The 243,793-nt window shown below is 49.7% G+C and overlaps 5 protein-coding genes across 9 annotated transcripts in view; 2 read left to right on the top strand and 3 right to left on the bottom strand.

Moving 5' to 3' along the window:
* The window catches only part of PERM1 (PPARGC1 and ESRR induced regulator, muscle 1), a 6,918-nt gene extending 4,551 nt beyond the window's left edge, over positions 1–2,367 (top strand). The window contains exons 3-4 of the mRNA XM_049803181.1: positions 1–97; positions 1,900–2,367. The exon at positions 1–97 is cut by the window's left edge and continues 20 nt beyond it. Of these exons, the coding sequence (XP_049659138.1) occupies positions 1–97; positions 1,900–1,979 (177 nt within the window). The 3' untranslated portion in view covers positions 1,980–2,367. The remainder of the gene's footprint in view (positions 98–1,899) is intronic.
* Positions 2,368–11,414: 9,047 nt separating this feature from the next.
* Positions 11,415–35,208, bottom strand: LOC126040511 (pleckstrin homology domain-containing family N member 1-like). The gene is made up of 16 exons (XM_049805008.1): positions 35,129–35,208; positions 33,340–33,439; positions 27,565–27,711; positions 27,106–27,186; positions 25,667–25,754; positions 22,192–22,316; positions 20,533–20,682; positions 20,050–20,130; positions 15,815–15,884; positions 15,199–15,353; positions 14,607–14,801; positions 13,971–14,231; positions 13,229–13,381; positions 12,296–12,508; positions 12,010–12,058; positions 11,415–11,608 (listed from the first exon to the last, which is right to left on the bottom strand). The coding sequence occupies exons 1-16, from the start codon at positions 35,206–35,208 to the stop codon at positions 11,415–11,417; spliced, it is 2,142 nt and encodes a 713-aa protein (XP_049660965.1).
* Positions 35,209–39,001: 3,793 nt separating this feature from the next.
* Positions 39,002–61,754, bottom strand: KLHL17 (kelch like family member 17). 4 transcript variants are annotated; one of them, XM_049817411.1, is made up of 13 exons: positions 59,289–60,432; positions 58,860–59,049; positions 51,223–51,475; positions 50,686–50,807; positions 50,012–50,233; positions 48,852–48,968; positions 47,519–47,732; positions 46,515–46,659; positions 46,181–46,348; positions 45,748–45,836; positions 44,554–44,627; positions 43,324–43,505; positions 39,002–42,660 (listed from the first exon to the last, which is right to left on the bottom strand). In XM_049817411.1, the coding sequence occupies exons 3-13, from the start codon at positions 51,431–51,433 to the stop codon at positions 42,432–42,434; spliced, it is 1,773 nt and encodes a 590-aa protein (XP_049673368.1). In that variant the 5' UTR covers positions 51,434–51,475; positions 58,860–59,049; positions 59,289–60,432; the 3' UTR covers positions 39,002–42,431. The 4 variants fall into 4 exon arrangements, with proteins under 4 accessions (XP_049673368.1, XP_049673282.1, XP_049673460.1 ...); XM_049817325.1 differs by lacking the exons at positions 58,860–59,049; positions 59,289–60,432 and adding an exon at positions 61,480–61,754; XM_049817503.1 differs by having other exon boundaries at positions 58,860–60,432.
* Positions 61,755–61,974: 220 nt separating this feature from the next.
* Positions 61,975–116,196, top strand: NOC2L (NOC2 like nucleolar associated transcriptional repressor). 2 transcript variants are annotated; one of them, XR_007508137.1, is made up of 20 exons: positions 61,975–62,076; positions 62,282–62,452; positions 63,329–63,500; positions 64,060–64,170; positions 64,844–64,964; positions 66,235–66,325; positions 68,023–68,101; positions 70,089–70,199; positions 71,972–72,085; positions 72,762–72,950; positions 75,271–75,410; positions 79,656–79,767; positions 87,068–87,181; positions 87,353–87,454; positions 92,309–92,452; positions 98,389–98,502; positions 103,338–103,473; positions 111,708–111,848; positions 114,359–115,107; positions 115,335–116,196. XR_007508137.1 is itself a non-coding variant. In XM_049817163.1 (19 exons), exons 1-19 carry the CDS (start codon positions 62,057–62,059, stop codon positions 114,502–114,504), a joined length of 2,328 nt encoding a protein of 775 aa, XP_049673120.1. In that variant the 5' UTR covers positions 61,975–62,056; the 3' UTR covers positions 114,505–116,196. The 2 variants fall into 2 exon arrangements, 1 of the variants encoding a protein (XP_049673120.1); XM_049817163.1 differs by having other exon boundaries at positions 114,359–116,196.
* A 782-nt stretch (positions 116,197–116,978) lies between these two features.
* On the bottom strand, positions 116,979–242,708 carry SAMD11 (sterile alpha motif domain containing 11). Its single transcript, XM_049817048.1, is given in 15 exon segments — positions 116,979–118,590; positions 121,145–121,255; positions 125,884–126,008; positions 133,353–134,056; positions 134,333–134,411; positions 134,787–134,902; positions 144,010–144,154; positions 149,895–150,059; positions 156,751–156,843; positions 173,734–173,858; positions 194,935–194,985; positions 205,605–205,783; positions 240,046–240,137; positions 241,843–242,116; positions 242,118–242,708. Coding segments are annotated over 15 exon segments (3,030 nt in total). The 5' UTR covers positions 242,640–242,708; the 3' UTR covers positions 116,979–118,341.
* Between the last annotated feature and the right edge of the window lie 1,085 nt (positions 242,709–243,793).

Consider the following 243,793-nt stretch of genomic DNA (forward strand, 5'->3'; position numbering starts at 1 on the left):
GCGCTGACCCACAAAGACATGTGCCTCGTCTTCTGTGCCTTTGCGTCCTGGGCAGTGAAGACCTCCGACCTGCAGGCTCCAGATGCCTGGAAGACCAGTACGTACGGTGCCCAGCCTAGCGGGAGAGGGGTGGGAAGGATCTCGTGGAAGACACGGCAGGGAGAAAGGCAGGGATGCTAAGACACCTCACACTGCCTGTGGGAAAATGCAATCATTTTCCTGCTTTTCCAAAGTGTCCTGCTACTTTCGAATACCTTCTTTCTCCTATAGAAGTGGCAGTCCTTATTCCTGCTCACTTATGTTGTCCTTTCCCCTCACAAAGTGACTGCTGACTTGAACTGAGCCGTAGGACAAGTCTGTATTCCTAGCTTTGGCCCCACTCCATCCAGCCTCTGACAGGGACCAGTACCGATGTGTCAGGGGAAGAGAGGCTTCTTTAGGATCCCTGCTGGCTAGAAGCCGAATCGGGACCTTGAGCATGCAGGTTTATACTCCCTCATCTCAGCTGGAACAAAAGCACGTATTTTTCTAATGTGCTGTAAAGGTATAATCTTTTTTCTAAATACAGCTTAGCCGAAGTATTATCCTGGTGCACCGAGTCCTGCAAGTAAATGGAGCTCTGGCAGTTCCTCTCCTCTCCAACCACAGCATTTTGAATAACCGGTGGGGGAGAGAGGAAACTTGGGCAACACGAATTAGCTGAGCCGTGGCCCAAAGGGCTGCAGGTCGCTGGATGAGCAGGGTGCGGGACAGCGAGTGCAGCAGCCGAACGCGGGGTCCAGCCCGTGGGCACCGGCGAGAACCTCGCCACGGGGTGAGATGCCGAGGCCAGGGCTTCCCGCTGCTTGTCCAGGAGAGGAATGTTCCCCGCTAAGGTCACGTAGGAAGCTGACACCCCGGCCTGAGAATAGCTCATTAGCTAAAGTTGCTCGGTGCAATCATCACAAGGAGCTTTTGGCCTGCTCCTCCTTGCCTTCTTAGTATTAGACGGTAGATGTGGCCTCAGAGAGGGTGTGAAAAGCGGGATATGGGCCTCGTGCCCTCGGGATTGCACAACCCAGCGTGGAGTAAGCACCCTGGGGAGGAGGGGAGGTGAGCAAGAGACAGTGTGACATCCTGGACAGGCAGTTCTCTTCTGGCATTTTAGGTTCTAACAAGTTGGATTTCCCTGTTTATGTCCCAGGCTCTAACACATAAATCAAAATCAAGCCAGAATTTAAACTGGGAAGTCCAAAGGCATGGCTTGGGTTCCCGGTTTTGCTTGGGAACAGATCGGGGAATCTGACCTCTCTCATAAGCCAAGCTAAAAACATAAGCTGAAAGTACAGAGAAGAGCTTGATTCTGTGTACAAACCTCCATTAATTATTTTTTCTGTGTCTGCATTTTCTGATTCTGGGTTTTGGGTATTTTCTGCTTTTGGCTGGGATCAGAGTATCCACAGATAACCCACAAAATGGTATTTTTCTTGGCATCTTCCTGGTCCAAACAGAAGTAGAAAAGGAAGCCCTGAAGCCCTGGTGAGATTTCCTCCTGTGGCCTTCTCATCTGAGATCAGACCCATTAGATCTCCACGTGAACCTGTATGTCTAACCACCACCCTTCTCTACCACACGCACGAAGTCTGTGTTGCGTTTCCCTTAAAAACAGATGTTTCTTGTGAAACGGTGGTGTGAGCCGTGTGCCCAAACTGTAGGACTAGATGTGGTCGGCCAGGCAGAGTGTGGTGGGGATGAAGAGCAAAGGCAGGAGGGGTCTGAGAAAGGGAGGGGAGCGACCTCCCAAGGTCCCATGGACCCCAGTGAGCCAAGTAGCTTGTGATCTTCAAGTTTGGAAAAAGACCTTCGGGTTTGGAAGGAGCACCCAGACTCACCGTGGAAATGTGTTGGGCTCTTTTCCAGTGTTCCTGGCAAGTTTTGGCACGCTTTCTGCCATCCGCTACTTCCGAAGGCAGGTCAGAGAAGGACAGTCTCGGACCTAGGCTCAGCACACACCAGAGGTGCTTCCCGAGGACAGGCGAGGACGGTGGAGGCAGAGGCTGGGGACTTTGTTCTTGGGCAGTGTGAGAAGCCTGGATCCCAGCACCAAGACTGCTCTGGACCCATCCCTAAACGGGACAAGATGTCACAGGAAGCAGGATCTTTCCGGTGACAGTCATTTTCAATACGGTAGGCAGTTTGTACCTGTACTGGACAGAAGAGGAGCCCGGTGCGGGCTGGCTCTGGTCTTTCTTTGCACACTTCTTGCATACTTGTGCTATCTCCTAGGAGTAGTCACAGTGTCTGTTCCAGGCTGCTGCTTGTCCGTCCTCCCTGCTGCGATCACCCGGTGGCAAAGGAAGGCGCTGAGGTAGTGGAGGGAGGAGAGAGCAAAAGAAACCAGGAAAGTGCTTCGTTCCTATGAAAGGGTTGGGGGATCTGTGAAGGAAGAGAGGAGACAACTTTGGGGAAGAGCTAAAGAGGGATGGAGGGGCCGCTCACTTGGCAAGGCTCAGGTCTCCCATGACCGGTTTGGCTCACTGCGGGAGGACTCATCCTCTTGGATTTCACTCCAAGAAGTCACGGCTCGGTCTAACGGTTCAGGAGCCTGAGATAAGGTTTCTGTTGCATGTGGCCACCTCAGCCCTGCTAAGCCAGAGCTGCGGATGTGATGTCTGTCCCCGTGGGTGAGGAGAACCCACTGCAAGGACACATCTCACTCCCGTGGGCAGAGGACGGGCCGGTGTCACGCAGCCAGAGCCAGAAGGGGCAGCGGGGAAGCTGCCCTGCAGGAGGCTGCGCGGGATGGAAGGGGCTGCAGGGACAGCAGGGAAAGGGGATGAGCTCAGGGAAGCCTCAGGAAAGAGCCCCGACAAGGACAGGAGCATGTTGGAGAGGAGGAAAAAGTACGTGTACCATGTTTGGCTCTGACGATCACCAGATGAAGGGTGTAGATGTATGACTTGGTGCCTCCACTGCCTCCCGTCCTAGAGACAGGGAGTTGACTGGGAGGAGATGTCGAGTGAGGAGGTGCCGTGGCCGAGTGTGTAAACTTGTGGGGCTGGAGAGGGCTGGAGAGGACCCAGAATGCAAGGTGGGATGAAAAATGGAAAGGAAGTGGTTCAGGTTCTTCCCTGTCTCTAGTGCCTTCCTGATCACTCAAGGGCATTATTCATGAGGGGTTTTCTTCACTCCCAAGTCTGATAACAGCACGAATGTGAGATTTGTTAAGCACTTAGGGACCAGATCCACAAAGGTACTGGGGGAATTCTGCCCAGAATACCTGTGCGGATCTGCCTATGAGCTTTTACAGAAACAGTCTGTGGCAATGTTTGTCTCACGCAATGAGAGAGAAGAGGTTTAGCTCTTTCCTTGTAATGCAGAGTGCCATGCAATTTTAATGTGTGTGGGGCTGTACTTAAGACCACGTATTATTGCTGATGAGAGCACACTGTACAATTGTACAGTGAGATATGTAGCGGTACGTAGCAAGAGAGAGAGATGTACAGGCTCTATATGGACTATAGTAGCTGTATACCCAGTACGAGGAGGTTTGTGGAGGAGGAGAACAGATAAAATATGCTGGAAGCTTCTAATAAAGATCTATCTCGTGTAATACTTCTGTGTACGTTCCTGTGTCCACATTGTTTGTGTGTGAAACTATTGAATGAGTACTGAGTTTTAAAGGATGAGAAATCAATCCATTACGTGTCTGTTGCTAGAAAAAATGTAGGAGTTGATGTGCTGGTTGAGGAGCCCCGGAGGACAGTGTATGCAGGGACGTGGGCTCTTGCCAGCCCTCCAGCCTGCTCCTCCCGGGGCCCCCTGAACAGACCAGTGAGCGCAAGTCAATGCCCAGCAGCAGCTCCCGGGTTCGGTCCATCGATCCTCGTGGCCTCTGCCCTCCCCAGAGCCCTCGATGCGACCAAGCTCTCCAGTCTGAGCCGCATCCAGGACCGCCCAGCACCGCAGCCTCAGGCTGGGAAAGATTTGCCCAGCAGACCTCGCTCCCTCCGCTGAGCAGGCACAGGGGAGGCTGAAGCGTTCGCATATGCTCAGTTTTACTGTTTATCCGGCCATAATCCATTAAGAGCTCCCCACGTTCTCGGTGGCAGGTGGAAATACAGCAAGCCTTAGCATGGCGGGTGGGTAATGGGGGACCAGCTGGAGGAATCAGGCAATTTTTTCATTACGTGGGGCTTTCCTGGGAGACTGTCACGCTGAGCTAAGCAAAGCAGAAGAAGGTCAGAGGAGGGCAGCAGACAGGTTTGCTGAAAGGAGGGGGTCTCTGGGACTGCCAGCTCCTGTCTCAGGGGGCTCTTGCTCTTTCTGCCTAATTCCTCATGCAGAGTGAAGCCCCCAGGGTAAGGGACATGGCTAAATCCTGAACGGTCACCGCTAACTTCTTGCTTGGCTTGAATTTTTCAGATTTTGTGTTTTCTAGCCTTCTCACACAAATCTGGAGGAAATAATGTTTTCCCTTCACTTTGCAGGTGCAGGAACAGTTAATTTCCCTCCCAGCCATGTACAGCACTCCCAGGTGCAGTGCTGGCAGTTAATAAATGATTGTGCTGAAAGTCACTGAATTTAATATTGGGCAAAATGGTTGGGAAAGCTGTTCTGGTTTGTCTCAATGTCTAAGGGATTGCAAAGTTGGCCTGAAGATCTCACTGGAACTGGCAGAGTTTCTGGCCAGAAACCATAATGTTGAAGGCACTTTTGATGACATTAGCCCCTCCAGGGAGGTTCGGATGGGGCAAGACTCTGTGCTGGGATGTGGGGAGTCTGCACGTACCCACGTCAGCCGGATCTTTCCTAAGCGATGCCCTTGCTTTGGGGACTTCATCTTCCCTGGGGAAGCAGTTTTGTTCTCAGCTGCTCCCCACAAGCCAAAACTGCAGATGTTTGCTGCAACGGGGGTGCTGCGAGCTCAGCTCACTGCCTGGGCATCTTGAGAGGAATGAGGAAGCTGAGTCAGTTGAGGCTGGGCTGGAGAACTCTACCGTGAATGTACAGCTGCTAAATCACTGCTGGGAAGAGACTTGTGTGTCCTCTCTTGCTGCCATTGCTTGACTCTGTGCATGGGTTTTGCAGGAAGCCAACTTGTTCTGCTGCTTGTGGATGGTCAGGCTACAGTCAGAGACTACTGTCAGTTTTCCTGAACGGCACAGGGCAAGCATGGCATGGACGGGAGGCTGCAGGAAAGCTGCTGGGCAGACAACTAGTTTAGGAGTGGTTTGGGTGCAAGTAGTAATACCAGGTACGATCCAGAAAGGAATCAGACCTAGGTGTTGGAAGAAGTGGGAATGGTGGGTAATGCTCTGCACTCCCAGTGTCCCAGTCCACACGTGAGCTCAAACACTGCCCTCGGGGTGGGACAGGTAGCGTCCTGGCTTTCCCTGACCCGCTCGAGCTGGGAAAGGCACGGTGGCACCGAACGCCTCTTTTCCCACTCCGAGGGACACGGGGTATATCTCACTCTCCTAAAGCCTCTATCCTAGCGTTCGGAAAGTCGTGCTAAGTTTCCTCCCAGGAGAGTTCAGTACTCGTGGTATGCTGTAGGTGACACGAGGTGCCTGTCACCTTTACCAGTGAGTGCCTATCTGTGATAATCGGTGTCTGATCCTTTAGAGCTCGGCCTTGGAGACATAAATGTGATTCAGCACCTCCTCCTGCTAAAAGTTACCACAGGTGCCAGATGATCCATCAGGCTGTAGGTGCATTTCACGCTCCTTTTGATCTCTCCTGGAAGGAGCGGACGAGGTCCGTATTTCAGAAGACAGGTGTTTTCAGCCCCCTGGAGAAGCAAAAGGAAATATTGAAAGATCTTATTGGTATCAGGAGATCAGCTCTGGGATTGTCTACTGTGCTCAGTCAAGCAGCAGCGTCTCTAGTGTCCTTCAAGGAAACCAGCCTGGACTTGCCTGCAATTTTAACGCTTGGTTTATTCTCCAACCTTTTAAGCTCTCTCCTCTCCCTCCATGGCGAGGTCATCTTGCCCGTATCTCACCCCGAAGGGAAGAGCCAAGAGCTCACCGTCTTTTGCAATAGCAGCGGCCACCACAATAGAAACGACCTTTTTCGGTGCATCCTTGCTGCCGTGAGACTGTTTTCCCTTCACCAAAGAGAGCGTCAGCGCCGGAGGTGGGACCCGTGCCATCCCACCCCGCTTCGCCTTGTACATAGCTCCCACATCTGACACCTCGTCTTGCCAAGCAGATGAAAAAGTCAGGCAGGTGCACCCTGAAGAACTGCCTCCATATTTCAGCTGGCCTTGATACGTTATGTGCCACCCGGCTGCCGGAGTCCAGCCTGGAAGAAGGCTGCGTCTCTCTCCCCTCTTCTGCAGCAGTCACTTTTGCCAGAGCAGCTCCTTCGCTCTTGGTTTTGCTTCATCTCTCTCTCTCTCTCTCTCTAATAAAACCAGAGCAAAGCTTCCCGTGGACATTTCTGCCAGCCCATTTCTGAGTCGTGACTGTCTTCTCCCCGCAATTTGGAGGTTTCTGAGGGCTCGTGGTGCTGTGCCAGAGGCAGGAGTGCCAGCACAGGGAGGCAGCGGGCAGAGCAGAGGGAGCAGTGACCTCCCTCTTATCTAGGACTGAACAGAAATGCCAGTTGCTTTGGTCGGTAGGTCCGTCAGCCCTGAGAGCATGTCATATTTTGGTGGATTCCTCCACCCACAGGGCAGTGAGGGAGTTGCTCATCGCAGACTAGAGCAAATCCTGCACATCCTCAGCTCCTCAGGGGACTAAGGGCTCTCTCTCTGCAAGGAAGGTGCTGGGTTTTGGGAGCAGGTTTGCCCAGCGGGTCCTTCGCCAACCTCAGCCGCGGTTTCAGACAGCCGCTCACAGGCAGCCGACGGGAAGAGACACGTTCATACGAAATGCTCACCAAGGAATACCCAAACCTCAAGTGTCGTCGTAAATGCAATAAAAAGATCGGCAAGTCCACGCTCAGCAAGGGAGCGGGATCTGCTGCAGCTACACCTTGTCTTCAGTTACGGGGGCTTTTTCTCCAAACTCCTGGAGCCAAAGGAGCAGGTCACAGGCTCCACTTTCTTTTTTTAAGAACACCTCTCTGCTGTTCATTCTCTGAGCAAATGGAGTTTGAAATTGTGGCTTGGAAATCAGAAAGCAGAGAGAAATAGAGCAGCCCGTGGTGTTTCCAGCACCGCTCTGGTTTTCCAGCTATGGTTTCCCAAGTGGGGGGACCTCATTCAGGACTCTTAGCACTGGGAGGGACTGGGGGAGGGTGGAGAGATCATTTGTCAGAGAGTGAATTGTTGGCAGCTAGTGTCATCTCATGCCTTTCATCTGCCTCTGTGAATAAAGATGCAGCTATCCTGTGACCGAGCTGAGCAGCGGGATGTGCACAGGCTTGCTGGCAGCTCCAGAGCACCGGGCTTGCAGTTTGTGGGTGACCTGGTTCAGACCTTGGTTTCTGCCGCAGCCGGGCTGTGAAGGATGAACACATTTTTCAGGAAATGGGAGGTATTTTGTGTGTTTGCAGGTACTACCGTTTCCGTTTTAATGCAACCTGCGCTGAGGTGGCTAGTGCCGCTTTAATTAAGCCCTCTATTTTAAAATCCCGAATCTGCTGAGAAATGGGTTGGAGGAAAAGCAAGAGAGTGGGGGTTTTCACGGTCACAGGGCAGGTGTCCATGAACAGAGCTCACAAACACAGCCCTGTTCCCTGCTACGGAGCCACCCATTTCAGCATCTGGATAGGAAACCATCAGGGAAAAACCCAGGGCCCCCAAAACCGATGGCTCAACAGGGAAACCAGGAGCTTGGGTGTGGGTCTTGACCGATCTGATGCTTATGGGGGCTGGTTTGGAAATTTTTTAGGGCTTGTACACACACACAAATTGCTCTGCATTAATTATACCAGCTTGGCAAAGCTGTACAACCTTCTAAAGTAGGGACAGATAGAGGGAGAGCAGGAAGAAGTGCTTCTGCTACGGGAGCCAAATCCAGCTGGGAAAGGGTGTAAGTAAAACTCCTTTAGCTGCTTGCACGGCAGGGGCTGTGTAACCATTTCAGCGGCGATTCGTTACCACAGTCCTTAATTCCTACAGGGTAGCAGTGAAGAAATAGCAGGGACCTGGCCGTAGTGGTCAACTGGACAGCAGCATTCTGGGATGGGACACTCAGGTCCTGTTTACACCCACAACCCTCCTCTCTGTTGGTGCAAGCCCCTGAGGGTGCCCATTTGCTAAGGGCACGCTCGCATTTCATCCCGAAACGCTATGTTCTGCGCCGGGCAGTAGCTGGCAGTAGCTACACTCTGCCCCAGAAGTACTGCAGGAACCAGGCAATAACTCAGGCACAGACACAAGAAAACGGAGATGGAGTTCAGGACCCGAAATAAGAGCCGAACAGACCACGGCAGCTGCGTACAAAGGCGTGCTGGAAGCGTGAGAAATGAGCAGCCTGCATGTTGAAAGGGCAGCATTTGAGAGAGCGACAAATTTAGCCCAGATGTAGCCGGGGAGGAAAGCTGCCACTCTGGGAGCAGGGCAAAAATTGCTTTAGAAGCTGCGTCACATCTCTGCAGCGTTTTGAAACCAGGGTCTCGCGTCTTGCTACTGGTGGCCCGGTGCACGCGTGTGTCACTGTCACCGATCGACGTGATGGTGACATCGGAGCTTGGGAGAGATGCTCGCCGGGGGACGGACACGCCGGGCTTCCGCGGCCAACACATCTACCTCTTGCCTGGTTATTCCGTTTCTTGAGCACCTCTGGCTGCAGCACAAACACTTGCCATCTTTCCAAGCGCCAGCACCTTCCAGCAGCCGCTGCTGTGGGTTGCTGTCTTGCGTGGAGCAGCGTGCTTGAGAGGGCAAGCCCTCTGCCTGCCCTGCTGCTCCCAGCCCTAAGAGATTATAAACCACGGGCCGTATCCAGTTCCTCGCTGGTCTTCTCTGCAGAATAACCCTGCAGAAGCAGCCGGGACACCTGGTTTTCTGCCCAGAGCAGATGCAGAGACAGAAGTGGCCTCCAGGCATCTGGATGCAGTCCTCAGGATGGTCTTTCCTTGCCAAGCAAGCCCCGGCTGTGGCCAGCTCCCCTTCCCAACTGGCTTTCTTAAAAAGCGGCTGCCACGAAGTGAGGTCAGACTGACAAAATGGCAAAAATGGACCCAAACCCCCCCACTATCTGGCAGCCCGTGGAGGGCTCAGCTCCATACCTGGGAGTATGCCAGTGCGTCCCACCCAGTTCACCCAGGTTTCCCCCAGGCTAGGGAGCAGACAGCACAGTCCATCCCAAGCCACAGCACGGCACGGGCATTCCCGGCTGCAGAAGTGCGTGGAGCCATTTGGAGCCACCGACTGGCTTTTCCAGAGCGCCTTTCCAAGACACAGGGCCGAAGCAAAGTCTGATTAGCTTTGGCATTAAACCTCTAGCCAGGTCTCGTTGCCTGACAAGCGCTGGGGAGACTTTGCTCTAGGATTAGGTGTTTACAAGCGCCTGACCTGAACGAGAGAGAGTCAGCACTCTGGAAATTCTCCCGGACCCAGGGTCCCTGAGTAAGTCCTCAAGGGAGGAAGGGCTTTGGAAAGGACAGCAGCGACGGCCAAAAAACCACCTCCATTAAACCAGATAATGGCAAAGAAAGAGAGAAGAAAAGAAGGTATTCCAGAAGAATGTGTATTGCAATTGTCCGGTCTCACAGAAATCCACCAGGGAACTTTTACAGCAATAGGGAGGGGCTTTTCGCTTTTGATACATTGCAGATATCACTGCTGAAACCCAATTAAAAAGATCATGGTGACCATCTTCAAAGTCAACGTGTTCATAGGAGCTCACGAGCGTGGCTGCCTCCCAGCATACTATGTGCTTCTCATGTTCCCTAGTGCAATTTTGTTCTGAATAAATAGATCCTTTTGGGGTTAAGTTATTAGATACAAATCTTCCCAAAATGAGAGTAAACCTGAAACAAAACAATAACAGCTAGAAGACCCAAACCAACACACACACGAATGTGCAGAGAGCTGCCCATTCTACAGTACTGAACGTCATCCACAGCTAGAAAATTAAATAGATCTTCAACTCAACCACATTTACACATTAAATACATATAATCCACTCAAACCTTGCATGTAAACTTTGTTGGATACCTTCTGAAAAAAAAAAAAGTAAGTACAACATAATACATAGATATTCAAGTACAAAGAGCTCCTGGATTGTTTTGTTTGCACCAGTAAAAGAACGAAAATAGAGATTTTGTTAATATGTTTGGTTTGCAGCGTCTTTAGGGAACAAAAGCTAAGAATTTGGAGCTTCAGGTAAAAAGATTTGGATTTGCTGCTGACCTTCTATGTGCTACAGGATCTGGCCTAAGAGGCTGGAAAACGATACCACTGAGACTCTGTCCTCTTGTTTGTGTCCTGGTCTTACTGCTGCTCTGGAGGGGGGAAGAGAGAGATTGCAGCCCACACTGGCATTGCTCTGATCACTGGGAAGTTATGGCTGTACTGCAGTTTGGATTACAGTGAATTTTCTTCCTTCCCTCCCTACCTAGATAGTCACAGACAGCGTTTAGTGTGAGCCCAGTAATGCGCAGAGGGATGGGAGGAAAGGACGCAGTCCCATAAGAGGAATCTAGGGCATCCTTTCCAGGGAAGACCTTGGTAAACACAAGCCACTTGGCATATTTGCTGGCAGCACGTTTCTCGATTCCAACTGCCAAGGTGTCAGGATCACAATATTGCAGGTCACCACCATGGTTTGGAGCCAGCACTGGCAGGGAAGAATTTTTTGCATGAAGTGGAAAGAACATCCCATTCTGCCCAGACCCGGATTTTTTTCTCCAACTCTGTCAGATAGCTCTGATCTTGCTGGAAGACAATCCTATGAGCACAGCTATTGCTACCAGCCTTACATACCACGATGGGGCATGTCTCGTGCATCTTGGCAGACTTCAGAGCTCAATGGGGGAATGTTCAGCTTAACAGCTATTCTCAGGGATCAGTGGATCCTCAAAGTGACCAGCCTAAGGGCTCTGGTAAAAAGGGAAATGATCAAACCAATCCAGCCACCGACCAGCCCTTTTCTTTGGCCTTTGCGTGACTGCTCCGTCTGAACACCCCGTCCCTTTTATCTGAGGGAGCCTGACCAGCTTTTTGTTCTTCCTTTTATTTTCCGGAGGGCAATGCCGTCGCCTAGCCAGGGCTCCCCGAGCCGGGGCAGCCACAGAGCGCCCTCCTTAGCACAGCACGGACGCTGCTCCTCCGGGTCCGCAGAGGCTGTCGCTTTTGTGCTTTGCCCCCATCCTCAGATTTAGGGGAAAAGTTTGAACTCTGGACCTGCCAGGACATGGGAACCAGCCTTTCGCAGAGCGGAGCAGGACCCTTCCCCTTGCTTTGTACGCCCCAGGCTCCTCAGCCTGGAGGGAAGCCCAGCGAGAGAAGAGCGCCTGGCTGTGGAGACCTTCCCTCAAGCCTGGTAAAACTGCTGGCCGGGTGCTGGGGAGACGTGCGGGGTGTCCAGCTCCTTTTCCTCGGCTTCCCACAGGTTGTCATAGCTGAAGTCGCTCTGGAAGCTCTGGAGCTCGGCATAGTCGTGGTAGGCTGCGGAGTCGCGGTGCGGGCAGCTGGCCTCTGGCAGGTCGTAAGTGCCGACATTCCCATCTGCAGAAAAACGGACCGAAACGCTCAGAGAGCTCATGAGCAACCCAGTCTGCCTTCTCCTTTGCCGGCAGAGAGTACAGGCGAGGGTCAGCGTAATCGTAGCCCACACGCAACCAGATCTGGGCAAAGCAGTGGAAGCGTGCCGTAGAACAAACCACGAGCCCCCGAGTGTGACGGGTGGCCAGAGCCGGTGGGCAAGTGAGTGGAAGCCAAGACAAATGCTTCCACCAGAAAGACGCAGGTAAGGAGCAGGGTGACAGACTCGGTCCCACCACAGGGACGCAGGAGGAAGGAAAGACACACGTGAGTCCTCACGCTCCCTCTCAGCCCTGCTTTGAATGATGCTTATAGGGACAGACACCGGCGAGGAGGGGTGGGCTGCAGCCTCCCAAGAGTCTCACCTGATGGCTGCAACAAAGAGCCCAGATGTTTCTCTCGCAGAGAAGAGATCTGAAAAAAGAAGAGACACACTGATGAGGATGACTTAGCACTGCAGTCCTGGGATACCACACACCTTCTCTCGGTTCCCCCATCCCTGCTCCCCAAGATGCACCCCATCACAGAGCAAAGGGCTCAGAGACTCCGCTCCTCCAGCCCGGAGAAAGGCAAGCCGGGACCCCTGCACCCTCATGTATTCCCTTGCAGCCTGCGCAGTGCGGAGCACTAGGACTGCGGTTACAAACTCACCTCTTCAAGGTAAGAAGCATCAGCAGGAGGCCGCAGCTGGAGACGGCATGAGGTGCCTGGGGTGCTGTAACTCAGAGCCGCAGGCACCTCTCTGCATTGACTCTTGGGCACGGGCTGGCAGTTCCTCTTCTGCGGGGAGAGATGCTGGGGTACCGGGATGGCTGAGCATCCGTTCGCCTGTGCTGAACCCGTCTGTCCGTGACACTGCAGGAACTTAACCAAAACAAACTCTAGATTTGATACCTGTGATGGAAAGCTGGGGAGCTACTCCTCCACCTGTAAGCCAGCCCTGCTATGAACAGACTTAGGCGAAACAAGGTTTTTCTGCCTGCCCTGCAAAGTCTACTACGTTCCAATCCTGAAGGCCTTAGATGGGAAAGGAAGAATGGCTGCGAGTCCCTCGCAATGACCCCCAGGGGTAGTGGAAGTTGGCCAGATGTGAAGGTAGTAGGATGAAACAGAACCCTCCGAGGGAAGGGAGGACTTCAGCAGTACGGGGGATGCCAGCCACAGTCTTTTCCCGAGAGATGCGCAAAACCAGAAATGTAGCCTTTAATAGGCACTCAGTTATCGCAGCTGGAATTTTTGGGGGTCGATAAAGTGGTCTCTGTGCCTGACTCATCTCTAGTTTCTGTAGACTGGATCATATCTCAGTCTCCGCCTTTGTTTTGCAGTTTCTGGCTCTTCCTGGGATTATTGTGACGCTGGCATCCAGTGATAAGCCAGGGGAAACCTGTTGCCCTCTGACTCTGTCCTGACTTGAAAAAACAGAGAACTATGCTGTGCCCTGTCCCACCCCAAAATGGAGGCCTCACGTTTCCACATCCCGCTCAGGCAGACAGCAGGAAAAGAAACGGCCCGAGGCACGATTTCTGGAGCCAAAAGCCTGCGCGCTGAGTCAGGGCCGTAACCAGCAGCGAAGGCGCAGGGTACCTCTTCCAGGATGCTGGAGCCTGCCACGCTGCGGGCACTGGGAGAGCTGGGCGTATAGGGGTCAGCGTACAGGGGGGAGCGGGGCACGGCCGGCTTCTCCAGGGAGCTGGAAGCTGTCGAGGGTTGACTTCCCACCAAGCTCCATCTGTTCAGCTAGAAGGCAGAATCGAAACGGGAACATGGCGTGCCGTTCCCTGCTCGCGACTCATCCCAGGAGGGATGGGAGCGGGGAATCTCCCTGCAATTCAAGTCCCAAACGCTGCTCAGCCCTGCGGGATGGCGGGGCTGACTCCTGCCTGTGCTAACAAGGGGATTTCCCTGGGACTAAGGCAGATGCGCACTCATCGAAGGGAGGGAAATACGGCATCACGCGCTAAACCATCGATGGACACATGCTGGAAAGCCCTCAGAAGAAGAAGCTGTGTCCTATGAAGTAATAACACTCCTACTTGCAGAGCACTGGTGCTCGTGTTGCCTCAGGAATTAGTGCCCAGCATCTCAGGGCTCCAAGGGAGCATCTCAGGGCTCCAAGGGACGTTGCTCCATCTGCCGTGTTTAACCTCACCTCCCATGGGCCATTTTCAAATGGAAACAGCTTTCAACGTGCGCCCTACAGCACCTGCCAGGACAGCTATCCCCGCACGTAGCACCGTAAGGAAAAGGCGAACCGTGCACCGGTTCCTCCGCTGCTCGACCCTTCCCAGGCAGGAGGGCAGCCCAAGCGCATCCCAGCCCTCCTTACGTTGCTCAGGTCCAGGTGCGGCAGGGGAGCCGCCGGGCGACGCCGCGAGCCGTGCGGGGAGTACGGCTCGTTGTACACCGGGGACAGGAGCTCGCCGTTGGGGTTTTCGGGAATGAGGCTGCAGACGGTCCTCTCCGTGTCCTGGCTGGGAGGCTGCTGGCCACAGGGCCCACATTTGCCCTTGGACTTTCTGGCGCTGCCCCCCCTCCGCAGGTCCTGCGCGGGCAGCCCGGTGCTTGGCCAGTTGGTCTGTGCCAGGGACTGAAACAAGAAGAGACAGACCCCGGAGCTGGTTCTCCTCGGGCCAGCCCCAGATAGGCAGACCCACCCCGGGCTTTTACTTTGGGATTTCCTGACCTTTGAACAGTGCCATTTTGCCCTTTTGCAATCCGTCCCAACAATCCTGGGGCAGAGCGGAGTATTGGGCTGTAACTCTTCGGCAGACTTTTTTTTCCCCTTATCAGCAATGACAAAGCTGAGCCGGGGCAAATACAGGCTCCAGGCGTGGATTTGCTATGCCGCATAGCAAACACCGACCACCCGAGCTCAGCCCATCCAGGCACCCGGATAGCTCGCTCCGCTCAAAGGCAACGTCTGTCCCCACACGCATCCCAGGCTTTTGGGGGGTTCACTTACATGGAGAGGCTGGGAATAGCCAGGGGAGAGGGGGTCTTCGAGCACCCTGCTCTCAGGCATCAGCAGGAAGGATTGTCCGTCGGGGAGAGAGCCGCTGGTCTGGGAGAGGTGCGTTAAGGTGGCCACTCTCCCTCCCGACGCCCAGGAGTTTGTACGGCCGTCAGAAGTGAGCGACCCTCTCCCACTGCCGGCAAACTAGATGGGGAGAAGAACAGTGCGTGGGAACAGCCCTCCGCGTGGCCGCAGGCGCATCCCACCCTGACCCCATCCTGGCCGCGGTGCTGGCAGGGTTGGTCTCCCCATCCTCGCCAGTCCCTGCTAACGTCCTTGTGCCGATGCCTCACCGCACAACACTGTCACAATCTGTGACCGGGGGCCTGCTTTTGAAGGAATTTAATGCAATAAATGCCTACGTAATGTAATATAGGGCTTCGAAATAATTTGCAGGGATCAGCAACTTCACGACAGCCTTCCAGCAGGGCACCTGAAGGCTGCTGCGTCACAGGAGTACTCACACGTGGCCAGAGATAGGACAGACGGGATTCCTGGGAGACATCTATTGATGACCATGCAAATCCACAACATCTGTTACCTGGCCGGGGTGTGGCAGCTTTGATCCCGAGAAACTCTCTGATCCGGAGAGGGAGGAGTCGGCATTTCGAAACTGGGCTGTTTTGAGACAGTAGAGCCACTCCTGGTAATCATCATAGCTGCGGCAGATCACCCGGATCGAATTGATTAGTCGACCTGTAAAAACATCGCTCGCTGCTGTTACTGTGTTTGAGCGACAGTCTGTGTCGCTTCCTTCAGAAACCCATGGGAATCCCCTTTCTCCATCCCTCCCCACGTTCTCCCGGGATCTGGAGACCCCGACACCGGCGCAGGGACAACGGGAATGCTCTGCCTTCGGTGCTGACCATTTGCACCTGGCTGAACGTAGAACAGGGGCAATCACAGCCCAGATCTAAACGAGGGGGAACGCTGCGACAAGCGCTGCTGCTGGCTCCCAGCCTCTCCCTGCTAGCAAAGCCCTGCAGCCAGGGCACGGACGGTCCGAAATTTCCAAGCAGTTCAGTTCACAGAGCTTGGGTGCCGACGGGAGCGAGCACAGCCAGGAAGACGACCACAGCAGCTTAGCAAAACCAGCCCAACCCCAGAAACCTCCGCGCCTGCTTGCCAGCGCACCCCTCGGCACATCGGACACGCACCTTCTATTAAAAAGGAGGTTTTCTCATTCTCTTCAAAAAGCACTTGGATGGCGTTGAGTGGCAGCTCACCCTGTTGGAGAAAGAAGGCGGCTGAGGACCGTGCCGCTGAGCGCAGACACGTGGAGCGGTGAGGACAACGTGGCTGCCCCTGCCCGCTTGAGGGTTGGAGCATCTGCAGGCACCCGGCCGGCGAAACTCCGCTTCCACAGGGGCTTTCCCGTCAAGGAGGCCAAGAGGCTTTAGGAGCCTAGCGCAAAGTTTTGCCACCTTAGCTGGGAGCGCAAGGAGGGGAGCCCGCAGCGCAGGGCCGCTGGTGAGGATGGGGCAAGGCTGGCAGGAGCTTGGCTGCTCTTCATGCAGCGTGGGGAGAAAGCACAGCTTGACCCCATTGGCAATCCCATGAGGGTCTCCTGTGGGGAGGAGGAGGAGGAAGGGGAAGCTCAGAGCCTAAATTGCCTAAGCTGGGTCTGCAGGAGACGAGAGGCACCCAAGCTGCTGCTAATCTGGGCGAGGACTTGGGTACCTCTCTACTCTTATAGGTGTGCTGGAGAACTCTGTCTCCAGCAGATTGACTCAGCGTTGTCCTTCCCTGCTCACAGCTCGCTCTCCCACCACCAGCCTTATTGCAGGAACAAAGCCTCTGAAGCCAGCGTGACTGCACGAGCTGTTTCTGTAAGCTTTGTGCTTACAAAGTCCTTCCGGAGATCTGAGCTTGGAAAAACACTCCTTCCCTTCTAAGTTCTGTTTTCGACAGTTTCCCATAGTTTAATGGCTGACTTCTCCAGAAAACTTTGCAAACATGGTTCTGAACGAGGTTTTAGTTGCTGGACTGGGACTTCCAGCCTTGCAAACAGGAATCCCCACAATCCATACCCTGCAAAGCCTTACAAAGACAGGGTTGAGCCCTGTAAATGCCAGCTGGTGAAACGTGAGCTCTCGTGCTGTAGGGCCCAGTTGTGAATGCCACTCCTGTGATCGGAGCGAGGTTTGCCCCTGGCAGGCACTGCACGTATGTTCCTATTAGCAGGGAGCTGAGGCAGAGAACCTAAAGCAGCCTGTCCCTGCAAAAACTCGACTTAGAAGCTACCACGTGCTATTGCCCCTAAGCGCAACAGTACCTTTGCATGCACATCCACCCCTGTCCTCCTTGCTGTCCCCCCGTGTCCCTTGGCCATTCCAACATTTGCCACGGGCATTGGTCTGTGCCAGCCCCAGCTCTCATGTGAGCTCTGTGGGACTGGCAGAACAGGACTGCCTGTCCCAGACCTCTTCTGCTCTTCTGTTCTGCTGCCAGATGTCCTTTAAGTGTCATCACTGACACTTTCATTCTCTGGGATAGGCAACCTGGCAGAAGGGCCAAGGGTTTGTCAACACTAAATTAGGACGTAGGTCTCCTCTTTCTTTGGGGCTCCCTGAGGTGAATTTTCCTTACAGAAACGGAACAAGAACAGTCCTGGGAGAGCAGCTGAAGCAGATTTTACACTGGAGCTGTCTCACAGATGAGCTCATTGCTTTATTTCTCCTCTCTCTCATTCTCTGAGCAGGGGGAAACCAAGTGACACATAGTTCCTTTGTTCCTTAAGCCCCTGTTCACCTCAGCTGGATGTCACCCTAACCCTGTCTGTAGGCACGGAGCATTAGGCGGGGGAAGCTGGTGGCAATGGCCCCGGGAGCAGCTCCTGGCCAGGATGGCAAACACAGGGTCTGGGAAGAGCTCAGGAGATTAAATTCCCACCTCACGCCACTCTCCCCCATGCCCGGCAGAGGAGGAAACACAGAAAGCAGGAGCAAAGCCCTGTCATTTAGCCAAAGGTCCTCTCAAAAGGTGCAATCGGTCAGGATTCATTTGCCTAAGGTTACGGGCTGCAAAATAAGGTGTTTAGCAGAAACTCCTCATCACGTCCCCACTGCAAAGCTGTCCCAGCTGCATAGGCTCTGGGGAATGTGGCCGACGTGACAGCTTTGCCACAAGGGAAACATGGAGCTCAACAGGGCGTCCGTGCTTTGTGCTGGCCAGCTGCCTCTCTGCAATAGCCTGTGGGCACACGCAGGCTTCTGTGGTATTTCTCCTGCACCAAAAGCGATGGATGGGCTGAGCAGCATGGGAAAAGCTGACTTTGGGAGGGAAAGCTCACGCGACGCTCCATGACTTGTTTTCCCCTATTGCCGTAAGAAACGAACTTGGACGCTTCAACTGGCGCGGGTGCTGCAAGGCTGTGCGTGGAAGGGGCCGGTGACGCTGAGGACAATGGCGTAGGGCTTCCCCCAGAAGATTCGGCAACAGCCTCCTGTCCACGGGAGGGGGCTGAAACACCCGGGGGCTTGAGTCCCACCTAGGGAAGCGCAGCAGCATCCCACAAATAACACGCACGCTGGCTGCAGAAAGCCCCTCCAGCCTTCCCCAGGCACGGCGTGAACCTGCCCCCCGCCTCCAGCAGCTCCCCCCTTGCTATTTCTACCTCGCCCAGGGCTTTTTCCCACCAGCGGTGAGCCAGAGGCTGCTGCTTTGGGTGAGCCCCATCCCGGCAGGCTCGGCCCCTGCCTTCCCCTTCCCTGTCCCACACACAAATTTGGCAGCGGCAGCTCCTGTGGTTTGCATGAAACTGAAGAACAAAAGGGCCGGGCTATTCCTTCACACACAAATTGTAGAGCTCGGTGTCTGCTCGCAGGGAAGGGAAGTTAATTTGCAGAAGCCCTCGGAGAAGGCTCCTGTGCCCTGACATGCCTGTGGAAAATCAGGTTCCCAACGCAGTGTCACAGGCTGGTGAATCACCTCCTGCCCGCGCTCCGCTGCGCAGAGCCCTGCCATTACCCCAGCGAGTGAGACGCCCAGGGACCAAGGCTCATGCACCGTGGGAAGGGAAGATTGCACGGACAGGGCAGACAAATCTGGTTTAAGGTTTCAAAAGAGATGAGTTAATCTGAGAGCCCAGCCCAAGGTCCCCTTACATGGTGCCCCATTCCCAGAAGCTGCAAACAACACGTTCCCAAAAACAAGCTCTGTCTGAGGTGTGTCACACAAGCCACCAGCTGCTGGAAAACACCCTCCCCTCTTGCACTGGGGATGGAGGAGAGCTCTGACCGGCATATGTCCCTCCTCACACCCCTTCCCTTTGCAGGCACAGCCATCTCCTCCGGCTGGGGAGATGCTCTATGCTTCTTCCCAGGGGTAGCCCTTGAATTAAAAGCAGCCCGCGTGGCTCGGGGCCTGATGTGGACACGGTGAAATCGTGTGAAGAAGGACTCCACTGAGCTCACACTGAATTTCACAAGCCCTCAATCTCTGCAGGGTTTCCTTGCCACCGGCTCCTCTCTCAGCGACGGAGAAGGATGCTGCTCCTCTGAAGGAGCAGCTCAGCTCTGCTCGGTGGTGCTGCACGTGCAGGTTCACAGACAGTTCAGCGCTCTTTTTGGCACATTAGTTCTAGCACGGGGAAAAGAGGGCCAGAAAGCACGGGGCTGTCTAATAGCCATGGCGATGATGTCTAAGATGGATGTTGGCAATCAAGTTTAAGGGCCATCCAGCCCTCAGGCAACGCGAATGCCCGTCTGTGCTGAGGCTCCCAGCATTGCTCCTACAAGCAAAGACACACCAGTGGACTAGAGAAGCTCGTCTCGCATCCCCCGGGACACTCAAGCCTCCACATCCCTGTCGGCCCTTTCGCTGGCATGCCCAGACATCGCTCAGGGCCCTTGTTCCACAGAGGGAAAGAGCAGCAAACGCCGTGCGCCGGCAGCAGCCTCTCCTCTCTGCCCGCCAGCCAACTAACTGCTTTTGCCCTTCCCCACCAGCATCCGATGCGCTGCCGGGATGCTACCTGCTTCCAAGTGGTCCCACAGAGAGGGGCCTGGGAAGAAAAGCCCCCGCAGGGCCACTCTCTGGGGCTGTTCCAGCTCCCGTCTCAAGCAAGCGAGCCAGGCTCTCTGCCAGCCTACCCACACAGAAACATGCCAGCCTCCCTCCTCCCAGAGACTGAGATTCCTTGGCAGCCAGCTCCTCTCCCCCCGGGGCTTTTGTAGGAGGGCAAGGTGTTTCTCATGGGAAGATAGTTTGCAACATCCCTCTGCCGGCTCACCTGCCAGCTGGCAAGGGAGCAGCGTGGAGGGATAAGCCCTTGCCAACACGAGGAGCACAAGGGAACCCAGGTGGAAGGGAGGAACAAGCCAAAGAAGTGCCGAAATAGCCGCTGTGGATGGGTAAAAGAGAGCGGGAAGGTGCTCCAAAATGAACTTACCTTAAAACAGAGGCTGTTGCGCTCTTCAGATACTATCACCAGCGTGGACGGGTAAAGCACTAACAGCCGGTCATGCTGCTCCTTGGAAAGTAAAATGGAAGAGGGTTCCCTGTGAGCAGCCAGGCAGGGCTCAGATCTGGAGAGCCCTTTACTTTGTCTCTCTGACAGCAGCCTGAGGCAAGGGCTCTGGAAACAGCCGAGCTGCTTCCCTGCCACGGGGCTCCATGGGAGATTCCTGCCAGCTCCAGCTGCCAGCCCTGTCCTGCAACTGGTTACACACGTGCTGTCCCCAGGCACCAACTGCTGGGCCACGGGAGGAGTAAAAAAAACCTTATCCCCTTTACCGGGATGTGGGTAAAATGCCCTTTCAGGGACCCATTGGATTAAGGCAGCAGGTAGGCAGGAGTCTGCGCCTAGTCACTGCATCCGCTGCCTTTTCTGAGCCGTGCTGGCAGGAGGTCGCTCCCCAGAGATGTGTCCTACCTGGAAAGGCAGATGCTGAAGCTTCACTTTGGAAACACAGAGGACATCGCCTAGGGATTCCCGCTGGGTCCCTCGCCACTCCTGGACGGGCATGTTCTGCACGGACCACCGCAGCTCCTCCTTCCCTATGGAGCTCTGCTTCCAGTCATTCTAGGGACAGGAGTAGAAATGAGAAGCAGGGTAGACATGTCCTCCCCTAAGAGTTTAGCTAGCACATGGCCCATCTAAGGACACTTTTCAAGTGTGGCAGAAGCAGGAAAGAGTAAATAAATCTGTGCAGGAGCCAGTTTTCCAGCTGGGACTGAATAATCATACTTGCGACCTAGCATCATCTGTACATTGCCTTTCAAAGGGGAATACCTTTGTTTTACAAGTGGGGACATGGAGACAGGGAGGGAAGCAAAACAGCCCGCAGAGACTGGAAGAGAAGGCAGGTCTCTTGAATTTGGTCCTGTTTTCTAGGCTCCAGTCCCAGTCTCCGCCTCCAAATGTTTTGTAAACTCTAGATAATTGCACAAACAGGCAACTGTGTGAGAATTTCTCTGAACCAGACCCAAACCTCTGACCCTTCAGAGGCTGTGGTGGTGGCACCTCTGGGTCACAGGTCTCCCTTTCAGCACACACGCCCTGCCAGGCTCTCTTGCAAAGCCTTTTCTTTTTGCACCCTTCCCTCGCAGGAGACTGCACAAAAGGCAAGCTCCAAAATCAGAAGCTGTGTGCGCTACACACGCGGCAGAAACGCAGCAAGCTGTCGTCAGGTCTCAGCAGTACAGCACCTTTGGGGTTGCCGTTCAGACTGAAATCCCACACTCGCTCCGGCGCTGGTTGCACAGACCCAAGACCCTAAGGCCATCTGAACACAAATACACGGTTCCTCCGTAGGCAGAGGAGTTCCCAAGCAAGAACATGTCTGTCCAGCGTGAGTAATTAGCACGTCTATCCAGGGTTATTTTAGGGGTGGTGGAATAACTAAAGGAATCGAGAGCTTTGAGGTGTATTGCCCAGGGTCAGCTGTAAGGCACTGGCAAACAGGCAGGTCACACAGAAGCCCTTGCCACGCTGCTGCCCTGGCCCAGGCCAGCGCTCTGGCAAGGCTGGTACATGCTGCTGGCAGAGAGGGGTCAATTCCCAGGCATCAGAAAGGCTGAACGACAGACCACGCACAGCGCCGGCAGCTGCTGGAAGTGGTACGAGTGGCACCGAAAGCCCTGCGCGCCGTGCCAGGGGGGCACCTCCTTGACTGATTTAGCGAAGCGCTCAAGCAGCCGGCCTGGAAAAAGGGGATTAGGCCAGGAGTTAACCCCACATCTCCTTCCAATGTTTTGAAAGAGCAGCAAGCACAGCGAGGAGCATTTGGAAGTGGACCCGGAGCCCCTCCACCCTTCCATCCCCAGCCCTCTGCTCAAGCTCTCCAGCCCGGAGGAGGTGCCCAGAGCCCCCCACGGGGCACTCAGGATTCTGGAAGAGGAAGATGTTCGGTGAGCGCCTAGAAGCGTGGTGAAAATGGCCAAGAGAGGCTGGCTGCAGAGATTATCCCTCCTACCGAACGCAGCAGGAGCAGTGCAGCATCCACCCAACCGGCCCAGCTTCCCCAGTCATTCGGCTCTGAGCCCACGGCATGGGAAACGGCCGCGCACCTCAGCGTCCCAAGACACCAACCTGAGAGAGGAAGGGCAAGCCAAGGCTTCCTCCGTTCAGCTGGATCTGTTTCTCCAGGTGATAAAGCCACTGCTTCAGCTCTGACTCAGTAGGGCAGAACACGATAAGGGGATTCAGCAGAGGACCTAGGTATGCGAGACACAAGATGAGCTGAGCAGATAAGGGCACCAATTGCAGCACCAATAAGTAATCGGCTGGCCAGAGCTGTTATGCTCAGCACATCACACCATGGGTCGGTCGCCTGCGAGTGCATTGCTCTGCTGTCATCATGCTCCAGTGTTCCTGCCACCGCCTTGAGCACGTTGCCTCACATCAGCTCACATCTAGCTCTGACCGCCAGCCACTTTTCAGGCCAAAACCAGGCCAAGAACAAAAATCAAAGGCAGTACAAAAGTCAGGCTTGAAGTCAATAGACGGATTTCAGCTTTAAAAGTCACCAATAGTTCGTGAAAAGCATCTCTGCCGGCGGAGGCTATCGCAAGGTGCTGCTGCAGACCGCCTAACTCAAGGCAAAAGTTTCATGCTATTTCTTAGTTTCACTTTAGCATTCTATACGTAGAACTGGTAGCTTTCTGACACTGTTTATTTATTGCTTCGCCAAATATAATCTGTGCCAGACAAGCTGAAACTGCTCTCAGACATACTCTTGAAGGGAGGAACAGCCCTATATCTTGTTGATTTTAATGTTTCCAGCTATCATTCGCTTAGTAGCGTGAGCAAAAAAGTCTCACACACCCTCTTGCTACTCACTGCAGACAACCTAGTGACGTTAATAATAATTTCTGGCAGGCTGCAGAAGGCATGTTATGATTAATAATTTACCAGTGATCTCATATTAAGCCATACTTGGTGCATGCTCAGTAAGATCTGGCTTTGCGGGACTTGGAAGTATTCAGATAAGCAAGTGCACTGGATAAGCATGATACTTTGCCCTTCTGTGGAGTCTTTTATCCCATAATTCCTGCATTATTTAAGAACAACAGTCAATTAAGACTTTGAAACACCTCTGCCTGCCAGGAAATGCACCAATACAGATAAAGCAGAGGTGGGGAAACTGAGGCAGAGACTCCCTGAGTGACTTCCCATAAGTCACTCCGTTCCGATCCATTACGGTAATTACGTGTCAAACATTACTGGCCATCTAAGTGTCTATGTACCACTGTAGCTCTGGAGTTCTCTCGTCTCCTCTTGCCTTGGTTCCCCTGTCTTTGCAATGGAGGTAAAGTGACTCCCTACTTTATAGAGCTGCTGGGAGGGTATAAAGGTGCTAGCGTTACCTAGATATTCTGGCAGCTCTGAATACTCCTCTGGACACCCAGGCCCTTTTACAAACAGCAGGAATTTTGCTGGTAGGGCACGACCCTTAACATGGCACTGCTTGTCCTGCCACCTCCTCTAAGACCAGCCTTTCGGATGTATCCTGAGGGTTGTTCGCGTTGCCACAACTAACCAGGGCCCCGAAGGAAGAGAAAATGAGAAAAGAGACTCCTGCCTAAGCCTGAAGCCTGAGACATGCCCGAAGCTCGTGCAAGGAGCTGCTGGGGAGGCTGTGAAGCAGAGCCTGAAAGGCTGCTGCTAATTCAGTTGCTGCCATTTCCCTCAGCCCCAAGGGCACGTTTGCGGCAGGGCCATGCCACAGCCACGCTGAGCAACCTGTGCCGGCCTTTGTGCTGTTTTCTTCCTCCCTGTCCTTCCTCTTTCCTTGCGAACGCTTCCAGAGCAACATTGGAAGCAAGAAAGCCCCTTCCTGGAGCAGCAGCAGTTTTTTTCCCCACCCAAATCTCTGTCTGGAGACACTAAAAAGCTGCCACGTTTGCAGGTGAGGCAGGGCTAGCTCAAGGTGCTCAACAACTCCATCAGCATCAGAGGCTGTGCAAGAGATGGACCGCAAAGCCAAGGCGACGGAACAGCCGCCGTCGCTTGTCCGTGCCAGTGCACCAAGGGACGGCTTTACACGCTGCCGGGCTTCCTTCTCGTGCTTCACCTCCGCATTTCCAATGATCACGCCAGCATCTTCTGACGTACTGAACTACCCTAGAAAGTAGAGTTCATGGGGAACTACTGGGGCCGCAGGATTTCACAAGAGAATGGATGCGTGTCTTTTTGTGTTTCAGAGTCACGAGACGAAAGACTTCCACCCTGACCCTGTGTGGGGCCTCGGACAAGGTTCTTATCCCCTCCGAGCCTGGATTTCTCCCCCTCTAGCAGAAAAATAAAACTGCTCCACTGATCCCTCGGCAATCCTAAATATCGCTACTTCCCTGGTTTCTTCGTGTCACTGCTTCCCGGTATATACAGCACGCTCTGTCAGAAAGGCTTTGGTCTGTTCTTTCCCTAACCAGGACACAAACCCAACAAAGCTTGAGGCAATTTTCCACCCAGCGACGCTCCTACATGTTTTCATACAAGCAGAACAAGTCCACCCACCCCAGTGCAGGCACCCTTGACAGGTTGTGCCTGGGAGAAGGTTTCTTTCATTTTACAGACTCCCAAAAAGGGTTGGAGAGCCCTGCCTAGTACAGTGTAACAAGACCACAACTCAGCAGTCCTTAAAATTAATGGGTCATTTGTACCAGCTCCTTCTTACAATTTATGTAATTTTTTTGTTTGAGTGACCATTGTATAACTTTCTCTCTAACAGAGGACACCAGAGTACGTAGACAGCGGGCCTAGGACTCAAATAAGCTTTCCTGGCTCTGTATCCTTACTGGGTTATTTACTTACTTCTGTGTACTTCAGTGCTTTAACTGCTACTCCTGGGGGCTTGCGACTGCTGTAATTCAGCAATGACTAAGCCCAAAGAAGCCTCCAGCCAAGCTGCAGACCGGTTGTTACCCCAGGAAAAATTTTATAAAGCAAGATCACTCAGAGAAAAGTCTAAAAAGCTTGTGGAGGCAGGAGTGCTGGTGAGGGACGAGTTGGTAAAGTGACATTGGGTCCTGATAGCACCAGCCTGGCATTACTGGGGGAGGCAACTCACCTCTCGGCACTGTTGCCCATCCTGTCTACTTGAGCAGTGCCGTACATCAGCACGCACAGCGCTTGCACGCGTGCCTGCTCCGAGTCGCTCCCTGGCTTCGGGGTTTATATGGGAACAAGAGGTGGGAGAAGGTCTTTTATCCCATCCCTTCGTTCAAATGTGGTGCACAAAGGGCACATGACTGGGCAGAAGTGGGAATTGTCACCGTGTGTCCTGAGTATTAACCAGCTGGAGCACAGGACCATCCTTCCTCTGCGCTCCCTACCCAGTCCCTTCCCTGCCTGCAGCCCTGGGCATCACCGTCCAGGTGTTTAGGAGCAGAGAAGCCTCGGAGGGAAAGATACAAATGCTGGGAGGAAAAGCTTCAGTTCTCTGCAACCTCTTTCCACAATGCAGTTCTTGTCTGGGACTGGGTCAGAGCGGGACAAGGAGCAGAGGCAGTCGTGATTCATACACCCTCTGTTCTCTGCTCAAAGCAAACCAAGAGGCACCAACCTGCAATGCGGAAAGCGTGCTCCTCCTGCCCAGTGCTCTTCCCGTTCTCAATTTCACACACATTCAGCTCTTTTAAAGGCAGCAGTCCCTGCATAAGAAGAACACACCATTATTTTGGGGGGCAGCCCGCAGGCAGGCTCTGCAATTAATGACCCTTTGCTGTGGGAGACTGGAAGAAGACTTGTGGCTCACAGTGTTAGACTTGAAAATGTTGCTCTGGGGCGAAACATTTGGGACTTCGATCCAGCACGCTTCCCAGAGGAAGCAGGTTCAGCAGTTCCCTGGGCACCGTGGGGCCACTACTACAGCAATCCTCTGCCAAGCTTGCAAGAACTTTCTTTGTATTCCAAGTCTTCCAGCTTTAAGAGAAACCTCAGCAAAACAACGCTGATTTAACACAAGAAAGCCAGAAGATGGAAATGACCATAAAGCAAAATTGAGCTGTCCAGTTTCTATACTCCAGTTCTTCAGAGTCCCACCATAACGAAGCACAAGAACAGGTGACAAGTTTGTGCTCCCTGTCTTGGGCTTTCTGAACAAGGACTTGAAAAGGTGTTAATTGCTGTAATGTCTAGGGACCAGTACTGGCACATTAATTCCTTTTTAATTCCTCTAAAATTAATAAACTAAGGAGCTGTTTATAAAGTAAATGGGAGATTTTGTACTATTGTTTGTATTCTGACGTGTCTTTTCAGCTGAAGGCTGGCTTGCTGGATGACTCGGGAGATTGTATTGGCATATTGCATTAACCTCAAGTCACCTAGAAGACAATAAATCTTTTCTAAAAGGAACGAATTTTACAAACTTTTACAAAGCAGCCATGCTCAGTTTTAGTTCCTCTCTTGTGCAGAGGGAGACCATATTCAGGGCTTCCCGTTTGTTCGCTTGTGGTTTTTCGGCCGCATGTGCAAAAACAGGCCATTGTCTGTAATTCACCAGCATCGTCAGGTTAAAAAGTTTGATGGTTTGCTGGGATAGCTCCCCAAGGCTTCCCTCAGTTTTTTCTTTGCACCCTCTCCCACGTGCCTCTTCCTCTGCCCTGCAGATGAAGAACTCCCCCTTGGTTCAGAAGCCAGGGCTGAAGCCAGTGGGATTTTGAGCAATAGGGCTGAGGCCGGTGGGATTTTGAGCAATAGGAGCTCTGACCCTTGCCGAGGCACAGCTCTCTGTGCTTGGCACTCCACGCAAAGATAAGTCCAGGTAGCCGAAACACCTCCCATCCCTAGTCCCGCCTGCCAGCCCTGCACAAGCCCCTATCCCACCTCGGTGGGGTCCTTTATCTCTACCCACAGGCAAGGCCAAGGACCCAGGTGAAACTGAGGCAGCCCCAGCAGCAGAGCCCCCTCCCTTGTCACATCCCATCTTGCCCAGTGCCCCCAGTTTGGCCATACTGCCCAACTCCCCAGTGCTTTCCCCAGCGTGTCCGGCTGATGCCCTACCTGGTAGGTGAGTCCGTTGGAGCCCATAGACTGGAAGTACAGGTAAGACTGGAACAGCTCCAAGAAGCAGTCATTCACCTCCTGCAGAAAAGACACATTTGGGGGTTTATCTCAGTTCGCCTTCCTCCTCCCAGCTTCACTCTGCATCTCAGACTGATCTGTGCACAGAGAAGCCAGCGGTCGCTTATCCAAGGGCCACCACCGCATCTCTGCTGGTGGATCTGCTGCCAGCCCAGCAGCTGAGCGTGGAAGCAGAGCCCAGGTCCCCACTGGGGTGGGAGCCGGTGGGTGCCAGCCGGTACCCATGCCCCATATAGCAGCAGAAGTCCCCGGGCCACGCAGTAGCCCAAGGAAGTCTCCGTGTGTCACATTTCTCAGAATTACTCTTTACTTCCCAGTCCTACAGGGTGTCTCCGCACCTGAGAAGAGAAACACCCACAATCAGGTGCCACAGCTTACCTGGCAGTGCTGGAACTTAAACTTGACCTTGGAGTAATAGATCATTTTGCCCAGATTCCTGACAACCGTTTTCCTTCGTCCCTTCTTAAACAGGCTGGGGAACCTCTGGTCCAAGTTTTCTTTCTGGTTTTCCTGGTTCTGAATATTCTGTACCAAGGATTCAGGAAAAACACATCAGAGGCGGTGGAAGGTGGGGGCCTGATGTCTGGAAGAGATGTTCACAGAACATTTTCCCAGAACGGCTTCCTCAGAAAGGGCAGGTGTCTGGGCCGGGCTGTTTGTTGGTGGGTCTCCATCCCCGCGTGGAGCTGGGGTTCAGTTACTGCCGGGAGGCTGTCCTCCCTGGACAGGAGGAGATGCTGACCTAAAGGGAGGCTTTGTGGGTTGGGAAAGAGGGGCTGCAGAAGCACATCCTACATTTAGGGTCTCCCAACTCCACGGACCACCTCCTGCCATCCTAATCAAATTCCCTGGAACAAGGACCGATCGAGACTAAGCAAACACAGCTTGCCTTCCACTGGGGTTAGTGGAAAGGTTTTCTTTGCTCTAGTACCACCTGGATTCCTCAGCTCTCCCATCTGCTCAGATCCCTCGGTTTCTCTAGGTGCAGTCTGTTGTTTCAGGTGCCCAGACAATTTTGAGGCAGAGTCCCACAGCCATAAAAGCACTGCGAGGCACTGAGTCGTGAAGACGCTCGTCGTCAGTGCAAAAAGCTGAGGGAAGCCAGCAAGCACTGCGGGAGAGCAAGGGCTGATGTGAGAGGGAGATAGCGCTCAGGGCTACGGGCTTCCCAGATTTCCTGCATTTGGGTTAGATGGAAATTCTTCCTTCTGTGCAGTGGCACAAACCCACATCCCTGTGGCACCCCACTGCTCGCAGCACGGGGCTGCTGCTGCACTGTCTGGGTACTGCATAAATCCCAAGGGGGAAAAGCTCTCCCTGCAGTTTCTCTGGGAAGAACATTTTTATTTCTGGGGGTTGGTCGAGTCCCCTGGGTAGGAGGGAAGGGCTGTATCTCAGCGAGGCCACAGACATCACCGATTCCCCCCCCAGGTCTACACCCCCACTTGCATATCGGAGCCTTAAATGTCAGCTTTGTTAGACACGTCACGGACTCCGGGTATTCATTCCCAAGCAAAAGAGAAAGGTAGGTGGGAGACGCAAGGTTTGCCCCGCTGCTCAGTCGCCAGGCTGGGAGCCCACCTGGCTGGGAGCCCACTCTGAGCACTGGTGGCCACATTGGCTGGGGACACTTCCCACGACCACGCAGGGGCTGGGAAGGCAGGGTATAGCGGTGGCACGTGGCTCCCAGGGGCTCATAACGCTTCAGTCCAAACAGCATTTCCAGGAACGAGCAGGGGATTGAGCGACAGCCCGTCAACCCGCAGTCAGGGCTTTCCAGCAGCCAGACCCAACCTGTCTGGCCCGCGTGTGCCCGCTGCCCGCGCGTCGTCGTGCCAAGGAGACAGCTGCGTAAGCCCCGTGATAAATGACGAGCCAGCAGAGCTAACCAGATCTGTTTTGCTGGGGCCTCCGTGACTCACGCCTCCGGCATGAGATTAACCCTTCTCCTAACCCTGCCAGGGGACGTCGGGCCAAGAGGGGAGCTGGTGAACCAGTAACGGGAACCTAATGCCGTCGGGACCCTTTCACCTGCAAAGCCTGGGGTTCCTTCCAGGGCCTCACTGGATTTAGGTAACTCTTTTTAGGGACATTTTCTCTGCTCAAAGTCTCCCTCCTGCTTTTCCAGCCGGCTCCACGCAGTACCCGTGAGCACGTACCCAGGTCCTCCCCTGGAGGTGGGAACCTGCTGCCTGCCAATTAATGGTCTCACTGAGAGGCAATTAAGCGTAGGAAAAGATTACATTTGTGCTACAAGCCGCTGTCAGAACAAAGAGCAACTGATCACCTGACAGCTGTGACAGCAATAACAAAACACCGCTGGGATAAGGGCAGCAACCAGCAGCAGGGAGGGGGGAGAGGATAAAGTAATGAAATTACGGACAGAGCGATAAGCAGCAACGCCAGCTTACCAGCTGCCCGGGGGATGCTGCTGCCTGGAACGTGGCAGCCAAATTCCCCAGTAATAAGTAAGGCCCCCAAGAAGCAAAAGTAACGTGGGAGCTGTGAATCCAGCAGCAGCTTTGGCAAAGAGCTCAGCCAACCTGCCAGCTTCCACAGGGATCCTCCCGGGATCAGGAGGGAAAGAGAGCGCTTCTGCTGCCGCTGTTCACGTGGCAAGAAACAAATTAAACGGAATCCCTCCCTCTCCCAAACAAGCACCTAGCAGCCCCAGATTGCAAGGCTTTGCAGCAAGACTGAGAAGAAGGCTAGATTTAGTGGCTAAGCGTGGCGGCATCTCCAAGACCGTGGTCAAAAAGGGATCATGTCACTGAAATGACAGCAGGCGCCGTCCGCCCGTGCCACAGCAGTCTTTCAAGTCCCGGCAGTCTTGTTACTCGTGGTCAGGTATTGTGGTTTTGCAGGAAGAATTGGGACTGTTCAGGTCTTTTTTTTTTTTTAACCAGGCAGGTCTCTCCTGGTTTTGTTCCTAGCAATTTTATGTCCTTCACTGGCGTGCCACTGTTAAACCCCAAACGAATACAACGTATGCCTCACAGCTTTCCACATCTCAGGAGAGCAGCAGCAGGGAGCTGGACACCCCTAAACCCAACAGCTACCCCAAGTCCTGGGTAAAAGCAAAGCACAGCCTGTTTGTGCTGCACCAGGGGCAGCAGTGACACCCACCTCCTACCTGCTGCTTTTCATTCCAATACTATCCAAGACGGTTACAAAAACAATCCCCGTTTTTCCTGCCGTGGAGCTGAAGCCCATGGGAAGGCCCATGGGTCAGGATCAGACCCCCGTTCCCAGGCAGCGTGCACGGCCGAGCGGGCTCGCAGGTGGCATGGGCAGAATAAGCGGCCACAGCTGCCACCTCCAATTCGGTGGTTTTCTCCGCGAGGTCGCTTACGCTGGGTGGCACAGAGGTGGCATCGGAAACCATCCTGCCCTGGCCACAGAGGGAGCCTGGGGGACTGGGCATGAGCTCATCTGTTTTGTCCATCCGCAATTTCTGTGGTTTCTTTGTCCCCCACTTGGAGAAGTAGGCTAACTAGCGCTGGCTCAGGCTTTCTCACTCAGAACAAAAACCCTTTGTAAGGTTGACGGTGCTTCCCATAAACTCCTCATCATCTGCTTAGGTACAACGGCAATTTCCCAGGATGCGGAGGACTAGACTAAACGCAAGCTCTGGAAAAAACAGCTCCTGCTGAATCTCAGATGTCTCTGAGCTCAGACCCACGAGTGCATCCCTGCCCGCTCTGAGACGGTCTCGTTTCCAAACATTCAGAATACAGATTGCGGACGATAGCCACCAGCATCTGGTCATCCCCCAAAAAGCGGTACTGGGAACCCCACAATGTCCCGTGAGAGTCGGGGACCAGAGCTGTCACAGCCTCCTCCACGAGCATCACTTATCTCCCTGGCCCACGCACCCCCTCAAAACCGTGGGGATGCCTCAGGGTGCAGCCAAAATGAAAGGAAACTAGCATATATGATTCCTCTGAAATCCTCCCCAGCCAGCTATTTACTCCCCTGGCTGGGTTGTACTGGTGACAAGCCTTCTCCTCCCCCAGCCCCATCCTGAGCAGCACCGTTCCCGTTAGCTCAGCTATCCCGCTGGGTTTGAGGCAGTGCAGATCACTGGAAACCTGGTTTCTCTCAGGATTTGGTGAAGCAGCGGGTCTCTGGCAGTGCAAGTGCCCTGACATGTCTTCTCGCTCTCTGCCTCTGTCTCGGATGCCTCATCCTACAGGTAGAGCAAGTTAATAATTAACCTGCCTCAGCCCCTGCAGACCCCAGTGACTCCCAGCTGAATCACTAACCCTGGCAGCAGGAAAAGCTCAGCCTCGCAAGGCTGGTGCCCTGGGGCTCCGAAAGCTGCTGTTTAATGATAAAAGAAACAAATGAGAAGCACCACTCTTCTGGCACATCCTCCCCCCTCACTTTTGTTGAGGCTTCGCAGAAGCCGTAACTGGGAAGTACGGGAAACGGGCCAGAAGGCTGGTGGGAGCCAAAGGCTCCGGTTTTGTGTGCCAGCCGCCCATGGCAGGGTCCAGCGGGGCGATGGTTTTTGGGGATGTCACTTGCCCCAGTCCCAAACTGCCTGCCATGGCCAGAGGTTTGGCAACCCCATCTCCTCTGAGATTGCATGGGAAGAGTCCCATGCGGATGGCTCCTCTCCAATCTGACCGCACAGCGGCTGGTCACCTCCCGCTTTTGGAGGTGTTTCTCCTAAAAAGACGGGAGTGGGAAAGGGACTAAGCCAAGGCTTTCTCCAGGCCACACAAGAAGCTTGTGGCTGAGCAGGGCGTTTGAATCCCATCTGCCCCAGGCGAGGGTAACATCTAAACAACTGCTCCACCCTCCTTCCTTCCCTGAAGACATCCCACTCTCTTGTGCTCCCAAATGAATAATCTCCCGGTGACCTTTGTTCTGTCGGCTTGCAGGATTCATCTTCCAGGATCCGCTAACGTGACAGCTCTCCCTGCTTCCCCAGGGGAATCATTCAGGATCCATCCAGGACCTGGTCCCTGGTTGCTGCCCAACCCTTCTGGATGCCAGCTGAGTCCCATAGGGAACCATGCCCGTGCCACATTCCCATTACTCTCGCTCACAAATAACAGGCAGGTCCGTGAAACATTCCCAGTTCTGCTGTGCTTCCCACCTGTACAGTTCAGGGCGCATTCCCCAGGAGAGAGGACGGCACTCACCCATGGCCACCTCGCGAGCCAGGAGTAGGATCCCCGTCCTGCACCCTTCTCAGGCTCACGTGAGGAAAAGCAAAGATCCTTTGGGTTGGAAAGGGCCAACCTGGGAGCAGCTGAATGGAAAGGGACTGCAGGGTGCCTGCTTGTGGGGAGCAGACATTCGAATCTCTGCAGCAACCCAAAGTACACGAGCAGGGCTGCTCAGAACTGGGTCCTGCAATACACCAAGCCCTTGACAAGCAGCTCATCACCAGTGAAATACCCCTAGCCAGCAGCTTGAAACTGAAGAGATAATGTCCTGCTGCTGCCCTTCTCTGAAATAACCTCTGTCTAGCTGTGAGCCTCTGCCTCAGTTTCCCCTTCCCCCCCACATCCCCATAGCCTATTTGCCACGCAGCGGTGGAGATGTATGCACAGTACAGCCCAACAGGCCCTGAAGCTCGGTCCACGTCCCTGGCCCACCCAACGGGACCGAGCAAACATACTGGGATTCATCGATTCACCTCTGCTTTCCCTGAGCAGTGCTGGGAAATGGGCCATATGGCCACAAGGCTGGTACATGCCTGGGACAGACATGCCCTCCCTGATTACCTTCCCAAGGCTTATTGCTAATACACTGCCTGCTCCGTCTCATTCCAGCGTGGGAATGAATCATCTTACCTTTGAATGCTCGCTCTAATTTTCCCTTCCTCCACAGGCTACCCAGAAACAAAAGAACCACCAGCAAAGGGTGTGTGTGGGGGGTGAGATATTCCCACCACGCTGCCTGCTTTGCTCTCAGCACGACCCTCCCGCCCCGTCGCACGTTTTGGCTGATGGCAGGTGCCCTCAACACCTGCATGGGGACCCTGGAGCAGACGTGACCTCCATCTCCTTGAGATAGACCTGCTGCTACCCCCAAATCCAGCCCCATCATCCCTCTTATGCACAGCGCTGTCCTTGGGGTGGGTGGGAAGAATCTCCGGGAGCAGTGGGGAGGGGGGTTGGATGTGTTTGTACTTGCCTTTCCTGGAATATACTGCAGGATTTTGTCTGTGGTCGTATCTCTCTCCTGCCCGCCTTCTATACCAAAAAAGCTGGGCAGTTTTTTCTTGCCATTTTGTCTACAGAGGGGAGAAAAAAACCAAAACACACATGCAAACACAGTTCTAGGCTGATGCATAGTGAATTCTGCCCAGAAATAAGGAAGCCAGAAAGCTAAGTAAGCAATTTGTCACGGGCTTTCTAATCATCCCAGCCCAGCAAATGACTGATAAACCGCCCGGGAGAATTGTAATGGGGTTTGTGCCACACTTGTTGGCGTTTCTTTGCTTTTTTACATGTCTTTGCATAACCAAACAACCAGCTAGGCTCAGCTGTGTCTCCAAATCAGCAGAGGGACCAGATGTTCCACTGCAAAATACAAAGACCAAATCCAGTCCTGACAACTACTCCAAAGCCCCTGGAGTGGAGATGCGTATGTACACATACACCAACATATATTCACGAACAAGTTTTATTTCTATCTTTGTGGTTTTCCTCCCTCTTTCCTTCCACTCCCAGCAAGGCCCCCGGCTTCTCCTTGCATGCACACCATTAACGAGCAGTTACCAATGCCGTTTAAGAAGCACTTTGCTGGGACTCCCCGGCAGTCGCTCTCTCTTTCAACCAGATTGCAGCGTTTAGTTCAGCAGAAACCGGGCTTATCTCCACGGAAAGCCGTGAGCGTGGGAAGCCGGGAGTCAGTGGGGACAGGAGGTGCTCTGGGGCTTGGCTGCTCCGCTGCCATGTCAGCTCTCCAGGCTGCAAATTCCCCAACTGATCCCCTCTCTTTTACCCCACAGTAGCTCCACAGACTGCTACGGGTTTTCTCCCAATTTATAGCAGCACAGGAGACCGAGGGGATGGTTTCAGTGTCTCCTCTTGATTAGAAACCCCTCAGCCTCACGGAGTTTAAGGGGTTTGTCTCAAAGCCCAGAACGTACGCTGAACCCGACGTAGATGGGGCCGGCAGGTTCGTCAGGAATCATCCCAGTTTCCGACAGAGCTGCTTTCCAGCCCGGAGCGCTCAGGACTCTGCTTCACGGGCGCTTAGGTACCAGCAGCACCACTTTGACTGGGCTGATGGGAGCACGGCAGTGGGAAGGGCAGTGTGCAGGGAATTTTGCCCCGCACTCCATGGTAGAATTTATTTTGGGACAGCCGTCCATCGTCGTGGTACCTGAACGCTGCCCTGGCCAGCCCAGCAGCAAAGTTCCCAGAGGATTTCACAGACATTCGCTGTTGTGTTTTCCTTCAGGATTACAAGCGCAGGTCAAATTGTACGGGCAGAATGTCAGGATTTGGGGCTTTCTCTCTAAAGTAAGAGGAGCGTGAATGTTGTTTTTTCACCCCACAGCACCGCAGCTCTGGGTGCCGTGAACAAAAAAAAATCGCAAGTGAAAACAAGGAGTGTCAGGCGTTCTGCACCTTGCCCTGCCTGTCTCAGAGAGGGGAGTTTTTAATTTGCAAAGTGAAATGAAATAAATGGCGTTTCTCCTGGGGGCAGTGCCGTCGGGATATTCCGCCGGCAGAGCCCTAGAATTCCTTCCCAGGCACTCATGGCGAGCCGACTGCGTTTGGCACTGCCCGGCACCCTGCGAAACCACGCAAAAGCCCGATTCTGCCGAGCACGTAAATAACTCCCGGCTTTCCCGAGCGGGACTCAGCCGCTAGCCCAATTCTGCGTGGTGCATCGCACGGGAGAAAAAAAACCCACAGGGAAGCCAGCACCGCTTGGAAAAGTAGTCCAGAGTAAAAGCCAGCGTACTTACTCTTTCTTCAGCGAAGGCTTCCTTCGGAAAGAACCTCCGAGCCTCCCAGGTGCCTGAGGAACGCAAGTTATGTTCCCCATACCGGCAAGTACTGGAAGGAAGCAAGCGGGGAGGTTTGTGTCTCCGTGCGTGCGTGTATGTGTGTGTCGGGCAGACGCTCCCCTTCCGCTGGGACTCGGGTGGGTGTGGGCTGTGGGAGGCTTTCGCCTGGGGTTCCCTGCTCCTGCCCTTCTCCTCCGCCCACGTTTTGGGAAAGGGGGGGGGGGGGGGGGGCTGGCAGTGCCGGTGCTGGGAGGAGCGAGACAGGTAAGAGGCAAAAAGCAACCCCCATCCTGCAGGGGGGGGGACAGGCAGGGGTCTGCCTGGGGGGGCACGGTGGCATCCCCCATGGCAAGGGTCCCCTGCGAGCCATGGGGGGGGTCCCTGCCCACCCACCCCCCCACCCCCCCCCCCGAGACCCCCTCTCTCTCTGCCTCTTCAGGTGAGAAGCGTTTCAAGCTTGGGGGATTTCTCGAAGAACCTAAGCGGTGCCCTCAAAGTGGGTGAATCCAGTCTGGGACCTAGTTTTCCCCAAATTGAACAGAATTCAAAACCCCCCAGCTTAGATGGAGCGAGCGACCACGGCACGCTAACGTTTCTTACCGGCAAACAGGGCGAAGCTAAAGCCCTTAATAAATGTGTCTGGAGCGTTTTTTTCCGAAAGGAAATCGATCACTGTTCGCTTCAGCCGGAAGAAAAAAGGGCGCAGAGACATAATATCGGTGATTATAGTTTAAGCGGTCTCCGAGGTGTTCAAAAGGCTGCACTCCGAACAGTTGTATTAGTTAAAAAGAACCAGCCTGGATTAGAGGTGAAGTGAAACAAAGAGTATAAAAATATAACAAATAAACAGGGGAAGGTTAGTGTATTTTGAAATCTAGGAATTACAGAAAATTGATAAAGGAAGCAAAGAGCAAAAGGAAATGTGTATGACTAGCAAAACTAAAGGGATATTTATAGAAGAAATGCTTTAAAGGGAGACAAACCAAAGATTCACGACCACGGCAGGAGTCCCTTACTATGTGGAAATAGAATTAATAATAGCGAGTAGTTAATACAAAAGGTACACGCAGAATAAATATTTCTGTTCTATGGATTGAAAAGAAACCAGGCAGTATAGTCACAGGAAATGACAAATCCCTTTTCATTCCGCGGTACTGCAGGTGGCTCTTAAAAAGCAAACACAAAACTTAGATGCTCTGCATCGCCAGGTCCAGAGAATTCAAATCCAAGAGTTTTACAGGACCCGAACAACAAAGGTCTTGGGTCGCTGCTATTCATTTGCAGTAAGTCTTGCAGGACCATGGAATCTGCAAAGACATTGCATAAGTTAATGGGGATACCAATATTTCAATGGGTAAAGAAGACCATCCCGGTAATTATGGGTTTGTCAGTTGACACCGATTCCTAGGAAAATGATGTGACAGCTGTTAAGGAGTTTGATTAACTTTAAGAATTAACGGCGGAGGATATAATTAATACAAATCGATGTGGGGTTATAGAAATTGGATCTCGTCAAACTAATTTAATTGCTATCACATTTGAAAAAAAAAGAAACCAAACAGATTTGGTTAATATAAATACTAGTGCTGATCTAAGAAATTACTATGGAGCACAGGATGTGACACATCTACGCGACTTTCTAGTAACTCTGAAACACTGCAAAGACTGCAAGATCCACAAATCTATTACAGACTGGCCAGCCAGGGAGAGTCAATAGCAACTGGGAACCGGGACGGCTCTCTGGGAAGAGCGTGTCTGCCGGCTGCTCCAGGGAGCAGGTTTTGCCTCCAGACTGTTTCGAGTGACAGTCCAGCAGCTCCATCTTGCTACGGTAGCAGAGAGGCTACGGGGAATGCAGCGAGGCTGGAAGCGTCTGCATGGGGAACAGGCCTGCGACAACCAGCTGGCAAAGAAATAACGAGAAGAGACACAGAGAAAGTGAAGCTGGACAAGTTCAACCTAGGAACAAGGCATACATTTTTAACAGGAAAGGTTATTTCTTACCGGAACAACTCCCAGAGGACTGTGATGGCTTCTTCAACAGGGGATTTTTTTAAAACCAGGAGAGGATGCTTTCCTAGAAAACCTGTTTGAATCAAACTGGGATTTGCTATGTGAGGTCTTAGGGACATACTGGATGTGTTAGACTCTATTTGCATCTGCCTTGTCTTGGAACCGAAGTCTCCCTGCAGTAACAGAATCAACATATCCCCAAAGAGGTAATTGTACAGGCAGGCAACACTTGCCCAGAGAGAGCTGCTGATAATGGACACGCCATGAAATTTCTCCAAGGCCTCCACATCTTTGGCCTTTAAAAACAGCCACTTTATCCCCCTCCCCTTTCCGTCATATAATCCATTAACCCTTCACGGCCGAGCAAAGCAACAGGACACCCCTCCAGAGGGCCCCTATCAGAAACACCATAATTGCTATGGCAGCGTGCTTCTGCAAGCTCTGTTCTCTCTGCACAGCTGTGAAACAACTATCCAACAGCAAAGCCACGTCCCAGCACCTCCTGGCAGGGACCAAAAATTACAGCGAACAGCAACAACTGTTTTATTCAGGAAAAGCATGATTCCTCCTAAGATCCATGGCTAACACGGTCAGCACTGTGACCAGAAATGTGCCGTTCCTCCAACGTGTTTGTTCTAAATAAAAACTTAACAGCTCAAAATAGTGGAACAACTGCCTCTCTCCTGCTGTTATTGCAGGTCCTGCAAACGTGCATCACCTGGCTCACTGGGACACCAGTGACACCACCGTGGCTGGCAGGGCTGAGTGTGACCGGTGGCCGAGGACAGCTCCGTCTCTTTGCGCGCTCGCAGGGCAAACCGCTCTCCTGGACTCCCATTGCTCTGCTTCCAGGAGGGCCTGAACTGGGTGGGGAAGCAGGCTCCAGACTTGGGAAAGACTATTACAGCACGGTAGTTATTTCTAGAAGCCCGAAACAGAAGCAAGAGCCTAGAGAGCAGCAAGAAAGAGGACGCGGCAAGGCTATACCCAAATCTGGGATGCCTGCCGTACAGCATCGCGGCTTAACCGCAGGGCTCGTAGTACACGCGTGTGGGAAAGTTCCCTTTCGGGCCCCGTGGGATATTGCCACGCAGCTTCTCCTTGCTCTTTTCACCCCCTGCACTCCCACCACCGTGAAATGGGCTTAGTATTTCCCCCACAGGCAGCAGCTAGCGAAGGCAGCTCTGATCTGCTCCACAGCCTCCCCGCTGCCCAGTGGGGCCAACCAGCGACGCCTGCCCCCAGGCAAGATGCATGTGGCAGCTGGAGGTAAAGGAGGAGGTTTCTCATCTGGTTTTCATTTCCACGGCAAGGGAAAGCTGTCAACAGCACTGGAGATTGGGAGTCCTAGGGAGACCGAACTAGAATTTAACGGCGGGGAGAGGTGTAAATCAGTCTGCCTCTAAAGCCCCTATGCCTTGGGCTGGGCTTTTCCCAGCGGTCTCCAATGCCATCAGCATCTTTGCGCTGCTCTTTCTTCTGGGGTAGGGTGAAGGCGCGTAGAGCGGCGGACAGCCCCAGCACAGCACCCTCTCCGGGAATACGAAGCACCATGTCCGCAGGACGGCAACCTCCCCGGCCAGGCACCCAGCCGAGCGCGGGGCCGGGACCTGGGCTAAGAGCCGCTCCTTTTAGCTCACCTGTAGCACGGCAGTTCCTTCAAAGCTGGTTTTGGTTCCTCTGGCCTCCTCTACTAACGTCCACAACGGCAGAGCCAGTCCAAAGCGGCCCACAGAGGCAGGGCCAAGGAAGCGAAAAGGAAGGATGCAAGAGGCAGGATCCAGTATTCAAGAAAACGTCTTTATTGTACATGTTGGCTTCTATTGCTTGTATCCCCTCCCCAATCCCGTGTAGTGCAAAAAATTCAGAGAAACAGAGTTCCACATAAATAAGTCAGATAACTTACAGAGAAATCAAAGTGACGACGGTTTGACATGGAGTAAGACCGGGTCTGCCTACCAGTAAGGCCAAGCGAACCTCTCCCCCCATATCGGGGCGAGGGCTCCAGCCTAGCCTTGCTGTCTCACTGCAGACTGACGCCGGGGTCCCTGGGCGAAACACATCAACACGCACAGCCTGGAGCCACCCGCTCGGGGATGCTCCTCCGCTGGGAAAAGCTCACATGGGGAAAAAAAAATCACACGAATAACATTTTGGGTGAGACACCACTAACTAAAACTGGCAGAGAAGCCACACACAGTTGACAGTTCTCCTCCCCTCAGGTAGGGTACTACGCACAGACGGACAGACACAGACGCGCATCCCCTCCGAGGCCTCCTCCTCAGCAAGGGATGTGCAGCACCAGAAGCAATTCCACCCTGGGATCTTCTCCCAGGGCAGATGCTGACACCTCGTGTCCACACAGTGTGGGTCGGGGTGCTCCGGACCCCCGCAAGCTGCTGGGGAACTATTTTGCCCTTTCCTTCCTTCTTTCTCTTTTACAGGAAAGCAGTGAGCACCTGCATAGTTAGTACATCAGAGACACAAAAAAGCCTCCCTCCTCCCCAGGTTTCTGCAGAACAGGCTCGGTGGTGATATTGCTCAGGACCCAACCGGTGGGTGACAGGAGTCACCCTGCCCGTTTCGCTGATCCTCAAGAGGCAGGACAGCACCGCACACCATTTGTAATGTAAATTGCTAGAGATTGCAACTGGGGGCCAAGGGCACACGGCACAAAAATTCTCCTCAGCCTGCTACGCTGCTTGCTCCCCCTCCGGTTTTGCCTGCCTGCAGCCCCCCCCTTCAGACTACAGCAGCCACAGCTGGACCAGATGCTGAGAGCCACTGCCACGACGACTCGTTCCGTGTTTGAAATAGCCCCGTTTCTCCTTTCAGCAGTTCCTCCCTGGCCCTCCTTGTTGTACAGTACTCCCTTCAGCTCCGCTCTCCTTTTCGCCATTCCTCACACAGAGGTCTCGGCAGGACCTCGGCACGTTGGGCCAAGCAACGCCCAGCACCGGCACCTTTCACTTCTGATGTGGCCATGGGGTTTTTAGGCTGATCTTCCCTCAAAGAGGGCCCTAGAGCCAGGGGGACCGTGAATGAGCTGGTCGGTACGAGTTCAGCAGACGACTAAAATCCTGATGTCGCTTATAGGAATGGGATGGAAAGGATTGAGACCTTGCTCACGCATAGGCACACGCACACGCACGCAACAGAGCAGACTTCACCGATTTCGTCGTTACTTCCAACAAAGCAGCTTCAGGTGACCTACTTAGGGCAGCCCTTCTGCCACGTTGACCAAGAGGCAACCTGCAGGAGCAGAGCCTGGACATTTGCAGAGACCTCTGCAATACAGAGGAACGGGAGAGCTGTGACAGGCTGGGGCAGAGGCTTGGCAAGTGCGAGGGGAACGAAAAGCGGATTTAGAGTCTGTTCTAAAAGCCAAAAAGGCCGCCTCAGCCTGAGAAGCCCAGACTGTCCCTAGGGAGAGGCTGGGGGGAGAAGCAGCCCAGATTTTCAGAAGCTGCTGGTAATTTCAGGTGTCCAACGTTAGGCACTGTAAGTGGGCTTGTAAAACGTGCAGGCACCTGTCTGGGAGAAATCAGATTGCCGTAAAAATTGTCTTAAGTTGGGGAGTCCCTGCCTCATCTCAAAGTCTCCTTTCACCCCAAAGAAAAGAGAAAAGAAGAAATCCCTAGCCACGTTGAAATTTAGGCCAATGAATACCACCACAAGTGAAATCCGAACTCTGTAAACGAGAAATGAGAAGGAACAGGGGAAAAAAAGGATAAGGAATTAGTTCAAAACAAACAGTTAGACCATATTTCCAATGCTACATTTGAACACTATTGAGGTACCAGTGGTTGAGTCATTCCTCTACAACGTGGAGAACACCTGATAATGTGTCTCTGTTCAAGGCTCACACACACACCCTACAGCACACCCATTGAGAACACCACCCAAGAGGTTCCATGGCACAGGTGGGTCTAGGACAGGCCTGTGACTTACAGTACTAATTTATTCAACCTTCAGTTAATTAAAGCGGTTGCTTAATTGCCAGGGAGTTGCTAATTGCAAATGGTCCCTTCCACGCTGTTTTCGCTGTACGTACGGTATCTCACACATGCACACACACCCACACATCTATAGAGAACATCTTCCAGGACACAGTCATCATCTCATCAACAAATGAGAAAAGTAATTGCATCCCTTCTGCTGCCTTAAAAGCAGGTGGGATGGGGAATACCAGGATAGTGTAAAAAATAAAGGGATATGAAGTCATTAAAAATTAAAATATTAGCATTCAAATAAAAAAAGGCAAAGAAATTAACACCCAAGAAGTAACACCAGGCAATCCTCCTCATTTAGAAGGCTGGACTGTTCTTGTTTAAGAACCGATACCTTTCCATAAACCCAGAATCTGCTTTGCAGAGAGGGGAACAGCAAACAGGCCCATCCGTTCCCAGCCAAACTGTGAACCAGGACCACGTGCAGAGAGCAGGCAGTCACTTGAACCTGGGACAGCGATGGCACGGATGCAAACAAGGTCATTCAACCCATCTGCCTGGCTGGGGACTCCCCAGAGCAATGGTCAGCTGGGATTTTAGTGAATGAGGTGGGGCCAGCTGAGTATGGAAACACTGGAGGGTTCAGGATGCTGCATCCAGTTGTGTCTCCAAACCTCACCTCCTCCAGGCCCCGTCCCTTAGCTGGGCTTCTTTTGTTCGTGTATTTTAAGGCATCAATTAGACACCATTGAGAACCATACAGTGGCCTCAGAGTCTTTAACAGTGCACAATAGGCTTGGTAAAGAGTTTGGCTACAGTGACATTCAGAGGAGCGGTTGCACATTCAGCCGTGTCCTTTGAGAGGAGTGCTGTCCACCTCTGCCACCCCACAGGACTCCTGAAAGCCTCCAAGGCTGGCTGTGCTCTTACGTGTGGCACCGGCTGGATCACGCGAATCCAAGAAGCAGCAATGGTTTAGAGTTCCCCCTCCCCAAAGGAAAATATACGCCCTTTGGGTGAGCGGTGAGATGAGTCTGAACGGAGCAAGAGAGCACCTAGAAGGAGGGTGCTCGCCCGGGAAGCACATTTCTAACTGCTGTGGTCGTGCCGATCCGATGTGTGCACCCAGAGCGGGGATAGCTCCGGGGGTTCGTGGGAGCGCTGGGGCTGGAGGCAGCAGCCGGTACCTTCGCTCGTCCTCCTACAGCGACCGGCTGCCCCGTGGGGTGGGCCACGCTGGCCTAGCGCTCCGCCAGGCACCCCTGTCCCCTTGAGGTAAGGTAGGTCCTGATTCTTTGTCAAAGGCTCGTCGAAGACACCGACAGCGTGGGCGAGGAGGGGGGTGGGAAGTTGAGGAGTTCCAGCACGGCCACCCCCACGCTGCTCCGGCGCGTGAACATGCACGAAGCCGCGACCCACTTGTTGGTACGGGGGTTGTACTTCTCGATGGAGTTGAGGCTGGAGCTCCCGTCGTTGCCACCCACCGCGTACAGCCACCCATCCATGGCTACCAGGTCGTGGGTGCTCCTGGAACGACCATGCAGAGACCCCACGTGAGGCTCGAACGCGGCGTATGTGGGGCGTAGGGGAGCTCAGCACCTCAGACGAACCGGCCAGAGCTCTGCCGTCCCACAAAAGGCAGTGTCCAGCCTCACAAACGCCCAGTGAAAACGAACTACTGGGGCTCAAACAGTCAGTGGCGGAGCGCAGTATAGAGCCTCACGTCTTCCCTTCGCTCCGATACCCTCCTACCACTGAAGAAGTGCCACCTCTAAATAACAGTCCCTAGGAGACTGAAATCCTTGGACTTCCAAGCCTTAAATCCTCCCACAGCCCAGCAACATCTCCTACGTGGCCTCAGCCAACTATATCACCTGGTTCTTTACGGCCACACAGACTGCCGAGAATAAATCCCTCTGCAGAAAGCGCCTGCCGCAGAACGTCCCTGCTCTCCCCTCCTGGCACGCACACGCACCAGTCCCTCGCAGCGCAGCGGGGAGCGTGGGCTGCCTTTTGTGTACAGAGCCAGCCAACTGCAGCGTTAAGCCAAGCCCTGGGGCACGGTCTGCATTTTACGGTTTGGGGTGCCAAGCGAGGCGAGGCTCTCGGTGAGGTGGGATCCCCATTTCTGACCGCAGCAGCTGAGGCTCCCCCGCAGCTCGGGAGCGTGGCAGGGGCAGAGCTCCTTACCTGCGGATGTTCATGGGTGCCACGCTCTCCCAGGTGTTGGTTTTGGGGTTGTAGCGCTCGACAGAGTTAAGGCAGCTGGTCCCATCGTTGCCGCCAGCCACATAGAGCATCCCCTCCAGCACGGCCACTCCTGCGCTGCTCCGACGGCTTAGCATATTGGCAATGGGCGTCCAGGTGTTGATCTGGGAAGAGGCAAAATTTGCTCGTGAGACAAACGTACAAGGCATTTTCCACGTACCCCTGCCAAACCGGTCCTGTGATATTAGTCCCGTTCTAACCACGCAGCTCCTGACAGATCGGTCCTCCCCGAAAAAGACTTCTGGGGGCACCCCGCTTCTTTCCTTTCAAGTCTCCCGCAGGAAGAGCGGCGGGAGCCAGGAGAGACCTCTGCCGCCTGGCTCAGGAAAGCACAGCCGCAGCTGGCAGGAGTCCTGCCATCCCGGGGGGCCTGAGCACAGAGATGTCTGTGCCAGGCCACCAGCCACGTCACAGCTGAATCCCAGCCCAGGCATAGGGGGTTGAGCTGTATCTATTTCGAATCTCTACGAGTCACGACCGTGGCTTTACAGCTCGTGAAAAACCTCCAGGACCTTCTCTTTGATCTTTCTGCAGCGATCTAGCCCGCTCTAACAGAGCTGTGAGACCCCAGGCCCAACACACGTCGCCAGCCTGCCACAATCCCCGCTAACCGCTCTGGTTATGCATGCAGCAAGGACCTCAGCTGGAAACAGCTCAGGGCATGTACAAGAACCGTTCTTCCTAGAGAACTTGAGCTGGCCTACAGGCGGTGGGGATAGAGAGCGTTCTGGCGGTTGAAAACCGCAAAGAGATATCTCGGAGCCTGCACGGATGAGCTTTCGCTCATTTTGCTCTGGATTGCACCCGGGATACTCTGCCCCTGCAGAAGAGCTGGGGAGGGGGCCGGTCCCCGCTCCATCTCATAATCACGCATGGTAGTTTAAGTCTCAAGGGAGGCAGGGAGGTCTGTGCTGCACAGGCTCATGTGGGCACACCTTCTGCTCCACTGCTGCTGCAATACTTTGCTAGGAAGCGGTCCCATCTCAAGCCACGGCAGCGGTTTGCTAAGACACCACACGTACCTGATGTCTCACTGTCTGCCAAGTTCTCTAGCAACTTGTGGAGCCCTCAGCTTTCTGCAGGGCCCTTTCAGGCACCCATAAAGAGGGGAGAAGGGAAAGGGTTATCAGGCGTGCTCTCTCTTGTATTTACCTGGGGCTCATACTTTTCTACTGTGGCTAAGTGGGATGAGCTGTCATATCCCCCAACGGCATAGAGGTTGCCTTCTGCAAAGACAGTCACACATGCACAGGAGTTAGCTAAAGAGCATGGCCCCAGTCCCAGCACAGCCTCCCACAACTCTTGCACAGGGTGCCCACGTAGGTATCAGCTGAGCCACAGTGCCTCCTGCTCCCCGGGCAGCCAAGCTCCTCTCAGCCGGGCTCCCCCAGCTTCCCCTCCCCTTGCAGCACGGAGCATCGTGAAATATTCATCAGGCAATTCCTCTGCCACGCTGCAAGCTTCCCAAAGAGCTCCTTCGCCTGCTGCTTCTTGACCTCCTCGTTACGGGAGCTGCAAGTGCTCCCCGCCAGACCAACGGGTTATTTTTAGCAGCAGAGGCTGGAGCGGGGGAATGCCAATAAAGGCTGTGGCAGAGAGAGTATGAGCTGGTGATGGAGCTGGGGGGGGAAGCTCTGAGTCAGCGCTGAGAGCTGAAACCAGAGAACAGGGCAGGGGAGAAGCACCCTAGGGACACCGGGACACGGCACAGCAGTTCCTGGGACCGTGGGGAGCAGGGTGCTACCCCGGCATCCCCAGGGAGGTCCGGCACCTGCTAAGGGTGGGGAGTGGTACTTGCATTGCCCCCATAGCTGCGCTAAACAACCAAGTGGCCAGTTCTCCCACTGCATCCTCCTTGAGGACAGAACTCATTCAGTGGAGTCGGGAGACACCACAGCATTGCACCTAAGGTTGTGACGCCCCCGGTAGAGACAGTTTTGACCCTGCGCTACTGCTTGGATCGTCAGTAAAAGGACTGCCCTGGTCTAATAATGAAGGAGTAATAAGGTTGTCTCTTCCTTTCTAGGGAGAGGTGATCATCCACAGCTAGTCCTCTTGCTCCAAAGTAGAAGGGGCACAAAGGAGCTGAGGAACAAAGTTGTGGGTCCTTTCAGGAGTTGCCTCCAGAATGTGATGAAACCCAATTACTAGCGAGACTGAGGAGGAGAGGAGAGGCAGGGAGCATGTCAGGACACGGCAGAGGAATGGCTGGGCTACCCGGACTCACAGCTAGGGCATCTAGGAAGAAGGGGCAGGAACTAGAACAGAAGAACATCGAAAGGAAGCACCAGAAATGCAAGAGACAGTCCGCACAGAAGTCAGTCAGGTCCTCATGCCATCACCCACCTAGCGTTGCCACCCGGACGTAGCGTCTCCTGGTGCTCATGGCAGCGATGGATGTCCAGGTGCCTGTCAGAGGGTCGTACCGCTCTGCGCTGCAGCAGGCAGGGACACAGGAACATAAGGTGTGACACTGGCAAAGCCCAGGTCAAAGCTCTTTGACACAGGCCCTCAGGGGCAGCTCCCAAGGAAGCTTGGGAATAGACAGGGAAAACGGAGGGAAGAACTGACAAAGGCTGTGTTCTGTTGTGGCAGAGGGCTACAAAACGATTTTTCCCCTGAAGAAACTTTGCCTGGGCCAAAGACATAGCATGGGAGACATGGCTGGATTGCAAGACATCTACTCTGGGGCCCGTCCTTGTGGGCTCCCCAGGCACCCAGCCCCGAGGACAGTGCATGCAAGAGCAGCGGAGGAGCCCGTAGCAAGGCAATCCCCTACCTGTTCAGGCACGAGGCCCCATCGTACCCCCCAGCGGCATAGAGAAGCCCATGAAGTGCTGCTACACCCAGGCAGCTCCTCCTGGTGCCCATGGACACCTCGGGTTGCCAGGAATTGGTGACAGGGTCGTAGGACTCCACTGTGGCCAAATCAGAGGTCCCATCGTAGCTGTGAGGGAGAAAAAAGGAAAACGCGTTAAGAGCTGGGAAGCCTGGACCGCGGGTGAGGCTGTGGGCTGGTCCTACACCTCTGGAGCCGACCCAGAACCCAGATCGGCGCCGGCTCTGTTCGGAGGGTGCAGAAAGCATCCCCGCGGCTCCCGTGCCCTCCTTACCCGCCCACGGCGTACAGCTTGTTCCCAATGGCAGCGACTCCCACTCTGGCCCTGCGAGTCGACATGGAGGCCACCATGTGCCACCGGTCCGTCCGCGTGTCGTAGGCCTCGCAGTCCCCGTGGATGGCGAACAGGCTCCCCCCACCTGCGCGCGGGATGGCAAACAGAGCAAACAACAGTCCAAAGGCCCCGGGAAGGGGTTTGCACGTACGTTGTGAGCGCGTGGCGGGAGCCTGCGGGAGACTGAAAGAGTTAATGTCTCAAACACTGTGGTGGGGCAAGTTCTGCTTGGAGGGGGATGGCGTACTGGAGGGTGCGCAGCTCCATGTTCTGATACAAAGATTAAACAATGGCCGTGTCTGCAGGGAAGGAGAAGTTACTCCACAAACGACCCCCAAGCCCAAAGGCTCACAAACTGCTCATTAACCTGACGAGTTCGGGTGCCTGCCCGAAGGAGGGAAAGGATGATAAAAGGACACAAACTGAAGCCCCGGGTGCTCAAGCCCACCAGGACTGGACCCCTCGGCTGACTGAACCAACGCTGGACCCAGGACCAGTGAAATCCTTCTCTCTTCCTTTTTCTCTGTCTGTCTTCTTCTCTCTTTCCTTCTCCACAATCCCTACACCTCATCCGTTTCAAGGCATAAACCATTGACCCAGTCTGGACTATGAGTGGATCCAGCTGCCCCTAAACCCTTCTCTGAGGAGGAGTCTGGAAAGCGAGGGGGGGTCTGCTCTGAACCTCATGACTCAGCGGGAGGAATCTCCTTATTCCCTGAATTGATGTATGTGGTTACACGGTTTACAGAAGTAGTCTTATGCCGATTCCTGTTTTGAGAAACCCTGCCACCTACTACCACGCCTCCCCAGTTCAGTTTGCTTCTGTCATGAATAAAATCTTGAACTGATCATTTGGTGTCTTTTCACCTTCATTTAGCCCGAGGGAATTTCGAATTAAACACGACTCCCTGGTCTGTCCAGTCTGGGTCGTGACAGAGCCTTACCCACAGCAAAGAGCACGGTGCTGGCCCCCTCGCAGCGCCGCGGCCTCGTCCTGCTGTTGCTGAGGACCCCTCTCTGCTCCGGCATGAGGTGGTACTTGAGGGCTTCGATCAGCAGGTCCTTGCACTCCGAATGATGCCGCACCAGCAGCTCCGTGTCCACGTTGCTCATGAGGAAGTCCCGGCTCAGCAGGGGCAGCCGCACGCACTTCATAAGCTGCGGGGAGAGGAGTCGCACCCCATCGGCACGGTGGGAAGGGTTCGTCCCAGTGTCGCCCCCACGTCTCCCCTACAAGCCCCGGGGACCCTGGCAAGGCTGACTCCACCTGGAGAAGTCATCCTGCTCACTTGGCAGAATAGGCAGCCAGTGATGAAGGGCATCAAAGCACACGCAGCAATTCAGCCTTAACGTCTCTGCAGAGCCAGGAGCCCTCAGCCTGGCCGTGATATGTCCCACAGCCACCCCAGATGCCCACCCTGCCCTCTGCCAGTACCCGCATCCTCTTCCAGCACTCGTGGTACAAGTTACAGTCCTCACTGAGCCCAGGCACCGCTCCCCTCCATCCAGCGTGCCCCACGTTGCCTGCATTGCCCACAGGAGGGATGTTTGAGCGCGCACAGTCAGCAAAGGTGGAGACAGAACTCTAGGGTCAAGCCCTGGGGTAGGCAGAAACCCAGGGGAAACCCTCAGACAGAGTCTACCTCATCCTGCCCCATCTCAGTCCCAGCCTTGGGGAGGACACCTAGGGATGCTTCCTCCTACTGCCTGCCTGGAAGCATGAGAGTGGCGAGGTGATGAGAAGCCAGGGCTGCTGAAGGCACCGACAGTGCAAGGCTGCGTCCCTGAGAGGGTGCCCACGCCGTGCCAAGCACTGGCAGCCCCACGGGAAAGGCCTTAAGCATGTCTTCTCCAGTTGCACCTTTGGCGGGCAGGAGGCTCGCAGACCCATGCTCCAAGGTGCAGATGCAGAGAGACAAAAGCATGAGCTAAAAGGAGTCCCTGCTCGCATCTGCCTGAGCTTTTTGTTTGAGGATGCACGTGAAAGCTCAGCTGACCTCTCCTGCTGCCCACATTCCCCCCAGAGCTCTGCGGGCCGGAGCTGCCAGGGGTCAGACAGGGCATCCCCCTGAGATTTGTCACTAGTATGGACGTCACGCTGGGAGTCTGAACCTTCTCAGCAACACCCTCATCTCTGCCTGGACTGGAAGTGGTATGACAGAGATCTGCTGTCCCTGCCCTCCGGCCACCGTGCAGCTTCCTTCAGCCGTGTATCTACCCAGACCAGGCACTCGGAGCTGGTGGGTAGATCCAGGCCACCTTCCCCAGCAGACTCACCCTGGGAACATGCTGTCTTCTGCTGTCCACGTCATGTTTGACCCAGCTGAGCACAGCCCGGTACACCTCCTCCTCTGATGGCACATTGAGGCTGTCACTAGAAATGAGGTCCAGCACCTGCAGAGCGGGATGGAAAAGGCAAGTGTTTGTTGGTGTGGTTTGGGAGGAAAGGATGCATTCACACTCTCGGGTAACTGGCCCAGCAGAACAGCACTGCCAGAGGCAGAGCCCCTGCCTCCTATAGATGCTGGCAGTTGAGGAGTGTACAGCTAGTGTCTCTCACTGGACGCAGAAGGATCCAAAGAGCAACCGGGTCCCCCAAACCACGCAGCTGTGCCTCTCCTCTCCTTGCAGCACCGGTGTGGAGACAACTGTGCCTTCCATCACCCCCCTTGGCTCATTTCCCCCCATTCTGTGTCTGAAACTGCTGCAATGCCTGACACTTCCAATCAGCACCAGTGAGATCAGGCAGAAGACTGCTTGCACCCATCCCTTCAATATTGCACGGGATAGAGCCAGGGGTCCTGGCTGTTCCCAACACACTCGTTTCACCTGCCAAAGACTATGGAGCTGGAGCAGGTGGAGATACGTACCCTCCCGTTGCTGCCATGCACCCCACTGCCCCGAGAACCGACAAAGGGAGGTGTCTGTATCCTGGTGAGGGACCACACAGGTTCAGGTGATGCAGAGCAAGGACTGGGAATGCCTCCTGGCCAGGGCACAGGACAGCACCCTGCAGGCAGTGACGAGCCACGGGCCATACCGCCACCACATGAAAAGCAGCAGGAAACATTAGCTGAGCTCTGAATTAAACATCACAGCTATCTGACCAGGGCAGCCAGAACTTATTCCTTGGCCTGTGCCCCCAGAGAGAGGGCAGTGTGCTCAGCGCTCATGTGGCAAGCACCAGCGACAGCAATTATCCTCGGTGCTACCCTCCCATCCCTATTTCACATGGGATTAAGCTCACTGGCAGCACTCTTCCCACGTATTGTCTCTCCATTGAACGGAGAAGACCAAAGCACAGAATCTGGGTATGTTCCCCTGCCAAATCCTGTCCCCTCAGTGCAGGCTCCTTGGGCTTTTGACCCGCAGACCGTGCTTTCCAGCACAAAAAGCCTTGCCACACACATACCTTCACACTCCTATCAGGACCTCACCTGTTTAAGAGGCAGCAACATGAACTCCTCTGTCTTGGACACCTCCACGAAGTGTTGGAGGACATACTTGTGCGCGGACTTGAGGAGGTCGCTGCAGGAGTGTGTGTCAGCAAAACCCCGGATCCCCAGGCAGTTGGATGGGTCGAGCTGGCTGAGTAGGAACTTGCAGCAAGCGTCCCGCACACCATTGAGCTGAAGCAGGCTGGCAGCAGGAAGAAGTGTCTGGCAGTGGAAAAGAATGGGGGAAAAGAGAGTTTCCAGGGCAAGGAAACCATTTTCACCCTCGTCTCACTGCAAGTCAATAACAGAACAGGCTTACTGAACACCTTCAGGCACACAAGCGCATAAGGGACAAAACATTCTTTGTTTCCAACAGGACTAAGTTAAAGAACAGCCGAGAAGGACACCTGTAACTCCCCCCAGGGCCAGAAAATGGCAGGAGAATGGCAGATGCTCAGGACTAGCCCTGGCCATTGCGTAGTGCTTTGAGGAGCCGTTCCCAGCCCCAGCAGTCGCAAGACTGGGCGCAGGGGAGCAAACGAACTCCCTGACCACTGCTAGATGCAGGTGCCAGCACAGAACAACAGCTGAAAGTGTTGAGCAGAAGGAGAGAAGAGTGCCCAGGAGGCCAGAACGGCTTTGTGGAGAAGAGAGGTTTGGGGGGAAGCTCCTACCTGCACGTTCCCCTCGCCCACCACAATCTCAGCCGTGTAAGCGTATTGCACCAGCTGCTCCAGGGCCTGGGGGTCAATGTCGTGCAGCGTCACGTGCGTCTGGCGGCTCTCGCTCATCTCATCTGGGGCAACACAGATACTAGACGTGAACAAAGTCCCACGGCAGGATTGTTTCCCCACAGGAAGACTTGGCCATGCATGGAACGAGCCACATCCACCTCCACAGCCCAGGAAAGGTCTCCTGGCCACCTCTTAGCAAGGAGGAGCAGCAGTATATTCTAGGGATACGGGGTCCATGTCTGCAGGATGGGCGTCAAGATACCTGTGCAGGGGGTTACGGGCAAAGGGCTTCATGGAAGGGAGTCAAAAGAGGAATATTACTGCACTTGCTCACAGAGATGATATACAGGCACTGTATTTCCATAGGGTAGGGCAGTGAGAACAGGGAGCAGGACAGGAAGGGAAGGGGTTTGCAGAGAGGAGAGGGACCGAAGAGCTGGGAAACCCTGGCCACGGGGAAGAGAGGACACTACTTGCTTGTGAACATGGCGTGGAAGTACGGGCTGCACGACGCCAGCACCACCTTGTGGGCCTTGATCTCCTTGGTGCCCACATGGAGCACAATGTCGCAGAGCAGCCCACGCTGCCGCATGCGGTTCATGCACACGAAGGCGTCGTGATAGTGCCGCTTCGAGTTGTGGGAGATGCTGTGGCCGTCGCGGTTGAGGAGCTGCACACCCCCTTCCATGGCTGCAGGTGGTAGATGGTGGGCTTTCCCTTCTCACCGGCACTGACATGAGGGAAAACCAAAGCATTACCCAAGGCAGGAATAGCTCTAGCCCCAGACAATTCCCATGGGCCCAAAGTATGCCCACCACTACGCAAAGACCCTGTGCAAGAACAGCTCCCGTCTAGCCAGCCCCTGCCAGGGAAACATCATCCTGCTCGTAAACCAGCGCTGGGGGGGAGACAGTCCCTGGAGGAACACAAGTAGTACAAAGTGATGCCGAGACTCTTCTCTGTTCTGTGACACTCACTGCTTCCCAGCTGTGTTCATCTTTGGATCGCTATCCTCCTTACCTGCCTTCAGAAGGGTACTGCTCTACAACATACGCGCTCACACTGGTTTTCCCTGAAGTTGCACCATCTCCAAATCTGCCTAACGAAGTGCATTTCCATGCAATATCAGCAGCAGCATTGATCTTGGAAGTCTCACCAGGGCATGGCAGTCCTGCGTTGATCAAACACAGCTTAAATAGACCACTAGAGACAGCGAATGTGACAACCCTGATTAGCCTAAACAAAAAATAACCAGGGAATCCCACATCCTAAAAGGAGAGAGTGATGTTACGGACCACAGCTCTTCAAGTGGTGGCTGTTTCCTTCCAGCTTCCAGAAGATGCTACGAGATTTGTAATGAACGCACCCACCTTCAAAAGTTAAGCTCAGAGAGCTGCTGTCTCTCCTGTGCCCACACGATTCAGGAGGATAAGGCAGAGGGCAAAGGCAGTTGCAGCACAGAGCTCTACACTCCCAGTACACAATCCTGCAGACCAGGCGTTCAACTCCTGCCATTTTATATTTCAGGTCTCTTTTCGGACAGAGGCTGGCCATTCCCAGTTAGGGAACAGGAAACATGTACTTTAACATCCTGATTTCCACTCCCCTCCAGTGTCCTCTACCCAGGCACGTCCAACCTCACCACAGCCTCAAGGCTGCACCAAACAATCCTGCTCCAGCACCGCAGACTCCTGCTCTGCGCTAGCCTAGCAGGCAGTTTGGGCAAAGCAGAGCCCCTAGATCTCCCTGGAAGCAGCCCCAGCTGAGACGCTGGCTGTCCTTCCAGAGGTAACTTTGAACTTCAGGTAGTTTGGGTTTCACAAGGAGGGACGGGAGACAGCAAAGACCAGAGATGCTGATGAGGCGGCTGGGACCCAATGCAGAACTCGGTCTGCACGCACACATACACGCCACTGAGCATGGAGCGGGACAGTCCTTCCACACAATCTGGGATAGCCCAGGTAGACAGCAGGAGCATAAACTTGATCGGCTCACAGGAAACAAAAAATTGCCTCATCAAGGAATAAGGGCATTTATTTGTGCAAAAATGTTTTCTCTTTCCATGCTGTCCGCATCTAGGCTGCTCACGGTGTTTCAGGAGGCGTTCGACTGTCTCCCTGCCAGCAGCACCCGAAGGAAAGGTGAGGGAGTGAAGAGAGAATGACTGAGCAGCAGGAGCAAGAAGGGGGAGGGAGCAGGAGAAAAAGGCAGCTTGAAGAAAAAAAACAGCCCGTGTGCCGCACTCGTGCGCCTGCCCCCGCATCCCTGCGGCGAGAGAATCCCCTCAGCCTCTGTGCTCCTCACGACACCTACACGTCGCCAGCCGTGCTGAGCCTAAAAATAGAAACCCACCATGCTGTGCCTGCTCAGCCACGAACGCAGCCATCTATTCGTTTTTAAATAGCAATTGTATCACGTACTGGAGTCTGGGGGAGGAAAAAAGATGAATAAACATCTTCCCTGAGCAGGAGAGAAGCCTGTAATGCCCTCTTCTATTTGCATCATCCCGCGTGATATGAGATTCTTCATTTCACTGTCAGCGGGGAAAACTCACAGGCACACAACAAAGGCAATGCCTGTTGTTGCTTTCCAGTAATGAGAGTAGGATGCCATTGTGCCCTTGACAGGAAAGAAAAGCCCCCGAGTTAACCGGCCTTCTCCTCCCACAGCCCTCAGCTGAGCTTTTCAGAAAGCTGCAACATCCCTGGGACACCCTCGATGTGTTAATTGACATGCGTGGACACTGCTGGGTAGGAGGTGCCCACAAGAAGGCGGTTTGTAATTATTAGCATCTCTACCTGGGCTCAAGAGCTCCTTTCCCAGACCTAGTTTAGTGGCCAAGAGCAGACGATGCTTTCTCGCCTTTATTCCTGTCCCTCCTAGCTGCAAGCCTGAGGGTTTTCCTGATCTGCTTGAGCTGGTTTATCTTTTTAATACACTGCTAAGCATACTTCTCCCCATCAGTATTTAAGTCATGCCCCAGCTCTAATTGAGAGCACTCGCCTCGTCCCTCCTGGGCGCTGGTAGCAAGGGATAGGAGCTCCCGGCTCCGCAGCAGTGGGAAAACCCAGGGGGGAACAACGCAGGACAGGACAGAAGAGCAGGGAAAAGATGGGACTGCTTCTCCTTGTGCTCTCGGAGACTTGTGAGGAAAGGTTTGTCGCCCCGGCCAGGCGGCGGGTAGCACACAATTCGGCCCCAGCGGCGAGGGGAGCGACACAGAGGGCACAACAGGCTGAAGGTTGCTGTAGCCGATGCATTGGCATCACAGTAATCAAACGCATTTCCAAAGAGGGTCGGAAGCGCTGGGCTCTCTTCCCAGCCCTGCCACTGAGTCATTGCACAACTCTGGGCTAGTACAAATGTGGAGCGACAAGGGTGACATTATCTTTCCTTGCAATGATTCCCACGGCCAAGAGGTAGGGACCAGCTATTGCTCACCCCCCTCGAGGGCTGGCACGCACCTCGCAGAGCTCTGAAGAGCTCAACTCCATCACCACCGGTGCCTCCCTCGCCCACGCTGCTGTGCAGCACCCCGAGCTACACCATCGCTGTGTCACTCATCCTCTGACGCGACCGAGCGGGACCAGAGGGAGATGCCATCCCAGCCACCGGGCTCCCAAGAGCATCCTCGCACCGAGGGGACAGTCCACAGCCGACGTGACCCGCAGGCAGCCTGAACCAACTCCGCTCGATGGTTTTTCATTCCAGTCACGCTACGGCCTCAGCAATCCCTCCCCTGAAAAGCAGCTCGCCCACCCGCCAGCCACCTTGGGAAAAGGTCACCCTCCTGAAGCGCAGGGAGCGCCGGCAGGGATCTGGCCTAAGGCTTGCAGTGGGTACAGCCCCTTCGGTCCCACCTCCCAGCGTCCCCTCCGCTCTGCAATTACCTGTTCCCATCAGAGATCTTCTGCTTTAACCGATCAGAACATAATCAGTGGGGAAAAAGGGAAAGGACACCCCGCTGCTGCTTGTGCTGCTCCCTCTACCTGAACTCTCAGCCTCACTGGCAGCACTAAATATTCCTTATTTCCTTGTAAAACTTCATTCCCAGGAAATGAAGGTCTATGAGCGCTGCTAAAATATAATTAATGAGGAACAGCGCCTGGACCACAAGAGACAGTAAAGCAGTGTCCAGAGCTCCAGCGGGGAGAAGTAAATACAAGCCCACTTTTGTGGAGCATGCAGCAGCATGAATGCACGTGTTACGCATCAGCTGTAATGGATGCGGTGGCTGACTTGTAATAACTCTTAGGTTATGACAAAAAAAAGAAGGCGTTTGTTTGGCTCCTATGAGACAGAGCGTGGCCATGCATAACAGCTCTGTTAATTAATGCAAATGATCCCTGCCCAAAGGGAGGTCTGTTCTCTTTGCACAAAAAAACATATTTTGCCGAGAGTGAAAAGAAGCGTGCTGAGCAATAAACAGGGAACAGAGTATCCTCCAGGGAAAAGTTCAGAGCCTGCCCTTTCCCCAGGAAGGCCCTGGAGAATGGCTTTTTGTTGACAGCCTGGATGGAGATTTTGTGTCCGCCAGGCTAGCTAGGAGACTGCAAAGACACATCCTGTACATCTGGCCAGACGTTGGGGACGAGTCTTTGCTGTGGATAAGGTGACATCCCCTACTCTACGGCACAACGTGCCCTAATGCCTGACACACAATCACGCTTAAATCCATCACTTCCACGTGTGCCCTATGCCTGTGTTGATATTCCAGTACCTCTTTTCTGGCAAATCAGCTGCAAAGCCCCGCTTTGCACGCAGCACTGCATCTCCCACAGAAGTGCTGCCGTCAGACCTTCAGGACAAGACGTTAAGTCCTGGCTGGCAGTCACCTCCACCCCAGGGTGTCACGGCACGAACAGAGCAGAAGGCAGCACAAACTAGGTCAATACGATGGCACTATGTTGCCAGTTTCCCTTTCAGGGGAGTAGTTCCCCCTCTTCGTTGGTCTTGGGGGTCCATCTCCTGGCCATAAAGTCCTTTTTTTTGCCTACTGTCCTCCTCTGGCTCTGTCCCCAGGCAAGAAGGGGCTGCTAGAAGCGCTACTCAGTTGTGCCCAGCAGCTTCACATCTCCATTCTGAGCAGTGGAGCCAAAGCAGTGCCCTCTACAACAGCACAGCAAGATTTATCTTGAGGCAATGCAACAGCATGGACCCCTGGGGAAGAAGGAGTCACAGGCAGGAATCGTTGCTTCCAAGTGCATCTCCGTCTCCCCTAGACCAGAAATCAGAATTCTTATTTTTAACCCCTCTGAGAGGAGTCGCAGGCCGTTTGCCGGTAAGCAGCCACCTGCAATTCAGCATTCCCCCAAAGAACCAAAATGCACAATACAGCTCTGGGCAGCCTAAGGGGGGCACAGGCAAGCCCCTGCCCGGCTGTAGGGATGTGCACACAAGCACAAGTAGCTCTTTTCCTCCTGGGAGCAGGGCTGGGAAGAAGATGTGCTCCTGTGTTCCTGCAGACTCTTCCTTCCCTTCAACACTCAAGGGACACAAACAGCTGAGCCGGCAGTAACAATAGCTGCTGTTGTGCCGTTGCAAAGTAAGATCACTAATACAGCTCGTACCAGCATCCAGAGATGCAGCCGAGTACAGTGCAGGCCTGCAAATTTTCACCCGCCTTATTGCTTTGTGGAGGGTCTGTTAATTTGGCTGAGCTATCCCTTTTGTTGAATCCTGTCCATGGCTCTGAAGCCCAGGTCTAAAGAGAAGCTTTAAACTACCAGACAACTAGCAGTATTTTTGCATCAGTAATCCTCTCCCAGAAGGCACATCTAAGACACCAGGGCTGTTTTCGCAAGCTACAGCAGATAGACACTACCCGCCCTTATGCCTCAAACTTGGATATTCCAAATTCTTGCTTCTTTCAGAGGGGCCTGGCACTGCCCATTACAAAATATATTGCACTCCTACCTTTCCTGCTGCCTCCCCCACAATGAACACCATCAAAGAGGATTGGAAATCATCCAGTTGTATATGCCCGGGACTCAGACGCAAAGCAGGCACTAAATCGAGGCAATTGGCCCCACCAGGTCTTGTACCATTAGTGTCACTGATACAGGCAGAAAATCCTACCCCCTCAATACAATACTTCAGGGTTCAGTCCCTTCTCAGACGCTGTAACACTTTACCTGCACCCAGAGAATTCAAACAGACACCGACAGCGTGCAGCAGCTCACGTTCTGTCTTTTTAATATAAGGTTAATTGTGCGTTCAGCCCAGAAGAGCCAGCAACCGTGAGGAAGCAGAGGGACCTCATAGTTCAGGACCAGCGAGTGAACTAGATGCTCTGAACTGCAGGTCCAGTCATCGCTGATTTACAGCTGCACCTATACAGAGGTCAGAACTGCAAATGTTGATGGAAACGTGACTTAACGTGGCAAGGGGAGCTGCCATTCCTGGCACCAGCTCTGCCTTCGGAGGTGGCACGAGGGACGGCAGAATTAGGAAGCTGGCAGTTTCAGACAGCCAGATTGAGGACTCGGACACCTTGCGCCCCTCTGCCAGCTCCTGACGGACACGGCGGAGGACGTGAGCAAGCCAAGAACACGCAACTGGGGTGAGCTGCAAGGAGAGGTTAGGAGCACGCGCCTCAGCCCCGAACGCTTCTCTCCACCTCCTCCCCTCTCTCCTCTGCTCCCGCTGCCAGCGGTACCCCGGACCACATCTGCCTTCTATTCCCCAAGCCCCCCCGCTACGGCTGGGAGGACGAGGCGCGCGCTGCTCCTGCCGATGGGTGGAATTAATCTGCTCTGAGCTAGCCTCAAGGCAGCACGGGGCACCGCAGACAGCGCTGAGTCTGCAGGACTGAGAATCCCCAGCTCTCAGTAGGGTTTGGGTTTTTTTAATGAATTAGGCATAACTGACACGCACTGAATCCTCCTGTCTAGACATCTGCAGAGAAGTGACAAGCTGCCAGAGAGGATGTGGAGCCTCGGCAAGGGGGTGGGGAGGACGGGGAAAAAAACTGCACACAGTTGCCAGCTCTACGGCACAGAGACAGTGCTGGCTTCAGGCAAGAAGGGCATTCAGCACATTGACCTAGCCGGTGTCTTTCAGCAACTCAGTGGGTTGTAATCAATCGGCTCTGCTGCACACAGAAGGCTGGAGGTCTTTTCTAATTAAAGCCTCTCTCCCCATTACTCCTGGGGAGTTTTGTTTGGAAACTCAGCTCAAAGTTGCCCTCAGTCACCCCAGCTCACGCTCAGAAGTGCTTTAGCTGAGAGAGGAGGGAGCGAGAGGCAGATCCTCAACGCCTGCACCGGGACATTCCCGCATCTGAAAGAGAAAAAGGGTACCCAGCCTGCTTAGTGCCTACCTGGGTACACAGTCTTCTCCCTCCCTCATGCACACTTCGCATTAGGCAGCAACTCTTCCTGCAGATATCTTCAAATTCAGCTTTTGCCTTCAGTATTTTGCACACAGGGGATCACAGCAGCTCCAAGCAGGGCTCCATGGTTGAGGGATTTAGAGGCATCTGTGCTAACATTTGGGTCACTTTAAGTAATCGGTTGTAAGGGTCAGGACCCAAATAGGTTCGGGACTGCCGAATTCCCAGGTTCGGGAGAAACAAGAACTGGAAACTAATTCATGCCTTGAGATGCTCAGCAAAATATGCAGGTCTCCAGCTGCACTGGGATTAGACAGCAGTCCAGCACAAAGCACACCAAAATCTAAGTGAAAGGAGCCCTTTGTCTCTGCCAAGGACTGGAAATGTGGGTCATGTCCTAATTCCCCCTTCCCAGTGTCCCCCAGCGGACGCAGGAGCGGAGCTACCGTCACATCCAGTGCTATTTTATGGCACAAGCAGTGCCAAACCTCTACACGTAGGCATCAAGCAAGTCTGCTCTCCAGAATGATAGTTAACAGCTTCAGCTGCACTACCCATCACTGTGGTATTCCTGATCTCCCTCTAGCCTCCTCCGTGACAGACATCTCCGTCCCCAACTCATTTTTCAGACAGGTAAACAGACAAGATGAGAGGACTCAGGTCATTGGAGGCAGCCCGCATCAGAGGATCTCAATATTCCCGGCTCCTAGACTTGCCCAGGAGCTCCCTCCCTGCAACATCCTTGGCCAGCAGCTATTCAAAGAGGGATTGTGCCCTTTACCTGTCCGCTGTGCAAGGTGATGGCGTCTCGAGTAGGTGGCAGTGGGCCAGTTCAGAACGGGTCGTTATCGCTCAGCGATGCCCTGACGTCAGGCAAGAGCGACGAATCTGGTGAGATTCAGCGTGAGCTTCTAAAGGGCAAGTTGAGCCCATGACATGATGCAGCGTGGCCTAGCAGCTCCAGCGGTAGACTAGGAAAGAAGGAAAAAGCTCTCGGGTCTGCTGGCTGCAAACGGGCGAGCGGATCTTTTCCAGACGGATAAGCCAGGGAACAATGCTGCTGCCGATGGCCTGCGAAGCACCGCTCGTGAGTGACTCTCCGAACCAGGAGGTCACCAGTGGAGGTCACCAGCTGCACCCTGGCCTCATCCCTTTCGCAGAGACTGCGTGGCCCACGCCACGTTCATGGACAGCTTACAAACCCTCCTACCGGCTTCAGTCGTAGCGTGGGTTGGCAATGTAGACGTCCCGGACCACGTAAGCAGATCTGCATTTCCTCTTCTGAACAAGCTCGGTGCTTCACGCTGTGGAGCAGTGGGAGCCTGTTTTCAGGCCAGAAAACAATTAAGAGAATTCCCTCACATCTTCTTGCAGGCAACAGCACAGGCCACGTACAAGAAAACTGAGCTATGAAGAGCGTGTGACATAATGGCCTTGAGTTTGCTGGTATACTGGGGGCCTGCCAAGGCCAGCGGGTCCCAGACCCCGGGAATTTCAGCTGAAGGAGCTCGAATTCCTGTCCCTGAGAAGTCACATCCTTTAGAGAAGGCAGCGTGGTTTGCAGCCGCTTCTAGCAGGCCAGGTGGAAGGGGTGAAGCCTCTCAAGACTACCAAGTCTCCCAAGACCAGCTTGTCTAAGGGTTTGGAGGCAAGGCTGCAGCACCTGAGAAAATACAGAAGCCAGCACTGAGACTTCACCACACCTCTTTGCGTTTTCGAGCCTGAAACGCAGCAAAGCCAGTCCAGAACCCAGAACTGACTCCAGTCTTCAGAGCCTGCCTGCTTTCATTTTCACGTGCCACTCCATCTACAGAGACCCAAACTGAGGCTGATGGGGGCAAGAGTGGACGGCCACCAGGGTGGGCTGGCAGAGCAAAGAGGTTCTGTTGCCACCCTCCCCAAGCTGACCTGAGCTGACAGAGAGCGTAAGGGACTATCCCAGCTACCCGAGATGCTAAGGAGTGATCCATTTGGATCCCAGACCGTCACGTCAAGACAGCAGGTGACTTACGCCTATTTACGCCTACGACTTAGATGCTATTTGCTGTGATTCATGAATCAGTCAGTTCTCGGGAAGGAAACTCAGATCTTTACACCCAAGATCCCCAAGAGTCTTACTCACTGCCACGCTGGATAAACTATTTCCAGCAGACGCTCATGGGTCAGGAGAGAAACCTGGGGTGCGGAGGGGAGAGATTTCCACAGAGACGTTTGCTTGGCTGTGGTGATCGTAACCAAAAGGCTATTGTACATTGAAGGGTTAGCGAGCCACAAAACGGTGAACTTCTAACAAACCGGCACCTCCTGGTGCAAAACGCTAGCACACAGACATCCCAAATCTGCTGCGGAGGTCCCAGCCCTCCTCCCAGCCTTAAATGCAGCTCATGCCTCCGCAACATCCATACTGAAAAGGGGCAGTAGCTCTCCGAGGCTCGTTTCAGCTGTGCCCTGTCCTAGGGACAAGAAGTTACCTGCATCAGCCTAGCGCACCTGGAGACTGTCAGGATCAAAAGCGCCCGAATATCCACATGTTGCTGAATCACTCCAGAACTAACCTCCCTCCTTGCGGTCTCCAGCAACGGAGAGAGCCCCAAGAGAGCGCTCATCGGACAGCGGCCGCTGAAGTCAAAAGGAGAGCAGGCTTCCTTTACAAAAAGGCCCCCTAAAAGCAAGGCCGCCGTTTCTGCAGTTTTCTAGCTTGGCACAAAAGCCCGGTCAGTCGGTGGTCGGGTACTGACGCACAGACCTGACCGCTGCGTTTCTTCCTCGCCGTAGAGAAGCCGAGGTCCCAGGGCCGGCATTCCTCGGAGAGGGAGGTATTTGCTCTGGCAGCAGAACCAAACCGGCTGCCAACCTAGGACCATCTCCGCGAACAGAGATGCCGTAGCTGGAGGAGAGCCCTCTGCCCTGACGGTCACTGCAGAGGCTGGAAAAAAAGCTGCCTCCCGCTCTTCCCCCCGCAAGTTGCCAGAAACCCCGAGGCGCCGTTTCTCCCCGTGCCCTTCAGCTCCCCCACGGCCAACGATATACCAAATAAAACAGCCCGTGCGCTTCCACCCGGGGTTAAGCCCAACCGCAACCGGCAGAACCTCTCTGCAGCTCTTCCCCGGGCCCAAAGCATCTCGCCGGGCTCGAAAGCTGCGGTTTTTTCCTTTACCGAAGGGATCGCTCCACGACTTGCGGGGAAAGGAGACCACGTTCGAGCCCAGAAACGCTGCCGGCCCCGGTTCCCGAGAGCCGCCGAGGTCCTACGGCCAGCAAGCGGGCAGAGGCAGCCGTTCCGCAGCGGCTCCGGCTCGTTGTTTAACCCCCCCTTCCCACGCAAAAAAAAAAAAAAAAACAACAAACAAACCAACTTGCTCTCCGGGGAGAGCAGGAGCAGCGGCCCCGGCGGTACTCACGGCTCAACGGTGCAGCGAGGGCCCAGCCCGTGGGATGCTGCGGGGTTGTCCCCGCTAACCCCCGCACCGCTACCCGCCGGCCCCACGCTGCGGGGAAGGCGGGGAAGGGGGCGGGCAGGTGCGCGGTGGCTGCTGCTGCTGCTGCTCTTCCTCGGGACCGGGTCCGGGACCGGGGCGGCCCCGTTGCTGCGGTTTCCTCCCTCACCCGGAATAACCCCACGGCGGAGCCGTGCGAGAGCTGCCCACGGAACGGCACGACTCGCCGTTACACGGCTCCTCCCCCCCTCCCCCCCAGCACGCCCTCCTGCCCGCAGTTAAATCCCGCCACGCACGTGTCACCGGGTTGCGGGGGAAGGGGAGCTGGCCCCGCCCCCGCCCCGCCGCTCCCTTACCGGGCGCGGGAGGAGGGGGGGGGGGCGGGGACACGCGTGGCACCGGCCCCGCTGGAGCCCGGGGGAGGGGGCGTGGTCGGTGCTGGGGAGGGGCGGGGCGGAACGGGCCGGCCCCGCCCCCGCCGAGCCGCGAGGCACGCTGGGAGCGGAAGCGGTTCGGCCGCGTTAGGAGTGAGGCGGGCAGCATGGCAGCCGCCGGCAAGAGGTGAGCGGGCGGCGGCGGTGGTAGCGCTTTGCAGGGCCGGGGAAGGTGGGTGGACGGACCGGAGAGGCCGCGGGTGGCGGTGGGGATGGCCCGCGGGGAACCCTCGGCCCAGGTGCGGCTCGTCAGCCCCGCGCTGCCGGCCCTACGGCTGCCGTGAGGGGGGTAGGCCCGACGCTGAGCTTTCCCCCTCCCTCACTCCCTTCAGGAGCCTGGCGGAGCTGAGCCTGGACGAGTTCCTCGCCGCCGGCTCCGAATCGGAGCCTGACGACGGTTCGGAGGAGGAAGAAGAGGTCGCCCGGCCCGCCAAGGGGGCTGCGGGGCAGCGGCGGGAGAGCGGGAAGGCGAGGCAGCCGCTCCAGGCCCCACCGGCTGCGAGGTAAGGGCGGGCCGGTGGTCGTGCTCGGCCCGGCGGTCGCCTCTCGCCCGGTTTGGGCGAGGCTTGGCACATCTAAGCAGCCGTTCAGTGGTTGGTTGGGTTTTTTTTTTACTTTTGCCTGCTTTTATGAGTAACGGTGGGACTTCTCGTGGCATGGAATGAGCTAGTTCTGGGACCAGCTGGGCCAGAGGTGTCTAATAGGGCTGTGTTCAACACCCGAGTGTGGTTACGGGGTATAGGGCAGTCAGGTTTTCTGTTGTACCTATGGCAGTTCACTAACTGAAGCGGGAAAAAGCTTGTGTTATGCTTTTCATCTTTTACAGGGTATATTGGAGTCGAGCAAAGCTTACTTCTTTTTTTTTTTTCCCCTCAGTTTGTGTGTGTTTACTCTTACTGAAAGATGTTGGAGTATCTGCAGGTAGAAAATGGTGAAGTAGTTCTTAGGCACTGCTAATCATTACAAGCTAAAACAATTCTTTATTACCAGATAAGATTTTGCCAAGCTTTCATTATTGGATTTCCCCAGCAGTATAGCTTTCAATAGTCTTTATAAAAGTTTGTGAGAGTAATTCTGAGAAATTAAGAAACAGATTTTTGGTTGCTTGGTTTGGTTTTGCAAGATGTTTTCATGACCTTTGGTCATTATCCCAATACAACCTGCAACTTTGCTATCAAGATTTCTTAATGCTGAATGAAAATAACCTTTTGCAAGTCCTCTAGAGCAGGTGTTAAATGGAACTGTGGCCACAGCCCTGATAAACCCATCACTGTTCAAATTAGTCCCAGCTGTGTGTTTCAGTGCCCAGAAGTTGCTTGCTTAGAGCATCAGCAGAAGTTTGATCAATGAATAAATGCATGTTAATTCTTATCTACTAGGAAGAAGGGAAAGGCATCTGAACATAAAGATCAGCTCTCCCGGCTGAAGGACAAAGATCCTGAATTTTATAAGTTTTTGGAGGAAAATGATCGCACGCTGCTGAACTTTGATGCTTCGGACAGTTCTGACGAGGAGGAGGAGAGGTTGCACGTACCACCTGATACACTGGAGGTACTAGGCCCTATTTTGGAGTGCTGAAATTAATGATTTCAATTGCTTACATGTTAAGTATTTGAGTTTTGGTGCAAGGCCTAAGTATATTTGGGCTTATAGTGGCCCAGATGGCTGGGGGGAGGGGCTTCCCCAAAGATCATCTGCAGGTGTACAGGCTTGTAATCCAGAAGTCAGCTGTGGACTTGAACTGAGCAGGAGGAGTTTGTTAAAAGTTTGTGAAAACAGAGCCTCAGAGTGTATTTTCTCTGTGATTTTGGTTTTGTCTCGACTTTCCCAATAAGAGTTTGTTTTGCCCCAAGTGATATGCTTTCTCCTTGGTGTTCTACATTATTGCACATTGTATTTATGTAGCAAAGCTATATGGCTTAAGTAGCTTTTTGGGGAATTTGGAATACCTCTAATTTCATTACTGCTATACACAAAGTGCTGATAACAGAACAGCATTAATGAAATTCACTGCTGCCTGCCTTCCTCTTCAGTAGCTACTCAGAAAAAGAGGTGGGGCCAGAAAAGAAGTGTGTAAGCCTTTTCTCAGTCTTGGTACTGACTTCTTTAGGAAGCAAGTGATGAGGATGAAGATGATGACCATGAAACAGTCAAACGGAAGAGAGTTTCTTTCATCCCTGTGAGCTTGAAAATGGTTGAAGAGTGGAAAAAAGCTGCAGAGGTGAGCAGGGAGGTGGAATACAAGCCACTTGAGTATTCTCCTTTAAACATTCTTCTACATGTGTCGCTGCCTCTAAAAGACCAACTTTCAATTGTTTTTTTTCTTTCACAAAAATCTACAGAGAAAATGTATATCCTACATACAAGGTCATGCTTCTAGAACTCTTGTTACTTCAGCTTGACTTGTCTTTGCACTTTTTCTTGGGCTGCAAGATTAGAGTACTTGCATCCTGTCTGAGGGAGAAGCTGGAGAAATGCGTGGTTCAGAAGCGGTCAGAATGGCTAACTTTTGAATTTTCATCCTCTTGCTAAGTGTTGTGCTGTTGGCAGCTCCAGGAGTTTTTTTGAGTCATATTTTGAGTAGCAATGAAATGGCTTGCTGCTTCTGACTAAGAGGGGGAGGGAAAGGTCAAATTGGATAGTTACTTGCAGCTGATTGATTGCTTCTCAACCCCCAACCAATTAAAAGGCCTAGAAGCCCATTTTAGAGCAAGTGAAGGCCACTAGTGTTTGTTAACACTGTCCTGATGTTTTTCCTTTGTGTTATAGGATGGAGCTATTTTTGCAATCCAACTTAGAATGAGTTCCAATACTCCTGTCCCAGTAAAGTGCTTTGGAGTTTCAGAATGTTGCTTGCTTTTTCTCCTGAGCAATCCTTTTTCTTCTTTCCCCAGAGGGGACTAACACCAAAACTTTTCCATGAAATCACTCAAGCCTTTAAAGCATGTGTAGCAACCACCAAAGGAGATAATGGTGGGACTGATCCCAGCAAGTTTCAAGTCACTGATGCTGCAGGTGAGTTGGTCACCGTACTACTTCTGTGAGAGAAGGGAAGTCATTTGGTAGGGAAGGTTTAGCTATTGGAAGAGAGTGGGGATAAGTGCCAGCAGGAGTTAACTTGCCCTTTCATAGGCTTCATTTCACTTAAGTAGCTTAACTTCCTAGTGGTGAGTCTGTGCAGTGGTATCTCTTCTGGTGTCCCAATGTGTAAGTGTACCTCTCAGTGTGCATGCCTGGAGCAGCTGGGCTTTTGCAGACTGCTGAGGAAAGTACCAGCCTTCATTCACCAGACTTCTTAAAGCGAAGTTGAAGCTAGGTACTGTTTATATGCTTGTAGTGCACCATTTTATGGACAACTTTTGCTGCAGCTTCTTGCTGTTCCCTCTTAGAAATAATCCTACAAGGCTATTTTAACCAAACAAGGCTGTTTCTTACCAAATAGCTTTTTACAACCTCACAACAGTTCAGAGTTCAGTTGCACTGTCAAGTTTGCATTCCCCTAGTCAGGACCTCTCAAAATACTGCACATCTAGATCTCCTCCTCTACAGGATTATTGTGCCTGTGGAACAAATGAGATGCAACCTTTCTCTCCAGCCTTAGCCCCCTTCTGCATAAGATCCAGGTTTTGCAGACAGTCCTGTTGTAGACTTGCAACAGCATGGCTGAGTGGGAAACATCTTTGTTAGTGTCTCAGAGGATGTGACCTGCAGCCTGCCTACTTTTACCACTAAATTAGCATGTACTTTCTCACTGTGTTTTATCAGCTTGTTATTGTGTGCCATCTGGAACTGGCACTGTGGGGTGGGACTACTTAAACCCATGTGTTCTCCTTAATCCTTTCTTGCCTGGCATAGGGATTTTTATCTCTTTCATTGCTTTTGGTAAAACCTCATTCTTTAATGCAAGACATTACCTAGAATTCACATGTCCATTTCTGTGACTTTTTTTATTAAGAAGTGCCTTTAATTCTCATTATGGTTTGGGAGAGATTGATGGTAGTATAGACTCCTAGTCACAGGTCAGGCTGCTTTTGTGCTTAGCGCTGTTTACTCAGCAAAGAGATGGCCCCTGTGCCAGAAAGCTGTCAGTTGTAATCTTGCTGTTTAGATAAAAAATTCTAGGGTAAGACAAACTGATGTTTTCCGGAAGCTTGTGGAAACACAATAGTTCTGCTGTGGGAATTACTGGCTTCAGTTCCTTGGGGAGCTCTTTTCAAATTATCTGAGAAACGAGGAATATATGGAAAATAATTTACAAATTCTTTACGGACTTTTTTTTAACCAGTGTTCAATGCCCTTGTGTCCTTCTGTGTCCGGGACCTCTTCCGCTGTCTGCAGAAGCTGCTGCTTCTGAAAACCCCGAAGAACAAACTAAAGTAAGTCTGAGGAGATTTGAGAACGGTGGGTGAGAGAAACCTGGTTGGGGTTTTTCAGAACTGCAACCTGGCTGTGAAGCTGGAAAAACATGGCAGTTCTTCCCAAACACTAGCAAAGTTGCCTGATTATATTCAGAGTTATCTTAGCTGGGTTCTTCCTTTCTTCCCCAAAAGTGTGTCCTCTGCAATATTAGTCTCCAGCCATTTGCAGAGGACATGTGGCTTCAACAGAAAGAGATCTGGAATTACATATGCTTGCACTCAGGAGCACTGTTAAGGCATTTTGAGTTGGTTGTCACAGAAAGGGACAAAGCCTTCTGCCTGTACGTAGGCAGAGTATCGCAAGTATACAACTAGTTAATCCAGGGTTTGAGGAGCTGTATTATGCCCTAGAGTCTGGTGGTCTGAGGGCTGGATCATCTGAGTTTGAGCTGTTCACTGTTAGAGCATAGATGGAATGGAAACAAGTATGCAACTGGGCAAAAAACGGTATGATTCATTTTTTTCCAAAATGGCAACTTCGGTCCAGTACCACTGTATCGCATTCACTGATGCAATTTGCTTTGACTAGAGAGGAGGAATGACAATTTTGAAGTCTCATCTGCTGCCTGGGAGCTGGGAATTCTCTGGCTATTGTGCGGGTTGGTGCTCAAAGAATTTCAGAGTCAGTCTGGGCCCATAATTGAACGGCTGTTAGCATGGCTTACCCAGGAACAACCGGAAAAGGTGCTGGAAACTCAGTAAGCACCAGTCTGAACTCTTGCTGGATGAACCAATACCGTAGCTGGGGACTATGAGCCCAGTTTCATAAAACAAGCTGTGAAGTTCCTGGTATGTTTTGCAAGCTGGAGCAGCCTTACTTAGCCTCTGTGCCCGTTTCCTACTAGAAGTTCACAGAAGCTTTTTACCTCAGTCCTCTCTGGAGTTTCAACTCGACGCAGCTTTATTACTTGCTTCATAGTCCGAGTCTTCTGGTTTTGCCATTGTTGGGTAGAGTCAGAATTGAATGCCTTTCAGAAGTGCTTTCAGTTTCAGGGTAATTTTTGTGGCAGTTATTTTTAATTTCCCTGTCACAGATGAAGGGAGGGTTGAGCTAAACTCTAGATTGCTTGTTGGCAGTGGTGCCTAGTCTGAGAAGTAAATTCCATTTCTTTGTATAAATACCAGCCTCTTTCATCCCCAGGCCTGACTTGTACAGACTGTGTCTGAATTTTGGGATGGCCTGGGGGCACTACTTCGAGTGCAGTGTCAAAAGTTTAGAAGAGTCTGAGCAAATGTCTCACAACTAGTTTGATCCCTAAAATAGACTTTCTTGCTACAAGCCAGCCTGCCCTGTTCTCGGGCAGTGGCTGCAGAATGCCTGACTAGAAGATAGCATCAGTGTGAGAGATTCAGGTCTCCAACAGGCTTTCTGGCTGTTACAGCTCCCTGTATCACACTTCCAGAGATCTGGGTACTCTGCTGGGAGGCTTTTTGAATTGAATTTTCTAATGCTGTGCTTCGGGCAGTTTTTACAGAGTAGAATTGTTTCCTTTCACCTGTGATAAAATTGTTACTTCTCTTCTTGCTTTGCAAGCAGTTGTTCTTGCTCACTGGCAATATCAAGGAAGTGAACTCACTGTTCTTTGTGCTGCTGAAATCTAATTTATTTGATGGGTGTTTTTTTAAAGCTAAACCCAACTCTTGCTCATTTCCAGAGTGGTCCTCCCTTCCACCAGCCCACTTTGGAGCAAGTTACGACTGGACGTAAAAGTGTACCTCGGCTGTACCATACAAGTAAGAAATTTCAGCGTGTTTGTGTTACTGGGGTTAGTCTGTGCATCGCTGGGCTTTTGTTCAGCATATTTTGGAATGAGGCAGATGGGCTTTTGCATCTGTAAACAACACTGCTAAAAGAAGAGCCAAGCAGTCAGGAAGATAATTAACAAAGCAGGCAACAATGTAGCTCAGGTGCTTTTCCCTTTGAAAAGACAGTTAACTCCAGTTTGAGGGTGACTTTCTGATCATCCCAATGCTGAGAACTGGGTATTGGTTTCTATCCCTTCTCCTGTAGCGGAGAATAAGTAAGACTTACTGGCTGAGACTGTAGTGGGCAGAAGCAGTCTCACTGAGTCTCGAAACCTTGCGCATCTGAGATTTGTGTGTTTGCCCAGTTCCCTGCCTTGTTTTGGAAGTACTTGGTCTTACTAACAATTTGGAGGTCCATAGGATGGTTGTGTCAAAATAGGTAGCCTGTAAAGAAGGACTTGATTAACATTCTGGCAATCCTTTCTGTCTTAGTTTGTCTGACAAATTAATATTTAGTGGCTTTAAAGTAGTTTGCAGTGCTGTACTCCTGCATTCTGCATCTTTAATTCAATTTTTGGCACTATGATCTTGCCACTTCTTGTAGTAAATACTAAGATGATGTGTTGATAACTTCACATAGGACATCTCCAAGTATGATTATGCTCCATCCCACTAGGATATCCCATTCATCCAAAGTTGCTGATATCTGGTGTTTCAGAGAGAGTTCATGGGTTATTTCTGAAGGAAATGCCTGTCCCCAGTTAATTTATTTTGAGAATGCTTCATCGTGCATCCACAAATCTGGAATATTAAAACCAAAACAACAACACTGAAATACTCATTCTTCAGAAGCTGAGGGAAGGGGATATGAGGAAAGAAAAAGAAAATGCTGATGTCTCTTAGCTGTAAGCTGGCAGAATGACTTGGCAGAAAGAGCATTTTGATCAGTAGAGCTTTTTTTCTCAAGTCGCGGTGCCTCTCACCAGCAGCAGAAGATTGCAGTAGAAAAGGAAAAGCTGGCAATGCAGTCCCATTGAAGTGATCCCTGGTCCTGTGCTTGCTTCTGAGTGCCCCTAGTCCTAGGCTTCACTAGAGTGTTTTTCTGGCATAGTAGTTTCTGAACAATATCTTCTCCTTTCCTTGTGGTGTATGAGGGACTTTGTAAAAGAGACCTGCTCAGTCCAGAATCTTTGCAGTGCAAGGAGGAGAATGAGGAGGAAAGGTACAAGTAGGAAAAAATGCCTCTGCTTCCAGCAGCTGGGATTGCAGGCAAGAGGGGGCACTGCATCAGGCAGAACCTCTCTCAAATTGAAGTGACTCTGAGCTTACCGTTGTCTTCAGGTTAGAAACTGCAGACATGTCTGGGTTTAGTTCCCGGTGAACTGAGCTGAACAACGTGGAAATACAAAGATATTGTTTCTTAATAGTTTTTTCTGACATTTTCCTTGAATTAGTTAACCTCTTGATACCCAATAGTATTCCAGCTTCCCATTAAAGAAATCCTAGTGAAATCCAGTAAGTTATCAGATAGCTCAGATGGTCTGTTTCCAAGCCTCGTGTAGACCGAGGGTGTCTTTATCGTGCTTTGACAATTTGTAGTGAGACAACAGAGGCATTGGTGTCATGCCATCTGTAATAGGTCTTAAACTGTGTATAGACTTATTTTTTGCAATATACACAAATGAGGTTTTATGTGATGAGCTCAGGGGCCATTAGCCATCCAAGTCAGTAACCTGAGCCTACCTTTGCCAGGATGATATACTTCCAGGGGAGTTATTTAACCTGCTGTGTGTCTGCTCCTTTCCTGATACAGCTTTTGGGGGTTGGTTTGAGCTTCTTCCTAGGGAAGGCTGGTCTTCTAGTCCTCTGGTAACACAGAAATGCTTGGAAACAGCAAAATACAGATGCTTAATGGCAAAGGCAGAGGTGATGAGGATGGTGCTAAATGGGATCATGTTTTGTTTTCCCTCCATAGCTCCTGTCTTGTTTAACGGAAGCCTCAGTTGGTGCAGCAGTCCTTCAGCATGTCAGTTCCATAGTGCCTTATTATTTGTCCTTTCCAAAGCAGTGCCGTGCCCTTCTCAAGGTAAGGTGACGTGCTATGATATGTCGTTTGGTATGAGGTACTTTCTTTACCCCTTCAGATGAGCCTCTCATGGTATTTGGGCTGGATCTCGTGACAGTTCAGTCTTTTGTACTCCTCTTCCCTTGCTTTTCTTTTGGTCCTGGAAAGGACTCCTGCTTCTCTTACAGGCCTTCTAGGTGCCATGAAGCACTGTCACGCTGAGGTGAGTGGGCATGTGGCTCCGTGTGTAGCTACTGCTAATCCTGCTGCAAAGTGACACGGAGGTGTTCTGGGGAAGCTGTCTGCTTCCTCATCGCAGATGGAGTAATTGCTGCCTGTGTGCTGAGTCTGTGATAGTATTTCACTCTCGAGCTGGGGGTGGAATATTTTTGCAGAAACTTAGTCACAACTGCTGAGCACTTAGGAACAACAAAGGAGGTGTGGAAGAGGGCAACAGGGTGACATTTAAATGAAAAGCTGCAACACAACACTTAAATGAGGCTGGGAACCCTTTGATGATAAAGACGACTGGTATACAGTGATCAGAGGCTGGTACCTCATATCTGAAGGTGTAGCAGTCTGCTCACTGCTACAGTAGGGATTTTTGAGTAGGCTTTTTCAGCCCTGTAGCTGGAATCTTTCTTATTTCCTGTAGAATTCATCAGTGCAGATAACTAGTTTTTGGAGGCATCAGTCATGATTGCGGTCCTACTGTACCAGATGCTTCCTGACAGGGCCAGCCATGTCCAAGTGAACCTGTACTCTGAATAGGCAAATGCAGGCAGGCCTGGGAAGAAGAGAATCTATTCATTTGCTTCTCAAGAAGTTGAGGGGAGAGACTAATATATGATTGCTTTATGCAATGCAGAGATGTGTAAAACTCAGATTAATGAGCTTACGTGTCAGTGGTGGGCTGTCTATTAGCCCAGACCTCTATACAGACTAACCTACCCCTCTCCAGCTTATGTAGGTATTTTTGTGATGCAGTGGGTGCTGGTCATGTCTGTACCAGAGTGACTATGGACATGTCTCAACAGAAGTGCTGCCTTACACAGGGCCTGTCTCTGGCTCCAAACTCTGCTGCTGCTCTATCGTTTGAATTAATACAGTGAATGTCCAGGGAACCAGAATTAAGTCAGAACTACCATGAGGAGATGTATCTCAGGAATTGCAACCTATTTGGCCTAGTGGGGAAAAAACATTGACAAATTCAGAAATCAAACCAAGGTGTCCCCTCTCCAGAGACAAATGCATCTTTAATAGCATTCTTTGAGAAACTACAGTTTGTTGTTTGTGGCAAGAACTGGAGTGTAACTGCAGTGCACTTGTATTCTGCAGAATTCAGTGTAAGGCAAAAGTTACGTTTTTTGTTGAGCTGGAAGATGTATCAACCAAACGTATAATCCAGTGTGGTGTTGCTGTCTAGGGGATGGTGAGGAAGCTTTGCAAAGCCTAGGGGATTGAGTTGCATGCACGCACGGGTGCCTATGCTCAGAAGCTCAAATGTGTATTTAGGTACATGAATAAAAGTGCATGCTAGTTTGGGACAGTTTCCTTTATTGATCGTGGAAATATCAACTTTGCCTTTTGTGCGGTCTCACAGCTAGAGTATGAGGTCAGAATGGCTGCCAGTGCTGTTATGACTGGTTCTGTGACAATATAGCCTGCAATCTTTGAGTCATCCTCCTCTCTTGCTTTTTTTGGTGTGAAGGAGGGAAGCTCAGGCCTGTCAGTAACCAGAAAGGGGCTCTTTGTCCCTTCACTTATTTGTATCTTTTTATTTTCTGTTCCAGCAAGCAATTAATTTGTGGAGCACAGGTGAGGAAACAGTGAGAGTACTGGCCTTCCTTGTGCTGAACAAGATCTGCCGCTACAAGAAAGAGGTGTACTTAAGTCCCTTGCTCAAGGTAAGGCTGATACTTGCTGTACTCTGCAGGTTTTCTTTCTCACATTGTATGCCAAGACCTTGGAGCATAAGCTGCAGCCTATTAGGTAGCGCAGGTGCTGGAGATGATGCTGGCTACCTCCAGAAAATTAAACAGGGAAGAAATTCCATGTTAGGTCAGAGGGATACCCTGTTTCCTGCTACTGCCCTTCCTGCTGGAGGCACACAGGGTCTTAGCAGGGAAGGCCTCTGGTACTCATCTGTCTACTGGATGAATACTCATCCTCCAAATTCTTGAGAGCTTTCCTCAAGTGCTGACACACTACTGAGCACTGCTGAGCTGCTCTTATCTTTCGGCTAACAGCTGAGGTTACCAAGTATAGTTTGCTTAGGTACCAGTGTTACAGAAAGAGAACTGTGACCAACTTTAAGCATGTATGGCTCAAAGCCATCCTGCAGTTCTCGCGGAGAAGCAATGGTAGGGGCATCTCCAAGCACTGTGCTAAACAGACTCTCTCTCTTCTCCCCTGAAGAAGGAGCAGGCTGGATTATTATTTTTGCATATTCCTTTGAGGTGACTTATCGTGTAAAAGGAATACTTCATCCCTGGTTTGGACGAGCCTGGGTGGGGAATGTTAGTGAAAGAATATTTTTGTTCTGTTCTGTGTGGTTGTATCTTGTCCTCTTTTCCTGCACAGCAAATGTACATCGCATTTGTGAAGAATTCCAGATTCACCTCTCCAAATGTCCTGCCCATGATCAACTTCATGCAGCGCACACTGACAGAGATGTATGCCCTGGACACACATACGTCTTACCAGCATGCCTTCATCTATATCCGTCAGCTTGCCATTCACTTGCGCAGTGCAATGACAATAAAGAAGAAGGTAGGTACCCATCAGTGTGGAAGGAGTGTATCCTCCTATGGGGAATGTGCAAAGAGGGGAAAATTACAGTAGCTGTTTCAGTCTTTTAGTAGCGTCTCTAAAGTGTCAGTACTTGTGTCTGACCCATTTCATAATGTGCTGAGGAATTTTTTGCCAGGGGCTATGAGCTTCAGAGATCACCTTGTAGTTGCCGGTGTTAGTTTAGAATTTCAGCAAGGAAGGATAGAAAAGACAACTGCAGGGTGGGAGTCACTTTTCTCTCTGCAGCTTCCAAGAGATTGCGATGCACTTTCCATCTTCTGCCTTGGGCACCCTTTTTCCACTCTGTGAAGCAGCTGTTTGCAGCCTCTGTGGAAAAACCTCAAGGTAAAGAAGATTAGGAACCACCCTGGTGTGTGCATCTTTACAGTGAAGCCCATACTATTTAAAGGACTTAATTGAACAAATCAGCTCAGACCTTTTGGGAGCAGCCCTGATTGCAGCCACCTCCAGTCTGACCTCAGAAATCTGAGTCAGATTGCTAATCCTGGCTTTACTCATGTTTAGCAAAACAGACCACTATAGATTAATTGTTCAGCTGCTCGTAAACATTGCAAGATTGGTGACCAGTTAAATCTCCTGGCTGTTCAGACATGGGAATGAATGAGCGGAGATAAACGAAGTCTGGGCTGCATATGCCCTAATTGGATTGCATTGGCTTCTTACACCTTCAGTTCTGGCCCAGACAAGAACTAAATCCACTTGATTTCACAGCTGGGGGAGGATTGTAAGAACTTTAAATGACAACAGCACAACCAAAATGTACAAATCCAAGCAGTAAGCCAATTTAAATTGAGCTGTGGGTGGTTGTGGAAGGTGATTACAAGAGCAGATTGCTTATCTGCTCTGTGCAAGAGAAGCTGAGAACAGAGCTTCTTGGTACATCTCGGTGACCTGGTGAGAGCAGGGAGAGGTCTACCATTTCCAGCTGCAGCTGAAGTCCCTGCTGCAAAGTTTGGTCCAGTGGCTGCAATTGAGGGCTTCTGTCCTTGTTCCAGGACTTATGAATCTTACTTCATCCATGCAAAAGAGGAGGTGACCTAGGCCTTGAAAGTCTGTCTGAAACATAAGTTGGAGCTGAGGCACCTTGTTAAGTGCAATCTCCTAAGTTCTTGGTGCAATTCTGGGGAATACATGGGCCTGCAGAACTCTTCGGAAAGGGTGTCCTTAAGGGACTCCTGTACTATTCTGGGCTTTTATTTAGTATAGCACTATGAGCTGCTTAAGCACGTGGCAGGGAGAGTGGAGGCTTGCCCAGACATTCTTGAAAACAATGTCTCTTGGACTGATGCAAGACTTGACCCACACCTACCCATACTACTCAGCCATCCTCAAATGCTGGTTCAGTGTGTCACTGCGCATCAGGCATGCTGCTGGCCTGTTGCATTGTTTTTGCTGGTAACTGTAAAGACTGGCTGAGAAACAGAGCTGAAAGTTTGTTCTCAGCTCTGCTGCATGTCATTTTTACTCTGCAATTGACAAAAATGAAACTGTCCTGGGTAGTGGCTTTTCCAAAAGCAGGGAGGAGTGCTGGGTTGATCATTTGTTCCTTGCTTTGACAGTGAATGTTTGTAGGCACATCTTTAAAATGAGCGCTGATACTACCTTTCAGAGTTAGTGGTGTGGTGATTAGGGGGTTTTGATTAATACAGCTGAGGGAAGGGAAGCCTCAAGTGGGAAGGACAAGCTGCTATGTAACAACCAAATGAGTTTGAGTGCAGAGAGGGGAAATCCAGATGAATTCAAATTAATTTCTTCCTAGCTTGAATCTATAGTGTAGCTTTACGCACCCTTTCCCCACCCCCCCCCTTTCTGGCCTGCAGAGGCCAGAAAGCAATTTACAAGGATATCAGAGAGGGATACTCCTTTCCAGCCTTCCTACCTGTGGGAGACGAGGGGACTGTGGGCAAATGGAACAGTTAAAGGCTTCCTAACACTTGGCCACATCCCACAATCTGCTGTGAGCTGGATCATTAAATCATCCTTCTCAAATGAGCCATACTTGTGAAGAAAAGCCGTCTGTGTGTGGCTCATTATTGCTTTCAAGGCACTAACTAGTACCAAATCATAATGTTGCCAATGCAGCATCTTGAACTTGCTGGTGGTGGGTCAGCCACTAGCATCAAAGTAACAGCTAGAATGTTAGTTATTCCTCTCTAAGCAGTACACAATGTCCTCTTAGAGAATGCTGGATAAAATGAGTCCTGTAGAGAAACCAGAATGAGCTCCTCAGATGCCACATTTTCAGGTTTGTGCTTGTGTTTTTTTCCCTTTTCTGCAGGAGAACTTCCAGTCTGTTTATAACTGGCAGTATATCCACTGCCTGTATTTCTGGTGTCGAGTTCTCAGCACAATCTATCCCAGTGAGGTCATGGAGCCGTTGATCTATCCTTTGACACAGGTCATCATTGGCTGTATAAAGTAAGTAGGATTTTGTTTGTTTCTTTCTTTTAGCTATACTCCATCTTGCTTGATGTGGCTGAGCAGTTACTAAGGGGTGTTATTGTTATGTGATTTGGATTCAACCTTGCATTGTAAGGAATTGTCTGAGAGCTGCTTTTATTGAAGTATTCTAGCTGAAGATGTGAGCACCTATATGTTTAGGTGGTGAGAAAGTTGTGGTGTAGGTTATTTTCTCCTAGGCTAAATTCTCTGTGTAAGAGAAGTTGCAGTCTGAATAGCCTGGACACATTATCCTCCCAGTTGTACAAAGTGGCAAGGAAAAATGTACTGACTTGCCTCAGGATCTAACGGTGCCAAAGTACAGAATCAAGTCCTCATCTCTAGCTCTGTAAATACAGTTAGAAGATGTGTTGTTTTGTGCATATTTGTTAGAATTTGAAGAACTAGGACACATATATTGTTTTAGTATGCCTCTGCTGAGAATCTTTTTCTTTTCCCATCAGTTTATGTGTTTATATATGAAATTTTGTCCTTTGAAATGGCTGTTAATAATGAGCATTGAGGGAATTTCTGAAGCTTTGGTGATCTCTGAAATCCTGTTAGCTCTGTTAACCAGATTCTCAGCTTTAAAACACCACCCGCCTGGTCTTGAAAAACTCCCAAGTGGTGATGAAGATAAGCAGATTTAAAGGATCGTTAAGAATATGCATACATCCCTCTTCCCATCCCCCATGCACATAGGCTGCTTCCCACTGCTGTTGTAGAGCTTTAGTTGTCCTGTGGACTAATCTAGGCAGTTTTCTACCTGTCCAGGCAGATAAATCAGCTATCTGGGGCCAAGGAAAGGTGAATCGGGTGAGTCTCAGCAAGAGCAGCAAATACAATTTGTTAGCATCTGTGACGGACAGGGCTGCTTGGCACGAAGTACAGCTACTGTCTGACAAGGCTTTAAAGATTTGGAAACCCAACAGATGGGTTCTAGGGTAGGGAAAATAGATCCCACCCTGGCTTTCTTACCAAGTCAAGCCAGTGTCTAGGATGTAAGAAGGGGGTACATAAGTTAGCAGATGTGGGATTGATGTGGCTCCACAGGCTTCAGTCTATACCCAGGATCCCTAGTGGCTCCCTCCTGGGTATAGTCAGCATCTTCTCAGTGTTGGTGGCTGTGCTGGCCAAAGTGAGCCCAGCAAGAGTCAGTCTCTATGCCACATCCCCTGGTGTAGATAACATCTGTAGCAACTGAGTGTTACGGAGGAACTCGGGTTGTTTGTGTTTGAGATGAGAGGATAAAATAATGTAGCTTGCAGGTCAAGGGTTTTTTTGCTTCATGTACCATTTAACACATTTCTGGCAGGCTGCTTAGTCCACTGACAGCAGTCAGATACTTTCTTGTGGAGGTGGCACGAATGAGCTGGACCCCTCTCTTTGTTCCTCTGTGCTGCTCGGCTTTGAGAGGTGTGTGTATGTGATCAGGTGTTGGGGCAGGATGCTGTGTAACATCTGGAATACCTTCTCATTTCTGTTTCTGATGCAGCGTAGTGCTCTGGGGGTCCATCTGGAGGGTGGTAGTGCTGGGAGGTGGCTCTGCTTCCCCAGTGCCTTTTGTACCGGGAGGTGGCGCCTGGCTCCAGCGCAAGGGCAGTGAGCAGGGTGTCTGTCTGTCTGTGGGACCTGATCGGTTCTTTGTGCCACTCTGGCCTCTTACGTGAGTGGAATGGGGAGAAACCACCATCCATCACAGGCTTTTTGCTCTAGGCAGGGACCAGGGCAGAATTTGATAAGTGATTAAACAAGATAAATAGAAGAAGAGGATTGCCTGCTAAAATCAAGATTAGCTCCCTCATTTTCTTGCTCCTTCTATTTGCTTACCAGCATATAAAATACATTGAAACTATTTTTAATAATACATATTTCAGAAATGGGCCCCATGTGTGTGTCTGGAAGTTGCCTGTGCTCAAGATGTGGTCCAGGGAAGTTGGAGTACTGAGTGGAGAAGTACTGGAACTTTCTGCCATTTCTGTGGTGCTGGGAAGAGCCTTATTGCTGAGTTTGCTCATGGAATTGCCATGTAACAATAAGTGATGCTGTTCTCACAAACAGCTTAAACGTTGCAGTTAGTTTGACCAATGGGACAGTGTTGCAGGTATTGCAGAGATAGGAGAATGTGAAGGACATGATTTCCCCCTTCCTTTCACTGCCTTGTGCTTTTCTCTGCCTCTGTAATCCATAAGTTCCTCCTTTTGATCAGTGTGCTTGCATTTGTCAGAGTTCACGGTTGGATTTTTTTGTAGCAGAGTTGTTGCAGAAGCTCCTGTTCTGTTATTATTCCTTTTCCCCTCATCCCATAAAGAGTTTTTCTGACCATGTCTGCTTGGATTTCTACCTTACTCCCAGTCTAAGCTATAAAAATGAAGTTCTTCCCTGGCTTATAGTTAAATGAGGATTTTTGGTGCCTGTTAAATTTTGGGTTCTGGCCTCTCAGCGCACATAGGGGAGGAAGCAGGTACAGCCTTCTCCACGGAGAATCAAGCACAGCCTTGATGTCCCTGAGCAAGTTCCCTTGGTGACCTGTCCTGGTGGGGCAGAGGCTGATGTTGAAAGAAGCTTTTGCTGTCCTCTCTAGCCAGAGAAAGATTGTGGTCAGCCAGGAGTATAACAGAAGGAGTTTTAGTGAGTAAAAATAAGCCCTGAGAAGCCTTTAGGCTGTTTTCGACACCACAGCCTGTGCCCTGGCTGCTTGGGAGAAGTACAGCAGGCATTCCAGGAGATAGTGATGGTAAAACATTAGGGAACACTCTCTGCTGAGATGAAATGTGAGTCATTTTGAACCCCCCGGCTGTGGCCTGGAGTGACTAGACTGTTGGACCTTCCTCAGCAGAGCTGGGACCCAGCTGTGTTTTGTATTCCCTGTGCATCCAGCCATCGGGAAGTTGAGCGGATTGTTGCATCGCCACGCACTCTAAAATTAATGGTCTTGGTTTACAGTAAATCTATACGCTTAACAGGTTTATTCCTTGATCAATTAATTCCTGAGAATGGCTTTCGTCATCTCCAGTGGTGCCAGATCATGGGTGCAAAGTAGATTTATTTCTATAATGGATCCAATGATAATTATTTCACTATCTGGAGGGGGAGCGGGGGGAGATGTGGGTGATTTATGGTGCCTGGTCAAGCATGGTTTTTTGCTCTCCTGGATTGCTCAGCAAGCTCTTTGGGGAGGGGAGGGGTTCATTTATCAGACTTGAGCCTGTTGTCTGGGAACTGCATTTTTTGTGGTGTGGGGTTTTGGTTTGGTTTTTTTAATCCTTGTAAATGCTGGAGGCATCCATGTCTTCACGTAGAGGTCATTCAGTGTGAGAGGTTTCTAGAATGGTACAGTAGTGAGGTCTACTGTCTTTTAGGGGTAGCTCTGCATTTTTCTCTCTGCTGCTGGCTTACATGGTGCTGAGGGAGCTCAGTCCCAACCTTACCAAGGGAGTTGGCTCTACTTCTTTCTTAATAGCTGAGTGTGTAATGGTTTGAAGTGTGGGTCAAAGCCTGGCCTCTTCCCCTCCATGCTGATTACTGGCTGTTCAAATGTACATGTTGCCTCTCTGAAGGAGATGGGAATAGCTCAGGTGCTCCTCTGGACTGGAGAGGGCTGAACAGATTTGGTCACTCTCATTCCCACTCTCTCCTTTCTGATGTGCTGGTTGTTGCTAGTCCAGCTCCTTCTGCCTCGGTGACATTCCACACTAAAAGTGTCACTGTTCAGGTGACAGCATGAACTTTGGCTACACGTAGGGTATGTAGCCTGAAATGGGAAACTTCTTCCTCCATGTAGTCCCTCTGGTATGCTGGGGGAGCCCTTTTCTTGATCAAACTTGCTGCTTTAGATGGGCATTTTACTGCTGGTTCCTGTTACTTTTCCTTGCATACCTACCTGTGCTGGGAGCATGAGAGCTGAAAGTGTTGAACATGACTAAACAGCATCAGTGATAAACTTAATCTGCAAAGCTCTTGTCTTGTAGCGCTTTCTCCCAGCAGAAGCTGGAAACCTAGTGCTTTGGTTGCAGGAATTTGTGTGTTATTGTTACAGCTTTAACATGGTGAATTTTATTTTCAGCTGTGGGATAGATTCAGCAGCTCAAACAGTTTGCTGTGCAACACTAAAGCTGCCTGCCTTTTGTTGAGTAGGAAAGGCTCTCAAGTGTCACTGAAGGCTGCAGGTGCAGTTCCTGTATAAACTTGGCCTAATACCCTTTCTTCTTTTTTCCTTCCTAGGCTGGTACCAACAGCTCGTTTCTACCCTCTGCGTATGCACTGCATCCGTGCACTTACACTGTTGTCTGAGAACACCAGGACCTTCATTCCAGTGTTACCATTTATCCTGGAGGTTAGTTGGTTCCTGCTGACCTAGTAAGGGCTGATGCCTACTACCTAACACACTCGCTTACTGTACCTGCCAACGGCTCCCAAGATTGCCCTATTTGCTTACTCCCTAAAATCCCAGGCAAACAGCATCAGACAGAATGTATTGTTTGGTTAGCAAATAGGATTAAACTTTTATTGGCCTATGAGCAGAGAGTATCTGAGATCAGCTGGGTGCAAAAATACATTCCTAGGCGGTTTAACTAGTGCAAGTGGAGTAGGCAAAGAGTTTGCCAAAGAAGAGATTCAGAGGCTCAACTGGTTGCAGTAACTCCTCGAGCTGTTGTTACTTGATCCTGCTGATGTGTTCATATCTTAGCAAAAGGAAAAGTTAGGATCTCCTAACTGCAGGCAAAGGGAAGTGGAATGAAAAAGCCCTTCAAGAATTAGAATTTATTTAGGGGGAAAAAAACCTCTGCAAATGCGACCTGGCAAAATGCAGTATGTTAGGTGAAATACTGGTGCTAAGAGACCATCCAGCTTTCCCACTTACCAGATGCCTGACATCTCTCCACATAGGTCTTTCTAGCTTTGCTGCTGTGAGAAGGTAGTACAGAAGTGGTGCAGCCAAATTTCACTGAAGAAGTGTGAGCGAGGCCGGGTGAGGAATGCAGAAGCCCCAGTAGGTCGACATGAGGCTGGACACCGAAGAGGGGGAGGGAAGAGCAATTTCTATAATAAATGACCTGAGTCAGCCAGGCTCATTCCTAATCAAGTTCTGTTGAAGCAAAGGCTTTTGTGGTTTTGTGTTGTTGTAAACGTCCTTTGCAAACCACATCCTCTGAGCCTGTGGAAGGCAGCGATGTTTATAAATCTCCTCCTGCTCTCCCGCCGCCTCCACTGCTCCCTGGCCTGTGTGGCTTTGCCATTCGCCTGCTTCCTTCCTCTTGTTCATGCATATTTGAAATTCTGCCAACCAGATTTAGTGTTAGAGGCATCTCCGCTCTGGGGTGGTGGAGCTTGGGGTGAGGATGGTTTCTCTGCTTTTTACTTCTTAGTGCTCTGAGAGATAAAGCATTTTTCCCCTCAGGGCTTTACCCCCTGTTTGCATTCTGGCTCCAACACCTTGGCTCTAATCTGTGTGTCAGGCCCCAGCCAGACGTTACCACGCTGCATGCTGAGCTTCCTCCTGGCTTCCACAAGCCCCCAACCACATCCGATCCTGCTGTGTGTGTTTGTGAGGCACTACTCAGCTCAGTAGTAGGCGCTTGTCCAGGTGTTGGTGACAAGGGAGAGATGGGGGCAGGGTAAATGTGTGCATGTGTGTTGCTTGCATACTCTTTCACATTAACAATTATTTTCCTTTAACTTCTATAACCCAAGGTGACTGGCATGATGTTAAACTCCCAAATCTCCCTGCAGCTGTCAGCCTTTCCCTTCTTCCTGCCTATCCTCCTGCAAGGGATCCCTCAAATATCTTGTGGAGCTCGCAGGAGCATTCAGGGCTATTTCCTTTGTACTTCCAGCTCTTCCCAACTCCCCCCTCCTCTCTGTTACAGAGGTATCTGAATGCTCTTAAAACCCTTAGTGTGTCTCCATAAGCTGTCTTCAGGCAGGAGATGTATTCCAGCTATGTGGATGAGATGGTAGGAAGCTTTAGCACACAGAGGAGAAGTGACCTGCCCAAAGTCCCAAGGTGGCTGTGGTGATGCTGGGAAGAGAATCTGCATTCTGATGCCCAGCCTAGTGCTTTAACTGTGAGCCTGTTTCTACCAGCTCACAAGTTCAGCAGTGACTTAGTCAATAGATATTGGTCCCATGCCACACCAAGTCATGAATCAAAATCCATTTTAAGCCCATTATCCAAACCATCGTGAGATTTGAGGGATCTGATCAGTGAGTTTGGTACTAAGCAGGAGTCGACTTGAGGGTCATGACTGGGATTGGGGGAGTGGAATGAAGCCTTCCCAGCATAAGGTATGCTCCATTTGATAGGAATGAGGAAAGGCTGCTTTCTCTGTCACTGTTGCAGCTGAATCCAAATGCAGCGAAAGAATGGCTGTGGAGCTTGTGACGCTATATTTTGTGCATTTTTTTGGAGAGGGCTTTGGGCAGCCTCAGAATGTAGATTCTATGAAGCTTCTTGTGTGAGAAGTGACTGTGTAACTCTGTGTTTCTCTTCCCCCTTTCCATCAAGGAAACCCAACGCTTGCTACCTCTTGTCTCAGCCCTGTCGCTGCTGTGGTTTCAAGAGAAGGCAGATTGAATGTTTGTGCAATTCCCATAGGCACAGGAATTCCCCAAGCCCCTGCCAATAGAAATGAGAGCTGGCTGCTTGATGCATCTTGACAAGGGCTGATGCTCCCCAGCGTGGGCATCCAGCGCTGTCTCCTCTCTGACTCTGCTTTCCAGGATGGAGCAAAAGAAGCAGCTTGCTAAAATTACGTCGTAGATGGGAGGAGGTAGCTTGGAAGAGAGTGTAAAGCAGGCAGGCTTTTATTTTTGTATTGTTACTCCCCTCGAAGGGCCTGTGAGATCTCAGGCTTTTCTTTTTTTTTTTATCACTTCAATTATTGTCTGACAGCCACTAGTTTCTGCAGCAGGAAAATTGGTGGCTCATCTGCTGCAAGGCAGGTGTGGATAAACAAGGTAGAAATCTCCCCACAGGCAGACTTTGCATGCCAATTTAAAATTGGCTTCTCCTGTGGAGGGATGGGAGAGGACGTTAACCCTGACGTGCTTAGGAAGGCATGAGTTTTTCACTTTGACGCTTAAATGGCTTTGAGTCTTGTTTTGGATGTGCAGCTTGCTTTGGAGAAAGTCTCCGGGGGCTTGGAGTGCAACATATATGGGAGCAAGCAGCGGATTGTGTCAGAAGAAATCAGCTGATACGAAGATTGTAGTTAGAGAATTGATAATGCTGGACATGGTCATACATTTAAGCACAGATCTGAAATTAGTTTTCTAAAAGACATGGGCTCTTTGCCTCTTTTACACAGAGAGGAAAAGCTGGAACTTTAGACACACTAAGATAAACCACTGCACCACCTGAAGATTCATCCTTCCTTTTCCTCATTCTCCTCCTTCCACTGCTATATTGCAGCTCTTAAATTCTGGATCACAGCCCTGCAGGTACCAGGGGTTGTTTGAGTGAAATCATGCCTGACCAATCTAATAGACTTCTATGATGAGATGATTGGCTGAGTGGATGAGGGGAGAGCAGTGAGTGGATGTTGTTTATCTTTTCTTTATCAAGGTTTTGGATACCATTTCCCATAACTTCCTCACAGACAAGCTGATGAACTGCAGACTAGATAAGCAGACTGTGGGGTGTATTGACAACTGGCTGAACTTCCAGGCTCATGCTGTGATCAGTGGCATGAAATCTAGCTAGAGGATAGCCACCAGTGATGTGCCCTGGGGATCAATACTGGGGCTGATAGTGGTTATCATATTCATTAATGGTTTGAATGGTGGGGCAGAGTGGCACCATCAGCAAGCTTGCAGATGATATGAAGTTGGAAGGAGTTGTTGATACACCAGATAAGTGTCCTGCAATTCAGAGGGATCTTGACAGGTTGGAGAAATGGGCAGGCAGACACCTCATGTAGCTCAACAGAGAGAAATGCAACATCCTGCACCTGGTGAAGAGTAACCCCATAATAACAACATCCCGGGGGCTGACTGTCTGGAAAGCAGCTTTGTGGAAAAGGATGTAGACAACAAGTTGGCCAAGGGCCAGCGATGTGCCCTTGCAGTAAAGGACAGTGGCATGCTGTGTTAGGCGTAGCTTTGCCAGTGGTTTGACTGTGGACTTGCCCCTGTGCTGAGCACTAGTGAGACCACTGCAGGAGTGCTGTGCCTAGTTCGGGACTCTCCGGGGCAAGAGAGACATGGACATACTGGAGTGAGTCTAGTGAAGAGCCACAGAGATGAAGGGATTGGAGTAACTGTCATGCGAGAAGAGGCTGCAAGAGCTGTGACTTAGCCTGAAGAAGAGAAGGCTCGGGGAAGATCTTCTTAATGTACAATACCTGAAAGGAGGGCGCGTAGAAGATGGAGCCAGGCTCTCTGAAGTGATGTCCAGAGATGGGATGCAGTGGGCACAAACAGAAACACAGAAGGGCTTGTCTGAACATCAGGAAATGCTTTTTCTTTTCTTTTTTTTTTTTACTGCGAGGCTCACTGAGCACTGGCACAGATTGCCCAGGAAGGTTGTGGAGTCTCTGTCCTTGGAGATAATAAAAAACAATCTGGACATTGTCCTGGGTAGTTGGCTCTAGGTAGCCAGAGCAGGGCAGGTTGGACAAGATCTCCAGAGCTCTTTTCCAACCTCAACCATTCTGTGAATAAAGAGGTTGAAGCCAGATTTTTCTCAATGGCACTTGGTGACAAGATGAGAGGCAATATGCAGAAAATTAAATACAGGAGACCCCACTTAAGCATTTGGGGGGGAAACCTCAACAATTTTATATGGTGAGTCTAGAACAGGTTACCTAGATAAATAGTGGAGTGTCTGTCCTTGGAGATACTCAAAATCTGACTGGCCGTGGCCCTGAGAAACCTGTTCTAGTTGACCCTGCTAGATGACTTCCAGAGGTCCCTTCCAACCATAACTGTGAAACTGAGTACTTCAAGCCAGCTTCTGCAGAAAGTTGGGCAGCTTGTCTGAACTTGACAATAATCAGACTCTGCTCGAGCAGCTTAACTAGCTGCTCTCAGCCCTTCCCTCAGTGGAGTGGGAGGGTGACCTGAGGGAAAGCTGCAGGCAGGCCCGGCAAAGCACTGTGTCCCTGCGGAGAGCTGGCCTGGGGCTGCCAGCTTTGGGGTGATCAAAGCAGATGCCAGGAGGCTTTTGCTAGAGCCTGAGAGAAAGAAATGGGGGGCAGATGGGGCGATACAGTGGGAGTGCTGTGGCTGCAGAGTTGGTTCTGTGCTTTGCACTCTGGCAGTGCAAACTGTATCTGAGCACCCTTCTGACTAGCCACGTGGAAATTGTCTGTGAGCTTGAGATTGCCAGAAATCTTTCTCCTTCCTGCCTGTGTTGCCCTGTCCTTTCCTTTGTCTGCTAGTGGTTATCACTTAAGCCAAGTTGTTGGCTTTTGACATTTTCTGGCCCTCTAGTCCCTCATTATCGCCTTTCTACCCTGCCACAGGATTCCTAGACATCAGTCATTCTCTCCTTCGGTCTGGCTGTTAGCTGATCTAGTCTGCAGTCTTGAGATGGGAACCACATTTTCCCCCCTTCCCACATGTCCTGACCAGCTCCCTAGCACCTTCTGGGAAAGTTTCGAAACCTTTGCTTGCATTTCCCCACTTGCCTAGCGGCATGTTAGGATCCCACAGAGCCTGACGCCTTGTGCTTTAATGTGTCTGACCTCAGGGATCAATACTACTGTTTTGGCCAAAGAAATAACCGTGCATAACGAGGTTTATAGCATCGATTCCCTAGGCTAGGGCTCTTTGTTTTCACAAGCCACCAAGCTTGTCCCTCCCTTCCAAATAACCTGGATTGACAAATAAAATGTAAAAAATCAATAGTCGTCTCCATGCTTTTCTGGCCTGGGGGCATCCATGTGACCTGAACACCCTCCCTTTCCTCCTCACCTCACCCTCTAGCAATCAGTATGCTGCATCCCCTTGTTGCTGGGCTGCTTGGGGTCTGATGATGAATGTGTTGCTGCTGCATAGAGGGAATAGAAATTATTTCCTGCTCAGGAGTGCAATTTAAAAGTGTTGGGGACAGGGAGAGGAACTGTAGGTTACTTTTGAGGTGCTCAAAAGTATGGTTGGGCAGGATATTCTCTTTATCAGCCTCCCTCAATGGTTGTCATCAGATATGCAAATGACTACCAATTGTTGGCTGAGGTGTTTTTTGGTTTTGTTTTCCAATGAGATCTTATTGCTAATGAACACCTCCCTTGATTGCCACTTATCACCTGATGGGGGTCTCTTGGAATCTGCCCCAGATCAAGTGCTTTTTGCAGTTCTTGCCATCTCTTTCCTGAGGTCTGCCCCTACCAGTCTGGGAGAAGGCATACTGGTATTGCTGTTCATTTTGGAAACCTTTTGCTCCTTCCTGTATCACAGCTTCAGATGAAGAGCAGCGCAGCACACAGGCTTATTGGGATAGTGTACCTGATGTCTGCCCAGGGCAGTAGGGACCAAGGCAGATTCTGGCTCTAGCTGATTTCAGCTGAAGATAGCATTCCTGTGTGCAAAATGTAGCCTTCCGAGGAAGTGAAGAATGGAAGTTCTCATTGATTCATGTTACCCTTCCCCCAAAGAAGTTGGGAAACTCCTCCCAAAAAGGAGAGAGTTGGGAAAAGGCTTTCATAGTTCTTGGTCTTGATTACAATTTATTAAGTTTTAAGGCCATAATGGCTGCTCTTAATTAAAACCAAACTTGAGATGCCACCCTGGAGAGCGAGTCACACACACATATGTGAGCTTCCTCTCTGTTTTCTCCTTTCTACTATGGAAGCTTCATACCTTCTGTTTCAGAAATACTTCTCTCCCCAACCATTATCATTAAACAAGCTCTGGAAAAACACAAAAGCAAAGGTGCAGGTCTGTCTTTTGACATTACATACTAGTCTACTGGGTATCCAGCTGTACAGAGCTTGTGTGTGCTCATCATTTTGATGAGCAGGGTGCATGGTCTCCTCTCAAACTCTGGGAAGGGGCCAGTTTTTCTCCATGTCCCTTGCTATAAAACAAAATGTGTCCATAGGGAATAATATGCACTTATTCAAAGGCTGTTCAGTTCTAATTGGTACAAGGGATGCCAGTGGGAAATGTGTTAGAATAGAAACCTTGCTTGGCAAGGGGTGTTTGTGAAAAGGACTTACTGGTCTCTTTGCTTCCTGGGACAATTATTTCAGTGACAGTAGGAGGGTAATGGATTTGTTGTAAGCAACATCTAGTCTTGCTGTTGAAAAGCTTTTCACCTTAAGGGACAGCTCCAAAATACACTCAAGCTTTATATTATGATCTTTCTGACCACTAGAAGCATGGGTCTGAGGAACAAACCTCTAGTTTCTTGTGCTGTTGCTTGTGTTGGGTTCCTTGTACCCCACACTTCTGTGGCATCTTTCACACTCAGGTCTCTAAGGTTTCAAGTGTGTTTGGTGTTTGCTTCCTAACTGTACCTTGGTAGGGTCTTTAAGAAAGCTGTGGGACAGTGATCAGAACAGGCAAGCAGGAATCAGGATTTCTGGCTTGTCTTCTCAGCTCTGCCACCAACTGCATGATCTCAGTTGAGTCATTTGATATCTGTTGTTTTGTGGTGCAATCATCTTTGTGCTTGTTTTTTTCTGTTGTAGGTTTTTCAACAAGTGGATTTCAACAAGAAGCCAGGACGTATGAGTGCTAAGCCTATAAACTTTGCAGTGATCTTGAAGCTTTCCAATGCTAACCTTCAGGAGAAGGCCTTCCGAGTAAGTGGAACCCCAGCGGCCAACAGTGCACAGTTTCTCTGTAAGCAGCAGGGTTGCCCTAGCGATATGCTTTGTGTTCCTGTCCTGTAAGGCTGGAGATTCATTTCCCAATCTGGGCGCTGTAGGATTTAGTTCCTATCTGATATCTCTATTTCTGCTTCCCCTGCTCAGGATGGACTCATTGAACAGCTTTATGACCTGATGCTTGAGTATTTCCATTGCCAAGCCTACAGCATTGGATTCCCAGAGTTGGTTCTCCCAACCATCATTCAGGTAAGGTGTAAGATGCTTCTTAGTCATGCTATGAACATGCACAGAGCGGGATAAAGTCATTTAAGCTAGCGATGAGCTCAAGATGGTCCTCACAATGTGAGGGGAGAGCTGTTTACCTTTTCTTAATTATAGTTTTTCTTTGCATTTTGGGGAATTCTTGGGGAGGAACAGAGGCATCGCATCTAATTAGGAGGCTGAAGGTAGATGAAAGTGGCTGTGGAGTTAGCCACTGTTTTGGGAGACAAAGTGGAACAGAGGGCTGCATAACTGCTGCAGAGATGTGTTTTTGACTAGTGAATGCAGATGAGTTCTTGGCAATTCAGAGTTATCCGAATTGCTGTATTGTTTCAGAGCAGTACCTGTGCTCTGTGAACCCGTACTTTTCTTTTCCTTATGGCCTCCCTCACATGCTCTCCACAAGATGGCAATCTTCCCTCCTTTCACAGTGTCTCCATCAGCTGGGGCACTTTCTCCCCAGGTCCCTCCATACAAAACAGTACAATTCTTGTCTCCATCCCTCCTCCTTGCTGCACCTAACGGTAGTGCTGCAAAGTAGTCTCCTTTGCGTCTCCCCTGGCATTCCACGGTGCAGAGTGTTCTTCCTAGCCACTTCACGTTTACATACTTCGTTGTCCGCAACAAAACCGCCTACTAGTGCTGTGCGTCTGGGTGTTTTGTGCATAATCCTTCCCTAATACCATGCTTGCTGGGTGGCTTCAGTTTTGAACGAGCAGTGACCTCTCTGCTTTGAACAGTAAGATTGCTCAGTGCAAACATGTTGGAACTTGTTCCCTGCCTTCCTCCCAGTCCTCTCTATTTTTAACTCGTGAGTGGCAGGTGTCCTACGAGTTTGGCAGAGGGCTGCTGTCGTATCCTCCATGGGGACGTGAACCTCCGCTTTGCTTTGGTGTCTGCCACGAGACCCTGTGGCTGCATACCTTGTTGCTACGATGCCTCTGGTTGACATGGGAGCAATGTCTCGGTTGGGACCCACAGGCTGCTTGGGAGGCAAATCTCCTTGTTTCTGCTGTATGTAATAGGCTGGCATCTGTCAGGCGCATGACTCTTGGCTGGGTCCCTGCAGCCTGGCACAGGCCATTGCCTAGCTGGCATTAGGCTGCTTTGGCTAATGTGAGCTGACAGGCAGTCTCTGTGCTAGGAGAGCAGCTCCTGTGCTTGCTCTCGCTTTCCGTGCCTCTCTCTTATCGGCAGCGAACAAAGCCCTTTCCTCTCAGCCAGCAGCTGTTGAGAGCATCGAAGCTGTCGGAGCCGATGTTCTAGCTGGAATGAAAAACGGCTGACGGCCCTCTGGCACCAAGCGCCCTGTGGCTTCCAAACACACCCTGGGACCAGCCTGTATTTCTGCAGAGAATTAATGCTATCGGATTCCTATTTGGCTGCCACTAACCACAGCCTCGTGGCGTCTGCTGGGCTGGGGTGCTGAGGTTAGCTTCCCAAAATCTCAGAGTCTTCGGGAAAGGAGGGGGGGGGGGGCTTTTCTCCTGGAATGGTTCCAGTTAACTGTAAAAATCCATCTGTCCTGATTCTTCCTCCCCGATGAGCTCACGCTTCTCTCAGTGCCGTGTCGTAGGGGCTGTGTTCCAGCTGGCGACGGTTGCGTTCCTCGTCTTCTGGTCAGCGGCTTTGGGAGAAGCTAGGCTGAACTGCCTTCAACCTGAACTTTAAAACCTCCCTGCTTGGAAGGCAGGAAGCACCCCGGCAGATCAAAGGAAAGGAGAGCCAGTAGGGGCAGGAGACAGTTCAAAGGCTTCTGTTCTGCCCAGCTGCTGGGATGACCCTATGGTGGTCACTGCCTCCGCAGGCTGGTGAAGAGCTCAGAGTGCAGAGCCTGCGTGCCTGGATGCTTGGAAGAGACTGCCTCTTCCCTCCTCTAGAGCCCTGACAAGCATCACAGAGCAGAGGTGGGAGGTTAAAGGGAAGAACTGGGCAGACATCGATAAGGGGTAGGTACTGCTGGGTGGAGGCAAGAGATGGCATGATGTAGGCATGACTTGCAGCTAGACAGAAGGGCAGGAGGTGCCGGTTTGCCTTGCCAGCAGCCACTCCTCCTGCTGCTCGCTTTCTGTCCCAAGTTGAATATTCTCTCTGCTTTTTGTAAGTGGAGGATTGGGCTTGGTTTGGGTTCCCTGCAACACACACACACACCCCCAGCTGCTTCAGATCATTTATAGTTCTCTGCGTCGTTTACAGTAAGAGGAGCTGGGGTTTTGCTGTGGTCTCTGCTGGTATAAACCATTGGTGTTTAAGGCTGGCAGTTTGACAGAATCAATCCCACTAATCACAGAGCTGCTTAGCTAGGAACCAATGTGAGATGTTAATGACACACACACACACACGCGTATGTTCTGATTGCTTTTATTCTGGAAAGATACAGTTGTTGTATTTGGCAGAGTGGAAAAAGGCATACACAGAGTCCCTTTCTCTCTCTCCCTCCTCTATCTTCTTTTACCTTCTTGGTTGTGTTCCCTGCCTCTTAACACAGGACTGAGATCTCATTACGTTTCGTTAATATCTGTGGCAGATAGTGGTGGGACTGTGAGGGATTGCAGGGGTAGGAGAGAGGAGGGGGAGAGAAGAAATGAAGCATACGGCCGTGAGAGCGAACACACAACACCAAACTGCACAGATAGAGCCTGAGATTTTGCAGGATTTCTGGTGACACTTCTGCAACGAAAGAAAAATGATAATGTATGTGGCAGCGGATGAAATGGATCTGGGGCTGCAGCTGTGGGGATCAAGTGAGATAAATCGAATGACAAATGCATCTCTCAGTGGAGATAAATATGCAGCACCTATAAAAAAATAAGTATTTTAGAAAGGGGGGGGGGGGTAGGACAGGCTTCACCAGCAGAAGAATAGTTTTGCTGATGGTTTCTTTGTACTTGTTTGATGGGCTGTATGCTTTGTGGAAAGGGGGGAAGGTGTTCATTTTAACTCCAATTTTTCTGAGTTGGATGTATGATGGCAGGTGGGCGTATGCTGGCCATAAAGGGACAAGAGAAGCCCCTGCTGCTAGGTAATGGGGGACATTCTCCATGTGTGTAGCAGACAGCAGATCCTGCAGCATTATACCCATCAGGAGAGCAGTGTCCTGACAGAGAGGGGCTAGGTGTGACTGTCACCTCTTGATTAACATTTAATACCTACCCACTTGGCATGTAAGATCAAGTCAACGTGTGGGCTTGACAGGAGGGAGACATCATCTTCCTTCCCTTAGCTCTGTCTTTTGAGGCAGAACATTTGAAGCCGTAAGTAGAGAAGGCAGTACTGTATTTTCTGACTAGAAGCATTTTATCTCTATCATGATAGCATCTGCAGGTCCCAGCTGAAGTGAAGATTCCATTGTGGTTAACCATTTTCTTTTGCCTCGTTGGATCTCTTTCTCTAAATCAAGTGTCTGTGTTGTGTGTGTGTATATATATATTTATGCCTCTAGCAAAGAGCTTGGCCTGCAGAATTTGGACAGCACTCCGGAGACTTGTCTTGGAGTTGGTGAAAACTGTTAGGAGACAGTGTTGTAAACTGGAATTCAAGCCATGAGTCAATCTGGGCACCCCCATCTCTCTTTCTGTCATCAAAAGTATCCACTGCTGCCTCAGCTTTTAGTCTGGAGGTGTCAGAACAGTGCAGTGGTGTTGGAGGGCGGTTTGTATTAGGAGGGGAAATCTCCTCTGGTGGGGGGAAAAGAGGTTTGCTCAAAAACAAGGCTACGGAGATAAAAAAAGAAAACAATGCAAAAAATGTGCTGTTTTCAATGAAGTCTCATTGTCTGAGAGTAGTGAAATGTGCTTTGGGTGCAGAGAGAGGGCAGGAGCAGATTCTCTGTGAGTAGGATGGTCCTTGCGCTTTGCAGCAGTAGGGTTTGTGGTTTCCTGGCAGACTGGCTCTTGTCCTGAGGGTTACACATAAGGCCTTGGGTCTAAAAGAAAGAATTGCCTAGGCGCATGCTGCACAAGTTGTTCACAGAGATGGTTATTTTGTGAATTTTTCTGTGGTGGCTGTGTGGGTTTGTGCCCTTGAAAAATCAGTGGTGCCAGATGGAGTTGGGTTGGTACAGTCAGACACTAAGCAAACTTCACCCCGTGTGACTCTGCAGATGGCCCTCTGTCCTGACCCACAGCTCTGCTGCTGCAACAGCACCAAGTTTTCCCACCAAGCTATGCCAAAGACCCTTACTCCCAGTCCGCAGCCACTTCCACCCCAATTTTAAGTCTTTTCTCAAACTCTGCCTTTAATCCCAGCCGTCAGTCTCATCCACAGCCTCTTGTATTGGTGTTCCCATTCCTGTATTGGCTGGTGTTCTACAGTCTTAACCCACAGATACCTTTCCCCATTCTAATCCTGGCTTCCCTGTGCTTTTGGCTATCTAGTATCCACTGTTATTCCTGGTCTCCGTGCATCTGGTCCACAGTCCCTCTTAATACTTGGTGGAGCAGGAGACAGGGATATTTTAACTATAATGGCAGCTAGGAGCTGAGGCCCCAGTGAGCATAGAATTCTTTGCTGCTGGTTGCTTGAACTCCACTGACACATTTTTTTTCAGAAAGAAGTAGCGTTAGAGGGTGGAAAGAGCTGTTTTTGAGCAAGGCCCCTGCACTGGGTTGCGTACAAACATCTGGCCTGTCACTGCAACTCTTTGCATCCTCCCAGCCCGGAGTGGCAGGACCCCCAGGGCTGAATATGGATGATACATTGGAGTATGGTATGAATTGAAGGGAAAAGGCACCCCATGCTGTCTGTCACTGGGGGCGGGAAATGTTTTTTTGCTGATGGGATCTGTTTATGGAAACTATTACGTTGCTTTCATTCTTCCTCTCCTTTTCCTCCTCCCAGCTAAAATCTTTCCTGAAGGAATGCAAGATTGCCAACTACTGCAAGCCTATCCGGCAGCTCCTGGAGAAACTGCAGGAAAATTCTGCCTACATCGCCAGCAGGCGTCAGAAAGCCACCTTCGGCGTGGCCAGCAGGGAGTCTGTGGTGAGTCTGCTACTTCGATTTGGGCTTCCTGGAAAGACAGTCAGACTCTGGCTGCTGGGGTTGAGCGGGTGGCAGAGGGAGGAGGGACGACGAGATCATGGAAACGGGAGTGTGTGGGGTGGGGCAGATGTTCACAAACAACTGAACTCGGCAGGGCTCTGATGCTATAGCTGGCAAAACTCTGCAGCCAAGAGCCTCATGGAAAACACAGTCTATAAATTACACCCTTCTATTATTTATAACACACACATATGCACAGAAGCGCCTTGCTTTGCTGGGGCATCTCCTTTTCTGAGAAGTTTCTTTGTTTTCATCATCCTATTCTTGATAGTTCGTGCCAGTTCATGCCTAAAGTGATAAGAGGGATTCTGCTGCCTCTGTAAGTGTGTTGTTTCCTCCTAGTCTGTCGAGACTAGTCTCCAGCAGTGTAGAACCAAGCCATTGGCAGACTGCTATGTGGCAGTTCAGGATCCTGAGGCAAACCTTTCCCCATTTTCCTGGGCCCTTGTGGAGACAGAGCTATAGAATCGGGGCAGTTAGGAGCCGTAAGAACAGTAATCAGGCATCCTGGGCACTGCATTTTCTTCTCAAGAGAGGTGCTATTACATTCTTCTGTCTGCAGCCTAAGCATCCAGCCTGCTGAGAAAATGCTGAGCACAGTCGACACCTAGAAAAGTTGCAGTGACTCTTGATGGCTCATAGCACCTGTGGAGCAGTTGAGTTAAATGTCAGGATTCTACCTTAGTGATGAGATGAAGAGGAGTGACTAAGGTGATGATGGAGACCCCCCCCCTCTTATCTTAGGAAGTGAACTGTAGCACAGCTAGAAAATGGTATATGAGAGGGCGTGTTAGCTAATAGTTGGCCATCTGGCGAACAGGCTGAGATGCTACCTTTTTCCTTGTTTCCCCTGCTCCAGGAGTCTGCTTGCTCTAAGCCAGGTCCTCCTAGGGATGGTGTAGCATATTGTCAGGACAGTCCTTTAGTTGTCCTTGCTTGAAGCTTTTTTTTTTCTTTTGCTTTGCTCCGTCCTTTGGAGACCTGTTGACCTGACGTAAACTCTGAGGTGTTTGAAATCCAGGCCCTATGTAAATGAAGCCAAACGGAAGGAAGCCTTGTTAATTAAGCTTTGTTTGTTGTTAAGCTTTGAGTTGGACATTTTACATTTTATCTTTGCTTTTTATCTAGCACAGCAGCCTTTGCAAGCCTGATAACAGGTGAACTGTATGTGTTCGTGCATGCCCCTCTGTGTGAGAGGAAGTAGTGGGTCTGACTCGTCTTTGCCTGGCAGGAGAGAGGTAAAAATATCTCTGTGAGGCAATTGATGGGTCAGACTGGTCTCTCTGGCCACATGGTATCATTGGAAAGTCTGGAGTGCTTGCATCATTGAAAGCTCCACCTGTTGGCATGGAGCTGAGTACAGAGCAGAAGTTGCAGTGCAGACTAATTTGTCTTCAGAAGCTAAGGGGTAGCGACTGCAGGACTGAAATCCTGACATATCAATGCCAGGACGCAGCAGTGCTATTCTGGGATTAAGGGGTTGATGGACCTGGGTTTGAAGTGACTAAGTAGTCTTTGATTCTGTAAATGCCATTCTGGGTTGGACTGTTTTTGCTAAAGGAATTATACTTCCCGTCTGGAGTGAAGTGGTTAGGGTTTTGTTGTTTTGTACTTTTTGCGGGCAATGCTGTGACCACCCACCCACTCTGCAGAGGTAGAGATTTCGGTCTCTAGGGCTCTCCATGAAACAGATGAGCTGGGGAAGGTCATTGGCTAAATAAAACAGGGTTTCCAACAACTCTGCCACTGTCTGCTTTTCCCAGCAACTCTGGCTGTAGTCCCTTGTGTAAGAACTAAATGATTGTTTTAACATCTTGCTGCCTGTATGTCTCCTAGTTGACATTGGTGCACTTGCTTTCCCAGGGACATCTGGGTGGCTAAGTAGCATGAATCAGGCTGGATTGGCTCTGGAGGGGCAGCAACAGGCAGCCTGCCTCGAGTGAGGGAGGTTGGTTAAGGGAAGCAGGCACCGGTTTGCCAAGCCTGTTTGGAGACGGCTGTTTTGCCATTTAAAGGGTTAGAGCAACAGGGTAAAGTGCTGCTCGGGGAGGATGCCTGGACTGCCTGTGCAAGCCGTAATTTTGCGCTGTGGTGTCGTCCTGTGAGAGAAGGGAGCCTTTCTCTTCCTTCAGTTAATGGGATATCAGTGCTCCTGGGAGCAGAGGAAACAGCCCACTCAGTACTTCTGTGGGGTGGAAGAGCCCGTAGTGGCTTATCTTTTGTGCCCCGGTGGCCCTGTGTTTTCCCCCTACGCCTTTGCAAGCAGATGGTGTAGATTCCCAAGAAGAGCCGAAGCTCCCACAGAGACTGGGCTTCCCAGAAGGGTTTGGAGTGTCCCTCGAAGTCTCGGTTGAGTTTGCCAGGCTGTCTCCGTGATATGTGGGGCATTGGCACTTCTCATGAGCAAACATTGCCAGAAAAGGGAAGGGAAGGAGGGGGGTGAGGGAAGGGGAGGTATTTGCATGTCCCCCTTGCCAGCAAGAGCAATTGAAAGCAAATGCTCTCTGGTTTTCACATGCATGCATTTGTGCCTGGTCCACTGTAGGGAGCAGAGCCCAAATTCTAAGCTAATTCTTCCAGACAACATGCTGAAATGCAGCTTTCATGCGGGGAGTTGCAGAGTAGTGGGTGTGCTTTAGAAAGGTGGATTTTACCTAAGGGTCTATATTATATAATTTTAAAGAAAAAACAACCTGGGGATTGAAACTAGTGCTGCAAGAGGAGCATGATGGTGCAATGTTTAACTTAACATGGAGCGACTGTGAGGGGGATCCCTCCTTGCATCCCAGGAACTGTGGTATGGAGGCATAGGCACACCAGATGTGTTTAGCCTGGCTTCTTCTACATTATTTTATGATTGAGAACTTTTTTTTTTTTGTAAGAAGCAGGTTAATATTTGAGAGTCAGTGCTTTTTTTGAGAGTTCAATGCTAATAGGCTACTATAATAATTAAGGTCTTTGTGAGAGGGGCCAAAAAAGCGGAGCCTGCAGCTGAAGTTGAATCCAAATGCATAGTGTGCAGCTCTGATTTTAGGTTCATCTGCACTAGTATGGGCCCTGGATTGGCAGGGGAAAATGCAAGGAAAGAAAAGGACCTGCAGTGTGTGCTGGGCTGCGTTACAGCTCTGTGGCTCTCAGGCAGACCTTTGCGCCAAGCTGGGGAACCTTCGTTTAAGAACAGTGCAGCCCAGCAGGCTGTCACGCTTAATGAAATGTGAAGTGAGGGAATGAGCTGATGGAAAGCATTGCCTCATTTCCATGGGATTTCCAGATCTTCTGCATTCATCCCCATCTCACATTTCAGATGGGAGGTTTTTCTGGAGGGTGGGTGATGATCTTTGTTACAGTTGTGCAGGTGCTAGCACTGCGGGCTTGATCCATGCTGGGTGTTGCCTGACAGCACAGTGATGCAAAAGCTGTAATAGAAGGAGAATTGCAAATGGTTAAAGGGTGTGATGGCATCCACTCTCTCAAAATTCCTGTTGAGGTGTTCTGACTGGAAAGATGGGAGTATTTTAATGGTCCTTTTAATCTCTGAATTCCAGCACAGTTTAAAACCAAAAGAGCTGTATCGGAACAAATAGACTTTTGCTCTCTGTAAGAAGAGTCTTTCTCAGAAGTTGTCTGTACCAAGCAGCATCAACAAATTGCCTGATTACAGTTGGCAGCCTGATATGAGCCTGATCTATAAATGGGGTGACTTTGTACTCCTCGGGAATTACTCCTCTTGCCATAGTGGTGGGTCGGATCGACGGTAAAGCTGTGCTGTCTGCTGGCTGGCGTCTCTGCTCGCGAGTGCTGCTGGAGTCGGCGGTACATCAGCTGTGCTTTCAGTCAGCCTGCCGGGGAGGAGACCGGAGAGCAGACGCAGGCTCCGGCCATGCAGACCTGGAGCCATGTTACAAACAGTCCCGTGGGGGTTGTGAGTCTGGGACCCGTGATTACCAGAAAGGGCCTGTTTGGCGTGATGCAGTATTGATAGCGCCTGTTACAGGATGCATAAATAGATTCTGCGCCATTAGAGTGCAGGTGACACAAGCTGGTCGCCATTTAATTGCGAAAGTTCAGCTCCTGGTGCCAGCTGCAGAGACCACAGATCATCTCCACATCCCTCCCAGTGATGGGCCAAATCAAGAGCTGGCGTAGACTGATGTATTTCACTTCACAGTATATACTGAGTATTTGCTTATTCGTGGAAGTTGGAAGCTCTGTGCCGCTATCCATTGCGGAGACCTGCTCTTTCTCTTGTTCAAGCACTGCTCTTTAAACAAACTTCTTCCTGTGCCTTGGCTCACAGGCTGCAGCCAACACCATGGCTCCCTAGTTTTGGGGCTCAGCTCCCCAGAAGCAGTTGATCTGAGATCTGCTGAAGAATATTTGGGCTGCTGCTGTGTTTTCTGCTGTGAAGATGGTCTGGCCTTTCGTTCCCACCCTCAAACAGGAGCATTGTGAACACACAGCTGCCCATACAGAGCTCTGGATTTGTTCTCGCCCCTGGATTCGGGATATTCTTTTTGGATCTGTGTTGACCTTTGAGCATATCTATGCTAACCTTTGTTTCCGTTGCTCGTTCCCTTCTTCCTTTGCCTGTTTCACTTCCTACTTGTGTTTCATGACTTCCTGCTCACATTAGATTGACTTTTTACTGTGGGGTAATGCAAAGCCTCTGGGCACTGTGGTAATCCAGTTAACAGGTACAGTTCTGTGTGGGTTTTAAGTTAAAGGGATGTTGGCAGGTTAAGGAGAATGTATTTTAATATGACATAACACCACCCCCCTTTCAGCGCTAACATGCCAAACGATTGAAGTGTAAAAGAATTTTTAACCATCTAATTTGCTTCCCACCATTTACAGTGTTTGCGCCTCCTTATTCTCCCTGCTTGGACAGCGGAAACAGGCTCGGCACTTCTTCGTGCTCTGCTCTCTCAAGGTTGGGATGAGTCCAAACCCTGCAGGGGAATGTTTGTTTCAAAAATAAACACTTGGCTGTAGAACAGGGGGAACAGGCAGTCAGACATCTTTGGTACTTAGGTCTTGTTCTTGTAAATGCTTGTGTGAGGTTTTTCTGAATTAAAAACCTAGAACTGAGCAGATGATCAAATGCCTCTGTTGAAGGAGCAGGGGACAAATTTTGTCCTGGTAGATCCTCTGATCTGTCTCTTTGATTCCTACCTTCAGGTTTCAGTTGAAGTAATTTCTTTTTCATTACAGTAGGCTGCATCATCTGACTTGACTTCTGTGTCAGTGTCTTCTCACTAGAGCTAGAGTAGAAGTGAATGTTCAAGGCCAAGATAGTAACAGTGGATCCCAGAAGGCATTGAGCTGATTTTAGGAGAGTCCATTGTGAATTCTCAGCAATTCTGAGAATCAGGCCTCTTCTAGGAGGGAGAAACAGGAATCTGGGAACCCACATTTCGGGCCACCATGCTGGGAAAACTTGGCGATCTTCCATAAGCTAAAGCATTTTATGCACCACCACATAGATGCTCCTTTATGAGAACTTTATGCTGTCCTTCAGCACCATTGGCATCCTGTGCTTTGGTATTGCATAAGTAAGCTGTTACATTGGCCAACCTGTCCATTTCATCTTTTGGCTTTCTTTGATTTCCCTGTAGTGCCCAGGCATTGTTTTGCCTAAGGAGAGTTGTCAGTCACACCACTTCTGACTCAGTGGTTGCTTAAATGGCTGTGCCTGAATTCACACTTAGTCCTGCTTGCATTCTTAGTCATGGTTGCCAGTTTCCTACCCAGAAGCTGGGAGAGGGTGGTTTGGGAAAGGGTCTTAACCTCTGCTCTTGACTCCCCGAGTTTGCCAAAGTTGTATTGGAAAACTGCTTTGAAAACCCATCTTAAATTTGCACCCCCTCTCTCCACAGGAACAATGGGAGAAGCAGGTCAAAGAGGAAGGGACACCTCTGACTAAGTATTATACTCAGTGGAAGAAGCTAAGAGAGAAGGAGATACAACTGGAAATCAGCGGCAAAGAAAGAGTAAGAATGAAATGCCTAACTTGCTGGACAACATCTGTGCCATGGGAAGGCAAGAGAGCCATGTCCTGCCAATAGGATGGTAGCTGGTCAAAACCAGCTCCACTGGTGTGAGCTGAAATTGGATTGAGCTGTGTGAGTGTGTAGGCTGGGCATTCTTGGACAGAGCATGAGTATGGCTGGACAGCAGCCTAGCTGGTGTCTTCAGTTCCCTATGGATTTGTCTTGCTGGGATCTCTGGGAGCAACATCTGTCCTCTCTGCCTGTAGCCTGTTCATTTGCCCAAGTTAATAGAGGATAGATGAGACAGGGTGAAGTAGCACTAGGGTAAATTCCCCTCTGTCCCTGTTTAGGTTCATGCCATTCAAGACCCATTGGTACAGCTGCCTTTGTAATTCGAGGCTAGGAAGCTGAAGACAGTAGTGATCGAGCAATTGTGTGTACTGGCAAGGGTAGGTTGGGTAACAGATTTGATTGTGTCTGAGCAACTGGGGCAATAGCCTTACTGTAGATGTTACTTCTGGAGCAAGCATGTGATGTAGTTTTGAAGTTGAGACTGTACACACGGTGCCTGTTCTGTGTGTTCATCCCCACATTCATGGGCCTTCTCACATTACTTTGGGCAATTTACATAATTTCTTGCAAATTACGTTGCTTTCTTGATAGAAAAGCAGCGCGGGTTGAGCTCCTGTAGGCCTTTAGTTCTTTTTCCAGCTCTGCGGAATGTGACTGGATTGCCATGCTAAAACCTAACTTTGCAAGAAAGTAAGGAGGATGCCTCTCTTCTTAGCAAAGGGAATATCAGAGATGAGTTCTGTTTTGCATTTTCTTATTTCACCCATGTGGGGGTGGTTGGTTGTGAGGTGGGACTTGCTGTCTGGACAGAAGTGCTCAGATGGCCATTTCCCACATCTCCTGCCCAAGGGAAGGCTCCTTGGCCACTTCTCGTGGCACTGCACTTCAGGATGCAGAAGGTGGGGGTGGGAGCTTGCTTACGTTAGGAGTCTAAAGGAAAGCTGTCTCGATGCTAATGCAATGAAAGTGGCTGAGCTAGGCTCTTGGCCAGGGAGCAGGAAATAGATATAATTGGTGTCTCCAGCGTATGGTGGGGAACAATTAAAATAATCGATGGGACATGAGGATGATTGGCTCTGAGACAAGTCGCAGAGCGTGGTAGACAACCTGGGAGATCCTAGAAATGCTCAGTATTATATACCATCCTGAGATAAGGACAGGAGGGTGAAATTCCCTGGGGCAGCCATGCAGAGGGAACAAAAAGCACACTTGTTTTCGGTGCAAACCCAGCAGGAGAATGTGGCCTTTGCAGAAAGGAAATTGGGGGGTGGAACTAAGAAACAGCAAGAAGTGATGGCTGTGAGCGGGGCTAACCTCTTGCCCAAAACTGGCCCTGCTGGTGTGAGCTGACACTTTCCTGGTACTGAAGCAGCTATCACAAAGGGAGAGGAGATCAGCCCTCGGTGGAGACAAGCCCCAGTCTAATGTTAAAGGGAGGAGGGGAGCTGGAGCTCCTTGGGGTGGCCTCCCCTTGAGGGGGGATTGCTTTTGTATAGCAAGGCTCAAGAGGGTGACTTCTGAAACGAGGGGAAGTCTGAAGGGCAGTGACAGGGACTTGTTTTCTCTTGGAGAAAGTGGGCTGAACAGATAAACTAGAGAGAGAGAGAAGACTTTGGACTTAGCTTTCTGAAAGGCCTGTGGCTGCCTGGCATCTTTGCTTGGTGAATGGGGCTGTTGTCTGTCTCGGTGGGGACTGCTAGCTTAATGATGCAGCATTGTGAGCCCCAGCAGGAGAGTGAACACCATGAGGCCCATTAGGGCTGGGAAAATCCATGTCCCATTAGCAGCAATTGGGGGGAAAAAATAATAACAGAAAAAATCAGCCTGGCTCTCAGCTGCTATGAGCTGCAGCTTGCCTTATATAACAATGCTGACCCCGTCTGCCCATTCCATTTGCTTTTCCCAATGGTTTTTAATGGGATGTAGACTAATCGGCTTCGTGAGACTCAGTAGATTGTAACCCTCTAGCTGGGGATTAAAAGACCGGCCCCCAAATTACCTAATTTACTGCTACTGTGTGATGAACACAGGCTGTATCTGTGAGCTGTGGCTCAGTACAAGTCTCATTCCTTTGCTTTGTGATCACTCTGCAGCTAGTAGGGTTTTCTGGTGCCTTTATTTTGAGGTACCCATCTTGAAGGCACTCCTGTGGAGTCTCAGAAAGTTGGAGGTAGCACAACTCAGCATGATTCAACACCAGGTCCTCTTTAATATGCTCAGGTTGAGTTCAACCACTACTGATGTCACCCAAAACTGTAGGCTGCCTTTGGAAATGGGAACTTTTCCTAGGCAGTATGAAAATAAAGAAGGCCCAGCTAACAGCCTCTGTTCCCTGCTGTACGTGCCCTCCACAGGACACTGGAGAAATTTTTCACAATGTTGAGATAAGTCTCTCTCTTTTGCTTCCTTGAATTAGAGAAGTTCGGAAAATTGGGGAAGACTGTTCCACATCATGTACGTGAGACATTTTACTCATGCACAGCTCCATTTCCACTTTAAACCTACTAAATGATGTGTTCCATGGAAACATCCCATGCTCAGGATGTGTGAGGAGGGAGAATAAGCCCTTGGATGATTTTTGCATTTCATTTACTGCTGCTGAGGAGTAACAGTGACCAGGGTCATGGAGAACAGGACTAGCCAACAGGGAGTTGGGCAGTTGATGCAGCAGTTGTTTGCTGTCAGAACTGGGTTTCTGGTTCTGTTTGTGACACTTTCAACCTCAACTATTTCCTGGTTAGGCAGTGCTGGACTCCTATTTAACTGCTGCTGTTGCTGAAGAGTGATAGCTACCAATGCTGCCAAACAGGGGCTCTGCAGGTAGCATGGCTCTTGGCACAGAGCGAGCCCAAAGGTGCTGCCTGTGACTGGGAGATTTCCAGAGCTGGCTCAGCCATAGGTGCTTCTCCCCAAGACTGGGATGGCAGCATGGCCTGGCTGAGGCAAGGAATGCATAAACTGAAAGGGATCAGATATGGGGACTGTGTCTGTGATCACACCCTAATGCTGGGTTAGAAGCAGAGCTGCTGATACATTTCAGCTTCTGAGACCTTTGTGGTTCATTTCTGGAGCCTCTCATTGAATCAGTATTTCTGGAGCATTTCCCTCTGCCCTCCCACCCTCCATAAAGTTGTATGCCAGAACAAATAAGAGGAGTGAAGCATGAGGCTGTCTTGTCCATCCGAACTGATAGGGGCTAAGGAAAATGTTTTCACCCTAGCAGCTCCCCTGCCCCACGACGGAGCTTGCTGGAGCATAACCACTCTAGGAAACAGGATGGTTACAGTATGTCATTAGGACAGCTGAGGGCAGCCGTTTGGCAGTGGGTCCGGATTGCTGCTCTTGCTGCGTTTTGCTTCCTAAGTCTCTTCTCTGGCATGCAACAACTGCTGTTTGGAAAGCCAGTCGTGTGCTGCTTTCTTCACATGTCTTCCCAGCAAAGAGACAGCCCAGCAGGTCTCTGCAGGGCCGGTGGAAGGAGAGGCATCTCATAGTGGACAAGAGCAGGTGGGAACATGATATAAAATGAGGACTTTGCAAATGGCGGTTGGTGATTTGCTGCCCTCTCCCCTTCTCCGTCCAGCTTCTGACTTTCCATCCTGGTGCTGCAGGTTATTGCTTGTAAGTGCTCAGCTCCCAGAATCAATATTGCCCAGCTGGGGACCATAACCGTGAAAGAGGCTGGGAGAAATTGCTGGAATTGGCTGCAGGAGCAAATGCGCATCTCTCTGTCTCTTGTCGTCTCTCCCCCCCATCTTCGTTCACTCTTTCTTTCTCTCCGCTGAGAGCTGCCGTTCTATATAGTGTGCTTTGCTGCTGTTCCTGCTGGGGGAAGCTCACGGGAGGGTTGAAGTGGATGTGGTCAGAGAGGAGTGTGTTGAGGGGTGGTCTGATGGGTGGGAGAGAGCAAATGAGTTATTACTCGCAGGGCGAATGTTTCCAAGCAAGCTAATGTGTGCTAATGCATGAGTGCTTCCCAGGAGGTGTGCAGCCAGGCACGGGCAGCGGGCAGCTGATGTTCAGAGAGCACTTGGGATTTAATTTGCATTCTGATTATCTTTGCCCTGCTGGCCTGAGCCCTTGCAAGTAAATCCTCCCCCTAATCCCCCTCCGGAGAGGTGTAAAGAGCAGTGAGGTGGTGTCAATTGCAAGTACTTAATGGCATTGATATTGGCTGTCTGCAGCAGCAAGGCTCTTGGCCCATTGATCTCCATAAGGGCTAGCAACTGGGGAAGCCATGGTCTAGACAGACCTTAAGCATCTTCAGCACCTTGCCATTTAACTGTGCTGAAATCTGCAGCCAAAAAGACGGTGCCTTTGCTATAGCTGTCACAGCTTTTGGCGTTGGTGGAAAGCTGCTACTTCAGAGATGACCAGCACAGTCTGGCTTGATCGTGCTTGGCTGCCCAAGCTCATAGGGCCTGCGTGGCTTTCAGTCCAGAGATCTAGGTCAGCCAGCTTGTCATGGATGTCTTGCGCTTTTATCCATGCTAAGGTACCAGCAGTAGATGGCCCATTAGCAAAAGGAGTTTATTAGGTAAAGATCAATAGAGCAGTGGTGCTTTGCATGTATCATTCACCTTTGTAACTGACTCGCAAATCTCCCTGTTACGCCCCGAGTTGGCAGCAGGCAGACCCAACTGTTCTTGGCAGTGTGGCTTAAACATACTGGGCAAAGCCAAGTTCCTGTGTTTAAGCTCAGCATTATATGTTTAAAAGTACAAATTAAGGTTTTTCTTACTGTTGGTTTTGGTTTTTTCCAGCTTGAAGACTTGAACTTCCCAGAAATTAAGCGTAAGAAGCAAGATGAAAGAAAGGAGGAAGATAAAAAGGAATTCAAGGACCTCTTCGAGCTGGACAGTGACTCTGATGAGGAGGCTGTTGGATTTCCTATAAAAGGTATGGGGCTGGGCATACCTTCTCCTTGTCCAGAATTCTGTATGATGTGGGTCAATACGGCCCTGCCTGAAGGGGGATGCGTGCTGGCCATGTTCGGTTCAAAAGATATACTGTTAGGGAGAGAGAGCACAGGATGATGATGCCTTTTTGGAGGCTTTTTAAAGTGACAGACAGAAGGTGGTTGGGAAGCTTTTATCTTTCCTCTCCCTCTCCTACTTTGTCAATCCAGCTCATTTTAAAGCCTTAGTCCTGCATTAGTCTTTTTCTGTACATGATCCCTACTCTCCTCCCCTTAGCACCTTTCTTTTGTCACAGACACTGACCTCAACGTGATAGCCCAGGAACCAGGGGGTGTTTGGCTGAACACAGACTCTGCTTTCAAAGGTTTCAAAGCAGCAGCCATGGTTCATATTGTAATTCCCGAAGAGTGAGTTCTCCTTCTTGTGCTTATAACCTGTGCAGGTTCTGGGCTGAAGTCTCACCTTAGAGAACATAAAAGTGTTAGCTGTCTTCTTGCACTGTGAGTGGAAGTGCAGAAATTCATGTTTTGTTTCTGCACCTATAAAAGAGGCATAAGAATGTTGTTCTACCTGACACCATGCTGGGTCTTTGCTGTAATACATCATTGGAAACAATAGCTGTCATAAGGGCTGGCTACCAGAACAAGGATCTTTGATGGAAGGATGGTTATCCTCTCTTTGCATGCACTTCTGATTGATTTATTTATTTTATAGTCACTGACATTGCAAGTACTCTTGACAAGCCAAGAAGGTCTAGAGCCTCTAGAGAAAATGGAGTGATGTCATTCTCTGGCTGTGACCACGAGAGGGCCACAGTAAATTGTGGAACCTGCCTGAGAAGTTCACCACAGAGTTTGAGGAAAAACTGAGATGTTCTTTTTGTAATTTGGAATGTTTGGGATGTCACAGGTTTTCTAAATGCATCATCGTTCATATAGTAGGGCGACTTGCAGGAATAGTTTTCTTGTTTGGAGATTTAATCTACAGATAAAGTCCGAGTCTGTTGTGCACATTGTAAGATGTGAGGATAAATCTTGAGACTTACTGTAGAACCAGTGAGCATTGTCTCTGTCACAGGCATCTCTGACACGGGAGAAAGAAAAGGTTGGAAAACTCGTGCTTGATAGCTTGAGGCTGAAGTCAGTGGATTTTTTGTAGGTGACCCGGCAAGTAAGCACATGATCCACCAAGGTACTGAAAGATCAGTGTGACATCCAAACGATTTGCTGAGATATATCCTTGAGATCTGGGGTTGTCCTGCCTGCCATAAGAGTCAATGCCTTGGAGGAATCGCAGTGGCTTCTAAAAAGGCAGTGATAACTGCAGCTCAGAAAGTAGGTTGCTGGGAGACAGGGTGTCTTCCTCTGCCTCCCAGGAACTGACTTTATGTACGCTTGGGAGGTTTCTTGGACTGATGGATTTCGGGGTGTACATTGCGAGGCACGTCTGTGATGAACGTTACTGACGATACAATACAAGGTCTATGGCAGCTGTCTGTCTGGCACCTAATGTACGCAGCTTCTACCTTGTTTCTGGTGCTTGCCTGCTCACTGTAGAAATCTGCTGATAGAAAGGTTTGCAATCTACTTGTTAGGCATGGCTTTTACACCCCCTGCCTGCGCACGTGCTTGCGACATCTGTCCGTAAGGGTCTTTGGCAGCTTTAAAGGGCTGACATACATTGTGAAGAGAGTGCAAATAAGGACTAAGGTCCACGTGGTATCAAAGGGCTTCTCCCTGCGCTGTTTGCGTGAGTCCCGCAGCTGCGGTATCTAGTCACTGAGCGTGCATCAGCACTGCAGTGTCAGTAATGGGTCTTGCCTTCCAACATTCCTGGGTCAGCTGCCTCTCCGTAGCCTTTGTTCTTAGTAGGGTGTTTTCTGGAGGGAGGGAGCAGACCCTGAAGGCAGCTTCCATCTCAAGGAGCAACTGTGCTCAGCCCCCACCATGGATCCCGAGGTGCTGGGTGGAGACAGCGGAGCACTGGGTCTGTACTGTAGCGTAGGGTGAAGTCCCCTCCAGGCAATGGTGTGACTCCACAGTGGGAAAGGGACAGGGAACAGGGAGGCTGGGAAAAGCGCCTGTGTCTTGGGAGATGCATACAATAAGCTCTTGTTCTTACTCTGTGTGGGGTGTGAGATGTTCCCAGCCGTGCTCTGCATTCAGTAACTGTCAGGGCTGGCTGCAGATGGAAGTCAGAGAAGGCAGTGCTTCAATTTGCTGCAGTTCCCTGTCTTTGTGGCCATTGTTCTACCCGGTGGCCAGATGCAAGGGAATTTGGGAGGCCCGGCAGCTGCTGTGGCCTGTGTATTTGCTTCTTTACCTGTGAGGTTTGAAGGCATAGCAATCACCTCTCTTCAAACAAGGCAAAAGGAAAGTCTGGGACAATGGAGGAACTTCGGTTCATCTGGAATCAGCCTCAGACTACTTCCAAGAGAGACGTGTCGAGCAGCTGATGGGAGAAATCTAGGTAGGAAGATAAGGCTTCCCTGGATGGACCTTCTGGGAGAGAAAAACAAGAAATATAGCTGGAAAACAAGAAATACAGCTGAGAATGCCCAGAGATGCTGACCTCTTTGAAAAGTGACAAGGGGAGACCTGCCCCAAGACAGGGTGGTGCTATGAAAGTAACTGTGACACTGATGTGTTGTGGGGATCTGGGAAGCTCATCGGAGCAGATCGGCCCTTCTAACACAACACTACTTCCAGACATGGGCAGGAAGAGATGGGGCTGGTGAGCTATGCCCTCCCTGCTCTGGGAATGGAAGCAGGAGCACGGTTTGGGAATGCCAAGGCTAATGTGGGAAAAGAATAGAAGGCTCACTGGAAAGGTTAACCGTACCCGGAGATGTCTATGCTCGCTTCATTAGCAAGGCTTAGCAGTGGTACCCAAAACTCTGTTCAGTGTTCTTACTGGAAAGAGCCAGTGCCAGAGTCCTGGGGATATGTAAGTCTCTGCAAAGAAGGGGGAGGGAGGGAGGGGCTTCTGGAAAGGAAGGAATTCCCTGCCAGAAAAGTTCTAGCTAGGTAGTTGCAGTGGTCTGTCGCTGTAACTCATCCTTTTGGGCAACCCCACACGTTAAATCTGGGAGGATGGTTGCCCTGGTCTGGAAAATTCTCTTCCCCCTGATGATTACTACATAAAAGTCTGGATTTCAGAACCTGCTGCTAGTGCAGCTTCATTGTGGCTTCCTGGTGGGATGGTGGGTATGGAGGCATAGTGAAAATGGCTCCCGTCTCTCACCAGCCACAGTATTTGGCTTGGCAGAACCTTTCCTGTGTTGACAGGACGTTCTTCTGTTTAGTAGTTATTTTGGCCTGTCATGTCCCAGACCAGATTCACGAGAGTGGGAAATTGCCTGCTAAAAGCCAGGAAATAATCAGTTTTCTGTTATTTAGCTGCTGTTCAAAGGCCCCCTCACCTTTTCTTTTGATTTAAATTCAGTATTGTATTGGTGAAATGTTGATTTCAGTCTACGCTGTCCCTAATGTCTGGAAGAGGGTAGGCCTGGAGAGCGGCTATAGTTCTTGGGCTAACCATTGCTAGCCAAAACATCTTGCTGATTAACTAACTCCTACCTCAAAGACCTTTGTATTTTTCAGAGCTGAGCAGGCTTCTGAAGAGGTCTTTCCAATCCCAGGCAGGGAGTGAATGGCACGCTTTTCCCAAACTGAGGGGGTTGGGGTGCTCTCTATTCTCACAGTTTGCCATTACTCGTTTCTGGGGGGGACCAAGGGTAGATGAAGAAAACTGTCACTGCACATGGGAGGAGGGTAGTGTTCAGACCCTGTTGTCCTCCAGCAGCACTGTGCATTACCTTCCCTTCTGTTCTGAGCTTCCCCCTTTTTTTGTCCACCCCACCTCCACCATTTTCAGCTGTGCCGTAGCAGAGAGAGGAGATTCACTGCATCCAGCCCCAGGCACTGCTGGAGGAAATGGCTGCCGGCGGTTTGGTGTTTGCATCTCGCACAGCCCTTGGCCCCAGCCTGCTGCTCCCAGATGGGAACCACCCGCCCCTGCTTTCTTCCCACAGGGGAGCGAGACTGGCAGCAGCATCTGGCAGAGGTACCTCTTCCAGAATCCTCCCAGAACAGCATCCCTCTAGCAGGCAAGGACGGGCCGCTGGGGACTGCCCTGGAGTTGAATAAGAAGCATCCTAGATTTCCCAGAAAGTAGGAGAAACTGCGGCATGGGCTGGGGAGCAGATTCAGATGGGTTAGGTTCCTGTGGGGAGAATCGGTGTGGGCATAACATCATGGGAGTGGATTCTCGCAGGGCAGGTGCTCCTGGAGGTATCCTTGGAGTGATTCAGAGGTGACAGTCAGCTACAGCCAGGTGTTACAGCCTTGGAATCTTTCTGCCCTTCAGCTCCAGAGCTGCACTATAATTGCATGTGTTGAGGAGAGGGATAACAGGCAGGTGCCTAAAGATGCAGGTGCAAGTTAAACACCTCCAGTGATCTTGCAGTATATGGAGATGCTAGGGAAGAGGAAGAAGTATGTTCAGGGCAGGGGAGGTTACAGGGCGGTCAGCAGCTTAGAGATGTTCTGAACTGAGGATTGTGGAGAGACTGTTTTGTTTAATATCCACTGATGAATCTGCTGGTTCCCGGATTGTGCCTGATCCTCACTGTTAACGTGGCTTCCACAGCATCCTCTGGTAACAGGGTAAGACATGCCACAACTTTAAGGTAGACGTTATCTGAAAAAAAGCTTTTTTTTTTTTTTTTCTTTTTCTTTCTTTAAGCCTACCGCCCACTAGCTAGCTACAGCCATCAGCCTGCTTTAATGGACCATGTAGGATCCAGGCATAAACCTATCTCTTAGGCCTGTCTTCTTCTGAATTCTAACCCCAGTTTTGTATTAGGCCAGAGATGAAAGGCTGATAGCAGGCCATCTGCTCCCCTTGGCCCAGGCCTTCTTCCTAGTCCTTCAGGTCCTGCAAGACCCAGCAGTAGCTAAGCTCTCTGATCCTTCGTTACTTTAACCTTAGCAGCCTCACAGCAGCCAAAACCATGATAAGTCATTTATCTTCGACAGCAGCAGCCTTTGCTGTAGGCCACGGGTCTCTGATAGAAAAAGCCTCGCACCCATCTGAATCTCCATTCTCACTTCACAGACCTTGCTGAATCCAACGAGTGAACGAATTAATCTCTTCTGAATCCTAGCAAGACTAGCAATAACAAACGTTTCTGCATCTGGTGTCATGTTTATAGAAGTCTCGTTGGGTTTCTTTGTGGCTTGAGCCCCTGCTCTGTGAGTACTGGCACTTCTGTTTATTTTAGCGGTTCCTGAAAGAACGGACAGGGTGGTGGACAGTTCTTTGGAATTCGGTCAGTAAGTTCATCAGCACAAATCTGTATCCGCTCCTTTCAGAACCTGGGAGTTAGGAGTGCTGGTTAGCTCCCTGTCAGTGCCTCTCACATTGCACTGGAAGACCTCAACCGAGATGAGGTGGGGGTTTTGACACAGGACTTTGAGTTCACATGTCCAGGATCCCACCATAGTGGTCCTTCTAACAAGGTGACACTGCCTGTTGGCTGTCTGTTTCTGGTTGCGTTGCTTGGGTCCTACACCTGGCTGTGGTGCAGCCATACCAGGGAATAGATCGCAAGCAGTGTATTGATGCATGCAGCAGATACAGCTGCACAGGAAAAGGAAGGAAAGGGATGAATTTGCAATTGTTTTTTAATCCTGTGGATCCGAGGGGAGATTCCCCCTACCTTGCGCAGGTGGAGCTGAAAGCTGCCTGCTCATTTCAGCAGGATTGCACACCCCTGGCATCCACCCCGAGGGGGCAGGCAAGGTGGTGAACGCAAATAATTCCATCACATCATCTGGAACGGAGAAAGCATTTAGCAGGCAGGAGAGACTCCCTTGCTTGGGTCTCTGCAAGGTCTGAAGAGGGGAGAGAGACAAGTTTGCACATCTTGGGTCCCCCTGACCAGGCAAGGGTGGAAAGAGTCAGGAGATGGGGAGGAAAAAGCATGGATTTGATCAATCTGTGTGTCACTAGTGGGGGTGGGGAAGTTCATGTGTTCCTCTCATTTACCAGCTGACAGATCTCTGGGAGGAAAGACGGCTGCTCCTGGAAATTATTAATGGCTTAGAAAGAGGTGCTGGACTGCCTCGTCATGAGGCAATTAAAGGCGAGAAGGGAGTGTGGCTGCAGCATCTCTCTGGGCCCAGCTGTAATGAGTGATCTGTCCACATTAGGTGTTGGTGTGCCTCTAATGAACTTGAACAGGTTTCTTCATTTATCCCTCACATAATCATATTACATCAATTTAATGCTAGACTGGTGGGGGCCAGGGGGGTGGAAGGAGAGGTCAGACATTTTCATTTCCTAGCAGAATAATCATGGCCCTTCTTAGTGGCAAAATTCCTGCTGTGAGCTGTCAGCTTGAGGATCTAGAGGCAGAGTGAGGAGGAAGAGGGGAAAAGCACTGGTTAACCGGATCACCCTAAGCATTGTCTTCTGGAGTCTTGCTGATATGCTTCTGCTTCAGGAGATGGAAGCTTGAGTTCTGCGCGAAGGCTGTATTGGGGCCTCTGTGTGTGTGTGTGTGTGTGTGTACATCGGTGGAAGGGGAGGCAGGGGCTGAGCTTAGGGGAGGGGAGCAGGAGGCTGGAGAAGTTCAGTAAATTCCTCTTAGTGGCCTGCTGCCTGTGTCACAGCACGTAGGAATGACCCAAGGGCCCAGTAGCCGATTCCTGCCCACAGCTGGTTTCTCTGCATACTCTCAGATGAGCTGGTAGCTGGATCTGTCGGTGCTTTTGCTAGGGCTGCTTGATGGATGAAAGCGTGCCCCTCGGTTGTTGCCTGAACTGCTCAGGTGCCCATCAATATGATATGGTGCAGCGAATAGCGCTGCAATCCATCTCCTGTGGAGCGGGTGCTCTCCGCATGGCTGCGGGCGCCCGGGAGAGCTCCGTCCATGAGATGTAGCTTCCGATCCCTTGGGGGGCAATTGCGCAGAGGCTGCATGCTGGCAGAGCTGACAGATGGGTGAAAGCAGAGCGAGCAGGGTGATGACGGGGAGCTGGGAATGCTAGCAGCCAGCTTATTAATGGCTCTGTATGCAGTTCAGTGAGTAACATAGGTCAGCTGCTGAGGAGGGAGGATGGGGCAAAAAATAGATGCCATGGTGGGGCCCAAGAATCGCAACGTGAGAAAGATGTACAGCCAGTTTCCAAGCAGAGTCTGAAGTGTGAATAAATAGCTGCTTCAGCAGTTTTGTAAGCAAGGCCAGGCAACCTGCAGCACTGAGCTGGGCTTAGCTCAGGGGTGGTGGCAAGAAGCTGGTTCTTCTGCTCCCTCTGTACAGAATTTATATTCTGTCATTTAAATGCCTGGTGACTCACACTGTCTGGAGGAGGGAGAGAGGGGAGAAGCAAGCCTCCACTGAAGCAAACTCAACATGAATAAGAGAAGTCCTGTTCCAGAGGCTCAGAGGCAGATGGTTTTCCCACAGGCCAAGCACCCGGAGACTCTTAATACTTCCTCCCAGGCTCCCTTGGACCTGGCTAGCCATCCGCAGAGGGAATTTGCAGCAGTATCTGTTCCTAGACCTTTTTGTTGTGACTAACAGGGGAATAAAGCCAAGAGAGGTTTACAAGGATGCCCTGAACCAGAGAATCTACCCGTTTTCAGTTACATATCACCACAGGGGGGTGGAGGTGGGTATACGCAGGCACCGTTTCTGAGTGGAACCACCCTTCTCTGGTCTCAGCTTCATGACTTATTCCTTCTCTCTTCTCAGGTCTGTTCAGTAGGCCCATTTCTTTTCATTGTACTCTTCTGTCTGTCATCCTCTCCTAGCTTTCATGTGTCTGAGCAGGGCAGATGGGTTTATGACAGACGCTTGGGTGCTGTGCTGGTGGTACTCCGTAAGTACCAGGTAGCAGCAAATCCTGGGCTTTAGCAGTAAAACCCTGCTATGGGCTTCTGAGGTGATTTCTCTGACTCTCTGTGTCCTGGCCTTCCTGGCCTCTAGCAGGTGCCTCTGAAATGAAATGCATCCTTCTCTGGGCCTCTAGTGTAAGGGGACTTGGCTTTTGGAGAAAAATGGTAAATTTCTCCTTTAGTGTGTATATGACTGTACTCCTGAGGATGAATGAGGATGGTGGTACTTTGCCCTTTGCATATACTGACTGTGTGTATGCTCGTGTGCCGCTCTTTACGTTTCCATTTACGTAGTAAAAATATTTGCAGGTAAAGCCAAAGCCAAGCAGGCATCAGATGACAGTTCAGAAGCAAGCAGCGAGGACTATGGCGAGGATGATGATGAAGAAGAAGGAAGGTATGAAATTGAGGAGGACGAGGAAGAATTGGAAGATGACAGTGACTCAGATGGTAAGTAGTGCAGTTGGGCAAAGGGGAAGGGAATTATTGACAGCACTGGTAACTGAAGGCTCCTTTGCATTCTGGGGGCTCCCCTACAAAGGAATCGTCTCCTCTTTCCTTGCTGTGCTGCTGCTCTGAGCTGTAGGATGTCAGGAGGGACTTCTACACACAGACACACACATGCCCGGGACAGGGAGACCTGGCAGTTCTGAGTTTATACTGAGAAGAGAGCGAAAGGGTTAAGGTCTTCGCAGGCCTTGCTCTAACAAGCCACCAGTCCCTTTCATCTCTTTTCAGGGGCCTCCTGCAGAGAGGCTCAAACAAACTCTTGAAGTACAGCCCACCCCAACAGGGTACAGAAACCTTGCTTCAAGGCTCTCCACAGGTTACACATGCATGGGGGTTTCACTTTTCATCTGAGCAGTGCCTGGGGTATGTATGGATGGGGTGCTGCACAGGTGTAACCCTTTAGTTGCTGCTTCTCAACAGCTCCTCCCAGGATAGGACTGGTAGGAGATCTTGTCCAAGTCCTGCATTCCTCTGGGCTTTTTGCACTGAAACAGTGGTATTTGCCAGGACATGTACACACCCTGCTAGAACCACTGCCTTCGCTCTGTGCTTGGTCCTGATTGCTTCTGCCAGTTAGTAGCTGCTGCCCAGAGAGTCGGTAAAAGCGGTGGGTAGCAGCGTGAGGGGCTACCAGTTCAGCGTGCTCCTAGCAGGCCAGAACAGCCGACTAAATGGCTACCGAGAAACCTGCCAGCTCTGTCACCGGGGCTGTGCTGGATGCCAAGCCAGGCTTTGCTGCACCTGAGGAGAGAGCTATCTTCCCCTTCCGTCCCTTGCACAGAGCCACAGCCAGCTAGAGAGCCTGCTCGGCACCCCAACAGTGCAGCTCGCCACGTTCGGCTCAGTCTTGCCTGCGTCTGCCAAGTCGCTCTGCTAACTTAGCAGACGGAAGCTGGGCCTGCCAGGGGCTCTGGCAGCTGTGGTGTTCCTTTGCTGGTTTTTGTGTGCCACTTGCTTAGGCCTTTGTATTAGAGCGCCAAGCCTCTGCTCCTCAGCGTGCCATTGGGCGTGATGTGTGGTTGTGGGGAACAGCCACAAAAGCTCCTGTGTGCAGGCTTTCTTTACTAGTTTGGGGAGCGGGGAGAGCAGGAAGGGGGAAAGAGTCCAAGTGAGAGCAAAATCTGACTGATTTAGCGTGGCAGATGGCTGTGGCTTGGCATGCACACCCAAACCTCGGCGCCGAGAATAGATGGGTATTTGATGCATGTTCTGACAATGCTGTAAAGGATAAAGAGGGAGAGTTTTCTTCCTCTGCCTACTGGAGTACTAGATGAGCTGAAGGAAAAGCACCCTTCCTTGGTGTCTGGGGGAGCAGGAACTCTGATCCTCCCTTCCTTCACCCCTCATGGCAGCTTCCTTCGCTGTGGCCTGTAGAAGCACGGCATAGAGCCAGCAGAGTCTTTTAGTGCTTGGGTACACCGGTGTAGTGGCAGTGACGTTCAGGCCTGGTGCTCCTGGCCTATGGCACTTTTTCAGACATCAGGCAGGCAGATCCGCCCGTCCCAATTCTTAAGCTCTGTGTGCTGAGTGTTCCTGTTGTACTTTTTACCAAAACACACGTATGCAGCCTGGTCACGCAAGGGAACAGCGAGGAGCTCGTGTCCCCGACAGCTCCCACCCTGCAGCAGGCCAGAGCCTTAGGGGAGAACTCTGCACGTGCTCTCAGTGCCCTGGAGAGGCACTTCTGTGGTGCTCCGGTGTCACCAGGGTGGTTTGGAAAGACGTGAACTGTGGTGAGCACCCAAGCGGTAGCTTTTTGTCCTTTTTGGAGAGTGGGCTGAACTGGGAGAGCCTGGCAGTAGATCCAGGGAGTGCTGAGGAGGAGGCCACCCTCCACAACCTTGGGGGTGTAAGACCAGAGGTAGGAATTGTTGCTGAGCAGATGCTTTGCCTAAGGAAGATGGTCCGCAGGGCCCCCTTTGGAAGCAAGGTGTAGGAAACTCAAGCTACACTTCTGGAATGAGAGTGAAGGGCACTAGGAAGGGGGACACGTACAGTCCTGCACAGCCCCCCAAAAGAGGTTCTCGCTTGTGCTCCCTACTGTTAAAATATCCTTTCAAAAAGAAGGGAGCTTGGGGCTAGTTTTGGGAGTCTTGCCGTTATCTATGACAGCTCTTTTCTGTCAGCTCTTAATGCCCAGCCTGACACCTCTGGTGAGGAAGACTGACCTGAGCTGCAAGGGCTGAAGGTTGGAGGTGCTGCCTGTCTCGTGCCCCCCAGTTCTTTGTGTTTCTGCCTCAGGCACAGGTTGGTTAGGTCTCCTCTCCTATTGCCCCAAGGACCTCAGAGCCGAGCACCCTGCAGTGCTCTCCTGCTGCTATCTGGGAGCTGCAGTGGCGCCAACAAATTAATGAGTGTCTGGGATTAATTAGCAATGAGTTGCCTCAACTCGCCTCACTCTCATCTCCCAGTAAAGCAGGATTTACACCTCTCACTCTTTCCACCCACAGAGGAAGGCAAGGAACCTGCTCGGGTTTCCCAAAGGTCACAGAAGCAGACGAGCTGCACTCGTGGGATGTCACGTTCTGACCTCGAACAGCTAGCTCAAGGAGGAGAGGACATTGTGGAGGACTTGGCTTTCTCTGACGATGACTGAGCACCCTCACAGCCACTCCCTCCAAGCTTATCCCTTACAGAGCTGCTGTGTACTGGATCACCCAACCTTCAGCACCTGTAGCTGGTTCTCAAAGAGGTGGTAAGAGCTGGGGAGCATGGAGGGTGGGAGGCCACCCCAGGTGCCACCAAGGACTTTCTCAGTGACACAGCAGAGATGCTACTTGGACTCTCAAGCTTTTTCTACCAGTTACGGTTTTGGTAATGGTAAAATTGCGGTCATGTCAAGGCCAGTAAAACGGCTCCTTATAGGTAATAAAAAGCCCTCATTAAAATCTGCTGCTTTAAATAGCATAGGGTTCAGTTTCAGCTCCTGCTGGAGCATAAGTCAGCTGACCAAGGAAAGGACAAGTTCTTTTGTCGAAGGGTCCTCCTGTCTGTTCAGCCAACCACCTGTGTCGCTCCATATTTTGCTCTGGGGCCCTCACCAAACCCTCCTTTTTGCCAAGAAGTTCTTAAGGATTGCGTAGAGTGTTTCAGAGCTTTGTATTTTCACTGCAGATGGAAGCCTTTATCAGCAACATCAGAAGCAGCTCAGTCAGTTCAATCAAGCTGGCTGTAAGTATGCTAAAGAAATTAACTTCAAGTAAGTAAGTGCCTTAGGATACAGAGTGGGGGGTGGAGATGGGCGGTTGCGCAGGCAGGAAGGAGTAAGAAGAGGCAAAACTGATCACATAGGAAACATTTTCATTTTGTGATGGCTGTTGGGTTTGCACGGGATACATTGCGTAGCAAAAACAAGGGATGAGTCTGAACCTGTGCTTTGTAACAGACCTATTGTATCCACAGTGACATAAAATCGCCTCTTTCTAGGGCCAGTCCTAGCTGCTGATGCTGGTGGTGAACACCGTTTTGTTCTGCAAGTCCTGAAAACAGTACTGATGACTGCAGGCTGTCTTGGGCACTCAGCCTTTCTTTATTACCTCAAAGCCAACCACGGCATCACCTGGGCAGCTTCTAGATGCAGCTCATTATATGTCTTCCTGTAGGAGTGGTACTTGTGGGAGGACATTGTGTAGCTCAAGCTGGGTAAGGGCAATTTGTGATCTGCTGGGAAAATATAAACAGCTTATCTCTTGAGACCGCTGTTAGTTTGCAGGACTGGCAGCTAGGAAACATATTTCTTTCTTTAAGATCTTTGGAAAATAAACTGGAAATAGAGGGTATTTGCTGAGAGAGGTAGGAAAAGTTATGTATTCGTAGGGCGTATCTGACAGCGTTGCTCCTGAAAATTAACTGCGCCTTTTGAGAGCATTGTTGTTTGTTAATGCAGATTTTTGGAAAAGAAGACAGAAGGCCAGGACTAAATATGATCTTTATTCTTCCCTGCCACTATTCAGTGAGGACAGTAGCTGTCAGTGCTAGGGGTGGCCAAGCTAACTGCAGACATGGTCATCTTTGCCTTCTGCACTGCCTACGTGTCCCCCTGCCAGGCATCCTTACTCCCGCACACCACAAGAGGATAAGATGCTTTTTTAAAAAAAACATTCAAAAAGAACAATTTTTTCCTTTTTCTTTTTTAAGTTAAGTTCTGTTTTCCTGGAGTCAGAAGAACCACAGCTCAGAAACACTACCTTATTGCAGATAAAAACCCAGATGTACTGTAGCCTGGTTAGTGGTCTCCCTCTCACCCACATGTGTAAATGATAACAACTCGGTGTATGTAAAGAGGTAATTATGGTCTTCCTGTCCTATGCTGAGTGCTGCTCCTTTCCTGCTTCCAGACATCATTACTGCACAGGTAATTACTGCTGTAGTACCGTGTTGTGGGGTGTTTGCTTCATTCAGAGTTTGTTATGTCTTTTTGGAGCTTAGTGGCAGGAATAGGGAGAGAGAAGGCTTCATTTTCCCAACTGCAGTTACAGTAATTACTAGACCTGCCCTTGCTAGACATGCAGCTAGATACCCTTTGTCCCATAAGGGAGAGGAAGTAACCTCAGAAATTAGTAATTTGGGTTTTATTAACAACATCATAATTATTGTCATTATCATTTATAGCCCACTGAGGGGGCCAGAGCACCTGCTGCTTCATTAGGGGTTCAGGAGCATTTGAGACTGAGGTTTCCTACAGCTGGTAAAGGCTGTGTCTTCAGGCAATTAATTACGTATGGGAGCCTGGGATATGACTGCAACGATGAGAATTGTAAGGCCCCAGCTATAAGAACAAGGGTTTAACTTACTTACTTACCTTTTTTTCCAAAAGAGAAAGGAGTGTCTTGCTCTCTGTCCTCTAACTTAGCTGGGCGAGGTGCTGTCTGCCTTTTGGCAGCTGTGAACCAACCCTCAGATGGGCTTTTAGGCCAGAAATGGAGGAGCTCCGCTGCACCAAGAGTTATCAACACCAGCAGCGGTAAGGCATACGGCCCCAGTGTACACGCAATGAAAGAAAGGAGACTTCTTGGGTAAAGCCATCACTTGCAAGGACCTCAGGAAGCTAGGTACCATTTGTAAATTAAGTGTTTTTCTTTTTTATTTAAATTGATTGCTGGAAAGCATTTTTATCGTGATGTGATGGATTATGACTTTTTTTTTTTTTTTTTACAATATAAAGAAGCTAATGTACCACCAAGCTATTTTGTAAGAAAAACGGTAGCACGTGCAACGTTTAAACAAAAAAAAGGGGGGCAGGGGGAGAGCGAGAGAGAGAAAAGTACCACATGTGATTGTTGTTCACAACTGTACAAGTCACAGGAGGTCACCCCCAGGAGTTACCATCTCATTCACAGTAGTAAAAACTCTACCCATTGTTTTTAGCCTGAATCCCCCAGCATCCCTCCCCCTCCTCTGGGAACGCACAGGTATCTGTCTCGTGGTCCACAGCAGGCCAGAATGTGCAACTACATCCACCTCTGTAACAAGGCTTTAAGAAGAACCAAAAACAACCCTACGAACAAAAAAACCCACCCCAAATGTATAAATGAGTCTGTTGTACATGTGAAGGAGGGAGGGGGCCACAATGGAGTGAGGCCTGTGACCCTTCATCCCACCAAAGCACACACTTTTTTCTTCTTCTCTTTAAAACAAAACACCTTATGAAAAAAAACCCAACGCCTCTGCAGGGCTGGAGCACAGGCAGAGTCCATTGTGTGTGCTGAAAGGGACAACGTGCCAGGGAAGAGGGCAGCCTCTAGCCCGTAGGACAGCACTGAGCTGCCTGTGCCGTACCATCCACACTGAAGTAAACATGGACCGGAACTTGCCTTTTTTTTTTTTCTTTTTTCTCTTTTTTTTTTTTTTCTTTTTTGTCTGTCTTTGGTATTGTTTTTAAAGTTGCTAGAGATGCATAGACACCTGAATGAGGAACTGAGTACAGTTTCCAGGGAGGAGGAGATATTTGGGAAGGTGGTTGGTTTCATTTTTGATGGGTTTTTTTGCTCAGGGGTGCTGAGTACCATTGGAAGGAGCAGTGCCCATTCCCTGCTTGTAGTCACACCCAGAAGTTCCTGAAAGCCATGTTTCTTTGAAGGCAAAGAAAAGCGTTCGTTCCCTGTCCACGGCTCTCCATCTCGGCCTGATGAGCGAGAAGGGGTGTGAAAGGGAATGGGAATGCTGCTGCCATCCTCTAGAATCATTTTCTCTTCACTCGTGTTTTCTCAGTACTTCTTTGGATATTTTTCTTTCCTTCCCTTTTTACAGTTTTTAAAATTTCTGTGTGGGTTTGTGGTTTTTATTAAACAAAAAGCAAAAAAATTAAAAACCTCCCTTCCTCACTCCTGTGTCTCACACTGCTGAGGGAGGCTCTCCTGGTCTCTCAAATGCATTACCTTCAGTCTGTTCAACTGAATCTCAGTTCCAGAAGCAGTCAAGAGCTGTCCTGCAGTTAAGATGGAGGTTTCGTGGTGTCATTGATCCCAGCAATGATGGAAGGGTTTCCGTTTTCCTGCTTTGGTGAGACACGGCTGGCGGAGGGCAGGCCGCTGCTAAAGGGTGAGGCCACGCTGCCTGTGGAGGATGGCCGGAGATCAGCTGGGGCCAGGTCCCGCTCCGGTGGCCGTAAACCAGGAGGTTGCAGCGGGAAAGCCATGGGGAAGCCCGCCATGTACAGAACTCTGCCCACTCTCTTGGCGACCTATTAAGAAAAAAAAAATGCAGGGTGGCAAAATGGCACTGAAGTACAGCTGCAGCTGCAAGGTCTACCCTAGATCACATCTCGCAGGCAAAAGAAACATGTGCTGGGACATGCAGTGCAGGCTCTTTTCCTGTGGCGTGTTTTGCATGTATCTGTGTTCTTTGGCCGGAACGAGACTGAAGGCCTTGCGGAGGTGCAGGCTGAAAGGAAGCGCGCAACCCAAAGCTGAACCAAGTCCAGCCTCTGATCTGAAATAATCGGGTCTCACTGTCTCGTGAGGGGACTATGGAAACTTGCAGCCTGTGTACCTGGCTAGATAAGGCTGCATGGACAACTAGGATAGTGCTCTTCGTCTTTTGGGGACCGCAGCTCATCTTCTTCACGAGTGAAACACAGTGATGGTAAGCAGCAGTTCCTAGGTCATCTCCACTACACAAGATGTTGGGAACACGCCTGTCTGTAGCTGCCTTCAGGTGAAGGTGTATCAGGTGAAAAGGGCCGATTGATTCCTACCAATTCTGTTACTTCATTAATAGGCACCACCGGACAGACAATTCGATAGAACTCTTCTGCTCTCCTTTTGCTAAGCCAGCCCAGGGTAGTGTACAGCAGGACAGGACACGATGTCCACTTCTGAAGAGCAGGAATTGCTCTTACAGTGGGGCTGGGACAACAGGGTGAGGGAGGAAAAAAATCTGGCTACAGGGTGGCTGCTGTTAACTGCACAGGAAACTATAAGCCTGCAGCCTCTCCCTTCTTCTGCAGTACTGAAGAAAACTCTCCTGAAGCAGTTCTCACCTCCCAGCAAGGGCCAAAGGCCCCACAACTTTCCAGCACCTACACAGCTGTTTCACATTTAAGCTTAAACAAAAACACAAGCTTGTGTTCAAACCAGACAACTGCAGCATTATTCAGTTAGCAACATCAGGACTTTGCTCCCCACTTACTCCCCCCCCCCCCCCCCCCCAAACCATGCCTTATTATAGAACTTTAAACACTATTGATTAAATTGAAGCAGGGTTTTTCTAGTTTCAGCCCATATCTCACATTCCCCCCCACCAAATCCGATCTAAGAATGTCTGTGAGCTATTTGGCTTTCTCTGTTTTTTAAGAAACATAAGAGTTTTATTTCCTACTGAATTGACCCACAGGGAACAATTGCCCACAGAACCTTTTTATTAGACCCCTCATAAACAGTGAGGGCTGTAGGGAAAGTAGTAAAGTTGCTCTTATTGTTTTAACATAATGTAACAAATGTATAGCTTGTGGGTTAGGGAAACCATGCCAAAATAGTGACTATCTGTGCAACCCATGTATGTGCACATGCACACTACTGTCATAACTATTTGCATGACATAATCCCCTAGGGAATACAATAGAACAGCCTGTTCTTGACATGTGTCAGAAGCTATCTTCTGATCATTAAATGGAAAAAAAAGAAGCTAGCAGAGATGTTCTTCTAGATTTTGAGTCCAACCAAGGGGAAGTGGCGGCAACTGCAATGGAAGTCACCATGACTGCCAGCTAGGGAAGGCAGGAGAAGAGCAAAGCAGTGTTAGGAAAGCAGACCTCTACAGGCAGAGACTTGGGAGCCAAGTCACAGAGGAGGGAAAAAAAAAAAAAAAAAAAGGTATTTTGAGAAGAAGAAACATCACTATATGGGCACAACAGCAAACTAATCTGTTGAGGAGGAAATACAGTCCCCTAAAAGAGAGACCTTGACTAACTCAACAAAGGCAAATACCATTTCTACTTCCAGTGTATCAAAATACAAGTGAATAGCACGGGGGGGGGGGGGGTGCACTGTGGGAGGGGGTGGCACGGCCCATCAGCAAGACCAGTAAACTATGACTAGCAAGAGATAAAAATGTTACAGCAGTCTATTACTAGCACAGCAGAGAAGGGAAAGAGCTGGTCCATTAGTCACTGGGGAGGGAAAGTAATCAACAGATGATGCTGAGATGTGTTAAATGCATTTGTGCTTCAAGCCTCGCTAAAAAGGAGAATCACCAAGGGCCACCTAGTTACAAGGAAAATGAGCAGCACAAGGACTTGCATCCGGTCTAGAAAAAAAAAAGACAACCGGTTCCTGAGATGGCTTTACCCAGTTCTTTTGGTACTTCAGGATGACTATTTTCAGGTTCAACTGATTTGAAACCATCTACCTTGCCTCACCTGTTTACAGCTTTCCTTCTTTCCTGGCTGGTATTTGTGGGAACAGCCTGACATGTCTTTTCTAGAGGAGCTGGTCCATTTTAGGAGTTTTCCACTGCATCCCTGTCTCTCCCTCCCACCACTTGTCCTGAACCATTTGTTTCTGCCCCTGGGCACTGAATACTGTCCGTGTTTTGTTCCTGAAGCAGTTATGCGACTGGCTCCGGATGAGGATATGGAGCATTTTGGAGGACAGATCAAGCTTTCTTGAAACCAGAATTACAAATAAATAAATAAATGAACAATTACTGCTTAATAAATTCTATTCAATAAACCAGGTCTCTTGACAGTCCTGTTCTGGCTAGGGACAACTTTTAAAGCATGTCACTTGCTTTCCTACCTGTGACCTTATCTTCAGTGCAGGTCCGAGTTTCAGCCCCATATTGTTCAGTAAGTGCTCTTCCGTCAGGAGGGGCAGGGTCTCACCATCAATAGCCTGCTCTCGGAATACCTGCAAGAAACCAGAACACAGGTCCAGGCTTAGAAATGCCGGTGACATACCTGATGCGTTTGTCTTGCCATTGCACAGAAGTGCACTGGTAGAAAAAGAGTCTCAGTGGTGAACTAGGCCCATATTAATACACGAGAGGTATACACAGTCCTGTATCCACAGCTAGGAGCCAACAAACAAAAGGAGACACATACGGGAATGTGAATTAGGGTTGGTTGGGCCAGTCCAGATAAAGCAATACTTTTTCTCTTGGTTTTTTTTTTTTAATGTTGGGATGGGGCATGGAAGTTTTTTTCCTTTGGGGAACATCCCCAAGTTGAGCAGCCAAAACAGCTGACCTAAGTGCAACATGAGTAAGCCCAGCTGATAGCATATGATAGCAGATTTGAGAAAGAAGAGTGACAAGCCCAGGGGCCCTATCCCGACTCCAAAAAGGGCAGAAGACATAGGAGAAAAGATAAGAATCTAAATTTTGGCAAATCCTAGGTCACTCACACTTGTGTGGATATTTGGAAAAAGTTGACCCAGTAGACTTCAAAAGTATTTGCAGTCTTCAGTGAGGCATATGCAACTGAAAAGGAGGAACTTGCTTGTTCATGCATTTCCTTCTCAAAGCTGCTAATTTCCAAAACAGTCTCCAGGCAAAATACATAAACAGATCTGTGGAGCACATTCTGCAGGTTAGATGGATTCATGTGCAACACTCCGTTTTGCACCTTTTTTTTCTTTTTTTTTTTTTTTGTCTCCTCCTTTGTCTGTCATATATTACAACCATTCCTAGAACATGCGTGCAGCCTGGAGAACGTAGTCCATCGTGCTGTTTGGCAGCGACTCCTGATACCCAGAACGCCAACTGGGATCATGGAGGATGAGCCCTCCGCACCGGTCTGTTTTGGCACTAGGCCCTTTCTTTCCCCCGCCCCCAACAGTTCCAACAACATGGACTAACAAAAATACTGCAGTGCCACTGTATTGACCGAGGTAGCCAAGCGGTACCACTAAACTTGGCATGATCCTACCGAGTCAACTGCACTGGCATTTCACAGCATTTCCATTAACAGTACAGCAAGGCTCTTACCCCTCTCCTGGTTAGCTGAGTGAAGCAGAACCTGGTGATGTGCATACACATCATCGACAGCAGGGCTAGTATAGTCTAATAAAATGGCAGTTTCATATGAACACATTCTAACAGACCCAGCCATGCAAAACTATACCATTTTAACACATTCTTAAGGACAGCAAAGAATATTTTGGTTTGCCTCTATCTATTTCAAATGACAGGGTCATGCAAGAGTTTTCCACCTAATACGCATTGTGTCATAAAGGTTAAGGTCTCGACACGTGGTCTTATTGCTCCATTCTTCATCTATAGAGCAGGGCTACGCTTACACCAGCCTCCCCTGGGTGTTTATTCTGGACGTACAGGCTCAATACTTCAAGAGTGAACTGCCATCATTTGGTAATTTAGCCAGCAGGTTCCCCTTGGTTCTGGGAGATGTCAGTCAGATGCCTGGTTTTTCTTACTAAACCACACCTCCACTCCATAGCGGTGTTGTGGTTTTTTTTTTTCACAACCCAGCTCATATTGGATGCTCGCCCCAATGAACTGTCTGTGGGGCCTGATCCTGCTGCCTCTCCATGCAATGGCTTATGCATACCGTTATTATTATTATTACTAAACACAATGGCAAGGGAGGGGGTTTCAATTTACTTTAATGGCTTCTTTTTCAGCAGCATACCGTAGCCCAGAGCTTTGGAGAGTGGCAGTGGCTATTAGAGCCAAGGCAGCTGAGCTGTTGCAAGTGTTTTTTACTGCTGGACTCCACCAGCAAAGCTGCTCATGACTGTAGCATGTGTTTCTGGTCTTTGACCTAGCAAAACTTACTATACCAATTTCTATTCCTTCCTCTGAAGCCAACGTGGCTGGGAGCCAAAAGCCTCCCGTCACTCGGCACTAAAACCCTCCACAAAAAGCCTGAACTTGAGAAAAGCATCCCCCTTGGGTATCCCACCGGTCCTGATCCACTGCAGGGACAAAGCTGAATATTGTCAAGGGCTGAAATCAGGCATGGCAACTTTTGTTTTTACTGAAGTTTTCTTGTTTGTCTGAAACATGTTTCTAAATGCACAGCATACCACCAAACTCTTGCTGGGTTTTCCTGGCAGGAGAAGCCTGCAGACCAGTGCCAGACCTCCCCGGCAGCTGTGGTTTTGGAGAAGAGAACACAGACGGCTCTGCAGTTTAGAGCCACGGAGCTGGGTCGCCCTTGAACACTGGCATTTTCACATAGTAAAAAACCTGTTAAGCATATAACCATAGCGCATAAAAACGCATCATCCCTTAAGCCATGCACCCCCTACATAATGCAACATAGCAAGGCCACGACAGGAAGCTGTTTACAGCGGCTCCCATTATCGTAAAACATTTTGTTTGCAATGCACTGAGAAGATTGCTGAACCTTTGTCTCGGCAAGCTATTGATTTCTTCCCCACTGGTATACCGGCAGCGGGCATGGAAGGTGTAAATGGATGATCCCTCTGCAAAGTGGTTGCGTTAAAGATTTCTGCACATTTCCTCCCGGCCTAATTCAGAACCTTCCAGGCAACTCTGATCTTCGTTCCCCAGCGTAGGAATGCAGACAAACTGCAAGGCCATCACTGCAAGAGCACACTGTTTGGGGTGGGGGGCACCAGAGAATGCGAGTAGCTGTATTACTTTAGTTTTAGAGCCTTTTGCTTAAGCTCTCTCCAACACATACTGCAGCCCACACATGGATACTCCTGAACCCATCCCACCCATCCTCACTAAACCCAGCTCCTAAATTCCCCTCTACGCATGCAGACCTGCTGCTTCTCGCTCCCATAAACACCCATCCGTCCACCATCTTTTTTTTAACCAGTGTCCTTTCCCTCCCTCTCTCCATAATCAGACACTGACCCTTCTCTCTTCCACACACTCAGTCACCCTGATCCTCTCCCACGCGCAACGCAAACCTCTCACATTCTTCTTGGGGGACCATACACGTACCCCATCTCCGTAACAAGCATTCACTTTCCTAAATACCACCTTTCGCGTGCATGCCTATCTGTTTGCTCCAAAGAAGCACTGGTTTTACAGGTGGTTTTAACAAAGCACATTGTGATGGGATTATCACAGTTAGGGGACAACAAAGTACAGACTTGAGATCAAAAGCACATTATCCTGTTACCTGAGCAAGAAGGGGGAGGCGTGGGGCAATTCCAGGTTTCCACTTCCCCATCCCCTCTGGAGGGATGCAAAAGCACGCACCTTTCCCCACGGCACACGGCCAAATCAGCATAACCTAAAGGGAATCGCTTCCCAAGAGCCAGATACGCACGCTGCTCTCCTAACAGGGGGTCCCAGCAGAAGGAGGGGTGCTGAGCTTTACCCTTCTCAAAATGGCTGGGGGTGGCCGTAAGTTCTGGGAGAGGACGCTTGCCTACCACAACTAACAGAGGGAGAGACAGTAAGGGCCAAAGAGGGGAAGGCGGCGGCAGATTTTTAGAAATCGGATTTCAGCCAGCCTGGATGGCAAAGCGCAGCTTTGCACACTCCTTTGCTGTCAGTCAGGGAAGCTCCTCTCTTGAAGTGGCATGTCCGGAAAGTTCGATTCCTGCTCTCCTTCCTCCCCTTCAAGACCTGTTCTCAGCCTAGGATGTCTCTCTGCTGAAAGGCTGGATTGTCCTGAACCTTGGCCCTTTGCCTCTCTATCTCTGCTACTTTCAGTCCCTCCCTTCTAAGCACACTATATCCTCTTCACAAGGCTGTCCCAGACAGCTCAGGAATCTGTGCCTTCGCAGTTGGTGCATTCTCTCAATGGGGCATTTATAATGGACCCGAGCAGATGCAGAACCAAAAAACACAGGGTTGCTTTTTGTATTGCACCTCACACTCTCACACTGAGCGGGGCTTTATGAAGCCCCCGTTACTGATGGATGTTTCAACACTGCTGTAATGAGCTTGAAAATCACAGTCGCCATCACTCTACAGTGTAAACACAGAAGTTACTTTGACGCTTGTGCGGGCAGGGTCTCTCGCAACCCCACTCCGTCCCCTAAATACTCTGGGCACAGCAAAAGAACGCAGCACCTTCTGCCAGGTTGGCTGGTACACCGAGCTGCCCACCCCAATCCCGGGGACTACCTGACAGCCCACCCCTCACTGCAGCCGCTTCACAAAAAGCCACCGCTGTGGTCAGCTCTGCGATACAGCACAGGGCAGCTTCTAAAAGCATGAGCTGGACAGCGCGAGAGAAGTGATGCTAAGCCACTAATCACGATCAACCCTGCAACTCAGATGCTCGCTCCTAACCTCGCCCCTACTCCCATCCTCTCCCACTGTACTCTCCCTACTGCTCGCCATCTGCAAGCCCCATCACACACCTTCTCGGCATCTTCACTGGCACCAAGTAGCTATTTAACAAACCACTAGGGGGAAAAAAAAAAAAATTAAAAATCAAAGAGCTTCAGGCCCTGCAGGGCTCTGAGATACACCTTCTAGGAGGGACAGTGCAAGTAAAACAGGCACAGATGGGAGGGAGAGAATCGGGGCCTGCAGGGAGGACGTTCCTCCTGTGATGTTCTTGAGGCCGTTAAAAGAGATTTACCTGAGTGTACTCGGTGCAGCCAGACAAGTTGGACACAAAGCTGCATACGTCCTCCACCGTCCATTTGCTGATGTCTTCCAGCGCAGGGCTTTCCTCACCATCCAGAAACAGACCTCCCATGGTGCCTGGATTGTTTGGAGTTAGGGGGGGTAGGAAGGAGGGGAGGAGAAAGAAACATAAATCATTAAAATCCCACATGGACAACAACTAGACTGCAATCTGAATATTTTTCTCTAGCCACACATTCATCTTTAATGACCTGTCAATTAAAGCACTGGGCAGGGTCAATTCATAGGCCTCTTCCTCCTGGAGGTCCCCTGCTTAGAAAGGGGGGCAGGGGAAAGGAAAAATCCTGGCTAATGCATTTCATGTGTTTAATGTTCTTCAGCTGCGGGGAAGAAATGGGGGGAGGGGAGAGAAAAGAACAAACCCTGAAGGAGTGTTTCTCCACACGCACCGCAAAGCGGAAAACTCCGACTGCCCTGTGGGTTTCTTTCCCCCAACCCTTCTCCTGGCTACGTGCTCCGAATGATAACAGGCCCCGGCACCTCTCCCTGGTGGCCCGCTGCCTTGCCCGGAGCACGAATCACTGGAGAACGAACGTCTTGCTCTTTCAAAGCGCTCATTTTCAATCCACCCCAGCTCCTGAAATAGCCATCGGATCCGTCTGCCCCAACACAGCCGCTGCCTCAGAATACATCGCCCTCCGCTCCACCGCCGCCGGAGCTGGGCATCTCTCCTGGCCGAGCATCTGACGGGTGACGGGATGACCCCTGCCAGCCCCCGCGACACTCTGAAGACAGCACAGCTCAGTTCAAGCCGATATGTCAATTCTCCGAAACGCAACAGCGGTTCAGGTCCCAGCCCTGTCAGCAGAGACGAAGGTGATGGGTTCCAAAAGGGTGGAAAAGAGCCCCCCTGCCGCCCCGCATCGCCAGTGCCTGACAGCATGGGACGTGCACGCGGGGAGAAAACCGGGCTGGAGCCGAGAGAGGAGCTGGAGGAGAGGCACAGAGAATAAGAAAAGGCAAGAGAAACACCAGCCAGGTAACTCTTACCTACTGTAGCACGTAAAAGGGAAGAACGCAGAAACACGTAATGAAGAAACCTAGTTCCAGAAAACACCACTTCAGGGTGAGGGTGGGGGGAAGGAATTATCAACCTGTGGAACTCACTGCTGCATGATATCAGCTAGACCGAGAGATCAAGAGGACACTTACAGGCACGTGAGCATCCGTCATTACGGTGGGTAGAGAAAGCAGTTATGAGGGGTACAAACTGTTATGCCTCAGGGCACGAAGCAAGAAATTACCAGAAAAAAATACTTCTCACGACAAAATTATCTGTCCTGTAGGCTTAAGGTTTTTCCTGAGGCATTTGATCAGCACCATGGATGTAACCCCTTGCTGTGACTCCTTCGCTTCTGTCCGCAGCAGGTCGGGTAGCACTTCTGCAACTGATGACAAGATAAAGCGGGATGCAAGAAAAGCGTGGTGGGGAGCACAAGCCCGGAGAAGGAGGAGCAGTTGGTTCCTTGGGGGAACGCACCAGGTCAGAGGCAAGAGGCGCAGAAAGAACAGCAAAGCCGCACGCTGAGCCTCCGCTAGCTAGTTGGCAAAGCCACCGGCACAGTCCAAGGTAACAGGAAAAGGACAGGATTTACAGAGGAAGTTATAATGCCAATAAGATGCTTTTAAACCAGCAGCAGTCTGCACGAGAAGCAGTCAGACGCTATGTAATCATTCCCACTACATTTCCGCTCCCACCTTCCCGCTTCCCTTCCCAGCCTCGCCCTCCGCACCGTTCCTGTAGCTGCACCACCACGTCCCCTCCCGCCGTGCCACCTCCTCTCGGGGCAGGAGACGGCGACGTCCGCTTCAACCGAAAACGCAGCCCGCACCCGCCTGCACGGCACCGGGTAGCCAACGCGTGTCTCCTAGCGCGGCCATCGTACAAGGACCGCCGGCCTCTGCTCCCAAACGGGGACGAGTCCGCATCTCTCCTTACACGCGCGGGGCCAGTGCAAACAGACAAGCGCCAATCCCGGTGCCAGAACGTCTTGGCTGGGGAGACGGGAGCCCTCCAAGGCCTGCTGCCTCTGCCAGCGCTACCTGTCCCTCTGGAGCGGGGACAGGACCGTCCCTCTCTCCCTCTCCCCGTGCCTCGGGGACTCTGGCACGTCTTTGAAGGCCTCCTTGCCAGCGCTTCTTCCCAGCCCGGGACCCTCAGGGCGCTCGCTGCGGGCAACAACCAGACTTTTCACACCTCCTGCACAATCTTCTTGCAGGCACAGGACCCTCTCCCCTCCAGCCTAAGTACCAGGCTTGCAACACGCTCCGCTGGCTGCTCCCCGGAACGGCTCTGCCTGGAAGCGACGTGCCGAGCGCGGAGAGCTCGTTTCCCCCCGCCTCGCCAGCCCGTGCCCCGCTGGAGGCCGGGCAGCTCCTCACTCTCTTCACACCCCTTCTTTTTCCAGCTAGAAAAAGCTTCAAATACTTTTGTGCGGCTGATAGCAGCTGCAGAGAAAACGACCGGCTTTCCTGCGAGCTAGGCGCCTGTCAGCACAGGAGGTGGAGGCAGAGGCCGTTGCCAAAGAGCCAGCGAGCGCTTCCCTTCCCCTCACCACTGCCAGCTACCAGACAGACAGACAGATGGACACGAGCCCTCATTCTCATTCCTACTGCATTCCATTTTCCAGGAGACAAACTCACAGCTGCTTATGTTAAAATTCACAAAACACTCCAATGGCTGAGGGCTTCCCCCCCCCCCTTTTTTTTTTTTTTTTTTTCTTTTTCGGGGGAGGGTTTTTCTTTCTCAGGGTGGGGGGTAATTCCCTTTCTCCTCTTTGGAAGAGTGGCTGCAGCTTGGTAAATAAAGGAAGTGAAACTGAACTCAATTATTCCAGGCACAGTCAATGCTCGGGCGAGACACCTCCATCTGCAGCCAGAGCAAGCGTCTCTGAGGGGATCTGACTGTAACAGCCAACTGCTTTAAAATTAGGTACTTCCTTATTCCAAAAGCAAGCCAAGGATTGAATTGCAGCAACACGGCGCTTGGGAATGAATTCTCCAGTCGCCAGCCAGCCAGACCCATCCTCAGGGTATAACCTCAGTCTGCGCGGAGAGAAGCTGGTCAGTCCCCACCAGTCACGCACACTTTGCCAGGTCCCCACCAGCGGAGGGGAGAGATTTAGCCCAGACGCTGCGTTCCCAACTAGCAGGGACGAGGGGAAAGGTGTTAAGGCTTCCCTACGGTCCCTCTCCTGCACACGTGCTGGCAATCCTGGAACCGCACCGAAGGCGAGATCGTTTGCAGGGTTACTGACACCGCCAGCAGAGCTGGACTAGCGACTGCTTCTCCTACAGAAGCCTCTCTCCTCTGTGGTTTTTCTTTCCTTTGTCTCTTCGTGCCCCCAGAAGAAAGGAAGGGAGAGGTCAAGACGCACACAGATGCACACAGTAAGCCTGCTGTGTCCAAGTCTGAGGGCAAGACAGGCCCGCTGTATGGGAACAAGAAATATTTTCCACGTACCCACACACAGAGAAATCGAATACGGCCAAAATATTTATCTCGGAGAGTTTGTTTTCCCTTCCCATTTATACCAGGGAAACAGGGACTGACTGGTGGAAACATTCTTGGGAGGGGGAAGGTAAATACCAATACTTCGGGTTCTGGCCTATTAGCAATTTCTGTGCCGCAGAACTTAAAAGCTAGAATAGGAAAAACCTATTTCCACTGAAGTTGGAGGCAAAACAACCCCGTTCCCTGCAGAAAAGCCCAAAATCTCACGCTGCCTGCAGAAGACCTCAGCCCTAGTAGCTCCAAAGACTCAGTCACCATTCTGTGTACTCAGCACCCCTGAAGTCAGGGTCGCGGAGCCTGGTGTTCAGGTGCGTGTCCCCTCGCCCTTTTGCTCCCACCTCAGCTCTGTCACCGGTCTGAAGTCACCAGATGCAGGACTAACCCCAGGACGGACTTCTGCAGGACGACACTGGTCCCTCTGGCCTCAGCGTGTATCTAATTTGCAACTAGAACAGGACCGGCCCTCAGCACGCTGTGTCCAGTCACTGGCCCTTTCTAATTTTACAGTCCCTAGAGCAGAAGGGCTCCTGTCCTTCCTCCCATCCCTCCTCAGGAAGCTACTGCACCGTCTGCTCCGTCTCTGTGCATGGCTGCACCCACTCACCACTGCTCTGGCAGTTTAGGGAATGATAACAAATAGGTGCCAAGTGGCTAGAAGGGACGCACCTTCTATTATAATAATGACATGTCACTGGATCCTGCTGGACTGCGAGGATGCATAAAGGGCAGCATCTATTCCCTGCCAGGCCTCCTCTGTCTTGCTCTATGATAAATGACGGTCCGAGAGACTGGTAATGGATTACAGAGCATTTCACCAGCTGGGGCCCAGCGTGTAGAGCCTGAGAAGAATCCATCGTCCCAGGCCAGTGTCTTGTAGACAGGTGTCCACGTAAAAGCCCTCACCACCCATGCCGCAATCCATTTATAATTTCCCTCCCTCCTCCTGATATCCAGCTGCTTCAGAAGAGAAGCCAAAGGCTGAACGGGTCAGGGAGAGCAACCCCCCTGACCATCCCAGTAAGGGAAACCTCTGCTGCAAATCCAGCAGCCAGGCTGCAACGGGGCTCTCTCTGCTGCACGGAGACACACGCGCTTTTGCTCCTGACACCGCAGGAGACAATTCAGGTGCCAACTGGGAGACCAGTGCACAAAGCAAACCCACTTGGAAGTCAGCCCACCTATGGGTTTGATCAGTTTTGCTACCACTCTCCAACCCCTCTCCCATTCCTCCCTTGTGCATGCCCCCCCCGCCGCCTTCCCGTGCACCGGAGAGGGCTCGGGTCATGGAGCGGCACTGGAAGGCTTGCGTTAATTGCTCTCCAGACTACAGATCGATAGAAGGATTTTAGCCTCCTGCACACTCCATCCTTCACCTTTTCCAAAGGACGGGGCTGGAGGAGGGCGGTGGGAGGAGGAGGGGAGCAAGGCTGCTGAAACCTTGACGAGATGAGGTCATCGAGCAGCCGCCAGAACCCCAGAAGGCAGCTCAGGGAATCGACCCAGCTCTGGCTGCCTCATCGATATTCTTCCCAGTAGGGACAGAAAACAGCTCTCTGCCTCCAAAGGAGGAGCCTCCCCTTGCTGGAAGACCAGAGGAATGGCCTGAAACTCAGTGGTCATTTTCAGCCAGCCACTTCTCTCCTCTCCTCTCCTCCCTCTGGCTCTTCCTTTCAGCCTGCCACGTTACCTGCCTTGTTTAGGTGGTTACTTTATAATACCAGCCTCTGGCGTACAGCACAACATCGTGCCCAGCCAGGCCAGAAGAGCAGTCCTTGTGCAAAAAAGGACTACAGAAATTATCTGGCACCGGGGGAGAGATGGGTGCAGTTCTGTCTGTCTGTCTTCAGGGGGTTTGTGTTCCCCGAGGGCCAAAGTAACACATTTTTCATTGAGACACGTTACCCCAGCACACCCCACGATCCCCGCAGCATTTGGATCAATACAGCCCTCAATATTTCAGTTGCTGAACTCCCAGCTCCCCTATCGACCTGCTGTGCTGCATCGAACAAGATGCCCCGTCTTCCCAAGGCTGCTTCAGGTGAGAGTTTTTGGTATGCAGTTGTACAGTGCCTAGCACAACAGGGTCGGTGCTGCTGTCCCACGAACGGGCAATATGAACAGCCGCGACAATGTGTGAAGCCAGCCGAAAGCAAAAGAGCCCTCAGGAAAAGACCTACAGCCCTGGAACAGGCTCCACAAATCAGAAGTGCCTGAGAACCGGGCAGTGAAACACAGCCCTGATCTTTGCCGAGGCCTCAAGACACGATCGTGATATAAATTTGAAGTGATAATAATAAATGGCCTATTACAGTAACTCGCACATTGCTGGGGGAGGGAGGAAACCCATCTACAATCCGGGCCTCCCTGCAGAGCCTCACACAAGAGATGAGCACCACAGAGCCATGCGTTTCCCTTTTTAATGGCCAGGAGAAAAAGGCTCCTGCAAGGAAGCCTCAGCAGCCCAAGGCAGCAGGAATATTTATCATGTTGGCCACCTGCCTGTCATAGAAAAATCGCTTCCTCCTTCCTGGTTGGAAGGCAGCTCTAATGAGTGATGGGCAGCCGCGTTCACAACCGCAGCAGCTCTTTGCATAGAAAACAGGCAGCCTCGGCGACCCACATGCCATACCCCCCTCCCTTTCTCCCTCCTCCGTGTGGCAGGAGGTCCTACCTCCTGCTAATTGCTCAGCCAAGTAATTAGCTGAGGCAGGTTTTGGCTCTTGGCTAGGCTCGCAGGGCTGTTGCCCTGCTCTGCCCACAGGAGACCCCCGGACAGAGCAGCTACCAGGGTTTGAAACCCCACTTCGTACCCCCTGTACTTACTGCTCCCTTCTGGCTCCAGCTGTGCCTGCCTTTGCTGCCCAAGAGACTGCGCCGCTGGGGACCACAGAGCTGGCAATGACTTCCCTGCCTGCCTATCCCGTCCAACAGGCACCAATCCAGCTATACCAGGGCCTGTGAGACTGAGAAATACACCACAGGCAGAGGAAAGAGCACATCTAGCTCTGCCCTGGAAAAGGAGCACAGCAGTGGTAACCGACACCTCCAAGGGCACAGGGCAGCCAAGATGCGTAAGTCACTGCTGGGGAATTCTTTGACGCCCCATCCCAAAGGTGTTGTCTCACATGCTACTCTGGAAACGTCCCAGATCTGACACTCAGCAGGGAGGAAAATGCTGCAGCTTTAATCCTTCTTTTCCCTCGCCTCAAACCATGGCAATGCACAGCGGGAGAACCAAGCACGTGGGAACCAGCCAGCCACCCTCCAGCCCTGCACATCCCCAGGGCGCCTCTCCCTGCAGAACAGCCTCAGCCCCGCTACCAGCCTGCAGCCTCTGCCCACGCGGGACAGATCCAAGTCACCCTGGGAAGCTCTCCTTCCATTCCTTTGTCCTGCTGTATCCAACCGGTTCCCACTCCCTGGAAATCTCATGAACGCAGCCCAACAGTCTTCACAGCCTTTTAGGCCACCCTTCCAGATACAATACGTCTGGCCCTTTATTTTGTAGGGCAGCACCCTGCAGCCATTCATCATTTTTGTTGCCTCTTCCTGAAGCCCCTCTAGTTTACTGGCATTTGTCCTGAAACACGGCTTCCAAATAAGGCCCAAGCAAATGCAAGATCCCTTAGTCCACCATACTGCGATCTCCCTTCTCCCACGCCTGGGACTCACTTTGTCCCTGCTGGCCCTCTTTATGACCCGTAATTTCCTTCATTGCAAATGGAGTCCTTTATACTAATTAAAAGACGACGCTCGGTTCCCTACCGAGAAAAAAGAACTACAACCACACTACAGAACAGGACGGGGGAAGAGTCCCGCTCTCAGCACACTGCAAAACATGTCACTGCTCCGGCCCGTAACTCGGCGACAGGCCCTCATGCACTCACCTGCATGGAAGTACGGGCTCATCGTGTAAGGGAATCCGAAGGGCAGCGGCTGAGGTGGTGGGATGGAGGCTGGCGGGAGATATTTCACCTCGTTTTTGTTGATGCCTGGGCCAAGCAAATGGCTGGGGGACTCGGCGCTCGAGGAGCTGCAGGGGGCATTTTGACTAGCAGCCGCTTCACCCAGCTCCTTGGCCCCTTCGCAGACTTTGCCTGTCTCTTTGCACTCCTTAAGCTCGGCAGCCGAGCTGCTGCTCTCGGCCTTCAGGCTCTCCGGCTTCTCGTCGCTCACATCCGCGTCACTCTCAGAGTCCTTCATCTCCTCGTCGTTACAGTCTGGTGCCCCATCCCGCGCCCGGGGCTCCGCCACCTCCTTGGCCTCGCTCAGCCCCTGCGGCTCCGCGCGGTGATGTGCCGATTTGCGGCTGCCCCGCCGGGGCTGCTCCTTGGGCGGCGTGGCGCTGCTGGGGACGCTGGGGTTGAGGGACAGCAGGGGAGTGTTGTTGTGTCGAAGCACCAGCATGGCGTTCCTCCGGGAGAGCTCTTCCCGCAGCGGGTGGCCCTCGGGGATGTCGTGCACATTACGCAGGGCCGGGTGGTCCGGGGGCAAGCCGGGATGCAAGCTCAGGGGGTCACCAGCCAGTAGCCTTTGCCTGTGGAGATTCTCCAGCTCTTTCTGGCGGATGATCTCAGCCGACATCTCCAACCTAAATTGGGAGAGGCAGAGAGGGAGCGTCGGTGGTGGGGAGGAGGGAGCTGTGAGTAACTTGCTAACCCCCAGCTGTCGCTGAACCAGAGCTTGCAGGATCAAGGTGTCGCCTCCAAACCCCCACGTTGTTTCCGTCGGTCTCACTCGGACGCGGCTCCGTTGCCTGCGCGCAACTCATCCAATGCAAGCACCCCACGTTACTCTGCCTGCTGCCAGGGAAGGGAAGGAAAAATCCAACCCAAGGCCAGGCAGGCTAGCCCTCTACACTCTTTACCTTGCCAGGTTTTGCTTTCGTAGCATCTCTTGCTGCCGCGCAAACATCTCTGCTTGTGCCGGCTGTAGGAACCCGTAACCTGGGGACAGGGAGAACAATACTGCGGGGTTATTAATCTCAGCATTGACTCTTTGCTAACTCAGGGCCAGCTCCCCAGAGGGCTAACTGAGCAGGAAAGGGCAGCTGAGAGCTGCTGTTCTGTTCTAGAGCCCATCTATTCCCTCACTCCCAAGGCAGTGCAGTCTGCCGCTGAAACACGGGACCAGGGAGGCTGGCGGGGATTAACAGAGAGAGCAGCCAAGGCAACCTGCTCCTATCACTGCAAAACAAGGGTGAAGTCAGCACAACAGTACCAGGCAAACACAGAAAATGTGTCTGGGCTGCTTGGCTAAAGGACAGTTTCTCACTCTACCCGCTTCTCCCGGCTGACGTTAAGCATCTCTTTAGCACTCACCTGGTGTCTGGCACAGAGCCGAAGGCACCCCAAGAAAAGGAGGTCTCAAGTGGGGGCCCAGGGCAATATGGGGCGCATTCTGGGGTGAAAGCAGAGGCGGTGGGTGGGATATCTCCCTGCAGAAATCAGAAAATAAATACGTGTTGAAAACCTGGAGGCTCCATCCACAGCGCCCAGAGGGCCCTGGCTCAGGAATAACATCCTTTCTGCAGATAACCTGCACTCTGTACCAGAGGCTGTTCTGAGACAGAAAGATGCCTGTTCACCCATACGTGAAACTTTGAAAAGGAGAGAGAAAAGACAAGAAGCAGAACCAGAAGGCGAAAAAAGCAGCCAGGACTCCACAGGTCCCACATACTTCCCACCTTGATATGTTTGCTTCCACGGCCTTTCAGCCGGGTTTTGGCTGCCCAGGGCTAGCAGAGGCAAGGCTGAAGGTGCTGCATCTGCCCATCCCGTTAGCAAGCTCAGGTCTCTATCTCAACTACTTTACAAGTGAAAAAGCATTCTATATTTTGGGAACTGGCGAGTGGATCTGGGAAGATCTGAAGGCATCACTGGCATGCCTTGCAAAAAAAAAAATATCACTGTCCTAGCCGGGACAAGGGGAGATCTTTAATTCTGGAGAGAAAAGCTGTAAGTCAGGCAGAGAAAAAACACAGAGAGAGGAGAGATGAGCGGGATGTGAGCAGGAAGCGCCGTGGGGTCGGTGGAAAGGAGTACGACTGGAGAAGGGGTGGGTGATGCTGGCCAGAACGGGTAGAGCACATGTAAGGTGGCAAGTAAGCTGGAAGAGGCAGCTTTGAGGGGTGGATAAGAGGAAAATGCCTGGAAGTAAGGTAGGTAGCACTTGCTTGCTTGCAGGGAGGCGGGGGGGGAAATGGCAGGAAGGGAATAAGAGCCAAGGTCTCTTCCATTAGTCAAATCTGCCCTGGGAGCCTGCAAGCAAATCTCTGCTTTCCGGCTGCACGTCTCTTAATTCCTTTTGATGGCCACTTACAACATTATTACCTTCACCAGGGCATCTAGAGGCAAAGCCAAGTGCTGTGCCGTTTATTTTCATTTTACAATATCTCCCTATAAAATCTGCTTCAGGAGAGACTGGAGGGCAAGAGAAAGGGAGCAAGAAGGCGCGTGTGACTTTGCAACAAACAGACGGTACGCACAACCGCGCTCCCCCTTTCAGTGGGGGGATGATGTGCAAGTGTGGGCTAACGTGAGAATCCCGGCCATCCATGCCCCCATCCCACACAGTTGGGGATGGATTGCCACCACGGCTCATGAAAAGCCACACAAAGGCTCTTTGGGGATGAGGTGGGCAAGGAGAGGATTCCTGTCCTTCCCCTAAATCTTCCCGGTGTAGTTTTATCCTCGTTCTACGCAACAGCCACTACAAAACGCTGCCAAACGCCGATCCACAGCGCAGAGCGGGCCGAGATTCCCCTCCGAAATTCCCCCTTCTCCCTACCCCTTGTCCACCTGCCTGTCTCTGCCTCCACCCTGCCCGTCTGTCTCTACTCCCCTACTCCCCTTCCCCTGGCTGTCTCCGTCTCTCCTTTCCTCCTCCTTCCTCCCCTAGCTCTCCTCTAAACTAATTGCACAGCTCGCTGTGTCTGGAGGAGAGCCACAGATCGATCCGTCGCTGTTGAAATGTTAATGCTAATCGTATAACCGCTCCGCCAGCACCTCGCACTTCAGTGGCAGCTCCAATTAATCTCAGGTAACGCAGCGCGTGACCTTCGGCTCAGAGCCGGGGCAGCAGCCAAGCGATGCTTATGTAATTACACCATGAAGTGTGTAATCACCTGCCCTAATCCCCGAGGCCTCACAATTAGCCGAGGCCTCGGTCGCTGGGCTGCCAAGTGCTTTGCCACCCCGGACAGCCTGCAGATGAATAACGGACAATTAAAGCGGCATGACGGGGGCTAGGAGGTGTCCGTTCGATCGTAATTAGCTGTAATCATGGGGAGACGAGCCTGGCAGACGTGCTGTTCGTTTTATAAGAAGCAATTTAGGAAATCAAGTCGCTTTTAACCATTCCATGGCCAGGCAAGCAGTGGCCGTGCCCTCCCTGCCTTGTATAGACGCAGAAAAGGGGATCCTGTACGAGAGATAACAATGCAGAGAAACCCCAGGTGCAGGCTGCACACAGAGGGTTCAGAAGGAAACGCTAAAAACAAAGAGAGCTTCTTGATTTTAGCCAAGAAGAGATAATCTGTGCCTAGGAAGCATCCTGTTTGATGGGGATCAGGACCTGCCACTGGAAAAGAAAAGGTTCTCTCTTTGGTGGCAGCCCAATGTTAATCAGCGGCTATTTTTATGCTTTCATGTTGCACTCCAGCGGCTAACTTTGATCCCTAAGGAATTCACATCTGCTCAAGACCCTGCAGTTCATTCCCTCTGTCCTCTCATCGGCTCTGTGCAGCTATCCTGCCTTTCGGGCCCAGGGATCAGCTCGTACGTTGAACCGGCCAGCGAGCGGTGTCCTGGCTGAGGAAGGGAGGATGGCGGGACAAAGCAATTGCTGTGGGACCCGATCACGCTGCCACGCACACGGCTGAGCACGGCAGCCTGCAGCGGCTCAGAAGGAGCTGGAAATAGTTCTAAGAGAGGCTGCAAGAAACGCGTCAGGAGCAACTTCGAACGTGAGAGGTCAGTCGCTGCTTATGTTACACGCACGACGCACGCTGGGGATGAGTCCAAAGGTTTAGAAGATTCAGGGAGACACATTTACACTTGCTGTCATCATGCCTGCCTGACACAGCAGACCACACGGAGACCCCAGAGTTGTTCTCTCAGCAACACTGGAGCTCTCCACCAACCACGTGCGTAGGGCAAAGCTGCTGGGTGAGGCCAGATAAACAGGACCAGCCAAAAGTCCTCAGACTGGCCCTGTTACACCCGAGGAGTACGTAGCCTGAAGTCAGAGAAGAGGCTGCATACAGCCAAACAAGGAGGAGTCATTGCACCTCTCCTGCCATCCCCCCAATGGCTCGGCATCAGTCCGAAGCAGAAGATAACTTCGAAGGAAAGCAGGTATGCTCATAAATATTCAGGGGACAAGGGACTCTTCTCCCTGCAGGTAGACCGATGCTCCCTAGCTCATGCTGCAGAGCCCCCGAGGAGCAGCGCTTCACACCGCCTGCCTTCCCACAAAGGGCAGATGCTTTCCACCGTCCCACAAGCCCAGCCTCCTGGCAGTCCAGGCGGGGAACCTGTTGGAGCCTGCCACTGCTCCCTTCCAGCCCATCTGCCTGATCCTTGGCACGGAAACCTGGCACACGAGGGAGGGAGTACGACCAGGTCGTGTCCTGGCACAGAGCTGGGAAGCCCTCCCAGGCTGCCTGGTACAGACACAGCCAATTACTTCCAAGCAAGCTTGGAAATGAACCTGGCAACCCCGGAGTAAAAAGTCCCAGAGACCTTAACAAAGCCTAGCGTGCTTTTAGGCAGACATGCACCAAAACACAAATCCTTGCATCCTTTCTCAGGTACATACCAGCCTTCAAGCCCCCATTAATTTCCTTCCTCCTTTTCTTCCACCTCCAGGTAAGGGCTGAATTACAGTCCCATACTCTGAGAATGTGAATTTAGCCCTTGGCAATTACATCTGATAAGCCTCGTCCTTACCTTGCAGAGAGCAATTCTGTGTCACTGCATATTCCTCCCCTCACCCCCCTTTTTTTTTTCCCCTAATATGCCAGCTGGAGGCTTGTGAGCAGGGTATTAGGGGATTTGCACTGCATGCTGCTAAATTTGATATGTCCTTTAACAGGAGACAAATGGTTCACAAGGCTTAAAAAGTATCGACTTTTCTTTAACAATAAGCACTAATGGCCTTCAAATAATCAATATTTAAAGTCATTATGGGGTTACACATTATACTGTTAAAACCAAGCCTTTCACTTTAACCCCATCATATCCTCCCAAGCCCAGAGCAGCGCTCCCCCCTGACTCACTCCAAGCTTAAAAGGAAGGCTCGAAGCACAGGCTGTGACTGGAGATGTGAGAGGGTCAGGAAATGCAGATTGAAACCGGCAAGGCATGGAAATAAATTTAGAACGGATGGAAGGGGGGGGGGGGGGACACACGAAGAATGCATGAAAGCTCTGCTTTCTTCTGCTTTGCATTTGATAGGAAGAGACATTTTAAACCTGAGGTAATAGGCAAGCAGCACACAGCTCCTTGCTGGTTTGCCATCCGCAGACAACGTCTGTGCCAGGAAGGGAAAATAAATAAAATGAAAGGGCTTTCTAAAAATGGTGTTTGGGATTTCCAGGCAGAAAGAGACATGTTGCTGCCCTAGAAGGGCAGCGCCAGTACAAGGCCTGGACACAGAGGGGGTCTGGTTTATGCTGCCAGGGGAAATCACTCCCTCAAAATCCAAACTGGTGCTAAAATCGAATTAGTTAAATCAGGTCAAGCTCTTTGGCCTTTGCTCTGCATAACATTCAGCCAGCCAGGATCTGGTGAGGAATCCTCCCAGTGCAACTATCAGAGAAAGAGGGATACAGCATTCAGAGCAGAGAGGGGGACGCGAGGCTGGGGTAGGTAAGAGTAGGAGACAGAATGCGCCCAGGGTGCACAGGAGTGAAAAGGAAAGCCTCCGCAACGCAGGGGGGAGGAATTAGGTGGTGAAAGAAAAAACGGTAGCAACAGCAGATGGGAAGAGCGCAATCCAAAAATCCTTGCTGGGTATTTCAGGCACATCTTTGCACAGAGAAAGGTCTCTGGCTGATGCACAGTGTTTGTCAGCTTTCTGCAGCAGAAGGGCAACGAGTGCATCTTTGAGACTCCGCGGCTCCCACTTCCAGAACACTCTAGCCAAAGGGCTCAGCTTCCCAGGACCCCAGCAGATCAGGATGCTGATGACACCTCACACAGGCAGTATTTCTTGCTCCTTGGCATTCCTCCTGCCTTCACCCCATAATTGCCTACGGTCCTAGAAGATGAATTGTGTCCCTAATGCTTCTTATAGACAGTACCAGAGACAGCCGAATGCTATTACCAAAGTACCTGCCTCAACACTTGCCCTTTCTCTGACTATAATCTGCCTTCTCCCTCTCCTGTGAGAGAGGGGCAGGTTCTCCCACGCAGACGCCCTGCCATATACTGTACGCATGTGAACAAGCTCTCGGCAACTCGTAACACAGAACCGGTGCATCCTATTTAGCCAACAAGCTTCACCACACCGATCACGCCGTTAAGCAGCTTGTCCAGCCTAGTCTGAGCACCCGTGCAATGCCTTCTGCTTGCAGGGTATAAAAGTTTTTCCTGAAAGTGGGGGGGAATGCAAGCGTTCCCTCGGCTTCACACGCACTAGCCTGCTCTGTGAGAAGCAGCCTGCTCAGCTCAGGAGTACTACCAGGAGCGAGTTCTGCAGCATGTACCAGGAGATGAGCACCTTGGGTAAGAACATGCCAGGCTAAACGACCCCAGCAAAACCAAGTACAGTGCCAACAGATTTTGGAGACAAGATCCAAGGAGTAGGATCCAAGCAACTCTGCATCTCTGCAGGGCACAGCCACCTGCCGCTTTTGCAGGAGACACAGCAGTTTGGAGATGGGAAGTTCTCCAGGCTGGAGTAGTTACAATGACACCTTCTAGTTGTACCCTTTCCTCTTCCAAGTCTTTTTATAACACTGAACTCAAGCATCTTTCCAAACAAACCACCAGGTCCTGGCGCTCTATAATCCAAGTCTGAATCAATGTAGAGAAGGATCTAGGAAACCAAAACCATGAAACCAAATGGATTCCTAAGCCTGCAGCCTGAGTCTACTTTTGGCAAGACATACCACTTTCACTAACTCTTTTCAACAGATGAGGAAGCTGGAGAAAAAAGGTGAAGGGACCACTACTCCGGCTAAAAGGACCTTGGAACCTGGTCCAAGAAAATCCACATTCAGGGTGTCTGCGTGCACACGTGTGTATTATCCCCTTCAGAGCCAGTACCCACCCGCCTGCCTTGTGGTTAGTATCATTAAACATACCAGCCTGTTTCTGACCAGCAAAGATGTATGCTAACTAGTTGACAAATGTCTGAACATACCTATCTTCCCAAGTATTCCCTAGCTCAGACTCACCACCCACCTTTTCACACCTGAGAACTGGAAAACTGTATATATAACTCCCACTAGCAGGCAAAGGTCTCTGCATTCCTGCCTTTGCAAAAGCAGCAGCACTGCCCTGATAAATAAAACTGGGTCACCGGTATGGGTTTTTCCCCCTTGCTTTGCCAGACTTAATGGCCGAAGTCTGGGGTGGCTAATTATTCTTGCCCACAAAGCTGCTGCACTTGAGAGCTGACCTGATCTCCACAGATCTCCCGATAGGAAGCTGAAATGGAATTTTAACACCATGCCAAACAGTTCACATCCCCCTGCATCATGCGTTATTACTTCTGCTCCTGGGAAAGGAGATGCTGTAAATCTACCTACAGTTTGCCTACGTACGTGAGCCAGCTTTCTCCATTGCCTTCTCCTCTGTCAGTGCCTATCTGAACCTTTTAAAATTTCTATACCTTTATTATGAAGGTGCACAGAGGCTGCTTTGATTTACCCTGTTGACAAAGACCATGGCAGCCAAGTACAAAACCCAAGGCTAACAGCAACAGGGAGAACGGAAGGGAGAAATTAACCCATACAGCGCTCTACTGCTTTACAATACACGGCCACCGCTTCTCCTGGCATACCCAAAAACGTCTGCGGTGCTTTGGCAAAACAGCCAAGGAACAGTTTGCACGCGACAGCTCCAACCAGGCCATTTCAGAGTGGGAGCAGAGTGATACATGCCGACCTTTAGTGACACTCAGGTGGCTGCAGACCTCTAAGGAGAAAATAACGATCGTGTGAACTAATGTCAAGCAGACTTACCGAGTCATGACTATGGGACATAGTTGTAGCTTCCCCTTTCCCAGCAGGACTCCCCAGCTCTGCTAACTGAGGATTATCACACCTGAGAGCCTGGCCAAGGAGGCAGGCCACACAGGGCCATATCACACCCTCCTTGGGGGAGCAGATAGCTGCAGAAAAACCAGGCAGTCTGGTCTACCATGCCTTGGCACGGTAGAAGAAGGAAGCACGGGACGTGCCCAGCCAGGCCCACCACGGTGATGTTTCACATGGTCTGTCTGAAAGCTCCTCGGAGAACTAGTGTGCCCAGGCATTTAGAGCAGGTCCCGTATGTACGGTCTGACATGGGAGCAGTGCGGGAAAACAAAACCAGAGCTGATAACGTGCTATGAGCCATGTTTCAGTCTGCAAACTCTTGGACAGAAACAAGGCTCCAGAGTATATAGCGCAGAGAAAAGGACAGCTTCTTTGTTTTGTTCCCACCAACACGACCACAGGCTGGTCCTGCTTATAGGCAGATAAGTCGACCTTTATAAGCGGGTGCAAATACCCTTGCTCCACGCAACATGCCACATTATACTGCTCTTCGAACCGAGGTGCTCAAAGGCCTTCCCAAACGTGAAGTGCAACCTGCTTTCAAAATGAGAACCACTGTCACTGTGTAGCAGGGGAAACTGAGACACAGAGTGCCTCCTGCAAACTCAATCCAAGGTCCCACAGGTATTTCTCTCAACATCAAAGGCAGGTTGTGCCCCTATGTGTTCCTTTCCCCCACCTCACCTCACCAGGATTTCCCTCTCACTGATGCCAATGCAACTCTTGGCAGGGCTACTTAGAGAACCGAACAGAGATGAGAAGTAGTGGTCTTCTCCAACTCTTAACTCCTGGTCTTCAGTCTCTATCCCCTGACCTAGCAAGTAACTTCTCTCTCTCCCTCCCATAACTGGGGAGGAACACTGGCCCTAACTCCAGTCCTCTCCTTAAACTGCCAGCTAACACCCTCTTCCCAAACGATTTTATGCTTCTTGGCCTAGCCCAGCTCCAGTAGGTAGAACACCTGCCTGGCAGTGACAAGTACCTCTGGATTTGATACATATCTAATTCATTTTCGATTTGCCCCTCCCACGTGCAGCACCTCCCCGTAAGCAACCTCCACCCTTCCGTACGTGCCTTTTCAGCCAGGCCTCCGGCTGGCCTGGCACTTCTCCAGGCCACACATAGCTGGAAAAATTTTCCTGATGACTGGATGCACTGAAACTCGTCTATCTCTGCATTCCTCACAGGTCTACCTACAATCCACATGGACTGGGCTGGATTTTATTAGGTGGGTTAGCCAAAGTACACCCTGTAGGAGAAAGGTTTACCAGGTCTGCCCAGCCCCTACACATTGCAAACCCACTGGTCAGAAAGAAGGGAAAACAGACAGGATCTCCAAGGCTATAAATGGGGGGGGACACGGGACTTTGAACTCAACACATACATATGCACGCTCTAGAACTAATATTGCAGCCCTGCTGCCTGTCCCCACCCCAAGGTGAAAGCCGAGAAAGTCTAGATACTAGACCCTTTCACGGTTTGACCCGTGATACCCAAAGCCTTTGCATCCCCGTGGCTGCCAAGCCCTCTCCCGCCTCTGCTATCCTTGTCAAAAACGCACGCAGCTTTAATTTAATTTCCTTCTGAAGTTCTTGATTGCAGAGGGAATGGCTTATGGCACAGAGCAAGATAAATGAGCTAGAATTTCCTGGCGTGGGGGAGGGAAATCAGCTTTCCAGCGCTCCTATCAGTGATAAAAGGCAAGCCGTACCTCCTTCTTCCTTAAAAATTTCTTCTCTTTCTATTCCATCCCAGAGCATTCGTTCTCTCTGATTACCTGGGGATGCTATAAAACGCAAACTCGACCGTCTTAACTTGCTCTGTGCCAAAGAACAGGTTAGAGTCTAGCATCTGCTCTGGAGATCCCAGGCAGGATCGGGATGGCTCCCACCAGCCAGCCAGTCTCCCACCTGGCTTGCGAACGTGCACAAGCACAAATCACCCCCGCTTTGCTTTACGGACACCCCAGCCCGTGGCAGCCGCACACGCGGAACCACGCTTTTGCGCCTGCACAACGCCCAAGGGAGACGTTAACACCTTACGGGGGCAAATCAAACCTGCCCACCCCCGGGAGCATCGCTACCCTCACCCAGGCGCACCCCCCTTTCCCGGACCCTTACGGCACCCACGCACACACCTTTCCAGACCGTCTCTGTGGGTGCCCACCGGTCCGAGAGCCCCCCCCCCCCCCCCCCCAACCCGGCTGGAGCAAACCCCGCCCCGGGGCGTGGGTGAAGACACAGCCGGCCCCTTCCCCGGCCCCCCCCCCGCGGTACCTCTCGGGGAAGTGGGTGTCCCTGTGCTGGGGGAGGCCCTGCTTCCTCCGCTGGCTGGAAGAGTTGCTGGCCGAGGGGATGTGCGCTTCCATCGCGCCGGGGTTGCGCGCCGCCGCCGCCACCTCTTGCCGCGCCCTGAGGAGATCTGGGGGGGGGAAGAGGGGAAGGGATGAGCTGCTGCCCGGGCCGGGCCCCTACTCCCCACCCCCGCCCCCCGTCCCCTCCAGGACCCAGGGACGGACGGAGGCACCCACCACCCACCCCTCCCCGCCGCGGGGAGGTTGCTCCGGGCTCCCCGCCTGCAGCCGCCGGGCGGCACGGCTGCTCCGGGGCTGCCGCCGGCTCCCCGCGGGCGACAGGGCTGCTGCCGTCCCGTCCCCGGCTCGTCCCTCCCCGCAGCCCCTCGGGCGACAGCCTGCTCGTCGTTCCCGTCCTCCCCCTCCCACCATCTCCCGTCTCCGAGGTACGGGCAAGCTGTCAAGCTCCGGGGAGGCGGGGGAAGGCGGCCGGCCCTGCGGTTCCCCCCCCCTTCCCCTGCCCCGGGCTGCCCCGGGTACTCACCCGGCAGAGCGGGCTCTTAGCGGGATCCGCCTCCGCCGCCAAGGGAGTTTGGCAGCGGAGGAAATTGTGCAACTACGGGAGGGGGTGGATTGCTGTTTAATTGCCTTCCTGTTGGAGGGAGGGAAGGAGGGAGGGAAAAAGGGAGGGAAGGATGGATTGGGGGGGGGGGGGGGGGGGGGGGGGAGACAAAAAGGAGAGGGAGGCTTTCCCGAGCCACCCGCCTGCCCCCCCCCCCCCCGGGCTCGTAGCCCCGGGCCGCGGCTCGCCCGCACACCGGGGGCGGCACGTCCCGGTCCCCCAGGAGAGCGGCGGTGGCCCCGGCACCTGCCCCGGCCCCGCCGTTCCCCAGCGGGAAGGGGAGCTGACCCGACCTGCTACCGAGAAACCAGCCCCGTCCCTCCCACCGGCCGGGAGCAGCCGACCCCGGCCATCCGCAGGGTCCCGTCGTCGTCCTCCCCCCCCCCCCCCAAAACCCCGGGGGCCGCAGGGTCGGCCGCAGGGTCGGCCGCGGGCAGCGCTCTGGTTTGGGTGTCCCTCCTGCCAAACCACAGCCCAGAGTCTTTCGCTGTCAAGCCTGCTCTGCCCCAGCATCTCCCGCTGCTGCCGAAAGCAGGGGATGGGGGGGCCGTTTCCCTAGGTGGGTTCTACCCCTTCGGCCTCCCCCCCACTCACCTGGCCGGGGAGCACCCATCTCTGCTACCAGGTACAGCCCAGCAGTGGGGCCGCAGCACCGCAGAGCACCCAAGGGCTGTTTTCCTAAGCGTGGTGACCCCCACCAGGAGCCCCCCCCCACCTGGGCGAGGGGTGACGGCTGGCCCTGGCAGGTCTGTCCCCACCTAGCACAGCTCTGCTGCAGGGTAGTAAAGGGCTGGGCTGCAGAGCAGATGAGGATGGGGTCCAGAACGGGGCCCCTTCCAGCCTGAGGGACAACACTTTCATCAGACCAGCGGCTGCAGGTCGGAAAGAAACGCACCCCTCGTTAAACCTGCACTGCCGCATTAGCGTTGCGGAACCCTCTACCTATTACACGGGCGGATCGTGCGCTGACAGGTTGTACGCACGTATAGTCTTTCCAGGGTGGGCGTCAGCGTAGACGAGCTGCCCACGCAAGTGCCGTGTGACGGGCAACGCAGGCATGGCCAGATACGCCACAAGCACACGTTAACGGGGATCACCGCGTACTCCAAGGAAGAGCAGGCGATGCAAGTACAGCTGGCGTGCTATTGCCCTGGCCTTCTCAGGGAACAATGCAGCTGGACAGACCTATGAGAAGGTCGAGCGATACCCGTACCACCTGCACTGACAGAGGCTACTCTCTCACAGTTAAGCGTCAGGAGTCCCTTAATTCATACACCTATTTGAAAAAACCCTATATGCAACTTGCTTATAACCCTCAACAAAACCTCTGCTGCCATTCACACGATACATGGGAAACACACACACACACACACATGCACACTTAGAGGAAACCTCCTTCATACACTCGCCGTGCACCACTCTGCAAAAAGAAACCAAAACACAGCTGGGGAGAGGAGGAGAGCAAGATTTATCTTAATGAACACACCCCGGTCAGGATCAACTCGCATATTGAGATTTCAATCCGCTCCACATCCAGCGGCATATTAGTCCTCCCCCCAAAACTGGTCGTAAAGCTAGGTTAATACAAGAGCGTTGCATGACCCCGGTAACCGTACACTTTCCATCTCCTTGCCCTCCTCTATACCACCATGCTGTTTTCCTTTGGTTCTGGAAATCCCAGCCATCCGTATTCCTATTAGCCCCAAGACATGCCCAGCCCAGCTTGAGCTTCACCAATCACTTCATCAAATAATTTGATGATGGTCGGGGCTGGAGCCCCGTGGTGGGACTGCAAGTGGGAGTGGAAACGCTAATACAGCTGCTATTTTTGCTGGCAGTAAGGAGGACGTTGGTACCTGAACGTTTCTAGCTGCATTCACGCGCACACAATCCCCATCCCCACGCCCCCAGCTGCGGGGACAAACACTAAAATGACGTACAATTGTGAACTGCAGAAGTACGTACAAAATAGTGAAACAACAAACCCCGTCAGATCGCGCATAAAAAGCCTAGAGAATTCTGCGAGCCAGGCACCGTGCACCTTCAATGTTTATAAATTAATTATCTGAAAAACCCAGGTCACTCCTTATTGCCACAGTGCCTGTAATTTAGAAGTCTGGCACGCAGCCAATTCCAGAAGCCGCATTGATCCTGAATGACCGCAACAACCCCCCACACGCACACCCTCTCCTCTCCTCTTTCTCTCCCCTCCTTCCCTCCCCTGCGTCCCTACCCCCTCACACAGGCCCCCCCCCCCCCCCGAGGATCTGTTATTTACAATCCTGCACTCTGACAGTTGGGAAATCAGATTGATTGACAGTGGGACGCTGGCGGATGGAGGTTCCAGGCACGCAGACAGACTGAATTCAGAATGTGGGATGAATGCCACTGGGAGAATGGGGGCGGAGGAGGGGGGTTGAAAAGCAATTAAAAAAAAAAGATTTCTAAATTATTAACATTTTTTAAATTATTAATGTTATTGGTGCCTCCATGTGAGCCCGCAGATAAACTGCGCTTTGTACTGGCACTAATAATTTATAGCTCAACCAGAGCCCTGTGGTGTGGAGACAATCCAAAATACACGAAGTTTTGTCTTGTCAATGTTACACCAGAGAGTCTGTGCAGACTCTTCTTCTCCCCCTGCCCACCCCAAAACCTCAGTGTGACCCATCACCTAACAAATGCTGATGAGACAATTTAATCATAATCATAAAAAATACGTCAGGCTTTTAATGTAATGAGCTACTTTGCTCATTACATGGGGGGAGAAGGGGGCGATACCAGCTGTTCTGCAGCACACACTCTGCCTGGATGTACATGTTCCGCATGTCCAGCAGCCATCCGGTGCCCGGGTTAAGTGGTCCATCATGACCGTCTGCTACGATACCGGTACACTTAACACGTTTTGTGCCGAGTCCATGCTCTGTTGTATTTGGCATGGTCTACGCAGACCTGCACGTCACGGTCGAATATTCAGCATTTGCGTGTCTGCGTGTGTTACCCTTTTGTGCACGATGCACGTTCTATACTGTCCTCTCGCGTACCGTGCCCGTGTTCACTGTGTGTACATGTGGAAACTCCAGCCCTACGGTGCACGGCTTTGCCCCGTACCTATGTACCATGCTTGCAGGAGCTCCGCATCTCTGTAAAGGTCTGGGACAGCTCAACACCACACCCAGAAGCATGTGCCTTATTCACGACGGTATGCCTCAGCACAGGTTTACGCCATGGCTTTGCTGATAAGCAAATCCTTACTCCACAGCGAAAGGAATCGCCTTCTCGCCCCCAGAGAAGCCAATCAAATCAAACAGAGTGGAAAAGAAGACAGCCTCTTCATTAACCTAACAAGGAGCCCTGGGGATTCACGCTCTAGACTGGGGATTCTGCTCCAGCTCTTGCTGGATGCTTCGCCGACGTTGCTCGCGCTCCTCCCCTGGATCACCCAGGCAGGTACGCGGCAGCACCCCACGCCTTGGGTAGAAAGCGGCAGAGGGGCTATGGATTCCTGCGTAACGCTGCTTTTCAGTGACGCTTCAACCCTCCGCTTCCAAGACTGGAACGGCATCGCCTCTTCCACCTCCCCGCCTTTGCCCGCTCCAGACAGCGGAGTTCCTTCCCTCACTCCTGCATCAGAGGAGTCGGGTACAATACACGGCTTTACTCGGGACCGAGCCGAGCCAGCGCCAGCAGGCTTTGCTTGCCCGAGGGAAGGTGAAATGGGCTGAGGGGCCTTTAGCCTGCGGAGGGCTGCTTGTGGCTCCTGCGCTCTGCCAAGCGGTTCCCAGGGCAGGACCTGTAACTGCCTAGTGCCCCCTTTAGGCACAGCGCAGGATGCTGCAGCCGAGCTGGATACAGCCAGCTTCCTCCGCAACCGAGGCAAAACCTGTCGGTAATCCTTCAAGTCACACAGGCCCCATTAGATCCTGGTACTGCAGGACCCTTACCCCCTCAGGAGACCGCTCCAGCCCCAGGACAAGGCAGCAGCAGCGGACAACGGTATCTCTTAATGAGGAAGCTGCTTCACGACCAGGTTTTCGATTTTCCCCTCCTTGCGTTAACATAACTACAAGCGCCAGCCTCCTTTTAAAGAGCAGAATGGCAGCATCTTCCCTTGAACGTGGATATCGGTGCAGAAATACTTCTGTGCTGCTAAAAGCCTAGAAACAGCAGACAGGCAGGTATAGAGGCACAATCCGCAGTGCACACAACAGGCCTTAAATAAAAAAGGACCAGAGGGGGGGGGTGGCTCAGCTATCCCTAATGCCCAGCTCAACCTCAGAGGACCACGTCATCCCAGGAAGGTCTGGGGACAATTTTTTAGTGCTGGAAGCTACAGGGTCCTTAAGGTGATGCTCTGAGGAAGCCCTCACCAAGTGAGCATGCACTGGGTATGGAAGAAGTTCTTTCCCTTTCAGCAACCCTTTCCCTCGCTTTTCCACAGCGTATTTGGTTTCGGCTAAGTGAAGGACCAGATCAATCCTTAGTGATGTAAACATAATTGCTTTCAATAGATGACACCATGGATGAACCTGTCCCACTGACTTTAGCATTTGCCTGCTAAGCTGTCTTCATTGCAACTTAGCTTCATCTGCATATTTTAATTGTCCGTAAAATCGTAAGACATTTAATTCTCATTAAGGTGAAAGGTCTTTAACACCAATTTATGCTATGTCTGCGTGTAGCAACTATTGCAGAAACTTTCCAAACCCAGCACTATCAATGCTTAAGTAAATCCTGCAACAACGTCTTGCTGTTTCAGATCCCATCGCTAAATGGCAGGAGCATCTGGCACTGCCTACATCTCACAACCCCCCTGCATTATGCCAGCACTCGCTTCCCTTGCTCCACACTACGACCCGAGACACATACCACAGATTCTGAATTTTCAGATTGACATAAGCTCTTGAAACAAAGGAAGGAAAGGACCCCCCCCCCCACCGCCACTGCAAAACACACAGTAGCGATGGTGCAGCTAATCTATTCTGGTAAACAAATGCGTAGCCCCCACAGATAGCTACAGAAGGTATTAGCATTTATAGACGGCTGAGGGTAGATGCCCCCACAGAGACGGTGGGAGAAACGGTCTGTAGGATACTCTTTAGCACCACCTGTATCCATTGCACGATAAACAGGCAATATTGCAGCCCATAAATCCTCCTCAAGTGCACACGGGGGTTAGGGACATATTACAAGACTTATACCAAATGGCAAAGCGAGTCCCTCCTCCTGTTTGTAAGAGCCTGTACCTCCATGGCTGGGCACTGCCATGCTGTTGGCCAGCTGGTAGAGACGTTGTTGCTGCTGCTCTTCAAACGTGCCATGTTCATTCAGTGCTGACATCATGCGTCTATAGTGCTCCTCTGGGGTCATCTGAGTCACTGAGTCCTCAAGCAGAGGCGTGTGGGAGTTTTCTGGAGAGCAGAAAGATTTGGTCTTTTTTCCAGAAAGAAATACAGTGCAAAATCACATAAGTATAGGGAGAGCGCAAAACAAAAAGAAAGGCAGGTAGAGGGATATTACCACAATTTTGCACAGCTCTCTAGTATACCCACTGAACTTGATGTACCAAGCTGCCAAATGCAGCCATCCTTGCGCTCCAAGATGTACCATTGTATCTGGTCAAGACACACCTACAACCTGCTATACCTTCAAACACGGGCACACTTATATACAGGAAAGTCTACAGCTCCAATTGCCACAGGACCCAAAAAACTCATTAACAACTTCCCCCCCCCCCCCCCCCCCCCAAAGCAACAAGCGTTGCATTATAACAACACAAAATTACCAACAAGCTCTCTACCCGGAGGTGGCAAAGAGGACAGGCAGGATGAAAAGAGTTCACCGAGTTCTCACCCTTTCATCTTAGGGGACACGAGTTCTTTTTTTCGACGAATACCTGATCCGACATGCACCTCTTTCCCCCGCCTTTCTGAACACCCACAAGAACACCATAACACGAGAGATGTTCAAGCACCCAGCGTAGGCGATGCTGACAACCGCACAACAGACAGTGGTGACAGTCCACCTGCCCGGCTCTTGGAGGGACGTCACAAAAGCAGGTTGTTTCACATCTGTACATGTGGCTAAGCACCCCGAGGCCATTAAAATAACGCCCAACGTGCCTACCTCTCCATCTTCCCGGAACGACTGCACAGCCCAGGAGGGAGACGTTTTGAGGAAGGCCCTGCCTGCTCCCTGGGCAGTAGGGAACCCAGTCTAACAATCAGGGAGATAAAACCACAGAGGCTTTGTGTTTACTGTAAGCAGAACTCAGAGAGCAATTACCTTCTCTGTCTTGGCGGTGGCTGCTCTAACACTATTTTATCTTGGATCTTCCCCACAGGCAAAACCTTTTCATTACTCGGAGAGGAACTCCCAGTAACAATCTAAATGGGGAGAAGGGAAGGGAGGGAGCGGGAAGGGCTCCCCCCATGCTGCAGTCACAAGACCACCGCCGCGTTCACTGAATGACAAGACCACCCTACCGTGTGCCCCAGATTCATGCTCCTTCATCCACCTCGTTTCACAGAGTCCCTCAGGGCTCGGGGCAGGTGACTCTGCTGCCAGACTGGCTCCAAATTCAAGGTGGTGGCTCTGAGCACAGGCCACTGACTTTACACCAGCATCAGCACTGTGACAAATACGCCGGCACCGGACATCTTGCCGGGAAAAGAGCTGTGCATCTCTCTTGGGTGAGAAAAGGCCCCTAAGACAACTATCAGAAAAGACAGCCTGTGGCAAGCAAATACAGTCCAAGAGACAAGAGTCCCTGTGAAATGCGGCCCTGCCACAGTAGCTTAGGGACTGGTTCACTTCTGCCTTGGCCAGAATAAGAGGCCATTAGCGGCAAGTGCTGTCTGCCACTAAACTCGTTACACAGCCAAGCATCCAGGGGCTCAGATTTTGGGGATTTTGGTGGCATGTCGTAATGAAGCCATCTCCTTCCCAAAATGTAGGAAGGGCAAATGATAATAATGAAGTCTGAGCTGCACAAAGTTTCAATAAAAAAGGGTTGCATCACCGGCTCCCGAGGCAGTCCTCCTCTGCAAAAGGGAAATGACTTCAGGTCAGCCGTCCAGCTCAGCAAGGCTTCTCAATCAGCATAGCAATTTGTGGCCATATCTGCAACCACTGATCTCTACCCCAGTGACATGTATCTGCATCGCCAGGACCACAGGCTTCCTGTGTAAATCACAGGTTCGTGGCCTGCTTCAGGCCAGCTAGTACCAGGAGCTGGCTCCCCCGCCCCGTACTGTGAGCATCTCACTTAGAAACCAGTCCTGAAAAGAAGGAGGCTGCACAAGATGACAACCATGCCGTGCCTGCTCCCTCCCGCTCCCTGCCTCCGGTAGCCAAGCCTGCAAGACACCAGTGGAAGGAGCAGGGGGCTGGGGGACAGAATTCCCTTCCATGTCCCCTTCCCGACAAAGTCACTCCGCAGGCCGGCTTCTCGCATCCTCCTCCACTCTCTTGCCGCTCCTGCCACCTCCCCCAGGAACGCAGAAGCGCACCAACTGCTTCAGTTCCCTTCTGATGCTCTTAACCAAAGGTCTAAGGAGCAAAGCCGCGTGCCACAGACCTGATTTAGAAAAACACCGATTTATTCCCACCCCCCACCCCCACCCCCCAGCTGTGTTATTAGAGGAGGAAGGGGGGGGGGGAATAAGGGGAGGATTTAATAACACTTAATTACCATAAACTCTATCCGATCAGCCGCAGAGCAGATTTCAGGTGCAAGGAGGGGAGGGAGAATGGGGGTGGCAAGGGGAGGCTAAGAGGAAGGAGTCGTCCAGGGAAAGGCTGGATTTCCACACTTAAAACTTGGAAGATTTCACATGACTCAGCCAGCGATAATTCCAGCTTTGCTGAAGCTTTGCTGTCTGCTTTTGTCATTACCAGGGGGTAATGTGGGAGACTGATCTTGCCAAATCTCTTCCAGCCGCCAGGTGTGAAATGGACCCTGGCACGGTCACTGGGAAGGCACAGCCGAGGCAAGCATCTGTCGGGCCTTCACGCTCTCCAGCACGCCTCCCTGCTTGCCAAGCCGAGGGGAGCCCGTCTCTCCCACCCTACGCCAACACTGCAGGGTCCCGACGGCAGGAGCCACAGGGAATTCAGGCTGTTGGAAGACGCGGGTTTTCTGTCCAGCCTGAAGGATGCGTCAATGCCGCACAACCTTTCCACCAAGCTTTTATAAGGCTGGTCCTCCCCAAGCAATCCCAGACGAGACAGGAGCACCCGTCTCCTCTCCTTTGCTACAACAAACCCACGACAGGCCGAGGCTCCCTTTCCTGAACCACAGTAAAAGCTTAAGGAGCCTGTTGCAAAAGCATCTCACCCCAGGTTCAAAGCCGGGTCTTAGTAGCTTTAGGGGCTTTGCTGCCTGAGCCGTCGCTTGCCAGGGCAGAGAGGATCTGTGCCCACTCCCACCATAGTCAGCAATGTGGGTTTGGGGGGGGGGGGGGGCAGTGAAGTTATTAGCAAGAATGGGGCCAAATATTGTTTCTTCATTTGGCCTAATTGGACCGCTGCCAAACCGATCAACATATGGATATTTCCCCTCCCCCCAAGAAGAGGAACAAATTGACAAAGGCTAGATCTGAATTGCTTAGCTGTAGTCCAGCTCTGGTTCTGGTCTGCTTCGTTAACCAAAGAGGTAATAAGATTTTGTTTTGTTTTAAATGATCTACAATAGCAAAGAAAAGAGAACAGCAGAAGGAGCAGCGTATGAGCTCATCAGCCCGCCCCAGGGGGTGAGTGCAATATTGTTCCCTACGCGTGTTTTCCAGCACTTGGTCCAGTCTAGTTTCAAATCTTCCCAAATGATGAGGCTTCTACCAGATTTATTTTTCAGCAGTTCAAATAGGAACCAACATACTCTTACTGATTTTCTCTTTTTGCAACCGTTCAGTTTTATTTCGTATCTCAAGGTATCGGAGAAGCAGATCTCCAGACACGCTGTTGCCGCAGGAGCGAGGGTTTTACTTGGGGAATTGTCTCCCGGGGAGAAAGCTTCCTCCGTGACCTGCCAGCACAACCCTCGCTCCGAGCCTCTGATATGCTCGCATTTCCATATTAGACGCGAGAACGTTCTGCTCTGTTTGACAGCAGTGCTGGCGCGGCCCTGTTTCCACTGAGATAGGGCTCTCTTTTGATCTCCGGTGTGAACACTGCGAGCGTTGGGGAGGGGGGAAGGGAAGGTTACTGCTTCCCCGCTGGAAGGGTTTCCAGCCCTACAGGTGTTTTTTCACTCAGTCAGAGAGAAGGAGTGATTTACTTGGCTGCCTCTGTTCTCCTTGCCTTGTCAGGCACAGCCACAGCAGCACGAGATGTGCCGCGGGCACGGGGTCACTTCTCCTCTTCAAAAGGCTGGTTCGGAGACAATGCAGCTGTGCCCTGAGCAAGAGCTGCAGCCAGGGCCAGCGTGCAACGGAGAGGGGGACAGTCCCCACCTTGAGCTGTGCACCACCGCAGGAGAGTGCAAAAAGGCGGAGGACCAGCACCCGCGCAAGGCACGCCGCTGGGCCGGAGAAAAAAAGGAAGGGTGCGTCCCGGGGAGATGCTGCAGAGCTGGCTCCTGCCGGAGGACAGCGTGGGGCTGCACAGGCTACGAAACTCCAATTGGTCCTTGTTTTCCTTCCAACTCCTAAATCACAAACTGCACGCACAGCATCTGGGTCCCAGCCAAGCTTGGGGCTCTAGCACAATCTCACACTTTACAGCACTACTCTACAGCGGCAGTTCCCAAATTCCAGGTAACTAGCCACTAGGGTCCACTGTGCTTGAAAATAGCTTGTCGCACAATGCAGATCCTTCTGTTTCCAACCAGTTCCTTAGTACAGAGCTGGGAAAACAGGGATCGTTTCTCTCCCAGCCCTCCATGGTACCCACGCCACCGGAGCGCTGCCTGACCGCCAGCAGGATGGGAAGTCTCCTGGGAGTTCTCAGCCGCAAGGTGCTCTCGCTGTTTGGGGCTTAAGACACAGGAACACTGGCTATAGCCCCTACTTTGACCCCCTTTTCATAGATAAAGGCCCCCAAAGCACCAAAGTCTCTGGCCCTATTCAGCCCCTCGCTATTCTGACAGTATGCACAGCCTAGGCTTAAAATGCTTGCCACCACGTTGGAGAGAACAGGGGTTCCCCAATGATCTAATATAATAAATATTAGGTAACAGGGGAGATTAGTAAAAGGCCCAGCTCAGAATTTCCATTCTGTTGCACACTCTTTTAAAGGGCAGGGAAGGCTTTCTGAGAAAAAAGTGGGAGTCAAAAATGAAAGTTTGCTCTTATTCAGGGCTTCCTAGGAAGCCCTCTCTTAACGAGCTGGGGGAATCCCTGAGTCATTCAGAGTTAAGGAGCAGTATTTAGACCCCGAGTGCAGACTGCAAAGCCAAGGGCTGCTTATCCACCTCACACTGCGTTCAACCCACTCACCTAAACAAAAATGGTGGGAAGGCCAGAGGAAAGAAACAGAACGGGATCGTTTGACCCTGCTGCTCCCATGGCAAAACCATCAATTTGTGCAAGTTCAGCCACTTTATTAGGGTGAATCCAAATGCAATAGTTTGGTTTCAGATGGCTTGATTAAAGTTTAGCCCATTCTCAGCCAGGCCACATAGGTTGCTGCTACCTGGATTCGGTTCCTAAGCATGCACTGTCTTGGAATCACAAAGGATACAGACTCAGCAGAAACAGCAAAGATGACAGCAGGTGTATCAAGTGTGTTACAGGAGTCTCATGCCCCTATATAACAAATGCATTCCAGAATCTATAGAAGCATCCTGCTGGAACTTACCTGCGCACATCTACTAGAAGCATTTCAAGGATAACAGGAATAGGGCAGATGAAAAAAAATCAAGGAAAACAGGTAAAGAGTAGCAGTATATAGGGTTCCTCTTTATACCTTTCAAAAAAGCCCAGTAAAAAGCTAAAGCACTTCTACTCGTATTAAAGAGTTAACAGGCAGGAGAGGGTTACACGAAAGAAAAGATTTAGTATGTTCTTGGGTAGTGTTAGCAATGTTATATATTAAGCAACACTAGCATCCAACATCCTCTCAGTATGCTGCCTTTCAGATCATAATTTGGGGACAAGGAGTCAAGAAGAGACAATATACAGGAACATTATGTGAAATTAGGATGCAGTACAGGTCCCTACAATATATCTTTATATAGCATAACATAAGGTATGTAGTTTAAGAAGGCTTCAGGACAAACTGCTACAAAAAGTCCCCTTTGAGATTCCCCGAATTGGTTATTGAGAATATACACCTTGGAGAGTCTCAGCTGCTGGACTCCAAACCCACGAAAACAGGATCTAGCTTCAGACAGCTAGTCTGCTTTTATTTTTTTTATTTTTTTTTTAGTGGCCAAAGACTGCAGTTAGGCACAGTGATCAAGATGGGTATTACTGACAGCTAATTAGTTTGAACTTAACAACAAAGCCTTTAAGTGAACGGCCTGCAAAACCTCATTTAAGCAACCTTGAGACAAACTCATTAACTGCAGGCTCCATTACCCATTCCACTTTGCCAGTCATAAAGAAAGTTTAAAAATCATGTTTATAGGAAAGAACCTTAAGACAAATCAGGAGATTAAAAAAAAAAAAATCCCTATAAAGAGAAACCTTCTGCAGATTCCATCTCTATAGGAACAGTGCCATAAATGCATAAGAAAGAACTAGGCAGCCCTCTTCTCCCTGCTAGGCTCCTTTTTTTCCCTTTAAAGGAACAGATGCCAGCATGATAAGCCTGTGTGTATCTTTTATATTAAACATGTAATCAAGACATTCTGCCTGAAAAGTAGAAACACCCCTAAAATCCACCTCAAAAGCTGCAGCTTGCCTTTTTTAATCATAAAGCAATTATTCTAATTAAGAGGCAATCCCCTTCTCACACTGCAAGCTTCCCTCCGATTAGATAAAGAAAGCACGGTGTACTGGTAGCCTCCTTCATGCACCCTCAGTGCCGGATACTTAACAGCTCCCACACCACAGCCTCTTGTAACCCTCCCTTCCCTCCCTCCTTAATTTCAATTAAGTTCCACTCTTAAGAAAGGAGAAGAAAGGGGAAGGGGATGGGGGAGGGAGAAACAGCACTTACCCTTTGGGGACTCACTTCTGGCTTTCTTGCTTTCTAAAGGACACTCACTGCTGCTGTTGGGAGAACATACTCTTCTCTTGCCTAAAATTTCATCTAGAAGAGAGATGAGAAACCTGAGTATCAGATAAGGTTGTACTTTCCTCTTTGCAGAAGCAACCAGAGAGACTTTGGTATTTTGCTTCTCTCTCACACACACACAGACACACGCACGCACACATATATTACAAGCAGAGGAAAAAAAATGAAAGTAAGAAAAATCATCATCTTGAGAGCCTTGATCTGCTTTCCTAATCACGCAGTCCAAAAGCACATAATGACTATTCACACACTGATCAATGCAACGTTTTAAAGCTATAAATTCTGAATCCAGTTGATTTCCTTACTGAGTTTCATCATTTGTTCTGTTGCCTTTTGTCCCCCTGGTGTTTCCACTCCTTTCATGCCCTGATGCAAAGCAACTGGGGGAGAGAAAGGGGAGGAAAAAAACAACACACACAAAAAAAAAAGCACAACAGATCTCTGAATCTTCCTACCACAGTATCTCTCTCTCTCTCTCAATCTCTCTCTTCCCCCCCCCCCCCTTCCCCCCCTCCTCCTTCAAAACCTCAAGGTCCTTAGCAATCTTCCCCCTCTAGATTGTACGGAAACACTCAAGCCTTTTGCATTACTGCAGCCCTACAAACCAACACAAAATATCTAATATACAATTACAGCGTCCCCGAACAGATTTAAAATCAATATCCTCCCATAATAATGCTGGGGAAACTGAAAGCATGATGTTGCATATGGGCAGGAAGGAAGAGACTGTTTGTCACTGCAAGCATCAAATTCTCATCTATCAAGGGCTTGTTAAAGATGCAGCATCTTAAAAGAAAAAAAAAAAAAAACATCTCACAAACAAGCACCATATTTGAGTGAGTATACGTTGCATCTGCCTGTGAATCAACATGCATGCAAAGCTTCTGCAATTTGCCCAAAGTGTGTTGGTTAAGAAAGGTTACAAAGCCCCTTGGTGCTATTTATAAGAACAACAAAATTATTTATGTTCCAGGGGACATTCTAAGCCAAGCGACTGTCCCTCATACTCAGAATCACTCCACGTTACTTTGAATTCAGCTAAGCAAGCCCAGGTTCCTGCCTTGGCATTGTATTTATCAAGAGATCCAGAGCACAGATCTGTGGCTGCCACAGGCTGAGCAGTGCCGAGAGCAGACAGTTAACGTGCCGAGGGCAGAGCCTGCCAGGCAATGCCTTTATCCAAAGAGCAATTCTGGAACTCTGCAAAGTTACAAGTGGCATTTCAAGGTTTTAAAGAGCACAAGCTGCCTCCGATCTTATCTTGCCATGACCCTGTCACCCAGGCTGTTAACAAAACTGGCACTCGGAGACAACTGCAGAGGCTTGCAACCATCCATAACCAAAAGCAAAGTAAATACAACGAAACAGTGGCAATTGGAAAGCAGATGGGAAAGGATAGAGTCAGCCAGTGACGGCAGTGCTTCGGTTTTCTCAGCACTCATATCCCAGGTGTTGAATCAGCCCTTCAATATAATTTGAATTTTATCAATCCTCCTGCCTCAGTTTACCCTTTAAGTAACTTCTCCAAAACCACAGACAGTATTAGCTTGCCAAGCCACCGTCGAAGCTAGGAAGTACCTGGCCACACAGCACAAACAGAGTCACAAGCTCCCTCCCCATGGAACGCTTCATTCTTCATGTTGATTTTCCTGGAAATGTTAGTCTGATGCTGCAAACCCTCAGCGCTGGAGGCCCAGGTCATATATCCTCCTCAGAAGCGTTCTCATCCGGGATTTGTGGCTTTGAAACAACAAAAGTCCCGTCGCTCTGCTCTCCCCTCCCAGCCTGGACAGGAGGCAGCAAAACCCAACAGGGCTTGTTCTTACGTACTTCGGGCAGAAGAGACTCCATGGAAGAACCGGTGACAGAAGCACCAGTTACACGCGACAGCAGTTAGAATATGAGCAGTAAAGATTCCTTCATTTCACAACTCTGCCAAGGCACCTCATTACCCTCCCATCACTCTTTCTCTCTTGCTATTCCACTCCCACCCCCGTGCGCCCATCTGCCAGCAGACATTCGCTCTGACTAGCGCCATGCCCTGCTATTCCCAGACACGTCAGCAGGACAGGTTGCAAGTCCCATCTCCCTCCCAGCCAAGCTGCATTTGTGCAGGGGAAGACCGAGATCGTGCAGTTAACTCTGAAGCAGCACCAACTCCACCAGACCCAGGCCCCACCAGGCTCCAAAACTGCCCACCCACTTCTCGGCACACACGCAAGCGAGCTGGCGGCTGCATGAACAGTCGGGTGTAACAGTCTGCCGTCGGCGGCGTGCCACGGGGAAAGGGCCTGGATGTCTTGCAGTCGAGATTTGAACTTGGCCCTCCAGAGAGATCCCACATGAATGTATTAATCTCTAGGATGATCTGCAGCATTTTCCTTCCAGCATCTCAGGGTTCACGTTGTACCAAAGCACCAAATCCCACACACTGAGTTTGTAGTTAGGTTGCCCCCCAGCAGTTTTGATGGCAGTCAGTTAGATCACAGAATGAAAATTTTCCTCTTTTTTTTTTTTTTCTTCTTCATTTAAGGCAAAGTCCTGGCATGTGTCAGAGACTGCCTCGGTCCCCAGAAGTGTGGGAACTAAATCAACAAGATATACAGTGAGCAAGGAAAAAGGAATAATTATCATCAGTAGCCAGTATGGAGGCACAAATATCTAACAATCTGCCCCAAATTTACTGAGTCAGTAGCAGAGCACAAGACTGAACCGCAACCTTTCAAATTCCAGCCCAGTGTTCTAAGAAGTCATACCCCTCTCTTAGCTTCTTTAGCTGCAAAGCAGGGAAGAGGCAGGTCACCTTTTCATTAGTTGCTTAGTAAACGCACAGATTCTGGGGTAGAACCTAAACAATGTTGTATTTGTATTACAGGACCAATTCTTTCCTCTTTACAGCTTCAGCCATACGCACAGCTTTGTCATACCACTTACACCTGCTAAACACGCGCCCTTTTACAGGACCCTATACTCTAAAGTCATCCCTTTACGTCCACGTGCCATTCATCCAAACATTCCTTGCGCTCACGCACACAGAGCCAGGACAGTGGTTGAAGGCAACGGGATGGGAGCATCCACAGTCCATCTCCCCCTGACTGCAGCAGCAGCAAAACCAAATATGTTTTGCAAATGAGTTGGCAGCGTAGCTTCTGGATGTCTTACCACCCTCACAAAGACAGGTTGTGCATTTAAAGTACACTGCTACTGATTGACCAAAAAGCCAAATGATAGCCGTTTGCTCAGCCCATGCACCTGCAGAAGACAACACTCCACCTTAGAGGATGGGGAGGGATGATTGGGGGGGGCTTTTTGTTTTTCTTCTTTTTTTTTTGTTCCCCAAATCCCTGCTTTTGCCTCCTCTTTCCTGCCGTCTACAAAGCATTTCAGTTGAAAGAAGCCAAATCAGGGCAGTTTTTTTAATATTAAAGCTGAAAATGAAAGACATTATCAGTAGAACTGCAATGTTATGAAGATAGGCCAGGCAATAATACAAGTCAGGAGTGCTAGAGGAAGCCCCGAGCATACTGATCACTTAATGCCACCAGCGCAACACAGCCCTGAGCACACAACCCCCACCCCCCCAGGTCTCCCATCCAGGTCCCCAGGTCTCCCATCCAGGTCCCCAGGTCTCCCATCCAGGTCCCCAGGTCCTGCGTTACATTCAAGGCTCCTGCTAGTCTGACAAGGCAGCACAGAAAGTGATCCAGAAAGGTTTTTGGAAACAAAGTCAAATATTTTCCCCAAAGATCTAGAAATCAAAGTGGGGTTTTTTCTCCCCCTTTCATGGGAAGACAAAGTCCAGCACTCACCTGCCACATTTCTACAGTGAAACATGAATAGACAGGCCAGGAAAGTAGGTCAGCTGGAGGAGGACAGCACTTCTGCCTCCCTGCAGAAGTATCACCCGATGACTTTGCAACCATAAAGAGAAAGGGTGTGGGTGTGATGCCATAAAACGAGCTTCTGTAGAAGCCTGGGCAATGTGGGTTTTACCTAATCGCAGCCCTCTTTGGACCTGAGACACACTGATTAGAGGCCATGGGTGCAAACATCACCTGGAAGTAACGGTGCTTTGCACCCCTGCACTGCCTCTAATCCTCAGCCTCCCAGCACCCAGCAGAGCTGGGAGACTTAACAGTCATGTTCACCAACACCTCTAACAATCCCAAGCCTCATTATCAGCTTTGAAGAGAGGACTTGAGAGCCTAAGTCAGCTGGGAAGATTAGAAAAACCTATCTCTAGGCTTCCCCAAAGAGAGAGGGACTTTATCTCCACTCTTTACAAGGGAATCTGCAGCAGAGAAGTTGCACCAAGGGCAAACGCCCATCGACGGCGGGGTGAGAACCGAGCCCATGTCCCAGTGACTAAGCACAGGGTTTGACCTGGAGAAGGGAAATGAACAATCATGAGGTAGTCACAAAATTTTTGCCCTCCCAGTGTTGTTAAATGGGTGGACTAGAGAGAGACTCCCACTTAGGGCTGAGGACCGCACCAAGTTTTTCTGCGCTGTGTTATGCTACAGAACAAGGGGAAGAGATCAAGACCTATCTCACGCTCCCTATCCATATCATTGGGTTTGCTCTGAAAGCTTCTTGGACCCAGAAGTCCTGAGTAAACAAAGAACTGAGCCAACTTACATGGGAAATCACCCAGGCTCAGATAGCCAACGTCTAACGAGAGGAGAGTCCTTTTTTCACCTCCTTTCACATTATTTTAAGAGGAGGAAAACATCCTCCCTTGCTCTTAACTCCGCCATCAAACTTAAACCCTGGAGATGACAATTCCCACTGACCAGCCTGAAATGTCTTGGCAGCATCTCAGTTTATTCAGCTCTCCCCTTTCCTTTGGCACAAACAGGCTACCACCAGAGGAGCTGCTCTGCTCAAACAACTCTGGTGCTCCAGCCCTGCCGCTCAGTCTGTTCCTGTGCCGAATGTGACAGGTTTGCAGGGACCCTGGAGACTTACTTCCCCAGCGATGGGCTTGTGCCTTTGTAAGAAGCTGCACCAGCTTGCCGAGTCCCAGCAGGCCCAGAGCTGCTCTCAACAAAAGCTGGCGGACGAGGGGCCACGCAGTAGGCTGCACACAGCAGCGTGGAATCCGGCTGCACATCGGCCCCATCCCTTGCCAGCAGGAATCAATGGAACAAAGGGAGAGTGAAGCCCAAGGTCATGGGAATAACGGGCCATAATTTCACTGAGGGCAACAAGAATGGAAAAAAAAAAAAATTATTGGGGAAGCTGGGGGAAGGGAAGCAGTGGGTTTCTGGGACTTGGGATCCTAGAACAATACAAGTGCATGCCAGCTCATGGGGCAGAGTTAGTTCTAGCAAGGAAGGGGGAAAAATTGCTGGATCTCCGCAAAGGGGATGTTGAACCAGTTGCAAAATAAAAGCGGCATCCTACTCCCAGCAGGTCAGCTTAATGGCTTTAGGGACATGTCAGGCACCAGGCTTCAAACCTCAGCTATTGCACTGGGTTATCTCGTTGTTCCTTTATGTCTCCACATCTATATCTATTTGTTGATTGTCATTTAGATTCAGACTGCAAGCTCTCCAGGGCAGGAAGCATCCTTTTGCTAGCTGCCGCGCTAGTCTTAACAGTACAAATAGTACAAGCAGCAGAGCAAGCTGGCCACTGCAGGCTCAGGACTGTCCCTAGCCTAGAAGAAGGTATCTCCAAACCTTCAAGCATCACGCTTGAAGTTCCCTGTGACAAGAGGCTCTTGGAAACAGGAAGAAAAACAGGTAACAAAGAGGAGAGAGGAATGGGACAGCCTAATGGTCTCTTACTACAAAGCAAGGAGGACGCAATATCTAGTAACCAAAGGCTTTTCTCTTTCCCACTCACTTTGAGAGAACTTAACTTTGGCAGACTGGGCGCGCAGTCACTCCTCTCAATAGCAGAGAAGGACTCCCGATAGGCAAGAGTCAGCGACCGTCACCCACTGATCTCAATGGATTGCACAGAAAGTAGCACCCCAAAGGCAGGCCTAGTGTCACTAACTCCTTCCTAAATGCGAGTTAACCGCAGCATATATGAAAGCTGCGGGAGCACGCAACAAGACAGTAGTTGAGTAGAAGGATTCCCAATGCGTAACTATCAACCATCCTTTCCTAGGCACGAGGAGCAGCCTGCATCGCCTTTCTCAGCTCTTGCCACCAGGCCATCTGCCTTTCCTCCTACCATGCAAACAGTAGCCTGCTACTTCCCACCTCCTTGTGCTCACTCGATTTGCCTAGCTGGAGCTAAGCACCTGAAAGGACTGTCCAGTATTTCAGTTCTGAAGGAGTGAAACAGAGGGAGGTGCAGGTCATGCTGGAGCCATCCTCCTGCCTGTAATGAGGCTGTTTACTAGAGAAGGTGCACCAGCATCCCCTTGTCTCCCATGTTCTTACAAAATTCATTTTTACAGCATGCACCAAGCCATAGAAAGGTGGTAAATATTCATAGTATGAAAAACACTCATGGCGAGGATATACTGCACTTAAGAGAGAGATCTGAATTAATTTTATACGCTGCAGAGAGGCTTTTTAGCAGTTGCAAACTTGTGAATCTCCACTCTCTTCCAGAAAAGATTTAAAGGATGAGGCTGGGAGGGTGGGCTGGAAGACCAGGCCTTTTGGAGACTCACTTTCTAGCTCTAGAAAGGAGCACTTTCTAGTGGGTAAGACAGGAGAAGGGGGAAGCTTGTTAAATCAGAAGACTTAAGCACAGTTCCAATAAGGATCAGGTTCTCCTTGAGGGACCACAAACTTCTCGAGCAAAGGCCGTTTGGCCTCAATTTATATATCTGTGATAAAAAGCTATAAAAACTGGCATTATTCTTCTGACACAGATACCTCCAGCAGTCCTGGGGAATGCCACCCAACATCCCACCATGCCAAAAGGCGGGTAAGGCAACGTGGCAGGAACAGCACTCACGTTTCCCTGTGGGCTCCTAGGTGCCGAATCTCCTGCACGTGGTCTGTGCCAGCAACCTGGCATTCCCTCCAACACCCAGGACAGCTACTCCACCTCCTCTGGCTGCTCCTTCTACAAGCCTCCCAGCTTTTCTTTAGAAAAGTGAACGGTGAAGATAGTGATTTCCAACAGAGCTGCTGGTGGTGCTGTACCCTTAGCACCATTTAAATGTCCGATTGCACTCATTCAGCCCCTGAAAAAAACAGCGCTCCTCCAGTCCGTGACAGCTTTGACAGCCAGACTCCTTAATTCCTTTTTCTTATTCCCTTAATCTGTCATCTTTATCAGGCTGGGGAAGTGCCAGGCAGCATGCAGGAGCCCCGGCCCCGATCAATCTCCACATTACAGCTGACAGAATGGTGCTAATAACTTATTGATCTAATGTTTGCCAAGCCCCACTGGGGCTGAAAGGCTGCCATTGATTGGCTCGAGGGAAGGAGCCTCTCGGCTGAGAGCAGAGCGGAAAGCCTTCAAATTGTCTTCTTCCCGAGGAGTTGGGAGATGGAGGGAGGGTGGGGAAGGGAGAACAGGGAGGAGGACAAGGGAACTAAAGAGAGGAAGAGAAATGGAAAGGAAGAAGGGTGCACGTGTGAGATGGGGATTAAGAATAGGAAAGGAAGGGGGGGGGGGGCGGGGAAGGGTTTGAGAACCAAAGAAATGCAAGGAGGAGGGAAAAGAGCAGTAAAGGGGAGAAGAGCAAAGGGAATAAAAGGGATCGGGAACAAAAAGACTGTGCAGAACTGAAAAATTAATGAAATAGGCAGTTGACCCTCTTCTTGCTCGCAGCAAATCGTTAATAAAATCTTTCCAACCTGCAGCCCTTCATCCCAGGACAGCTCCTCCCAGGTTTGTTCATATCTGACGTAAAGCATGCAGCACTGCTGACTCCCCCAACCGGGTCTGAAACCACAAGCTTGCATCTGGGGAGAGGGCATAATCAGGACAGATTCCAGTTTAATTTACGAGTCTGTTCCCCACACTGATATACATGCAACTTAACCCTTGAGAATCCCCACCCATCTCCTTCATTTGCACTGAAGAGGCTAATAGCCGTAGAAAGTCATCAGACATGCTTAGCAGAGGGAAAGGAGTTGAGGGTCTTTATTGTGTCCCTGTGGGGAAACCCTGGGTTACCTCTATACGCAGAGACAGCAGGAGGTAAAAAACCCAAACCAACACATGACCTTTCACAAATTGTAGTAATGGTTATCGTCTTCTTTCCCATTTATCCTAGATCAGCGCAGGGCAGGCCAGTTTTGCCAAAGGATATATGTGGCGGAGCAGTGCTGTAAGGCAGGGACCGAGCTGGCAGGGCTTCAAGAAAAGGCAGTCATGGTCACACGCTACCCTGGCAGGTTTGCCTGCCCTGGGGCTCTAAACGCACAGTGCTCATGGCAGTCAGTTCTGTTTTCCTGGTGGACTTCTCTCAAGGCTATCAATCCAAAAGGCTGGTTCAGTATTTTCACACGTCTCCTCCAACACATCTCTCCCCCACACACAGCCCTGCACCCCTTTCTCTCCAGCAGGACTTCTCCCTCGCTTTCACCAGAGACCTCACGAAGCTGCGAGCCATAGAGCACCCTGCTGATAGCTTGAAAGAAACGAAGAGCGGAGCAGCAGCTCAGTGCCTGCTACCTGGGCATCTAATCACAACACAAGCTTTCCAGACACACAGCTATGGGGAGTCTGGGGGGGGATAGCGTTACCCCTGCGGTGCAGCAAGAGCAGAAGGCTAGGCTTTGCAAGAGTAAACCCACAGCATCCAAACCTGATGACAGAGAGGTACACACAGCCACTGGAGCAGGAACAGTGTCAAAACCCGGGGTCTGAAGCATCATCTTGACTTGTGGCAGGGTCAGGAGCAGCGACTCGCTGCCTCCTCTCCCTGCGCTTCCACCCAGCAGCAAACAAGAGTGGACAAGTCAGGTGCCACATTACAATCTGTACTGGATTTCTATATATAACATCAGTGAGATGTCACTGCACCAGTGATTTGTTTTCAGGTCTTTACTAGCTGCCTGTAAGGCACCTGGGAAAGGAGGTGGAAGCAGGGGGTGGGGAAGAGGTTATTTTTGGAAGCAGGATAATCTTGCTCCTCCTAGAGCTGCAAGGAAAGGAAGAAAGAGTCAGTGTTTATTTCAGTTTCGAAGCCACAACGTGTACTGGCCCTGAGTTTGGCGGCCGATCCAACTGCCAGAGAGTGACGGACTTCTTGTCCTGACTATGGCTGGTCTGCCCTGTTCACGCCAGGCACAGAGGAGGCCAAGCTACTGAAGCTGCCATGGTGAGCCCTGTCCAGCTGTGGCACTCCTTTCCTAGAAGTGAGGGAGATACACTTTGAAACACACCACTGACCTTCCCAAAGGTGTTTGTAGAGCCATCTTACAAGAACCCTCCTGCCAGAAGCAGGCTTCAAATCTCTGCCAAGAGCAGGGTTTATTGAACTCCCAAGAACAGGGCACTAAACTGCCTCGGCTCCTTCTCCTCCTGCAGCAACAAAGCCAAGAATAAAACCTTAACACTCCCACCAGCAAAATCCCATGCACTAACCTGCGTCGGAAGTGCAGTTGCAGGGCACAGCAAAAGGAAATGCTTCCATGTTGGGCTTTCCCATTTTTCCTTCATCTCCCAAGACCTCTCTTTGTATTACAAAAGGATGCTGGTTACCTCCCACCCCTGCAAGGCTTCAGAAGAAATAAAAACTAACTTAAATAGACCACTAAGAAAGGACAGTCCTCCAGATCCAAGCCAAGAGGATGAATGGCATTGACAGAGCCTAGACACTCATGTTGCCTAGGTAAACAACTGTCTTTCATGGTAAAACAAGTAAACAAAGGTGGCTGGGCTTACAACTCCTAGATACCCATTTGGTGCTGATTTTCTGCTCAATTTAAGGCAGCAGTTCAATAAAGCCTTCTGCTTTTTTTTGTTGTTGTTTGGCTTTGTTAAATGAAAACATGTCTGCATCCCAGCTCATTATCACACACTCAGAAAACAACCGTTCACTGTAATTCTGTCTCTAGCCATTAGTTATAACATCCCTGATCCCAATTCTTTTTCACCCCCAATGTTAACTCCTCCTTAGCAGATGAAAGCTCTAGGTCTCAGTGCAAAGCCAAATGAAGTGATTGGGAAGCCCTCCATGGCAGGCACACATTGTTCAGGGATAGGCCCAAAGACAGTGGGACAACTAGTTTGATCAGCTACGGATCCACACATGGGAGCTACAAGCACTGCCTTGTCAATAAAAATTCCAAGACCAATTCTTAGATGTGAATCTGTTTACACTTCACTCCTGAAATTTCTCCTTCTCCCCTGCTTAGTCAACAGAGCATCAAGTGGAAAGACAAGACAGGAGCATTAATACAGAGGAACAAATAACCTCACAGAGAGAAAAGAGAGATCTCTCTTTTGCAGTGTTTTTGAGACATGTAGATGAACACCGCTTTTCCAGGACTGCAAAAGCACCAAGCATACATGGCCATCAATGCAGCAGGACTCCTAAAGTGGGACTGCTCAAGGGACGCAGATGTCGCATTCTCCCTATCATGTGGGATTTCCACAGGAATCATTGCAGGCTAAGATGCAACTATACTGGTCACTGAGGACACCACTGCCCTGAGGCCAAGGCTCTCGGGGTTTGCCATCTCCATCACATGGACCAACAACCCCTAGAAAAAGCCCAAGCTCTCTGGGAGCTCCGCAACATTGGAAAGCTGGCCTTCTGCTGCTTCCCACACACGCCACAGCCAAAGAAGCCTCTAATCGCTGGGGGAGAGGTCTTTAACCCATGCACAGTCCCAAGTATTATATGCAGAACCATAGCAAATTGCTCGCTGTTTGGAGTGAGGTCTGATATTCTGCCACGTCTCCATTAAGTGCCCTCTCTCAGATAATATTCAGACATCAAGCCAACTCCTTCTAATCACGAGGGGCAGACGGAAAAGAGGGAAGATCTACCCACCTTCCTCTAGCATCAGTGAGCCTGATTCCTCCACTTCTATCCATGCAAATAGTCCTACTGCAACTGGAAAGTCATGAAATCTGGCACTGCAGAACAGAGGGTATTTGAGGAGAGAAAGGAGAAATTAACAGGATTTTTGCAGGAGAGAAATTATTTAAAGCCTTGGGACCAGGATTCTATGGCAAAATGCTCATTCAAATCCTAAAGCAGCGTGCAAAGCACACAGACACAAGGGAGAAGGCACCCGTACTTTCTCTATGAGCCACGGAGCCCTGCAAGGCCTCCTCCGTCCTCCCCCACCCCACGTATGCCCTGGCAGTCTGCATTAGCCAAACTGGATAGAGGGGATTGGACTTGTTTACAGACACACCGCTAGCTGCTTAAAGGGGCTCTAAATCCGTGTTTGATGTGCAAACCGTCAGCTTTGCTACTGTGCCTTTGTCAAGCAGCCCTGGCTCTGCTCATCCTTGTGTGTGTCTCTCTCTCTCAATTAAGATTAAAAGCGCCTTGTGCCATCATCCGCTCTCAAGGTAAGCCCCTCTGTAGTGCCAGTGCTGTACCCCGTCTGCTGCCTCGCCTTTATCTGATCCATTTGGAAACGACTTTTATATTCTCATTAGGCTCATCGCCTGCCCTCCCCTCCCACATGCATGCTCCCCCTGAGGCATTTGAGCATACTTGCTCTACCTTTGCAGATGTTGTTAAGCCTCTTACCGAATCTCACCAATGCAGGCTGCCTCTATGTTCCTAAGGAAGTACAGAGCCCATTATACGCACTTTTCCTTTCTTCCTCCATTTGGCATATTATGCCCCCATCGTGACCGCAATTTAATTAGCGCCAGGGAAAGCATTCTCCAGCATCTCCCACTGCAGAACACCACCAGAAGAGAAGGACACAGCAGAAAATCAAGTCCGCAGTGTCAAGAGAGAAGACATCATTCACGTTTCCTAGGTAAACTGGCCTGGGATCTCTGGGCATCACCAAAGCTTATTTTTCCAGGTAGGTTCTACGTACGTTCCCCTCAACTGCAGTCCTGCAGACTGTCAGCACTTCGGCGAAGCAGCTCACCTCTCTTCTCTGCAAAGGGAGTATCTCTCTGGCCAAGAGGCAATGTTACCTCTCAACAGCTGGACTAGCTAGCCCCAGGTTTAAAAAAATAAATAAATAAAAAATAAAGGTCCAACACTGGCCAGAGAAGTAGGAGCAGCTTAAACCTAGCAGCTGGATTAGTCCAGCGTAGACATAACCTAGACTTCAAAAGAGGAGGTAGATATCATTTTGATCAACAAAGAGCAACAGAGATGGCAGAGAGGCAAGTGCCCTTCCTTTACATTACATTCATTGATCCTCCACAAGAATTTACTGCTCTTTCAGTCTGTGTTGGAAACAGCGAACACTTGCACACTTGGAAATTTGCACTACCATTTGGTGAACAGACATCTATCCAGGGAGTACGGAAACCAGCGCTCTCTATTTTGCAAGCACAAGCACCTCCACTCCCAGTCCCAGAGAGGCAGAGAAAGCAGAAGTTCACTACTCTTAAAATGCCCGAGGACACGATACTGTCAACAGTCAACCCAGATGAGAAGGAAGGAAGAATAGTGCGAGAGGGTGCAGACGGGTAAAATCCTAAACCAGTGAGATAGATTTCCTCAGCCAGTTAAGAATTCAGAGTTACAAACAGGGCAGCTCTTCCCGAAACCCAGGACCCCTGGGACCTAAGGAAATCCAAGTGCCTCGGTGGTAATTGTAATAAATCTGTGGTGCCGCAGAGCAGGCCTAACACACGCAAGTTTGCTCCATGATTAAGAGATCTCTGTAATACCTTAAGGTCCCCAGTGGGCCCAGAGCAGTGAGATACAGCTAACATGCATCAAACACATAAGAATATCTCAATCATTACCACAGCTGACGGTGGCTCCGAAGCCAATCGATAGGGCAATTAGATTTTATCAGTACACGCCTCTCGGCCACCTACTTCTGCTCTTGTCGCAAAAGCCTCAGTTAGCCCTGCCCGTTCTGGGTCTCCAGACGTCTTACTGAGAAGCACCGGCTGGAGCAGATTTTGCTTTTTTTGTAGATTTTTGCCACTGGTATTCTTTATTTCCTTTAAAGGTCCAGTATCAGGGGACACTTCAAACACGAGTTAAGCTGTCAGCTATTTTTATCTAGACGTCTTGCTTCAGTACACACACTAGCAGGGGGAGAACACCACCCCCACCCCCAAATCTCTCATATGCTGAATCTCTAGAAGTAGGCTATAATCCACATCTATTCCGTATTGTCACAGTGGACCAGCAACACAGAGGTCTAGTAGAGAAGTTAGGGAGGACAAAGCAGGAAACCGAGCTCTCTTGTTCAGTCATCATTTGCTTTGTGATCTCAGGCAAATTTGCCTTTTTGTGTTTCAGCTGACTCATGCACCTCTACAATGTACTCGAAAACTGGTGGAAGGCACTATGCATTTTGTCCAACATTCCTGATGAAACTTTACTTGCTGGCAACATACCTACCTCCCTTTCCCCTTTATCACTGTAGGCTAGCAATAACAGTCTTTCCATTTTTTATAAGTGTATTTTCAAAGCACTGTAGCTCTCAGATTTCCTAGCCCCATTTTCTGTAGATGCTCAACTTACCAACATGTCACAATGACTACACTGGTCTGAATCACACCTAAGTGATGCCACAGATAGCATAGCCATTTGTTTTTGCTGACTCCAGCCTCTTCCTAGCTCTTTGGGCCTCACAAGATCCAAAATACAGTGACGTTTTTTGTCCCAGCTATCCCAAGCCCTAAGACTGCACCTCCTCTAGGCCTACTGTTCCAAATGGCTAGCACCCACCACTGTGGGTTATTACACCCACTGAGGTGGGTTATTAAATACTTTTCTAGTCAGGGCCAAACCCTACCCGAGGCTTTCGGGACCCGGTTATTTTCTTTCAGCTTCTGCTCTCCCAAACTAAGCTCTTCAGTACCTCTGTTCCCAAATATAACCATCACCATTGACATAAAGTGACCTGTTTTCACTTAAAAATCATCCATAACCCTTCCAAGGATATTAATATCAGCGCTGCTCTTCCAACGAAAGACCGTGTATGTTCCAGCAATACATCAGTCTCTTCAGCCCCTTGTGACCTGAACATCAGTCCAGCACTAGCTTGAACCCTGACTCTAGTCTCACCTATCTCCCAGAACTCATAAAAGCCCCAGAACTAACTATACACCATTATTTTCCATTAGTTTCTACATTTCAAAGGCCACTGAAGATCCAGTAATACTTCTAATTTTCCAGTCTATGCTGTTCGAAACTGTAGCACTGCCTCTACTCCTGGTTTTAACTATAAATCAAGGAACTCCCTCACAGAATTAATCATAAACCAACCAACCCTGCCAACTTCAACCCTCTTCTTAACCCCCTGGGCCCTGCAATAAGCAAATCTCTTCCATTTGTGCTACCCTTGTTCTCAATCTTCTGCTTAGCCTCAGCCACAGCCAAGAAGCCACATATATTTCTGAATCCTGTTTTAGCAGTATGCTCTTGCCCCTCACCCTGCATGTGTAGAATTTGCAGTTTGAGCTGCAGAGCAGCCTCCAGAGTGTTCGGCCTCTACTGGCTGGGACTGTATGCCCAACTTCAAACCATAAATGCTAAACCAGCAACAGAAAACATTTTAGCAGCAGATTCCAACTTACTTTGAGCGCGCTGCAGCTTACAGTCATGAGCGATGCGGGAGTTTTTAAACATATCAGCATTAACATAATTTATTCAGCACTGTCCATCTCCAAATGCCTTTCTGAGTGTGGGATTCTCATAACCCAAATACACAGTATTGCTCTCAAAGGCATACAACGCAAACAGCAGACAACTGGGGACACATTTCTTTTTCCCTTATTGTTCTAAGTGGTTTAAACAACCTTTCAGACTAACCCAACACTAACTCTCTTAAAATTATATATGTAGCAATTAGTTATACCATACTTCCCTCCCACCCCTGCCAGTAAAAACAAACAGAACCAAGACGTAAACCCGATAATCGGCATCAGCTACAAATCCCAGCACATTTTGTTTGTGTTCGCTTGACTTGCATGTCCCTGAGGTGGTGACATACGTACCAGTTCAGCACATGCTCTAAAGTCAGAGCTTGCAGGTTCTGCATAGACTTTGGCAAATGAGTCTTCCCTTAATCAAACAAACATGTAGAGTGAGCTGGCTCCAGACAGTGGGGGGGGGGTGGGGGGTGGGTGGAATCAGAGTTAAATTGTCCCTGTGGAGATGTGACAATGGCCCCTCTCCTTCAGATACCTAATCTCCCCACCATCCCCCCACATACTCTTTTGCTGGTCAACTTTTGTTAGACACACCAAATCTATCATGTCCTGAAAAGCTGTCACTTGCTTGGTGACCTCGGGTGCGAATGAGCCGCCACCTTTTTCATTGCTTAGACTTTCAGTGAGGTCCTAGCCAAGCACTGCTGTCCTCACTGGTACAACACATGTGCAGTGTCTACAATTTATATTTCTTAGTGTTTCTTACAGTTAAGAAGCTAACCAGAGAACCTCAAACAAATTCTAACAAATAAGAATGAGGACTTCTACATCTCATCTTTTCTACTCCTTAACGCTGATGGGAATGAAAAGCAGCCTTTACATTTCTGGAATGCTATGGATCTCAAAGAATTTCAGCAACACTGACCAAGCCCAGCAGTTTCTCTGTAAAGCAAGCAACATTCAAACCCATTTTAACATACAGGGTCAGTTGAGACATATAGACTCAAGCAAGGTCACGCAGAAAAACACCTCTCTGGCCAGTTTGGCTCTTCGAGCTGTGTAGGAAAAGGGGCTGTGGAGATCAGTTAATGAAGAGAATACGGAGATTCAGCTGTGAAAGCAAAGACCGGGAGCTGCCCAAAGCTGCTTCACAGACATACCACAGATCCCCCAATTCAGCACAACACATATATGGGACTGAACACTCTACTGCAAAAGTAGTCACACCAGTACAAATTTCAGTGCAGGCAGGAGGAACCTTTCTGGAAAGGGGTCAAGCCTCATGCAAAAGGCAGACCAGGTCCCTGTCACGTTACTGAATATTCTCCAAAGACATTCCCAAAGTGTATTAGACGTGATGTTCCCTTCAGATCCTGGGTTAAGTTACATAGTCAACAGAATGACTTACAAGAAAACATGAACAAAACCACAAACACACAGATTTTCAAGAAAGGCCTACATTAACATACACAGAGAGATCCAATTCTGATTTGGAAGGACAGGGATCACTCAGTATAAAAACTAGCAGAACTCCCAGTTTTTCCTCAACTTTTATTTATAATCAAAAGTAAATTGTAGATTCTGCAAACAAGCAGATCTCTAGGTTATTACCAGTGCCTCGCTTGCTGACTGATGCATATCTACCAACAGAGCATCCTTGTCCATAGCTCCCTTACTGACATCCAGAGAGGCATGGTGCGGGATCCAAGAGGAGCATTTCTGGTTTCACCACGTTAAGTTGAAACCAGGTGAACTTCCCCCCCAAAACCCAGATTGTACTACAAAACCTAACAATCATGCTCACAAAGGAGTTGGCAGGCGCAGAGGCAGCACGGGGAACCTCTGATTAATGAAATTACAAATCAAACCATGCTCTCTGCAAGGCCTTTCTGCTTCACTTGACAGTAACCCTGGGGACATTTCACTTCTTTGCTAGCGCAAGCTCCTTTGCCAGTAGTTTAACACAGACTGCTAGATTTGAGAATAACACAGGGCTGAGATCTCAAAAGGACTTTAACATCTCCATGAAATCTTTTCCATGTTCATCTTTAGCCAGAATATTAAAAGCCTTCATATAGCTCACTCCAAAGTGGAACACAAACAGCCACAGAAAGAACAGCTGCTGAAAAAAGGAACAAATGAGGGAGTGAAAGAGAGAGGAGGGAAGTCAACAAACCCAAACCAGCAGGACCTGCTGCAGCTGCTTACCTGCTGCTCCTAAGCCAACGTCAACGCTGTTTCTCTTGAATTCACAGCGGCTCTGGGTCTCTGGCATAACGAGCTGACGGCTCTGATGCAGGTTGGAGATGATAGTGGAAAGGTCGTTATCACGGCTGCAACAGAGCAGAAAAGCACCAAGTTAAGGAAATCCTATTTGCCACCACATAATTGATTTTTGTGTGTATGAGTGTATGTGTGTGCGCACGCAAGATTCTTTTGTTTGCCCCTGACATAGCTGTATTTCAAGAAAGGTTCTCCCCCTCCTACCCATCAGGTTCCTAGGTAACCTCCTCTAGTTTTGGGGAGTGGAGACTAAGTGCAAAGCACTTCCCAAACAGCACTCTCATTTCCCATAAAGGACTCTGCAGCTGCCAGCGCTCCTGATTTCAGTTTTGCCAGATATAACTTGCGTGGGCCAGAACTTACATCTCAGATGGAAAAACTGAAAGTGTAGGAATTGGCAGATCTATTCCAGAATTAATAGGAAACTTGAACTGAAATAACTGATAGTTTTCTATCAGTCGCCACCCTTCTATTCTTAAAAAAGAAGTAAGTTTTTCCATTCCATCATTGTTGGAACACAAGACTACTTTATTTACTTGAATAGTAGTTTTTCTTTTTAGAGGGAAACCCACCACAAACCCGGACATTGGCATTACTCAGAGCTGAGGGTACAGATTTATTTACAAAACTAATTTTCAACTCTTCTCTCTAGCAGATCCTGAAACAATGCTCTCCTCCTTCTGGGAAAAGAGAATGCATTAGAGCAGTTCAGCATTATTTTGCCTGTTATCCTTGCACCGGATTGCTGCTAAATAGGCTAGTTTAGTCTTTTTTTCCTCCTCCCCCCCCCCCCCCCTTCTACGGAGAGGGAGAACGCAAAAAGACGTTCACCGTAGCAGACACTGCAGTTCAGCTGGCAAGTGCTTTTGCTTGCAAACCGCTATCCACTTGCAAAATATTTCTGAATAAATGATACACAAACACTGAAGAGGAAGAGCAAGCTAAAAAGTATACATGAGACTAAATGGAAATGCTGGAACGTCTCCCTTTTGTTTGTTTGCAGTATATGTTAAATCCCTCATCCTTCTAGCACAAGGTGCTTGCCCCAGGCTAAATGTGGCTATTTTTCTTCCTCCCCTCTTTCTAAATGGAAGAAGACAGCCAGAAGAACCAGAGTCACTTACAAAAAATTAGACATATTAGAAATATTGCCCTCCCTCCCACATCCACAGCTCCCTCCCAACCTCTACTCACATGACGAGTGCACCCACTCTGTGCTGCTGGGACACACAGCACATGACCACCAACTCACTGGTGCAGAGGAGAGTGTCCTCACCTGGGACCAGCAGGACAACACGGAGGGTGCATTAGCTGCAGAATTACCTAGCAAGGATCTTCCTTTAAATATCCCCCTCTTATCCCCCCTTACCTCCTCCCCACCTGCTGCACCCCCACCTACAGGCTATCAGCACTAGCACCAGGAGCAGATCTGCTCAAATGCTCCAGGGAGCCCAGCCCTAGTGCAGAAGCAGGGGCTAATCTGTCGTCTAGCTCTCTGCTAATCAGATAAGTTTATGACAGAAAGTCTTTAGACAGAGGTACTTTCAGCGGGTGTCTGGCTCCAGATTTTCGCAAGATGTAGCAGACAAAAACAGACTCTCATTTCAGCAGCCGCTGTCATGTTCCCTGCTGCTCCCCCCGCGCGCTCCCCCCAGCCCCAATCTCGGCAATGAGATGGGATGCTCGGATCTCAAAGCCTTTGAGCACCCATTGCATCTTCCTCCGCTAAACCAGTTCAGATTCCTCCTTATGCAAGCAGAAGGCTAATTACTTAAGCAAGCCCACAGGTGAGTGGGAAGCCCATTTCTCCTGTGCCAAGCAGTTTTGGGTCTTATCCTCTTTTAGCTGCCACCTTTAAGATGCATTATGCAAATATTTTGGTGTCTTAAGTCATTTATGGGATTAATGTGAAGTGATTATCAGTTCTTTTTAATCATGCCAATCAATAACTGGATGTCAGGGACAGAGGACAAATGCAGATAAACGCTGCCATCAGCACAATGCTCAGGAAAGGGCGGAGGAGATGAGCCAGAAGTGCAGAGGGAGAAAGGCAGGGAGTAGGAAGAGAAAAATGGGATAATTACATCTTTGCATTTGCAGAGTGTCTTGCATCCCAATCGAGCCCAAAGCACCTCTGATATGTAAACACGTTAAGAGAGCTACGAGAAGGAATTGTATTATCCACCGCTAAAATGCAACTGCCTCTCCTTCTGGAAAAGAGCACAGCAACTCCTTAACATGACTTGATTCTCCAAAACACAGAGTGCAGAACACTGCAATATAGCCACTGAAAACTAAAACCAGGAGATCTACGTGAAAAGAAACATTACCACACTAGAAGGGATTTTTTTTTTTTTCCTTCCCCAACAATCTTGTGTTTTTAAGAGATTTTCCATGGCCTTAAAATTAAAATCATCACGGTATGCAATGGTGCATTAGCAAGTCATAACTCCACACATAAGCAGATACCACAGGGCTGATAGGTACATTCTACAGGCTTTGAATTCAACTCAGTCTACTCACACAATTAGGCAGGATCCCAAGAAAACATGACTTTGCTAGAATACCTTTGCAGAAGGCAAACTGAACGCAGAGGTGACACTGGGAGGAAAGGGAAGAAAGACTAGAGATAAGGCAAACAGGCTGCGACAGCTTTTAACACATCAAACTGTCCCCGAGAGTTGTTCCTTTTGTCTTGGAGCATGGGAGGTTTGAAGCAGAGACTGCCCTTCTGTTCTGGCTTGTTCTACGCCTGGCACAACGGGAGGTAGCTTATAGCTGGGGCTCAGTGTTAGTATGAGAAAAGAGAGTGAATGGTAACCAGAGCTTCTTACAAAAAACTGAGATATCTTTCTGTGTAGGTGAAGACATTAAGCCTTTTTTTTTTTTTAAATACTGTAGGCCAAGCTGGTCCCAGCAAACACAGCTCCACACAGCTGCAGACTCCAGTAATTATGCAGACCCTCTAGTAAGGGATATACTTGTGTAAGGCTCTGCTTAGATCACAGGGGACTTTCTACCACCATGTTGGATCAACAGACTAAGACACAGCTTTAGTTCTGCAGCTGACAACTCTGCCAAATTCACCTTACTCGTGACTGCATGAGATGCTAAACAAACCTAATTTTCACGAGAAACCCTCCTGAACCTCCACAGAGCAAAGTCCCACTAACTGCTTTCATCCCAATGTCATTTTAATAAAGGTACTGCAAATTCAACTTTTAAGCAAGTCTTAGTTCTTCAGGTACTCCACCAGCCTACTCAGTGCTTTAGCCAGGAAGAAGGGCTCTGCCCAGCTACCAGCCATTTTCAGAAATTACCTGCTTTTGCACACTCACTACTTTGGACTGCACACTGCAACTCCGCTCCCAACCCTGAAATCACATTGTCTCCTGCTGGTTTGCCCAGCAGGAGGACAAAAGACAGCAGAATACCCCAGGCTTTGAGAGATCTGCTTGGTCCATACACCGAGGAGTTGCAAAATACGAGTTACAACTCCAGCCTGGCCAAACTCCTTCGCAACTCAGTCCCGCCCAGGCCCTCCCCTAGCCCCCAGCCCTAAGGGGAACACCAGCCCTACAACACAAAGCAGGCAAACACCTACCTCAACCCTGCGTCATCCATTTGCCATAAAAATCCTAGCACGTTTCTCCACAGAAAACACCTATCCGAAAAATTCAACAAACCACTTACCTCCTTCCGAAGGCAAACAGTGCGCTGCACAGCGTTCTCCCCTCAGCAGAGCGGCCCAGTTGCCCAGCAAATGCCGGCAGGTCTGTGGAATGGGGAGCACCTGTGCTGGGTTAGTGCCCACACCTGTGCTGGGCAGTCCCGGCACTGCCAGGCGGCAATGCTGGCCCTCCGCCCTGTGTTTCAATTCCCTTTGACTAACCGGTCCCCGATTCCTCAGTCTCATCCCTCGCGCCTGTCGGCTCCGGACTTTTGTAGCCACGTTCTGTACAAAAAGGGCCAGCCCAGCACCCACCAAAGCCCATCTCGCAGAGGCGGCTGGGCGGCCGGCTCGCGACGCACGGAGCTGAGCAGCGCAAAGGGCAACCTGAACAAGTGGCACAGTGCAGAAACAAGACCCCCTCTCTCAGCCCAGGTGACAGGGTATTCTCTGTGTGTTCAACTTGCTCGCAACGCAGGACAGGGTTTTCAAAAGACAGCAAGTCTCTTGGGGAAAAGGCTATTTGTTCCTCCGGGTTTACACACCACCTAACTTGCTCGCAGTAATCCTGTCATATACAGAACAGGCAACAAATTCGCGGGCTCAGGGCTCCAGCAGGCAGAGCCAATGCAGGATTAAAGATCCCTCCTTTGGAGGGAATACAACTGGGAAAAGAATATCCAGCTTGCAGGACCTCAGGTCAAGATCCGGAACACGCACTTTGGGGATACCGACATACACGTAGTAATGCCTAAAACTCGGCTTCTTGGCCTGGCACAGTGACTAATGCAGCTGAAGGCAGGGACGTAGACTCACTGGGAGGGAAACTGAAATGGCTGTGACGGCATTCCCTCTGCAAAATTCCTCATCAGCAAAGGCACAGTTCTTGCTTGACCTCGGTGGGAAGGAACCCACACTAGGGACGGCCCTTCCCATGGAGAGGATTCCCCCATCTGCGTGCTGAAGCCAATAATTCCACCCAGGTGCTCACTTGCAGCCCCAGCAGGGCAGAGTCACACTCCGCTTTTCCTTTGTCTCGTCTCCGAGCCGCTGCTGGGCGCCTGTTAATGCAGGCGCTCCCCCATACATGCACTGACACATGCACACACAATCAGATTAAAGGTCTGATCCCTTTCAGTAGCATAATATTATATTTTAAAAACCGGATTAGAGAAGGGGGCTTGAGCAAGATACAGATCTCCTGAAAGGTCAAGGAGGAGACAAATAGCCTTCTGTAGGGCTGCAGGTTGCCATGGCAACATCCAGTTTGCATGGGGTTTGGTAATTAATGGTTTAGGGACCCGCAGTAATACAGGTATGTTTCCAAGCAGCAGGGGAACATGTTCTGAGAGGCATGACTGTCTGGGCGCTTCCATCTCGTAGCAGCAAGTTTTGCTCTTGCAGTAAAACGAAGGGTAGAAAGCTGAGTACTTACTGTCAGGGATTCCAGAGGGCACGTGGCCGGTTGGCCACATCCAGATTTGCTTTCAGACTGGGAAGTGACTTAGTGTTAACTGACAGTCTCGTAAGACCATTCTTCTGATAACTGGCTCAGGTTGATCGAAGCTCCGATCACAAGATGTGTTTTTCTGGTATTTCTGCTATTTTGGCGGGCAAAGTTTTACGAGAGAACTTACAGCACTACAAGAGTTTGGAGTCTGAACTTTAAATCCAATACACATTTAACCTCCAACCAGAACGCTAAAATTTGCCCTGTCCTCTATCTGAACAGCGAATCTAAACATGTCTAGTAAAGATAAATTCCTGTTGTTGCTTTCAATTACAGCTGATGTGCTGTTGCTCGTTGCTGTTGATGGATTCATTTGAATCCATCGTCCTGTTTTTGCAACATCATACTTAGCAGCTGTGGAGAGGAATAAAATGTTAAAAAAAGATGAGACTGTATGAGATGGCAAAGAACTGTGTGATGACTGCTGACAAAGAAGTGAGATCCCATCTTCACAAAGATGTTCCTCCTACTAAGAAATAAAGGAAAGGTAGCAGCTACCTAACAGCGCTGTAGACGTCCCTCAAGGCCTACCCTGTAGCTTTGAGAAGAGCTGGAAGGGGCACAGACCTTGTAATGAACCTGGCCTCAAAAGGAACACACTTTAACAAGGAATAAAGCTGGCAGTGGTGATGTGTAAGTGCCCATTTATTACTATGCTCCGTGTAGCATCGGAGAAGTAACCATCCCACCAAACACGCCATTTATCTATCGTGCTTCTTCCTTGCCCATTTATCCACCGAAAAGAATGTCCTAGGCTTTCGCAAGCTGCTTTCCATCCAACAGAATTCCCATTCTGCCACTAGGCTCTGTCTTGCTGCCAAAAGCAACAGTCGGAGAAGTGGCTGGATATTATTATGGCTTGGGCAATTTTCAAACCCTAATGAAGAGAGGGCACAGGAGCAACAGATCCATTTAACAGGAATGCAGGAAAGCTGTGATAAGGGTTGTGCCTAAGCCACAGGCAACCGAGCAGCTCACCAGTGCACCACAACTCAGGCCGTGCATGCTGCAAGCAGCAACCACAAAGCTTTAAAGGCCATGTCCAAATGGCTCCTTTACTTGGATGTAATATGAAATGAAAGCTGCTCTCTAACAGAATGGCCACCTGACCTTGCAGGGTATTTCTGAAAACACTGTACACTTGACCTGCTACACTGGCAACACAAGAAAACTGCAGGGGAGCACAGCATAGGAGGCATGTGCTGCAGGTTCCACGTTCGGTCTGGGAAACAACAAAAAAAGTCTTTCTCATCCTAAAACCTCATACCCAAACCCAATGAACATTGGTGCAGGACTCCGGGAGTATAGTCAGGACAACACGGATAACTGTGCAGCTCAGATACAGATCAGAGATGGGTCTTAAATTCCCTGTCACATCCCAATGCTCTGATATAAGGAGCCTGCTCTGCAAAGCAGCAATGAGACATACTAATAACTAATGGCTGCAAAAATTACCACTGGAGGAAAAAAAAAACGTCGCTAATGTTCTCTACGAATGCTTTGATTGCTGCACTGTCTATGTTTAATGGAACTAACTGGTCCTCTGTCTCCCCCAAAGCTGGTTGTTCTGATGAGACTTTCTGTAATGGCACTATAATGGTCCACCGGTGGTCATTTGATAGCCGCGTTGCTTACAGGAAAAGGCACTCAAGGGGAGAGACAGCCACATCAACAACTGGTGGAAACGTCACCCAGACAGAAGGTGTCTGTTTGGGACAAGATGCCGCAGTAATCCATTGACTCATCTGTGGAGTCCGCGGAGAAGCACCTGCAGGACAACAGCTAAACCGGCAGTACTATCATCTCTGGCACACATTGCATGAGCAATGTCTTCTAGTCTAGCTAACGAGCCACAACCTGTGCTCAAGGAAGGAGAAGTCCATCAGAGGGACTGCCACCGAACTGTCAGATTTGCTAACTGCGGCCATCCCTGGGGATGTAGAAATTAATTAGGAGCGAGCCCTTTTAGGGAGGCTGTGGTAACCAGACATGCAGCAATCCTGTGTGACTGACTTCTGGGAACAATAATCTTTTTTTGAGCAACATCTGCACCATAACCCTCCGACTGGCAGTGTTTGAAGCCAGCAGCTATTGCTCCAAGACCCCTTCTGGTCCTGTCTTGCCCGCTGGTCCTCCTGCTGACCAGCATTTGGACCCTCACTCCAGTCGCCTCTCCTCAATCTCAAACGCCCCAGCAAACCAGTCCCTTACATCTGCTGAAAGCCATCTTCCCAGCCTGGTTCTGGAGCCAGCCCTGCTAGCACATTCAGCGTGCAGTGACTTACAGAGAGGAGTAAACAAATGGGGCAGACACCTCAGTCTCTTGGCCCCTTCGGCTTTTTGGCCCCTTGAGTGAGGGTAAGCAGGGAGGTGCTGACAAATGCCGGGGCTGCCCAGCCCTTGGAGGGCACCTGAATGGAGACACACCACCCTCGAGATCCTCGGGAGGTGGCAGCTTCCAGGGATTGTTAACCCAAGCCGGCTTCAGACTGGGAGCAATGCCTTTTAAATGTGTTTCATTTAAAGACATTAGCAGCAACTGCATCTTTAACAAGGAGAAGGATGAGGAGACTAATGGATGGAGACAATTAACCAAAATATAAATCAGTGTCAGAGTCTCTGCATCTAGCAGAGGCAGCCAGGCGCCCGCAGGGTCTGGTGATTTTCGCAACACGCTGCTCAAAGTGACTGCAAAGAGTGATTGCAAAGAGGGGGAGGGAGAGCGGGTGGAGAAAATTTGGTCAAAATTTAAATAATTTTCAGTAGCGGCTGCCTCTCTGTTGGCTGCAGACCTCTCCAAAATAAGGAGGCAATAGTAACAGTAACCTCAGTACAAATGCCATGCCCCATCCTCCTCGCAGGGCGAGCCAGAATGAGCCCTGTGTGCCTCTTAGAGATTGTCCATCCTGCTGGCAGACAGGGTTTGCTCTGCCCTTGCTCTGAGCTGCAAGATCACATACAGTAACCTTTCAGTGCTTGGTATCAGGCATAAAAAAGCGCAGGTCACTCTGCAGAGGAGGTATTTCACCTGCGGCGCAGCACCACTCTGCAGTACCCAAAGAAGGCTGCTCCAGTGGTTAGGATATTTAGCACAAGTTCGAAACTCAAGCTGTCATTTTTCTGCTCCAGTTTCCTGCCCAGACTTTGCTGGCATGTCAGTTAACCGCTTTGTGCTGCTGTTCTCCACACACATGGGGATGCACAGGGGCACTGTGTGAGTGGGAGGCATTAGACACCGAGAGGCAATCTGGTACTTCAGCAATAAGAGTTCCAGATATATCTGAGATAAAAAAGAGGGAGTGATATTCTCAGTAGACACAAAATTGCATAGATCTAGAAACTGCAAGACAGTTAACTGAGGAAATGGTGAATGAATTCAGCACCGGACCAGACTGGGCAAGTCTTTTCCTAATACTTGATCAAATCAAAGGCAAACTGGGAAAACCCGGTCAAAAATGCATGCCTGTCTTTGAAGGGATGCAAAGTAAGGAGATTGATGCCAGGTTTGGAAGAGAAGAGAGACTCAGAAAAGTAGCATGGGAGGAAATAAAACCGAAAAATATTTCTTTTTAAATATGTTTCACTGGCTCTCCATCCCCTTAACGATCACACAGTAAGTGCAGGGATTATATTAAATTTTACTGATCAATACAGTTGCCATAAAACTGTCCCGACCCTCTGCCCCTCCCTACAATAAAGAAAAAAAAAATCCAATATGCAAAAGGAGGAATGTCAGGGCTTGCAGGGGAAAAGACGCAAGGACATTGATTAAGCCAGGGGAAGTGGAAATCGGCGCAGGTGTGCACCCATGCATCCTCCACACAAACCCTCCTACGTCGCTCCGAGGACCACACATGGGGTTTCTTCTTCCTCCTCACTCTCAGCCTGACTGGACGCAACTCCAGTTCAAGAGTATATTTCAATGGTACCCCTGGCTCAGGTAACAGATTCGCAGACTCCCCTTACTCTGCAGTGACCTTCTTCTACATGCCATACGCACCCACTCTAGCCAGGCCAAGTCCCTTGCCTGGCCAGGTCGATACGCCAGCAATGACAGAGGCTTTGCGGCTCCAAGGAGATGACAGTATTGCCAGAACCTGCAGAAACACAAGGGATTCTTTTTCTTCTCTGCTGACCTCCTCTCCCCTCTCCTCACCATCTCCCCAAAAGACAAGTTTGTGGTGTAAGGATCAGAGCCGTGTCACAGCCAGACTGTTGTCAGACTCATTTAGCAACAAGCAGACAGTGTGAGTGTGTCGCTCAGGGCTACCCAAACTGGAGCATACGCCCAGGGACAGGACAAGCATGTAAATCAGTCAGTGACTGTATGAAGGGAATAATGAGCTTTTTATGGAAGCCATTAAAAGGAAAACCCAGATTGGTCTATAAATACTGTTGCATCATTATAGCTCTGAGAAACAACCTTATGTAACAGCACAACTATGTAATGTCAGGACTGGTGTAAAATAGCCACTCAAAGGCTCTCATATTTTTTAGTTAGCTTTTTTTAAAACCCAAAACAAAATTAATAACCAATTTCCAAAGAAAAATAGGCACTCCAGCCCAGCCCTTGAAAAAAAATCCACCTTCTGTCTCCCTGCTGTGCGCAGGTAAATCTGGGGCTCGTTAAAAGGACCTAGAAAGACAGACATGACCTGGGGATTGCTGGCCATTGTGCTGCCCAAAGAGAAATACCTGACCGCAGCGCCCACATAAAATGCCACCAGTATCACTACTTTTCCCTTAACCTGCACTGTCCAGCCTCTGTGGGCCATTTAATCACAGATTCATTGATTTTAAGCCCCAGAAGGGACAGTTATATCTACCTCGTCTGACCTCCTGCACAGAACCTGTCAGAAAATCACCCTATCGTACTCCCAGTTAATAGTGGCAGCTCAGAGTGAAAAAAATGTGTGACCTGTGTCTCTGCCCACCAGGAAGCAAGCAGAGACCCTCCATCTCAGAACCCCGACCACACTGATTCGAGTGCTCTGGGGGTAAAATAATCTGTTTATTCCCAAGAGGTGATGAATCCTCTCAGCTTCTTCCTTACTAGTATGTAAACCTTCCTACGCAGATGGAAAGAAGCACGTTTCACAAGATGACCGCTCTGACTCCCTGCCACACACGCAGCACCAAATCAGTGCAGGATTAACCATCTTCCAGTCCGGCAGAGCTGAGAGTCGTCTTGGGATAAGAAATTCTGCAAAAATAACTTTCTCCTCAGCATGTCTTGGTTTGCCCTGGCATGGCCTTTGAGTACCAGAGGTCCTTGAGCAGACAGGCAAGGTCACTGCCTCTGACACTCCCAGGCAGTAAAACTAGGGTCACTGAGTCAGCAGAAACAGGGAAGGGATGCGGATCAGGGAAAGCTCGCAGCTCAGACCTATCAAGGGCTCTTCCCCTCCTCCCTCGCTCCTGCTTATCACCTTGCACACAGCTCAAAACATCCACCACCATCTCCCTAATCACACAGCACACAGCCAATACCTTTCCTCTCAGGTCGACAGTGGACAGAACAGCCAGAGCAGGATAAGACCTAAAGCTGGGCACAGGAGGATTTGGGTCAAGGATTTGAAGGCTCTGATCAGGTGACTAATAAAGAAGTGGATGGGGCCGGGGAGGGGAGGTGTAAGGGGGAGCAGCAGAGTTTGTTTCACTGTTAAACAATAGGCAGCATGACCCGCTGACAGGCTGTGTCACTTTTCCATCAGAGATAGGCAGATAAGCCCCAGGCAAAGAAGCTGGATGCAAGCCAGCATATGTATGTGCATCTCTGAGGAGCGGAGGGGCTGCCTCCTTCCTCCAGACCTCTCTCTGCCTTACTGCCTCTTCTCATCCCACTTCTCGCACTCCAGGACCTCTCTGGCATAAGCTGGGAAGCCTCAGCTCCTCTGACCTGCCACTTCATGAATTGCAATGTGGCAAACTGCTGGGAGGCAAGCTACCTTGTGATGCGTTTTCTGGCTCCTATCTCCAACTTGCCTATTTGCTGCAAAAACCCAGACCCCGCGTCTACCTGGCGAATGACGTCTGTAGCCAGCAATGTGTTCAAAAGCACTTTCACATGCTCAACCAAGTGCAAACTGGCCCTGTTATTCAGGAATCCAGCTGGGGGCCTGCTGAAGCCAGTGGAAAGCCTCCCACCTACCTCCACTGCCACAGGAGGAAGCTGTACCCCGTGAGAATTTTGCAATCTAGACAGAAGACAAGCATGATTTTCAGTAGGCAAAGCTCAGGGCACAGTTGCCTCTCATTCCTTGGCCTTCTTGGTTATATTTTTATTGCTCAGTCTTTAGGTTGCCTTTTAAAACTTCATCGTTGATTAAAAAAAAAACTCTCAGTCGCTCTCTGTCCTTCTTAGATATCAGTCCTGATAGACCTTGACAGACAACAATTTACCAGCACCCCACTTCTGCCTCTGGGTATTTCCACCTTCTAATAAGATGTCACCCATCAGACACAGGCAAAAAGGGGAGGGAAGGAAAAATAAGAAAGAGGGAAGGGTAAACAAGTTTTACCAACTGGGGGAGAGCTGAGAGGCCTCAAAATCCCGACCCCAACCATGGGCAATATAGCCCTAATCCTCCCTACAGACTTATCTTGAAAAAATCATCCTGCAATGTCCCAAGAAAAATGCTCATAAAATTTCATTAATGCTCATGACAGTTCATAAAAATGATCAGTAGAGCTGGCAACTCCAAAATTAGGTGGAAATCAGTATAAAGATGTTTTTATTGTAATCCTGCTTTGTCATTTGATTCTCTGCAAGCCCATAAATAAAAATAAGATGGAACTATACCACATTGATGCTGGACTGGAGATGGGGAAGAGAAAGAGCACTGAGATGAAGTGCACGCCCAGTCTATCATTATTGGCACCTTATTCTGATAGCTGGTTTTGACATGCGCCCATCCGCTAAGGTAGCACAAAAGCATTTGGCAACGGGTATGCCCATGCTAGACATTTTAGCCTCAGATTTCCCCTCCTGCCTGCAGTAATGCAGATAGGGCTTCTGAGTTTGAAAAACTATCGGACGGGCCTAGTGCATCTTGAATCCTGCATTTCCACCACAGCTGTAATCTTGGAGCCAAAAAGCTTACTGTGCAGCAGGATAAAGGAGCACGGTGACTTCTGAGAAAAGGAGAAGGGCAATAAGCATTAGAAATAATGAGAGCCTGAATCCAAACAAGGTAGGGAAAACCCTAAACACAGTCAGTCACTTTACTGCTCCTCCATCACCAGCAGGATACACCGGCCTTCCAGATGAGACACCTCACCCAGAGTTGTACAAAGTATAGGCATTACGAAAGCATGGTCTAAGCACTGTGCAAGACCCTCACTGGCAAGGTGCAGCTCCTGGGAAGCACCATCCCCCTGTGATGCTTGCATTGCTGTTCACTGCAGTCTCCTGCTCTTTCTGCCAGCCTCACTGCCCCCGGCTCTCTTCTGAGGCAGGAAACGTGAAGATCTTGTGCTATTTTTCTCTCCTAAGGACACGGAACCCAGTACTCCGAGCTGGCAAGAAGCCTGAAGGTTAGTTACAGACTTGAAGGTTAGTTACAGACTCTTTTTTTCCCGCCTGCCATTTTTTCTTAGTGCAGATATGCATCCAAGTACACACATGACTAGTCCCTTGAAAACATCTTTGACTTCTACCTTCTACGCACACACTTGTTGGGAAGCAACCCAACACAAATTCACCAGAGTTCAGAAGGATTTTCCACAATGGTCCATCTTCATCGGCTCATCTGCCACAACCACTACAAGTGTCTGTACTTTTTTCCTCTGAACATCCATCAAGCCCATGCTATTGATCACTCCCTCCCCAAGCACGGGCTGCAGCTCACCTTGGCCACTAATAAAAAAAGTTTCACTAAGAGAATAACGAAGGCAACCATGGCAAGCAGAAATGCCATTGGAGGGTGGGGTGTCACATACTTGTCACGCTCCCTTATTGTAAGTCAAGTGCGTTTCATGAATACCTAAAACTGCCTCCGTTCTGCTCTTCCCCTGCCTCCTCCTTATACAGACCTTGTGAATCAACCTCCAGGACTCCCTGCTTCACGGACTCCTGCAGCTCACATTGGATCCCTCCTTCATCCTAGAGCTTCAGTGTCTCCTCATGCAGATTTATAAACCCTTCTCTAAGTTCCCCATTTTCTCATTAACACCAACTTAATCATCCCTGCTTACCCCAAATTTCCCCAAGTTCCTAGGTCTCCCATGCTGGATCTCCAAACTGGTCCCTTAAAAAATACTTCTCAAATTCTGTTACTTGTCAGAATCCAAGTCACACCCGGCCTCACGCTCTAAGCCAAGCAGCTGCTCCTGATGCACGCATGCAAGTGCGGGTAAGGGCCAAACAATTCCTCTGCCTGCAGCACCAGGCAGCCTGGAGGTCCTGATTTTTCTCCTGACAGGTTTTCTGGCATGTCTGACTTGCACCAAAATCAATGGGCCTGTCCTGCTGACATGTAGAGCGTTCCCTGAAGTTTTGGACTTGTCTAGATGCTGCGTTCCAATGTTCCTCAGTAACAGACAAATAGAAATGTTTTGCTCAGCCAATAAAAAGAATGTGTCGCTGACACGCAGCTGGTGTGCCTAATGGATATAAGGTCTTTCTGAATATCCCAAATTCTCCTCATTTTCTCAATTCATTAAGCTGCCTGCTTTGAACTGATGAAATATTAAAATACTCAGATGAGCGATTTTAAATGGGTGATATGGTATAAGTTTAGACAATGAACAGTGGGAACTGATGATCTACAGGAATCACTCACATATCCAACTTACATTTGAATCCTTTCAATTTCACAGTAGGGTGTGAAGAGGGAGGTCAGAAAACCTTCTATTCCAGAAACATGCCCTTGAAGTTTTGATCCAACATACCATCTAAAAGCAGAAGGATATGATTCTCTTTTCGATTGCTGTATGCAGCTGAAATATATCAAGAATGCCTCCCCAAAGCTGTTACCAAGCCTATGTATATCTCAACAATATACCAAGGTCTTAAGATGCCTTCTCACGCTCGGTTTATCCAGAATCCTTTCAGTTGCCCTACGAAAGTTCCATTATACCCCCCCACCCACCCATCATAGATAAACTAGAGCCGACAACACACTGGGGATAAATATGAAGAACATTACTCTTGTATAAACATTCTCTCTTTCTTGTAGGTATCCAACAGCTTTTCTCATCTACCTTATTTGAAATAGAATTGTATTCTTCTATCTTGAAAATGAAAGCTAAAAATTAGCTAAAGCTAAATCAGCTACCTACTCACCTTTACCATTCCTCTGAATCTCTGCTAGTACATAACTGGTCTCCTTTCCCTAACCTGTCCCTATAGCCAAATGAAGCTTCCTGGGAATGAATACAAGAGCAAAAAGTACTGCTAATGAAATAACGATAAAATAATTATTTCAGATTAAATAATAGTTTTCAGCAAACCAATAGGTACTGATTTTCTCCTCCCTGTTGATCCGTTCTTCCCTACGAGTATGTTCATTCCAGAATCTGCACAAACAAGGCCACAGATAAGGCCTTGTCTGGCCTTATCCCTACAGGAAAGGGAGAAGCAAAAGCTGCTCAGGTAACCCTGCTCTACATGACTCCATGAACATCCCAAGTCTAATTCACCCACTCACATGGGCCTTGGGGAACTTCCTGCCAGCAGCCTCTGTGGAGTTCAGGAATAAGCGCAACTTCTAGAACTAAATTTCATCAGTGCCTTCCAGCAAGATGATGTCAAGAACAACTTTGCTTCCTGCCAGTACCAGTCTTTTGGGGGGTTTAGATCCAACAGATAAAAGGAAACCATATATTCTATAGCATAGAGCCAGAAGTCTGTCCTGTTGCCATTTGAAGTGCCCAAAAAGCATTTGATGGAACAGCAGCTCCAACCATTTTATCTCAATATCCACACTTCCAAACTTCACATCGATGCTTTGTGAGTGATCGCGCACAAGCAAAGCAAAGTTTGCTCATGTTTTTTTCTACAGAACTGGAAGCTTAGCTCCTTGGCTGAACCTTCCGAAATGCTCTTCATTCTGACTCAGAATGTTCTTGTTAATGTCTACCGACTATGTGGATTTGGTGTGGATTTACTTTACTTTTCTTCTTCAAGTTCAACAAAAGAATACATCCATTTACTTGTTGGGCAACTATTGTCTAAAATCAAACAGGTATGTCACTGTTTGATGAACAAACTGAGTTCACCCACCTGGAAAGTCTTTTCTTTCCAACATATTGTCTCCGCATAGCCATGCCTTGACTGCCAACAACCACGGCATTAGCCAACAGCTTCCTTGTGTTTACTGGCTTTGCCTTCAGGAAGCACGTCCTGGTTCACAGCTTTAACATTTAGAAAGGTGAGAGCTCTTTGTATAGTCCACCAAGATAAGGATTAAAACATTTCCTTGTGCAGTCTATGTCCCAAAGCCACAGCAGAAATAATCTGGAAGGGCCGAATTCAGCCTCATGTTAAGTAAGGGTCCTCCCCATACCAATCCAGAAGTCATGGTCAATATATTCTGTGGTATTTCACTGGGATCTTTCTAAGCTTTCTAAAGCATACAGTCAAGAGTCAGCTTCACCGTTGTCCTCCAAAGTCATCATAAGTTACGGAAACAGCTCTGCAAGTCTATATACAGTTGGTATCTCATCAGCCTTCTCTGCCCTGACTTAAATCAGATGAGCAAAATCTGACTCATTCTGTTTAGTTCAGTTTACTATCAGGTTTTTCGACTGGGGCTACTGCTTCAGCCCTGCTGTCCGTTGGTGTCGAGGCAGAAATCAGTGACTGACATGGAAGGGTGAAGGCAGGTCCCCATTTGAAGGCACTCTTGTCCCTCTGCCACTGTCTGAGTTTTCTGCTGTAACTTAAAGGCGCTTATCTGACAAATACCAGCTCTTTTAGCAGCAGATGCTAAAGACTGCAGGGTATTAAGGGGTCACATCTAGCTTCCAGCTGCTAAAAACTTCTTGTGACCTTTTAGTACCTACTTCAAGTCTCCCAGATTAAAAGGCAAATCTTACTAGGACAAATAAATAAATAAATAAATAGACAGCCCAGAAGCCATCCTATATCAATCCTTAAAGGGCAGAGCAGCAGGATCCTCTGGCACTCGATAACATTACTTGCATCACACAGCAATACTTTCTGCTGAGTCAGGATCAGCCTTGACACGTTCAGAACTATCTACTTTTCAATTCTCCTCTCCTGCTTTCCTTTTCTCTCCCTGTGTATCTTTCCAAAGGAATGAGCTAAATCTGTGAACTCCCCTTCAGTTCGCTTCTCCTGTCCCATTTCCCATGTATTTTTCATCTGCTTCTTCCACTTGGCCTGATTCGCTTAATGTCCTCTTCCTTATTGACTAACCTGTTTCATTCCTCCTTAAATACAGTTTTCCAAAAAGTGTGCAGCTGTACCACATAGACCAAACGTGTACATGTAAGGATCCAGTTTAAGCACTGCTGCTTAAACTCAGTTCTGGCTGAGTTAAGGGTTTATGCCAGGGTTAAATCAATGTGGAAAAGCCCACTAAGTATGTTATCATCAGATTTAAACATTCACGTACACATGCACACGGATACACAGGCTCTTGGCCAAATGTCTGTCTGTCTAAAATACATTCTAATATGGTTCATGCCCATCCAGAAAGGCTGGTTACACACCACTGTAATCTTTGTTTAAATGGTGGTTGTTAAATGCATTTTATTTGCTCTGGGGAAATGATGCCTTTGTTTTTCTTCCCTCTTCTTATGCAGCCTTCATTTGGCATATACCTGGATAAAATTATCCCCTGGCAGGCCCAGTAAGCTTGGAGTGTCTCCTCAAGTGGGCTTTTGTTCATATGGCAGTGAAGAGACTCTCTTGCATGCTCCTGCCTCTCTCCTTTGTCACTGTTTTATGCCTGCACCAGCGCAGGACATTGAAGACAGAAATGCTGCCTTGGATATTCTTTCAGAGTTTGCTTACCATGCAGCCAAAAGCTAAAACACGCGGCTCAACATCAAGATGCCTAGCTCAATTCTCTGCTATGCTCCTTGTCTTTGTATGCAGCTTTAACCAAATTACACACCATCTTCCTTCCTACCAGTCAAGCAGTCTTTAACAAGGGCAACAGTAAACAACTCGACTTCCTTGGCAACAGGCACGGCTTAATTGCACTGACAGTGTCTTGAAATTCGAAGGTGGGCAAAATGTTTATTCCACCCTGCGCTGCATCACTGCGTGGTATTAACACGCATGGCCTCTTATCTATTTCTCACTCACCTCCCTGCAGTTCCCTCAAGACATCAAGTGGCAACAAATAGAAGGAAAATCCTTTTCCTCTCTGGAACTCCTTTTTATTCCACAATTTATTTTCATGAGATGCCTCAACCTCAGAAAGGTAATCCTGCCTGTGGTGCTGAGCAACTGTGGCCCACACCGAAATCAGTGGGAGCAGAGTCTACGTATCTTGTGGCCAAGACCAGGCTTTAACCTTGTGTTTACTATTCCAAAATTTGACAGGCTTGTCTTGAAATAAAAGGAGAAGTACATCACTTACTGAACAACTTCAACGCATTTCAGCAAATTATTCCAGGAACAATATGTCCGTGCAAGGGAATTCTACCTTAAAAAGGCAATTTTAAAGGAAGACTAGCTATAAACAAAAGCTCAAACCTGTATTAACTTCAAAGCTTACAAGGGAAGGGAGCAAAGCACCTGGCAAGACGAGGAGAGATCCTAATCTCCCCTTTCAGGACAATTCCCCTATCTCGAGCTTTTGGTTCTTTGCATATACAATGATTTGTACTCAATTAAATGTCTTTTTATCCAGGGCAATGCAGACAGCAGTTCTAAGGTAGCTCAGTCCAGTGAATCCAGGTACCCTCTGACAACTTGGAAAGGAAGATCAAAGACAAACTTATGACAAAGAGGCAGGTAAATTAAGATGGCAGTTCTCAGACCTGCTTGATTTAAAGTAGCATGGTGACTGTGTGCATTCATGCAGGTGTGGTGCATCGTAACAATTTCCTGGCATGGGTTTGGGATGACCTGTGTAACTCCCATGTGCCGAATTATGCAGGTCACTGAGAAGAAAGGTCAGCTAAACCTTTTTGCCACCCCATGAGGTATTTTAGATATGCCAGACCTTTTACAGAACCGTGTGGCAATTTTGGTCACTTAAATACATACAACCTTTATCTGTACCGACACATAACCACACAAATTACTTTCTTTGCCACATAGCAGAACACGCGTTGGTTTCTTCTGAACTAGCTGGATGGGCACAATTTTTGATAGTTGGACTGACCACTTAATCTGCAAAAGCAAAACTTCTGCTCCCAAGAGGAACTACCATGTTTCTGCCAGGAGACAGCTAAACCGAAGGCAACAAACAGTTAAGCTGAGGAAGCCCAAGAAGTGTACTTGTTGACATAAAAATCAGACCATTATTTTATTCTATGCCTTGCAAGTTCAGAATTTATTTTTTTTTTAAGACAGGGATTCTAATTGCCAAAGGGGTTTGCACCCTTAGTTGCCATTGTGCAGAATCGTTGTTCACATGGCTATTAATTAAGGCTTGTGTCAGCACTTCCATTACAAACCTCTGCCTTTTAGGAGTTTATAACTGAGCCATAAAACTCTGCTCTAGGCTGAAATTTATCATGAAAAGGTCTGCCTGGAAGGAATCCATTCTTTTGTATTTTTGAGTCCCAAAACCTTATAGCGACAAACCAGGGATTTTATTCTAAAGGCTGCCATACAAAAAACTTCAGCTGTTTTTTATAGGAGTGCTGGGTGAGATGTGCCTTCTAGACTGGCTTCCAGAAGCTTACTGATCAGGGTGGGGTTTTGTATTCTTAACATTGTAAATTTTAGGAATTACGGGGGTTTATGCTTCACGGCCAAAGTCTGTGCTTACTTAAATACCAATGAATACCTCTGCCCTCACTTGCTCCCTAATGGAGTATGAATCAGTACAGATTTCCCACCCCTCACTTCCCACTGCCTCATGGGGGTGCCAAGACTTAATGCATACTCCAGTACTCAATTAAATATAGATGGACTTGTCTCTTCAGGTGCACGGTTTAGGCTATAACCTCCACACACCAATGTTGCCAACAGAACAGTCCAAATTGTCCTCAGGTTGGGGGAGATAGGCAGTGGGTATGTGTGAATGGGTTAAAATGACAGAGACTATTTGTCCTTCACTTCTCCGCTGCCCACTTTCACTCTTTTGCCACATTTTGGGGGGGGAGCACACAGAACAGGGGCAGAACTTGTTAGCACTGCACTTGAAGGGCACGTGATGGAGATGGAAGTAATTTCTAACACCCTCTGCTCCTGTCATTGATGCTTACATTTGCGAAACATTCTGAGACTTGCAGATATAACAGAAATGCCCACATCAGCCGCAATACTCATAGGTCTAGACAGTCTGATCTCTACAGAGTATGAATAATTTCTTAAATGTTTGTGAGGTGTCTAGCCTGCAGTGGGCACTTTCACAAGTAATAGTAGTAGTAGTGGGGGTGGTGGGGGTGGTAGCAATAATACTATTTTCCTACTGTTTTTAAATCTCTAACTGAACAGGAAGTTTACGCAAAGCATCAGAAACTACTTTTAGCAAAACAAAAAAGTTATTAGTGGACTGCAAAGCAAGCAGATCCAGTGGACCAGATCCTGATTTCTACGGTATCCACATATGTATGAAACACATACAGAACCAAATTCTGGACTGTTCTGCACCCTATCTACCTCCTTCTGTTCTATGTTCTCCAAGTAGTTTCACAGTTGCACAGATTAATTTTCCTTGTTCTAGAAAACAAGCGGTACCTGCCAGGCTCAACTATCGCACTCCGATGTGGCAATTCAGTATAAAAGAGAAATTTCAAAATTCCAGTTTTCTTTTTCTAGTGCAGAGGCAAATTTCTGCAGCTATATTTTTAAAGGATTAGAAAAGTTTATGACTACTAGCAACACATAAAGAAAATGCACTATGCTCATGGTATCAACTGACCCTGAGGTCACAAAGAAATATTCATGTTTGTAACTGGGTATCTTCAATTTATGAATTTCCACCTTCTTAGTGTATCTGTTACTACAGGAAACCAGACTTTAAAAGCAATATATCAGACTGGTTCGGCAATCCTTCTCTTCTCACAATTCAGACTTCTATGTCACTTCTTTTATTTATGCTTTGTAAAACACCTGTCATTTTTTTAATGTCAACTTTTTCCCAAGCTGACTTGTAAATACTCTCACACTTTTGCAGCCGTAGCTCAACCCATTTGTACTTCACATTGCAAAATGCAGAGTCCTATTGGCTCCAATAGTTCATACTTCGACACTGCAGTCGGACTCCTACATGCCTACGTTTTTGCAGGACCAGGGTGTCTCAGCGGTATCGTATTATCTAAAGCATCTGTCACCCAGTGATTCTTGTCATTTGCAGTCACAGGCCCACCTTTTAAGGTAGCACTTATTTAAGTTGTCTCAGCACAACACTGCAACTCCTGAGCAATCCAGGAGCATCAGTCAGTTTGGCCTTCAATCAGCCTTTTGTGCAAAGGATCACTTTTGCAAATGAGATGCAGACTCCCGTGTCTCTCATGTCAGGAAACAGACCTGGGCCACCCCAACCTTCCATTCTTCCAAAAAGGCACCAGAGTAAACATACCAAAACCAACAATGGGCTTTCTTTACAAGTCTAATCCATTCTCTCTTCCAACATAAAAGAGACCGTTTCCCCCCACAAACAACTTTCCCCAAAATAAAAACAAAAGGAAGGATATGCGGTAAGGGGAGAAAGAGGAACAAAGGAGGAAGAAAAAAAACCCCCAGCACTGACAGTTAGAAATGTTCATTTACATCTAACAGCATCCATACGCCAGTAACATATCATAAACTCTTAGCCTACCATACAAAGAGGGTGCCCCAAAATGGTACCTGCAAGAGGTCTCTCGGAAGGAGATGTTTAAATCCCAGTGGGTGTGTATCCTGTTAACAAACAAACAGAGAGGTCAATGGCACATGCTGAACACCGCATCTCTTGCCACTTAAAAGATCTGCTGCATCATGACAACCCACCCATGGCCCTCTCAAACTCCCTCTCCCTAGCTTTCAACCACAACGACTCCACCTTCTGAGCTGTGGGGTGCTGTGACGAGCCACGCTGCACGCACATGGCAGTCCTGAGTGTCCACAGCAGGACTTACTGCTGTCAATAAGGGCCCTGCAGGTGAGCTGTACAGCGGTGAGAGAACGTCTCCTTGCTGCATGCAGTCTCCCTAATAGGTGTAGGGACTGCAGGATGTTGTCTCAAGCAATGGCTCACGTTCAGAGAAAGCAGAAAGAGCTAAGCATTGACATTTTATGAAGAAAACCCAAATATGTCTGTACCGTATTCCCTCCTCCACACCCGCCCAAGCTGTAAATAAATTATTAGCAATTTCCCACCTCGGAAATTAATTCACATATTCTGTCACTCTGCCTGCTGACAAGCAGGAATAGTGGATTCTAGATTAACAATAACCTAAATTAAGACAGAGCAGCCAACGGGGTTGGTTTTTCATTGCCTTTTTTTTCCCCCTAGCTACTAGACAGCATCTACACCAACCCAGAGGGCTAAGGCAGATGCTTGACCTTCTGTGGTCCGGTGTCTCCACTCGATACCAGGGAGCACTGATCTCCCCCGCCACCCAGAGGAGGTCTGTGACCACCACTGTTTCTCCACGTCAACATGATTGATGAGAACCCCAGCCATTTGAGACCAAACTGGCAAGCAAGCCCATATCCTTGCATAAACCCACTCCCACACCTCTCAGCATCTGCCAGTGAACATGCTGGTTCCTGGCTGTGCGTATCAATCAGCTCCTGCAGATATAGGTTCCCAAAAGCATTAAACAGAAGTGGCTGCAACTATCACAAGCAGCAGAGGCCAAAGGCACTTTTGTGCATTTTGTGTATCCCTACGGCACTCCTGCCCGTGTCCTCCACTAGAAAAAGCAACAGCGTGCCGCTGAAGACCATCTGACTGCAGAAGAAGCCTGATCTAAAACCTGCTGAAGTAAAAGAGAGCCTTTCTTCCAATTTGAATGTGCTTTGAATTGAGCCAGAAAACACTTAAGCATGACCAGTGAAGTCAATGGGACTTAACTCAGGTTTGAGTGTCTGTTTAAGTGCTTTCCTGAATGGATGCCCCTGCTTCAGCCTAGTTCAGAAATCAACTGAAAACAACTCTTAGCACGGAAATAATTTCACATCCAAGACATGACGCTGCTGCAAGTTTTACTAATGTGATAGCATACCTTTTGTGCTCTTCCTGCAAGTCTGGCTCAGAAAGGGAGTCTGGTTGCTCTCTGAGTAGTTCTTTTAGGGGCGAGTAGTTCTTTTAGGGGATGGTTAGGTTTTAGTAGATATTAACTTCCACCAATAAAGTTATGCTCAGAATTGTACTTAGCAGTTCTTCCACATATACCTAGTTTTTCCTATTCTTCTTCTTCCTCATATGTAACAGTTTAGAAAACCTATCCCAGCTTTCCATCTTCCCAACATTTTATTCGCAAGTAGAAATGGAATAGGCACTTCCCAGTTACTGAGCTTATAGCAATAACAATTGTCCTTCAAAGCGAATATTCAGACACTGTTTGAAAACTTTCTGGAAAGGACAGGCCAGACCGGGGCATCAAGTAAAATTTCCATGAACCGAAGTTTGGTCGAACTCTCGGACACATTTGGGCTTTCCAGGTAAGCTGATCTGAATCCAAAGTTCAAAGCAAATTCAAGCCAGCCAAAGCCCTTATGGCCCTAACAGGCCCAGACGGGTCTGGCCTGCTCACAACAGAGTGGAATTGGTGAAGGGTGTTAAGCCTGATTTCGCGCTACTCCCTAGAATACTAGATTTCCTACATACACAAAACCTTCATAAACCCCTTTAATTCCAGCTCAGCACCTTACACCGTGCAAATCAGATCCTGGCAGCTGCACAGTGGAAGCAGGGAGAGCTCCAAACACTGCACAGTAATGAACTCTGTGGGACCAGCTGGAAATCAAACTGCAAGTCTGAAAAAGAACCTTGTTCTTCCCCTGTTTCTCTGTCCATAAAACGTTCTTCAGTGCCCTCAAAAAAACCAAAAGGGTTTGGCCCTGAGCTATATGTAGATTGAATGCCACGTTTGTCTGATTAAAAACGCCACGATCGCTTTCCTAATGAAAAAATTTCAATTCAGAAAACCTGTGTTTAAGGTAACCTGCCTTATTGGGCCTCCGAAGGCAACGTGCAGTTCCTCCAAGCAGTGTTCAGAGCCTAACAGGGGGCCATAGTCCGCTTTGGACTACATATGTGTTCCCATTACACCCCTGTGCGTATGCCATACGGCTCTCACAGAGCCTGTGTAGCTGGCACACAAAGATGCGGAGCAACAGAGCATCCCATGCTGCCACACCACCAACCATTCTGTCTCACCCTAAAATTCAGCTAACTACGTGCCTCTCCTTTCCATAGATGCTCAGCTCTGGAGCTTACAACATGTAGTATACATCCATCTATTATAACACTATCTGGCAGGTAAAAAGTGTTTTTCATACTGGACTCTCAAAGCAGGGCTGGAATGTTCCTTTTACCCATGCGGCTAATATACCTCATTCAAAAGCTCCCATCCACACCGGGAACTGTCATCACTTCCAGCTCTCTGACTCAGGCCCTGGGACTGCACAACCTGTACCGTAACGGGAAGATGCACATCCCACCCAAATGCCAAGGAAGCAGGTAGGCAGGTACCTCCCAGCCGTGGCACTGCCAAAGGGGGCACAAGGCCGGAGGGTGAAATGATCTGTTCAGGCAGCAAAGGGACATCAGAGCAGGAGCTTGCCTGGGCTCCCGGCTCTCTACTTGGGGTTCAGTCTCTAAGGTAAACTCTCAGCCTTCCACCAAATGTAACTTACGGTCTGTTGCAGCTACTGACATGGGCAGACTGCAGATAGGGATCCTGAGCGTCAGGCGAAGGCATGTCTCATAATGAGACTTAGCACAGCTAAACTTCCAAGTGTAAGAACGCTGCATCAGAGAGTTATAAGTAAGGGGGAGGGAAAGCCTCATACCAACGGAACAGCACAGATCCACATAGAGGCAGAAACATCTATCTGCCGAGATGGATAATTAAACACCCATATTTAGACAAATGAATAGGTGAGAATGAAATTAAGTTCTAATTATCTTCTTTTGCTGGGGGGTGGGGGGGGATAGGGAGCAGAACCAAGCACCCATTCCACATCTCTATGCCGTTATCACCAATTAGATTTCTGAGGCTAATATACGTCTTGCTTTAACGGGTTATTCATCCAATTGAAATCAAATTACTAATAATTTGCAAACTATCAGCTACACAAGCCTGTCCTTGGGTTGTATAAAGAGTGGCGAGCAGCAGCCAGTCTTTTACAAATTAATAACAGAAAAGGAGGGGGGGGGGGGGGGAGGGAATAAAAACCATAGCCAGGCAAGCAAAGGTACTACAGCTGCTACTGTCTCTCCCACCTCCTCACCCACCCAAGGTCTCAGACACAGTGTGATCAGTTAGAAAGTGTTCGGTAAAAATGACCAGATGGGGCCCACAGCAACAGAAGGAGACAGCTTCGGAAGAGGGGAGAGCAGGCTGAGGGGTATGCGAGCTGGGGGAATTAACAAACTGCTGCATCAGGCACTTCAGCAAGGAGGGACGAGAATGTCAGGGTTCGGTTTGTGCAAAGAATAGAATTGCTTATATATGTATGTGAACAAAAAAAAAAAAAAAAAAAAAAAAAAACAGGAAGGACTGAGGCTATTCAAGGCATCTCTGGAGCCTGTACTGGAATGAGAATCCAGCCCAGAAAAGAAAGTGACAGAGCTGGCAAAATAATGGAGAGCAGCTGGGATAGTTTTTAATTTTTAAGTTGTTTCTTTCCTTCCCTGTCATTTCTTTTTTACCCTAGTGGTCCCTGCAAGCTTTCAACACCAGAGTGGCAACCATGGAAGAGGCCAAGAGAGTGAGTCAGTCATCCCCCTAACGTCTTGTCACTCCAGGGGCAGGAACAACCTCATTCTGCAGCTGAGCTTCCGCACTGCGGCCAACTTGCTTTCTGCTGCTCCCTTCGGCTAGCTCCACTGTCCCAGGTGCACGCTGCAGTAACCAACACACATGCCATGTAAGTGTGGAGACACTGGGCAGCATCCAGCTACAGGAGCAGGCCATTACTGCCGGGAGAACCCGTCACAGCCCCATCTCTTACCCACAACTGTCCCTTTCTACTCCCATTTAATTATAAGACCAACACTTCCTTTGGATGGAGTTTGTCTGTACCTTTCAATTTTCTAGCACAGGCAAGGCCACAGAGAAGAGAAAAGTATTGACAAGGTCTCCCCACAGCCTCTGGTTTAGAAGACTGCACTGAAGGGCCGGTGCTGGTGAAAGGGTGAATTAAGGACTTCTGTTCAACTGACACAGCCCAACACCACCACGGTCACTGGGAATTCAGCGTGCCCTGGGTCAGGCCCTAGCTACCACCTTCTTGCATGGAAACACAGAGCACTTAGGCACGCAGTGAGGCCTGTGCGACACAAATCACAATTCTGCGGGTACGCAGTTTGGGAAGGTGTATTTGCAGGTGCCATTATTAAGCAGGCTGCTTGGTCGGCTGGTCAGAGCTAGCTCCTCTCTCCTCCCTGCTCTTCGCATGTATCACCGTCTCAGCTTCCACAGTCTCCCTATATCCGTGTCATGCTATTTTCAGGCAGTCAACATTAAACAGCTTGTGCAGGCAATGAACAGGGGTAGGCTCCTCCAGGAAACCTCATACATGATGGCTGGAAGAATGGCCTGAAGATGACAGCAAGACTGAGACTTGGACTTGGGGCATCTGGGTTATTCCCCACCATGGAACTGATCCAAGGAGATACAGAGAGCAGCCAAGAGCACTTATGGGTCAAGATTTCACTTGCTTTCATTCTCAAAATCCACCTTTCTTTCTGGTCTCGTATGTTGTTCCTGGGCAAGAAGGGATTTCTTGCTGTTTATTGTATTTTATCCTGCAGCATCCCTGAGAAGTAAGTAGCCATTTTCTCTCCCTCTCTCCCTCTCTTCCCCCCCCTTAAATATATGTCCTCATTAGGTCAATGACAAGCTTCCTGGCATTCTGGACCAAGTCCAGCCTTTGCTTCCCAGAGGGATCTTTAATATATTTATTGAATACAGTGACTGTTATTAAGTGGTGCACGGTTCAGAGAAAAAGGGGGAAGGAGGGAGGAAAGAGAAAGGAGAAGAGAAAATAAAGGGTTGCAGAGGAAGGAAGAAGGGCCTGACAGAAAATAACCAGTGTGAAAGAAAAGTGTCATAAAGCAGCAAAATATTTCTCCAGCCACAAGAGGGGCCCTGCCTCCCTCCTTCTCTTGAGTCGTGGCAATTAGAAGAAGGGCTGTCGAATCTAATCTAAGAGCCTGATTCACGGTTGGAGCCCAGAGCTCTGTCATGTGTCTACTCTCTCTTCAGTTGTATGCTGCCTGGAAGAGCCTTGTCAGCTTAGCCCAGACCCCAGACACGCTCTGGCTTCGGCAGCAGGTAAAAAGCAGTGTCGTGTGGCATACCCTGCCACGAAACTGAGCTCCAGCGCGACGAGGATGTCACGCAGCTCTCGTCCCAGGGCAGCACCAGGGTGGACTGTTTGGGAGCACTGCAGGAAGAGGCCAAGCAAAAGGAGGAAGGCAAAGGCAGCGTTGTGTACGTCTCACGTCAGCTGAGAAGACATTGGGACCTCATGGCTCTGAATTACAAGCAGGTGCATGTGACAAATATAATGGGGGGTGCTTGGGTTTGATCTTCAATCAATTAGGGAGTCAAAGAACAGCAGCCTTATGGGATGTAAGAAATAGCTTTCCACTTAGAAAGGCAGGCAGTGGAAAGGCTGACAGCCACTAGCCATTAAGGCTTAGTGGAGGTCAGTAATTTTGCTATTAGAAAATGGACGCCGAGTGAGGAGAATGCTGTAAAGCTGGTCTGCGAGGTTAGGGATGCTGGGGGACAGGGGTGAGCAACTCACCCCTGTCTGGACTCTATCCACGTTCACGTTTGAATAGAGGCAAGGAGGCAGTGTTCCACCATTCCTCGAGTAAGCACCTTCATTTCAAATGCTCTCCTCTGGTTTGAAATAACGCTAATCCCACGCCAGGTGCTAGACACCGGGGTCATACTGCTGGCACAGCCAGAGAAGATTCGGGGAGGCGGGGGGGGAGGGGAGTGACATAAAAAAAGGAGGAAGGACTTAAGGGCAGCATGAGGTTCTCCAGAAATCTGCTTCTCATTGCACTGACACCCTGTTACAGGACAACTTTTGTTATTTCTCCTCAAAATGGCTTTTATTTCAGAGTAATATTTGGCAAGGAACCCTGCCCGCTGTGTGCTCTCATTGTACAATCTGCTCCTACTTTTTGTCCCAATCCTCTTTTTTTTAATAAAAGAATTTCAAAGGCATTTTCGCCACACACGTCCATTTGCGTGTACGTGTTTCCTGATATCCCATGGGGGCTCCTTCAGAGACAGGTCAGGTCAAAAACCTTCACTATTTTAAACAGGTGCTTAAGCATCACTGCCTCTTATTATGAGCCATGCCATCACATTTTGCTGAGGACTTAGACAAAGCTGTGTGTGAGCAGTTCCTAACCTACCCTGTTGAATCTCACATACTATCATTACATTTCTCCTCTTTCCCTCCCCTCCCCTACTAATGAAAAAGGCCAGTCTTTAAAACAGAAATTAAATTTATGCACTCACAAGACAATGCTGGGCTTAAATCCAACAGCATGTGAGGATCTTACTGTTAAAGCTGAGCCTTACTCTCTGGCTACACTGCCTTTCCTCTGTTTGGAGATTCTTGGGATAATATAATGGAGATCCTTAAAGGCAGTTTGAACCTCAGTGTGAAAAAGCTCCCAGGCTGTTCCTGAAGTAATGCATTTATCAATGTCGGTTGGAATCTCCCAATGAGTATAAGGAAGTTAATGCTCCCCAAACTATTGCAGAGCAATGGCATGTGTAGTCTCAAACTTCCTCTGCATTGCTTATTTTGTGTCTAGGATAAACCAGAGAGCAGTAACAAAAAAGCAGACTGGCCTAACTTTTAGTTTAGCTTTCTGGAGAGAGGCGGCTTAGTTAACAGCCTGCGAGAAAGGAAAAAGGCTTCATGAAGCCAAAGCTTTTAACTGAAGTCTGCTCTACATAGTTCTTGTACGAGTTCAGCTCTGCCAGTATTAGTATGACTAAAATAACCACACAGGTGACGTAGGTCGTTGGTATAGAAATGCCCTATCCGGATACCACTCTTCTCCCCGCAACAGGAAAAACTCTTTTCATAGCCAGACAAGCGTTCTCACTAGGAGTCAGTACGACTTAACCAAACCATAGTAATTAGGGCAACGCAACTGTTGCATGTAGGCAATGTTGCAAACGAGAAAGACTTTCAGGGACCCACAACCTGATCAAAAGAAGAAGGATTTTCCTCTGCAATGCTGTCCCACTAATCTTCAGAGCTGAGTGCTTATAGTCTGGGTATCAAGCTACGGTACCAAGCTCAGCAGATGCCTCTGGTTATATGAGACAAGATTTTAAGCCCTCTGTCTTCCAGACAGGAGGCATAACACAAAGGCTACTTAGCACACCCTGCAAAGCCTGCTAAAGAGGACTCAAGGGGTCTCACTACGAGATGAAAACATTCACCTTTAAGACTGGGTCACCTGGATTTCAAAGTAGATGAGCCAAGCTCACTTCAGCATGAAGCTTGGTTTCCTTAACTTTATTACATATGTGCAAGACAGCAAAGTGACACAGTTTTGCAAGGCTTTGGTCGTGGACTAAGATGGCGAGCACTGAAATGCACCAACTTCAGTGGTGATTACAGGTCTCTCCTCCTTTCTAGGACTGCAAGAACATCATGAGGCAGGTTTTCTCTGCCTCAGACCTCCTCTGAAGGCCATCACCATGGGCAATTGGCTAAGATCACAGACGAAATCACTGTCAAAGGCTAGGGTGAGGGACTAGCCAAGAAACTAAGCTTCCAACTCCTATGCTAATCCCTAGAGTCTTTTCTTCACCAATATCCAGAACTCGAAGTAGCAGAAACCATTCCCTTGTGCCACCAATGGAAGGAAACAGTCAATATAAAGGAAATTGGGAATAGGAGAAAAAAGGAAAGGCAACAACGTTCAAAGCAATAATGCAAGCGTTTATAATGCCAAGTGCATGCAGGCATCCATGAGGGCCATCCAGGGGTACAAGAGGAAAACACAGGTTTGCTCAGGCCCTGACCTTGTTTTCCGACTATCACAGTTTAACCTATTTCTTCCTCTCAGTGGGAGACAATAAAACCTCAGCCCAATCCATCACCAATCGGGGAGGATACAACAGGTGAATTAAAAACAGAAAGCAGATGGGGCACTGTCTCTGCCGGGCCCCAGCTGTCGTGTCTGCGAGCTGTCTAGCCTTTATGATGCTGCTGCTGTCTCTGGAGCCAGCCCCATCACACCTTCCACCCCGGTCCCTGGGCTGCTAATGACACTGGGAACAGAGCCAGAGCCTGCTCTGCCCAGCAGGGTTGTGCGAGAGTGGGGTCAGGTTGCTTTCCATGCGTTGCTCTTGAGCAGGTGGAAATGGCCAGTCCTCCCTCTCTTTGGGACAGGAGGCCTGGGGGACCCATTTGCAAGGGACAAAATGCTTGGAAATGCTGAGGGCTTTGAGCAGTAGGTGTTCCCTGCCTGGGCACCAAGCACTGAATTACGTGCTCTTTTTTTTCCTGTTATTGCCGCGCTCGTCAGGAGTGCTGCCTGGCCCCTGTTTGCCCCAGCTATTTTAGCTTTTCCCCCACATGCTGTATCAGAGCTCCCAGGAAAATGAAAAGGAGAACAACTGTACAAAAGCAATGAGAGTCTAACCTACCTGGTAAGAATCATGCACTCCTCTAAGGAATCAAGACAAGGCTTAAACAAGAGACCTTCAGACAAACTGATTGAAAAGCACCGAAGAGCGCAGAAATGGTAAGCTGGGGGACCACCGGCTAATAACTATTAAGTATTTTTTCTTCATTTCCTAATAAACAAGGCAAAGCAATTACAGTAATTAAAGATTTAAGATAAGAGCACTTTATATTTGGGGGCCCAGCATATCAATTATATAGTGATCATGTTGTTCTCCCTCCTAATGAGACAATCTAGCACTGTAATTTTGCAGAATTAAAAGCATAATTAAAGGGGGCAGGAGAAGAAGGGCAGTTTACCAAAACTGATTAGGAGGGTTCCCTCTCCTCTGTGGCTCCTGTGCACATGCACAGTGCAGATGCATTCCCCAAACACCTTTTTATTTCCAAGCGATAACCCTCGAACATGGCTGTTGGACAGCTGCAATGATAAACCCAGACTTTAATTACAGGCGGGTTTTATGAGAAGAGCTGGTTACTGTTTTGTCTCCCTACTTTCAAGCTCTCAGTTGCTGAATGTACCAGCATCTGTTGGAAGGCAAGGGGGGAAATAGCTTATCTACTCAGGAGCAAGAAACACATAAAACATAAGAAAAGCAATTACATGCCTTCGGTTTCCACTCCTCTGTTTTTATAGGGCTTGTCTTAGAATCTGAGTGATTTTATGCATCAGAGGAAGATGACAATCAAGATGAGTTGCAATGATATGCATGGGAGGCTGAAACACAGTGCCTTCAGGTATTTATTTTCCTGTAGTTACAGGTCTTCTAAACATCGTATTTTCTCAGAGGGACGAGAGAACCCAAAATTTTGCAGCTGAATATTATGGGCACTGAGACCAGACATGCGAGCCCAAGTGACAGTTACCAGAATGTAACTCAAGACAATCCTTTCTTCTCTTCCTTTAATCCTGCATGGTTCCAGGATGAATGTATATGGTACTGAGAAAAGACATGATCAAAACATGTAAGCACTGAGGTAAACCCCAGCATCTGAGTGACTCTTTGCCTACTGTAACTCCACTACTTCTATTTTTAGACTACAGAGGCATACATGATCAGTGAGACACGGCTATGCTCTTTGACACTCATAATCAAGAACATTTAACAACAACCACTGCTGCTACCTCCTTCCCAAGCTTTGCTCCACAACACTAAATTATCCAGTTTATATTACATCAGGATTTGGGGACAATTGAAAGCAAAAGGCAGGACTTTGGACCCACACACCTCTTTTGTATTTTCAGACAGCTATGTAAAGGGCCCACAGATAACTTTCTGGTCATGAAATTTGTTGGCCTCACCAGGCACAAAGATACAGAATGCTGGACAGAGGGTGAAATAGAATTTACAGTCTGCAAATCCAGATGCCTTTAGTGCAAACACAAGGCCCATGGTACAAGGCCCCATAGAGCCCTACTCGCCCCGAACAGAAGTGAGGAAGTAGAAAAGAGGACCCAACTACTCTTTCTGAGCTATAATGTGACATTCGCACTTTAATTTCAGGCTCTGGCGATTATTCCATTGGGCAGCCTGGGCACTATTGGCCCACAAAAGCTGGTCACCTGCTGCCCAGTTTTCTCTGTCTTTGCTCTTGCAATGCAGCACTCCCCAGCAGGAAAGTACCTTCTTTTCATGATACTGATATGGAGATCCTCCTCCTGCTTTACTTCAGGGTGTTGACCATTGCTCTTATCACTCTCTTCGCTGTCGTCACTATGCGAGAAAATTGAGGTCAGCTCTTTCTTCGGGATCCTGGTTGGAGGTAAGGGGATCGTCCTCTTCTCTGCTAGGCGACCCCGGTTCTGGCACAGGATGGAATTAGTTGGAATGGGAAAGGGAAGGAGGAAAAGAGAAGAAAAACAAGAATTTGGTTAGGCAACCCAGAACCAAGCAGCTCCTCTCAAATGGCTGCCCTGCGAAGGCAATGCTGTTAGTCATTGCAGGTTTCACACTGGTAAGTTGGGTGGGCAAAGGCTGCGTTCGCTTTGCAAAATACTTTTCAGAAGAGGTTTATCCATAGCTAGTTCCTCCAGTTCTAACATTCAAGTCATGCGCTTCCAGTCTCTCCCCACCTCTTCGCTCCTAGCTTGCGTCTCATCCACGCCAACAGGAAAAGAAGATGGCAGCAGAATTAGGCACCAATCTCCCTCTCCAGAGTATTCCCTACCAAACGTTGCACATTAACATAGTAGAATAGCTTAAATTAAACTTTCACCAGTAGCCCAGGGAAGATGTGATCCAGACAATCCAGAACACTTTTTACTGCAAAGGGAAAACTGCCTATGCCAGCCAGCAGCAGGTTTGTCTCTCACACCAGTGAACAGTCCACATCAATTTCAACCTGAATTACTGAGGCTACTTTTCACTGTTCGTTTGCATGTTCAGATGAATCTAGCAGGTCTTGCCTTGTGCAGACTTTCCCTAGGTGGTCCTGGCAGTGTAGTTCCCTCAACAATTCACTTCTGACAAGACACAAATAAACAGGAGGAAAACTCCCAGGAGGCAAAAGCTGCTTTTTCATGGCATGTGTATTTGTGTACAGAACCTAGCACAACATGACCCTGGTCCCAACCTCCTGTCTTCTGCAAGTAATGCGAATGTATTACAGATTAACTCTGTCCCTGCACCCTTTGTGCCTGATCCACAAGAAGATATGAGCCTAGTGCAGCCTAAGCTAGAGTGTGTTGGGTTTTTAGCTCTCAGTGTGATAGAACACGTTTCTAGCACTTGGAGTGTCTGGCTCGATCTGTGATTGACCAAGACCGAGAGCCATAATACGAGCACATACAGTGGAAGATGTACGTTGGAAACCCAGGGAGACTTGTAATGTCATTGCCCCAGAGAATTTAAAACTCTAGCGAACAAAATCATGAAACTGGGAAGGGAACCACAGCGAGGGGAAGTGAAGCACAGTTGCATGCACTTTCTTTGTACAGGTATATAGGCTTACTTCCTTCAATAGGATAAATCATAGAAAAGAAACATGGTTTTAGCAAGGACTGGAACAAAAGGAAGAAAGGTGTGCGAAACAGGTCAAATAAGTGCAGAGCAACATTTAACTGATGACAGTTTCTCTGAAACATCCACTCCAACTTTCCAAATAAACCTGGCAAAATGAAAACGTCCTGGGAAAGCCACTCAGGCTCCCTGCAGGGGAGAACGGAGGAAGACTAAGTGATAGAAGAGCCCATGTTTTTTTAATTAAACAAATTAAGAACTTTCCACAAATACAAAACAAAAACTTCTTGTTTACCTCTGTCGATAAATTCCAGTTGTGGTCATTAAGGGGAGACCTAATCGTTGCGACAATTAGCTAAATCCATCTGGAAGGCATCACCCCAAGGAGGCACATTAGCTTTCCCATTCTGATGCACATCCGAGCCAAGCACACAGCTGTCTCTGAACAGCAGACACCCAGGGGAGAGAAGAGCAGTGGGCCAAACTGGCTTAAAAATTGGAAAACGCATGTATACAAGGAAAAAGACATGCACTTTCTTATTGAGAGAGACATGAAGAAGAAAAGCACACCTGTGGACAGCAACAAGGCGAATGCTCCTACACCTCTGAGTATCCCGAGTACAAAACTTGGATCAAGCAGCAACAGGCTTTGTAGTGAGTCCAAATGCCCAGACTCACACACAGGAGAATATCCTAACTGCGAATATTGCTGGGGACTCTCAAGAGACCCACCTGCACAAGGTGAATTGCTATGGTGTGAGGGGCCAACTGCATCTATGCGACAAACAGCAAACGCTTTCCCTCACCGCCGTGGGCTCCCCTACACAGTAGTAGAGATCCACTCACGTGGCCCTTTGCAAAGAAGTTTCTCGCTGCCTGTTCCCTGGAGGAACACGCAATATAAATTGTGCATCTCCTACCCCTAAATACTTTTCGCATACTAGGTGCATTTCCACCCCTGCCCCTTTCCTGCTCCAGTGTGTACAGAGAACGTGCGCAGAGCTTGCCCTCCATCTAAAGCCATCTTAGTGACTTTAGCTTGCGCAGTGTCAAAAGGACAGTAGGGAGAAGAGGAGAGAAAGGGAAAAGTGAGGGTGAGGAAAGGAAAAGCAAACCAGACTTCTGTCATGCTGAAAAGCCAGGACTTGATATCAGCATGAGCTTTATCACGCCAAAGCTTTATACACATTTTTCTGAAGTTGCAATTTATCACAACAATGGAAGGGGGAGGGAGGGTGTGCAAATTTCCGCTCCAGAATAATTGCAATTCACTCTCTGCTGTGACTTCACAGACTAAAGAGAACGGCACTGATCAGATACTAAAAATCATTTTATGGCCATTATGGTACCTTTGAGCAGTTACCAGGTCTCAGTGACCGCCCAGGGACTCATCAGCCCTAACAAGAGTGAGAGTGCAGCAAAAAGGGAGGCACTAAACCTAGAGAAACAGCCCACCAGACCAGGAACACAGGTTCCCCCTTACCCCTGCTCCTCACAATGCTTATACTTTGCCCTTCTGTAAACTGCATCCTTACACCTAAAGCTGCTGCACTTATATATATATACCCCTATACACACACACACACATATATACGCCTATATATGTAATATACAAATATGTATATACATACCTCTATAGATAGATATCACCTAACCCCCAGAGAGCTTCTTCCCTTAAAAGACAAGCAAATGGACATGAATGGAGAAGAGAACCTGCATCCGCAGCAATCTCTGGTCACAGATGACCTGTACTGCTTTTGTTCTGAGCAGACATGGACAACATCGGAACCAGGGCCACAGCGGTTCCAGTGCCCTTGTAAACACCTGCATTCCCGCACTAGCAATGCATTTTTTAAAGTTGTGTTTACTTTGTACTTTGCATTTTTGCCATTAGGTTTGGGGCATTTTGTTTATTTCTTTATTTATTTATTACGTTTCTCCATTCCCAGAAAATTAAAATAGACTGAGCCAATCAATTTTGCCTTCTCCATTCATCTGTAGTCAGTTTTGAATCAATTGCACTTTCTTAATCTGTTTAGAGGCATTCACCAGTAGATATACATTACTTTTAAATTAAGCACAGGGGTAGCCAGAAGCCTGGTCCAGACCCTGCTACAATCAACTGTCTTTCCACTGACTTGAAAGGGCACTGGTCCAAGCTGCAAATAAAACCCACTCATTTGTGAGAAGCGCGCCATCCAAGGAATCATTCCTATGACTCTGGCTTTTGCTGAAGTCCTTTGCCAGCTGTACAGACAGCTTACAGGACAGGCATGTACCTACGGAGCTGAGCAGTATATTGAGATAACCTACAGTTACTCAGATTCAGGGTTATCAACTACCACTTGGCACGCAGTGGCAGATAGTAAAGTATGCACTTAGCAGAGCAGTGTTACGTGCAAGAATACACCCAGAGACTACAGTGGCGTTGCTATATATGGGGAGGTACATTAGGATTTATAGATATTTGATGTAAGCCTCATAATCTCACATTAAAAAAGCTTGTATTTGTGTGACGGTGTCATTACAGAGTGATCTCGTACATTAATGGGATGCTGATGTTGAACCATGAACCCTATAAGAAGGTTTGAATATTTTAAAAAGAAAACTGCCTCCCAATTTGTTGATACTCATTGGGATGTCTGATGCTTGGGAAAACAACCCAATCAATAGTCACCTACTGCCAGACAGCCAGGCATCTGGGGACTCTAGCTCCCCTCCGTTAAATAACTCCATTTTTACACACATGAAGAAAAGGGGGAAAGTGTGTTTTGCCAGCTGGCTTGCTTAATCTAGTAGGACAGTTTTGACCAATGGGTCAGAAGGAGCACTTTCTATAGCTGCAGAGCCAACAGCTGTTAGTACAGATGCAGTACCCCCAGCAAAAAGATGAACTATACGTAGCAGTAAATATGTCTTATGGCTCAGGCCAGCAAAGCCAGGTTGCCTGCCTGGCAGGTGCCTGGCCCAGGGAGTACAGACAGAAGGTGGTATAAGGAACAGATTATACCCCTGAGAGCAGGGGGAACATAGAATCCCCACTGAGGACCTGTTCTCAGCACGTACATCTGTAGGTGAAATACAGCCAGCCAGCCAAAACGCTGCTGCAGAGTTATTGCACTGGTGCTCTCCCCGACCATCCAACAAATCCTCCAACAACCTCTTCGGCGCCTGAGAGGAGTCAAAGACGTTTGCTTTCAGGACAAACACTGACTCAGCTCAGAGGAAACCTCTTCAGAGCTTGCACCTTCCCTTCGTAACAAGGATCTCCCTCACCCTTTGGATGGGGGAGAGGGCTGGAGAACAGAGTATCACTTATCCTCTCTTTAATTGGAGTAACTAGAAAGTAAAACCTTTCTGCAATTCTCCAAAGCTTTTGCAAGGGTGAGCGTCGAGGGCACTGCAGAACTGCCTCATGTATTAGGACTCCCCTCCCTTTATACATTGTTAAAGATTAATTTTGCGGGTTATGATTCCAGCTAACGAAACACAGCTGGAGTTTGAGTCAATAACCCCCTATTCCCCAGACACATTCAGCTACCCACCCAGCCATTCCTGCGTCAGTCCAGCCCTCGGTCACTCACCACTTCACCCTCCTAGGGTCTTTTGACACCATTAATTGCTTTCATTGCCTCTCAAAGTATTGTCTGGGTGGGGGGTTGCTTTGTTTTTAAAAATCACAGACAGGCATATTTCCTTTCCCCGGGAAAAATCAGATGGGTACCAACAGACTATTTAAAGTTACCGATTACCCAAGCCTAGAGCTGCAACTACAAGTAAAAAAAAACCAACAACTTGGGAACAGCGGTAGGTTACCTGAGCGGAGAAGCCTGGAAGCCCAATCATTCTGTCATGAAAGCAAAGGACCATCAGAAAGATGGAAAAGAAAACAGTGGCGATATTTCTTTCCTTCCAGAGAGCAGGGGAAAATTCCGCTCTGTGTGGCTAAGCAAGGTCAGTAGAGTTACAAAATAAAATCTTTCTCCCCCCCCCACCCATCCAACCCCCTCATAGCTCTCCCCTGGAGCCGTGTTCCCTCAGCCAAGAATACCAAAAACCAAACTGTTGCATAAGAGCCCTGGGAGAGCTTGCAGATGGAATGACCGTCGGAGAGCACAGGACTTGGGGGAGAGACAGGAAGGGAGGGTTAGGGAAGGTTTCCTGCCCTGGGAGCTACTGCAACAAGGTCAAAACAGCTGAACGCCCTGGTGTGACATTCAAAGTCAGCCAGAAAAGGAAAGATTCCTCACAGAGAGAGTCCCTGGTGAGCATTTAATTGATCCCAGCAATGGAAAGGCCTCTGCTATGAGCTGCAAGGCAAAAAGCTCCATGGAAAAAAAAAATGCACATGAAAGCAAAACTTTTGCCAGTCCACATGAACTGCCAGCCAAACTGTGGACATCTGATCCCATCGGGAATTGACCCAAGAAGACGAGCAGGTGCAGTCCCGACAGACACCGCTTCTTCAGCATCCAAATCAGTACCAGGAAAAAAGCACAGAACTGCAAGGAGTTTGCACACTGATAAAAATATCAAAGCTGTTTGCAAGATGATTCACGTGCCTGTGATTCAACTCTCAGAAACAATTTCTATTGGATAAAAAAAAAAAAAAACCCTGCAGAAGCAACAGCACATGCATTCTTTCTGTATATGTAGATCTGGGAAATACAGGGAGCAGACAGGGAATGCTGGGGGGGGGAGGTAAAGAGGGGAGGTTTGTGCACTGCCAATGCTGGGAGCTGAAGAATGCTAAATCTTTTCCATATGTGAAGGAAATCCTCAAGTCCAGACAGCATTTTCTCTCTCTTTTTATTGATAATAAAGATAGGGAAAAGGAAAGGGGGAGGTTCTGAGAGCCTGGAATATTTTTCTTTTACTTTTTCAAATAATAAACCTAGTCAAATGGCTTTAATTAGGGAAAACGTACAGCAACAGAGCTCACACATCCCCCTGTAGGATAACTGACAGAGTTTGCATTTACCTTCAGCTGTGATTAGTGTAAACACCTAAGAAAGGGTCAGTTGCCTTCCAAGATAATCCTCCACTCTCCCCTGGGCCTTCATTAGGCGTTCGAGGCCAACGTGCTACCAGGCCGACTGTTTCGGCAGCAAATCCGGTATGGGCGCAGTTCTGCTGCCCTGCGCTTACCAGCTTCTCCGTCAAAACTGGGGTCACAGACAGAAGCAGCTGTCCAGCCTCTCATCTTACCTCCTGCTCCAGCGTTCAGTAATGAACGAATGAATAAAACAACAGTCGGCAGCCTTCCGCTGCATCTATTTTTCTGCCTCCCTGTCAGCTGCAGTCCAGCCCTTTAACCTGACCACTAACAGGTTTATTATTTATCATCTCTTTCCAGTGACACCGATGTTACGCTGGAAGTTGTTCCAGCACAGGAGGGATGATGGCCCAAAGTAGAGGGAGCAGAAGGGAACAGCCAGGAATGGTCAGGCAAAAAATTAAGGCGTTACAGACCACGAGGACTCTTCCAGGTTTGGGGGACTGTGTCACACTCTTCATCAGAATCTCATCAAAGTGGTTTACAAGTTCTGGCAATGACTAGAGGCAAGCTGAGGAGGCAACTCGGCATAGCCAGACAGGTCCAAGAGCTGTCGTCAGGGGGACAACAGATTCTGGGAGTAACTGTACCCCAGCAGGCTCTCTAGGTCTACGCTTGACGATTCCTCTTTTAACAGTTTTCAGTTGTCATCAACTGCTTTATATAGAAGCTATCAATTCCAGTACGGACAGTCCAGGCCCATTTTTAGGGTATTTTATCTTTTGAGAAAGAGAGAGAGGGAAGAAGTATATCAAAGAAGAAAATTACTCTTAACCACAATTTCCCTGTGTGATCCTAGGCAACTCACTTGACCCCACTGCGCTCAGCCTCCCTGCTATAAAAAGCCATTAGTAACACTTTCTCTCCCTTGTACCTGTTTCTCTACACGTTGTATATTGTAAGCTCTTTGGAGCAGAGAATGACATGTTGAGTCTGAGGCTATGCATAGAATCAGGGCTGTAGGTACCACTATTACTGGAGAAAATATGTATGTTTTAAACCAAAAGAAAGTTACACAGAAGGGAAGCTGCAGCTCTTCCCATCAATATTAACAACATTTTTTTCTGAAGCCCTAAAGAGACAGATGAACAAGATCTGTGAACAGAAAGGAACGTTTCCCATTTATTACCTCTGAGTGAGTTATAAAGCCTAAAGGATAATTTGTTAATAGAGCGAGAGCTATGCTTTTCTGGAAAAGCCAACTGGAATTTCCAGTCTTTGAAGGAAGGTAACTCTAAAATAGGAAACCTATCAGTCCTTTGGAGCCACCTGTTTTCAAAAACTCTGGAAGAAGGCTGAAAAGTGGCCTAGTCTTTGTTTTCTATGTCTGTTCCACATCAAATAACTTTGTCCATTTCAGTCTGAGGTTGCAAAGAAGGAAGCAGAGATGTGAAGCCACGTCCTTAGGCAATGTAAGTCAGTATTAATGGAGTAAAAGTCAACTTACACCAGCTGAGGATGTGGTACACTGATGCTATTTCCTAAATAAAAGCAAAACTTACATATTTTTCTCTTTTTTCTTTCCTTTCCTGCTCCTCCTCTCTGGTGAAGAGACAAGGAGCAAAAGGGCATGGATGCTTTCAGACATTTTCCCTTCTTTTCGCACACCTCACTGCTGTACCTTTTGAGCAACAGAAAGACAAGAGAACAAAATAACTGTCCGTCATTCCCCCCAGGTATTAATGTTTCACTCCAAAGTTTCATTACATCAGGTCCAAGAGAACACAGCCTTTCCCAGTGAGTCTGAAATATTTCATCAAGTGGAATTTGACCGGGCTTTATACTTTTATTCTGCTCTGGAGACACACACTTAAAGCATTTCTCTGAGATCCTCGAGATTTCTAAGTGTGGCTTAAAGCCTGCTCAGCCAAAAGGAGACAGACCCAGGCTTTGTTCAAGTCCTACAAGAATGAGGACCAGCCACTGCAGGTTTTCATTGGGTAGAGTGCAATTTCTGCCTCAAGTTCTGTTTTGAGATTTTGTTTTCTTTTTTGATAAGTCTTCACTGTCATAAACAGCAACTTTCATAGAGATCAAACAGAAACGTTAAGCAGTTCCTCCCAAAATGCATGTTGTTGCTGTAACAGAAACCAAAACAGGTTTCATCTAAACAGTTTGGTGTGTTTTACAAAGTTCAATAATTACTACCTTCACTTAATGGATAGACAGACCTGGATTTGTTGAGAGTCAGTTCCTCCTTTTCTTCAGTTGTCCGTATGGAAGAAGATTTTGCTGCTGCTGTAGTTATTGAAAGCTACAGCTGGTTCTTTTGAAAAAATCAGGTCCAACGCCATCCTAAGAGCTGGGCTTCCAAAATATTGAAGTGCCCTATGATCACTGACAACTTTGAAAATGCAAGCTCCTAGGGGCATCAGTGGAACTCGCAGACTGTCAGTCCCTAACCCCAGCCATAGTTTCCTCAAACACCCTGGTGTTAGACTGACCCAAGAAATGCCTCCTGTCCATCCCCACAGCTGGACCACTCTTGTCATGGGCAGAATGAGACGGAAACTAACCAGAGGGCAATTTTTCTCAGCTGTAAAAAAATTGACTTCCCAGCAGTTTCCCTCAAAACTGAAGCAACCAAACCGACGAGAGCAGAGAAACAGCAGCTGCTCCACACAGCGGAGGCTGAGTAACCAGAGCTCTGCATTACATCCTAGTATTCCCCAGGGAGGCTGGTGCCAAAAATCAGCCACATTTGCCTCCATGGTAGGACCACCCAGCAGCGCAGCACCAGCCTCCCTGCATGGTAGACATGCCTCTTCAAGAACCTTGAGCTCAAATCTTCAGTTAACACCTGCACAGAGATCATTCAGGCTGGTAAAGATATAAAAAGATCCACATACTGTAGTGTTTCAAGTCTGATCCCAGCACTGAAGAGTAGATCCGAAAAATCTGAGGAGAGAGCTGCCACTCACTGAGTGAGCAACAGCCAGGTCTACCCACAAAGCTTCCTCGGAATGACTCAACCCTCTCGACAGCCAAGCAAACTTTGAAAATCCAAAGCAAACAAGAAAATTACAAATATTAATTAAGGCATTGCTTCCACTTTCGGGAAAAAAAAAAAAGAAGAAAAAAAAAAAAGCCTGGTGTTTTAAGTACCCGTCATACTCTTTAAACTATAAATACCAAAACAAAACAGAGAAAGGTGCAGTTCATTCACAGATGTGGCATGACTGGCAGCGTTCGTCTGAACAGCCTGTATTCTGCAGTGCCACTTGAGGCTTTGAAAGCACCCTTTTTCACAAATCAAAAGCTCTGACACCTGCTGCATGCACAAGAGTGAAGCCATAGCCTCCCGGGAGCCCCTTCCCTATCACAGAGAGCCAAAAGCCAGTGAAATCTGAGCCAATAAGCCTGTCATCTGCTACACTGATACTGCCATTATGCAATACTTTTCATTTGGAAAGCACGACGTGTTTTATAAGCTTTTGTTATTTAAGGGCTTTTGACACATTTGGGAGGCCAGTGAGGAGCAGTAGGTCCATTTCACAGAGGTGCAAAGTGTGAAGAAGACATGTAAGCCGATGAACTGAGTCACACAGAGAGGCCGCTGCAGAGCCGAAGGGACAATATATTCACATCCAGTGTGGAAAAGCAGCTCTGGGGACCCTTTTCAACTATCACAGCAACTGGACTACAGCATCGTAGCAATGCCTTCTAGTGCTATGGTCATAAATGCATCTTTCAAGTAAAAAACAGCTGAAGATGTCCCTCTCTCTCCCTCCCAATCTCATTGCCTCTGTATGCGCACAGACACACAGCCTCCACTTAAGGAAGCACAAGGATCTGGTTCAAATAATTGGAAGAGGCTGACTGACAAATTGATCCTTAGCTTTCTTAACTTGACCAGTGTCAACGTGCACCCGTGACAAAGAGCTGTCCAGGCACAGAGCACCCGTCACTAGACTTTGATGACACTGTTCAGAAACAATCAGTTCTGCACTAAGGCTGCAAATGGCATTTACCACTGACGTGAGACTCACAGAACCTCCTTAAAGTCCTTTTGGGGCGATTATCTGATTTTACTCCACACACATAGCCTGCACAATGGAAATGACTTGCCTATGATTCGCTGGGTAGATGACAAAATGAGGGAGAACCGAGAAGGGTTGTGTTTCTGTCACTACTCCGCTCCTACTGCTTCCAGCCATACCACGGGGCTCCACTTCTCAGTTTGTCAACCCCTTCAAGAGAGCACCTTCCTTGCCATCACGCACTGTATGGTGGCCCTGTTACCTCTTTCCACCACCTTCCGTGATATAAAAACAAGAAAAAGACCATTTCCCCTTCTCCTCCTTTCACTAGCACCTCTCCTTCAACCGGCTGCACAGCTAAAGGTACCCTTTTCTGTAGTTTTGTTCATTTTCTTAAGCCTCGTCTCCCTCCCACAGCCCTCCCACCCCCAAACCACCACAGACTACCTATGAAAACCGCTGCTTCCATTTCCACTTCATGATTTGCCTGCCACACCTGGGGGATTTCCCAGCAAATTGTATTACTTTATTTGGTCAATTGGCCTACAAATTGATTTTCCTGTACAAATAATGAACATTTATGGTTATTTTCCCCATAGACTGCTTTATTTTCCATGTAACAAAGACTGATTTCCTGCAGTTTTTGAGACCCGAGCATATGATCTGCAGTTACTGTGACCCCTGGCTGATGGATGGCAAGGACTCAAAGCACAACAGGAGGGTTTGGGGTTTTTTTTTCCCCTTATGCTCTAACAGTACTACAGACAGAGAGGACAGCTGGAAGCAAACACTGGTACCAAAGCAAGCAATTCTACAGCATGTTTACTATGGGAATAAATTGTATTGTTTTAAAAGAGATTCAGTCCTGGGCCACAAGGCCGAGCAAAAGCAGATGAAGTAATCAGGGGGACAGAGGACAGAGCAGAGCGTCCCGGGCAGGAATGGCAGGAGGCTGTGAGCCACCACAGGTGCCTTCTCTGTCCGCTGGCACGCTCAGGCGCCCAAAGCATTTGAAATGGCAGCCCCTGCTCATCGCAACCTTCGGGGACACCCTGCAAGGACTTTCTTTAATCTTAATTACGTTAGTGTGGAGGGAAAGGGAGGAGGAGTCAGGGAAGAAGGCTTTCTAGAAAACCAACTGGGAGCGAGGCGGCCTGGCATGATTTGTGGGCAGGGACTAGGAGTGTTGTTCTGCACTCGCCTCCCCAGAGATGGAGAGACAGAGCAATAGCTCCACAATACATTTCATTTCTGCTAATGAGAAAACGACTTTTGAGACAGAGCCTCAAGCAAGTTTTGAAGGTCACTCCCGCAGGTGTGGAAATGAATTGGACTAGATCAGGGTCCAAACGTAAGTTATTCTACTTAGACCACAATGGATTATTTGTGTGCATGGGGGGTTAATAGCCTCAGGGCTGTGATGTGTGTGTATGTTTAATTTAATAGATCTTGACGGCTGAGGCTGCTAGGGACAAAGGCCCCTCAGCCTTAGCACTGTGGAGAAGGAAAGACAGGGAGGCTTCTTAGGTGAATCTGAGAGCGAGGGTGGACACAGAAGAGAAAGTCAATTATCTGGAAGAAGTCCCGACTGCCTGCAATTCCCCATCCCCAGTCCTCTAGGGGTGGGTTTGGCCCATGAAGTCTGACTTCAAATCCAATAAAAAATTAACTGATTTTGAACAACTACTAGACATGCCTCCTTAGAGTTTTAATACGTGCTCTTCAGCTGCAGCACAGAGTGGAATTAATGAAAGGAAAGCAAGTCTGAAAGTATCAGGCATGAGGCTAAAAGCATGCCAAATTCCTGCTTAGCTTCTTTGACTCAGGGGAATCCCTCCCTTGTTCTTGGCACTGCTAAGGACTGACATGCCCTCAGTCCATCAAAACGCTGCGTGGCTGAGAGCACCAGAAAGAGGTATGTCATGACTGAGGACGACACTCATCCCTAACATAAGCTGGTCAGGGCAAGGATGCGTCTCCCACAACCTCCTGGTATAGTGTGCAGATGTTTCACTCCCTGGTGCACTTTTATGGGCTTCACGGTAACTGCTATATGGCAGTCACCAGAACACATTTGAACGTCCGCCTCAACAGGGAACTCAGGGCTACAAGATCAAGTTGCTGTCATACCCCACTCTTGCTCAGAAATCAGATTACATGTGCTGATTAACTACGCCAGGAGGGAGGGAACCTAATCCAGAGACAGTACAGCGAACTTCCTAGCTCCCGCGCTTCGTATAAAAAAATGGGGTGTCCGACAGATGACTCGCTGTGGGCGTCGCAACAGCTCCGACAAGGACAACAAAAAGGAACCGATTATCAGCTTCACAAGGTGCAGTCCCTGGAATCACAATGTGAAACCCATTCTTCTCACTCAACAGACACGATGCGCAAACATTAAAGTCCAACCCCGGCGTATCAGCACTTTGCAATTGTCCGTAGGCTTTCACTTCAAGGCCTGGAGTTTTTGCAAAAAGGCCACGCAGTTCTTGCTATGAAGTACTTTTGTATCGTCTTCCGGGCAAGTGAGACCAAGGGAAAGTACGGTGGGACAACTTGCTCATTGTCACACAGTAAAATGGTGGAGGATCCAAGACTGGAACAGAACGGTCCTGTCTCCAAATCTGGTGCTCCCACCACTCAGTAACCAGTGCACCCCTGAAAAAGAAACCTAGCGAGATCTACTTGTAACTGAAGGAAGATCTGATGCTGCTGCTTGCAGTCTGTAAAGAACCGTGTGTAACACGCTACGCCTGTATCTTTATCCTGAGCTCAAGCAGTCTACGTGACTGCCTCATCGATGTGTTCTGCAAGCACTGGAGGTAGTGCTCACCATTCCCTGTGACTGTGCAGCACCTAGAACCAGATGTTCCACTTAGACTGTGTATACTAACAAAACCAAAAGATAAACCAAAACTCCTCACAGAAATACGCCACTAGTTGGCTCAGCACATCAGGAGCAACAAAAGATCATACTGCATGATTTACAATACAGCTGTACATGTAAATATAACACTGGGAAATAAACGACCAACAAATACAGTGGCTTTCCAATGAGTACTGAATGGAAGTAGAGAGTGTCGGGAGTTGTCTGTTTTGAAGATAAACACAAAGAGAATATAAAAAAAAAACAAAACCCAAGAGAGGTAAATAATTCATCAAAAGAATAAAAAAGAAGAAGCTGGAAGGAAAAAAAAAAAAAAAAAAAAAAAAAAAAAAGAAATACCAAAGGGAAGAGTTTTCTGAGCAGGTGGAGAAAACTTCATCTCTCATGGGAATGAAAAGCAGAAGCAAAATTAATTGGGATAAAACTGGGGGAAGGTGAGGGGAGGCGGGGCACGTTTTCATGTTTTTTAAAGGTGAAACATTTTGTCTGGAAACTGGTATCTCCCTTCCTAGGCTTTTAAGCATTTCCCTGAGGGGGGAAACAAAGTCTGCCACTAAGCTGCTGACAGAGACAGCGTGCTCTTACGTGGCTTCCAGCAACACTTCAACCTTGGACAGAGACTTCAAGACAGTCGCACGAAGAAACAAACCTGCTAGCACATGCAACGCTTATTCTGAACTAAGTCTAGTAGCTTTTCTTTCACCCAAAGCCACCAAATCATCAAGCAATCTAATGTACATAAAGCCGTGTTAACATAACTTGCCCACAACTATTTGTAAGTCTTGGACGTTTTCTTCAGTTTTTTAAACAAAGAACTTGCTCCAGAAAAGGGTCTATATTTGGAAGCTTGCTGATGGCAACTTTTGCAATTGACGTTCACTGCTTTAAAACACTGCACATCTGTAAAAATCTAAAATGAAAACCACACGGGTTTTAGTGCATACACTTTTGCTTTCTCTTGCATGAGTGTATCACCCCAGGCTGTGGCTCCTTCCCATCACGTGAATGATGCTGAGCTGTGCTTGGAAAGTACCTGGATGGGATACTACTGTACCTATACTCGGCCTTCTGAAGGAGGGGAAATTTGTGACTCAATAGGTGGCACTCTTCCTTCTTAAATAAATCGACTTGGGTATACTTTGCCGTCAGAGGTGCTGGAGAGCAAATTTAAGGTCCCAACTTATTATTTACTTGGTGATTTTCTGGGCCTGTTAAAACAAAAATCCCAGCCAAATACAAGCTTTACCAATTACACTCTGCCAATCCTAATTCCCCCCCTGCAGTTCCAAGAAGACACAGACTTCTCTGCGGTCGCATGATCCTCTTGTGCACTGTTAAGCAGCTCTGTTTTACCCGGCAAGCATCTGCATTTGAGCAGTCCGTGAAAGTGAAAGTGAAATCCCACCCTAGGCACGTTCCCATCTCATCTTCCTCCTCCAGAAAGCACCAGTTCCAATTAACAGCTTTGGTCTTTCCTGCAGACACCCAGGCATACACTTTCAAAGCATTGCAAGAAATGGTGCATACGCCTCCTCAGAAGGAAGCCGGGCTGCTACGGAGAAAACCTGCTTGCGGACTCCTGTCTGCAGTTCGAGGGTAAGTCTTTCCACAGGAGTTTCTCCTCTTATTAGCCAAATTGAGAAGAAAGACATTATATGTTTTGTGCCCCAGAGCGACAGAGGGCTTGTTTTCTAAACCTCTTTAGAGGCCCTCCATAGGGAATTAGTCACGGAGGTGAGTAATATCTACGATTTGAGAAAGCCTAGGAGAGTGAGTAGTCACTTGACAGGTTAACAGGAGCATGGAGCAGCTGCTATATTTAGGTGCCATTAGCACGCACATGTCTTCACACATTTCTACAGGCACACCTGTGTTTCAGTATGTCCAGAAGGCATGGGAAGGGAGCAGTTAAAAGCTGTACCTTTCCCACATTTCCCAGGGAGGGGGGTAAGAAATGAGGGGATTCTCTTCTCCCTGTCTTACCCCCACCCAAGTTTAGAGCCACTTAAATCCTGCAAGCAGACCTGACTTTTGTTCTTCATGATCACCACCTCCAGAGGCAGATAGGGTCAGTTCCATTCTAATCGGAAGAACAAGACAAAGATACAGACCGTATCTCGCTCCAGGTCTTCTGCCTGTGCGGACCTTGCCCCAGAGAGCAGCTTAGGTAATGCAAAAAAATGGAAAGTTCAGCCACTGGTTTTCAATTGCTTCCCATTTGCTGAATCTTAAAATATTTTCAGTGAAGGACTGGACCCACCCTTCTGGACTGAACTTACATTTCCTTCCAACAGGCCTGCTTTCCCTGATTATTTCCCAGAGACTTTTGGAGCCCATGCACCAGTGAGGATCAACAGACCAAAGGATGAGAAACAGTGATCTAGTCTGTGACAGTGACTCTTCAAAGCTGAGCTCCGAAGAGAGTGCTGAGCAACAGCTGGGGCAGTGACTAACCTCCAGATCTGAAACATACCTCTGCTGATCTACTGCTCCTGGGTTCTCACCACCTTAACGGATCAGGAAGAACATAGCGAGGTCAGGGACCTTGGCACGTCATTACATGCCAGCTTCAGAGCGCTGCAGTGGTACTGAATATGTCCCGCAATGGCGTGACACAGTGCACGATGACATTAGCTGGCCCTGCTGCGCTTACTACCGAAGGCAGAGATGTGGTAAGCGTTCATTCACGCTCCCCTCCTCTTTCCCCTCGGTGCCCCTCTCCCACCAATTCCTAAAGCCAACTGAAAACCATCACCCCTGCACCCTACAAGGTCCCTGTGCTTTCAGCTGTGTAAAAAGAGAAGCAAACCAAGCGGCAGCCACCACCCCCAGCTGCCTGGCTGCCTTGCCTGGGGGCCTTACATCTCCCCTCCAGCAGCCCCAGGATTCAGCCAGCCTTAAATGAGTCACCTTGCCCGTCTGGGTCTCTCCCAGGGCAGCGTGTGGGGGTGGAAGGGTTGGGGCTCATTGCAGGAATTTCCGCACAACCCTTTCCTAACCGCACCCCACTACAAGCAGCCAGCGAAGGAGATAGCAAACCGCAACGCTCACGGAGGAAAGGGAGAGAAACGAGAGGGGCAGAGATGAAGGGAAGAGAAAAGGAGCGGGGATACAGGGCCCCGTTGCGGTCTATCTGCTGTGCTGGGATGGTACTGGTACGGGGATCCCTAACGCAAACACAGCTCAGCAACAGTCCTGCCAGGGTAAGCTCCTACGTAAGGAGGGGAATGCAGTCTCTTTCAGATGGATTTAAATTATTTCTTTGGACTTCCCTCACTCCAGCTCAAAACAAAAACAGAATACAAATGTGAAAGTACAGCACAACATCACTTGGAACTCCACAACGTAGTCTCTGCACAGGCAAAACCAAATCAAAACCAAAAGCCACCACAAACACAAATTCTGATGGATACGTGGCGAAACAGCTAAAATAAGAGTTAATAAAGTCAGGGCCAAAATCTTACACCCGTTGGTTCTGGAGACACAAGATCAGGTCTGAGAGACAGCTCCTGAGAACTAAACGCCCTATTAAAATAAACAGGTATCAGATGGACAAATGCCTCCAGACATTTCAAAAGGCTCAGCTGAACCTCCCTCTGCACTGTATTCAGGCAGGTGAGCCATTCCCAAACAGGAAAAGGTAAGAGTAAAGCAATACCAGGCACTCCAACAGGCAGAGGTCTGGGTTTGTTTAGATACTGCGTGCCAGCCGGAACTCGAGAAAAATCCCCTCTGAAATCACATTTAAAGTTGGGAGGGCAAAAGAAAGGCAAGGAGTAGTATTTAAAAATACAAGTTAAATGAATAATAATCCCGGATTCTTTAGCAAAGACTGCAAAGGTGGAATTCAGCTGGAAAGAAATTCTGACCCCTTGGGAGGCCACTCGTTGTTCACTGATTTCCTGCAGCCTCCCGAGATGTTATTTACTGAGCCCAGGAGGTCAGCTGGAAGAAGGATAAGGGGAAGGAGATTAGAAGAGCTCCACCTCCCCTGGAGGAGGGATACCGCACAAAAGTGCCTTATTTTCAGGCAGATCTGTTGTGCTGGCATCACTGTTGCTGCCTTTCTGACCTTGGAACAACTAGAGAAGCAGCGAGTATGGTTTTTTAAATCAGGAACATGTAGCATGAGCTCCTGTGCTGTTGCCTCTCACCTGTTATCTCCTCCTCAGAGTCACCATCTAATTTTTATTCCCTCAACTGTCAATCTGCAGTCAGAGCACAGCTTACTTTTTCTTGAAAATAAAGTTATATGCTGTCTTCTCTGCAAGGAAGCAAAGCACAAGAAGACCAAAAAGTTTGCTAACTGCTCTGTCCTGTCCAACGGGCTGCTGTTCTGTCATTTGCAGGGAAAATAGCGTACAGGTGGCTGGGAAACTTGACAAGGAGGTACAAGGTAGCTCTCCTGTTTGATACACATCCTTGGAGTCTCCAGGACCTGCACTAAACTCTGTGTCTTCTGGCTCATCTCCAGCTGATCTCGTCCAGTCAAACACAGAATGCTCTCTAATTCTGGCTGAAAGTCAAATGCCTCATTACTTTTCCGAAGATGTCTCCCAGTATTCTATAAATTGTATCCCACCTCTCTCGCCCACTCGCTCATCTACTGGTTTCTTTCTTCAGTGTTGCCAGACGTGGGCTTTTTTCAGCCCCTTTTACACAGGTACACACCCTCCTTACCACTGTAGTTACCAACATACAGAGAAAGAGAGAGCATTTAAGTATCTTTATCACTGCAGCACATACTCCTGTCTAGATCATTATTATGTATTTTTGGCTGCAACAACAGCTAGGAGTCCCCAAACAGAACTCCATGGTGCTAGGTGCTGTAGGAACAGAACAAAGGACCAAACCTGACCCCAAGATTTCTGCTGCTTAAATAAAGACAACACTTGTAAAAATATTTGACAGCTGCTTAACCTTGTATTTCCCTGGCATTCTCCCTTCTTGCTGATTTTACTGCAAATGCAACAGTGGATATTTCATAGGGTGAAACAATTTCTTCTGAAGCATGTTTGCAACTGCTTTGTTATTTCCTGCTGGATTTTAGCCAGCGTTTCTGGTACCACAAAGAGATACATATGTATTTTTTAAACTAATTACTCAGAACAGCCATGTCACCTCATGCAACAGAAAGGGGCTACACTTGACCTTTAGTCAACAGGAAGGGAGCTCACGCTGCACTTTGCAGCAGCAGCTCTCTGCAGCCTATTAAGAGGTAATTCAGCAGTAACAAGGGAAAGAGAATTATCTCAAATACATTTCAGGCTGCTTTGGTCAAGAGTGCTTCACCCAAGTTGGGTAAATGCTCTCACTGTGCCTTTTGGCCTCCACCTGTAAGAACGTGAGGTTTTTCATATGCAAAACTTTGAAAAGGGCTGCAAACTCCTATGGGGTACTTGGGCCAGATGTGCCAAAAATTAATAACCAATGTAATGTTGTTTCTATAATTCTACTGATCACTATGGTCTGGGGGGGCCGGGGGGATGGGCTGGGTAGAGAGGGCAGGAGAAATCAGGAGCCAACATATTCTTTGTACCAAGCTATCCCTGCCTCAAAAGTCCACGGCAGTCTTAACAATCCTCTGCTGACAGTAAGGCTGAAAGTGGGGAAAGCTGAGACATGCTAATGCACATCCTTTTCCAAACCTTGCGGGTATCCTGCTGGGAGTTAACGCAGCATTAACTCCCACACCCTCCCCTTCATGGCTTTTAGTACACAGCAAGAAGAAGGAAAGGTCTCTTTAGGGCTGCCTGTAAGAAGTGCCACTACGACAGCTCACAAAGAGGGAGAGAGCTCTGTAAGCAAAGGTTTTGGGCCGTATCAGTTCCTGAACCTCTGCCTCATTTCCTCCAGGTCTAGGTGTTTTGCCTAGGCTGCCTGACCCCTCGCCTTTTCCCCTCCTTCTTCTTCCCAGGCAAACTTGGGCACAATTCTCTGCGCTCTGTTAACCCAGGAAGGCTTCACTTAGCGGCATGATACAGTTTCAGCTGAGGCTCTTGAGGTTTTTTTCTCACCCGATTTTCCATCTGGAATGACTAGCACACAGGGTGGGTATGGCCATTTATTTGCCCAAGGTCATGCAGCCAGTTAGGACTAGGTCCCCCCCCACCATGCAACCGAGGTCCATTGCTCTCGCTACTAGGTCAAAGAGTTTCACTAGCCACAGCTTCTTCCTCAATCCACCAGTGGCTTTTTTAGTGGCATCTTGCGACACGTTCAAATCACCACTCCGCAAAGGGTCTCCTTATCCTGCGGCCCTGGCAACCGCATCAGCGTGTAAAGCCAAATCCTACTGAAATCTCTAGACTCGGTGCCAAAAAATGGCTGAGAGTGAGAACAAGCTGCCCAGAGTACCGCATCCCTCAGACGGTCTGCACTGCACTCCCTTTTGTGTCTAGGCATAAACCTGGTTTGCAAAATCTCCAGGATAGGGGCTGTGTAGCTCAGTGATGCCGTTTGCATAGCACCTATGACAGCAAGACTGCAATCCACGTTAAGGATTCTCAAAGCTCTCCTCCTATAACATGAACTTGCAGTTCATGTACCCGCAAGAGCATTATGGTAAGGCTCAGCTCCCCGTCCTCCCCATGTTTTACCCTGGAATTAGATTGAACAGGTTTATGGTGCTGGAAGAGACCTGGTTAGGAAAAGGAGGGAGTGATGAGTTCAAGAGCGAGGGATAATCTAGATGGGCCAGAAAGGCAGTTTTGAATTTCTGACTGTATTTTTAATTAATTGCACGGCACTTAAGAGCCAATGACAGGTGTTCTATAAATCTAAAATAATTAAATAAAATAAGCATAAGCTAAATAACAGTTTTGTATGTGCCATGCATATTTAAATGTTCAAATCGTGAGTGTGATATTAATAAAATATATCAAAGTTCCCATTGATATAAACCAGATTTATTGTGCTATATATAGTACAGCTGGACCTTACAGCATCACAGAGGTGGCAAAAGCATAAAAATCTAATCTGTTTGTAGGCAAGCAGCCATATTCATGTTTGATGGGTTCACATGGACCGCCACAAAATACTGAAAGCCTAGCTTTATTTCCTCATTTTCAAAGATCTGTAATGAGCAACCGTTGCTGGCTTTCTGCATATGACATCTACAGAACCTTCTCTCCACACCTGATATGACTGGTGTGTAACACACTGCACATGTGTGCTTTGCATTTTGATGACTAACTCCTCTGGGGCAGCCTTCACCCCAGCACAGCACACTCCAGCCCACATCCCACACATTCACTGATAAACCATTTAAGCGTTCAGCCAGCCCTAAGCTGCTCTAATTCATGCCAGAGAACAAAAATGCTCTCAACTACCATGAAAGAGCCATATGAAAGAAAGTATCTTCCTTCGCCACCTTCTCCTTCCCATTGAGCTCTGCGCCGAGTGCCGCTCAGGTAAATCCCATGGATGCGATTTCCTTCCAAATAAACAAGTTGTTCCAATTATGCAAATTCCAAACTCCAGGAGAGATGAGGGCATCAGTGAAAGAAGAAAAGCGGAAGCCACTTACGTCTACCTCGGTATCTACAGCCAAAGCCAGTCTGGTGACACTGTCAGGAGCCTCAGGGACTGCGAAACAGGGGCTGAACTCCATTTCCAGCTCTTTTCCTGGATGATTACAAGGGGTCGTTTCCTCTCCCCATGCCCCACTTCTCCCTCATCTCTTCCATTTTTAAAACAGGGGGTTTCATATTGAGGGACAATAATGCAGCACCTAATATTGGTCACTTCCTTTTTTTGGCAGTAATAATGCTGCCCTCCTTCAAAAGCACAGCCTAGCTAACGTTATATTACAAAAGCAGCCAAAAAAGCCCCAAGAAACACACACATAAATGCCAGCATGTTTCAGAGTACTCTGTGGAGCAGACTGACTGATGTCACGCATCTTTTTCAGCTCTAATTACCAGGCTTCTCTGATCAAGGTAGAATTATTTGCTGATCAAGGATATTATTGATTCTAACTCGTTGCCCTACTGGGATCAGTCTGAATGACACAGTAGACCCCGACAGATTAAATACTGTCAGAACATTCCAGGGAAGCTCTGAGGAAAGATTCTCTTCCTGTTACTGCCTTAGCATATGTCAAGTTTCACAGCTCGTAGGATATCAAGATGTTTCATGCCAGCCAAGGCTAACAGCACAGCATCTTACTGCAAGCCAATGTTGGGGATGGTTCTCTGTACAGATGAATACAAGGCTTGTGAAGAGGGAGGTGGACGACGGGGTTATTTCCTCATTCTAGTAAGCGGTGAAGTTGAGACTTCCAGATATGCCGCATCTCCACCTCTCCTCTTGCACATATAACCCCATACTGACACCTTTCCAAGATCATTTAAAGCAAACGTCGAAGGAAGGCGGATTCGATTGTTTAAGGAGTTGCAAGCTTTGACAGAACGCACCGTGATCGCTTCTTTAGAGAATTCAAATATCACCTTGCTTCGTAATCTGGTGGCCAGACAGGAAGACTTGACCGGAAGATCAGGAGAAAACAAAAGCAGTCAGACAAGGAGTGTAAGCTAGAATAGCATCTAGGTGGGGAAAAAAGGCTTGGCTTTCACGAGAAAGCCACAAAGGTTGTTTTTTTGAAGCCCAACGCATCTATTCATTACCCGAGCCCGCAAGCTGTAAACACTCAGTCTGGCAAGCAGCATATACCACATTGAGAAGATGAAGAGAAAGCATCGTTCTCTTCCCAGAAGCCTAATGCACCACCAGCTGATCCACATGCCAGGTTTCCGATTAAACCAACACTGAACAACAGGAGGTAAAACGGCAGAAATCCCACTGGAGACATAAAGCACATACTAAGGAGTAACAGACTTTAAGACAGTTGGACACTTCATCAGCGTAATATGCGGTAAAGGGCCTTTGTAGTGGTGAAGGCCCATCCTCCCCCACCCATTATAAAGATCTTAATCTTAAATAATTGCACGTGTAATTTTAATAATTCCTTCATTCATTGGAGAGCTCCAAACTGGTTTGTAAACACTGGCTTATTAAGGACAGGAGGTAATAATGGTTTCAGTCCATTATTAGATGGGAATGGTAGAACTGTCAGAAACGCTAAAAAAGTAAGAACGTTCAGTAAATATTTTGTTTTTGCACTGGGAGAAAAAGCTAGCTCTAACATGGTATGAAAATGAAATACTTTTCATTCCAGCAGTGAATTAGGAGGTTTCCAAACAGAAACTTCTACAGTTATACAGTTTTAAACCAGCAGATTTAGATAACTTGCTCTCAGAGTTTCCCAGAGCTCTTTAGACACTTTACTCAGATTTTTAATGAGCCTCAGAACAATGAGGAAATACAAGGTAAATGGTAAAACATAGCACTGTGCTTGTATTTAAAAAGCATAAGCATAAGCAGAATAATCCAAGTAGTTTTATAACACCCAGGAGTAATAATGAAATAGAGGAAACTGGACAAGTAATAATGAATTAAAGGAGGGTGATATAATTTATGCAAATTAAAGCTTGTTAATGGAAAAGATGTTAAACTAATACATCTTTTTTGCTGAGACAATAGTGCTAGTGTAACGTGCTTAGATTTCTGCAAGTTATTTGATCGTGCACCACACAACTTTTTGAAGGAGAAATTAAGAACATTACAAGTCAACGTGGCGCAAATTACATTGATTAAAAGGTGATTAGAAGACCTCAGAGTATAAACATGTAACCAATTCTCCCTAATATTTTTATCGATGACCTGGAAGAAAACAAAGAGTCATCACTGATGGTTAAGACGGAGAATGTGTGAGCTAATGGCAAGTAAGGAAATCCCAGGGTCATGGACACGAAATAGCGTGGGCTAGTCGGTGAAGTTGGCATTTAAAAGCAGGGAATATTAACCCAGGAAAAAGTGACCCTGAAAAGGGTGCGAGAGTCAGGGTGGGAATCGGGTGAAGAGGTTTATCCTGGGCAATGCCCTAGCCATATCAATAACGTGGACATACGAAGCTGTTAGGAGACCAAGTGGCAGGAATGTGACACTGAACAAATTCAAATTAGCAATATCATCATCATTTCCTAAAAAGTTGGAGTAGTTACCCACTGAAACAATTTACTAGGGTCAACGCAGGACAGGACCAGGACATTTAATCAAGATTGGATGCTTTCCTTAAAAAGAAAAGTACAAAGATAAGCCACCATAAACAGGAACTGGTTTGGGGAAGTTCTTTTGCTTATTATAGTGCAAGAACTTAAGTTTGATGGTAACAGTGGTCTCTTGCCCTTTTAACCCATAAATCTAAATATTTCCATTTCCATATGCAACACCAGAGGTGCTCTCCCCAGCCTGTATATGGGGAAGCTGAATCACGGAAAGGTTAGTGCTTATGTTTCCAAAGGCCGTGCAAGGGTACAAAACACTGCAAAGATTCCTGATGTGAAAGGGGATAAAAGGCACGTGGGCCCTGAGAAAGTATGTTTCTGGGTAAGCCAAGTTCAACAACCCAAATAAGAAGCTGCATTTGAAAAAAAAGTTTGGAGAAAGCAGTGTGGGTTACCCTCAGCAGGGAAAAGGGCAGAGGCCCACACACCTGACTGCCAGCCCACAGCATTCACTACTCCACTCCACAAGTGAACAGAGCCAGTATATGCAGGACGATTATCATCAAGTACAGCTTCACAGAATTACTTTTACCAAAATTATTTCTGAGAAATCCATCACAGCAAGGTGAGACTTGAAAAAAACAGATCCACATTGCTGATGCAAACAGGTGCAGATCCACAGACTTCCAGCCCTGAATTACCAGCTCATTCATTTCAAGCCAAAAATGTTTTTAGGAATCACATTGTTAATTTGGGGATTAAAAAACCCCAGACAAAATGTACTACATTTTTATTTGGAATTAAAAGCATCCTTATAAGGAGCACGCAGGCTGCCATTCTCATTCTGGACGGGCTGCTGCTTGACTACTTTGAGACCACATGCCTGCAAAAACATCAGCTGTGGTGTTTGGAGCTGCACCTGAAGGACAGCACCACCACCAAAAAAAAAAAAATAAATCAGCCCTCTGCTCTGAAAGAGCCAATTTAGCCTGATAAAAAGCAAAACTGCTTGAGGGCCAGAACACACCAAATTTTCCATGCTCTGCTAGGTGTCCTCTGATGCACACTAAATTTTGATGCAAGCCATGCCAGTCTAAAGATGAAAAAGAAGTCAACAGAGTTAAACTGATGTAAATCTAGACTGATTGTGATCAAAGTCCAATCCTGCATTCACACTGCCATGCTTATTTCAACCCACATTTACTTTAGATCAGAAGATGATATTATCTATCCTATTGCAGCTAAGCAGGAACATGCCAGGCATGGGTGAGGTCCCAACAGTTTTAGGCATTGAACACATAAGGAACAAAAAACTACCCAGCCATTCACAATATACAACTTATTTTCTGTCTTTTTTTTTTTTTTCAACTGACCCTAAAACACTGCAATACTTAAGACTGATGGCGCACAATTTTTAAGTAACACTACTATTGTAAACTCTAGTTCACTGAACCATCACTGAAGAATCTTGTAGTGCCTTCCTTTGTAAGTGTACTTTACGGTTAAGTGGGTGAATCACAAGGGGGAAATAAAAGAGGAATTGATATCATAGTCCCCTCTGGGGAAAAAAAAAAAAAAAAAAAGGTATGTTTGTGTGGTTCACCCCATGTCACAGAAAAAGAGATCTCAAGAATCACAGCTGTGACGAATGGTGGGAAAAGGTATTGATCTAAAAGAATTCATTTTTACTATAAGGGCTGGTACTTTTACTTATTTCATAAAGGTCTGGCATCAAATCACTGTGAATTTCAGGATTATCTAATTCTATCTAATCTCATTCAATCACTGATGCTCCAGACTGTAGCAGAAAGGAATGCTTGCCCTTTCCCGTCTTCAGGGGCTATCTCCGGTTACCCTAGCAACACAGCAAAAGCAGCTTCAACAGAGCTGAGTACCACCTATCACATTCATCTCCAGATAAAAAGAAAGGATGGGGTTACAAGGGAGTTTTTGCAATTTGATGGGTAGAGATAGGCAGAACAGCAGCTACCATTGGAGTGGAATCTACTCATAACTCTGAATTAGCAAGGCCCCAGAGACTTGGTGATAAATACAAGCTCCTAGGGGTAAGACACTCAGAGACAGCAAACTAGTCTGGTAAAGCGGTCCGCTTACTCTCAAAAGGAAAAAGTTTTATACTAAGAAGCTGTGGTGATTAAGAGGCCAAAGTTAACTGAAGCTGTTTAAAATCCCAGAGCTGCTTTTTAAATTATCTGAAATAATCATACCTCCCAGCACTAAACTGGAAATCAACTACAAGCAAACGCACTACTTTGTTGCAGTGTCTTCATTACTTCAGAAGATGTATCTTCTAGACCAAAAGGCTTCTATAACCAAAAGGTCTCAAGTTTTCCTGCTTCTTAATTCTCTGGAAACCATTCAAAAAAGTTCCACCTTCCTGATTGATTAGCACAATGCAAGAAATAAGGAGTACTGCCCATCATCTTACATCTTAAGACAGAAGACGCTGTTACTTTCAGAACGTTGATTAAACCTTACTACGAAGTCATTTTTTTTTCCATTTTACAATGTGATAAAACAAAAGGCCACATCAAGGCACAGGGGGTTTTTATATGAGCGAGCGTCAGCGCAGAATTCGCTCACAGGCAACTGCCTTCAATTTGCACTGAGGCACAACAAGACCTCTTGCTCCACGGCACTGCCCCTACATTACTTTCAAAGAGCTGAGCTCTGGATGTGTGCTGCTATTTAGCCGAATACACGGGACACCTCTACCAGCAAAAGCTGCTGCAGCGGCACACATGCAGATGAAGAACACCTTCCTCTGGCAAGCGCCCCATGAAAAAAGCAAGGCTGTTTGTACGAGCCCCTGATCTAATGGCACAGTACGGCAGCCGTGGGGACGACCGCCTTCGCTGACGTCTGTAAGCCTTCCACCAAGGTGAGACTCCCTCCAACGACCTGGCTTGTTGGCGAACGCTGGCGCAAGTTTCCTTCTAGCTGAAGATATGAAAGATGAAAAAAGCCTACTTTGCATACCGACTGAAGCTCTTTTGACGTCTTAAAATGAGGGATTTGATGTGCAGGATTTTTTTTGTACAGGTAATCAAAGAACAGGGCAAATTTGGGCTTGATGGTATTCCCAGATTCTGTGGCTTTGTATGCATGTGCAAAATAAAGTGAAATCAGTAAAAGCTAAAAGTCCCACCTTGACTAGAGGTAAAATAAATGAGCGAGAACCTTTCTTTCCCTGCTTGGGAATTCCCTCCATCCATCCCTCCTCGTCCTCAGACATGTCACAAGAAAATCCTATATCAGATCATATTTATGACCCAGGGGAATGTGTAATTTCCTCTCTGTTCTCCCTGGTTTTGTTAAAATAACAGAGCCAAAAATAAAAAAAAAAGGAAATGCATAGCTCCAACAGTGGAGGTGGTACATACAGGAGATTTACCTTCACACAAGAGCAGTATGAGAGTAAAGCAGAGGTGCTAAAGATGTTCTCGTTTTATTTACGAAACTGCACATGATCCCTGCAACAGTAAATAACTCTTCAGGAGATGTCTTTCATTGCCCTCAATTGGAAAACACAACCTGGGGACACAGAGCCCTATAATGAGTTTTTCACTGACATCTACCAGAAGTGAGGAACGTGGGCATCTCTAGACAGAAAAAAGCCCTGAAATGGTGACAATGGTGATTCTTCAGCTGTTGAGTAAGAGAAGATGATGCATTTCAATATAAGAAGGAAGAAGGGAGAGAAGAGGACATAGATGCCAAACAAGAATCTGCTGTGTAGCAAGATGTTTTCTAGATAAAGGAAATAGACTGTGCATAAGAGAAACAGAGTAAGACAGTGCAGAAGGGAAAAAAAACCAAAAAAAAAAAAAAACAACAAAAAAAACCCAACCCAAACAAAAGACCACAAAAACAAACAAACAAACAAAGATAGAAAAAGGAAAAAAAAAAAAATATAGACAAAACAAAGTGATTTTGCAAGCATAAAATTGTGACCTAGCGTTTCTTCATTAAAAACAGAGCGGATCTCTTTTCCAAAGTCTAGAGCCAGCAGGAAACTGCTTCTCTGTTCTCCCTGTCCCATAACTGAACCGGAACAAGCGATCTGAAGAGTGCATCATCTCTGCAAACTTGAACTAGTTGATAGTTTTAAACCTCAGGAAAAGAAAAATGACAAAGTTTATGAGAGAGTTAATTCTGATCCTTTAGTCACCTCTGCCATTGAGATCCCATGTTCACTAAAGGCATTTGCCACCAGGCTCCAAATTAGCACTGATCCCTTTGAATAAGGCCAGCAAGTTTGGACATAGACCACTGCAAATTAAAACCAGGTGTCCGTGCCCTGAAGCAGTAGAGACAGCCTTAAGCAGTTTAATGACATCTCTAAATAATTTTGACAGCAAAATTACTTATCCTATGTCACCTTTACACTGCCCTTGACACACCGCTAACAAGATGATGTTGCTTTCCCTGCTTCTATATATTTATTTATCTATCTTTCTTCCCATGCTTAACGTTCTTTTCCTCAGACCAGTAGATTTTCTAGACCTGATGGAGTACAGTGCAATTCACCAGGCAAGCGGTGCTAGCTGCAAAGCCCATCCTGCATCTGCTGACTTAGCATGTAAAACATACTCCCACAGGGGCTGAGGGCTCGGAAACTGCCTCTTCCCACAACTGAGCCCACCGGAGAACACACCGCCACAGTGCCAGAAACGACACTGTCTTGGCTCTTCCAGAGAACCGACACCACGCAGAAGTCTGCGGGACAAGGAAAGCCCCTCTGCAGCCTTTATGGAATCCCAGCAGGAGGAAGTAACGCTCGCTCCAAGCAGAATCCCTCATACGTGCCAACCTCGGCATAAATACTCTTTCACCCTCTTTCAGGGAGGGTTAGCTTGGCCCGTTATTCACAAACACCTCAGAAACACTAAACTGAACTCGCAGATGGATCTTCCTCTGCCCTTCCATCATGCAAGACCTTTTGCATTCACTTTCTCATCATTGCTCACTGGAACAGCAGAGATCTTCACTACAGCTCTTGCGCTACAGCAAACCTCCCCCATTTGGAACTCCTCAAAACCCGCTGTAAGATAAAATTATTTTCCTAAGCCGTAGCTGCTTATACATCTCTGCTGTTCACTCACAAGACTGCAATCCAATTAATATTTTCCTTTCCAGAGGGTATGTAATAATCCACAAAATTAAATCCTGCAGTATTGTGCTGGCACTCTTAGTGCCATTGATCTGGATTTGTTCTGCCTCTGCGTAAAATAATAGTAATTTTATTGGTGTAACACCCATCTTCCAAATCTCTGACAGTGGACATCACCAGGCAATTGCAGCGTGCCCCGTTCATGAGCTGAGTTTGAGGACCATTAGGAATAACTTCCAATGCAGAACACATTCAGGAGCACCTCTCCTACCCACACCGATTCCCATTTCAAGCTGACAGTTTTCCCCTCTGAAGTGCTGTACGATCCAACAGCCGTTGATTTTAGGGACCCTTCTGTTGAGAGAAGGAGACAGACATGTTCCCACTGCCCTCAGATTAGAAACCCTTGCAAGCTGACGCTGTGGACTCAAACCCTGCACCTCTCCCCAGTGCTGGATGGGATGCCCGAGTCTCTTGCCCCATTTAAGAGCACAACGTACCTTATCTTCAGTTCCTCTATAAAGGTGGTGTCTGACAGATTTTGAATAAACTTTTGCTAAGCGTTGAACTTTAACTCACAAGTTTGCAGTGCAACACACACACTCTAAAAATCACCTGAGTGAAGTCCACTAAAAAATAAAACCGAGCAAAAAACCCACAAAGAAACAAAAAACCCCCAACCAACTCAGAAAACTCCAACAAATGCTAGCCTAAACTAAAATGTGCTGGATTAAAAGCAACAATCCAAATCAGCATGAAACCACAAATAAAAATCAACAGACTGTGCCAAAGACCTTGGGGGGATAAAAAGGTTTATAAGTCTGCTTTACAGAGGGGCTTTTTCCACATTCATAAGGCAGTCCCCAGAGACACGAAGGCAAAGTTATGAAAACAGTCCCCTTCACATAAACCCCAAGATTCTCCAGCTCCAATCCTTAAGTCCACAGCAGCTCAGAAAGGAACCTAAATCTAATCTATTCGGTTAGAAGTAAAATTTCAGACTTAATCCTGCCTCTACAGGCAGCCAACTCAATTTTCCAGCAGGCAAAGTCCTCTTCTCATAGGAAAGTGCTCTTAGAAGACTCATGTCTCCCGAGGAGACTCCCCGTTTTGGGCCAGCCTCTGAATTTGGATCCCACAACACAGGGATCTACTCAGTAGCCCAGGGATCTCCCTTTCCCCCATCCCGTGCAGCTCCGATTCCTGGCTTTCCAGGCAAACTTCGGAGCAGCCCGGTGGCCACGAGGGCATCACTGGGGAAGGGCAATGAATGCAGCTGCAGCCAGAACCCACACAAAGCCACAATTTGGGGGAGATGCGGAGCTGCCTTCCACCCCTGCACCTCTGAAGCAGGGAGACAGGAGAATGCTCAGAAATCTTAGGGCTAAATAACAGAGAATCCGCCGATTACTGGCATTCTCTTTTCTAAGTAAGCAGATAGTTACTTTTTCCGTCCTTGACAAGGTCTTGGACTAATGCCTTAACCTCAGGGGCATCAAAAGAAAACAACAGCGATGACGATGAAAAGCAAAAAGCAGCAAATAGAAAGAATCACATATAACTCAAATCAGGAGCAAAACACAGCCCCGGTAAGCAAATGAATTACTATTGTCATCGACCAAGTTATGCGCAATTACCACGTGTCTTGGCATGCGACGAAGGAAATGGGGTAAAAAACCAAAAAATTCTAACGTGCTTTTTGTTGTTGTTTTGTTTGAATATGGCCATATCATGAAAGCTTTTTGAAAGCTCGCCTTTCCTTCTTTACCTGTGACCCAAACGCCATACTCCAACATGGGCTACCTTTCAAACAGACACCTGGTCCAAGAAAAGATGACGAGCACCTAATGTCCAGTCCTAACGCACTTTCAGAGGCAGCATGACTAGTATGAAAAACACAGTACGGGTCACGCTCTGTCTGATAAGGGAAACAATCAAAGCGTACCTATCGTAAGAAATGCCCTTCCTCTGTTACACTGGATACGTGATGCTGGACTTTGCAAATCAAAGATACTTTGGTTTAGCAATAAAGATTTTAGTGCTGTTCTCAAGACCATTAGGTTTCCCCCTCCCGCTGGCTCAAAAGACCACTGCCGGTGAGCACACTTTCAAGACCAGCCCTGGCTGCGGGTTTGAAAGCGGAGACGGAGAGAGCGCGTGAGTGGTATTTGGAGCACAGAGGGAAGTTTGACGGGGACAGAGGGAACCCTGTAGTGAATGGGTTTCACCAGAATAGACCGGAATCCATCCGGGGCTCCAAACGACATGAACTGTGTCTGCCCAGAACTGACAAGTACGAACATGGGGGAAGACCCCTGTTCACATCTGACAACTTACTTGGTGACGGCCTGGCATCCTGTACCTCCAAAAAACGGAAGGGACTGAGACCTGTGGCATTTCTCCCCTCCGGCTGTGAAAAACCTCGGGTGCAAAGGCTGGCGTACAAACACAACGGGACAGGAAAACCGGACGCAGTGTCACTCTCCAGAAGGGCACGGGGTGGGGTGAGCACCCAGTGCCCCATTCCCCACCTCCGCAGAGCTGGGGAGCCCAGCAGCCAGCCCCCCCACCACGCAGGCACCCCTTCCCCGCCAAAACCTGTCCCATACTAACTGCCCCCCCGCCCCGGGAAGGACGGCTCTGCCCTTCCAGCCCCCCAAAGCGGCACAGAAGATGCCCTCCCCAGCCCCGGAGGGCGACTTCTGCACACACACCACCACCCCCACCCCCCCCCGCCATTCCCGGGGGTCCTCCCTTCATCCACCGCCCCCCCCCCCCAAGCTCGGCGCGACCCTGCGGGCCCAGAGGAGGCCCTCCCGCATCCCCCCTGCCTTCCCCCCCGCGGCCGGCAGCGGCTCCCGGCTCCGCTCCCCGGCGGCCCCGCCGCTGATTGATGGATGCCGGCGCGGGGGCGGCCGCGGCCGCTGCCCGGGGGAGGAGGCGCCAGGGCGGCCGGCGCGACGCGGCTGCTTTCCCCCCCCCCCTCCCTCCCTCCTCCTCCTCCTCCTCCTCCTCCTCCGCCTCGCAGGAAACCGGCGGTCGGTTGGCGGAGCTGGCCCCGGCGCCGGCCGCTGTCTGCAGCTGCAGCAAACGAGCTGCGACGGGGCGGCGGGGGGCGGCGGAGCCGGGCTCGGCGGGAGCCGGGCGCCGCTTTCCCCGACCGCCGCGGGGGCGCCCCCGGCACCGCGGCCGGGGCGGGGGAGGCGAGGCGCCAGCCCCGGGGTGGAGGGGGGGCCCGGGGGCCGCTGCCCGGCTGTTTCGGTGCTCGCCGAGGTGGGACGGCGACGGGGACGGGGACGGGGCTGGGGATTGGGGGCGTCCCGCCCGCCGGGCTCGGTTTTATTGCGGGGAGCCGGAGCAGCTGGTAACAAGTCAGGCACGGGGAGGGGGCTGCGGGGGGGGGGGGGTCGTGCGAGGCTCCGCTCTGGTTCCTCAGACGTGTTTTCCAACCCGGCTCTGTGGCACGATGCAATTTCCTTTCCAGATCAACCCCTCCTCTCCCCAGCCCCCGAAGAGACCCAGACTGGGCCTCAGAACAGTCGCTGCTGTTGATTAAAGCTCCTGACATTACCAGGCTGACTGGACGAGGCTGGCAGGGCTCGATAAATTGGATGTAACCTTTCCCGAAGGAAGAGCCTGGCCGGGTCCTTGGAGCGCTTCCTTCTCGGCCTGCAGTTAGCAGATGGGGGGAGATGCTGATGCCTGCAAGCAGCTGGCTTGCCCCGTTACAAAGGCAATGCTTGAGTTTTTCTGGCCTGTGCCCGCTGTCCAAGGACTGATTTCGGATCAGTAGAACCAGCTGCTGACAGGATCAGCTCCCCGTCTCCGCACCCCCCCGCCATGTGATAACGCAGTAGCACAAGGACCCAGGCATTGCAAGTCTCTGCGTACCTACGCTATAAAATATAAAGCAGTCTACACTGGAGGAGAAGCAGCCCTCTGATCTCAGTGGTGCTTAAACCGGTGACCGCTAAACGGGGAAAGATAAACTGTGCCCGATTTTTAATCCTCCTTCTTGTGTAGCTGTTTTTTGAATGTGCAGTGCATGTAGCTGTGACAAGGCACTACCAAAAGATTTCAGGTTCAAAACGTGGAGTTGGCGTTTGGTCAGGTCTATACTGTAATTACAGCACAGAAAATGCAGCAAGCACCGAGAAACAGAGTTCTGATAAAAGCTCTCATTGGGTTTTGTCCCTCGCTGTGCAAATTCTGACATCAAAACCCCCGCTAACAAATTTATACAGCTGGGGAAGCAGTAGGAGGCAAGTCCAGATGGATTTATTTCTCCTTTCCCAAAACTGTATCAACCCCTCTTTTCCTCTGTCTGAACTTCTCAAATTCAGTCCTATTTTAAAAGACACTTGTTTCACGCAAAGCTGCCTTCCCATCTGTAAATGCATAGTATCCCCGTGCAAGTATTAAAAAACGTTGCTGCTAGGAAAGCGCGATGTGTCATTTTGGCTACCACCTAACGCAACTTGGTACCTAGAAAGTGACCAGTAGACAGCGTCATCTGGCCAAACGCTTCTCAACACCACCAGCAACCGTGGCACATCCCTTTGGTCTGCAGACCCCTGCTCGTTGGCCTCTGATCCACACGACTGGTAGCTAAAGCATGTGCAAAAATCAAAACTGGAGAAAGCTTATTACACTGCGTTCCTGAGTTTGCCCCGTAAACTCAGAGGAACTACAAGAGTCCGTCAGAAAAGCCAGGTTTCAGTCTATCTGGTTTGCTGGGTTTAAAATACCACGGCAATGCTGCAATATAACTATTAACTTGTAAGCTCGATGGGCAGTTATTGCTTTGCTATGGACCGCTGCGACACAAAACAGACGCAAGAGACTCGCATCGCAGAGATGGTATCTTCACATTCATTTATGTAACTGTTGATTATTGCTCTAAGCCCCTTCCCGTGTGAATGTGTATATTTGTATACATAAGCACGCATGCACATACATACTAAGCAGAAATAATTTAAATTCACCATTCTGCCTGCCGTGCAGAATCATAAAGATACTGCACGTTGAAAAGAGATTGTCCATTCGATCTCAAAGAAACAATAAAAGAAAAAATGGTTGATTTCGGTGGATTAAAGTACATAAATTTCCAGCTGCATCTGTTTCCGCAGTGCTACTGACAATGTTTTAAGTCATGGTGTTTTTCTGAGACCGAGACCTGCTTTAGTTCCACAAACCGACAGCTTTGCCGTCCCGTTTAGATGTTATTGTATTTTATGGTTCTTTTTACACATGATGCACTGTTTTTCATGCCTTAGTTTACTACGATTTCAGTATTTATTTCAGATTCAGATTTATTTATAGCACCAACATCTTTTTCGTGAAAATGTTGATGTTGTATAGAGATTTTGAAAGTCTCGGGACAAAGGCAGACAGCAGAAAGCACAAGGAACTTCAAAGTTGGGAAGAAAAGACCCACAAAAGCCGTAACTGTGACCTATGATGTGAATGTTGTAGAAGTTGTAAGCTTTTAAGATGAGCTTGTTCCTCCTTCAGTTTACCTAACAGAAATTCACCAATGGTTTGTAAACTGTGGCCGTTCTGACTCTAACACGTGGGTGCAATTGTAATTCCCCTTTGCTTTATTTAGCCCTTTTGCACCTCTGCACAATACACAAAAATGAAGGGATGAGAATAGGGAAGAGGCTGCCAAATGCTTTGCGTATAGACAGCTCCCCCTTAAAACCATACAATCACGCTGTGTGTTGCATCCTTTCGGTCAAACACTGCTCTTCCCATCTGCTCTGTTTGCAAACTCCTCTTCTGCTAGCCTTTAACTAGACTGCAGGTACACTCGCAGTGCAAGCAGTGCTCTGGCAAAGACTCAATGACTGACAGTTCCTAGCCCTCAGAGATCACGGTTTCATGATCACGGAAGCAAAGGGATTTTTTTTTTTTAAGGGAAGGAGGCGGAGGAGAGGGGAGATGTCTTAACTAAAGCACATAGTTTAACAATAATCTTACCACTGGAGACGAAATTCGACACCCAGGGCAATCACAGATTGGAGGATGTACCTGTAAGATTCCTTTGGACATAAGAGTCTTCAAACTTTTCCCTGGATGCGGAGGAGAAGAAAAAGAAGAAGAAGAGAAAGGATCACCACCTTTATAAAAGGAAAGTATTGGGGGGTGGGGGGGAAGAGAAGCACGCGTCTCCTTCCATACAAACACCCCTCCCCTCGCCTGCCTGCCTGCCTACCAGCACCCACCCACCCCTCACCCCCGCCTGCCCCTTCACCGAACTTTCTCCCCTGCAGACAACCGTGGAAAGGAGCGCCGGACGCAACCCTCCTTAGCCCCTGCCTAACCTCGGTACCAACGCTCCCGCAGCCTGGAGAGAGCCGAGCCCAGGAGGCGCAGCCGGAGCCCGGGCGCAGGGGCCGGCCCGCGCAACCTGCGCCTACCCGCGCGGGGCTCCGCGCTGCCCACGCCGGGCTCGGCGCTGCCCACGCCACCCGGCGCCGCCAGCCCCACGCCGGGGGACGGCCCGTGCGAGCGGGGCAGCCCGCTCGGCGCCTTCCCCCCCCCCCCCCCCCCTTGCTCCTCCGTCCGTTTCACCTCGGTCCTCCTGACTCACCCCAGAGGAATTGAGATTTCCCGAAGGCAGCCGGGAGCCCAGTAATAAAAGAAACAGAAGAGATGAGTGGAGTAACGCCAATTAGCGCGGCCCCCGAAGTTAGTCCCCTTTTCTCTGGCGATCGATAAACAAGGCGAGGTGTCAGTCACCTCCTAATAGCTCCTCAGACCCCTGAGCTGACACCTCCAGCTCTCGCCTAATTACGTGTCGCATCGGCTCTGGTCTCCCGCGGGAACCCCCCCCCCCCCCCCCCCGGCTCGTCTCCCCCGCCCCCCCGGCCCCCGCTCCTCCGGCCCGCAGGGCCAAGCCGGGGCCCCGCTCTCCACCTGCCGCCTGCACCAGCAGCTCCGCCGCGCCAGCCCCGGTGCCGGGACTGCGGCGCTGGCTCGGGCTGCACCGCAGGCGGGAGGGGAGGGGAGGGAGGCAGGGCAGGCTCCCGTCAGCAGCCGCCAGCGCCGCGGAGGTCCCGCGCCACCCAGCTGCGAGGGGAACACCCCCCCCCCCCCCTTCCTCCTCCTCCTCCTCCCCGTCCGCCCCGCCCGCCACCCCGCCGGTGCCTGTCCTCACCCGGCGCGACGGGGCTGCGCACTGCCGCTCCCCGCGGCGCCGAGGCTCTGCCCGCCGTCGCCGCCGCCGCCGCCGGCGGCAGGCACGGCCGGCTCCGCGCCCCGCCGCCACCGCGGAGAAAGAAGAGCCGCTGGGCGCGGAGTGGCGTGGGCGCTAACCTCGCACCCCGCAATTTGCCCGCTGTTCAAAGCTCTGCCCGCGCGAAATGAAACTTCTCTCCAGAAGAGAGGAGCCCCCCCCCACCCCCCCGCCGCCGCCTCACCCCCCACCCCTTATTCCCCCCCCCCCCCCCCCCCCCAAGCAACTGTTCCCAAATCGCTCGGAAAACTTCGCCGCTCTCCGGAGAGCCCGGTACCGGGGCGCTCGGCGAGGGGAGCCGGTAGAGAGGGACCGGGGGTGCGTGGGGGAGAGGGGGGGGGGGGGGGCACGGCCACAGGAGATCAGGTCCTGAGCTCTCCCCCGTGCGAACGCTAATAGGCGGTAAGCCTTCCCCCCCCCCCCCCCCCCCGCCCCGGGATCCTGCTCCCAAAGCATGGGGGGCGAGAGGGAGGATGCTAAGGCAAAGCGGAGCAGCGTGGGGACCCCGGCACAAGCCGAGTGGCGAGCAGCGCCTTTACCTTTGTGCCTGATGCTGCGCTTCCAGTCCTTGGCCGTCTCCCTGCCGCTGACAAACTGGAACTCGTTGGGGGTGAGCCACTCTCCCCGGTACCGGATAGAGGGTCCTTTGCTCCCCTGGCACAACTTATTGATGTAGAGCAGCGCCTTGTTCTCCCCGCACTCCACCTCGATGCAAGGCTCTCCGTTGTCAAAGAAGGGCTGGAAATCCGGGATGGAGGAAAACCTCTCCAGCATCAGGTCCTCGGGGAGGTGGTGGGGGTGGGGGGGGTGGGGGGGGGTGGGGGTGGGGGGTCTCGTGGAAGCCCAGGTACGCGCGGTGGGCAAAGATCTGGTCGTAAGCCGGCGGGTGCGGGGTTACCACCGGAATGGCAGCGGCGGCCAGAGGGGCGAGATAGTCAGGTAAGGTTTCCATGGGCTGGTTAAAAGCTGCCAGGGCCATCTCTTCCCTGTCAAGTCGCTCCTTCTTGATAGCAGGCATGGTGCTGCTGCGCTCCCCGTGCGCCCTCGTCTCTCCAAAGCACAGTGGCTCTAACGTCTCCGGTTCAACTTGCCCCCGCTCTGGCTGGAGTTTGGATGAAATGCGCCAGCAGCAGCAGCAGCAGCAACACAAGCACCTTTGGCGCTCGGGTGCCGGAGGTGGCTGGTATCCCCCGGAGCAGCCCGCTAACAAATCTCCTGGGCTGGCTCCCCAGCAGAGCTGTCTGGGATCCCTCTCCCACGGAGAGGCTAATGTACCGTAGACCCGGGAGCTGCTGTGTGGCTCGCAGATCTGCCCCTCCGGACTAATACCTGACATCTCGGAGAGGTCTCTGCTGCCGTAGACATTATTTTGGTTTTAAAAAAAAAAAAAAAAAAAAAAAAAAAAAAAAAAAGCAAAGCTTATTGATTCCCCTAGATCGACCCACCTTCTCACCAGGCTGGAGGGTTCCCCGCCGCCCACCCAGCCCCCTTTCACCCTCCTCCCCCCCCCCCTTCCTTCCTTTAACCTGACACCTGGTTTATTTATTTATATGCAATAATTAAAATTAAACGCTGCGCCCCCGCCGCCACTCCGCCATCCCCTCCCCTCCGCCGCCGGCGCCCGCCGGGCGCAGAGAGGACGCAGCCCCCGGCCGGTGCCGGCTCTGCCTGTTCTGCCCGCGGGGCTCCCAGCCACCCGGGCGGAGAAGTTTCCCGGGGGCCGCCCACCTTCACCTGCAAAGTGCAGACTCGCCCCGCTCCCACCGGAGGCTTTATGATCACTGCGAGTTGGTATTTAATTTCCACTCCTGCGCAAAATTTTAAAAACCAGGGTATTACGTTACATATAGCTCTGTGTGTGTATATATACACACACACGCACGCACGCACAGAGACACACAGACATACACATTTCTATCCCCGCGAGCTCCTGCCACCGCAGGGCTTGCGCTCCTACACCGCTGCCCCCAGACCCTAAATGCCTCGCTGTGTTGGGCTACTGGGCCGGGCTCCCCCCCCCGTTCCCCCCCGAGCCGGGCCAGACATATATTGATCTGTGCTCACAAGTCACAGTATAGTTCAGAGACTCTGACCAAACAAGATTTCCCTCCGCCGCCGCCGCTTCTCCAACTTGGCCCATTTAAAACGGCAGCAGAGGCGCTTGCAAGCGCCGCGCCGGCGGCGGCGGGCAGAGGGGGTTGAGCGACGGACGGCGGGGCCAGCGCCGCGGCCGCGCCAGGAGCCGCCAGCCCGGCGGGGCGGCCCGGAGGCTCCCCGCCAGCCCCGGGGGCTCCCCGCCAGCCCCGGGGGCACCCCGCCAGCCCTCGGGGCACGGGCACCCTGCCGGGCGGGTGCAGATCCCTCTGGATTCCCGTGGGCACTGCCATGCGGGAATAGCCGCCGCTCGCTCTCCTTGGCAAGACTCCTGTTGTGACCAGCTACACCTTGAGAAGGCAGGCTAGAGCCTTCTCTTTTCCCGTCTAGTGATGT

Source organism: Accipiter gentilis, chromosome 1, assembly GCF_929443795.1.
Source record: "Accipiter gentilis chromosome 1, bAccGen1.1, whole genome shotgun sequence".
NCBI classification, from domain to species: Eukaryota; Metazoa; Chordata; class Aves; order Accipitriformes; family Accipitridae; genus Astur; species Astur gentilis.

Excerpts from the sequence above, each read along its gene's own strand:
- LOC126040511 (XM_049805008.1), bottom strand. The coding sequence starts at position 35,208 with ATGGGGAACATAACTTGCGTTCCTCAGGCACCTGGGAGGCTCGGAGGT. Across the intron at positions 27,712-33,339 it reads TGCAGTATATTCCAGGAAAG|AATATTCAGAACCAGGAAAA; the intron begins GCAAGTACAAAC and ends TCCTTGGTACAG. Across the intron at positions 13,382-13,970 it reads CGCACCTGGACCTGAGCAAC|CTGAACAGATGGAGCTTGGT; the intron begins GTAAGGAGGGCT and ends TCTGCCTTCTAG.
- KLHL17 (XM_049817325.1), bottom strand. The coding sequence starts at position 51,433 with ATGGAAGGGGGTGTGCAGCTCCTCAACCGCGACGGCCACAGCATCTCC. Across the intron at positions 50,234-50,685 it reads TGGGCGAGGGGAACGTGCAG|ACACTTCTTCCTGCTGCCAG; the intron begins GTAGGAGCTTCC and ends TTCCACTGCCAG. Across the intron at positions 46,349-46,514 it reads AAGCTGTACGCCGTGGGCGG|CTACGATGGGACCTCTGATT; the intron begins GTAAGGAGGGCA and ends TCTCCCTCACAG.
- NOC2L (XM_049817163.1), top strand. The coding sequence starts at position 62,057 with ATGGCAGCCGCCGGCAAGAG. Across the intron at positions 63,501-64,059 it reads TACCACCTGATACACTGGAG|GAAGCAAGTGATGAGGATGA; the intron begins GTACTAGGCCCT and ends TGACTTCTTTAG. Across the intron at positions 64,171-64,843 it reads AGTGGAAAAAAGCTGCAGAG|AGGGGACTAACACCAAAACT; the intron begins GTGAGCAGGGAG and ends TTCTTTCCCCAG.